The sequence below is a fragment of the Epinephelus fuscoguttatus genome, linkage group LG12 (genome assembly GCF_011397635.1).
Source record: "Epinephelus fuscoguttatus linkage group LG12, E.fuscoguttatus.final_Chr_v1".
NCBI classification, from domain to species: domain Eukaryota; kingdom Metazoa; phylum Chordata; class Actinopteri; order Perciformes; family Serranidae; genus Epinephelus; species Epinephelus fuscoguttatus.
In genome coordinates, this window is record NC_064763.1 from 26,871,581 (window position 1) to 27,145,746 (window position 274,166).

Sequence of the window (274,166 nt, forward strand, 5' to 3'; positions counted from 1 at the left end):
CAACAATGATGGAGTGCTACGTGTTTTTTTTTTTAAAGTATAATCCAGAGATACATTCTCCCTAAAAGTCACACAACTGTGTTCATCAAATTCTAGGAAGGAGTCTCGCCTTACCTCTGTAGGATCCTTTCAAGGAAGGATTGTTAACTTTGAGAAACACTAAGAGGGTGCATGGCGCCTCACTGGCACCTGTAGCATTGTTGACAGATAAACAGCAGCTGGTAAACCCTTATTTCTTTATTTATACACAGCAGCTGTGATCAACTGGTGAAATAATTGGTTTACTCCATTTTACACTGTCTGATGAAAAGAGTGTGAATATCTATCAGTGTTAACCCTCTATGGTATGATGTTGCCATTTGGTAACAAACCCATTTAATTCCTTCTACACACACACACAATACCTCCCCTTTTATGATTTAGTGCATTGAAAGAGAGGTGGGGTCCTAAGAGAACCAATAGCAGTGTTTAAATTTGTCACATCACTTTCTAGAGGGAATTTTGAAGCCCTTTTCTGCAGACCTCTTCACAGGGAGGAGCCTTTGACTCCTCAAAAATCATCTAAAAAAGTATTTTTATGACATTTTTCGACGGGGAAAAAATACATACTCAACAATAAGTGAGGTAAGTTCACTATTCTGTAGTTTATTGCACTGTACTTGATCATTTAATAAATAAAACTGTTAAAATGTGGAAGTTGCCATATGGCAACACCGTACCATTATTATTAGCTACCATTGAATTGCTAGCCTGGCATGTTGATAGCATTTTGGATTAAGTTATAGGCCTGCATTGTTCAAAAGCATATTGTACCATGTGGACTCATTTAGTTATTTTTTCAGGTCCATCAATTTGACAGATACACATTTGAATGTTAGATGTAGTAAAGTTAAAGTTATTAGCAATTACATTGGTATACACTTATCTTCTAGAGTCTACTATAATAATGCACTTTGTGAGTCCTTTCTGCATTGCATATGATTACCAGCTGCAACACTGAAGTGATGAACACATTGTTATAATAAAATGATATTTTATATATTTTTGAAATTAGCCAAATACTGCATAGTGCTTACTTTTACTCTCGGTACTGTAAGTATATATTTTGATGGTAATACTTTTGTACTTTTACTAAAGTAAACATTTGAATGCAGGACTTTTACTTGTAACAGAGTATGTCTGCACTGTAGTAACTTTTACTTAAGTAAAAGATCTCAGTACTTCTTCCACCACTGCTATAAAAGACCAGACAGTTTGACATTTGGATGGTGGGTGAAAGCATGCAGAAGTCATAGAAATTCAAAGTGGAGATGAGATGAGAGGAGAGGAGATGAGATGAGATGAGATGAGATGAGATGAGACATCTCATCACACCACAACTGGACTGGACTGTGGAATGGGCAATTTTAATTTAATTTTAATTCAATTTTTAATATCTATTTATGCACTTATCCATCTATCTATCTATCTATCTATCTATCAAGTATTGCACAAATGTCCGATGTAATTTAATTGCACAAAAGTCCTGCCCTACTGATCAGGTTTTTATTATTAGTAGTATTAGTATTATTAATAATTTATTAGACTTTGCCCTGATTTCAGCACGCGCCAGCAGGAGTCTCCCGTTCCCATAGTAACAAGTCAGAGCCGTATGTAGACGGAGTTAGCGACACAGTGCCGACCGCTTTGAGACGTCCAACATCAAGCTCTGCTGCTTTCTTTCCGCGACTGGTGGTGTTTTCTGTATTAACTAAAGGGTCACTAAGAATTCAGGCGGCTTTATATTTAAATATTAATATTAAAAGGTGAGGGGAGCAGCGTAGAGCTCGTCGTGTAGCCTAGCCAAACTCTGTCCGCCACAGACTCTGCCTGTGTTCTAGTGTCCGGAAGTTCTGAGGGGGAAACTAAGAAAGGCATGAAAAAAAGGAGCTGGAAGAAACTTCTGACCAACTTTCTCCGAGCCCATTGAAACACAGCTTTCTCTCGGAAGTCCCACCGAGGGCACGGTGAACTCGTTTTGCTTTTGATATCTAATAATTATCTGTGTGCGTTAATTTATCGATGGGTCTGCCGACGCTGGAGTTTAGTGACTCTTTCCTGGACAGTCCGGAGTTCAGAGAGCGACTGCAGTGCCATGAGATAGAGCTGGAGCGCACCAACAGGTTTATAAAAGACCTCATCAAAGATGGAAACCTGCTCGTATCTGCCCTCAGAAGTGAGTACAACATGATTAATATTTTGTTTTCGGGGTAAGAGTGCATGTTACAGTAAACAGTTGCACGGTCTGCTGCCTGATAACAAGGCAACCCCAAGGCCATCTATTCAGACAGAGCCAGTGTGGGGACTTAAGCGCACGTAAGACTTCAGTATCTTCATGCATTCAGTTATTTGGGGGTAAAATGAGCAGCACTGTTAGGTAGCTAGTTACACTGTTATGTATAGGCTACATGTTTGTAATGGTCATACTTAAATTACCATGTAAGGTTAGAAACAAACATGTCCTTGTCTGGTCATGTGTGATGGTTTGTAATTTGGAGATGCAGTTTTTAAACCTAGAGATGAGTGAAAAGAAGAATCATTGCTATTAATGATTTTGTTATTAATATTCTCAGCCACTTCATTAAATGCATGGGCGGATTATGAGACAATGGGCCCCTGGGCAAAGACATGTGAAAGGCCCCCACAACTACACATGACTGAAAACACACACACAAACTTTGCAGTGATTTTAATCGGTTGCGATCATTTGTTTCATTCTTTTTCTGTCCCTTTATAGTAGCCATTTTGCATCATTTTGTATTTGTTTCGCCTCTATTGTAGTTATTTTGTTTCTTTTCAGCTCCTTTGCATCTCTTCCTGGTCAATATGTGTTCATTTGAGTGACATTTTGCTGATGAAGGGCAGGGGTAGGCCTGTTCAGTAATCTATCCATGATTAGGCCTAGATGTAACATAAAGAAGACAAATATCACATTGGTAATGTTAACTTTTTTATCACTACTGAGATATTTCTCAATGAACAATGATGTTATTATTATAAGTCATCTTTACAGTGAGGTATCTGTGCTGTCATGTACTGGTTTTAGAGTAACACAGAGCAAAGCTGGAATACCAACAGCGCAAAGCAGACTCACTGTGTGCCATCTGTTGACTGAAAATGGACTCAAGCACAGTATTCACCAGAAAAATGCCCCTCTGATTTCTCAGGGGCCAAAGTGACGTCTTCAGATTGTTTGTTTTGTCTGAGTAATGGTACGAAATCCAGAGCTAGTCAATACAATTAGCTATACAATACAGTCAGAGGTGTCACTTCCTCACATTATGAGAGACATGACGCAGCAAATGTTTGGAATTTTTTTCTTTATAAATGATTTACATGATTAAACAATCACTAAAATAGTTAACAATTCATTTTCTTTAAATCAACTGATCCACTAATAGTCTCAGCCATTATGAGTTTGGTACCTTCTTGTGACAAAAAGATAGAATATGCACATAACAAACTAGTATTTGGCTGACAGAAAATCTGTCAAAGAATGCACAAGTGATTCATGCTTGGATGTTGTGCGTTTAACTGTTGCACAGTTTAATGGTGGTTGTCATATTCATATATCAACATCAACTAATGAAGACTTTGAAAAGCCAGGCACCTCCCATTTGTTATTAGTTTCTTTTGATCACGTCCAGTTTAAGCTCAGACACACCTACACTTTGTAGCTGCCTCTTTGGCTCACCTGCTGGCTGAGGTCATTGTTGGTGTTAACACCGCTGCAGCCTGCCATACACACACACACACACACACACACACACATACACGAGTGTGTTCGGCTGGTCTGTGAACAACTTGAATAACTACATCATTAACATGAACAGGTCAAACTGTGTACAGAACACTGGCGCCTCAATCACCAGAGTCACCACAATAGGACATTACCAAGATACAGTACTGCTGCTATTCATGATATGCTAACATTTCAAAATCAGAATGCTTTATTGATCCCCAGGGGGAAGTTGTGAGAATTGTGAAACCTTTATAGACTAAAAAGCCTTTTCAAAGTCTGGCCATGTCATCAGTGTGTTCCTCTCTTATCGGTGTTTTTAGTGCAGCAAATGAGAGTTCACTTAAACTGAACAACGCTGTCATAAAAGTAAGTGAAACACATTAAAGTTTTGTAGGCAACCGACCACAAATTATTTGCATTTAAACAGTCTGACATCACTTAATGGAAACATACAGCATGCAGTAGGTAGACTGCAGTACGTAAGATATTTTGAACACATTTCAGATACTGAGAATTCAGGGCCTGATTATTTTTCTTGACCATATAAATGACAGATGTATTATGTGTTATCACATTTTGTAAAATTTAATTAACACTAGAAAACATCATAATAGTTTTGTCCACATCTTTTAAATAACAATATGGAAACAACTTTGTTTTTGTTTCCTGCAGGATAAAACTGTTGACACTGCTTTTGTCTTTCATGCATTGAACTTGACCACCGTTGTTTGTCCTGATGTCCAGGCAGTAATCTGCTAAGAACCTCTACTAAAGGATAGTCTTATGTTTTTATAATCGCTGTATATAAAGCAGTGGTGTGATTGAAATAGTGCCTTCAGCAGCTGGCATGCAGACCAGTGTTACGGGTGTGTAAATGAGAGAACGCAGCCTCGTGGTGCCAAGTGTTGTTGCACCTCAGAGAATAAGAGGTGGTATTAAACACTATTGGAGTGTTGTTTGGACACGTAAACACAGTTATCTGAGACTAAAGGCTGTCAAGTGGAGTTTGTTGCGGGGTGTGGCCGTTTGTTTATATCAGACTTTGACACCTCATGTCTTGGCAGTGGATGATGTGCAAGTGGCTTGTAGGAAAATACATTAATAGTTTATTACAGGAGGGAATAAATGATGCTGTTTTTAGCCTGCAGGGGAATGGGAGTAAAACTGGCAGAATGCAAACTCATGCCAGTTGAGCATTCTTGTTCATAAATTGGAAATAGTGAAACTATGTTCGGTATAAATAAGTGATGGCAAAAATAAAATTGTGAGACTAGCTTTAAGTAACTGAATGAACTGCTTTTTGTTTTTCTCAGGTCTTTCTCTCGCTGTTCAGCGGTTCTCTCAGTCTCTACAGGATTTCCAGTTTGAATGTATTGGAGATGCTGAGACTGATGATGAGATCAGTATTGGTAAGATGAAAGTGTCCCCAGTGATCTACAAAACAAGATGTTCAGACTACAAAATATATCGAATATGATCCACGTTTGAGGTGTGAAATTTCTTTTACAGCTCACTCCTTGAAGGAGTTCTCGCAGCTCTTGAGCACCATGGAAGAGGAGAGAAAACGGCTGGTAAGGAAACACATGTGTGAGAAAGAAAATTAAAATGCAGGTTTATGCTGTCCATTTTTGAAAAATAACATACGGAAAGTTTCAAAATGGAGGACATTTTGAGAGGCCGTTTTAATCTCAGATTAGGGCCTAGTGGTGTACAGTAAATAGGTCAACTAACACAATGTAAAGCGTTGTTCTTATTTGTTCATATTAATGAGATGTAGCAGGGTCAACCTTTTCTGTAGAGATATATATGTCAGTTTAAAAAACAATCCAACAACAACTTTGAATGGATATTAACAAAAAAGCTGTTATTTTTTGACATTTTCTGGCTTTTCTTTGTTCTGTACACCATCATCCACGACATAATTGACATCAATTAAATGATCATGAGTAATATATCTTTGTTTTATAGAATAGAATAGAGTCCACTTCTTAACAGAGAAATGATACAGAGAAAGAATTCTGCTTGTTGCTCCGACTGCCAGTACTGAACTGAATACACCATTAGACTAATTGCCCTTTCTAAACCAAGTTGTGAACACCAAAGTCAGATCCAATAGCTTCCAGGATTTCAGTTTTAAACTTTAAGTCTGTGTCAGGCACCGTGATGCAACGCGCTGACTTCCTCAAGCCTCTTGTCTTAATCTGGTTTTCCCACAAGTCTGATTGACACATTTGTTGTGAACTCTGTGCCAGCGGCGGTGAGTGCTCCATGGCGATTTGGAAAAAACGTCTTTGACTCACAGACCCTCCATCAACCAGAGGGCTTTGTGTGGGAGTGATTGGAGTTTGGCACAGTCTGTGCGCAGACAAACCTCTGCACATGCGCAATGTATGTGCAGAGTACGCTACCTTATGCATAGTCCTCTGTGTGTGTGTGTGTGTGTGTGTGTGTGTGTGTGTGTGTGTGTGTGTGTGCTTGTGGCTGTGTACATGGTCTGGTTACAGAGGAACCATGTGGAACCTATTCTGCCAATTCCCCTGTGAGACTGTGAGCTGAGGCCTGACTGCCTGGGAAAGTCCATAAAAGGGTCCTATGTGTGTGTGTGTGTGTGTGTGTGTGTGTGTTTGTCTGCTCTTTTTCTCTTTCTTTCTGTGTGTGTGTGTGTGTGTGTGTGTTTTAATTGTATGCTTTTCCACTGCATCATTGCAGATAGGTCTCAACCTCCACTAATACCGTCATTATTGAGGTAAAGGGTAATTCCAGTAAAATGGATTCCTCTGAAATACCTACCTGTTGAACCTGAAAGCACTATTATTGCAGTTTAACAATGCCCCTCAGTCTCTTAGTGTTCCGTTTCACCCTGCATATTGTGATGTGGTGAAAAAAGAGCACTTACAAAGAAAGCAGACCTTTCACTGGGTTCCGGCGTGGCACTAAACTGAAGTGAAGTGAAAGTAAAGTCATGGTGTAGGACTGAGAAGCTATTTAAAGTCTAATGCTTGAATCAACCAGACAGATCAAAGCAAGACGTGACAGATCTGTGCATTATTTTGGCTCATGACTAAAGAGGGCAGAGACTTTGTGTAAACACTAGAGCACTGATAACTGCTCTGTCGCTGTCGTTAGTGCTCGGCTCATGTCTAAACATCAGCTTTCTCATACATACTATACAGTCAGCTGCAGAAATATTACCAGAACAGTATCATGATTACTTTAGCTGTGATTGGTGAAATTTTGCATGTGTGTGATCAGATGAAATTTTAGACATGTATTCAGCTTGCCCAGAGGATTTGTTGGAATAGCTTTGGTGATCCTGTGACCTTTCATCTAGCACCATCACCAGATCAAAATTTTTATTTGTCTTCCATATCAGCCTCAGCTGTAGCTTGTGATTAATGCTGATTAACAAATGCTAGCATGCTAACATGTTCAACTAAGATGATGGACATGATACCTGCTTTGCATCTGCATGTCAGTATTGTCATTGTGAGCATGCTAATGTTAGCATTTAGCTCAGAGCACCACGCTTTATGCAGCCTGACTGAGCTGTAAGCATGGCTGTAATCTCTTGTGTGTCTGTGGAAAACAACCATGAGCAAAGTCCATAACATGCTCCATTATCACAGTCATAAACTGACTATAAACTGGGGTGTGTGCAGTGTGTCCCTATGATATTATTTGAAGGTAAACAGGAAGTAAATAAGCCAGTTTCAATCGATCAATTTAGAGATATTTAAAATTATTTTTGAAATCCCCTGAATGCAGCAGAGAGAGATTCTAATTCGGATCAAATTGGACCATTTCCTCAGGGTTTAATTTCAACATCTACTTCTAAATGAAGCAGAAATGTGTCACAAAACGTCACAAAAATAAAAGACAAGCATCTGCTTAACAATTAGATTTGACAAGACCTATTTTTAACACTGAAGTCACCACTGCAGCCCTCGTGGAACAGTGACTGAGTCGCTGCTGGTCTTACTGTTGACACACTGAGCTGACTGTTGTTATTTTTTCCTCTCAGATCCAGAACGCTGATGATGTGTTGATCTCACCGCTCGAGAGGTTTCGTAAGGAGCAGATTGGAGCTGTCAAGGTACAGCTGCAGGTGTTAAATTAATTGAAGGATAACTTGAAAGCTGAGTGGATTATTAACACAAAGTAACTGAACTGGTTAACTTTTCCTCTGACTCACAGGTGACATTTAAACTTTACACAGTCTCTGAGGTTTTAAAAGGCCAATACATGACATTCAGCTCATTAAGCATGCTGCATGCATTAGTTATCTACCACTGTGGGTGGTGATCAGACAGATCATCCTGCTCTGGTCTGGTCCCTGTATGTCTCTCAGTCAGTGGTCAGAGAATCTAATTTGTTCAGATAAACGATGGATCACAGTCCAGTGTCAGTAACAAGGTCATGGGAACGGACGCTGGGAGGGAAGACAGGGAGCGCGTCACAGACAGAGAGAAAGTTGAACTCAGTGAGGCAGCGTAAACACAAAGCCAGTCTGGTGTCTGGTTTCAGCAGCTGTCTCAAGGCTTATAATTCAATTTATCAAAAAAAAAATTCTCTTCATTCTCTCTCAGACAGAAATAAAGGCGGAGTTAGCAGTGGCATACTGTTTACAGGGTCTCAAACAATGGTCAGAGCAATGACCAACTCTGAAAGTGAAATCACAGCTCATTTCTGGGTGTTGATGGCAGCGTCTCCTTGGCCTGTAGAATGTAGCAGGAGTGTGTGAGCGGCACATCCTCACACTGAAGCAAGACAGAGTGGTTGGATATGTGGAGCTTAGAGCTGCAGCTGGTTTGGAAAATAGCTGTTGTCCTAAATATGTTGGCAGTGTCTCTTCATTTAGATTATTAATGCTCCCTCTGCAGCTCATGATAGCTGTGTGGCTTCTCAAAGCTCATTAGTTCATCCCAAAAATCATCTGAACTTGTCACTTGTAAAGATCAGAGGAGTTGTGCAGGTATTTGCACAGCTGTAGCAACCTCACTGCGTCAACTAATTTAATAGTTGACAGCTAATTGATTAATTAATTATTTATTGCAGCTCTAATAGAGCAGGCTTAATTAAGATGGTGAGCACGGCAAACAATATACATGCTTGATAACAGCATGTCAGCATTGTCTTTAGCTCAAAGCACCAATGTGCCTAAGTACACAGTTGCAGACTAGTTAGTCTTGTTGCTTTTATTTATTTACTTATCAAGATGTTGGACTGGTTTAACTGTCAAGAACTGAAAACTAGCATGTCTCATGACCTCACCTATTTTTTTGTTAGTTATTTACTGATCAAAATAATGAGTGTGCCAGTTTTACACTATTTTATTGAATTATTAAGTTCTTGAATGGCTTATGTTCCCATTACATTAAATATTAATGCATTTGAGAAGTTTTATGAACAATAAAAAAGGTTTTTGTAGAAAAACATGTTTATGTTCCTCAAAGTTAAGTATCATAAAATGTCATATCGACAGTGGTATCTTAACTGAGGTATCGCATTTGAACTCGTATTGACAAATTTCAGCCTCAGTGGATGAGACTTAAAGGACTGGGGGAGACATATATTCCAGTGTGACATTCTTTATGTGTCATGTAAAAAAAAAAGTGAATTTAAAGACCTTTATTGACAGATATAGAGATTGATATGGTTGCTTTTACTTATTGCTAACATCCTCTCTATGTCCCTGTCATCCTCAAGGAGGGAAAGAAGCAGTTTGACAAGGAGACAGAAAGATATTACTCTGTTTTGGAGAAACACCTGAGCCTGTCCTCTAAAAAGAAGGAATCACAGCTACACGAGGTAAACCATTCGATTTCTAAAAATGTGCACCGACTTCCTCCCACATGTGTTAGGTAACGAAAAGTATTGCATGGGTGTTGTTTCTGTTTCTGTTGCAGGCTGATTCACAGATGAGCAAGGACAGGCAAGTTTTTTATGATGCTTCGCTGCAGTACGTCTTCAAGATCCAAGAAGTGCAGGAGAGAAAAAAGTTTGAATTTGTGGAGCCGGTGAGTTCACAGACAAACATTATGATCATGTTTAGCACAGTTTTAACTGAGCAGCTGGGCCGTCATAGATCTGGGCAGCAGAGGGGAGGCACAGTAACCAACACACAATGTTTCATCACAGGAAAATGTGACTGATGAGTCTATTTTTTGCAGTGATGTAAACATTAAGTCATAATTGCAGCCAAGCCAGTAATGATTGTGTGTACACACACAGATGTGATCAAGGAAAGACAGCAAAGTCAGATTCTGAAAAACACACATTACACACTCTGTTTGGCCGGTGATAAAAATGTTTTAATGATACATATCGGCAAAGCCCACTTCCTGTTGCTGTAGAAGCACTTCCTGCATGGAGATCTCTTCCGTCGGACAGAGAGGGAAACTCTTTGTTGTAGAGTAAACAAGGGCAGCAAAGCAAACAACAGACAGAGTTTCAGGGGGTTTTCTCCCATTTTGATTGATTGAGCAGATGACAGACAATCAGTCTTTTGTAATCCTCTCATTATGCTCTACACTCCCAAGCCCCCAGCTAACATTTTTCCTGTGGATTTCTCCCTCTGATCTTCAGTTATTAGCCTTCCTGCAGGGTTTGTTTACGTTCTACCATGAGGGCTACGAGCTGGCCAGTGAGTTTGAACCCTACAAGCAGCAGCTTCAGTTCAACCTGCAGAATGTAAGTTTGTATGTTTGTTGCAAACCTCGGGACCAAATGTGGACCTGATATCACTTCTTTTATCTGGTCAAACTCTTAAGCCATTTAGAGAATGTGAAGTTTCAACTGCATCTGGCATTGTCGGCCCTCAAGTGGAAACCTCACACACCTGATACTCCTAGCATGTTGAAACACACAATTTGAACTACCTTCAGTCACAGTGTGAACACAGTTTGGCCTAGACTCGCAGACTCACATATTTTACTGCCTTGACAGCTACAGCTCACACTTTGTCTGAGCAAAGTCAAAGTTAAAATGATCAGAAGCTTAGTAGTACTGCTTAAAGTACTGCTCGATTAACAAAAATAATCATTACAGAATAACTACCTGTTTTAAAGGGGACCTTTTATGCTTTTCCTTATTTTCTGTCCTTGATAAACAGTGTGACAGTGATGGATGTTCATGTTACACTCGGTCAGAGTTTCAAATAATGAGGTTAACCTACAGTACAGGCCAAAAGTTTGGACACACCTTCTCATTCAATGCGTTTTCTTTATTTTCATGACTGTTTACATTGTAGATTCTCACTGAAGGCATCAAAACTATGAATGAACACATGTGGAGTTATGTACTTAACAAAAAAAGGTGAAATAACTGAAAACATGTTTTATATTCTAGTTTCTTCAAAATAGCCACCCTTTGCTCTGATTACTGCTTTGCACACTCTTGGCATTCTCTCCATGAGCTTCAAGAGGTAGTCACCTGAAATGGTTTCCACTTCACAGGTGTGCCTTATCAGGGTTAATTAGTGGAATTTCTTGCTTTATCAATGGGGTTGGGACCATCAGTTGTGTTGTGCAGAAGTCAGGTTAATACACAGCCGACAGCCCTATTGGACAACTGTTAAAATTCATATTATGGCAAGAACCAATCAGCTAACTAAAGAAAAACGAGTGGCCATCATTACTTTAAGAAATGAAGGTCAGTCAGTCCGGAACATTGCAAAAACTTTAAATGTGTCCCCAAGTGGAGTTGCAAAAACCATCGAGCGCTACAACGAAACTGGCACACATGAGGACCGACCCAGGAAAGGAAGACCAAGAGTCACCTCTGCTTCTGAGGATAAGTTCATCCGAGTCACCAGCCTCAGAAATCGCAAGTTAACAGCAGCTCAGATCAGAGACCAGATGAATGCCACACAGAGTTCTAGCAGCAGACCCATCTCTAGAACAACTGTTAAGAGGAGACTGCGCCAATCAGGCCTTCATGGTCAAATAGCTGCTAGGAAACCACTGCTAAGGAGAGGCAACAAGCAGAAGAGATTTGTTTGGGCCAAGAAACACAAGGAATGGACATTAGACCAGTGGAAATCTGTGCTTTGGTCTGATGAGTCCAAATTTGAGATCTTTGGTTCCAACCGCCGTGTCTTTGTGAGACGCAGAAAAGGTGAACGGATGGATTCCACATGCCTGGTTCCCACTGTGAAGCATGGAGGAGGAGGTGTGATGGTGTGGGGGTGTTTTGCTGGTGACACTGTTGGGGATTTATTCAAAATTGAAGGCACACTGAACCAGCATGGCTACCACAGCATCCTGCAGCGACATGCCATCCCATCCGGTTTGCGTTTAGTTGGACCATCATTTATTTTTCAACAGGACAATGACCCCAAACACACCTCCAGGCTGTGTAAGGGCTATTTGACCAAGAAGGAGAGTGATGGAGTGCTGCGGCAGATGACCTGGCCTCCACAGTCACCGGACCTGAACCCAATCGAGATTGTTTGGGGTGAGCTGGACCGCAGAGTGAAGGCAAAGGGGCCAACAAGTGCTAAACACCTCTGGGAACTCCTTCAAGACTGTTGGAAAACCATTTCAGGTGACGACCTCTTGAAGCTCATCGAGAGAATGCCAAGAGTGTGCAAAGCAGTAATCAGAGCAAAGGGTGGCTATTTTGAAGAAACTAGAATATAAAACATGTTTTCAGTTATTTCACCTTTTTTGTTAAGCACATAACTCCACATGTGTTCATTCATAGTTTTGATGCCTTCAGTGAGAATCTACAATGTAAATAGTCATGAAAATAAAGAAAACGCATTGAATGAGAAGGTGTGTCCAAACTTCTGGCCTGTACTGTATGTAAAAGTAATCCCTGTGAGCAAAACCCTCAGGCTCAACCTCAGGCTTCAGACTATTGTAAATACTTTGTTTCCAACTGCTTTTTTTTTTGTGAGACAAGCTGACATCAGCTCATGACGCATTTCTTTTGATGCTCATTTGCTTCAGGCGCCCTGCTGCAAGTGTTTACACTACATAGCACAATACATAAAACAAAGCAAACATGAAATTGCGATTGCTGAATTGTTAATTTCTCCCTGTTTTTAGATCATATTCCTGTTGGAACATGTCTGGCTGTTTTTAGAAGTTTTTATTGGTGATTTTTCAAACTAGATAGTGCTGCTATACTTCGTTACCATCAATCTTGGGCTGCAGTGGTGGTGCAGAGACCCAGAGATCACAGACAGGTAATGTCTCAAAATGCTGACCAATCAAAGCAGACTGGGCTTTTTTGCGAGGGAGGCTTAAAGAAGCAGGTGGTTAAACAGAACGTCTCAGACAGGAGGTGAATACAGGTGTTGACACAGACAGTATGAGGAAAAGAAAGTGTTATATGAATATTAACGCATGTGAACCTGTTCTAGTACAAACCCAGAATGCTGTCAGGGCCCTGTGGCACTGGAACAGTCTGCCCGAGGAAATCAGGTCGGCCGAGTCAGTGATCTCTTTCAAGTCCCTTCTTAAAACATACTTTCATCGGAGAGCCTTTCCTGATTTTACTTGTGTTTTAAGTTCATTTCGACTGTCTTTATTTCCTCGGTTTTTATATACTCAAGTGCTTTTATCAGTTCTTTTAAAAGTTGTTGTTTTCAAGTCTTGTGTGTTTTAATTATTGACAAGCACTTTGTAACTCAAGATCATTATTATTATTAATGAGCACAATAGTTTCCCTTTAAGACTTGTAGTAATTTACTTAGCTGTAATTAATAACCTTTCCCTGACTAAACTTTTCAGATTTTATATGTTTCACGCCTATAAATATGACTAATTTTAACGCAGTCTCCTTTGTATGTTGATAAGGCTCGCAATAACTTTGAAAGTACACGTGCTGAGGTTGAGAGGCTGATGAAGAGGATCCGATCTGCAGAAGAAGACTTCAAAGCCCCCAGTTGCTTCACCATGGAGGGATATCTGTATATACAGGAGAAACGTGAGCTGCACAAAAATGATCTTTTCTCTTCTCTCAGTTAAGCTGTATGGAAAAGCAAACGCCAGAATTACCTGAGCAGATTTTCTTTTGTCGAAACACAGACACTCATACACCTGCCTGAATGTATTACAGGTCCTTTGGGCAGCGTGTGGACCAGATACTACTGTACTTATGAAAAAAGCTCCAAGCTGTTCACCATGAGCAACACAGAGGCCAGACCAGCCAGCAGACAGGTGAGCTGGTAGCACAGATGAATAACCACACATGTTAAAGCCCAATTGCTAAAAGGCATTAAGCATTAAAATCTACTATGGAAATGGTAATGTAGTTTTAAGCAGGCAACACAAGGACTTGATGCACCACCAAGAAAGTGCACTATCAAGTTAAGTAACTGTTAATGCCACTTTGACAGAAAGAAGAAGAAATGCATTACTTACTTAAAGCTAGTGTCAAGTTTTTGTAAATAAATGTTTCTGATTTTTGAAGCAAATTAAAATGTGGAGAGTTGATGGGTTTAAACATGCAGACACCAAAATGGTCCTAATGAGCAATGCTGTTTTGTTGCTACGATATCAAAAGCTCAGACTTTGTGAGAATCCTTTGACAGACCTTAGTACCACATGTCGAGTGCATATTGCACACACATCTGTCTGTTTACAGAACGGCGTGGTGAATGGGACACCTGAGATGTTCAAGCTGCGCTCGTGTGTCAGAAGGAAGACGGATTCAATCGACAAACGCTTCTGCTTTGACATCGAGGTGGTGGAGAGGTGAGAGGGGAGATAACTGAGAGACTGTGTGCCCACACGCACACATGACTATCTGTGGATTAAATACATTGAGATATGGCTGCTGTTGGCTTGTGCTCTGGTAAAAATGATCTCTGTTTGTCTGCAGACATGGCGTCATCACCCTGCAAGCGCTCTCTGAGGCCAACAGGCAGCTGTGGATGGAGGCAATGGATGGAAAAGAACCAGTATGAATATGTCCACCATTAAATAAATAATAACAATGATACAGCAACATCATTTGAAATGTCTTACTTGTCTTACTAACACATAAACATTGTTTCTGTCTTTGTTCAGATTTACACTCTGCCTTCTTTGCTCAGCAAGAAAGAGGAGAGTAAGTATCCTAATTATACTGTTCTTCATTTAAATGAGAAGTTTTAATGTGTCTTGCAATTTATCAGAAGTTTTGGTCACTGTTTGTTTCACAGCATTTCTCAACGAGGCCGGCTTCAGCTTTGTCAAGAGGTGTATTGAACTGGTTGAAACAAGAGGTATTCCTCCTCCTTAAAATATTCATATGAGAAAAAGAATTCACAGTATTGTATGCATTTTTGATTTATGACCTGTTTCACAATGTGTGTGTAGGCATTACCACCCTGGGACTGTACAGGACTGGAGGAGTCAACTCCAAAGTGCAGAGGTTGATGACGAGTGTATTCTGTAAGAGACGGCCCACTTTTCTCTTTATTATGTTCCTGAGGAGAACAATGAATAGTAGGTGTACTTTAATCACTGCAGATAAATAATGTATTATCTACTCTCCTGTAGCATCCACAGCTCCCCCTGACATGCAGCTGGATGCAGACGCCTGGGACAACAAGACCATCACCAGCGGCCTCAAGAATTATTTCAGGTGACATACAGTACAAAGACAGCTTTTTGAATAACACCTCTTGTGAATTGTGAATTCATGATTTCTAATGTGCGTGCAGGTGTCTGGCAGAACCAGTTCTGACCTACAGGCTGCATAAAGAATTCATCAAAGCTGCAAGTAAGATGCCTTACTGACACTTTTAAAAGTACACACAATCTGTGTGGTTTGAATTTACTACCTCATACTTTGTACGTCATGTAAACAAAAGCACATTGTGTCACCATGTTATCATATCCCTTTCTCTGCACTCTTTCCTTGTTTGACAGAGTATGATGACCAGAAGTACAGAGTGAGAGCGATTCATGCTCTTGTACACAAGCTGCCAGAAAAAAACAGAGCAATGTTGGACATCTTAACCGACCACCTCTTCAAGTATGTACATATTATTACATACTGGGATTTTATTGGATCGAGTACATGCACTGAAACTTTACTCGACATCTTTTCTCTCATTTCTCTGTTATAAGATATTTAAAACACGTGTGTGTGTGTGTGTGTGTGTGTGTTGTGTGTGTGTTTAGGGTTTCCTCTCACAGTGACCAGAACCAGATGACTGTGTCCAACCTGGGAATGATCTTCGGCCCCACACTGATGAGGTCACAGGAAGAGACGGTGGCCGCCATGATGAACATCAAGTTTCAGAACATCGTGGTGGAGATAATCATTGAAAACCACAACAAGGTGCGCGTACAAACACACACACACACCCACACAAATACACAAACATACAGACACACATCTAACAGGCATGTTCACTGTATGTTCCAGATTTTTGGTGAGGCCCCCGACCTGTCGGTGCCTTTACCTCAGGCTCCGTCCTCTCGGTCGACTCCTCGGAGGAACAAAGCCATCTGTCTTTCGTCAGGGAAGAGGAAGGCCCGTCTTTATCCTCCGGCTCTCTGTCTGGCAGACAATGACAGTGAGTCTCTCTGCAGCTTACGCCTCCTTTATCTCATCCCTCATAAATACCTTTTCATGTCACAACATTTATTTGACATATTTGTTGTGATGGACTGACTTATATGTTGCCATTGTCATTCAGTCTCTTTATAATGTGACTCGTTTGCATTTCTCCCTCTAGGTGACACTTTCAGTAGCAGCCCCAGCACGACTCCGATGGGAAGTCAGGAGTCTCTGTCCTCACACTCCTCTGAGAAGAACGGATTGTCTCAGACTTCTCCTCCGTCATCTCCTGCTGCAGAGTCCAGCTCGCCCTCCGCAACACAGGTGTGTCCTCCAGCTGCAGCTTCTTCCTCCTCCCTGTCCGACAACGCCACAAACGTGACAGATCACAAACACCAGACAGACAGCGCCACCTCCCCTCACCTTACACCTCCCTCTTCCCGGACTTCCTCACAGATCACTCCGACCCAGCAGACTTCCTCTGTGTCCTCCTCCACGTCCTCTTTGCTCTCCACAGAGAGGAGTCTGTCCGTCAAAGGAAACTCGACTGCCTCCTTATCATCTGTAAAAGAGTCAAGATCTCCCTCCATAGCCTCCACATCCACTGCCTCCATCCAGCACCCTTCAGCAGAGCGCGCCTCCTCTCTCAGTGAGGGTCGACCTGTTCAGAGAGCGTCGTCTGTCTCCTCTCTGAAGAGCACTCATTCAGTGGATCAAAGAAATGTATCCAGTGTCTCCACCACTGTCACAGAAACTAAATTGACGGACTCCTCTCCTTCTCGTCAGCTCAGAAAAACTTACAGGACTGCCTCCTCCTCCTCTTCCTCCTCCTCTTCATTATTCCCCTACAGGCTTTCTGCATCCTCCTCTCTCACCTCCCTGCACATCTCCGAAGGTGCGTACCTTTCCACCAGATTGAGTGTGATGACAGTAAGAGAGTTTTAGATATCTGTCACCTCCCTTTTTATGTTTAGTTCTGATTTCGTGTGTTTCTATCCCAGATTACAAAAGCTGTCATGGATCGGTACAGAGTCTCATGTCGCTGGATCCACAAGAGGCAATGCTAAGACGTAAACCTGCACATGTCCGCTGTGGCTCCGATATAACCACCAGGCACTCTGCAGCCGCCACATCCAGCAACGGATACCAGAGGCCTGGATCAGTGTGAGTGTCTGTAAAGTCTATCTTATACCTCTGACGCTAATCACATAGCACTCTCTCGCCATGGATAGATTACCCTTAGAGAAAACAAGAACACATGGTCTCAGCTACCCACACATTAAGATAGTGTAATTGTTGCTACTGTATGAAAGTGAAAGCCAACTCCAGCTTTGTCTGCTTTGCGTTTTGCCTCACTTTGTTAGTGTTTTTTGGCATTGTATCCAGGTATTTTTGTAGCATCCTTATGGATGAGTGCTGCTTATGATTTGGCGCCTGGTCACCTCCTTTTTATAGTGTCCCAACTTCACTGTGCCCAGGAACATTACAAACACAGCAAAATGAGAATAAGAAAATACAGACAGGGTGGAGTCTCTGCAGATAAATACACTGCCACACACTTCTACTGGGTCATAAGTGATGGGGAGTGTAGACGGGTTACTCTTATATGAGTCTATACATTGTTTTTTTAGGAACAACATGGCCAAACGCAAGTATGACACTGAATATGTGAAACGTTTTGGACCTTGAACTAATGACTAAGGAGAAATCTGGACCCTGTGGCTTTTTAAATTAAAAAACAAAACAAAATCATTCATCCATGTTAATGGCATTGGCTTAACTTCAAATTTCAAAGGCATCTTGTTTTTCTACTATTTTTAACTGTGACTATTTTTAACTGTGACAGCCCAGACATCACTGTTCTACTTCTGGGTATGAATACTTTATTTTCTGATTGGTTCAAGATTTATCTGCTTTATTTAAGAAGAACACAGTTTAACTGTTTTGTGGGAGAGTGGGTTTTTGAAACTGACATGCTCACCTTCTTGGTAATAACTGGAAATTTCAGGGAATGCATTCAGAGCAAATGTTGTGTTTGTGTGTTACAGATTATCAGTCAGACTCCCGCAGCGCGAGAGTTCAGTATTCTCCTCAGCATTAGACATATGCTCAGGAAGGTATGTTGATTTTGAGCTTGTATTTGTATACATTTCAGTCAAACAAATTGAAACTTACCGATGAAAGAAATGCTCCTTAGCTCATTTTCTAAATCTCTTTTATTTACTGATTACTTTTATTCTCCCAGGGAGGCAAAAGCTCTTTACTCCTGTGAGGCAGAACACAGCCATGAGCTGAGTTTTCCACAGGGGGCGCTGTTCTCAAATGGTAAGTGAACTTCTCACAGGTTTCTTTGAAGAGGGGTCTCTGCATTTAAACCAGGTATTTAAATGTAATACATTTAAATACTAAACATTTATAAAAGTACATGTCACATTTATAAAAGATTGTGTCAAATTCCTAAAGGGAAGTTCACCCCAAATCAAAATGCATATTTTCCCTCTTACCTGTTGTGCTATTTATCAGTCTAGATTGTTTTGTTGTGAGTGGGTGAGTGTTTGTGAGAAAGCAGACATCTCTACGGGCAACACTCGGCAACTCACACCAAAACAATCTAGACTGATTAATAGCACTACAGGTGAGAGTAAGAGTATGCTTTCTTGATTTTGGTGTGAACTCTCCCGTTCAGTTATTTCAAAGTTAGGTAGAAGATTATGACCCACTTCATAATAATGTAACACAAATGTTAATCATCTTGCTCCAAGGACTTACATCACAAAATGAATACAAAATGGGGTTTTTTGTATCTTTTTCTGGCTTTATTTTAACACATTTCCTGTAATTTACTGTGTGACGGCCTCTGACCCCTCACTGAGATCAGGCTATGACAATTGCAGAATCATTGTTATGTTTGGAAACTTCATGATCTGGACTAAAGGTCTGTTGGTCTGAATAGTGCTCATTCAACATGTCTCTATATTAATGATCCAGCAGTGGGACAGATGCAGTTTACTGTTAACATGGGTTGTGCATGTAGGGAGTGTGTGGCGTGTCATTATAGAAGATGAAAATTGGCCGTTTCATATATAAAGGTCCTTGTCTTGACATGCAGACTTGTCTGTGTCTGCAGTGTACCCGTCTGTGGAACCTGGTTGGCTTCAGGCGACATACAACGGCAGAACAGGCCTCATACCTGAAAACTACATCACATACATGTGACAGAGCTGATGATGTCATTGCCAAAATAACACAAAGATCTAACTTAGACTTTAGAGATCTACAGTGCAAACAGTAATCCTCTGTGCTGCTGATCGAAGATATAATATATTCATCATGTAAACTGTGACTGCTATCACTGAACTACTGGGGCTAAGTATGAACGATGCATGTACTGTATGTATATCTGACTACTATATGTGAACCACGTTAAATGTTATTAACCATTTTATAGCACAGTAGATGTTAAAAGCTGACTTCTTGTCTGACTTTTCCTCCATTCATACGTGACAGTGTCACTTAACGTCATCAGCTCCTCTTTTATGTTTGTGTTCAATGCCGTACATACATGAAATGTGCCTGTAAGGTACATGAAAACAGTATTTTTTTTAATTAATCCTGGTAATTTATGATTAAAGTGTCATATTAATGTTATAGTTGTGTGTCACACCTCTGTGCCTGAAACAGTATGAACTGATGGTCTAAGACTGAATCCTGCCGTAACATCTTCCTTCTACTGTCTGTCAATTTTCATGCTGTCTAAATAAAAGACAAATACTTTGACCAGTTTGTATTTGTAGTTTTCGTTTACACTCAACAGCCACTTTATTAGGTACACCTGCTCAACTGCTCCTTAATGCAAAAAGCTAATCAGCCAATCACATGGCAGCAACTCAGTGCATTTAGGCATGTAGACGTACGTGGTCAAGATGGCCTGCTGAAGTTCAAACTGAGCATCAGAATGGAGAAGAAAGGTGATTTAAGTGACTTTGAATGTGACATAGATGTTGGTGCCAGACAGGCTGATCTGAAACTGCTGATCTACTGGGATTTTTCACACACAACCATCTCCAGGCTTTACAGAGGATGGTACGAAAAAGAGACAACAGCAGGAAGCAGCAAACCATTGCTTTGTCTGATGAGTCTAGTTTTCAGCTGCGACATTCAGCAGAATCCAGATCTCAATCCAATAGAGCACCTTTGGGATGTGTAAACGGGAGATTCACATCATGAATGTGCAGCCGACAAATCTGCAGCAACTGTGTGATGCTATCATGTCAATATGGACCAAAATCTCTGAGGAATGTTTCCAGCACCTTGTTGAATCTATGCCACCAAGAATTAAAGCAGTTCTGAAGGCAAAAGGGGGTCCAACCTGATACTAGGAAGGTGTACCTAATAAAGTGACCTGTTAGTGTATGTTTATTATTTTGCACATTTATCATTCTTTCAATCATTCTTTATGTTCCAGATATGAACGCAAGCACAGTATGCTTGATTTGGCAAGGTGCAGGCATTTTTGTACTGAAATAAATATGCAAATAATTTGTATGTATATCACAAATGTTTTAAAATGTGTAAATATTCTTACAAAGTCTCATGATGGACTATTATTTTTCAGGACAGTAAAATGGCTCCGCAATCCTCTCTTTAAAAGATGTGCTCCCGACAAGTTTACTTTGTGTGCATTATAAACAGATAAATCACACATACTCATGCCATCTGCAAGCTACATTTTAATTTCAAATTCACATTCTTATTTTATATCAATATTTTGTGTATCTACATGTAATGATTGAGAGCAGGCACTTAAAACTCTTTGAGCTTTTGTTTTTTTATGTACAAGTCGGGGTGATTGGCAGCACTGCTATGAAGGTGTGCCGATCTCTCCCAGCCTCCTCAGCAGTCCGTCCAGTGTCTCCATGTTCTGTGATTTCTCCTCGAGCAGCTCGTATCGCAGACTGGAGATGTCCTGCTTGATCTCTTTCAGCTCACCTGATGGAAAAAAAAAAACATACAATAAGTTTCATTTCAAAATGGAAAATTAACAATTCAGTGGAAAAAAATACTATAGATGTGACAAAAGTGGCTTTATTTCCAAAATGGGCATAGAAATTGAAACAAGCTCAGTTCAGTTTTAATATCATTGTGTTGATTTTACCTTCAGTGATCTCGTCACTCTCCTTGTCTGCTTGGGCTTTGATGATGTAACGCTTTATCAGTCGTTTCATGATTTTCTGCAACCAGAGATGGGAAGTTGCTCTTTGAACAGGTACAATACAAAGCGTAATAAAATGGGAAAAAATAATGTTTCAAATAGTCCCACATTCAAATTTTTATTTGGACAGAAAGATCCACAAGTACTAACTCTTCAGAAAATTATTTTATTGCTGAATTAACATTAGAAGTACTTAAATTTATAAATGTAACAGTGTAGTGTACTGTTGGGTAGTTGTAGTGAAGGAGCTTTTCATTTATTTTGTATATAAAATCTAATTCTGCAGGCAGAGTAACTAGAGCTGACAGCTGACACATAAAAATTTAGTTTTTATCTGACATGATGTGAAACACGCAGAAGTAAATACCTGATATCTGGATGACCTTGTAGAAGCACCATATCCTGAATCTTTGCCTGCTCCGAGCTAGAAGATTAAACTGAAATTAACTTAAATGAACACAAGTGTGACATTTCACAGGTTAAACTTCAGGTCTGAGGTGGAGCCTGTGGTGCAGCAGTGAATCCACTGGGAGGTGCTCAGGCTCTGCCTTTTAAAGCTCCACTCAATGTCATGGTCAAGGCGGAAACATGGTACCTGGTTGAGCTGTGTCTCCGTTTTCTTCTCACTGTGTCCTGCCACGTACTGCAGGAGCAGGGACTTGATGGCCGTCGCAAGTCCCAGCATAGATTTTGGACTGGGGACCAGGTTAAAGGGTACAGGGAGCGTCCTTCCCTCCTCAAAGTAAGAGAACCAGAGTTTGGCCCGAGCAAACTTCCACTCAACATCAGCATCATCCTAAACACAAGAGGGAAACAGAAGGAAGAAAATATATTCTAATTTACTACCCACATGGGCCCCATACTCACAATCCAATGATGTACTGAAAAGTAATTTTGGGAAATACACTCATTTGCTTTCATGCCGGGAGTTAAATGAGCAGAACAACACTGCTGTCTGTGAGTTTGTACGGTAAATAATAAGCTACAGCCACCCAAACAACATTTATATGTGGGGCCCATGTGGGCAGTAAATTGGCTGGAAAAATGGGTCCTATATCGGACTGTACACGTTCCATATTGGCCCCATGCCAATTGCCTAGATGGGTGGGTTGGCCCCACATGGGTCACGCTGGGGCTACACGGGTTCAAAGTGAGTATGGGTCCAAAATGGGCATCTTATCTGGGGCCCAAGTGGATAAGTCCCATGGACATGGATACCGTGGACAGTCTGATATAAGGCCCATTTTTCAGCCCATTTACTACCCACATGGGCCCCACACACAGCAGCATGTTAGCTTACTTTAACAAAAACATCTGGGAAACAGCAGCAACTGTGAAGCTCAGTAATAGGTAACTATCTTGTTGTTTAAAAAAAAAAGCCAATGTATAAAAGAGTTAAGTTATGGTTTTACACGGGGTTATGCTCCTGACTAGGAATGCTGAGTCTCTGCTCCTGTGCAGGCGAGACTTAAGGAAGTCACTGTTTCAAGCTACAGAGCCAGGCTAGCTGTTTCCACCTGTTTCCAGGCTTTGTGCTAAGCTAAGCTAATCAGCTGTTGGCTGGAGCTTCATATTAATGGGAGTGGTATCAATCTTCTTAACTAGCTCTTGGCTAGAAAATGAAAAAGGCTATTTCCCAAAATGTTAAACTATTTCTTCAGCAGAGACTTTAAACATAATATTCGTGCATCAAAATCGTGCAAATGAAGTTAATACAAATTTATGTGTAAAGATTTTTTAATAGATATAAAAAATTCCAGTAGAGTTTATACATAAAATAGGAACGTGTTTTGTTTTTGTTTGTTTGTTTGTTTGTTTGTTTTTTACATGTGATTGATACTTATAGTGCAAATCTAAATCGTAACTCATACATCTTAATGTTGAACAACAGCGACAAACAGTGACCTAGCACATTCTGTGCCCTAGGCAAAATTTTTGGCGCTCCTACTCTGTGTAGCGCCCTAGGCGGCTGCTTATGTTGCGTGAAAGAAGATCTGCCACTGGTGACAAGTAAACTAGAGCAGGGGTGTCAAACTCATTTTAGTTCATGGGCCACATACAGCCCAATTTGATCTCAGATGGGCTGGACCAATAAAACCATTGCACAATAACCTATAAGTACCATCAGCTACAATATTTTCCCTTTTTTTGTGTAAAGAATTGCAAGTACATTGTGTAGACGTTCATCTTTTTTACAAAACAGACAAACTGCCTGAGATATCTTAAGAAAAATAAGTGCAATTTCAACAGTATGTCTCAGTTTTTCCACATTCAGTCAGTCTACTTCTCACTGTCATTACATGTGCATTTATCCACACATTTCCTGATAAAGATTCTTTGGAACTAAAGCTGCTGGTTGACAATATTTGGCACAATGTTCAATATCTGTAAACATGATCACAGTAAGTATGCATTGTTATATCACAACACATTGTTTCACCTGCTCCTGAAACCTGGCACCTCTTAGTCTAGTCATCTAGTGGGCCAGATTGGACCCTGTGGCGGGCTGGTTCTGGCCCACTTGCCATATGTTTGACACCCCTGAGCTAGAGTATTGTGTTTTACCTGAATTTTTACTCCTGGTCTAAACTACATATTACATAGAAAGTATTTTGACCACATAAGAACATGTGCGACATGTGAAGGCAGGAAATGCTGTGCAAATCTGTGAGCTTGTATCTGAAGCACATCATGATTCAGTATTCGGATGACAAACCTCAATCTCCTGGAAGGAGCTGTTAATCATGGCAATGAGCATGTTGAGCAGCACTATCACCATGGTAACATTGTAGACCCCATACAGCACGTAGCCAATGTTCTCAATGAATTTGTGCCCGTTATTGATCACGACGGACCTGACCTCGGAAAGTCCAAATATGGCCCAGAACAGCGTCTTGAAGCTCTCCTCCAGGCTGGACGGGTGCACAGAGAAGGAAATGGAGGGAGATGAGAGGAAAGTTATTTTTGGATTCAAACAAGCTGTTAATCATCAGAGCGACGATGTAATAAAGATGCTCTGTGGGAAAAGCAACGGAAGAATAAAAGGTCTTAAGGTCATTTTGAACTATGTGTACAACTTGCAGAGAACAAAAGCTTGTTTAAGATGGATGACGCCTTCTCAAGGAGAACAAATTGGTTCCCAACAAGGGTCGGGACTCCGCAGTGGGTCCCAAGATAAAGCAAAAGGGTAACAATCTGATAAACGAGACAAGAAAGATCGAAATCTTACAGACAATTTCTATTTTATTTGATTTATTTCTGACTTTTCTGTAATTTTGTTTTTATTTTGATATATTTCTATCTCTTCCCTAAGAAGGATAAAGGACTTTTTGGTAGCACCTCTGAGCTGGTGTCCACACCAAGGCCATAACCTGTAATTTGGAGTCCTTATAAAGAGTGAGGTATTTTTGTCAGTGTATTTAATTGAAGATGCTATACTATCCATGATTTTAATACCTAAGAGCAGCTTTTCAATGTAAGTGATTACTAGAATGTGAATTATGCTTTTATAACATCCATCTTTCTGAAAACCAACCAAAATGTTTAAAGAAACTGATCATACAACTGACTATACAAACTGATTTTCCTAGCTGAAATAACAAATGCTAAATACACAGCTGCTGGAGGGTAGAAAACTCGTGCAAACAAATGCAGGTGTCTCTCACGTGGTGAAGGCGTCATTCTGCTTGGCCCCCAGGTAATAAGAGTACAGGTTGAACATGCCGATCATGAACGCCAGAAAGACCAGGATGAAGATGACCATGAACTTGAAGATGTCCTTGACAGTCCTCCCCAGAGAGATCTGCAGTGGGCCGAAGCTCTCATTGGCTGGGAGGATGTAAGCTATCCGAGAGAAACTCAGCACCACTGCCACAGCGTACAGGCCCTCCGATACCAACTGGGGATCGGACGGCAACCAGTAGATGCGTGCTGCAAAAGAGACGGTGAATGGGTCAGTAAACTTTAGTAATGCTATTCATACTACTTTTTGAAGGCAAGTGAAGGCAGCTATGCTTTTAAGGTAGGGCATTTTAATAAATTATTAAATTAGGTCACAGCATTCATCATTTCACAGAGTATTTATGTAACAGAGTCACTGGGCCTGAACTTATTATGATTATAGGGATAGAAAAAAACATTTTTTGGGTCTCTAACCTTTGTTTTTCAAATACAGATAGACAGAGACACCATTTAAGGTTTTTCATCAGCCATCATAGATTACAGCCCCTCCGCAACAAGGGCAGTGCTGAAGAACACTGTTAACGTGAAACTGCATTATTCAGTGTTTTTGCCAGTTTTAATCCCCGGGTCTGTTTGTTTGGCAGAGGACGAAACCTCTGCAGACGATTCAGCTCTTGGTAAAAACCTCCTGAATGTCTAGAGCTTAAGTTATCAGAGAAAAGAGATGAGCACACATTAGCAGGTGCTGGGTTAGCAGCCCATCTCTGACATGCCAAACAGCATGAGAAGCACTTAATTGTAACACAAAACTGCTTATTCAGTGTATTTACCAGTTGAAATCACCTATTCTGTTTGTTTTTTGGACATGAAGAGACCTCTGCAGATAATTCAGCCCCTGGTAAAAACCTCCTGAAGGTCTGGATCAGAAATAGGGTGAGCACACATACCAGGCGCTGGGTGAGCGGCCTGTCTGCAATAACAAACAGTGTAGGAGAAACACTGATTTGTAACGTGAGACTGCTTTATTCAGTGTTCTTACCTATTTTAATCACCAGGTCTGTTTGTTTTGGACAGTAAAAGACCTCTGTAAATAATTCGGCTCCTGATGAAAATCTCCTGAACGGAGGAATTTTACCGGGATCAGTTTTACCTGGTTGCAATTGTCAGCCCTCATCACTAGATGCCACTAAATTCCCCTAAATCTTACACACTGGCCCATTAAGAAGTCACAAGCCAAAAATCTTTGGAACCACTCACTGAAATAAGCCACTGCCAAATTTGTCTTCAAGCTTCTTTTGAGAATTTGATTAGACTACTGTTTTATCCTGTTCCCAATAAAAACAGGCAGACTGCTGGTGTTCACAGTCAACAGACGTCATCTCTGTAGTGGAATGCATGCTCGTATATGTACCGCCTCATGCTAACTACTGTTTATATATTAAGTAAATTATGTTATTTAAAGCGTGGCGGTCTGTTAATCTGTGCAGTTGTGTGAGCATGCTCACCCAGTGTGAAGTAGTGTATCTCTGGGGGCAGTGTGACATTAATCAGTGTTGTGTAGTGTGTGTGTACATAGGTCTGGGCTAAGTCAGCGTGTCTCAGGGTGGAGAAGCGGCAGCTGAAGGAGGCGAGGAAGATTGCCAGCATCCCAAAGTCCAGGAAGTTCCACGGTTCGACCAGGTACTCCCCCGGCCCTTGACTCCAGATCTCCTTCACCTCAGCCCAGATCATACCTGCAGCAGCACAGCGACACATGATGTGACACACAGAAGGACATGACTTTCCTCCATCATGATGGTCTAATGCTCACCCATGACCCATGCAATGATGAGGGTCTCCATCCATGTGAAGGGTGTCGTGGTCATGCGGTAGAGCAGCAGCGGGTCAGAGCTGAATCCTTGGAGATGATGGTGGGTCATGTTTGGCAGCAGGGTGGCGCCTGCGAAGCGGTCAGCAGCATTCAGGATCAGTAGACCCAGAAAAATTGTGAAGGATGAAGCGTGGGCCACAAACTTCATGAAGGGGCTTCGCATCACTTTCCCAACCTGAGCGAGAAACATGAAGCAGTAGGAGGTTGAGAGAACCTGCGGGAAATTGAATGTGCAGTTCATGCATGTGGGATGTTGTGTGAGTGACATTTATGTGCATACATGTTACATACTCTGCTGCACGGAGCAATCCAGTAAGCCACAGCCAGTCCTGGCAAGCTTATAGCTACTGCCAGCACCACCAGCATTTTGATAGCAGTGGTTTGTTGTCTCAGGCCGGGCAGATTCTCATACCAGATACTCAGCAGCTGCTGCTGGCAGTTAGGATGAGCCACAAACTAATGACATTACAGAGTAGGACACAGGGAAATTTAGAGGTGGTGAGAGGATAAGAGAACAAGGATGAATACTTGATACACTACCCCAAACCCAACGATTAAAGGTATTTCATTCAAGCTTGTCACTACAGTCACTTTTACTTGTTCATTTATTTGTTGGTATTTTGAAAAACTCTGTAACCATCATGTAGTGATAGAGCTGAGAGCTGAAACCCTTTCCTGTAGGACCAAAAACAGGCCTGTGTGTGAGCATACTAACCTTCTTGAGTTCATATTTGATGGCTAATTTGAGTCGTGTGAGGGAAGGGCGACCTGGTAGATCGTAGCTGTCTTCAGAGTTTGTTTCTCCATTCAGTATGGCCTCCACCTCCTCTGTGCTGCGACACAGATCCAGAAGGCCCACCACATAGTCTTTACACTGGCTCGACAGACAGCAGTAGTCGTTCTACAAACACAATGTTCTTAAGTTAGTAAAACATTTGAGATCTATTGCAGGAGATATGGTTTGATGTTGGGTTTACTGGTGTAGTCCACCCATCTGGCAGCATCCTACCAGTAAAAATCAATTTAAAAATCAGGATTCTACAGAAAATGTGGTCTAGATTTTTAGGAAATACAGTCAGTCAAATCCTTGGCCCTTTGCATAGGCGGGGCGAGAGAGGTGTCACAAAGCTTCCACTATGTATACATGTATTATTTTGCGAACACCAAACCTTTCATCCCAGGCTTTGGAGGAGACCTCCTCCAACTTGGGCTCTAGATATTCCCACTTTCCCCCCATTATGACACCCCTGAGCATACAGGCCTACTGTGTGACCAGTAACAATTATAGTTGTTATATGTGTGTCAGACCAACAGTCTCAACAGGGAGTACAAGATGTAGACCCCTGTCTGTTTCTGCCTTCTCTCTTAAGGCTCATAAAATGTTCTTGTGTTTACTGGCAGCTTTTCCTGGCAGCTGGTTGGAGGCAACATGGCAAATATAGTTTTTGTGTACTTGATGATGAGGCTGGTTTTAAGGGCACTAACAGGATGTGCACAGCCATGACAGAAATTATTCTGGTGGTGATTCTGAGGGATCTTTAATAACATTTGTACCTTAAATTCTTTCTCAATGTTAGCCAGCATGGCCAGCTCATTGCTGAGCTCCAGGGCTGCCAGCACCGGGTCTTCGTTGGACAGGGAGAGGTAAGCAGGACTGGCGAGTCCTCTGTAGGCATTGATCCGTGATCGGGAGTGGCTGAAGGAGTCAAACTGCTGCTGGTAGTTACAGGAGTCGCAGCCACAGAAGTAATCGTGAGGGGGATCGATGCGAGCGCCTTTACTGAGCAGGGTGTGAACGATCTCGTATTCCTGGCAGTGCGCTGCAAGGATCACTGGAGTAACGTCGTGAGAGAACCTGTGGGAATGCACACACACACACACACACACACACACACACACACACACACACACACACACACACAAGGCCATTTACATAGTGCCAAAATTCATTAAGTTAGCATTTTGCCACTCCTGGTTCCCTCATCTCAAAGTCAGTGGTGTTTTGATGAGATGCCTGAAATAAGGTCTGTGGTTGGCACAAGTTTAAGAGACTTTCACGACATGAAATACATCAGTAAATACCCCACTTGAGAATTTTATGTGTCTTTAAAAAGGCGGTTTGTTTGCCACAGAGCTTATTTTCTGCAATAATCCAGAATCCAACAGAAAAATCCCATCTAGGCTTCTCGACGAGGGAACCAAGGCAACATAAACTTCTGCATCTGCCTTCAGAAAGATGTCATCCCTATAAGCTAAATTGCTCTCTTAACGAAAGACTGATAACATAAATATGAAGCTATCACCAGCAGTTGCTAACATAGCCTAGCACCAAGACTGGAAACAGGAGGAAACTGCTAGCCTGGCTCTGTCCAAAGGGAAGAGTATCTATCTAACAGCACCTCTAAAGCTCACTAATGAGCATGTTAAATCTCATTAATTCAATTTATTTCCTCTCCAGGGCCTGTTGCCAGGCAACTAGCAAAGACATCAGGAAGTTAGTGAACATATTAGTCTGACTCTGTTACATGCAGCATGCACAAAACACACTTTAAACAGTGTCATGTGTTTAAACATGTCAGGAAATTTAGGTATTTATTGCCGCAGTGGTAAACTGCTGTCAGAAGCCACGACATTTTTTAATGATGCTTTAACTACCTTACCTCGTCCCGTCCTCATCATAAGCATAGAAGTCGTCCAACATGTCTGCTTGAGCAGGGCTTGCTGTCAGACGATTGGCATCTCTGAACGCTGGGTGACACAACAGGGCCTCTGTGATGCGAACATAACCTTTACCTACAAGACACACACACACACACACACACACACACACAAAGCAAAGCTGTTAGTGTGGTTTGGTATGTGGCTCCTTTGACCTCAGTGCTGTTGCTAATTTTGTGGAGCATGAATCTCCTGTAAAAATGTAACAATGGTCTTTTTGTTAAGATATTTATTTATAATCTTTTTGTTGTCATGACTGTATATCAGTGCAAGTACCCTATGCATGTATTTTTGGCCCTCTACACACACATCCACCGATTCACACATCTTACTGATGGCTAACAGGAGGGCATCACCCACTCTGGACAAATCCGGCCTCCCCAGCAGTAGCTCTGTCACCTCCAGATGTTCATTGGCTACAGCCAGCTGCAGTGCATTCTGGCCCATGTAGTCCACAGCGTTGACGTTCAAGTTGGGCACTTGGAGCAGCATGCGCCGCACCTCTGGTATGTTGCCGTATTCAGCCGCCTCCAGAAAACGCTGCTCGACGTCTGACAGGCTGACTGAGGGAGCAGAGAACATGTAGGCTGGACCACGCAGGGCCTGGCGACGTTTCACAGCACTGAGAGGAGCCATGAGCTGTCTCTCAGAGCTGCTGTGGCTGCCAAGAGAGTCGGGAGACATAAACACAGTATTTAATGTCCACATCGTAACTTATATGCAAGCACATAAAGCTTTTTGGAAACCACACTTCACTTCCCAGTTTCATCCCACATGTTCTAGGACTAAAGTGTTTGACAGGCTCAAGATGCAGTTAACAGGATTTAATCATTAATTCTCCATATGTGGTGGTAATACCAGAACAAATCCAGCTTCACTTGTCTTAAAAACACACCGAGTGATCTGGTGCAAGCTTTTATTTTACAGTTTGGGAGATTTAAAGGTCCACTGTGTAGGATTTAGGCGGATATATATGGGGTGCCGTTTGTAAAGTGTCTCACGCTGAAAATAACATCAACATTTTGCCACATTTAGCTTCAAACAATATTTAAAAAAGTATTGTTATTTTTTTAGCGTCACCTTTTCCAACATTTACAGCAATATTTGTTAACTTAGAAATATATTAAATAGTTAAATCTAAATATTAAATGTGGCACCTAAATGTTAAATGTTAAATCTAAATATTAAATCTAAATCTAAATGCTAAATCTAAATCTAAATCTAAATATTAAATCTAAATCTAAATGCTAAATCTAAATCTAAATCTAAATATTAAATCTAAATCTAAATGCTAAATCTAAATCTAAATCTAAATGTTAAATCTAAATGCTAAATATAAATATAAATATAAATGTTAAATCTAAATATTAAATCTAAATCTAAATGTTTTGGGTGAAACTAAATATTTAGCTAATATGCAATCTACACTGCTGGTCACCGGAAGTACCAAAATAAAAGCTCGAGATGGTCAGACTGTTTATAGAATCAAATAACGAATTAAAACCAACTTATCGGGGGAAATGGACACTTGAACATACATTAGCGTGATAATAACTACCTAAAATAACAAGAAACGTGTTTGGAGAAATTTTATTTGATGTGTACTTTGAGCTGTTAGTGTCCCTTCTGAGGGAATCACCTTGTTGTTTACAAATACTTCCGGGTAGAAAACCAGCGGAGTTTAGCTACATATATATATGCACATCTCACGTTTTTCACGTCACTGTATCACCGCTTTAGACTAATCTGGTGTTTGTAAAGCCTATAAACACTATGACTGAACAAACATTACTATCACGGTCTGAAATTAATAACATGGTTATCGAGATTAGCGGGCTAACTGTTAGCTGTTAGCCCCGTTAGCGGTGTCTGTAATGACTCACTAACTCTAAACGGTCCGTTAAGAAAATATTTTTTACAGCGGATGTCTTAGTTAGAAAATGATTGAGCTAACATGAGTAGTGTAATGTCGTCGTTTCCGACAAGGGGAGACATTTCAACAGATGACGCCCTGACAGCTTTGCTGCTGCTGCGCCGCTGGTGCTTTCTAGACATCGTGATTTCCCAAAACTGAATAAATACCACATCGCAACACAAAACTGCTTTGCTAGCTCAATCATGTTGTAACTAAGACATCCGCTGGAAAAAATATTTTTTTCACGGACCGTTTAAGAGTTAATGAGTCATTACAGACACTGCTAACGGGCTAAGAACTGACGGTTGTTAGCTTAGCTTAGGTTGTTAATCCTCCGAGGGACACTAACAACTCAAAGTACACGTCTAATAAAATTTCTCCAAACACGTTTCTTGTTATTTTAGGTAGTTATTATCACGCTAATGTATGTTCAAGTGTCCATTTCCCCCGATAAGTTGGTTTTAATTCGTTATTTGATTCTATAAACAGTCTGACCATCTCGAGCTTTTATTTTGGTACTTCCGGTGACCGGCAGTGTGAATTTGCATATTAGCTAAATATTTAGTTTCACCCAAAACATTTAGATTTAACATTTAGATTTAGATTTAGATTTAACATTTAGATTTAGATTTAGATTTAATATTTAGATTTAACATTTAGATTTAGATTTAGATTTAATATTTAGATTTAACATTTATATTTTATATTTAGCATTTAGATTTAACATTTAGATTTAGATTTAGATTTAACATTTATATTTATATTTAGCATTTAGATTTAACATTTAGATTTAGATTTAGATTTAATATTTAGATTTAGATTTAGCATTTAGATTTAGATTTAATATTTAGATTTAACATTTAGATTTAGATTTAGCATTTAGATTTAGATTTAATATTTAGATTTAACATTTAACATTTAGGTGCCACATTTAATATTTAGATTTATCTATTTAATATATTTCTAAGTTAACAAATATTGCTGTAAATGTGGTAAAAGGTGACGTTAAAAAAATCACAATACTTTTTTAAACATTGTTTGAAGCTAAATGTGGCAAAATGTTGATGTTATTTTCAGCGTGAGACACTTTACAAACGGCACCCCATACATATATGGGCATAAAGGGAATATAATGTAATAAGTGTGTTTTATAATCACCTGAAAACAAGAATCGTCACATTTTTGTGACCTTAGAATGAGCTGTTTATATCTACACAGAGAGCAAGTCCTTGTCCACGGATTCCACCATGTTGCACTGCCATGTTTCTACAGTAGCCCAGAACAGACAAACCAAACACTGGGTCTAGATAGGGCAATTTTTTTGCATTTTTTTTCTGTTTGCAGTTTGCAAGTTTGCAATTTCTGCTTGTTACATGCATTGTATCTTTTCAAAATATACTTTCGTTTCCACAGGAAATGTACAGTTTTTGCTGGTTACACACACAGTTTTCAGCAGCAAAAGCACTTGGTTAGTTTTAGGCAGCAAAAGCACGTGGTTAGGGCTCCCAGGTGGAACTCTGGAGTTTGTTTGACCCATGCACCTCCCCTCCCACCTCCATTACATATAGTCTTTGACGCCTGTTATATTACAGGATTTGCTTGCAGCATTACAAACTGCCGTCTATCAAGGTGCATCATATCATCGCAATGTCTCTCTGCAACTGTGCCTGACGCCAAAGTCCACTGACAAAAGAATTTGATGACTTCAGTTGTTCCGAGCTGCCTCTAAAAACGTGTAACGTGAAACTGCTTCATCCAGTGTTTTTATCGGTTCATCAACACCCTTGTCCATTTGTTTTGGAGAGGAACAGACCTCTGCGGATCATTCGGCTCTCAATAAAAACCTCTATAACAATGAACACTGAAGGAGAAGTTTCAGCCGGCTGCAATCTGCAATCCACTCCACTAGATGCCACTAGATCCCTCTAAATCACACGACTCCTTTGATACCCAACAAGAAAACCCTCAATGACAAAAAATAAAATAAAGGTCAAATGTTGAATGATCTGATTTCTGACAGAAATATATCACAAACTTAAACAAGGACTTTTTATATTTGTAGTCTCAGTATTAGATGCTAATATACCAGTTTAGATTTTAAACATTACCCTATAGAAACTTCCCTGTAATGAAACATGTTTGGATAAAAATCTAAAAATAAATACCAAAAGACATAAAGTGTACACGCCAAAGTTTGGAAATGTCATACTTTCAATCCTCAGTTACACAAGTGTCTTACGATTGAACAGATAGATAGCCAAAAGATCCATATATCTCTAAGTTACCAAAGGTTATCCATAATTCTACTGTTATTCTAACAAAACCTGTGGCTGAAGAAGAACACACAAACATACCTGCCCACTACATGCACATTTGGCTGATAAGGCGCTGTAAATGAAAGACTCACGTGAGCCATCGACCGGAGCAACAGTTTTCCTCTCCAAAGTCATCGTACATCAGCAGGTTGTCTCGACTCCGAGCCCTGGGGCTGTCGGTGTAACCCGCAGGTCGGCTGTGGTTCATCCCCGGAGGTGATCAACAAAAGAGGGTCCTGGTTCATATGAAGGGGTAATCAAGTGTCTGTGGCATGACTCTCCCTCCTTCTCTCGGTCTCCCTCCCCCTCTGTGTCTCTGTGTCCTTGAGAAAGAATGCATCCTTCTGGGTCCCACTATACTTTTATTTACACGACTCACTGAACTATACAGATGTGGAGGGCAGCTCAGTGTTATGACTGAACACACTGAGGGTCAGTGGTGATACATGGCTATATTTGTCTTAATTGCATAAGCTGAATTTCTGGAAAGTACTCCCTGCTTTCATTTTGAGAATACAGGCTAATTTGCAATGATTAAGAACATAAATCAAAACAGATTATTCTCAAAATATTGTGCTTCCCCAACAGTTTTAAAGCTCAGGCTGTTAAATTCTATTTTAAACCACAGTGTTTAGAGTACATGTGGAGTTTTATCAGTGTGTGTGTGTGTGTGTGTGTGTGTGTGTGTGTGTGTGCAGGAGAAACTGATGGCTGATGAACAGCAGATGAGATTCCTCAGGGTTTAAATTCCCAGTAGACTTTACTTCCTCTGTGCTCCCACTCTCCACTGATCTCAGTCCAGTGTGGGAAAACAACTTCCCACCGTGCACATACACACACACACACATGCACACACACACACACACACACACACACACACACACTTGTATACATACATATGAGTGTGTTTGTGTTTATGCATTTCTGTGGTCTGAAGCGACAGCAGGTCGAGGGTGAGTCACAGCACCCAGTGTTTTCATTACACACACATGTACACACTTGAATGCATTATATCTAATGCGTCCTTTTTCATTGTCCTTGCTAGCTTTGTCACTGATGTTATTACTTCTCCCTCTCTGTTTTCAAGCTGAATTTCACATGACATCACGCCGACACATCAACATTCAAAGATCTGATAAAGCAGAGTCTTTGATGTACCATTGTAGCAGTGAAAATTGCCTTTTAAGGCCCTGATTGCTGAAGATTAGTCACTTTGGACTTTTCATGACGTAAGAGCGTCACATTTCGCAGGGAGGATGGCAGTGTGAAAGGGGGTAAATGCTGGGAGGTAAACACTGTCAGCTCAAACATACACAGTACTTATTGGGGGGCACTTAGTGGGCAAGCACCTGACCTGGATAGTCATTTTTTTCTGTGTGTGTGTGTTTTAGTGCCACTGATTCTGGTGATAACACTCTGGGATCCTTGGCTCTTTGTGTGGTCTGGTATTTGTATATTGTCTGGGTTAATGTATGCTTACACACACACACACACACACACATACACACACACACAAATAGAGTTATCTGTGTGTGCTACTGTGTAGAAATAAGACGATAGCAGATTGGAGGGGAACGTTTCGGTGCTACAAATGAGTGTCCTGGTCTCTAGAGGGAAATGTGGTGGTCATGGGACACTCTTCATATCAGCCACACAATGGTGGGATGTTTTCCATTTTTTTGTTTGTTTGTTTGTTTGTTTGTTTTCTGACAGCCAACACATTCTCACTCCAACCTCGTCACATATTGATGTGCTCCGTCGTGGACTTTCCACATCCACATACGACACGAAAGGTACCCTGGGTGCGTTAGTTGTTGACGTTCTGGGACACCGTGTCAAGTTCTGTTCTTTCAAGATACTTGTGTTTTTCACAGGAAATTAAAACTTACATACAGTCTCATGCACTACACAAGTACAACACCGCAAATTGATTCTTTCTTCCAACAACAAATACACATGATTGGGTTTAGGCAATAAAAGCACATGGTTAGGTTGGGGGAAAAAAGAACAATGTTTGGCTTTAGAATCTTACGTGACGCAAACACCACTCTCTCAGATTAAAGTCTGTGTTTGTTGCATCGTTAAACTAAAAGGGCAACCGGTCAGCTGTAAACACAAGTGTGAACTGCAACAGCAACCAGCTGTGTATCATGCCAGTGTTAAAGAACGCCTTTTTTTGTTGGTTCTGACACCGCAAGTCACTGTCCAAGCGCTGGACTTTGACGAGTGAGACCGGGCTGTAATTTTCATACTAAACATACGACGCTTTTAAAAACAGATGCACTGTGCAGAGAAAAAAACATCTCCCCCTTATCAAGTCCACCAGACCCAAGGTGGTGAGAGTGGGCAGACACACCTCTTCCACCCTCATCCTTAGCATCGGAGCACCCCAGGGCTTTGTTTTGAGGCCCCCTTCTTTACTCCCTGAACACACTACAACTGTGTACACATCCTCTCACTGTCATTTTTTGTTTTCCTGTATACTTCTATTTTTACTTTCGTACTGATGCATTGTTTTTTTTATCACATCTAAAAAGGATGAGAAGAAGGAGGAGAAGAAAAATAAACAGTGTCCTCTCTGGATGTGGATGTTTTGTTGCAGTCTGTGCAGCAGTTGCCTTGACAACCTGACAACCTGACCTACACTTCACTTCACCTTTTATTAAATAAGCATAATAATAATTCTACTTGAAGTAGACATACCTCTTCTTTGTTGTGTTTCTGATTCAATGTTATATTCTATCTGCCATATGAATTCCTAAATACTGATGTATAACTGGTTTGTTGGACACCCACATGAAAATAGTGAACTGAAACATGTGTTTCTCTGTTACTGAGGAAAACAATCATCCGTCTGAAGTCCTGGCGGCATGCTGTGGAGGCTGCTGTGTTCATTACAGCCACCAATCCTCAGCTAGAGAGGCAGTATAGGTGATGCTTGATGATTGAGGTTTGTGATGGCTGGAGAAAGTAATTAAGTAAAATGTATTTATATAGACGTAGGTCACAAAGTGCTTCACAGGGGTGATATACAACAAGAAATAATACACAGAGCATATGTGAGCCATGCAGTGAAAAGTGCATAGCCAGCAGAACTATTTGCACGTCAGGGAGCAGGGAGAGCTTTCCAAAATGTTGGTTGCTACGGCCACAAAAGCTCGATCACCACGTGTTTTGAGGTGAGCGCGAGGGACAGACAACAATTGTAGCATATTTGATCAAAGCGAGAGCGCTGAAGAATACAGGTGAAGCTACCTAAGAGGGAGCCTGATCGTGTAATGCTCTGTCAGTAAGAATGAGAATTGATCTGGATCCTAAACTCAACAGGGAGCCAATGAGGGGATTTTAGTATAGGGGTAATGTGAGAGCGTCTATTAGGTCTAGTTAGTAGTTTGGCAGCAGCAGACTAATGGAGTAAAACTTGGACGGACATGAAACTCTTGTCGAATGGTTGAATCAACAGGACAAAGGATAAACAACTGGGCTAGAAAACATCTGGTTCTCTCTGCAAACATTGAAACCCAATCCAACCTGTGGACGTAAAACTGAGGTGATTCCCAACATGCATTTCAAGAAAAGTCCAGTCACAAAGCTTCAAATTCTGTGTGTGCTGTGCTGATGGTGAGATGATGCTGAAGATTGTACTTTGATATAAACATTCATAAATTTAAATTATTACACTCTCAGATTATTGGTCAGATTTGGAACAGGAAAAACACTGAATCCAGCAGCTGTTTCCCATGGGACCTGAACAAAACAGCACCCTCCTCTATCCTAACAGATAGGAGTGCATGTATACACAACAGAAGGTATATAAATCAAAATGAAAACTAAAGTAAATAACCAAATTTAAATGAATCACTATTGTGGGCTGAAATAAACATCAGATATCACCTCTGATATTTTTAGATTTGTCCATAGGGTCTATTGTAAAATTGCAAATGTTACAAATACCTGCAGGGAGCTCAAGTACAGTGTAGGTCTCAACTAACACACTATGTTGTAAGAGATTCACAGCACCGTCTACTGGAATGTGTTGGTAGTTCATTCGACCAGGAGCGTCAGTTTCACCTGCTGCTGCCAGTCACATTGTAACTAAGACTCAGTGCAGATGTACTCAGCTTGAGATGCATTCAGGGTCGCTGCCTTTCATACTAACCCTCTATGATTTGTATGACAGGAACATGGGGAGTGCTTACAGTTGAGTTTGTTCATCTGTATGTTGTTAACTGTAATATAATTTCAGATATATTTGCATTCCAGAGTCAAAGCAAAGTCACACTAAAGAAATATTTCTGTGAAAATGAGATGAAAATGAAAATGAGACGTCCTTCCATCCTTCCTTCCTGTTTTATTCAAACATCAGGCTGTACAAAGATGCAGTGCAACTTATACAATATGTGCTTTCTCCCTCTGTTTCTCCTCCTCCTCCTCTCTGTCAGTTATTGGTTGCAATCCTCCTGATCTTCATCGTGACAGACTTGATGGTGTGAGGGACCCCGTTCTGTCTCCAGGTGTCCCACAGGATGTGTGTCCTCTGCCCCCTGTTGTGCTCTGCATCTTCAGGAGAGCCGTTGAGGTTTGCCAGGCCGCACTGGTTGAACCACCATCCTGTGTGATTGTACTGAGCGCTGCAGCTCTCCACCGTGCGGTTGTTGATGGAGCAGGAAGGATTACAGCCGTCGTTGTCCACGTCTGAGGCGCTGAATGGAGCCGTGTCCTGGTTCTGATCCTGGTCGTAGCCACGGAATGCATCACCTGTACAAAGACACACACAGAGAGGCACACAGGCATGCAAATGTGCACATGTGAAAATATTCATAAAGCAAATCATTTGTCACTGAGGGTGAATTTTTTCTAAGTCTTGATTTATTAAGTGTTACCTGCGCTGCCTGCATATCTGCCCAGGTGTATCCCGAAGAACATGGTTTCAGTGTCCAGCTGGAAATCATCATATGATGCATAAGAGGTGATGTCATCATGGGACACCAGAGCAATGTGGAGCTGGAACCGAGTATCTTTCTGGTTTACTATATGGTACACCTTTTTCAGACCCAACCAGTGTTCTCCTACACACACTCACACACACACACACACACACAAACAGAGATTGTGCTGTTAGGATTAACATTGGCGAGAGCAAAATTAATCCACAGCATTTGATATTTGTAGGGCTCGTTCAAAGTGAGACAACTGTAAATCTTACAATGCTCACTTATAGATAAAATAAATCTTCTAAAACCAAAAATATAGTGTATATATAGCACTAAAGAAACATTTAACATCATATGGGTTTAATATGCAGCAAGTTCATGAGAGTAAGACCATTTACACAAAATATATAGCAATAGCATTCAAAGCACCCTCCTACTGTAAACCTTAAAGGGGACCTATTATGCTCAGTTTCAGGTTCATGCTTGTATTTTGAGTTTCTACTTGAACGTGTTTACATGCTATAATGTTCGAAACACACATTTCGCTGCCTGTTAATATACCTGTATTAACCTACTGTCCAAGATGCACCATTTTTACATTTGTCTCTTTAAAGCCCCCTCCTTGAAAAAGCCCAGTCTGCTCTAATTTGTTAGTGTTTTTGGATGTTAAGGCCAATTCACGGTTTCCATGTCCACGAGGGTCTGCTTTGGTCCGTGTGACGTAAATCTTGTCATCCACCCATGTCCGTGAGCAGTCATGCAGACTCCCATGTGGACATCTGCGTGCAGTTCATTTCTTGTGACTGCACCGACTGTAGGCATAGCAAGTGCGCTGACTGCACATGCTCCAATCTGCAGTTTAGTCCAAAACACTGCTTTCAAGCCAGCCACCTCACCATGGTGAAGGTAGTTTTAAGTTGGATGTTTGACAGACATTCACTCCAGACCCAGCAGCATCGTTTAGTGTCACTTTCACCCGATGTCGGCAGCAGGAGGACCTCCCAGCCCTCCTGCTTACTGACAGGGGCTGAAGCAGACAGTTGCACTATGAATAGAACCGCGTGCGCATCCGTTTGACAGCAGCTCTCCATGGACGTTCATTACAGTACTCGGGGAATGACTGTAATGAAATAGAGTCGCATTTCCTTCCATTAAAAATGAACAATGAAAGCTTCTAAACTAAATCTTTATAACTGAATATGCTCCAGCAGGAATGTGGTTCAAAAATTTGGGAGAAATTAACAAAATCACCAACCAAGATTACATGTTTTCCTGATGTTAGCATGTAGCTACATGTAGCAGTGTTGGCTACGTAATGTAAACACGCAGTAACACGCCTGGAGAAGATGACCATATGAAATCTGTCACAACCTGATGTCAGCGTATTGTGAAAGTAGACAAAACCTCTGGAAACAGAGTATTCAGAACGGTCTGAAGCCTGAGGTTTTTGCTCACAGGGGTTTACTTTTACATGTGTTTACCTCATTATTAAAACTTGGGCTACATTTAATATGAACATTCGACATAGTAAAACTGTATATGTGACAGAAGGTAAGGAAAAGCAAACTAGGTCCCCTTTTATGTAACAGCAGACAATGGTATTTTAGATGAGAGTGTGCTTCCAACTTTGTGTGTATACTTTGGTGCGCTTGTTTGATGTTTTTGGCCATGTAGTGTTTATCTTAATGTCTGTCTTAAAAACAGTTAGTGTCTAGGTCTGTACTGTTAACTGATGTTCAGCAGCAGTCAGCTGGCACATCTGGTATACAACAGCTGTTGTTCCTCACACCTCAACCTCCTCCTCATGTTGTTTTTTAAGCTTAAAACAGGAAACACGCGTCTGTTAATGTCTATAGTAACTTCATACAACCTGCAAGGTTTCCAAAGCCATCAACATAATCAGCCCAGGATCGTTTGAAGTCAGTTAATCCGTCAGTCCGCCGCTGCATCACCGTCCATCCACCTCCCATATAGTCCATCTCACAAAAAACCTGCAGCACATATATGATGAGTAATGACTGAGTGAGAGACTGTGAATGGCTGAAATTATCAGTGTATATCTACCTCAAATGAAGTGTCTGTGTTCTCTGGGTGGACGATGTAAATGCCACTGGGGATCTTGGGGACGACTGACAGAAGATTGTCCTTGATGTCGCTGCAGTCTCGTCCTAATCAAAGCAAACACTCTTTAGTCATCAGGATGAAAATTAACATCCACTAAAAGATGAAGAGAAGAGATTTTTTTCACCAATTTCACCATATATTACTGTACAATATTAAAGTGGTTTCCAGCTGGTCTAGAGTTCTCCTTAGTCATTAGTTTGAGGTCCACACAGTTTAATATGCATGGGTTTGGCCGTGTCTCAAGTTAGTTTGCTGTCTCTGTCAAATACCTGTCCATTAGTCACTCACTCTACAGTAGGAAATGGCACTTCAAAATAAAAGTGCTGTGCCGAAAATTCACTGTTCTTAGAAATAAAGAGTGTTTTTTTTGTTTGTTTGTTTTTTTCAAATTTGACACGTTTGCAAGTCACTTGTGGCCCATTCAGAATAGACCAGCAACCCACCAGTTGGGAACCACTGTATTATTATTGTTACAGCTGTGTCCCTTTTCCCCTCCATTGTAGATCTGCCCAGGTGTGCTGCATTACTTAACAAGATGCATTGCACCTGGCATGGAGGAGGCGGTTAAGAGCTCCTGTGCCAGCAGCAAAGGAGAGAGGCCTCTGGTGTAGAGACTGCTGGTCCTGCTGCTTCTCAGCATGGGACTTTTGTTGTCTTGTTTGCTTGTTTTATTTAATAAATCTCACTTACACTATGCTACACTGCCTCTACAACCTCCAGTGGTACTGCTCCGTTTCATCCTTATCAATAAGCTTTCCCAAGACATACACAAATACAGACAAAATGAATGCAGAGTACAGACAAAAGGATCTGTTCATCTCTGTCTCCACATCTATTATTGAGCATAAATGAGCCTTAAGAAAGAAGATTTGTATTTTTGATTTTGGGAGCAAATTGTCCCTTTAAAGGCATAATTTTACACATCAAGATCAGTGCACTCATCATGAGGATGTTACAAAACTGGACATTTGGAATTTGGAAGACCTGGCTATTTGCTGGACAGGAAGGGTCTAACAGAGCAAAGCTATTAAGTTGCATTATGGGACTTGTAGGATCCAGTGCTTTTGGATACACTAGAGGCGAAAAGTCAGGATATTTTCGCCTCAAATGTTTGTCAGACAACCCGGTCTCACTCTGAAATCGTTGACCTGGTGCTTGCTTGGGCAATGACTTGTGCCATCAGACACTGACAAAAAGCTGTCCTTTAACGTCAGCATGATACGCAGCCGGTCGCCATTTAAAATCCTTAGTATGAGTGAAACCCCAAAAACACTAGATCCTACACTTGGTGTCCTTTGCTAGACTCTTTCTGCCTGGTTAACATCCTTGTTTTTCAACTCCACAGCTCACAGTTGCTAATGCAGGCTTTTTGTTGTAAATTTAAAGACTGAAGACCAGAGATAACCCCAATGACATCATCAGGGTTTCTTTGTCAGCAATTAGAAAGCTCTGTCAGAGACATCCCTCATAGTAAACTACTGTTCATGTGTAAAACTGATGGTATTGGTATGTACAAATGTCGGGTCACTGCATGTGTTTGTTGTGTGAGTTACCGTGGGATTGCACAGGTTTGATGGAGTACATCTCAGCGTTGCTTCTCTGAACCTCGGAGCTGAGCGTCTGCACTTTGGTCATCAGCTCTGTGACCTGGAAATGTGACACGAGAGTGTTCATGCAGCTAGCCAATCAGAAACCTAGAAACTCTGTTACTGAGAGAGAAGACAGAACATGTTACCTGACTGCTGAGGATGTCCAGGGCTCTCTGTTGCTCCTCCATCACATCCCTGATCAGCTTGCGGGTGCTGCGTCCAAATCCCAACAGAGACTGCTGTAACTGGCCTGCGCACGCGCGCACACACACACACACACACACACACACACACACACACACGTTCTGAACAGCAGATGAGGATGATAGATGTAACAATACCACCAGGAAAGAGGAAGACATTTTACCACAAATTGAATGTTTCTCATCTCGCAGCAGCTTGACAGTGATGTCACACGGGATGGAGCATGCGTCCCGACCTTTGACCCCTCTGGGAAGTTTCTCGCCTTTGTCAGGAGTGTCGGAGAAGTCCTCATTGATTATTTCTGACTCATTAAAATTAGCACTGTTTCCTGTGTCCTGGTGATAAATAGAGAACTGTGGTCAGCGTTTAAATCACATGTGTAACTCTGCAGTTATACAATGTGTTATGTGTAACAGCCTCCATGTCGGACTTCACAGAGCAAAACAAAGTCCTGACCAGCGTCTGTATCTGATTCTGCCTCTGCCAAAGATGCGTGTATGAAAATATTTAATATTTTCTGGAGATCAACAAAGTTTTAAGGTCAGACGCCCTGGTTGGCTACAAACACACACAGTGTAAACTGCAATATCCTGTCTTTAAATCCTGTAAGAAAACACTTGTACCAAGAAGTAGAGAGTAAAAATGTGCATTTACTCAAGTACAGTACTGAAGTGCAATGTTGAGGCACTTTACTTGAGTATTTACATTTGATGCTACTTTATACTTCTACTCCACTACATTTCAGAGAGAAAAATACTTTTTACACAACTACATTTATCTGACATCTGTAATTATTATTTTATATATTTTGCACTTTATCTCAACCATCACATATGATAAAAAAACACGTGACTTACCAACTAATTTTAGAATTAAATCCTTACATTTTTATATTCTTGTAAGAAGTACAAAAAGAAAAAATAGAAAAACAACCTCTAGTCTAACAACTCAAAAGAACTTGTTTCTCACACCCATCTACATGTGTTGGTGTGTGCATGTGTATATTTATGGCACCCGTCCTCATGCCACCCTGAAAATGCATCCTCTGACTTACCAACAACTTATTATACTATGAAGCGATATTAATGTAACCAGTTAAGTTGTCTCCTGTTAACTCATATCTATGTCATTTTTTTTAACAGTTTTGACTTCTTTTTTTTTTTTAAATATATCAACAGTTCTTCATTATAACATATTTTTATTTATATTTTTAATTTTCATATTCTTTCTCCCCCCTTTGTTTAAAATAGTTTGTCACTTCGATATTACTTGGTCATATAATTTTGTAAAGTACAAATTTAAAAAATTGTTTCAAGAATTTTCTGAAATCAACTTTTTTTATAATTCTAGTGCAGCAACTTTTCATTTTTGTTGTTAAACGTTTTATAGTCTATGGTTGAACTTTTATTGTACTGCAGAACAAAGTTTTAGGACTCAGCAATCAACAGAAAAAAAATCCAATCAGCTCCACATCAACCATCCACAACAAAGATGCTGTTCACACCGTATCAGTGATAATAATCTTAAATAACACCATAAAAGGGGCTATTTGATATAGCACATACTCCTCTTTGTATATTTTCCTGTTAGTAATGTATTACTTTTACCTGTAATTGAGTAATTTTACTTACTACTTTACTGAAGTAAAGGATATGAATACTTCTGTGTTTAACACACACTCAAAATGACTATTGTAATGTTCTAATTAATAAAAGAAAAGAAAAATATAATCCCTGATCTACCCACAATGCCTGATTCATAGTTCTTAGATCTCTTTGATTGCATCAGCATTTCTTGAAGTAATTTAAAGTCATCTGCAAAAATAAACAGTACAATGATAGAAATGGGAGTGACAAAACAGATGACTGACTAAAGTTAAAATCATTTACCACATGCATATCATACATACTGTGGAGGAGAGCAGATGAGGCACAAGCAGCAAGAGGACAGTTGTTGTCCACGTCATGTCAGTGTCGTCTGACTATGATTATTCCCTGAAATCTATCTGTTCCGTCACCAGCAGCCACTCCTTCATTTATGCTTTATTTTTCCACAGACTCTGCGCTTTTCCATCCCTCCACAAAGTCTTGCCTGCATCTGCTCCTTCCTCTCAGTTGTCAAACTTCACTCTCTCCCCACCAGCTGCCTCCCTCTCTCCACCTCTGTCAGTCACTCCCACTTTTTCCTTGTTAACTCCCATGACAACGTCACTAAATTTGTATATGGGTTGAAGACAAAAGCCTGGATGTGTTTCTGATAAGTGGCTGAAAATGCTGATTCCAGAGTTGTGGTAAAGAGCGATAACCTCCCCCCTCAGTTACCTCTATTACCAGGCGTTGTTATATATCCTGCCACCAGCATGAGAAACAGATGTGGGGAGAAGGGAAATGAGCAGCTTGTTTTAATATAGGAACACTGTCTCTCTGCTTGTGTCTTTGCGTGGGAGCTGGAGATAGGGTGCAGTGTAGGCAGGGTGCCTCCTGTGCTCAGATTTCCCCCTCTCTTCTCTCTCAGACCACTGACTCATACATCTGAAAGCAGCCTCCCAGGGGGTCAGACCAATTACTTCTGTTAACTGGGCAGTTAAGCAAGTGAGGAAAAGTGAAAAGAGCAACAGCACATTCCAGTCGGGGTCCAGCTGGAGCCGGTCAGCCTGTCGCTTCCCTTGGAAAACTTTGCATTGAGAGCCAAAGAAAAGCTTCGCTGTGGTTCTGAACCTGCGTGAGTTTACAGCCGTGGTCAGTGAGTGGAATGTGAAAAGCCTGGTGCCGCAGCCTCGGGGGCCCCACATCTGTCCTATGTTATATGCTCTTGTAAAGCGGTCTATGCATGTGAGTGACACATTATATCTGCCAGGCCAGCTAATGAGAACATTCAGACAGCGGTGTCTCTTTATATAGGCTTCTCCTCGTGTTCTTGTAAAGATATGACACGTTAAAAACTGTTTGATCGGAAAAATAAATAGTTCTTCAGAAATACACTTGTTCACTTTCTTCTGAGAGGATTGACACCACTTTCATGTCTGTATCCTAAACACTTGTAAGGGCTAGAGCAGGGAAACAATTAGCTTAGCATAAAGGCTAGAAGCAGCTAGCTTGGCTCTGTCCACAGGTCAAAAGATCCACCTGCTAGCACCTTGAAAACTCACTAATCAACACATTACATCTGCTTTGTTCTGTGCACTCCCTATAAAACCACAAATTATCGTTTTTACATTTTGGTCTTTCTAAGTGTCAGCAAACGTATAGTAAATTCAAAATACAGTATACTGACCTACAACAGAACCAAGTGAGTTAAAGGTCCAGTGTGTAGGATTCAGGTGGATCTATTAGCACTCGCTAATTCCTACTATCAGCTGTTTCCTGTTTGTCCACCGCCAGTGGCTCGCATTGTGGCGTCATCAACAGCTCCTCCCACAAGTCTTCAACAGCCCCTCCCGTTGCGTAAGGCTACTTCGGTCTGTTTAAACTAAAAGGATTCCACCGATATGACTACCCTACAAGGCGGAAAATTGGGCACCTCGGATCAAATCGCCAATCTGGCTCTGTGTGTCTAAACGCTTGCAGCTTGCCGGCAAAATGGCCCAACAATTGCGGAAAATCTGGCGGTGTAAAAGGGGCTTATGTTACCTGAAGGCCATCAAAAATTCTCCTACACGCTTGGAAAGGAAGGGCTGAGGGAAGGGTTATTCAGTTGGTCTCAATATGAAACTTCACCATTAGAGGACACTAAATCCTACACACAGGTCCTTTAACTGACCCTCAACAAAAGCCCCTTTTACACTGCCTCTTCAAGGGGGGGAATTTAACACCCTTATGCTGCCTTGCTGTGCTGTGTAAAAGGTGCAATTGCAGAATGGGGGAACAGAGCTGTCTCACCTTTAAGTGGGCAGGCAGTAACAACGCCGAAACGATGTCTGTATGAATGGAACAGCTCGCAGGAAGGGATTATAGGGAGCGCAGGTGTGATGTTTTGACGTGTTAGACCCTGATCACACAGAAAGCGTTTTAGCAGCTGGAGGCGGCTTTTGTATATGTTTATTAATGAGAATTAACGTTTTTGCTCATAGTTTTTGTGTTGCGATGTGCTTTGCATTTTTGCACTCTAGGCGCCTGCCGTTTTTGCTGTAGTCTGAAGTCCTTGAGGTGAAAAATGCCCAGCATCGTCTTCTTTTTACAGTAAACAGTTGAGGAGAAACTGGTGGTAGCAGCTGGTAGCGTTTGCTGGATTCCCAGAGCTATGTGGCACAACAATAGACAGCAGGATGCAAACTGCCCCCAGCAGCCATCATCGAGGAGAAGCTCATGGACCATCTGGTGGTACTCCCCGTGATCTACCCTCTTTTTTAGGGTCTCATGTACCCACACAGATCTCTGTTTCCCTGTGACCAACAAACTATTTCCTGATAGCCTTTCACCCTCAACCAGAGCTACAGCAAGCACCCTCTGCCTCAACATTTTAGGAACTAGATACTAATAACTGTGAAAAAAATAAATAAATAAAGGGTACATTGATCACATAGGAAGGATAGTGTAAGGACATGATGAGGTGGTTGCCTATTAAAAGGTGCAACAAGCGTTTTTTACTGGTGGCATGCAAATGTTTTTTTAAAAAGGCAATGTGGTGCGCTTCATGTTTTGCAAGCTGCAAAACACTTTCTGTGGTTTAGGGCCTTGTGCATGCGGGAGATATAAAAAGCAGCTAGAAGCAGTTAGCGGCTAACTCAAAGAAGAAGAACAGAGGCCAAACATGTCTGTCAAGTTGGAACAAAATGGGGTCAGAGAGTTCATTACCCTCCAAGCAAAGGACGAGATCAGCCGCCATTTAATAGGGACAGTAAATGATTGTATTGTCATGTTATGCCGTGGTTATTGATTATAAAGCACTGCTGACCTATATGTTATGTGTCACATAGTGAGACAAATGATGTTTTGTAATACGTCATGCTGCTTTTGCTTCCACTATGGTGACATGCTGTCTAAAACATCAGCATGATGCTGCTCCAGTGTGATGTTATTTCTGTGTAAAAATGCAAATGCAGCACTTAGAAGTGACATCATAGCGGCCCAATCGTGTGATCTCTGTGTAAAAGGACCAAAGGCAACCTGACTTAACTAACAACACATGAGGGGAACATATGTGCTGGCTGACCAAACCAGCAGAAAGAAAATGATATTAATGCAACTTAAAATTCTCAAGTGTTGCATTGGAAAACTGAATAAATATGTATAGTTTCTATAAAAGTTGTGCATCTAAGAGAAATATTATGAACCTAAATGTAAAATCAAACTGTGTTGGTTGTTTAACAAAAGTTGCCTGTAACTGCAAGGTCAAATTAAGGTGAAAGTGGGGGTTTAAATGACATCACCAAGTGTTTTTGTCTGCTGGAGTGGTTATTAAAGTTATTTTGGTTCCTTAATGTTCGCTTCATCACTCTGTTTTTGCTTTAATTTTGACATTACCCTCTTCAATGCTCTCCAGGGTTCAGTCCCGAGCTCCTAAATTAATACTTGAGAATAAACTGACTTGCCTGGATAAATTAGACCAATTAACCACTCTGGCTGCTTTATATGTGCTGTGTTGTGAGGCACCTGGTAAGTCGCATGTGGCAGTGTAAGAGCACTGATGAAAAAGCACACAGTGTAGGGATGATTACGTTCTTAAGAAATCCTGCGGAGGTAATAATCACAAGACCAGAGAAACAGTTACATAACCGACATCTGTTCCTCCTCCACTGCAACAACAGCTGCACTGTGTTTGTGGATCATTATGAAAGTAATGAAAAACAAAATATATTACAGGTGTTGAGGTGTAGCAGTGCCATCTGCTGCGCTGTGGTTTGTATTACATCACAGTTATTCTTGTGCTGACCTTTTGCTCGTTGCCAGGGTGCAGCTCAACACAGACACAACTGACAATTTACAAACCGTACATACTGTCACATGGCTGATGACTGGACCTTGCATATAAAAAACATTTCATACAGAGTACGATGCTTAATGAGACAGTCTTTATACTTTTATTTAGCTATAATATATTGGTGTATTGATGAAGAAGAAGAAGCTGATGAGCTGACTGGTGGATTCACACAGGTTTAACACATCTGAGACTGATGGTTTCAGAGTGGGCAGGGATGCTGAAATTATCTGCAGTCCTTTTCTCTCCGCTCCCAATTTATGCAGCTTCTTCATGGATACAGACAGGAAGTATTCCCAGAACTATGTCAGTCGCACTTTGGTAAATGTATGCGCTGAAAACATCAGAGGCATATGCACACGCACACACAACTGCGCTGAATCTGATTGCCATTGATCATCACACAGTTTCAGAAATGAGTCTTTTGCTGAATTAACACAATGTAGGATTTCCTCTTTCATTATTCAGATAAAGCTCATAAAACATTTTGCCACCTAAAGATACCAGATTAGAATGACAAAACATGAAAATATTTTTATTGTAATTGGTTAATTTAACACAGAATAAACATCAAATCAGCACTTGAAAATGTGTGAAATTTTATGGATGCCCAACTAGTACAACTAAGATTAGCAAAATGTGAGCACAAGACTCCAGAGAGGCATGTAAATCATGACAGCTAGCAAATTAAAAAATACACTTGGAACCAACCGCTAAAATCTAAATATAAATCCTAAGAATAATACTTATTAAATATCAAGTTTCCTCCTGATGTTTTCCCTTGAGCAAATGAACATTTTGTGTAAATTAGGGGTGGAGGGGAAATCGTTACAGTCTTGTATTGCAATATATTTGCATGGCAAGTATTGATTTTTTTAAATTACATAAATCATTAATATTACAAAATACATATTAAACGCTTGGTGGCTTACCAGAATAATAAAATCAATTACTTTCATAGCCCACTAGATAGAGTTTGCCACACTGAAAATAGTTGAAGTGAGCTAGACAGACTGAAAACTTCATAGTAAAACAGACGTTACTGTTTTCCTTTTGGGGTGTCATTTGAAGCTGAAATGGCAGTAAATTGCAAGATATGTTCTATATATCAATTGAAGCCTCATGATGTTTACACTCAGTGAAATATTTAAAAACAAGACTGCATGTTTTGACAGTGGCAACAGTCACTGAAATAGCAATACTCTTTTTTATTTTATACATATCCTTTTCCTTAAATTGAACCCGACATACTCTTCACTAGATGCTGAAATAAAGTTCTGTGGGTTTGAACAATGTTTGGCTGCACAGCATGAGTTCAAAATCATGAACAATAGCAGTCAGTTGCTTTTTAAGGGGTGCATTTGTGTAGTTACATTTATTTATCAATTTTGTTATTCCCTTTAGAAATGAAAAACTCCACCATTGAAATACAGAGGACCATCTCTTTGGAACAGTCTTCTCCCATCTCTGCATTCATCCTCTACATTATCGTTATTCAAAACTCATCTGACAAGGACTCTTATTTGCAAAAACTCTCAACACTTCATTGATTTATTTGTAATACGTTTGTGGGTTTTTTGTGAATTGTACATCTTTACTCATTTTTAAATACTTCTTAGTCTGGAACTCTTATTCAATTATGCAATTTCTGTCTTTATCCATTTCTTTTTATGTATGATTGTTGTTATTTAATAGGAGAGGTATCTTCATGAACCATTTTTGGCTTCTTATCTCTCCTACACAATGTTTTAACTTTTAATTTCTTATCCTTGTATGTGCAAATGAACTAAACTAAATTATGTGCATGGTATTTTGAACAATTATCCTCCTGATACCCTACGTCCTCATATGAGGTCGTCACATTTTTGGTTTATTTGACCTTATACCTCATTCTACTTAGCTCAGACCTGTTGTCCTTGTTCGTGGACACTTTTAGTGCCATCTAGTGGCAGTAAGACCACAATACACTAATCCATGTAAAAACAAGATGGCGGACATCTGCAGCCGATCCCGACACAGAAGTGGACAAGCTACAAAACCTGATCACATTTTATGGTTGAAACGTGTTTATTTATGATTAATAATGTTTATAGTTTGATATGGCAACAAATTTGACCAATTTTAGCAACAGTAACAAGCTGTTAATTAGGAAGTACTCATCTGAGGACGTTGGGACTTTAGTATCATTTCCTTTGAAGACGTTGGGACTTGATTATTGTCTCGTTTGAGGACACTGGGACTTGATTATCTTGATTATAAAGTCCCAATCTCCTCAAGCAAGACGACAATCGCCTCGCTTGAAGGCGTTGGGACTTGATTATCGTTGACAATGTAAATGTGTTATACTTATCAGGTCCTATTGATCCCAAATAGCTAGGAGAAATTTAAAAAGCATACCAAGCAGAAGTTCAGGTCTCAGTAAGTTATACATTCAAGAGGTGTATAGTTGAATAATGTCCACTGTGACTCCATAACTGATTATGTTATTGGATGCACAGTGCAGAGGATAGTAACACCAGTCCAGGCAGACATTTTTTCATGAATCCAATCTGTTGGCCAGCTGAGCTCCGGCTCACTGTGCGCATGTTTTCCACTAGAGGGCAGGACACTGTGGCTGCGGCTGCATGGACAAACAGGCTCCGGCTGGGTTGGCCTCATCAGGGGCGGATGTTTTCTCAGTGCAACTTCCCAAACTCCCCTCCCCAACCCCAACCCCTTAAAAACCAGAGTAGACCCAGGCACGAAAAATGACTTCCAGGCTGATGTCTCCCTCTCTTGTATATCATCTTAAGCTGTCTCCTGTCACCTCTGCCTACACTTGGCCCTCTGCCTCTTTCCTTCAGCAGGAGAAAACCGCACTAACTGGAAACTGCACAGAGGAGAATTAAAGCACGGCCAGAGGATATTAGGTGACTCTAATAGTACTGATTTCTGCTCATTTTAAAGGCTGAAAGTGGCTCTTTTGATGCATTTGGAGCTTTGAACACAACAGCAATAAATAGCCTAACTGAGAGTTACTCTTGTGTTGATGGTTTATGCCTGTACTCAGACTCAAATATTTCCCCCTGTAACTGCGGCAGCTTTAAACCCTGCAACCCCGCCCCTCAGCAGCACTATCACATGAATCTGGACTCCACAGTGGATGTGAAAAAAGTTTGGAGGTCTCGCTGAAATCATTTTCTCCAACTTCTCTTATGTTTTTTTTTTTTTTAACTTGAGGAGGCTTTTAGGTGGAGGTTTGCATCGGAAATCAGAGTCCGTCTGAGTGATTTCCCGGCTGTGATTTCTCCAATTTATTTTTTTTTCCCTGCAGGAATACGCAGAGACAGAGAGAGAGAGGGGGGAAACGGTCTGGCTGCTTGAAGGTATGTGGGAGGCATGTAACGTGTTGTACGCTGCTCAGATTGACTTAAGTCAACGATCGCTGCTTTATATTGCGCTCAATCGACTTATATACCCGATGATTGAGTTTATTTTCACGGCTGAGTGACTTCCGAGATGTTACAGCTTGAAACAGACAGACAAGGACACAAAAAGTTCAAATGGGGTGGGGGTGGGGGTGGGGGGGGGTTAAAAGTGTAAACAAATCCGATCATAACTCTCAGCACTGCAAGCGCATCTGGTATTAACGGGCCTGACGTTTATTCTCTCTGTTTGTTTGTGCGATTGAACTTTTGTTGACAGATTTGTTTCGACACCAAACTTTGGGCGACATGGACGCGCACCGCGGCGCGCCTCCGGCCGGGCAGCAGATCGTGCACGTCCGCGGGGACTCGCAGACGGAGCTGGAGGCCCTCTTCAGCGCCGTGATGAACCCCAGCAAGTCGGCCAGACAGCCGTCCTCTCTGCCCATGAGGATGAGGAAGCTGCCGGACTCCTTCTTCAGGCAGCCGGACTCACGGGGCCACTCCAGACAAGTAACTGCTGCGCACTGCACCATGCTGGTTTACACAGCAAACACTCGTGTATCCACACATCCACCTCCAACTACATCACCCACACTGAACAGTAGCCTACACTGTACACTGGAGCAGGGGCGTTTCTAGGGGCTGCCAGTTCTTTGTTTGGGGGTCCACCCCTTGATGTTTTTTTAATGAACTCTGGCCTCTTATTTACAGGGGGTGTACATCACCAGTTTCATCACAATATGATGTCATACTGGTTCTTTCAACAACGATGCAATGTTTGCCGGTATTACAATGTCTGCCACGATACAATTTACAGTTCGATGTGATTTAAGGGCCTGCAATTAATATGAAACAATATTATCTCCCCATTTAACAAAGTCAGTTACAGAAGCTGTCACCCCTTTCTTTTTTGCTTTTGGCCCTAAAACAGCATTGGTTTTTTTTTTTAAAGATTTCTTTTTGGGCATTTTTTGCCTTTAATGGACAGGACAGTTAAGTGTGAAAGGGGGAGAGAGAGAGGGGATGACATACAGCAAAGGGCCACAGGCTGGACTCGAACCCGGGCTGCTGTGGCAACAGCCTTGCCCTTGTACATGGGGTGCCTGCTCTACCACTAAGACACCGACGCCCCAAACAGCATTGTTTACACACATTATATGCTTGGTCTGTTGACCTGTAAAAATGAAATTGAAAAATATTTCAACACTGCTGATTTATTCCCGAGTTAATAACGTTATCCTCTTCGTTCTTCTCTTGGCTGCTTGTCGTCTGCTTGCCGCTGTTTTACTTTTTCAAGATAAAAGCCTATCCTGAAGATGACGATATGGATCAGTGTTTCACTTTGCATTGATGATACTGGATCGTTGATCATTTAATCTCTATATTGATCCAGATTGGTGGATTGTTACACTCCTATTATTAACCCTTAAAAACGTTATTTTCCCCTACATCAGGGGTAGGCAACCTGTGACCCTGGAGCCACATGTGGCTCTTTGGCTCCTCTCCAGTGGCCTCCTGTAGCTTTGACAAAGAGTTGTATAGAAATTAATAATGGTTACTTCAATATTTTCATTTTCATTTCATCATTGCTGGCCTAAAGTGACTTTCACACTCTTCATTTATAAAAATGTGTAGCCTATGGACTGAATAGAAAATAATTTAACTAGGGCTGCCTTTGACCAAGAATTTTCCAGTCAACCAACAGTCATCATGTGGGGCCATTAGCCTGCATGTTTACGATAATGTAATTATTAAGTTATATATTTTGGGCGGGGCAACACAATGGTTGAAGTTCAAGGTGTGAGAAAGAATAGTATCAGTAACATTGTTAACACTGTGCTACATTACAGAAAAATACAAAACCATACTAATGAACCTTCATTAATATAGGCCTATATTTTATCTACAAGTGCACGTCACACACTGAGCGAGCCGCCTGTTAATGACGCTGTCAGTTACTTTATACTTGTACTCCTCTATTGTTAACTCCACTACATTTATTCGTGTGCTTTAGTTACTTTGAAAACTCAGATTAATGATACAAAATATAATCAATTTATAAATGCTAAGGTATTATTGTAGATTTAACTACCCATTAATATATAAAGCCTTCAGCATTAAAGTGATTAATGCTGCACTCCCTCCCTTGCATGCGATCACAGAAGATGCCAATTTAAATGACACAAAATTTTTGTTTGTGATCAGCTTTAATACGGAATGACAGATTATTAATTAGGGGGCTTTTTGTTTTGATTATTAGACCTTTACTTATTTTTGAAATATACATATAGCCAATATATTTAGACCCGAGGCTGAGGTAAGGTAATCACCATGGGTCCCAGTGCACACTATTGTGACACTAGTTACTAGTTATAAAGCTTGCACACACACACACACACACACACACACACACACACACACACACACACACAACTGGCAACTGTTTATAAAAAAGCCAAAGTAATCCAATTTAGGGAGCTTTGCTACTTTTTCCTCCTGTTCATTTCTCTCTTGTCCATTCTTACTGCCACTTTTATGCTTAAAAGGCATGACTGCTTCTTGAACTTGCACCTAAACTAGCTACTGTATCGTAACGCCTTTTCACATGATCAAATAGAGACTTGACATTAGGCAACATCAACATACATGTTACCCAACATGCATCATTGCACCTGTGTATGACAAAAATATCAAAGAAAATAAGAAATTACTCATTTAATTGAATAGTTTTTAAATATATAGTTTATTCATGGTTTTTGTAGTTTATATAGAATAAGCATATAATTTGATATAGATCACTACTTAGTATTTTACAAAAAGAAAACCACCCACCCCACGGGCTCAAGTGCAACCACACTGCCTGCGCTGTCTATATTTATGCACATGGACACGGACACCCAGGCCTATCAACACTACTGGACTATATTACAGGGCTACTGTACTCAATACAGTAGCCCTGTAATATAAAGTGACTGACCAGAATAAAAGAAATGTGCTGTAATAAAATCTCATACCTGCTGTATTTCAGTAGTTAGTAGGTGTTCTCGTATGGAAATATATGGAATGATGTTTCATTAATATTTTGTCTATCTCCCTTCTCATGGCCTACCTTAGAGAAGCAAAATACCAGGGTTACTCAATCCAATGAAGTCCTGAAATTGATCAATTAGATAATTAAGTTAAGTCACAATAAATGTTTAGACTCACTATAATTTCCATTATTAAGTCTGAAGATTATTTTTGTATTATTTGTTTGCTTGGTTAATGAAATAGTGGAAAAAATAATCACAATTTCCCACAGCCCACACGGTGCCTTTAAACGTCTTGTTTTTTAATTCAGCATAAAGTCCAAAATCCAAGTGCCATCTAGTTCCATTATATTGGAGAGAAGGCAGACATCTCTACAGCTGATATCTCTAGGCAACTTATGCAAAAATAGCCTAGATTGATAAATAGCACTACAGGTAAGAAGGAAAATATGTATTTTTGATTTTGGGGTAAACCATCTCTTAAAGGTGTTTGTGATGAAGAGTTTACCCCAAGGAACCCATCTTCCTAGATGCAGTTAAGGTATATATCTGATGTTGATGCCACAGTGAGAGTTAATTCTCCTATTTTTCATGGTTATGTCCAGGTCACATTTTTGGCTGATCCCCCTCAGACTAGAAAGCAGTCACAGAGTTTCACCAGTACTTCCACAGGCTTTGCAAATTAGCTTATGCTAAATGCTGTGGTGTGTGGGGCTTTTTTTATGCTACATACGTGTCCCTATACAAACAAACACTAAAATCCCAACTGGCTGATACAAACAATGCTGCCTCTCCAAATTTTACGTTATTTGTTTCATGACCTGCAAACACACACGGACTTTATCTCTTAGATTTGCAGATGTGGCTCAAACATTATAATTCCTGAAATTTGTGAAACTCCATCAGCACTACAAATCAAATGAGCTAGTAAATGATCTGTTCACGAGATTTCACAGAGAACTATGTGATAAGCTTGTCAAAGATTTTGGACTAACAACCGTAAACGTCTTGGTAGAAATAATAAAACTGTATTTGTTATAGCACCATGGCTCTCTCTGCTTACTATCCAAGCTTTTTCTTCCTGTTGGTTTATGTTTCTGGTTGCTGTTAGTGATTCGTTGTGGGAGTTGTTAACCCTGCTTGTTTCCCGTCAGGCCAGTTCGGATGGAGGCGTGTGCGGCTCCCTCACTCCTCATCACGTCCGCGCCCATTCCTCCCCTGCCTCCCTCCCAGTCAACTCCCTCTCCACTCAAGCAGCAGATGTAGCGGCGGCACCGATCATACCTGACGACGTGCCACTCCCCCACGGTTGGGAAATGGCCAAAACACCTACTGGCCAACGTTACTTCCTCAAGTAAGGTCTAACTTCTGTTTATCAATGTGTTTGATCTGTCGCACTGCAGGATACTTGAAGGGTTTCTCTCTAGAAAGACCCAAAGAGTCTAACATTCTCATCTTTAAATCATTAAATAGTGAAAAATACCCCTCACAAGTTCCCAAAGCTCAAGGCAGTGTCTTCAAACAGCTTGCTGATTGTCCACACATCAAAGAGGTTCAACAAATAATGAAATAAAATCGAGAAATGCTGCACATTTGAGAGGCTGAGCAGCAAATTTTAAAGCATTTTTGCTTGATGCCTGTTTAAAGATGATTCAAATATCAAAATTTTATCGACATGATTAAATTAAATAAAAAAAATTCCTGCACTAATCCCATTTTAAATGCACCAGGAGGAGTTTCTCTAAATGTTTATTGGAGTCTTATGCTGTTACCTCTTTAAGATTTCGTCACAGAGGGACTACAGTTACAAGTACAGGGAAACAGAAGTGCAGCAGTGCACATATAACCAGGACCCAGACTAATCAGTTCCATGCAAACAAAACATTCCAACTAGTTTTGCAACCCGTGTGGTTTCAGCCAGTTTCATTCATGAGAGCACATGGCCTGACAGCTCACACTCCTGTCAAAGGCTACTGGTAGTACAGGTAAAGCAGGTCCGGGGTTAATACGTGCCTCGTGCTTCTTATCCATCAGTTGCAGTGGTTTTTGACAGATGCAGATACGTTTAGACTTGTTGTGTGTTCGCAGTCACCTGGAAAAGACAACCACTTGGCACGACCCTCGACTTGCGCAGCTTCAGTCGGCTGCATCTCAGCATCCCATCCCTGGCCCTCCGGTCCACGCCCACTCTCTCAGCAACCCAGCACCCACTACACAACCACAAAACATCAATCCAGAGACAGGTATCACTCTGCTCCCCCCGCCCTTCTTACTATCCAGTTTCTTTTAAAAGGCATAGACCTGCTTTTCACAGTTCAACTCCGTCAACAGTGGGCCAGGTCTTTGCTGCTGGTTGTGATTTCTTTGGGATTTCCTTTTTGGTCTCTACATCCATGGCTCTGGTGACTTTGATGGGAACTGTAACATTCATACTGTAGATTACAGCCTGATGGAAACCGCTACAGAAGAGAGCTTTCAGAGAACATCCCCCTAAAATGAGGGAGCTTGTTGGACTGTTGCTGTCTTTGAGATAATTGCACGCATGTCAAAATTTTAAAGGGTCAGTTCAACCAAATTACAAAAAAAAATCATGATAGTTTTTTGCTTTAACAAAAAATAAACAATAAAGAGCTGAAATGAAAAGTAAAAAGAGACAGAGACAAGGGTGTCATGAAACGAAAGTCATTTCTTTAAACAATAGTCAGGTGCCCGTTAGGATATGAAAACAACTGTTTCGGCATGGTGATACAGTGGTTTACATTGTCGCTTCCCAGCAATAGTTTCTGGTTCAAACCCTGGGATGGGGAGACCCCTCTGTGCAGAGTTTGCATGTTCTCGCCGTGTCAGCATGGGTTTTCTCCAGGTACTCCAGCTTCCTCCCACAGTCCAAAGACATGCAGGTTAATTGGTGACTCTAAATTGTCCAGTTGTCTCTATGTATCAGCCCAGTGATAGTCTGGTGACCTGTCCACGGTGTACCCCGCCTCTCGCCCAGTGTCAGCTGGGATAGGCTCCAGCCCCCGCGACTCCTTACAGGATAAGCGGTTACAGGAAATGAATGAATGAATGTAATAATTGCTCCTGTTCATACTGGGTTACTTGTAGATTCATCCATGGATGTGCATTGGATTTTAGTGGATTTTGTCTCCCATAACTTACAGTGGAGGTGTGTCAGAAAGGGATCATATTGTATCCATTATGAACAGGAGGAATAATTACAGCAAGCAAAACCTGTTACCTTGTGCACATGGGCGCCTGATTATTGTTTAATTACTGATGTAACATTACAACATTATACTTATTTATCTTGTAATAATGTGAAACATTTTACATAATCGACTCCAGACTGTACAGAATTCAGCTGCCAGAATTTTAACCAGAACCAAGAGCCATGATCACATCACTCCAGTTTCAGCCTCTTTACACGGGCTCCCAGTATGTTTTAGAATAGATTTTAAAATTTTACTGATTTTATTGTTTCTCTCCCAGCTATATTTCCAACCTCTTAGTACTTTGAGGTCCTCGGACATGTCTTTTCTGACATGTAAAGCTCTTTGTATCTCTGTTTTAAAAAGCGCTTTATAGATAAAAAGAATTATTATTATAATAACATTACCACGTATCATGTAACAACAATAAAATACCTTCTAAAAATATCTTGTTATAAAAAGAAGCTTTTCATGTGATTACCTGATACTGATCTGTTTTTTTCTGGCATGGCAGTTCCACGCTTCGGCACAATCCTAGTGTGAGTCAAAATAATTTGCGGCACCTGTTGCACTGAAATGTAAAAACAATTAAACACCATTAAAGCAGCTTTAATCTTTTTGTTTATGTTGACAATGTATTGCATGACTATCTGTATGTCAAAGAGGTCACTGGAAGTGGTGAACCCACCGAAAGTGACCACCCAACTCCGCAGTTCCCCTCAGCTCTACAGACCAATGTAGCACCCTTCAGCTCTTTGTTTTCAAGCCGCAAACTTAACTGTTTTAGTTCACTCTCACTGCTCTCATCAACAACTGTTCAATATTAAAATGTCAGTGAATGCAGGTTTGATTTTTTTTTAATTTTTTTTAAGTGTTTTTCCAGAAACAATGTCATGGCCACTGTGGATAATCCTCGCTGTGAACAGTTTTAATTGGAACTACTTTCTACTGAACAAATAGTCCCAATGCAAATGCTCCAGAATGTATATCATCAAAAATCAATAGGAATAATCTGGATTATATAGAATAATGGGGACAATGGTTCTGTCAGGAGCTGTCGCTATTGAATTTTAATTTTGTAACTTGGCTGAGCTGACCCTTTAAGAGTATCCATTTTTTCCCACAAAGAGCAGTGTTGCATACTTTATGGCATTCAGGTGCACATAGGCCAGTACATTTTTACTCTACAGAACTATACTGTCGCTCTTTACCCACTAACCTTCCCCTCTGTATATTAAACCTCTACAACCTACAAGTTTCACAGACATTAAAAGACGTGGGGCAGATTTTTACTTCTCTCCTCTCAACGCTCCATGCACTCCATCCACCATTTGCCTTCTCACTGTGTACTTTCACTGCTGTTCAGGTCCACTGCCTGAAGGCTGGGAGAAGGCTGTGACTGCTGATGGAGAGGTGTACTACATCGATCACATAAATAAGACCACCTCATGGGTCGACCCGCGTCTAGGTAGCACACTATCAAATTTGTGTCTCCTGAATTGACAATTCTTGTTTGTCAATAAGAAGCTTTTTTTTTTGTTCCAATGTCCACCATCAAAAGTTGCTGTTTGGCAACGAAACATAAGAAAGATCGCAAAGTTTTCAGTACTTTTCTTCATATATGTCATTGCTGAAATGTTGAAACTCGTAGAAATGTTAACTTAATTGTCAAAATTGTTGTTTTCCTATGAATTTTATGTTCCAGCCCAGAAGATGAACCCCGGCATCCTCGGCTTGGCACTGCAGCAAAGGCAGGAAAAGGAAAGGCTTAGATGCAAACAAGGCCTCCCTCCGCAAATCTCACAGGTCAGAGATCAAATAAAACTTGACTTGGATGTGCCGCCCAAAACTCAAGGGTTTCATTTTTGTATCACGCAACACAAGCCGTCTTACATTTAAGTTATGTCTTGAATTATCTGGTTGTAGGCTGTTTATTCAGTTCAGATTTCACAGTAATTGAGTTACTGTTTCATGCAAGCACAGTTTGAGTTTAACATGACATTATGCAAACCTTTGTTTATTATAGGAGGCAGGAGGAAGGAACCAGATGCCCGGTGGGATGGACCATGACAGGAACGCACAGACACTTGTCCCGTCTCTGGATGTCAGAATCAGAGGCTCAAACCATGAACCCACACTAAATGGGTGCGTTCATGTTTAAGATTATTGTCATGCACTGTAGATTTATTTTTATTGTCAAATAGCTGTCACGTCATTGAAGAGATAGTTTCGATTTTTTGAAGTTTGGTTGTATGAGGTACTTATCCACAGTTAGTGTATTATATACAGTAGATGTGAGTCAGTATGCCCCCACTTTGGAGAGGCAAGCAGGAGTACCGCCATAGGGGCTTAGCAATCTACTGCCGTCAATAGGTCAGCAACAAAACCTATTTTAGCTACCTAAAAAATTGCCACCTCAGTATGTGTTAAAGTGTACGACCTTGCCATCAGACAGCAATTTCTGAAGGGCAATAGAAGGTGTTACATCGCTCTTTTCAAAGCCAGACTCCACTGAGAAAAACAGTAATTTAACATCACTGGACACAGGAGCAACTGGTCTACCACTGCCTCAGTCCGTTGTTGTTTGTATTATTGCATGACTCAATCATTTTAAACGGTTACTGCCATTCCAGGCAGCGGCAGACCAGTAACTCCTTTGTTCAGTGAGCCAAAATTACTGTTTTTGTCAATGGAGTCTGGTGACTTTGAAGAGAGCATAGATGGGGAACTCAAGCTGTTAACAGCTTAACCGTCAGAACTGGCTGTCTGACGGAAAGGTTAGGTGGTAAAAATATCCTCATTATGGCCTCAATATGTGGAGTTTTTTTGGTGGGACTTTTTAAGGTGGCTAAAATACATTTTGCTGTTGTCCCTGTTCCCAGCAGTAAATTGCTTAGCTTCTGTGTCAGTACTCCTGCCACTTCTCCAAACTGGGGCATATCGAAGGACATCTACTGTCGGTAATACACTGATTATGGATAAGTTCACCATACAACCTCACTAAAAAAAATCTGAACTACCCTTTTAAGGGACAAAAGTGGAAAAATAGTAATCTAAACAATGTTAAAATGTCAAAACAGCGATCTATTACAGAGTAGTGTCAGTGAAAACTAAGAATTATTGTATATGTAATTCCCATAAAGTGTAGTGTCAGTTCAATGCAGAGTTTCTTCTGGTCATTCTAGTTTTCAACAGATGACGATCAGATTTAAAGGAATGTTTACATGTCTGTGTTCTTGTGCAGCGCTCACTCCCGTAATGAGAGCACTGATAGCGGTCTGAGCGTCAGCAGCTTACCCCGCACGTCGGACCACATGTTGAGCTCTGTGGATCACATGGACACTGGTAATACACACACAAACATGCACACACTAAATTCAGAAAGATGGTAGCGGGGCAAAGTGGAAAGTCATCACTACAAACAACATTTATGAATGTGTATTCTGAACATGGTGTCCAGATGTGACATGAGTTTAAATAATTGTACAGTACACCCAATGAGAAGCAGTTTATTTGGGGATTTTAAGAGTAAATGTGTCACAAATTTAGCCAGCTATAATGCCATAATGTTGACTTCAATTGTAGTACTATGGCATGCTTTAGGAACTGGTTGTAAAATCTGACTTTTTCACTGGCCTTCCAGTAGCTTCTTCTCCAGTAGCTTTTTTGTCAAAAACAAAAGTACACAAATCAGCTTCACTAAAATAAGTTCACAGACAAAGCACTTGTCTTTTTCTAGACACATTTTCCCCACATACAGCATACTAATGTTTTTAACACAAGCCTATGGCATTTTACTTTACAGCCTAGTGGCTAGCAAAAGTTTCCTCTACTCGTATGAAGCCAGGGACAACAGCAACATTTAATAAAGATAACGTTACAAAATTTGTTTCCATTACAACTCACAAGATCCACCAACAAAACAACTGTCTTAATTTAAACATGTTTTCCAAACAAATACAACAAGCTAACGTTATTAGCACAAAGCTATGGCATTTTACATTGTAGAGATTAGCCTAGTGACTAGCAGACATTTCCTCTACACATATGAAGCCAGGATAAATCACACACAAGACTTAAAACACTGTTTTGTGGAGGCTTTATTGTCTTCACAATTTATTGTTTCTGATCTGTTAAATAAAGTAAATAAAAGCTTTGTTTCCACTGAGGGAAATGGTTTTCATCTTACTAATATAGACAGGAGGTCTGCATCCCTGCGACCTGTAGTTACATTTCTGGGGAGGTGCAGGTCAGGCTGCGGCGTACATTACAGCATGGCTCTACGTCGATGCAGAACACAGAAGTATAAATCCAGTTGTTTTATTTTATTTTTTTTAATCCACAAAAACAGCATACCCAAACGGGTCAGTAATAATACAAAGAAAGAGTTAGAACATTTAATATGCCATTTACATGTACAAAAAATACATTTAATGGCATAAGAAACACAGAGAAGATACAGCCTGGCAGCTTCTGTGGTTTGCAGTGCATTGCAGGCTTTGTGCTCTTCCTCAAGTAGCATTCAAATAGTGCCACGATGATTCCTATTTATATGTGTCCTATTTATTTATCTATATTTGTGCATATATTTAGCTCCTCCAAGTTCACCGTCGATATTTAAATCCTCACCACAGTCATGTTTTGTCTAGGCGACTCCAGCGAGGCCTCCTCGATGACCTTACAGGAGTCGATGCCTGTGCTCCCAATGTCTGAGGGCGAGGAGCTAATGCCTTGCATCCCAGAGGGTCTCAGTTCAGACCTCCTGATGGACATGGAGACTGTTCTCTCTGGGTCGCACATGGACAGAGACAGCCTGCTCACCTGGCTATAGACACACCCAGCTGCCGCCCCGTCACATCAAACCACATCAAATCTTCATAACATGACTGAGAATTCTGGAGAATCTTTGGTACAGAGCGACGTTACTGAGAGATTATGCTACTGTTGTGTGATGGATTCCTAACACTACTCGCACCCTGAGGAATGAAAAAACCCTGACTCGCGCAGAAGGTGGTAAGCTGCTGGTGTTCACTCCTTTTTTTGGGCCTGGTTTTACATAGATGCATGACAGAGCATCCATTCTGACAACACTCCTTTCTCCTTAGTCATCGACCTCAGATCGTCTCTGGTGAAGCGCGTCACAGTTAATTTTAGACTACAGATTTCTTTTATTATTCCCACTTGGGTAATAGTGTTTGCTGCAAGCTTTTAAACAGTGTCAAGCCAATGAACTCTGCATGTAGCAGTTACAAGAATGCACAAAAAGACATGTTAAAACAGCATAAAGGTTGATCAAACGATAATTAACAGAAACAACAGATATTAGGAATGGGAATTGACAAGATTTCCTTGAAACCAATGCCATTATCCTGATACCTGATTGATTTCTCTGTGAAAAAGGTCGGCCCACACAAGTTTTCAGCATCAGCACCTCTGTTTTATTAACATATCTGTCTAAGCACAGTCTAGAAACAGAGTAGAAAAAAAGCATTATCATTTTGAACACATTACAAGCAACACTGTTGTCATCTTTGTGAAATGAAGCCACCCTTTCCTCCCCTCCGCCATGACTCTGTTTTGCAAGTTTTCAGCTGTTAAAATGCACAAGTTTGACGTCATTGTTTTGCAACAGCATCCCTCAGAAAAACATGTCGACATCGATAAAAAATACTGATAAGCTCCAAGGCATATGACTCCCAAAGATCACACAATTTGGAGCCAGCTCTCAATCCCATCCTTAAAAGAGATACCCACATTCCCCTTGATTACTTCATATAGTTTGTGGGATAAAGAGAAAAGAACATCTCGTGTTGCTGTGTCTAAGCAGCCTGTAATTTGGGATTTTAATGCTCATAGTTGTCTGAAACATGTTCCTAAAATGCATGAGGATTGAGAGCGAGGGATGAATCAAATAATTTAACACTACACTGGTTCCATAAACCAAAACAAGTCCCTCACATTACCAGGTTACACAGAAACACCAAGGAAGGGAGGGGAGGACGCACCCTTGTGGTGAGCTAATGAAAGGTAAAGAACACTAACAGGAGCACAGTTTGCTCTCAAACTTTAAATTAAAAATTCACACAAGCCAAAAAACAGTATTAACAGCCTTGTCAGAGTCACTTATAAGCCTGCATGGAATATCTACAACTACAAAAAAAGTGTGATTTTAGGATGTCTGTTTACAGAAAGGAGCGCTGGAACATAAAGTGGATCCACAGTAAACAAGCACATGTTCAGTATAATGCAATCCAACACAACTGAGGGTTTCCCCCACAATAATCCTGAAGCATCTGGTCGTCTGATCAATTTAGTTAATGAATGACAGCCTAACTATAGTCACATAAGATATATATATATATATATATAGCCTTTCCTGTGTTAAGTAGTTTTATTTTATGAAAGTGTGTTACGAACACTGCAGACAAACCCGCAGCAGTCTCACTATAAAACACATTTTTTTTAAAGTTGCTAATATTCAGGTTTTGTTAATACTGTTTTTATTGTTGTGCTGGATTGCATTTTATTGCAGTGTTCCAGTCATTTTTTCCCACTCCAGCATTGAATATAAGCTTCACAAAGGTAGTATTTATTGGAGATTTGTGTTACTGGATTGCATCATATTGTACAGTTGTAATTTTATTCTGTCCACCCCTTGTTTTAGAAAGGATGCCACATAGTTGCCATCAGGGCCTGGACAGTTTCTCTCCTTAGTGTGCAGCAGATTTTAGCTCTCATAAAACATAAATTAAAAAAAAATTCAATTAATCCCTTTTCTTACTTTTCCCATTATTGGCTTGATACATTCCTAATAATTTCTCCTTTTCAAATCTTAAGCATCTGTTCATTCACTGGCATCATAGGTTTGGTTTCCTCCACAGAAAGACACACAAACAGCAACCGTCTCAGTCACATTTGTAAAGTTTTAGCTCCTTAACTACAAATGTCCATGCATCTCCAAAATCAATAAGCAGACTCTTGAAACTTGTTTGTTGTGAAATTTCTCAGTCTGGTTTTGTACACATGGCATAGTGGATCACAGTATCATCATCCTTTTCTTTAAATAATACACCTTATATAAAGAAAACTCACAACAAAAATATAAATGACCAAAAATAAAGGCCAAAATTACAGTCATCTTTACAGCAGTGGTTCCCAACTGGTCCAACCCTAGGGTCGGGATTTCTCCTTGGTTATTAGGTCTACACAATTTAATATAATCAGAGTCATACTTGAGTTTGGCCATGTGGTCAAGCTAGTTTGCTGTCTCTGTCAAGTAGCTGTCCATTATAGCAGGAAACAGCACTTCAAAATAAAATCTCTGTGCTGTCAAATTCACTTTTTTCACTGTAATAAAGTGCATTTTTTTATTACTAACTTGACACATCTGCGAGTCACTTGCGGTCCATTCAGAATGGACCCACGACCCACTTGTAGACCATGACCCACCAGCAGGGAACCAAAGCTTTACAGAGTAGTCTCCAGCAAATACAGTCTTCCATTTTAAGCCATTAATAATGTGTAAAAGGGCTTAATATTAAGGGTTCCCACACATTTTCATTTACAAAATTTTCAAGGACCCATATTAAAGATTTTTTTTTATGTCTTGCCCCACTTGCCTGGCATTTTTAAATGTATCAGATTGGAACTCTATTCAAACATAATTTCAGCTAGCTGGCATATCTGACGGGAGAGACGAAATGTATGTGATGATAAATGAAAATTAATGATTTTACTGTTATCTTACATTACATTGAAGGTTATTCACGGAAGATTACTCTAACAGTGTCATTATACAAAACAAAATTCTTTAACTTCCATGACTTTTCCAGGCCTGGAAAGTGTGGTTGTGAAAATTATGTGAACTTCACCCTGGGGGACAGGGGGAGAAACCGTCTGAAGAAATGACAGGTACTTTACAAAAAGCAATGTAGGGAGAGACAAGCCACCTGCTTTTGAAACTAGATTGTTGTATCATAAAAGGTCAGTAAAATCCACGCAGCACTGTGAGCTGACACATCTTTAGTAGTTAAGGGGGAGTGGTATAGATTTCCAGGCCTGGAAAGTGTGGTTGTGAAATTCCATGACTTCTCCAGGTTTTTCATGACTGGGAACTCTGAGTAACAGTGTTAACTCCCTTCCATGTTAGAATATTTATAAAACACTATTTTAAAAGTCAGTCTTTGGTAATTAATTGCACAACAGAAGCAAGTTTCAAGATCATGCTAACATATTTTCATACTGTATGGATTAGATGCCTGAAACAGGAAAACTTGTTCATGTTTCTGAAGTTGCTTAATACTCAGCAGTGACGTAAACTGTGTGTTGTAAATACACTAAAAGATGCTGGTAGAATCCTTTAAAAATAATCCTGGTCAGTGCCCTTGAGATATTAGTTTGCTACCGCTCTACTGAGTTATGATTTCCTCTGTCTGCAGCTCAGTTTTCCACTCTGAACAAGCTGTATTGTGAGTGGGAACCATTAAAATATCATGCTTTAAAAATGGATTTCAGTCAAAGGGTCATAGCATAAGTCAAGTATTCTGTTCTGCCTCCTCAGAAAAAGCAACATACTAATTGCGGATGCTGTGTTCTTGGTGTATTTTGTTCTAACTGTCTAAGTGCTATCTGGTGCTGTAATACAGAAGGCAATCGTCAGTAAGGGGAGCTCTTTAACTCTCCTCTTTTAGTTAAACTATATAATAAGTATATAATCTGTTTTTGTTTTGTTTTTGTTTTTATCCGCTGGGTTGTTTCTGCAGTGTGTTTTTATTTTATCTGAATTTGAAGCTGTTAATTATTGGTGAGAGCATTTCTTGTAACCAGCTTCCTGTTTATATATATATATACAGTATTTAGCGGTCATTCACAATATCCCCAAATAAAGAGCCAAGTCACCCTTATCTTCTCTAAGTTAAAGTACCACGGGCCTGGAGCAACTTACTGTCCACACACACGATGCAACACACTACCTAGCCTTTTATTTATCTTAGCATGCATGACACCTGCTATGTATGTTCCATATAATGATGTTTTATTATCCCATTTACAGAGAGTTTGGAGGCAGTCAGATTTGTTTTGTACCTTTTTATGCATGTGCTTTATATAAATATATTTCGTCTTACTCTCACTGTAATCATTTTAAAGGAGTTTCTGTTTAATAAACTTTTAAATACACACGGCAAGTGGTTGTTTCTACTTTGTAGTGATGTGTCTAGTGTGGCTTGTGGCCTGGTTGTTTTTATTGGATGATTGGCTTCTATTGTGTTTGTGTTTCTATGTACATACTATGTTAATTTCATTGACGTCATTTAGGTATGGCAGGAATTGACACCCAGCCAGTGGAGATTTGTGTTGTACTTCTTAAAGCTTGCCACAGTATGCAACCATTCATACTCATACTGTAAATTTATGGAATTTAAACATCCTGCAGCCGAGCATCATGTCTTGAAACTTTTGTCTTCAAAAACACTAATATGGAAACAGTTCTTTGAATATGCAGATACTTTTTTAAAGATATTTATAGGGGCTTTTTGCCTGTATTTGATAGGACAGTTATGGTGTGAAGGGGAGAGAGAGGGGGAATGACATGCAGCGGAGGGGCTGGGGGTTGAAACTGAGTAGGCAGCCACCTGCTCTACCAGGTGAGCCAGGTGGTGTCCCATCAGTAAGTTACTTTATCATAAATCACAAATACTTTATTGATCACTGGAGGGAATTGTGATATGTTAAAATCACTCTGATGTATAGCATAGGGAATTGTAAGAAAGTAAAATTAACAAGAATGTAAAAATATAAAAAATATGTGTATTATGCTGCATTATGTTTAACACTAGTATGTAAAATATTTAACAATATAAAAATATGTGTATTATACTAATAAAGTTTTAGAAATATAAAAATGAATGTAATATGCTACAATTTACAACCAGATAGATAAGATAGATAGGATATTTGACATTTATTTCAAACATGTAAAAAAAGACATGAACATACAAACAAGCAGACAGACAGAAAGAATTGTATTTACAAATATTTAAAAGCATAATAAAAAGCAATTGTCAGTGTATAGTTAGTTTGATTTACTCATTCATAAAGGAGTGGGAGGAGGTGTAAACTTATTAAATCCCAACTCTTCTCCATCAGTCATCGAGTGAAATGAAACAGACACCTTCCTTATGTAGAGAAACCTATAACCAAGACTTTTCTAAATATACGATTGTTGTTACCTTTTAACTTTGTCACACAAAAATAACCCATGTATGTGTATATAATAATTACCAAAAATCTATCTTATAAAAACCCATCTTAGCATATGATGTAAATGATGAATTATCCATCAATATTACATATATATCTTCAGCAACTTGTCGTGCTATCTTTTTATATTTAAATAAGTGAACATGAATTATTCAAAGTATGAATATATGTAATTCTACCAGTATATACATGTGTGTACACCCACATACCCATAAAAAATAAATACTTATATTAATACATTCTTAATTACAGATATATATATATATATATATATATATATATATATATATAAAGTAGAGAAAGTAAAGTAGATAGATAGATAGATAGATAGATAGATAGATTATTCACTCAGTGTCAGTTGCTTTCCAAAGAGCCTTGGATTTTATACATATATTGAACTCAACATAATCACACAATCAAGTCTCCACACGTAGGATGCATATTTTGTTACACATTTGTAGATCGTTTCCCGCTCTTGAAGGCTGCAGGGATTTAGGGATTTCCTGGAATGGGGCTCTCTGTAATTATATTTTTTTTTCATATCTGACTAACTCAGTCCTAAATGCTGAGTTTTTAAGCACTCAGTGATGGAAAGTTATGTGAACTTCACCCTGGGGGACAGGGGGAGAACCTTCTGAAGAAATGACGGTACTTTACAAAAAGCAATGTAGGGAGAGACATGGCACCTGCTTTTGAAAGTAGATTGTTGTATCATAAAAGGTCAGTAAAATCCACGCAGCACTGTGAGCTGACACATCTTTAGTAGTTAAGGGGGAGTGGTTATAGAGAAGGAAGTTAGGGGAAGTACCACATGTGAGGCATTTTTTGAATGACTTCTGAAGTGTATGAGTCGTCTTCTTTTTCAGCAAGGACTCGACCTCTGTAAGTATCTTTTCTTATGAGAACATTCCTTGTACCATTAATTAACTTAAATTTAAAACCTTAGTGACAAGTTTTTAACCAAGTACCTTAACTGAAGAACTGTACTTATGTATATTTTGAGGTACTTTACCTTACTTTAGTAGTTCAGTTTAATACTACTTTATAGTTCTACTCTACATGTCAGGGGTGAATAATGTACTTTTTGTTCCAATATATTTATCTGAAAGCTGGAGTTACTTTAGATTAAATCATCCAACAGTATGTAAAGTGGTTAAAATATGCTTCACTTCCACCAGCTGTAACATTTAAATGCTGCTTATGTGTTAAACTATCTGTTATTATATTTAAATAATATGTCATATATAATAATATAACACTCAGAAAGGAATCATTTGGCCCAACCAGTACTTTTACTTTAATCCTTTAAGTACATTTTGCTGTTTCAAACATTTATTTAAGTGAAATATTGGATTTAAGACAGCCACAGAGCGTTATTGCTACTTTCGTTAAAGTAAAATATGCAAATTATGTTCTTCCAAAGCTGCATATTTAGGAATGTTATATAACATTTGTACATTTGTATTACACAATTTGTACACAAATGGCTGTTTTACAGAAGTCTGCAGGTTGCTGGGGTTGTTTAATGTGATTTTACTTAGCAAACTGAGGTTTTCATTTATTTTTTTTATCAATTTAAAATATAGTTAACAAGTAAATAAGATTGTTAGATGATTAGATGATTACACATTCATCTTTACAAAGTATATGGCTGGACAGGTCAGTGCAGTTGAGACAAAATTAATAGTCACAGCGTTGGTCTTCATTTTCTATACAAAATTTGGAAAATTACAGTGTGTTTGCTATGATCAAATGTCCCAGTTTCCCAGTAGATGATGCAACAACAAAGGCATTCCTGGCAACCGTCATGCTTTATTGATATGTGAGTGTACTGGTATTTTATGTGGGCCTAATTAATCAGTCAGAACAGGGGGTTTACCCCACAAGAAGCTACCCAAACCAGCTGTGAGACAGCTGACATTACCTGAGGGACTTACCTGAGAGAGTCCTAACCCATTTACACATCTGCTCTGTTCCATTTTCATTTCACTTATAACCGGAAGCAGACAGAGCTGTGACGAGAACCTCCGCCGTCACACTGGGACTTTCCGTACCCACTGACTTGCGAAACGGTGAGTATGGTCCACAATCGGAAAGGACTTGTTAGTCAGCTGTCTTATCTGTTGTCTCAAGTGTTTGTGCCACTCAGGCCGGACATTTTCGTTTTCCTTTCTCCGTGCTTGCTGCACAGATTCATACGCAGGGCGTCGGAGTAAAGTTTAACAGCTGTTAGCATTAGCAGCTAGCTTTAGCAAGCTAACGCCCGTTGATCTTGTCAAACTGGTTTCTGTGGTGCGTTGAATGTCACGTCATTCGGCTAGTGCTAGCTAAGTGTTTGTTTTAGTTTATATTTGACTGCCCAACCCAATTTTAGATCCGTCTAATGCCTTCCCTAAATATTAAAAGACGTTGCTAACGTTAGCTAAAACAGAATTGAACCACAATAATACCAAAGCTAAAACCGGAAGTGCCTGGTGGTGGCGGCGGCAGCTGATCATGTAACCCGATCAGTAAGCTACTGACATGTTGAGGAAAGTACCTAGCATACCCTGCTGGAAAAACAAACCAGTCATATAAATATTGATTGTTTTTTCCCTTAAGTCTTTAGTTTATGGTGTCATATTCACCAGTAGACCCTAGCTTTACTGTCTTCACTTCCTGGTGATTTATCAGATAAATTAAGGAAGTTAATTGTCAGCTTTGTTAAAGGGGCCCTCCACAGATTTTCCACATACAATGTCAGTTTACTCGTCATGAGGAGTACCACACAGCCTGGGAAAATAGTTGTATAATGTCGTCTGTGGCTCCGGAAAAGCTTAATTAAGTCAGGGAAGATAACCCTGATGATGTCATCAGGGTTATCTCAACTTGGGCTTGGAGACTAAACATTTTTAAAGGTTTTACTTTACTCCTTCTAATCTCCACAGGGTGGCTCTGCAGACTAATGATTCCTGTTTGAATTGTCAGACAGAAGCAGGAACATTTCTGCATTGAAATCTGGGAATGTAAACTGGTCAACCCATTTTGGAAAAAGTTGTGGATCACATAGGGAAGTGGTTGGGTATGACAGTATCTAAATCACCAAGGTCATACCTTATAGGGGACTGAACAGAATTTCCTGTTGTGTCAAAATATGCCCTTGTGTTAAATGTGGAGGTTGCCACAGCTGCTCAAATCATTCTGAGGCTCTGGAAAAATGCATCCTCTTCAGATTTTGAAAAATGAAGGAAATCTATGTTTGACATTGTGTCATAGGAACACATGTTAGCTAGTGGGAACGATGAAGTTGAAAGCTTTCAGAGCTGATTGGCAGGCATTTTTGTTTGTGTATGCCTGCTGCACTGTAGTGATTGGTGTTTACCTGTACTGCTGTGGTTGCTAAATTACTGTTTTGGGTTTAAGAAGGTGCAGCTACCAGGGGCCTGTGGATGTGTGAGTTCCATTAACAGTACTGTCTGTTCGTTTAAATTTGACTGAATAGATAAAGAAAAAATTTATTTAAAAAATTGCATTAGAAACGGGGGGAATGAATACTGAAAGGCATATATCACATATAAGGAGTCAATACAATGATGTTATCAGTGGCATTATGACCACAGACAGCAAAAATAATGGACTTAGCGACTGTGACATCATCCTTTGGTTTGTGGACTCCCATTTCAAGCCTCGAGTTCAACATTACAGAAGTGAGAGAAGTGTCAGAAGTGACTTTAACTCAAAGTGGCCCACCCTTAATTATGCCTAACTTAAAGCCTCAGTAAGATGTAAATGGGTGAGTTATATAAAATGCACCCCCTGTACAGTTGTCGTGAAGGGAAAAATTAGCTATAGAGACCAAAACCGTCAATTCTGCTGTAAAATTGAGCATTTTAACATAGGGGTCAGTGGAAACCAATTTGCTTTTGGTTATTTGCCTGGCTTCATTTTTCAGCCCTGCAGGTTGTGGCTCAATTGTAACATATATAGGATCCAGTGATCAGGATGTCTTGGTCTCTGTTGCTTTGGTTTTGACCAATCTTATTAAAATCTGTCCCCTGTGACTTTTTCATCTTTGTGGAAATGCAGTACTATGTCACATGATTACCCCTGTAATGAATAATTAACGGAAGGTTTAATCATTAAAGTTATTTGTAAAGCAAAATTCCCAAACAGTCTTTGTTTCTAGCCTCTTATATGCAAGAAGTTGCTGCTTTTTTCTGATTAATATAATTATAACTTGAGTATCTTAAGTTTTTGGACTCTTGGTCAGACAGAACAAGTAATCATGTCACATTGTTCTCTGGAAAATTGTTTGTTGAAGTCACATGTACTTTGTTATTATTCAACAGTGAATGATGACACAAAATCTTTACTTGTGCATCCTCTTTGCTAATATTTGTTTTCTCTTTCATTTTTACATATTAGAATTATACTATATAACAGCTTAAAAATATAATACTCCTAATTCGTGAAATACTCAAATCCTATAATCTCTACCATTATATTAAAGTGGTCAGTTAGGATCTGTGTATGTATTTTTTATCCTTCCATGAAGAATTTCTATATGAACACAATAATTAACATTTTTCTTTGTTTTTTCTTTATTTCTACAGATACTGCTATAATTAAACCAAAGTGGAGCATCCATTATCCTTACCAGAGGAGGATTAAATTTTTCTTATTGGGTTATTAGTATTCAATTATGGCAGCCTAGACACCTTCAAAAGGGATGTCCAAGATGGGGGGAGGGGTTTGAGAGTATATATCCCTTGGTCTGTGTGTGTGTGTGTGTGTGTGTGTGTGTGTGTGTGTTTGGGCTTGAGATATTTATTTAATTTCTAATGTTAGTACACATAATCACTTACCACATGTTTAAGTTTAAATGGCTAGTTGATTTATTAGACATGTCTTTGCTAAATATACAAGGTAATAAAGTGTGTACTGATCCTGGGTGATGTGACCACAGGGTAATATTCTGATTATTGATTTAAGGATGCATTTTAATAAAATTTTAATAGAATAGTCCATCCTTTTTTCTGCACAGGATGTGTTTTGTTGGCCGTACATCCACTGGGACTCTTACTGAAAGGTTCAGAGGTAGCACTCACTGCTAGGTACAGGTAAAATCCACCCAGGTGTTAAGTCTGGGCTACATGTAGGAAACAGGTTGTTGGAAGAAAAGAAATGACGTATCCTCAAGCACGTCATGCAGTTTGTATCCAGTACAGTGGAATGATAGTGGTTACTGGACTGGTAATTAAGTTTCACACTTAGCCAAGCTTCACTTTCTTTTTTCGGTCTCTTTACTGTTTCTGTTTTTTGATTTGAGTTGATTATCTGTTGCAGTGTGAGTGAGTGTGTTGGTGTGAGAAAGCAAGACCTTGGGTTTTCTCAAACCCCTCTCCCTTTGACGGACATCTCTTTTGCCTTATATTTCTAAACTTAAATCCAAAAATGGAAACACTTGTTCAACTCAAAAATAACCCGTTCTTAATGGGGCTGTGTCGCAATGGGCCCCCACCTGACCTGCAATACGATAACTCCTCAGGTATCAGTCTCTTTCATTTTTTTTCTTCATCAGAAATACATTAAGATCATTTTTGTATCCAACCATCTGATATGTTCTCAAGGAAATGTGTTGCTATGATGTTGTTTTCATCCGCAGAGCTCTTCCGCATCTCTACCTTCGCCCGATTCCCAGCTTCAGGAGTCACGGAGCGAAGTCTGGCGAGAGCAGGCTGGTTCTACACCGGCGTGGGCGACCGGGTGCAGTGTTTCAGGTGTAACGTGACAGCAGAGGGCTGGCAGGCCGGAGACTGTCCAACAGAGAAACACAGGCAGCTTTCTCCTTCCTGCTCCTTCATCCAGAGCCTTCCGTCTACAGCCAACTTGCTCTCCTCCTCTCACTCCGCCTTCTCCCCACTACGCATTGCTCCAGCCATATCAGTAAGATCAACAGAAGTTTAAAGAATTGAAATAATATCAGAGAGTAACGTTTATACTCTTAAACTACTGTAGTCGCCTTTCCTAATCGTATAAGCTATCTGAGAAAATTCTTAAATTTTGCATCATTTTCTTCCAGCTTTCTGGTCCAGGCCCAGCCGCTCCTAACCCGACAGTAAGTCAAGGTGATGAGCCAGTCTACCTAAATATGGGCTTTTCCGCTCCACCGCCCTCCAGCCCACTCAGCTCTCGTGGCGTAGAGGACATGTCCCACCAGAGACCAACATGCCACAACCCTAGCATGCGCAGAGAGCAGGACCGCCTGGACTCCTTCCACCCCTGGACACTCTCCATTATAACTCCCGCTGAGCTCGCCAAGGCGGGCTTCTACTACCTGGGCCAGGGTGACAGAGTGGCCTGCTTCAGTTGCGGAGGACAGGTGCGGATTACAGGGACACAAACCCAGCTGCTGCATGGAAGAGTGTTTGACATTTATAAGTACACAGAGTGCAGTGTAATGCAGGCTATAGTACATCCACCTTTATTTCTTGATCAGTAGATACGACTGAAGTTTCTGTTTGTGTTTACAGTTGAGTAACTGGGAGCCAGGTGACAGAGCCGTATCCGAGCACCAGAGGCATTATCCAAACTGTCGTTTTGTGCGGGGGGACAGAGCAGACAACGTGTCGCTGGCTGGAGCTGCGTCCGGAGGAGTTACTTCCCAGCTGTCTTCTGGAGCCCCAGCTCTCAGTAATGTGTCCAACCCTGCCATGCAGCAGAGCGAAGAGAGGCTGCTCACTTTTGTCAACTGGCCATCTCGTATCCCTGTTCGGCCCGACCAGTTGGCTAAAGCTGGCTTCTACTATGTCGGTATGCACAATATCAGAGTGGCACAGTTACTACATCACTGTGACCTGATAAGAAGAAGCATTTAACAGCGAGAGGGAGGGTGAATACTGAACTTACATTTAACAGGTGGTCAAAAACAGACCTCCACAAGTCCAAAAGTCCCTCAGAGAATTTACGTATGTGCAGATGAAAGGTTGGAATTAGGTAATTTATTTCCCCTTTCCTGAAATAGTTTTAATACCAGTAAGAGTTTTCCCCTGTTGGCGGGTAGCTACTGCAGACAGATATTTGTCAGTATCAGTATTTGTCCAGTTTTTTATTGGTGCTGGAAAGTCCTGACAGAAATCTTTCTCGGGACTTCTCGTGATAATACTAAATCTGGCATCCAGATGTCATCAGATTAATAGTAATGGTTTTGAAAAAAAAGAGAAACTGAAAGATGAGAAACAAACGTGTATTCAAATTGGTTTCAAACAGTCATCTTTATCAGAATCCATAGAAATCCCCCAAAACTACTCGTCACACTGACAGCTCTTTGTTTATCCTCAAGGTCGTAACGATGATGTCAAGTGTTTCTGCTGCGATGGCGGCCTGCGATGCTGGGAGTCCGGAGATGACCCTTGGGTGGAACATGCAAAATGGTTCCCTCGGTAAATGCTACGGTTTAAAATTATGCTTTATTATTTATCATTCAGTTTGGTGTTAAAATATGTTTTCCAGAGCACTTACTAAATGTATCAACGTTTGTATTCTTGCTCTGGGTTGATTTCAGGTGTGAATATTTGCTCCAGGAGAAGGGACAAGAGTTTGTTCACCAGATTCAGGCTCGCTTCCCGCGGCTGTTTGAACAGGTCAGTACAGAGCTACATAAAGATCTGATATTATTTCAAACGTTTGCATTCGAAAAGTTATTTTAAAAAAATGCTTATTTTTCTGTTTTCTCCCCCAAAGCTCTTAACAAATGGAGACAGCAGCTCCAGAGAGTTTGTGGATCCACCTGGTTAGTTTGACATGATTTATTATGTCCAAGTCTGAATGGAGCTTATTGATGTGGAATTATGTAAAGGGTTTAAAGACAGACGTATCATCCAGCCTGACATTTGTACCCCCTCTTTCCCCTCAGTTGTTCACCTCGGTCCAGGAGAGGAGCGGTCTGAGGATGCTGTCATGATGAACACCCCGGTGATCAAGTCTGCTTTAGAGATGGGCTTTGAGCGTAGTCTAGTCAAGCAAACAGTACAGAGCAAGATCCTCACCAGTGGAGAGAACTACAGAACAGTCCAGGAGCTGGTTTCAGACCTGCTGAGTGCCGAGGACCAGAAGAGGGAGGAGGAGCGAGAGATGCTGGCGGAGGCGATGGCATCAGGTACAGCTGACAGTGAAAATATGATCTCTGCAATGTATTGTCCTTAAAATAAAACCACCACTATTAATTGCATTATCAGCTGCTCTCAGGCCAGTTAACATGTGAAGACCATGAACAATAAATTAATTTTATCTTCATTTGTTTCAGATGGTTTCACTTTTGTGAAGAGACACCAGGCAGCGCTGATTCAGCGACTGAAGAGTGTGGAGCCAGTGCTGGACCATTTAAGAGAACAAAATGTCATATGTAAGTTCCTCTGATTTGTTTTTGGTTTTTTTTTTTATCCTAAGATCAGCAGATTTTATTTCATTTTGTTCAAAATGCTCACTGTTGTTCAGTGGTTAATAATAATCACGTAATATAGATGCTCATCAAAATTAATAATCATAACTAACTTCCCTGTTAACCTGCAGCTACAGAGGACTATAGTGGTCTCAAGGCTCAGACGTCGGCTCAGCAGCAAACCGCCAGGCTGATAGAGCTCGTCCTCACCAAGGGAAATGCAGCAGCCGAGGTCTTCCGCAACTGGATCCAGAAAAATGACGTGCACCTGCTCAGAGATCTCATGGGTAAGACTTTCCCACCATGTCACAGAAAGAACACACAGTATGAGCTCAAGCTTGACAAAAGGCCTTTGATGATAAATATTTGGCGACTAAGGATTCAGTGTGTATGTGGATCAACTCAGGAAACACAAACCATCAACCTGGACAAAACAAAGTTGAAACCACTAATACAGTGTTCAAACTGTGGCTTAATGGTTTTACTTCAGTCCAGACCGCATCCACAGCACAAAGCATGACGCTGTTCTGTCCATAAAAACAATAGAGCATTAAGATAGCCCTTAAGAGTGCATATTATATATTTAGAGCATGTTTGTTTGCAATGAACAAGGCCTGAGCTAACTACATGTTGTCTTTCACATTTTCAGCCCAATCAAATGAAGCTGCATCACCGAGTCAAGACCTATCAGGTATTAAGACACGCCCAGTTTTATGTTTGGTGCTTAATTGTTTAATTCTGAAGCTCTCTGTAACTTCTGTTTTAATTGTTAAACTTTATTTAATATTATGATGCGAAATTCCTGAATGTAACATGAAACAATATACATGTTTTTGTCAAATGTGTAATACAGTATTTTCTGCGTGAACTGGAGGTACAGCCATCAGTACTGTGTGGCGCATTTTAATATAGAGATGAACCTGTGATGTAACCTGTTTTTAAAACTGTGGGTCGTCTAAAGAATGACTGTAAATAAGACGAGCAGGAATGTAAACCAGCACGTTGGATTTTAAAATAAGAAAACATCTATTTCTTTGCAGACCTGCCCATGGAGGAGCAGCTGCGGCGCCTGCAGGAGGAGCGAACCTGCAAAGTGTGTATGGACAAAGAGGTCAACATCGTCTTCATCCCATGTGGACACCTGGTAGTGTGCAAAGAGTGTGCGCCATCGCTGCGAAAGTGCCCAATCTGCAGAGGCCTGGTTAAAGGCACGGTCCGAACCTTCCTCTCATAACCAGCAGTCTCATGTGTCACAGCGATGTGATTAAATGAATGTAAGCAATACCATATAAACTTATATTTATTGATTAAAGCAGGAAGGTGGTTCATCTTTTCTTTTGTGCCTCTGTGATATATCTTACCATGTTAATCCTTTTTCTACATTTATCTTAATAATTACATATCACTGAACAATGGAACTTTATCTGACAGATGTAAGAATACACTAAGTAATACTCTTAATATTAATCAAGGCTATTAATGGGTATATTTCCACACTATTGCTTAATACCACAACATAGGAAAATGTTTGAAAAATATAATCTGATCAGTGCATTGACCTGTGTTCTGTTATTACAATAAACTTAACATATGTAAAACTGAACTTCAGTAAATTGTTCTGATAAACATGATTGTACTATGCTAACACAAGTAGTAACAGCAGCCCTGCAGTAAATGTCAGTTTGATAAAGGTCTAAATGTCTCCAGACTCAAGTGTGTTGAGCAATGGCAACAGCTACTGTACCTCATGATTACTGGAGCAGCTACATAAGCTGCTGTGGTCTGATGGTGACCCCAAGGTACTGATGCATGTTTTGTAATACTGTTGTCATCACTATGGTGAGGGAAAAGTTCAAATGAAGCAAGTGTACTTAACAGCGGTCACGAGTACACCCAGTGCTGACTCCCCACCCCCAAAATAGCCAAGTTACATCAACATCTGTGTGAACAACTGTCTTGATAATTTACTGTAAAAAAAAAAAAATCTAATCACCCTGTAACCACTTCACCAAGGAACAATAGATAATGTAAGGCATATTCTCATGATCTGTATGAAAAACAGTAATGATACTACCCAAATATGAAAGTGAACTGACATTTATTACTGTGTATCCTACATCTCCAGTTTAACTGCAGCTATTGTATTTTAGATTTTTAACCTAACATGGATATAATTCTGTTGTAAACACGATACTAACCCAGCATTTTCCTCAAGCTTTCACACCAGTGACAACTGTCAGTTAAGTGGTCTGCACTTGCTGTGATTTATTCAATGAATGTAGAAACAGCATTAATAAACTTGGAAGTTGACACCAACATGTGCTCCAAATCTGCCCCTCAAAGCATGTGTTTTCACTAAGTGTAATGTACCAGTTACATATTACAGGGTTCCCGTGGTCATGGAAAACCTGGAAAAGTCTTCCCAGTCACATTTCCAGGCCTGGAGAAGTCAAGGAATTAGTAAAAATCACTGAAAGCTTTGGAAAAGTCATGAAGTTTGTTTTATCAATTAGATTGTTTCAGTTTTTATCCATGATAACATTTCACAATGTCACCAGTGAAGATTAGTATAAGTTTGATGGCATGCTGAACTTCCTACTTTCTCTCTGTAGGTCACCAGACCATCAAAATGTGATGGTCAGTACAAAAGATAGTCACTTGTGACCAACACTCATGACAGAAAAATATGCTTCCATTTGTCAATAACACATTCAGAAGCCAAACTGACCAAATCCATGCTTAAAGTATTTAAATCCCCTGCCCTCTACAAACAAGACTTAAATGCTGGATACTGTTTGATGTAACAATCCAACAGGGAGGCAGTTAAAAAGCTTTATGAAGATGGTTTCTAAAAAATACCCCTCAGTTTTGTAACACTCCAATACACTGACTGATCAAGACAAGTTAAGTGTCTGAATTAGTCCTGATGTCTGGCAAAAAAAAACAGCACAAGGTGGCACTGTTTGGAGCAATCAATGCTTTCAGACACTGCTGACAAACACTCCTCTTAATTAACATTACATTAATAATCAAAGGGTTCTTGAAGAAAGTTGCACACATTAACTGCAAGATGTAACTAACAAGCTCCCTGCTCTATTTAGTAATAAAGCTAGCTAAAAGCTAGCTATGAATTCAACACAGCCTCACAGTCTCTCACGTTTATTCTAATTAACTCAGGCAGTGGTGTTAAGTGTAAAACCTCATTTGCTGTATGTACTTGTGTGTGAAGACAACTCACAAACACACCGACACGTAATCAGTTGTAGTTTATACAAATATTTATTCTTCCACAAGTCTCTTCAGCCACAGTTTAGATGATGCCAATCTGTAGAGAAGAAAAGGACATGATTTAAACTATGTTCACTGACAGAGTGAATACATCTGTATCTGCACTATCTGGCATCAGTGGTTCCTTTGAATGCATCACAAACATTCAGACTTGTAAAAGTTTACATCACTTGCACAGGATTGACAACTTCAGAAAGCAAATACACCAATCATGCTGAAGTGAACTTGCTTTTGAGACCCATTATTCCCCTTTACCCTGCTGAATGATCAAAGACTCACCTTGTTTGCAACATCCAACGCATCATAATCTGGTGCAAGACGAACGTACGCCTTCTTCTCACCATCAGGCCTGTACACGGGTTAGAACAGAACAGGCATGTGAGATGAAGCAATGAATGATGGTGATAAAACTATGATATCACATTTATATTTACAATGGAAGACAAGATGATCGGGGACCTATGTTGACCAGACTTTGAACCAATATTCTAATCTCAAATGTTGGTTCAAATTAATGCCTCAAATTCTACAATCACCCACTGAGACTGTTCATTCCTGAGCCCAACAAACTCCAAACACATGTGATTACAGTGAGCTGATATACCATTGGCCACAGTTCTGCCTTGAATTATGAATGGTCTACTTTAAAGGATTGCACCCTAGTGTCATCAGTCCAGTAGTCAAGTTTCCAACAAGATAACATGAAGGTGGCATTCAGCTCAGCCTGGATTAAGATCTCTACCTGATAAGTGTGTTGACTTTGGCGACGTCAATGTCATACAACTTCTTGACAGCGTGTTTAATCTGGTGTTTGTTTGCCTTGACGTCCACGATGAACACAAGTGTGTTGTTGTCCTCAATCTTCTTCATGGCGGACTCTGTTGTCAAGGGGAACTTGATGATGGCATAGTGATCCAACCTACAGGAAAAAAAATATGTATTAGGCCAAAAAAACAAAAGCCATCACATTTTTCTGGTCCACAGTCCATGAAACAGGCCTGTTAATATTTACACGAACACAACATAGCATACACACGCCTTGGCTTGTTCTCATGTAATGACTTGTTTTACTTTGGTGCATCAGTAATTTATAAAGCTGGAATCATGCTTTTTCATACTTTGATCGCTTAAACCATCATGTGCACCAGGTTTCATCTCTGTATTTTTCAGCAGCATGCACTCATTGACTGTCACTCACTTGTTCCTGCGAGGAGCACTCTTGCGAGGATACTTGGGCTGTCTGCGGAGACGGAGGGTTTTAGGGCGACGGAAGGTGGGAGAAGTCCTCATCTTCTTCTTCCTCTGGCTGTGTACGCCCTTGAGCACAGCCTTCTTGGCCTTGAGAGCCTTTGACTTGGCCTCAGTCTTGGCAGGGACAGCTTAAACAGAGAAAAAACACCAGTTAAATTTATTCACAAACAAACAAACAAAAAAAAAGAGTTAAAAAACACAAGTACAATTCATGAGACTAAATGAAGATGTGCAGTGGGACACCCCAATATGTTATTTAAAGCTTAAGAATAGGGGCCCAGACATAAAAGCAAATGTTATTTAAAATATGACTACTAACACAATGTCTAGATTTATGAAGAAAAAGGTGCATGTATTATGCCGGTACATTTGCAACCTACAAACCTAAAACGATCCAAGAACCTAGAAACCAAATAACCCTAATGCCAACTACAAAACGACTGCAGGTCAGCTTGTTCATGCTCCTCCAATTTGTAATTTGGTAATGAGCTACAAGACATTTTGATAAATGCTGAAAACAGTACCATCATGCCATGTTGTTATAATTAACTCCACTAAAATGAGTCCTTAGATGAGGTTTATAGCTGACCCGAGTTTGCTACTCCCTTTACCAAGTGTCATCAGAAGAGCTTTATTTGCACTGACACGCTGATACAGTACAATATTCACATCTGTATATCAGATCAAGCAGACCTCTGTCTAAATCACAATAAATAAATTGTGTGAACATATCACTAAAGCACATTTTCCAGAATTAGGTGTTTTAAAGTTAAATAGCGACAAATGTATACACATCAGTTTCCACATAATTGGTGATAGTTTCAACTCACTATTTTACATATTATAACCACTGATATGTTCAACTAACTCACCCAAATAGCCAAAGTTTTACACACTGCATGTAGCTTTCTTCCAAGAAACAGTAACTTAAACTATCACGTGTAACTAGCGTACTGAAACATTTCAAACACCGCCAAGGTGCCGCATGTGCTAACATCATATCAACAGCTAATCCACGAACCTGTTACACAATAACGTTTGACGTTAACTAGCCAAGACATATCTATAATACTGTATGAAGATATTAGGGCAGAATAACATCGTTAGATTATAAATAGACAGCGTTCAGTGAGCAGCGCCAACGCTAAAATGCTAAGTTTAGCTTAGCATCACGCTCTGAGATACATGCCGGAGAGACAGGCTGCGTTATCTGCATATACAGGTAGTTGCCACCAATATGGTGAGGATATTTAAACCACTGACAATATACTTCTATAAAAGACTGTATGATGGAATCAGTACACAACACTAACATTAGCTGATAAATACACAACGTCCAATATGCAGCGTCAACGCTAACATGCTAATATTAGCCTAGCATCATGCTCCGGGATACATGCCGGAGAGACGGGCTGCGTTAACTACATATTTAGGTAGTTGACAGCGATATAGTGAGGAAATTTAAACCACTGTCGGTTTATCCACACATTTAAGGCGCGTCTAATGAGCCTTAGATGCTATACTGGTGTAATTATTAAGAATTATTCACTTAAAATCATAAGGTTGACAAACCTTCCTTCTTCACCTTCGGTGCCATGTTGAGAAAGGAAGGCTGTACGGGGTTTCCTGCAGTATAATGCATGGGCGAGATCTCGCTGCATATGTATCGCGATAGCTAAGGAAATGGAACTGAATCCAGACGATCAGTGATTTTTACCATGTGTATTGTAAAAATGATAATAATAATAATAATTATAAACATCATAATCATAAGTTAATTTTACATTAATGCCATAAAAGTAAAAAGATTTCCCCTTTCGTGTCAACTTTTACATCTTTTAAAGCTCAGCAACAGTCAGAGCCTATAACTCCCAATGCGCACAAACTCACCAAACAGATAATTCTTAACCGAAATAAGTGTCTTTCATCTTACCCCAGAAGATTATAGATTAACATATAAACTATTTGTTAACCCCACTGTTAATCAGTCAACGTTGGAGTGATAATCTTTTGTCTTCCCAAAAGCTATTTGAATATTACTCATCACTCACTCACTCACTCACTCACTCAGGTCACTTTACCTTTCTTTAAACTAAACAGTTTGCACCTCTGTACGTTTATTTATAGTCTTGCTAAGCATATACATTTTACCACAGCACATTCCTGTTATATTCTACGTAGGCCTACTCATGCTGATTTATTTCACCTACATCATGTTTTATTATATTTTACCTTTTATTATAACTTACAATATCCTTATATTCATGCATCTTTTTCTTCTACTTGTGTGATTTTACCTTTTTTTAACATACATACTTAAATTGCATTGTTGGAGGGAGCCTGTGACTCTAGTATTTCAATGGCAACGTCTGCTCTCGTAATTGTTCATTTGACAATGAAGAACCTTGAACCTTGAATATAGCACCATATTTGGTTATGTTAAAACAAGAAGGCTGTGAAAGCGTATGATTGTTTTATTTGTTGAATATGGCACTGTATATTCCCACAATGTGTTGCTTTGTTTTTATTTGCTTGTTTCATTAAAAATTGCCGCTCTGAAGCAACTCTTGCAGATTGGCACTTTTTATTGCTAATATAATTTATTTTTGAAGGTATTTTCTTAATTATACTGTAGGTATAAAAAGTATCGCTAAGATGCAAAATCATCCAATTTTCTTTCCATTAAGCCATCACATGAAGTACAATTTATCTGTTCAATAGTCTGAATATTTTTCTGATCAGGTCCAGTGAGCTGTGTCAAGGGTAAAATTCTGATGTCAAGTAATGAATGTATATTATATTGTTTTCACATCTCTCTCACAATTGCCTTTAATTGCAGTTTCATTTATGTTACAAATAGTTTAAAACTTTCAGAATGTTAAATATTAAATCAATGTCAGAAGTTACAAGTGAGCAATTGTAACTGATTAAGAAACACAATAACACAAAAATGTGTAAACCTGTTTATTTTATACTCCGATATTACAAAGCACAAATGTGAAAATTGGCAGTAGATCAGTCAAATAAAATACAAAAAAAAAAAAATCCACATCCATCTCCGAATCAGTCTGCTTGTTCCACTCATCTTTGTTTGTCTTGTGGCTTATTTTTCTTCCCCTTTTTTCTGGTGGACAAAGTTAACGAACAAAGAAAAGAGCATTTTGTCATGTCATATTTCTGAAGCACACGATCAGATTAAATGTCAGTTATGGCATTAAACAGATCGTTAGACAATGATGTATATTAGCAATAATACTAATAATACTTACTTTTTTAATTTGGCTCCAGAAGAATCTGACCCCATCTTCTGAGATGTCTTCTTGTGCTTTTCTCCTCCCCCTTCTGTCTGTTTTTTATTTTTGTTCTTCAGCCCCTGTCCTTTGGGCTTCTTTTCCTTTTTATGCTGCTGCACTGCTGTTTGAGTTCCACCTTCTCCTTTCTGCTTCTTTTCTTTCTGTCCTTTATTTGGTGCGTTGCCTTTCTTCTTCATTAAGAAGCGAGGAGTCGTGCAAATGGTACTTCTCTTGGGAGGTTTCTTCTCAAGTCTCCGCTTCACTTTGCTACAAACAGACAAATACAGATGAACTCTTACTGTCATATTACAAAAATGAGACTGATCAGTTAAAGCAAGAAATAAAAGCAAAAATGTGTTTTAATATATTCATTATTGTGGAATCTATCTCCTTTACCTGTGTATCTTCTTGAAGCCAATCATGTAGTCGGGTACAGGGCAGCCAGCTTGTTTTATGACATTGGCGATGCTGTTGGAAACAGATGCAGAGAGAAAGAGATTCAGAGAAATATGTAGATTGTAGAAAATTTTGGAAGCTTGCAATACTAAGTGTTCTGCCTCCATTCGTGTTCTTTGCTTTCAGCTACTTGGCCGACACCGTGAGGGAGGTAACACTACCTACCGTTAGTTTATAAGCCCCTGAAAGCTTATGGTCATAGACATTTACCTCATAGCAGTGACGTCATGTTTGGCCTCGTGCTAGTTACCATCAAACATAACATCTGATGACCTGTCTGCCTCACCTGAAATTTGCTGTGTTATCAAACTTTGATTTAAACTAATTTTCCAGAGTCAAACACAAAAACAAGCTGTACATGTTTCACAGCAAAGGACGTCAGTTTGCACTTTTTGCATCCATGTACCTGCGCAGCAGGGGCTTATCATTTTCTGTGAAGAAGGTGATGGCCTTCCCCTGATGTCCAGCTCTACCTGTCCGACCTGAGGAGCAGCAAAAAGAATGATATATGAGGAAACCAATGAGCAGACAGGAAGAGATAGGGGAGAAATACATCAATCGATACATATAATTGACATTTTTGTTGTTATGAAAGATATAACTATGCAGGATTTTCCTAAAAAAACATGTATAGACTTGTACAGAGCTAATCCTTCTCAATCATCACTTATGACCCACTAGAGGTGTGTGGTGATGTATTTTCCAGCAGAGACTCTGTCCTCTGCCTGTATTTATTCATGTATTTTCTGTGCTCAGGATGTTTATGAGTGTGTACCATCATAGCACTCAGTGCCAGACAGTAAGCAGCAGACATCCAAGAGACCCAGCGAAGAAAAAAACGCAAATATAGCGAGGCGAAATGCCAAATGAGAGTGAATCTAGGGTTGCCTGCTGAGCATGTTTACAAACAGTAACTGACAATCCTCCATAGTGTACCTTAAATCGATTAATCATCCCTGATACAGGATGATCTTATCGTGAAACGACTGATTATAAATACAAACTAACCAATCCGGTGGATGTACTCCACAGCGCTGGTGGGGAAGTCGTAGTTCAGCACGAGGTTGACTCCTTTGAAGTCGATTCCTCTGGCGAGCAGAGCCGTGCAGATCAACACCCAAATCTTACCGGAGCGAAAACTGTTCACCACGTTGTCCCTCTGAAACAGAGAAGCCACGGAGCATGAGTACAAGTTTGCACTTCAGTGACAAATACAGGACTTTTGATACAGTGCATTAAGTGTCTGAACGTACCTGCTGCTGTGTGCGGTCGGCATGGATCACATCCACATTGATGCCTTCATATACCAACTCATGGAAAAGCTCCCGTGCTCGGTCTATAGACTGCACAAACACCAGCATGGGAGGAAGGAAACCCTGAAAATAGCAAAGAGGAAATCCTCTCATTTAATCATCTTAGGTGGTAAAGAACAAGTTTGTATTAATTAATTCATGAAACATGAATTCATCACAAGCTTAAACAGTCACCTTTCTGGAGTGTCCTTACTTTTTTGATGATGTCCCTCATGGCCACCAGTTTGCCGTTCTCCGTCCCAACAAACAGCAGCTCCTGTTCCACCGTCTCAACTGCCGTGTTTCTGAGATGATAAATTCATTTTTCTAAAGTGAGAATCAGATTTTACAACTCAATCAAAGTAAGGAGTTCTACATGTAGATCATTACCTGTGTCCAATGTTGACAGACACCAGGTTATCGAGGTTCAGACGGCACCACTGCTCTACATCTGGCGTGCAGGTGGCGCTGAAGAAAGCCCTGCGCACTTTTGAACCGGAGCAGGCCAGAAAAATTGTGGCGAGCTGCTCCCTGAAGCCCGTCTTGCCGGCCTCGAACAGCTTATCGGACTCGTCAACAACCAGCCACTCCACGCTGAACACCAACAAAACACAACAATCAATCTCCCATTTTATTCAAGATTTTTTTTTTGACAGTTGACAGTGGAGACAGAGACAGGAAATGAGACGGGAGTGACGGGTAAGACACACAACAAAAGGTCCCCCATTAGAATCAATGTTGTGGTTGTATGGTTAGTTAACTTTGTGGTGGTAACAGCAGCAAAAACCCCAGCTGAGACACATATTACGACTGTATGTTTGAATGTCCAAAGAGTGCTATTAAAACAAGAATAATACCAGTATTTTCCACGTCTCTAAAGGGTTTAATTTGGGACATACAAACAGAATACGCTGTTTACATGACCCAAATCAACCAAATCAAAAGTATTGTCATATTCGGAATAACAGTGGAATATTAGTGTGCATGTAAACATAGTGTATACATAACTTTTGCTAGTTTGCAATAAACCTTCATGGGGCACCTTTAAGAAAAATTTCAGAGAGCAACAAATTCAGAGTTACCTGCTGAGGTCGAGACCTGGAGGATCCTGCTTGAGAAGGAAGATGAGTCTGTTTGGAGTACTGACGAGTATATCTGTACAGGAGCGCAGCAGGTAAACAGTGAGGTGAGGTAAAGCCAGTTCATATCTCATATTTTGTCTCTTCTGTGAAAACATTTTTCTTACCATATTTTTTGTTTGACTGTGGTCCATATTTCTTGGCTGCCAGAGAGGCTTTGTCTATGATGTGAACTCTAAATCCCACTCCCTCTGACAGGCGGAGCAGCTCTCTGTAGGTCTAAACACAGAACAACAAAAGTGATACATGCAAATGTGTGTGATCATTTCACAAAACAACTTTAGCAACAGCTGAAACTCTAAATGTATTCAATAAAACCTGGACACTCATGTTTTCAGGTCACCTTCTTGTCACAATAAAAACAGCCATTGAGTGTGTTTGTGTACCTGGTTGGCCAGTTCTCTGGTCGGAGAGATGACCACAGCTCTGAAGCCCAGGTTGGCCGGTTGCTGCAGGTGGGCGAGCAGCGGAAGACAAAAAGCCAAAGTCTTTCCTGATCCCGTGGGAGCGCAGGCCAGCAGCTCCCGACTCTGAGCAAGAAACCAGACACACAGAAATCATCACATAACGTCTCTACGTTATTTACCAACCACTGAATGTGTGTGTCTGCACTCACATGCATCATGAGCGGTATCGCCTGCATCTGTATGGGTGTAGGGGAGTTCAGCCCTGCATCTTTGAGGTTCTGAAGGACACGCGGGTTTAGACGATATTCGGACTGTAGCTCTTCAAACGTGCACACAGGGTCAGGCACGTCGCAGCCGTGTACGTTTATACGGTGTTGAGAGCGAATACGATTCACCTAAAATAAAATACAGAGAAAAGGACGTTACAGAACTCAAAGTCAGATTAGTATTTGTCAGAATCATATAGAATCTTTTCATCGAGTTGTCTCTGTATGAGGACCTTTTCCTGGTGAAGATGCTTCAGCCTCTTCAGCGAGGATTTCTCCTTCCCGTCACCTGACAGGTTTTGGATCTTTCTGTCCAGCGAGGAGGTCCAGGTGATGCCATTTCCCTCCGTGTCTTTCAACGTTCCGCCATCAGCTTCAATCAGACAGAAGACAGTAAACAGCAGTGAATCTCTGACATTAAGAGCTACATCCTGTTTGTTTAAAATGGCGCCACAAACCACTGTTGTGATGTGGAATTTACATTTTAAACACATTCCAAAGAGCCATGTGGGACTGGATGAAGTGGATAATATCACAGTATATGTCACTTTGTATTAGTGTGATAATATATTTGGATCTAGTGTGTTATTTGAGAAACTGTTTATGGACAAAATAGAAAGAGAGGAACAAATCTATTATTGTTATAAAGCAGTCCTGCTCATTGATTTGCATGCACGGAGATGTCACAGCTACGTCTGTATATACAGCATGTAATGTCTCTTACAGACAAATTTATATCATTGTCATCATCGTATAACCCATATCCAGAAATACAATATCACTTTCATACAGCCAGACAAGTGACTTTTTTCCACATATAACAGATACAAATTGACTGGGGTCTTTTTTAACAATGTTCAGCAGCAAAGAGAAACTGGAGGAAACCAGGTGAGCCCTCTTTCAGGAAAGGTTCGCAGAATTGGCAAAAGTTGTATCACACAAACAAATCTCCTTCAGCTGTAAGGACAGGACTGAGAAATATGTGGCGAAATGCAGAGACTACTGAGAGTACATCGCTAATGTGGACAGATCTTTAAGTAAATCGCTCACCATGTGCGTAATACAGGCATATACACTCCTTATGTGTCTGAAAATTAATTAGCTGTTTGGAAATTAGATTATATTATGGTGCATATCAATGTAGGTATATAGATTTAATTTGTATGTGCGTGGACCTTTTATTTTAGATTAATCCATCTATTTTTTATTTTCATATTGTTTATAAGAGTCGTTTTGTTTTTTTTCTAGCTTTTGCCTTTATTTGACAGGACAGATTATTGGTGTAAAAGAGGGGAGAGAGAAAGGGGGAATGACATGCAGCAAAGGACCGTGGGTTGCAATCAAACCTGCAGCCGCTGCGGCAAGGACACTGCCTTTATACATGGGACACCGCACCCACTGAGCTGCTGGGTGTCCCGAGTTGTTTGATTTGTTGACAAACAGTGACACTGTTTACATAAGAAAACAGTTCAATACAATATTAATAACATAAAGTTGGCTGCTTAACTTTTGTTTTCATCTCTCCATCACCAAATGTTTGATTTAAAATGGCCCATCACACTAGGGCTGCAACTAATTATCATTTTTATTATTGATTGATCTATCAATTATTTTTAGATTTATCCTGAATGAGTAAGTATAAAATCTGTTTTTCTTGTAAGTAAAGAAATACCAATCAAAAGCTCTCTGAGCCTAAGGCAGTGTCTTAAATACAAGTTTAATAAATTTAAGTGTAATAAAAATATAATAATAAAACCTGACAATAATCAGATCACAATGGTGATCAGACTAAATGGTAACAATGGTAACAGACTAAATCAGCAAATGCTGATTGAGTAATGATTAATACAAACAGGTCATACATATAAAAAATATCTCTAAACTTTAGATAATCCTAACAATATCTATGGTCAGCTGCTGATCAGTTTGTAATGTCTGATGTGTTCAGCAGCACACAGCCGCATCCTTTACCTTCCACCTGGTTGCTTTTCATCTTCTTCTTTTTTCTCTTCACGTCCCTCTCTTCATCCCTCTGCTTCCTTTTGCCTCCTGCACCTGAATCTCCACTGTCACTTCCCACCTCATAATCCTCTCCTTCATCATCCTCCTCGTCCTCCTGCGAACTGCTCTGGGATCCATTATTTGCTCCTGTGCCAAAATAATCGATCGCAGAGAGAGCATCTGTGGACGCTTCCCCACCGTGAGACCTGGCAACCTGTGAAATACAACACGAGTACAGTCACTGTCAGAGAATATTACACTTGAACCTGATCACTTATCAAATTAAAAACGAAATTAAAGCATTCAATCTCACTAAAATGTCAAAACATGTCCGAAAAACAAACACTACGGCACACTTCAACTCGTTGCTAGCCAAACTATATGAAACCGGGGCTCGTGAGGTTATCAGTCTCTCTTTTAAGGCAGTGTATCACCAGCTACACCTGTTCACTTTACCTTAAACCGAGCAGCGTCTTGACCAAACCTCTTCAGGTCAAATTTAGCTCCAGCTCCGAGTTTCCGAAACAACTCGAAGGCGTCCATTCCTGCAGCAGCGTGGTCTGTCAGCACCCAGGCATCACTAATCAACCACCGGATCATCCACCGGCAGCTCCTCCCCTCCGGTCTGCACTCTGGTGCCCCCTGCTGGCTGCGTCATCATGTTGTAATATCAATCAATGACAAACATTTTTGCCAAATAAAACACTAAAGCTTGATGATTTAAGTGTGAATATAACTGAAAATATTTATTATTATTACATATTATACACTGAACAAAACATAACACTTTTGTACTGCATTTAAATTATGTTCAGTATGGATAACATCTTCCTAGCTGTTCTATGTGTCCAGTCAGCATCATTGCTGTGTTCACACAGACAATGCAGTGGACTTCACAATCTGATTTATTGCTGTGAAATAGTAGTTTTCATATATCGATAAATATCTCATTAACGCAGATGTATGTAAATTACAACACCAAGGAAAGAATAATCAAATTGATGTTCAATGCAGTCAAACATGTTCAGACAAAACTCTCTTTACATCAAAACAATTTAAAAAATTGTCCTAATTAACTTGGGCAACAAAATTTTGTTAAACAACAACAAAATATTTTCATCACTTAAATTATTTTGTTCTCAAAACATGATTACATGGCATGTCTTTGTACGTCAGATGTTAATCCATAAAAGAGTGCGAGTGCAAATAGATGAATAAAAAGGAAATAAAAGCCACTGTGACCTTCAAAATGTCTTGAAATGTACATAAGAAAAAAAAGTGGCCTTTTTTTTAAGACAGTCTTGTGGTTCCTTGTGATGTCCTACAATCACATTATGACAAAGCTGGTTACAGCTGCTTGGATATTTCTCCTCCAAGTGCCCAACCTGAGAGTGCCATCTTCTTGATCTCAGCTAGTTTTCTAACTGAAACCCAGCGCTACAGCTGGTTATGGGAGTCTTCACTGCTCCTCACAGGTCTTTAACAAATCCTCTAGGAAATAAACCACCACCTCTTTACCGCTCTCCTCCTCTCTCCATCTCTCTCCTTCAGCCTTCAACTCCTTCAGTCTGATCAGGGTCTGCTGCAGACCTCTGACTCTCTGCTGAGGGGTGAAACTGTCCCCTCCTGTCTCTTTCTCTCCCTCCGCCCCCTCTCCTCCTCCTTCCTCCGCTCTCAGATATTTGATCAAATGCTCTTTGATGCCCCCACCCTCCTCCCCGGCCAGTGATGCCCCCAAGGCAAGCATGTCCTGAGACTGGCTGACGCTGAGCAGGTGTAGGAGAGCTTGTGAGAGCGTGTGTCGCAGGCTGGCGCTGTAGCGGTACTCTAAGAAGTCATTTGTGTCTTCGCTGTTCTCGAGCGCTGCAGCCAGGGATCGCCACACACAGCTGAACCGCTCTGTGTCCCCGTAGCAGGCGCGGTTGGTAGGAACTGCCAGAGCGGCAGCAGACTTGATCCGCACCTTGAAGTTCTTGCAGGAAGTGACAACATGGCAGAGGGAGGAGAAGGCATCACAGGACCACGAGGCTGAGTCTGAGAGGAAGGAAGAGACAGAAATCATTAATACAAAAACTTAAATTCAGATCCATCACTGTTGGGTACAATTTACACCGTTTCAACAAACAAAACCATGTGAAAGATACCAAATATTGACAAAACTCTCAACCAGCTGCTTGATATAGTTCCCAAAAGATCTTCTATAAATCTCTCTATTGTAAGTATGCTCACAGAGTCTGATCTGACGACCCACATTGATCATGTCATAGTGAAGGCAAACACAGGTGAATGAATGAACACTTACCGAGCGGCAGGGCTGGATTTCTGAAAGCATTTCCCAAGGCGTAACAGGCATTCCACCTGACCTTCATAGTGGCCTCTGACTGGACGGTTTTAACCAGAGCACGTACTGCCTCTTCCAGCGGACGTTGGAACGCAGAGCGGGTCAGCTGGCTCTGACGCAGGAAATGAAGCAGATTTCCAAGTGCTCGCACCGCATTACACTTCACCTGGAGAGTTCAGAGAGGTGGGAGACAGTCAAAAAGAAAACTAGAAAATAGTGTCTTCACAGGGGCAGATACTGATGAGTAGGATATCAAAACACAGTCAGTCATACTGATGAGGTTATACCAAGCAAGCTGGCATAACTTTACATAATTACGTCTATTAACATTCTCACAGATTCAGTTGTTTCAGTTTCAGTTGCATCCATTTTTTAACAACTTACAAAGCAGAACAAAATGTGGCAAACCCTAACAAATATGAATTTTGCTCCTGTGTGTAATGCCTAGTTCACACTACATGACTACACCCAGATTATCTGTTCGTCGACAGTTTTTGAAACTCGTGGATCAAAGCCCCAGATCAGAGGCAAATTGGTGCTGGCTCAAACCTCACAAACTGGCGCTCAAGCGGTATGTGTAAACTGTTCAAAGACGCAAGCTGAGAGGTTCGCCGATGCAACATGGACACTCCCCGGTATGCTACATATCTGAACCTGTTGGGGACTTTGACAGCATGCTACAGCCAACAAGAGAGCAAGACACTTGTTGAGGACAGAGACAAGTGGTGCATGTGTGTTTGCAAGGGGTTCGCATCACATGACTGACTCATCTGGGATTCCTCCTGGTCAAAGATCTCATAGTGTGTGACCCCCTGTTGCCAGTCAGTCATGTACTACTACTTCAAGATTCCTAATTACAAGACAGCAAGTTGAGTAGTGAACAATAAAGCAATCTGAAGACTTTGAAAGTCATGTGGTGTAAACTTAATTTAAGAGTTAATGCTCTCACCCTGTCTTTGTCGGCCGATGCTCGGGTGGCTGCCTGCAACATCTTGAGCAGCAGCATGTCTGATAACTCTTCTTGGAAGTCCACACCTACACTCTCCCTGATAGAGACACAGGATAAAGAGATTACAAAAATAAAATCTCTATGAACAGACTACAATCCTTATTATCCATGTTTTCTTACATATTAACAATAAGTGTGTCTGTGAGGTTGCCCAGGGACCAGGCAGCCTTGGCACGGACATTTGGGGATCGATCTTCGAGGGCAGCAAGGATAGTGTTTGCTGTATCTGCCACAAACATAACATCCTGAACAGAGAGGAAGAGATAAAACAGATCATCATGGGTCAGAAACATGTTTCACAGTGCTCAGTATGTTCATAGTTGCTGGTCAGAGTCCCTACCTCTCTCAGACAGGGGAAAAGTATGTAGACTCCCAGAGCTCTGACGGCTGCGGTCTTCACCAGATAGTTTTCACTGTAGGTCAGCCCCAGCAGCACGGTGATGCACATCAGCTGCGTCTTATCCTTAAGAACAACATTACACACATTACACCTACAGCTGATGACTGTATAGCTCAGTGTTAGCTGTATAGAAATTATCAAAGGGAAACTCACAGGCAGCTGTGCGAAGGCCTGCGGCAGGATGGAGGAGAGCGTGTCGCATGCGCTCGTCTGCAGCGTGGGGTGTTGTTCGTTCTGCAGTGCTCCATTCAGTGGACCACTCAAGACTTCTGACCAGAAGAGCACCACCTATTTCATTGAGTGAAAACACATCAATATATCCCAGTTAACTAAACCTAAAATTCTCTTATCTCTTTGGTGCTTCTTAAAAAGTGACATTGAAACTATGTTAAACCAAGGGTACAACAGCAACAGGAAATCAGAAAAAATCTTGTAACAAATTTAAACAGGTCTACCTTGATACAGTTTAAAGACAGTTTGTACTTACTTGGTTCATGGGGACCCTGGAGCTCTCAGGTACGTTGTTTTCTGCTCTGTACTGCTGGATTATTCCTGTCCCCAGCTCCTCCAGTAACTGAATAAAAGATGAAGATGTAGACGTCAGTGCAGAGATCTTGACCCCATGAATGTTGGTTTTACAACATACATTTACACAATCTGGACTACTGAGGCTAAAAAGTGCAAGGGACACACAAACCACAACTTTTGTGGAAATCACTTAAACCTGATTTACAGTTGGGTGCTGGACACTTTCAATATGTGTCACTCGACAGAAATTATGCATTTTTGACTGAAAAAGTTACACCAGTTACCTTTCCTTTCATGCTGCACACCTGGATAATTTTGTTATGTCGCTAAAACCGTCACATTCTGTTGCACAATGTGATTAGGTTGTCATGGCAAGCCTCTCTGACACATCTGCTAGAGCAGTAAAAGCACCGTATAAGGGTGTCAAGATCATCAAAACATCAAAAAGATCAGACATCTGGAAAAACTGTAAGTATATTTGCTCATCCATATCGTGCATTTGTTGGACAGGGACATATTCACTCTGTAGCTCCCTGCCTGAACTGCCTCCATTATCAAAATGCAAAAGGATGATGAAATGTAACTAAACAAGCCGACTAAAGGTTAGCATCTGGTTACCATTATGACGACTGAAACTTTTTGAAGAAGCAAAAGAAGAAAACATTGTGTGTGTTTTGCGTGTTGTATAATTTCTGTGGGGGGACACTCCTCACAAGTGTCAAGCGCCCTACTATAAATCAGGCTTTACAGATGGAGTTGGAAACTAGGAGGTGTTACCTTTGCTCCGTGCAGTTGTATGGAGGGGTCTGTCTCCCCAAGGCAGCGAGCACTCACCTGCCCAATCTCACACAGAGATACTTGGGCTAGAGAGAAGTAGCCACGCACCAGGTGGGACATGACCTGAAGCATGGCACAGGAAAGACTTTAAAAAAAACAACATCTTCAGATTTTAGAAATATCAGTTTGGGGCTTTCTTTTGTCACTTTCTGTCTCATCCACCATCTCTCACCTGTAGAGCCTCTAGTCGGACGGGAGAGGGCTCTAAAGCAGCACCCCCTCCTGTTCCTGCTCCCTCGCTGTCTGATTGGTCCTCTCTGGGCTGAGTCACCAGCGACACACACAGCTGCAGAAGCCACGGCGGGGTGCTGTCCTCCTCCCTCGGTGTGTGAGAAACCTGGGGGGAGTGCGTGTGCAGGGAGGATTTGACTGGTGTGCGAGAGGGCGAGGACACTCCGTCTCTTTGTCTCCAGCTGAGAGCCGAGTCCTGCGGCGTGAAGGAGCCAGTGCTGCTGCCGCCGCTGCCCTCTGGCTGTCGGAGGAGGAGCTGCACCTCAGGGAGAGGCGCCTGAGTCGTCACCAGAGCCCCATAGAGTGTCAGGACTGACACACGGACATTCACATCTGTAGACAGGGAGCAGCTGTATTAACAGTGTTATGTTCCCTTTAATCAATGTGTGCAGTTATCTAAATGCACTGACGGAATACAGACCTCTGTGGCGCACATAGGGACGCATCTGCTTCCAGAGTGAGTTGAGCAAACCAGGTCTGAGACGGTGGTAGGGAGCATTCGCCACCAGGTATGCCAGACACTAACAGACCGGAAAGGTGGAGATAAGCTCATGTTTGGGTGCTAACTTTGTACAATAAAGCTTCACTCTTAACATTACGTTTGAAAACAATCTGAATCAACATAATCATTCTTGTAAAAAGGTTTTTGTTATGTTTAAGACACTGGGGAAGAGAACAAAACAGCAATAACCCGGAGGAAAAAGTTTCAGAAGGTAAAGGGGTCATCCAATTGTACCTTTATGACCTGTGTGAGCGTCTGAGGGGACGTCTCAGCCAGCAGAGCCAGACTGAGAGCGCGGTGCAGTTCTCTGACGGCAGTAGCCAGCGTGAAGGAGAAAGGAGTGTAAGACGTACGAGGAGACGCTGTATCTTCAGCCACAGCCAGGAACTGACGGGAGCCATCCAGCATGGCCGACAACACCTGAAGTGCACATGCACGCACCTGGATGGAGAGGAAGGAGAGGGATGCTACAGCCATTCAAGTTGAGAGGGTTAACATGGGTGAGATTGTCTAATACCTTTGGTGAGGGGTCCTTCAGGATAATTGTGAGGAGAGTGAGAGGCGGCGGCCCCCCAATAGGGGAGTCAGGTATGAAGGAGGACCAGTAGCCATACAGAGTCCTCTTCTCAACACCTTTTACCACCGCTAGCAGACAGTGCAGTGCTCTCTGACGCACACGACCGTGGTAAAGCCTAAAAGAAAAATTATGCAGGATGATTTCTCACCCGTTCATGAAGCATTACAAAAATAAAATAACAGAGCACTTTTTCAAGACATCTAGGCTTGCAGCAATAAAAGGCATCTTCAATTTCCAGTAAAAACTAAAACCAAATAAACCAAAAAAGAGATGGTGAGATGGATGGATATGGACAGTGTTTTTCTGTACCTTAATTTGCACTGTGCACTGCCCTCTGGGTCTGAAAACTCAGAGTCAGAGCTGGCTCTTTTCCAGGACGGGTAGAGAGATGGGCCAGAGAGTTTAGACATGAATTCTCCTTCACCTCTGCCTCCATCTCTTCCCCCTCCTTTCTGATATGCAGGCACTGCCTCTCGATCATCTTCCTCTCCATCATCCCCTCTGCTCTCCTCAGTGCTCGTCTTCTTCCCCTTTCCTCTTGATTTCCTCTTTTTATTCTAAGGAGAGATATTAAGCACTGATTTTGAAACTGTCCTTACTTAAATCTCTATCAACAAAAAAATAAGACTTGTCTTACTCCTGAGGTTTTGCCTGGCACAGCTGCGTCCTTTGCTGGTTCGGGTTTTGTTGGTTCAGCAGGTTTCGATGAAGGGAGACCCTCATATTGAGGAAGAGGTGCTGGGTAAAGCACTGCTGGCCACTCGACACTCACACCTGGAGCTCCCTGAAACATGAGCCTCTGCAGAAAACATGTACAGATCTCCAGATTATTACAACATAATATAGCTGTCATTTTGTTTGTGCTGGAAAAGAGATTTAAAAAAAGATAAAGCAACAGATGTTCTACAATTTGGTACCTTTAGTGCAGCCAGTACAGACCCAAGCTCCTCCCCTCCACCAAATTTCCACTTCCCTCCTGAGAGACAACACTGAAGTCCCTTTAGTGCTGCCTGGATCACCTGCACAGAGGACACATGGACAGGTGTGGGTCAACTATGATTAAATGCATTCTATCCCAATGAAATTTTCTTTTCAACACACCAATTATCCGTACCATGCAGTAGAAGAGCTCATCAGTGTTGGGAGGTTTGGGTGACTGCAGTGTTTTCAGGAAGACTCTGAAAGATACACTCCTGTATTGATCATCCAGCGGTGGTTGACCAGGAATCCTGGAGAGAAACAATACAACCAACCAGAAACAAGAAGTTAAACCTGCAATAACTGAACTGAAAGAACACTGATATATCGCCATCATCATTTAGGTTGGTATGGCAGACTTGAATAATTGAAATTGAAATATCTGGATATTATTTACTGTGATGCCCGAGTTATAACCCTCATTATAATCCAAAGTGAAAACAGCTGCAGCCAAGCCACAACCTTTTCAGTGCCACCTTTCAAACTCAAAGTCAAGTGTGTAAAATTTAGGGGGATTTAGTGGCATCTAGCAGTTTGGATTGCAGATCGCAACCTGCTGAAACTTCTCGCAGTTAGATTTCCTTCAGTGTTCATTGTTCAGGAGGTTTTTACCAGCTTTAGAGGAGGCAACAGCACAGGTTGCCAAATACTGCTGACGGGTATGTCCACTGACAAAGCAGCAGTATTTGACAAGTTGGAATGAGAACATGTTGTGGGGATGGGTCGCTAACGATGAATAACGCAGTTTTATATTTTTAAAAATCTGTGTCTATTCGATACTGCTCATTGCAGAGGGGCTGCTAACTACGGTGGCTTATGTGAAAACGCGAATGGCCCTGTCTAGAGCCACTGTTTGGTTTGTCTGTTCTAAACAATAGTAGAAACATGGCTATGCTCCCTATATAGATATAAATGTCTCATTCTAAGGTAACGATAACGCAACAATTCTTATTTTCTTTTTTATAAAGATATTTTTTGGGCATTTTTAGCCTTTATTTGACAGGACAGACAAGTGTGAAAGGGGGAGAAAGAGAGGGAGTGACATGCAGCAAAGGACCACAGGCTGGAGTTGAACCCAGGCCGTTGCGGCAACAGCCTTGTACATGGGGCGCCTGCTCTACCACTAAGCCACCGATGCCCCGACAATTCTTATTTTCATGTGATTATACACTCAAGAAAATATGGTTATTATATTATATCCCATCTGCCAGTATATCCCCCTAAATCCTACACACTGGACCTAAAAGAAAAACATTTCTCAAGTCAACAACTACAAAAATGATCCCTGAAAGCACAGCCAACTTTAAAACCTACTGGTGAAAATCCTTGAATTCTCTCTTGAAAGGCAACGTCAATACAATTTTACCACAGGATCTGATGGTCTTATTTCACTTCTTGTAATGTGCATCTAGATGGAAATCTAAAGAGTTATTGTTACACTAAGAAAACATTAAGGACTAAGTTTGGTTTGCTTGTTTCTCCCCTGGTTCACCCCAATGTCCAATTTCATACATTTTGGCTCCAACATTTGAAGAGGTGAACCCTACCTTAAAGTTTTAAAACATCTCTTCAAAAACAAATCAGACACACCGTGTCCATGTTTTTACATTGTCTAAAAAGCAGGCAAACAGTAGACATAACTGCACTATGTATATATAAATATATAAGCATGGTGAAGTACCTGAGACAGATGTTGGCCATACAGGTGAGAGCAACACGGCGTAGCTCCATATTTGGCTGAGATGGAGAGCTATACAGCAGGAGGACTCCATCTTCACCCAGTAAGTCACTGAGGTGCTTTGAAAGAGAAAAATCTTTGTGTAAATATTCAACAGTTATCACTACAATACACATTCACAGAGCTTGTACAAATACCTACCTGTTGGCACTGAGGTCCGTTCCCGTACACTACTGTGGAGAGTGCCAGAAGGACATCTGAGTGTGTCCATGTACTGCACATTTTCAGTGCCTTGGCGGTATAGTTCACCAACACGTCTAATGTCTGCTCGTCCATTATTACCTTAAAAAGAGGTGAGGAGAGACAGTGAGAAAAAAAGTGCAGCACATTTCAGGTGATTGCATACCTAGTCACAGTCAGTATATGAGTAGATGTGTACAGTTAGAAGTTAAAGGTCTACTGTTACTAAAGGCTGTTCGTTACCTTGAGCTGATTGAGTAGATGATGTATTAGCTGGCAGAGTTTGATGACTAGATGTTCTTGACTCAGTGGCACAAGACAGCTGACATGTTTCAGCAGAGTGCAAACATCCTGAAATGGAAAATTCAGAAGCTCAGCAAAGACTGTCTTTCACAGAACAAAGTAATTAATCCTGAACACCACACATGTTGATGCTAATGCAGAGATAAAATAGAAAAGAAAAGAAAAGGCAAAAACATTTTTAAAGAACATTTAGGCCCCAGAGCAAAACCTGCTTGCACTTTCTTTTTTGCTGGGATGTTGGAAAATTTTTGGTAGGACATTGCGGGTGCTGGATAGGTAGCTAATGAGTCAAAAGGTGGCTGCTAGTTTTACAACGTTATGGGTGGCTGTTTCTAAGTGGTTGCTAGGGTGTTCTAAGCAGTTGCTAGGGAAGTGCAATGTTTTGTTTTGGTTTTTTTCTTCATTTACAAACAACAATGCACATAATCCATAACCACAAAAAAGCACTTGTTAAGAAACAAGGTACAACAAGTAAGAAAGACTGAATTATATAAAATGATAATATAACACAGCGTGGAGAAAAAGGCAGCATGGTGTTACAGTGGTTAGCATTGTCGCCTCACAGCAAGAGAGCTCCTGGTTTGAACGCAGAGTGGGGGGCCCTTCTGTGTGGAGTTTGCATGTTCTCCAAGTGTCTGCATGGGCTTTCTCCGGGTTCTCCGGCTTCCTCCCACAGTCCAAAGACATGCAGGTTAATCGGTGACTCTAAATTGGCTGTAGGTGTGAATGTGAGCGTGAATGGCTGTGTCTCATGTGTCAGCCCTGTGGGTGATAGTCTGTACCCCACTGTCAACTGGGATAGGCTCCAGCACCCCCCGACCCCTAACAGGATAAGCGGGTATGGTTAGTGAGGAGTCCTCATATATTTTCAGTTCATCACCGTCAGAAGAAGAAGAAGAAGAAGACATACTTTATTGATCCCTCTGGGGAAATTGTTGTCTCTTGTCATATACATATAGGTCCGAAATACACACACATGCACAACAGGGCCTATACGTGCATTATATGGAGGGATGTCAGAGTGAGGGGGCTGCCCATGGAGAGGCACCCTAGCAGTTGGGGGTTCAGTGCCTTGCTCAAGGGCTTCTCAGAAGTGCCAAGGACACTGCATATTAGTTCTGGACAAGGAATTTGGAACTGGTGACCCTACAGTTCCCAACCCGAGTCCCCATGGACTGAGATTCTGTCGCCCCATAAGCTCTGAGACGAGCCTTCGCTTGTTTTTTTCTTCATTAGTCTTAAAGGACTGAGGTGATTGTCCAAAAGGTCCCTTTTCAAACAAAGAAAGGGGTTTGGATGTGTGAGTTGAAATATTTTGCCAGTATCAGGACTGTCAATATCAGGTTACTCTTACTGCCCTTTATATTAAAACCATATACAATATTTTCTCTTGTGAGAGGAGCAGATAGTTTGATTTGAGCTGACAGTCAGTGCTGTAAATCCTCCCAGAATGCAGCAGTGTATATACAATGGAAAAACACATCAACATTAAATCTTTAGGGGGTGGTAGTATGAGGGGTTGATCAGATGTTCTCTGTTGGTAGGTCGTTGGGTGTTTTGCCAGAATGCAAAATGGTTGCTGGGGTGTATGACGTGGGATGGTGATACAGGCCGGTTGCTAGGGAATACTGGATGGTTGCTAGGATGTTTTCACTCAGGACAAAAATGGCTGATGTTGCCCGAATTTTTACCACACAACCTAATTTCATTAGTTTGTGTTTTAAGCTAAAAGACGTAACGTAACAGTCGTCGCAATACGAGCAAAAAGAGAATACGTTACCTCTGGTCGGATGTTGATATTAAAGTCGAAGGTTTTGTTGTAGTTTTCGGACAGCAGCTGGTCAAACAGTAGGTTGAGCTCCTCTCTCAATTGGCCGGAGTCTGCCCGCAGGGCTCGGAGCTTCGCGGCGCAGCGGGAAAACTGTTTCTCCACGTCCGACGGTGAGCCGAGCCGCCAGCCGTCCGTCCCGAGCGGGGTGAACGGGGCGGCCTCCGCGGAAAGAGCCACCGGAGGAAAGGTAGGGACATCACTGCGGCTCACAGAAGCCGGTGCCAACCCGGTTTGAGCCGCCATCTTGTTGATCTCGGAAGTATTTCACTTGCTTGTGGGTTCACGCTCCTCGTGTCAAGTTTGACATCCAAACGTCAGGATCATTACTGCCCCCTACAGTGTAGTGAAGAAACTACCACACCTTAAATGAAGCAGTATCACTATGGAAAAACACATATTTTTTGTTTTGTTTAATAAAAGTGTAAATATTTAGATTACGTATTAAAATATCTATTAATGCGGTATTTTATTATTTTGTACAAATTGTCTTGTTGAGTTTGTGTATTTGGCTGAAGGCACACAGGGATGGCATTGTAAGCAAGCTGTGGCATTAATCCATGCTGTATGTCTATAAAGAAATAAACAAATACTGATCCATTAATGTGTGAGTAGCATTTAACGTTTTAACTGGTCATAGTTGAGCTCATTCTGATTTATTTTTATTCAGATTAGTAGTTTACATCCTTGTTTGGATGAACTTTTTGATCAGACACAAGATGTCTGACTGTGAATGTCAGGTAAATGTAGGAGTTCAGATAATATTTATTTTAAACTTAGGGGAGAATAATTATCTTGAAATCCTAAATTGATATTATAGTGTCCTCTGTTATATGTTTCCCGAGTGTTACCCCCATCACTTTCCCTGCTGTGGGTTTATGAAACAAATTTAGAAACTATACTTTGCTTCAAAAGAGTTCCACCAGATCTTAATTTTAATTTTATTTTTTAGACATGAGCAGACTTTGATACCATGTCTGCCTGCCTGCATCTAGACTGTTATTCAGGAGCAGTAAGTTATGCCCTGTGGGCTAAATATGACCCATGATGGGATGCCAAATGGCAATCCAACTATTTTCTAATTCATAATAGTTTTTGTTTTCTCATATGAGATGCTAGAGTGCATACAATAAACATAAGAAATCTTGTTGATTAAAGTGTAGTGGAAGGGGAGGTTGCCTCAGACCTTCCAACAGTGGTCCAGGTTTTGCTTCAAATGTCCTCAAATCCTTGAAACGCCCCTGCCTACATCTGGCCTGTGAGGGACTACTGCGACTGTATTTGCTTCTTGGAAAAGATAAGTGAGGACAGCCAATATCCCCTTTGTCTGGTAAATATTGTTTATTAACTGATTCCTAATCTGTCATTTTCCAAAACTTTTCCCACAGGAAAAGCAAGATGAATATCCCTGTTCTAGGGTATGTGGGAAAAAAAACACATGCTGAAGGAAATCTGACTGGTTGGTAGCCTCAACTAACAAATTGTGTCCGTCATGACTTACAGTAACAGAATGAAGACATTTGATCTTTGTACATGCAAATGCAACAAATTCAAGGCACACATCCACACAATACACATTTTGAACCAATTTACTGTGTCAAAGTTGTTTTGTGCTCAACATGTTGAAAATATCACAATACCAAACTGCACACTAAATTACATTCCAGAGATATACAGCAGTAACATTGTAAAGATTCACAACTGAAGTGGGAACAGGAATGTTCAAGCATGTACAAAACCTGAAATCTCTTGGCATGTAACTTTCTTTATTAAGTGTAAGCAACAGTCTTGGAATTTATATTCAATCTCAGTCAACACTGAAAAGTAAAGGCATTTCAACAAAAACTGTCTGTTGCTCTTTTTAATATCATGAAAAATAAGTTATTATACAACATATCGATATGAAACAATGTACAAGGCCCGTGCATCAACGCACAGCAAAAACAATACGCAGAAACTATGCATCATGGTGAGTCTGTCAGATGTGAAAATGCTGACTGAGTGCTGGAATGGAGAGTAGTTTGAAATTGGCATTTTCTACTAATGGCACATCACCAGTCCAGGCATGACTAAAGCGCCATTCAGCGATGGTTGTAGTGTTGTAGGTGGCAAACAATAACAGACTGACGCAAGCAGGAAACCAGGAGGTAGGCATGTCTGCAGAAAGGTGGTAGCCAATGTACAGCATGGCACAGAAGTATTGTGGGCTGAATTTTAAGTAGTTTTGGGAGGGCATGTTTGGATTTCAGCCCGACTTGAAGAGTAGAATGGCCACTTGGCCCAGGTAGAAGTAGATGAAATGCTTCGTCTCATGCGTCACATAGCTGCCAAAGTTCCTCCCGACTATGCAGTGCCATGTGGGGTTGTACTTCTTGTCAAACTCCTGCAGGGGAAACAGTTACAATTAGCATTATCATAGATAAGAGGCCACTCAGCAGGTTTTGATGAATTACACCAGTGGTCCCCAACTGGTGCAGCCACAGGGTCCAGATTGCTCCTTACTCATTATTCCACTTAATACATTTAGCATCATTCTTGCATTTGGCCATGTCACTAGTTTGCCGTTTCTGTTAAGTAGCTGTTCATTAATCACTCACTCAACAGCAGAAAGCACTTCAAAAATTCATTGTACTAATTAATAAAGTGTATTTTTTTGACATATAACACAAGTATGCATGTTACTTGTAGTCAATGCAAAGGGATCCACGACCTGTCAGTTGGGAACCACTGAGTTACACCTTCGTACTACCCGTCTGATATTGATAATCATGTACCTTTTTGACAAAGGCGGCGATATCCTTCTCAATGTTGTACTTATCCATAGCCTGCATGGCACAGTCCACAGCATCCTGCTGCATCTCTTCAGACATGTCTGCATTCTTTATCACTGCCTTCCTGTCAGTCATTTTGGCTTTTAGTCTGCACAAGAGAAAAAATGTTACAGGTCATTAGTGCTAGTGTTAACAGTGAGCCTTGTTGTTTCACTTCTATGACTACAATACTGCTGCAGCCATTTGTTTATGGAAAACAGTCACCAACTGCAATTATGAGTCTGCTTATTTGCAATTACAATTTATGATTTGCAACTGAGAGTTACTGTAAATCTTCAATTAATTGCCCAGGCTATTATTTGATTAAATCACTGAACTCAATGGACCTATGTCTGAGACCGGCATCTGTATCATAGAATAGGCCTTTAACTCCTTTTACATAATTCTGTTGCTCAGCAAAGCTGGGAATACAAGTTAGTTACTTACTTGAACCAGTAAGAATCTTACTTGTGTAAAAATTAAACTTCAAAACATCATATCAGTTATGAATCATTCATTTGATCTAGCTCTGCCAGGCAGTGCAGAGATAGTTATGGCACTCAGATTACAGCACCCAGCACGCAGACACAGCACGACCTCATCCTGTCAAAACAATACAATATAACTTGGATTAAGTTTTATTAAAAGCCCTTTTGATTCTTTTGATCTGGAGGACCATTATAGGTTAAAGGAATATCAATAACTTACAAGGTAATCAGGGTGGATACATAATTTAAGGTGGCCAACATCTTGGTTTTAGGCATCTGAAGAAATTCTATGAAGAAATTAACTGCTTAGCAACCAGACCAGGCCTCTATTTGAGACAGGCCTTTAAATGTTAAAACATGTGGCTACAACAGACTTGTTAAAAAGGGACTGGGCCTTACATTACAACTGGGCTTTTGGGTGAAGTTTTACAGTAAATGACAGTGACACCTATCCAATCCAATGGAAAGGAGGCCCCAGGAAGTAGGATTACCAAGTCATCTCGATAACTTCCAGGAAAAACCTCAAACCCCTGTACATGTACTCGGTCAGACATATTGAAGCAACTAAGAGATTTAAGATAAGATTTAAACTTCAAATTATTCACATCACTGGAATACTTGATTTAAAAACCATGCATCTGAATAAATTTGTGCTAAATTCAATTCTTTCACATTGTGATTTTCTATACATTTTGAACATTCACAAATTTAGATCCGAAGAATCAAGTTAATTAATTAACATACACAAGAAGTACTGTGTGTTGTGTACAATGTGAACACAATGGGTCCTGGTTCATGATGAGACATAAAGAATGTGGTTGACGCAGCTTTCATTTTTTAACAGCATTACAACTTTGACTTGGTGCTGCGTGCATCTGCCATAGACTTACCCAGACCCAATTTACACCTATAATTTAAGTCAAGTTGTCAAATGTGCAAACTCCAATGCAAAACGATAAGAAGGTTCATTCACAGATTCTCAAGACACACACACAGGGCGAGCTTAGCATGCAGGCAGCAGAGGACTCTCACCTGCCGACAGTGAGCCAATTACATGGACATTCAACACGATAATATGTAAAAATAGATATGCAGATGTCTGCAGATATCACCTACCGTCTAACGGCTCCGTTGAACAGTTTATTGTAGCACGTTACGGGCAGCTGCACAGTTTTTGGTTCATTTATGCAAAGGAAGCGTGCGTCTCAGTTCCGCCCTCCACAGCACAGCCGCCCTCTGATTGGCTGGAAGACAGCCTCCACCCCGGTGACGGCGTTTTTCACTTGCGGACAGTGCCTGCATCTTATTTCCACCCAGAATGCACCGTTTTCACCCACACACCCTCCCTCCCTCCCCTCAGAGGAAGAGATTGATCCAGGAGGTGATCGGGTTGATCGATGGTATTGATCTGCAAAACTTGGAGAGCTTGTGACGATGTATTAGATCCAAACAGGGAGGTTAGGCATGTGTGAAGAATATTGATCCTGTGCCTGACATAAAAGAGCATACCTCTACAAAATAATAACATTAAAAACAATTTGATGCAGCTCAGATTAATTGCTTAATCCCATATTACCAAAAACTGTATAATCACCATAAAAAATTAAGCATAAGGCACAATTTGACAGTCCACACATGTCCTAAATGATCTTTTATGAATATTAAAGGCATCCAAACTCAGTTTCATCTTTCTTAAATGCAAAATGATGGTTACAGTGGTTTATCAATCAAGGACTCTCTGAACACATGTAAAGAACTGGAGGGAAAACTCAGTTAACCTCTGAAAAACAAAATGAGAATTTATGCAAAATAAATTGTGCTGAGTTTGACACTAGCAGGCTGTTTTATCTGCTGAAGGGGGAAAGTTTCTTACCTTAAATCTGATATAGACTTCAAACAGGATTTTGTAACATCACAACAAGTAAGACAGTCATAGTCAAGTTTGCAACTTCCTCAAGTGTAATATGAAAACCTCTGAAATTTACTTCACGGAGAAGTAGGGGCCAACTAATGTCTAATAGGGGAAACATCTGAAATATACAATATATTTAAATACTCATGAATTCTGGAGTTTGCAGTGAGAAGATTTTTTTTTAAAGGAAACTTTAAACAACACAAAATTTTGTTTTTTATTCTTAAAATGTGTGGAGGGGATAACAAGGTACAGCACTATCTTAAATTACCTAAAAATACTAGAAGAGAATCTATGCTGCAAATGTAAAAGGCAGGAAGGCACCTTTATCTATGCAATGTGGTCCTGTCCTTAGTTCTACCTTTCAAGACTGGCTCGGGGTGTCTGTTCCTGAATTAGTTCAACTGTGCCTCTTGGGGGACACGCTATGTCTACCCAAGATCTCCAAACCAACATTTGCTCTAGCCCTGACAGGCTTTACCTCAGCTGCTAGGGTCATCCTACGCAACTCGACTAGTCAAGTTATATGATAGCTAATCTGCATAACTGTAGATTTTTTGCCTTTTATAAAAGGACTAAACATGTCATAGGAGCTAGTCACTGAACTGAAATGAAGTACAATTGTAACATACAGATTGTGGGAATGGGTTTCTTTTGACTTGTGTCATACGTGCCATTGTTTGTTTGTTTCCAGGCTTGATGTGTAGAAGAGTTCACCTGATGATATGAGGATTGGTGCTGTGCTGATGGACTTTTGAATCATTACTGTTAAGAACACTGCAGAGATGTGTTTTTGTTTAGTGTGTGCTGTTTGTGTTTATTTATTTTTTTGTGTTGATGTTCTTAAAATAGAAAAACCTCAATAAAAAAAAACTTAAATGAAAGAAATGTCTGGAGGGTATCTTTAAGGGATTACTTATGGAAAAAGGTTTACAATTAGGATTAAAGTTTACTGTCTCAGACAAATGTACTGTGTTGAATAATGTCCTAATGCAAAGACGAGCACTGGCATTAAGAGATTGTTGGGGTTTCCTTCTGCTTTAACACCTACAGGCACAACAGACAGACCTTTCTTTATTTGGGGCCAAATGAAAATTGTTATTAGCGTTTTTAATTTATCTCTGGTGACAAGAAAATAGAAACCCTGCCCCTGCAGAGGTGGGATCATCACTACTGTTGCGTACAGCCGACAGCAACTGATGACCAAAGGCAGAGAGAATGCCACAAATTCCACCTCTGCAACGAAAGACTGCTTAGGAGAAAAAAAAAACATTTAAGTGTCACATTCCTCTGTCTTCCCTCCTCCACTGTTCATGGTTGCACTATTTACCCCTCTCCTTGTGTGTGGATCCATCCTGCACTTCGCAGCCCTTCTTATGGTTTTGAGCCATCCCAAAGAACTAGAGACGACTTTGGATACAACAAGTTGCAGAAACACCAGGGATTATTGGATCTCCAAACAGAGGTGGTCTACAGTAGGCCTATATGAAAACTATACTGATACTGTCCAGACCCAACACAGCATTTAATTATGTTTAAAAAAAACTGCAACACCTGTGTGAAGAACCACTGAGCTTTAGAGCTAGACAGGAAACAAGTAACTTTGGTAACTGTAACTTAGCTTGCTTGGAAAAAGTACATGTTATAGGCCTAGAACTGGAAACTACAGGCCTGTCCACATAGTTTCTGACTGCTCACCCTTTAAAGGTGATTCTAGAAGCAGACAAGTGCTTGGGGGGGTTCAGCTCAGGAGGTTTTAAATTTTTTTTTTTACTTACATAATAAGAGGCACAATATGGAGAGGTTAAATGATAGTTACAATGTACATCGATCTGATTCATATCTAATGTCCCCACTTGAGACATTTGTCCAGTTTTTAAATGCAGAATACATTTAAGTCCCTGAGATTCCAATGATTTCTTCCATTTCTGCAGAAAAATATGACTCCTTCCATCAATATGATGTCCTATTCTTTCCAGAGTCACAACCTCAGAGGCCAAACACTTCTACAGAGAGACAGAAGTAGGAACCTAGTGCCTATGTGAGCTTTACATCTGGGACAATATGGTGAAATTCCTGCTGGTAGTTTGCCAACTATAAATATACAGTGATATATAGATATTATGTAGGATATTTTATTGTAACTTTTAATATCTGTTGCAGATTGAGTTTCTTGAAGGCAACCATAGGATCTCTAGATTATATATTGTTGAGGGACGCTCCAAGCAAGTAGATTTACCGTGAGAAAAGATCATAAGGACGCACAGAGGAACAGGAAGTTAACTCAGGGCTGGCTGACAAAGACAGGTGTGCTACAAAAAAAATGTTCAGTGTAGAGTAGAGAGTAACAAAGGAGGATCTTCACGACAATTCAGAAACAATATGGAGCTATTGTCAAGTGTGTACTAAGATTAAAAAGTTAACTAAAGCTTTATTTTATGCAGATTTCTGTTCTGATTCTTCAGATTTGACTGCTCCTCCTCCTGTTTCTTAAAATGAACCTCCTGTTGTCCTTTTTCTCTGTTCCAGTTCCTGCTGCAGTCATGTAAAACTGTGCTGTCAAATACTACTGTTCAATTTTGATGTTAATATTTATATCAGCCATGTGTTTAATTAAGAGAATTCAGGAGATACAAGGTAACTTTACACCAGTGTACTAGATGAAACATTTTCAAGACAATTAAAAAGAAAAAGTCAATCATATAGTAGTCTGTTCTTACTGGTTTGATTCAAGCAAATAGCATGTTGCTGTCAAAAATTACTTATTAAGTACATTTTTAAAAAGTTATTTATGTTAATTGGTGGGATTTAACTAACTAATCCAACACTATACCTAAATCCTATTTAGAGAAACTTTATTTTAAACTTCACCTGTAATCAGAGGCAAATATTCCACTTTTTACTCCACTGCAGTAATATGATTGCTGGAGTTAGTAAGTACTTTACATATTTAGATTCCACATATAAAAGACACAGTGATCTTATAAAACATGACCTAATGTTGTAAGAGCAATGGCAAACCACACCTGCTTAGCTACACTTCACTTTGTCCTGGTAGAAAAGTTACAAACTAGAATGACCACCATGTGGCAGTATGCCTCTGCAAACCAGTCAAGGTGCAGTTACAGTTTACATCGTCTGTCCACTCAAATGTTGCCCTGATAGTGACAGTGCTTTAAATATGTATGTTGCTGTTAAGAAGCTACAAATCCTAAAACAACGATGCTCTACAATCAGATTCAAGGAGGACATCCAAGATTAAGGTCACCAATTCAGTACCAAATATCTCCTCTTCTGTTCCTGAGTTACGACACTGAATGACGGCCAGAAGTGTTTTTGCAGAACATTATGATGTCATAGTGAAGTTGACCATTGACCTTTTAGATATACAATGTCTTTTGTCAAATTTTGTCATAATTAACGTATGAATTCTTGAGTTATGGCCAAAAATATGTTTTAAGAAGACACAGTGACGTCGACATTTGATCACAAAAATCAGATCAGCTCATCATTGAGCCCAAGTGGAGGTTTGTGCCACATTGGAAGAAACTCCCTCAAGGTGTTCTTGAGTTATCATGTTCAGGAGAATGACAGACAAGATCACAATGACCTTGGCCTTTGAATACAAAATTTTACTTAGTTCATCGTTAAGTCCAAGTGACTCTTTGTGCCAACTGTTAAGGGATTCCCTCAAGCCATTTTTGACATACTGCGTTCACGAGAATGGGATGTACAGCCTGAAAACAAAATTACTCCAGGTTCTGCTACTGTTGGCACGGTCATAAAAACAGCACACAATTTCTGGGATTTAATATTTTAAACTTTTTCGAACAATGTTTGGACAGCTGGTCACCCCATCTATGTCTTTGTGTATTTGGAGTAACTTCTCTAGATGTTAACTTAAGCAGAGCCGAAGGGGACACTATCTCTGCTTAATTCTGGCCAGAAGGATCATCCTGTGTAAATGGACGGACTCTTCTCCAACTTATGGACGTTGGATTAAGGACGTCATCTATCATTTACAACTGGAGAAAATCTGTTTTGTCAAAGAATAAACTGCATGCTTCTTCGCCACCTGGCAATCATTTTATTCATTTCTTTTTTTCTTCTTTATTGGATTTCCTTTGATTGGTCTGTTTGTTCTTGTGTTGATGGGTGAGGTTGTCTTTTTGTCCTTACTGTTTATGTGTTTGCCAATTAATACCCTGTATATCTTTATTAAATTGCCAATAAAAATACTGTTAGAAAAAATAAAACAACACACCAAACATTATCAGGCATCAAGTCCTCCAGAAACAATTGGTATTACTTACGACTACCCCAAACACAGCTGCATGTGTTGTGGATGTCTCCATGTATTTTTGTGCCCAACCCTCTGTGGTATCAGACATTCAGAGGAAGAAAAACACCGACACGTAAGTCATGTTACTGAACGTTTTATTAAAAGAGAATAAAGCTTTAGGATACTGGAGATTATACTTAAGAAAATCTGAAATCCTCTGCAGCAAAAGACTGACCTATGAAAAAGATACAAACCACATTATGTCACATTCCCTTGTCGCATCCCAGTCCTCCCTCCTCCCTCCCTCCTCCGCTGTTAATGGCCGCCCACTATTTACCACTCTCCTTAAGCGTGTGGATCCATCCTGCACCTCCCAGCCCTCCTCCTGGTTTTGAGTGGAGCTTTGCTCTTCTTTTTTTCTTTTTTTTTTTTTTACAATTTTGAAAAACAAAAACCTGAAAAATAATCGCTCGTCACAGTGTCGTCAGCGATTGTGTCTCTGAGGTTCCACGCGAAATGGAAAAAAAATTTAGATTATATGAAAGCCAATTAGGTTGGATATTTCACTATTTCCAGTTTGATGGGGTTATGTGGACAGGGCCGGGGGTCAGGATCCTCTCCCGGTAAAATGCTCCCATGCTCCTGATCCATGTATCCATCCTGAAGCCTAATCCTAATCCTGATCTCATCCTGAATCCTGATCCGGCTCCGGAATGGGGGGACAATGTGCCCAGTCCAAACCTTCAGAATACCAGCAGAACCAAAGAGAAGGAGGCAAGTTAGAAACACACCTTCAAAAAATACTAAAATAAAATGTCAACAAATGCATCTACCAGGGAGTTTACTTTGAGAAAATCAGGGAACACTCTCTACAATCAGTCCCAAAAAAACTTAAGATTTACTTTGGAGACTTAAAGACAAACAAAAGCAAAAAAAAACACGAGCTTTGGGTCTCTGAATACAAACTGGTAAACACAACTTGTAACAACTGAAAACATTCAATAACGGCACTCTACGGTCAAGTGTATGTAAAAAAAACTGAACAGCCTCATAATGCAGATTTTAAAATTGACAAGGCACAGCCATCATACCATTGGTGCCATATTTGACTCCTCCTCCTGTTTATCTTAATATGAAATGTTTCCTCTGTTCCCCATCCTATCCTGTTCCTCTGAACTCTACAGAGAGACACACAAGAAGGTCAAAGGACAGTAGTATATGCTTAAAAGAAGCAAAATCTTTCCAAAGGAAACAAAACATAAAGTGTACAACAAGGACAAGCAGAAGAAAAGTACAGAGAGGGGTGGGGGATGGTTGGCAGAAAACTGATGTTGATGAGAAGGGGAAAAGGGAAAAACAAGCAGGCCGTGTACAAAAATGAAAACTAAAAAAAAAAAGAAAAATGCAACAAAAAGTGGGGGAACAGGTAACACATAAGACAGTGTAAACAGGTAACATGAGGTGATCCGTGGTGAGTATACAGGATTTGTTGAGTGAAGTGAAGATGTCCTCTCCGGCTCTGCAGCACACCATTAGCTAAGATGGATCTAGGTGCGGGAGCGGGAGCGGGAACGGGAGCGCCGAGGAGAGTAACGTGGAGACCCTCTTCTGCGACGTGACCCACTCTTGCTTCTGCTACGGCTGCGACTTCGGCTGCGACTGCGGCTACGAGAGCGGGAACGACCATAGCTGGGGCTGCGAGGACCGTCCACCTTCACACGGATGTAGGCTGTCTCTCCCTAAACACACACACACACACACACACACACACACACACACACACACACACACACAAATACACACAATTAAGCATCCATTACCATGTTTAAGTTGCTGCATGAGACTCAGGTAGACAGAGGAAGAAAATAACTGCAGTCACAATAAATGTTAGGGGAATCATATCAGAGCTTAAAACTGCATCTGTACATTTAATATGTTTACAGATGCAGTTGCTGAAGTAGCACATGGACCTGTGCTTTGGTCCATATCCTTGGCTTGATAAGTGGCAGTGCACGCATGCAAAGATGTTCATTAGCCACATCAAATCCCAAATTGGACATCATCTTTAAAGCCCAGTTCAAAAGCCCAAGCCCAAGTTTTAAAAACTTCTATATTACACTATATGAACACTTCCCCAAAAGGCAACAGGTCACACTAGACTTTAAAACTGAAAAGTAACTCTTATGCAATGAAAGTGAAATTAAACTGCTTGAGGGCAGCAGGAATAAGGAGTTGGGCTCAACTCTCTGTGCTGCTGAAGCTGACTGGGAACCTGCAGAGAGTATTTTTTTGCCAGTGTTTAGTTTGCGCTTCTCATAGCGTGACTGACTCACACGCCTATCTGCTTGTTATACTAACTTAAGCAAATGTTGCTAACGGCATACAGATAAAGGTTTCCAGGTGGAACCGGGTGAGCTTTTGTACCACATCATGTGCAGCAATGTGCATACTGTGTATTTTGCATATGGCTTTGTGCACCGAACCGTCACCCCCATCCGTGATGATTCAGTATGAAAACACAAACTGTTACAGCTTTACTATATATGGATGTTTGTTTGGCCCAAAGTATTATGATCATTACAGCTTATTCTTAGCATGCTACCATCACTGTCAAATTCACTCCATCATGGATAACAAGTATAGCCAGAATTATGATGCAAAGCAACATCACATAAGCATTCAAACTTTACTTACTGCCTGGTCATTTTCACCTTCACTCCCTCTTTCTTCATCTGAGAAACATTTCAATTCCAAACTGTAGTCCCACAGCCATTCCTTACTAAGTTAGCCTGAAGCTGTAACCCTGTACGTACCTCATGAGAGCGAAACTTGGTGTTATTCAACTGACGGACAGCGTAGGTCATGTCTTCTTTGCGTACAAACTCCACCACTCCGGTGCCATCACGGTACACATCAGCGTAACATACATCACCTGCCTCTCGCATGTGATCCTTCAGGTCCTGCCAGCTTCCACTGGAAGGAAGACCTGACAGGAAAAGGTGGTTCAAGACTCAGAAACACATCTTAGATAAAAGAGATAAGCAAAACCTGCAGAGTGAGGAACACATCACCCACCTGACACAAGCACCCTGTATTCCGAGCGTCGGGAGGGGGGACCATGCCTTCCCCTCTGGGGGCCCATTGGTCCACCTCCACCACCACCACCTCCACGTCCACTTCTAGGAAACTCAACACGCAGGCGGTAACCATCGTAGTCGTAACCATCACGCCCACTGACAGCATCCTCAGAGTCCCTGAAATCCAACAGTTAGCAATCATCAAATTTCACATCAGCCAAATTAAAAAACACTCATACAGAGCGTTACTAGTTAACTAATCTATAATTGCAGTTCTAAATTATACCCGTCGTCCTGTGGTTTTATGAACAAACTGGTTGGCCAGGTTACAGGCAGCACAGCATGTGGTTTTTAAGAACCTGTTCTTAAAAACCACATGCTGGTTGGGTGCTACCCAACTTAAACTCACAGAATGGTTTGTAAGACACACCATAGTACCTGGATAAAACTAACTACAGTCTACAACAGCTCTGGATGAGGGCAGCCTAAATATTAGAAACACCTCTCTCAATATAATATAACACGATTCAATAGCATCACAAACTACTTCCTGAAAAATGACATGTAAATGTATCAATAGACGATAAAATAAGATACACCTTTATTGAATTATTGAAACTTGGTTGTTGCAGCAGTACAAGGACAGAAAAATAAACAGATAAAATAGGCTATAAAAAGTATATAATCAAAAACAGAATCAAAATCGAAAGCATTTGGAGACAAATGACGTGGTAAAGTGACTGTCAGTAATGGTGTGTTAAGTAAAGTGACATAAATAAACTGACATAATAGTATAATATGGTACATTATTATATAATAGAGGATCTGAGACATCGTTTCAGGTAAAGTATGGTGATACAGAATAGCAAAACATTTCAAACTCAAATGCCAAAAAAGTTGGGAAGCTGAAAAACAGAATGCAGTGATTTGCAAATCTTTTCTGACCTTCATTCATTCATTTGTGCCTTATCTAAATATACACTTATTATGAATTTGATGCCTGCCAACACCAAAAAAAGTTAGGACAGGAGCAACAAAAGACTGGGCTGGAACATCCCATGTGTAAATAGGTTAACTGGTAACAAATTATAATATCATGACTGAGTTTGAGAGAAGCATCCTGGAAAGGCTCAGTTGTTCACAAGCAAGGACGCTGACAAGGACAAAGGGCTGTGTGGGCAAAGTGTCCAGCAGTTTAAAAACAACAATTCTCAAGGCAAGGATTTTTTTTTTTTTTAAATCTCTGCACATATGGGCAAGGCCGATAATCAACATTATATGCAAAGACCTTTGACCCTTCAGGCAGCACTGCATTGAAAAAACCAACAGGACTGTATAAAGGATATTGCTACATTGGCCTGGAATTGTTTTTTGGAAATCATGGACGATGTGTCCTCTGGGACAAAAGACCATCCAGATTGTTACCAGCCCAAAGCTCAAAGCCAGCATCTGTAATGGTATGAGAGAGTACCCATGGCATCATGGGTAGCTTGCTGATCTGTGAAGGCACTATTAATGCTTAGAGGCACATATGAGTTTTGGAGCAACATATACCGCCATCCAGACGATGTCTTTTTCAGGGGCTGCACTGCTTAATTCAAATTTACAATACCAAGACACATTCTGCACGTGTTACAAGAGCATGGCTTCAACCGGTCCAGCTTCCTTATAACGTGTTGCAGGCATCAAATTCAGAATGAGTGTATATTTAGAAAACCAGTTTATCAGCTTGAACGTGAAATATCTTGCCTTTAAAGTGACTTCAGCTGCCTACAGGTCACGAAGCTTTTACAAAACACTGCATTCTGTTTATATTCACGAATTCAAGAATAGTGCAGCAACACAACATATTTTATTGTGTGTGCCTATTTATATGAGTGCATATCCATCTTCTGGAAACAGACTAGGGTGTAAGATAGCACAAGTGAACGTCAACGTTGAGACACGGCAGCTCACCTCGGGTCGTCGAACTGCACGAAGGCAAATGGTGGCCCTCCTCTTCGGTTTTTCAGATCAATATCCCGAATGGGTCCATATTTGTAAAACAGGTCTTCGACGTCCTGTGAGCGGATGTCCGGAGGGAGATTCCCCACGTAAATACGACAGTCGTTACTCCCTGCTGGTCCCCGAACTACACCGCCGCCGCCTGACATGTTAGCATAAGCAAGCTAACAATAACAGTTAGCTAAGGAAGTTAGCAAGCGGGCTAAACAGATTTCCTCCGACCGAAGAAGCGACGGAGTGACGCGTTGGTTGCTCGCGGAATATAAGATACTGTCGGGGATTTTCTCGTTAATTACTTAGCTAATTTTACAGCTGAAAACCTTCAGGTTAATATCAAAACGATCAAGAGTAAAAGTTGTAAGCGGCAGCTCCGTACAACTACCGCGTCGTATTCTTCTTCTGTGGTGCGACGGAGTGGATCACAACTTTTAAAGGTGCGCACACCGCCACCTACTGCACTGAGTGTGAATAACACCCTACAGTATATGTTAGTTGGAGCTGAAAAGTTCATTTAGTCTTGGAAACAGAAGTTTACAAAACAGTCTCACATCAAGGTCCATTCAAGAGCTGTTGTGGAGCTTTCTGTCATAACAAATGACCTGCAAACCGTACAAAAAAGTAAATTTTAGCTTCTTCATTGCAAAACAACGATGGAAATATCTGCTGAGGGACTGTTTGTTACTTATGGAGGAGAGGTGGTGGTGCAAAAAGGGGAGGCATGTCAAATCATTTTTCAGCACTGGGAAGGGACTTGTGTTTTTTATTTTGGTTGAGGCAACATGCGGGCCGGTTTGGAAGGCATGTTTTCTTTAAAAACCACGTAAATTACACCATTTATCATTAGCCTGAAACAGTAAAATCATAAATAATCATTGAACTTCCAAACATCTGATGGTCCTCGGACACATCATGTGGATGCTTATGTCATAAAAACCCCCGCAATAAATCTGATCTTAAAATAGTGATATTTCATCTAAATCAATTTATTCTACGTCTAAAATTTGGCCAAAAATAAACCATTTGCAGGAGGATTCTGTCTTCAATTTTTGAATTTCAAAAATGAAAGGGTAAGTTTTAAAAATCTAATAACTAATTTATGGTGGAGGGAGGGTCATACATTTTCTGACAGTCACTCAGGGAGGCTCACAGAAACATACTTGTAGCTTCAGGGTGGGTCAAAATGAAATAATAATAATAACAAGTCCCATCCAAGCCACCACCCTCCTCTGAAAAGTAAAGAACAGTACCCAGTGAAAACTATGTGATATGGAAGAGTAAAAAACAGAAATAAACATCAATAGTTATCATTTAATGCTGTGTCCGTCATTCTTTTTACTGATAATCAGCATGATTTACATGTGTGCTGTCATAGGTGTAGATTAGGTGGGGACACAGGGGACATGTCCATCCCAATATTTAGAACATACGTTTGTCTCCCCTAATAAAAACATAAAAGACGGAGAGGACTTTTATTATGAAAAAAAAAGACATTTACACTTTAAATTGATGCAGAAAAAGTATAGAGTGTTGCATAAAAATTCAGCAGACTACAGGAAAGCATGTGTTGATTATGAGACGGTGGGCAGCTGGGCACAGAAATGCATGAGGCCCCACTATCTCTGCAACACAGCGGCAAGTCACACAGACTTTGTAGTGGTTCTGCCTCATTTTTTGTTCTTTTGCGTCGTTTTGTAGTTGTTATGCAACTCTTTGTGGTTTTATGTCTCTTTATGGCTGTTTTTCCCATTTCTGCAGTTCCTTTGCATCTTTTTTTGTCTTCTCGAGTCTCTTCCTAGTCGGTACATAGGAATCTGATTAACATTTTGCAGATGAAGGCCAGGGAGGGCCTAACACTTTCTGCCCCTGGGTCTGTGCCCAGAATTATTTAATGGTCAAAGTTTTCTGGCGGAGGACAACCAAACTCCAAACGTCCCCCCCAGTGCTGAAATTAACGCCCTTGGTTACTGGTCAGAGCGTGGATTCTGACCTCATTTTTCAGGAGCTATTAATAGGCCCCAGTGTCAGGGACATTCTCATCACCAGTGAAAGATGTCTTTGCTGTAATAGCCAATTTCTTTTTCAGTTAAACTTGTATTATGTGCCGTTTGGGATAAGTCGGTGACCTCATGTAAGCAGTAGAGAACCTGTCCTGTAAAACTGTTTTGCTGTAAATGTAAATTATACTGACTTATTCTGAGAGAGAAACAGCTTTTTTTGTCTTCTGTACGTACAAAATTGAATTTACTGTAAATATTTTATTTGTCTTCAAACCCATCATTTGCTTCATGTTTATTTCCTTAGTGTGTGCAGGCAATGTCCTCCACATATTCAATTAAAAGCAGTTACAAAATGAGGCTTGAGGTGAGACTGTTTTGTCAACAGTCTGTATCTTTTCTTGGCCCTTTTCACATTTAAAAAAAATATATGAAAATACAAAGTGAATATATCACTGAGGATGCATTGCCGACTTGCTCATGTCACATTCAGGATCGGTCAATGACCCCTGCTGTAGTACAAACACAAATGCATTGGACTAGCAAGACAAACAATTAAAAAACCTCTGAATCACAAACTGATGAAGACAGCAAGATGCAATGCTGTGAAAAAATATATTAAGTGGACCTTATGTTAATGTTATTTAGTTAGTTTACTTCTTTCAGCCTCAACTTAGACAAAATTGGTGTAAGTTGCTTTAGGAGTGCCTGCTCAACTTTATATAAATCAGATTATTCTTATTCTCTTGCTAATTAAAGCGCAAAAACACGAGTTAAAATTTAAGTCTTTATTTGTTAATAACTTAGAATAGAAAGTGAAATTCAAATATAAAACTTGTTCACATTTACAACAATTCAAGCTTTCCAGTATACAGTGTCACACCTCCACGCTAGCCGTTCATTAAAATCTTACAATAAACACAATTCCTGGCATCAAACAATAAAAATCATACATGACTGCAATTCCACACCCCAATGCTGCCAATGAGTTTCTCTTCATGCATACCTTTGGGCCTAAATGCCAAGGCCACCAATAAAACCATTTGTTCATGTTTTTTGCTGTTGTTGTCACATCGGTGTTTCTCAGTCCTTCTTGGCTTGCTTCTCTCTGCGTCTCTGTCTGGCCTCAGACACTATTTTGAGCAGTGACAGCAGAATGGGCACACACATGGGCAGGAAGAGTGGTATGTAGATGGCAAACTTCTGGTCGTCGGGAAAGTAGAGGAGGTGGAGGAGTGAAGGGTCAAAGAACGCCCTCTCTGATGCCAAGATGGCCTCTTTACTGTACTGCAGAGCAAAGCCGAGGTTCCCCGCCTCCAGCTCGGCCACAGCCAGCTGCAGAGATGTGACGGCACTGGACACCTGAGGGGCAGCAATGACAATCGCAGGTTGGACACAACCAGTGCAATTATGGGAAAGAGAGTGGCATAATACACTTTGTTTAGAGTCTACATATCGAATTAGGTACTGTAATTCCTTCATTCATTCACTCTTTCAGCCTGACGTGTTAGTTAGTAAGTATACCTTTTATACACACTCATATCTGCTCACAAATACACACAAACCTACTGATCGATGCAGCTGCGTCTTACCTGTTCAGCAATGTTGTCGTTGATAACAATGTTTCCTATCTGGTCCAGTAGCTGTGCCAGTGAGGTGATGGTGGTGGTTGCTGTTGCGACATTTTCTACACTCCGACTCCACATGAGACGGTCCAGCTCCCAATCAGCTAGTCCTGCACTGCCACATGGTGCCACTATGAAGCCAGGGGGAGGAGTGGACGACTGCACTCCCAGCAACAGTCTGACAGGCATGGTGAAGGAGAGTTACCTTTTGTCTACAGGAAAACCAATATCCGTCATACTGTAGGCGTCCACTTACCGAAGCTGTGCGAGGAAGACTCCCATGACTTTGGCCATGTTGATGCTGATGTCAACGGGGAACACGGCCTCTTGTCCATAGAAACCATTAACATTATACACCTAAGAAGACATGGATAAGACATTAAAGACAACAAATAAGAGTGTAAAATCACTAACAATGCATAGCTAACAAAGTATTAACAGAACATATTCACTTATAATCAGTTATAACCATTCGCAGTATTTACACTACTGTCACCCAGCATTGCTCTTTATTATCTTACCATGATGCCACCCCAACGCGGGGAGTGAAACGCATTAGACGGCACTTCCTGTTTCCTGTGGTCATGAATGTAAAGGGGTGAATGGTGGGCATCTGGGACGTACAGAAGAAAATTCAACACCGGGTTGGAAGATGCAGCATTTGAGCCTAAAATTCAAATACAAAAAGATACAGATATAAACACACCGGAACAAACTCCACCACATTTCTGCTTTTGGCAACCATGATAAACCTTCAGTGTGTGTGTGTGTTGTTTTTTTTTTACCCAGTCTAGCCTCCACAGGGTTGATGACATGTGCGAGGCTGTCAGAGTTGAGTATGTAGGCGCTGCGGCTGCTGTCAAAGCGTGGGTTGACACCAAGCATGGCATAGTACAGGGTCTGTAAGGGAAATATGTTTATCAAAATATAGTAGCTGCACATCTTGTCATTGTGCACATTCACTCACTTGCACTCACTGTACCTGAGAGTCAATGCTAAAGTTGGCCACAGGGGCCAGTTTTGTAAGCAAAGGTTGGATGTAGGTCTGCACAGCTCCCTCTACGTCCCAGTATAGCCGGTGTGACTTTGGGTCTGGGTTCAGCAGACTGAATGTTATCTCATAACCTAAAGAGAAGATAAGAACAAGCAGTGTTCATATAGTTGAAGCATATATTAACTGGAACAAGTCTACTTTATGACAGTGCTGAAACAAACCTGGGCTGGATTTAAAGGCCCTCATACTGTCAGCGATGCTCTCTTTGTTGCCAGGGCTGAGACGGACCCTGTCGCTGAGGGCTGCAGTGATGTCGGTGTGGCTGAAGGACATCACCTGCAGCACCTGCTTGATCCGAGGCTCCAGGTGAGCCAGCAATTGATCTATTGTCTTGCCCACTCTCATCTGAGCACCAACACGCAGCAGGGCTGTCCGTCGCTGACCAACATACACATCCACATCCTGAGGGGAATGAAAATACAGGTCAGTATTGGGTATTGTATTATCTTCTGCTTATCCAGTACTGTGTTTAGACAGTTACTGGTTCAACTCTTAGCAGTAATGACAGTATATATTTGACTAATTATATCCTTTCAGTAGATATGCTGCTTGACTCCACAGAGATCCATGAGCTCAGAAAACCTCATTTCAACATTCACCAAAGCATTAAACTACACAGAGACTTTTAATTAGACTATCAACACATACACACATATAAAAAAACTTAAGACATAAAGAATACGAAAGGGTTAACGGTAGCCAAACAATACTCTTTAAAACTGAATCTAGACAATCAAAAAACTGAGAGTTTTAACCTCAGGCAGAAGTGAGGATGACTCTGGGATCACATACACAACCAAAGACCCACACGGACTCTCACTGAGTGTGTGCAGAGAAAGATCTGCCTCTAAAGAAGAAGAATGAGAGACAGAGAGACATTACTGCCTGTGTTCTTACACCAAGATAATAAAATACTGGGCTGAAGGCTGTATATGACAGGCAGACAACATCTCACCCGCAGCAGAGGGCTGGTTCAGAGCATCCTCCTCCATGATTGTAGCTGTGCGGTACCTTGTCTCGTACCTGTACCTCAAAGTTGTGTCCTCTGGAAACAAAAGAATTTGAGACAATAATTACCCTGCAGTCTTCATATTTTGTTACCAGCAGATCATAGACAGAGTTCATAAATAAATCACCATCTACTGCATGCTCCTCATCTTGTGTCTGTGTCAGTGGGACCTTCTTCTGCTGTTCTGGCGTCACCGTTCCACGTGCAAACACAACCTCCACATCAGCACTCAACTGAAGCTAAAAAATAAAATAGATAAAGAGAGGGACATTTTTATAAAGTTACATTTGTGTATTATACCTGGAAGATAGAATGGATGTGTAATTAATAGCAAGAAGCATGAACACACCTGCAGATCTGCCAATTCATTTATCTGACTGACAGGCAACCAGGCGCGGTATGTTTCAGTTGTTCGCCACCACAGAGGGACTCCTACGATGATGACCACCGCTGCTATGGACAGAGCAGCAAGCTGGCCACGTCTACGTTCTGAGAGACAAACAGAGACAGTGAGACAGATTAGCTTCAAGGCATAACATACACATACCGTATATATACTAGGGGTGGGGGAAAAAAATCAAAACAGCATAGTATTGCAATATTTTGAGTGGCGATATTGTCGATACATGGGTGCAAAGTATCAGTTTTTCATTATAGAAACTATTAATTCTGCAAATACAAATTAAACTTTTGGTAGCCGACTAGAATAATAAAAATCAATTGTTTTTTCAGTCCATTAGATACATGTTGCTGCAATAAAAATTAGTTAAGTGAGATGAACAGAGTGAAAACTATCTTATGAGATAAAAACAGATGTTGATAAAGTTTGCAGTTGAAAAATGTAATAATATGCAATCAGACAACTTTTACCACTGTCTCAGACCACAATTAGCTTGTTAGGGCTATGGCTTGTTCACAATCATTGTTAGGAAAGGCCAGGTGATGCAAATGGCAAAGCCTTATAAATATTCTGACTCCTGAAACCTTGTCCCGTCAATCAGCAGCCATGGGTTCCTCTGAAAAGCTGCCTAGAACTCTGAAAACTAAAATGATTGATGCCCACAAAGCAGGAGGAAGCTTTAAGGAGATAGCAAAGTGTTTTCAGGTAGTTGTTTCCTCAGTTTGTAATGTAATCGTGAAATGGCTGTTAACAGGAACTGTGGAGATCAAGTTTAAGTCCAAGAAACTCTCTGAGACAGCTGCTCATAGGATTACAAGAAAGACAAATCTGTCAGAGGTTTTGCCATGGCATCATGGCATTTACACTGTGGTTGTTGTCTCTGTATTATCTCTGGTTATGTTAGGCCATAGTGGGCAATTTTGCAGATCAATGCAGAGAACTGTTATATGGCAATAATGGATATTATATGTGTTTTACATTGTTGTGACGGATACCTTGATTTGTCACTAGATTAACCAATGACAGGAACTCCTGTCTCGTATTTTACACATTAACAGTCTGCCAACCTAGCTGACAAACTGAAGTTGAAGTTAAATAGTTCCTGTATCATGGCATACAATATATATACGTTTATTACACATTACCTGTAAGTGCACACACTATGGCAGAGGATTAATCATTGGTTAAATTATGTTTACATATATTTGTTTATTCCATAACAGGCTAAGCTAGGTGCTGTATAACCTATAACAGACCTACTCAGGACTTTGTTAAAGTATTACAATGCAAAGATGTACAGTCTGGCAGAGGCAACATCAATTGGTCAACACAGGAAATTGCAGCAAGAATCTGGTTTAGTTTTAAAGCTAGAAAAATACAATATATGGGGAAAATATGACGTTTTAGTCCGTCTGGAGGAATTAATAACTCTAATGTTTCCGCTCACTATAAAATAAAACATACATAATGAACACTAAAGACATAAGGCAGCAATAAAACAGTGAAAGCTTGTTAGAGCATCATTGCTGCAACTGCTGGTGCGGCTAGCTAGCTGTTAGCTTCAGAGGGTGTTGGGGAAACAGTCTCCTGCTCGGGTCGCTATGACTGTTGTACGCGTTAAATATGCTCTAACAAACTGCTGTAAATGTGTGTAATCTGCTGCAAACGCTGCCCGTTTCTGTAGGAGGAAAATAATTCATAAAAAATCCAGTTATGATGACTCTACTCACCCACTTCCGTGGTAGCCATTTCTGTCAATGAACTGAACGGAGTGCGTTTGTTGTTGGGACACAAGCAGTGAAAGTCACATGACCGCCATTGATCGGAAAACTGGCAGGCGATTTGCCGGTGACAAACAACAAACGCACCCCGTCCAGATATATGGCAACAATTTCATCACATTTAACTAGAGATTGTAATATACAACTTTCCGTCTCTCCTTTCTGACACAGAGAAGGCGAGAAGACAGTACGTTGGTTCGAGATCCAGTGACGGACAGTTACCGCCGGGACACGCCGTGAAAATATCAAACGGACAAACACTTTGTGAGAAGTTGGTAACCAGCGCCCCCATGTGGTGGTTTAAATGTTAGCCGACACATTTCCAAAAATGCAGAGATTAACACTGATTTTTCCTTAAATGCAGTGTGATCAGAAATGTAGAAACCGTGTGTCAACTTATTTTTTTTTTCTTATTTATTTATTTTTTTGTTAAGCGTTAACACCACATACATTTTTATTCTTTCTGATGATATTTGTCTGCACTCTTCTGTGCAGGGTTTTCATTATTTTGTCCACTTTGTGTACACACCTGAGGGAAGGAAGTTCATAAATTATTGTAAGAGATTGACAGATAAACAATTCAAAATATAGGCTAATTTCTGATCACTGTCGTTGATGCAAACAAAAGTGGATCAGATCAGTGCATCAGATAAAAATGTAATCCTTTTTTGATTTATTAACTTTAATTATCCAGAGAGATTTTATGGGGAAAAGGCTGTGATTTTCAGAGACACCCTGTGCAGCAATGATAGCAGGTTCACACAACACTGCAACAGTTGCCCAGTACAACCACAGTGTGTTCTGTTGACATTGAGCAGCTTTACTGGAGCAGTGGGGAGCTAAGGGGATTGCTCAAAGGCAACTCAGTGGTGGCATTCTTTTTTTACTTTGCCCATCCAAATTTATTAAGCTGATCTCAGGGGCCATACTGGTGACTTTCTGGTCTGACCTTCAAGCCACTAATGCAAGATTTAGCTGTCTTGTGTTACTGTTGCTGAATGTTTGTGGGTTGAAGAAATTCTCCCACTTATTAAACTAAATGAACTTTTTTTAAACTCTCTTGGATCAGCTGGAAAATGCATCAACACAAAGTTAAAAACATGGCTGATTTTCTGAGCTCATAAAAAGTTGGCTTTTTAGAGATACATGCTTCTCACAGGATGTTGTTATGACCCTATAGAATATGATGCAATATGATGCATTTCTGTTAATTAAACTACCCAATTGTATTCAAACAGTTTAAGAATAGCACAGCCTTAAACAATTACAGCAGTAAAAGGCAACTTGCACACTATTAAAACTATAATATTAATTCATTCAACATATGTCGGTGTAATAGTGAACACTGGGGGGCATTTTTCTGCAGAGTGAGTCATTTTACTTTTGATACTTTGAGTTAATTTTGCTCATAATACTTACATATTTTCACTTAAGTACCATTTTGAATGCAGGACTTTTACTTCAAGTACTTTAGCGGTGTGGTGCTGATAGTCAGGGTAACCACACCTTCTTAAACATCAAATTCAAGGACATTTCAACAACTGTTAGGGATGGATCCTGGTGCGTGTCAATTTTGAGGGCCCAGTGTGTAGGATTAAGGGCCATCTGCTGAAATAAATGGTAAATAATATTCATAACTATGTTTTCATTTATCTATGATCAGTTTAAGCTAAAAATCATTGTGTCTAAATGACCTTAGAACGAGCTGTTTTATATATACATATAGAGATGTTCTCATCTATGGCTGCATGATAACAGGTTGTCTCCTATGGTGTCTGTTATGTTGTTTCTACAGTAGCTCAGAAAGGACAAACCAAACACTGGCTCTAGATAGGAGATATTTGTGTTTCACATTGGCCACTGTAGCTCTACACATTGGACACATAGGAGAAGTTTTAGTGCTGCAACCTCACCACTAGATGCTACTAAACCCCACACACCAGACCTTTAAGGACCCAAGGGAATCGAGGATGTTTTTACTAAAGCAAAGGATCCGAATACTTCCGCCAACACTGTATTTAACTAAATGTAAATAAACTGGCTGGATGAACACAACATGGGGGGAGGATCTCGGCCTGCTAAACTAAATAATGTGATACAAGAGAACTACTGCATGACTGTTCAAGTGTCAGGAACGCAGAATAAAATAGCATCCAAAGATAAATGATAGACATATTAGGACTATTAGCAATAATGTCACACACAGAGATCTCTGCTAGGTTTTAAAGTTTTAGTTTATTTTTCTCCACTATTTGACACACCGAGTGCTTCAAGAACAATATTGACATCACAAACATCACAGTATTCCAACACAGCAGTGACTGTTTCCCCCATCGCTAACCTCACATATTGGTCCACATTATGTCAATAGAAACCATCTCCTGTTATCGTGGGGTGCGCTGGGGGAATCAGGAAAGGGGAATGACACACAAGCATCACATAATATCGACACCTTCACACAACTGAATACATTAATTACTGTATGTAATTTAAAGATAATGTTATACTGAGAATAGACACACAAGATGTTCCTCTGATTAGTGGTGATTAGAAGCTTGTGAACAGAAAGGTTAGGATGAACTGTTAGGGATGGATCCTGGTGTGTACTGGTTTCTTACAGAGTGTCTACCGACCTCTGCTGGTGCTACGGCTTTCTGAGAGTGCAACAAGCCCTCCGCACTTTTGGACAGTCGCTCAAAACATCAACTCAATCTGAAAAGTCAACACTGTGACACTGCTTGTCACGTAACGGATGTACTGATACAGCTAATAATTGGTTGGTCCCACTTGTCAGTTAGGATGTTAGTACAACGCTTTGAGGATGACACTGCGTTCTGACAGAAGCGAAACACCGACACACACACCTCCCTGCTTGGGAGTGGCTTAAGATTAATAATGTGGGGGAGACAGGAGCAGAGAATAGGCATGAATTTACTACTGACTGGTTATCTTCTGATTAAATTCTGCAGCCTCGGACTTCCTATCTCTGACACTCCACTTGAGTCACAAATTGTCTAAAAGCAGATTTGATTTGTTTGGTTAAATAGAAAAATAAAACAAGCCTGTTCACTGTAGTTTCACATTATGTTTTTAAATACATATATCTAATCATGTAATTTTAATAACTGAATAACTCTAAAGTACAGTAGACAGCGCAGGCCTGTGATTGATGGAAGAGTGAGGGGGAATAGCAGAGCAGATATAAGACTATAACTAGGCCACAGCGGAGTGTGGTACATGTTTAGTAGGCGTGGTTAGCCACATAAAGGGATTTTCCTGCAGCAGCACCACTCCCGCTGGACTCGTACTTGCCGAGGGCGGCCAGACCGTTTGCCTGAAAGAGAGACAAAAAAAATGTAACTATACTGAACGAAGGAGCTTTGTTTTATTTTACTCTTGTCTGATGTCTGTTTGCAGTTTTGTCTGACCTCAGCACGCTTGATGAACTCCTCGGTGGCGGCCTTCTCGTTGCTCAGCTCTCCTCTCCATGCGCTAAGGGCAGAGGCCTGCAGGGCGCGGCCGTAGGAGAAGGTCAGGGCCCAGGGCTTGGCGAGCGGGCAGTTGTTAATGGCGTTAAGGTTAATGCTGGCCTCTTCTTCAGACTGGCCACCTGACAAGAATGTCACTCCTGAGAAAGAATGGACACAAGCAAAGACACATATTATTCATCTGTTTAAAAATGATTTTATACAACATGTAAGCCAATGATGCTCAACTTGAGGGCCCACGGGTCAAACCTGGTGACTTTGACTTCTAATTCACAATGAAGCAAAAGTGCATAAAAAAAGAGCTTGTTTACAAAAAAAAGTGTCAGGGCAGATTTTCCCAGACCCCCTAACAGAAGTCCCAGCTAAGACCTGAATGTCATCAAATCCTACAGCCGCCCCTGCATGCCTCTCTTTCCTCTTGGCAAAGATGAGTGTGGACAGCAAACATCGAAAGGTTGAAAACAGACATTTCATTTAATGTATGTTCTGATAAATATAAAAAATGTCTGCTTATTAAGTGTCTCCTGACGTCCTGTCATTTGTCAAGTGGCCCCTGAAAATGCCAGTAGAGAATCCTCAATTTAAGCCTTGTAACTCTTTCAATAAAAGTGATCTGGCTTTCTTAATATCTGAGGATGGGAATAATTAACAATGCCTTAATGCCTTATTTTATGGGCCCTAAAATCCTTAACAATGTCCTACTAATTTATTATGTAGATTTCTAGAAAGTACTGCACTGTAATTTGGCAATAATTATATGTATAAAAAAAGAGGCAGCATTTAAATGGTACACTTTCAATCAATTAATTCCAATTAAATGCTAAGCCAACAAGGTCAGGTCGATTAAATACACAAAAATATAGATTTTTTTCTGGCAAGCAGCAATAAATGAATGACAAATAAATATTTACTTTAATTAAATGAGGCATGTGCTTCTAGGAAATTATTTTTAAAAAGAACCACTGCTTTTAAACTTGCAGCTAACTAAATATTAACCAAAATAGCACTTATGGTACTTTTAAAAGTAAAAAGTATTTACACAATATATTTAATTACATTATTAAATATATTAAATTAATTACATATTAGTGATAACAGTAGCTTTCAGGTAATATTTCAAGGTATATATTCCTTTAATAATACACAGGTATCAAATGATTCCCTGTAAATTAGCTGTAGTTTCTTAGATTGATCTGTGTCTGACCTGTGACGGCAGGAGGCACAGTGCGGCGCAGGGCAGTGACGGTAGCCATGGCGATTTCCTCGCTGCTGTACTTGTGGGGGCAGGAGTGTCCAGCTGTGACCATGTTGGGTTTCAGCAGTGTTCCCTCCAGGTACACGTGGTGGTCTGACAGAGCCTTGTACACTGCAGCTAGGACCTAACGGCACAGACAGAGACACGTGAGAGCACTGTTGCTAACATGTTGTTAAATGAAAACTTTACAGAATGTATACAGTGGTTAGTGTTGTACATAGTCATCAGGAGGTTACCTTCTCAGAGACGTACTGGCAACGCTTCAGGTCATGGTCTCCATCAGGAAGGATCTCAGGCTCCACAATAGGAACAATGCCATTCTAAGAGACATTACAAAGCATAAGTTTAAAGGCAAACTCTCATATTCTTCCCTAAATCACAAATCAATGCTGATGTTTTCAAAATCAACACTGAACTGTGATTCTTAGAGTGAGAATAACATCTTTAACCTAACTAACTAACATCCTCACACCAACCTGCTGGCAGATGCTGGCATATCGGGCCAGGACATTAGCATTCTCAAAGATGGCCAGTTCAGACGGGGTGGTGTCGCTGATCTTCAGCACGCAGCGCCACTTGGCGAAGTCTGCGCCGTCCTTCTTGTACTGTGCGCAGCGCTCAGACAGCCCATCCAAACCTACACTCCAACACATACACAGAACCATCCATTACAAACACGGGGGGGTGAGTGTAATATTTGTGATGCTTTGAGAGTGTTTATGTTCCTAATCCGTACCCTGAGTGGTGGTCTCTCCATTTGTTCCAGCGAGAGGCACAACACCTTTGTCCACCTGCAGAAAGGGAAGCAGGAAGCAGATATTCTTGGTTTTCTGTATCATGTAGCGCATTTGAAACAAAATCCTGCTGAATTTCGCTGCCTCAACTAAACACAACTTTCCTGAGCGTATGTCCTGAATGATCTTTCACCCAGTTTTTCCTCTAAACCTGATCTGCTGTTTTGGGTGGGTGTCTGTATGTGTCTAAACAAGCTGACAACCAGTCTGTGTTTCATACACAGTGTAGGAGCCTCTCTAGTTTTACCAGCCAAACAAATGATAGCTGTGCTTCTGCCTGCTGACCTGAAATACTTGGCCGTAATATAATATCAACACAGAGGCTGTGGGGACATTCGGAGGCAAAGAGCCACCAAATAAGGCAAGAGTCAGGAGACTGAGATGAAGCCCACTATTTCCAGATAAAATGACGTCTACTCAATAGGTTTAAATATCACTTAAATTGCTGACGACAACACAGAACATGGCGTACCTTGATCCCAACAACAATGCCACGGTCTTTGATGAGCTTGGCGAAGGGAGTGCCATCGTCTGTGTTCTGGTAGAGGGTTTCATGGAAGAAGATGACCCCTCCGATACAGCTGTCGATGCGCTGGTCGGCTGTGAAGAGCAGCTGGCGGTAACGACGCCTGTTCTCCTCTGTATTCTCAACCCCGATGGGGTTCAAACGTTTCGCCATACTTCCTGTAGACAACACACACAAAGGCATTCAGTCATGACTTAAGTTAAGACAGACTTGGGTCAAATCCTATCCCTTATTTTTACCCCTACCCCTTGTATTCAAGTGCCCCTTTGCCCTCTGGAAGACTGTTAAAAAGAGAAGTGGTTGAAAACTTCCCCTGTGGAATGAGACCCTGATTTACCATCAGTATAGTCATAATCATTGATGGTGTTAATGTACACAAATGCAACTATGGCAATAATGGTATTATCACAACGACATTTATCTGATGGAGACAGCAAAGCATGGACACCAGCAATTCCTTTTATAACTTTACATGTTTCATGCTATCAATCAATCAAGTTGTCAAGAAAGCAAACCAAAAAAAAATCAAACAAACAAAAACAACAACACTGTTTCACTCACAGTGCTCTGTAGGCTAATGTTAGCAACCTGTGCTCAACCTGTGTCACAACATTTCATTATAAATAAAGTGAGTTGCAGAGATGCCTCAGCCTACAAATCATATTCCAGACGTAAGGTAACATGTTTGTTTGGTACAGACTGCAGCAGAAATCACTTCGCCATCATATTTATATCTTAAGTGAAAATGAAATGCAAAATTTACCATTCCCACTAAAATACTGTCACAAATCTGTATATCTATCCATTGCATAGTGTGCAGCCCTATGCTGGACTCTAGTTAAATTTTGGGCATCATATGCCATCAAATGGGGGAATGTGACATGGAAACGTCAAAATGTGAGACTGTCATGCACAAATCAGTGCTAGCTAGTTAGCTACTGAGACATCATTACTACTACATAGATACAAGGGTTAGGATTAGGGCCAGGTAGCACTGACAGAGGGGTGTGGGCTAAGAGGCGAGAGAAAGGGGTGTATTGTGATTGAGCCTTAATAAACAGAGGAAGAAAAGTATTGGTGATTTTGTGATTTTAATATTGGTAATATTGTTTCTCTGGCATGTAGAACTTCACAGGAAAGATATGAGTGACGTTATATTTTTGCAACCACACACACAGACATGCATACCGGTGGATTCATCGGCTGCGAGGATGCCTTTTCCTGGAGCTACTATCCTTTGGGCGATCTCCTGCAGCTCCTTCTTCTGCTCAGCAGTCAGTGCGGGATACTGGTGAGTCATGGTGGCTGAAAGAGAGAGAAAGCCATTAGGAGGTCGCATTGTTTCACGGTATGTTGATTTGGTCGACTGCCCAGCACTGGCCTCTTTCATGTGCCCCTCTATTGTCTACAACATGGCTACCTCGCTGCAGCACTAAGCTCTTCTCACTGAGGGTAGGAGGATGAATCTGACAAAATTCCTACAAGATGGCACCTCAAGTCACACAATCCTTGGACCCAGCGTGTGTGTGAGATGTGATAAAACTAGTGACTATGAGCAGAAGATGTGCTTCTTGCCTCCTTAGAGAAAATAAGAGCCAGAAATAAATAGACAGGAACTGTCTGTGTTGAGAAAAAGATTATTTCTTATATGTTGCCTGGCCACATTGGTGGCAGCAGCAGCGCTGTCACGACGTGTGAACATGCACGCACACGCTTCAAACCAGATTATTATGTCCCCTATTCCCTTCATCGCTCTGCCGTAAATAAGCAGTTACATAACCCCTCCCCTCCCCACCCCACTGGTAGCACAGAAGACAGAGAGGGAGCGATTATGTAATGCAGCTCCTATATATTTTGCTGCCAGTCCCCATTATAGCCACAGGACTGGATGCAACACGGCTTGTTTCACTCTCCTCAGCAACACAGCAACAACTCAGCCTTTTCTTTGCCTTCAAACCTCCTGCTGCGATCACTGAGGCTTACTACTGGACACATACAAGATGACCACGCATGGGATTTGTAAATTCCAGTTTTCCCTCATCACTAAAACGCATCACTCCCACTAATGCAGGCTGTACTAGAGAACATGCTGTGACTTTCCTCTCTGGTCGACTGCTCCAGTTGCCAAGACACGCCCAGCAAATGGCATCACACGTTATAGCTCTGTTCAGCATCACAAGTGCACCAGTATGGGCCACGATATTGGATCAGCTATAGATTTATCTGCTTGATGGGTTGAAGCTCCTCATTTAGCGACCAATATCTGAGGATAAATAGTATTTTGTCACCACAGAGAGAGAAATCTTAGTGTGAGACACTAGATTTACAATTTAAAGCACATTAACTGGATCATGTAACACAAAAATATATAACAGGAGTGTTAGCGTAGCTCAACATAAACTGACCACTGGATTCCCAACTGAGGCTGCTTTGCTGTGGTAGGACACTAGCTGACATTCCCGGTATCCCTTGTGCTAATCCTCAGCTTAAAGCTATGAGATAACAACCTTCAGAGAGCACATACACACAGGCCTCTCAAAGAAAACAGAGTGCAGATACCACGACACAAAAGTCAAGCACGGCTGACTGCTGATAGTTAAATTCTACACGCAGGTGAAATAAAAGAGGCCAGGCCGGCAGGGAATAAGGTGTCCTCCGAGGGGAACACTTTGACCAAAAGACGTTCATGCAGATCTCTCCAGTGAATAAATGAGGTTATCCATACTTGATAAAGGCCAAGCCAAGAGCAAAAGCATGAAGTGTGGGGCTTCAGTATGTTTATATTTGCACAGCCCTGCTCCACTGTTAGCCAGACAAAACTCATGCTCAGCAAATACCTGCTATCTTTTGTGAAGCACCTGCGTGTCTCAACAATACATTTTCACTAGTGTAGTGTCTGGTTGGGTTTCTGCTGAGGAAACATTGCAGAATACTTTGAAAGGCGACATGAAATGTACATTTTGTGCAATATTCAAACACAAAGCAAAGTTACCAAATACGTGAGCTTATGAAACAACGTTCAAAGACAAAAATATTCTTTTCAATAGGAAATACGGAGCTCAGTGACACAATGACGCCTGGAAATGTTTCTGGTCACACATCTTTTATACTGGCTGAAAGCTTAAGAAGAGGACCTTGAAGGAGAATGCCCTGCTGCCAACACGTGACCTGTCTCTGATATATGATCAGCCTGGAGCAGGTTTGTTAGAAAAACACAGACGCTGTGGAAAATATATATAGTTAAGCACCTTTCTACTTCTGAACACTTTCTGTTCTGTGGGCAAATTGAGCCTATGAATAAATATCCATAAAGTGACGTTGTGGGAGCCGTTATGAACCAAAAATATTTCATTCTGTTTTTATTCTATTTAAAACATCAGCTGTGAATCTCAGGCTTTGCTGACAGTCTCACTTCTCAAGATCAGAGAACAGTTTATTTCTTGACAACACGCAGCTCCAGTGTGTCCCGCACACTCAATAATCATCACCTGCTGCAGGTGTGACAAACTAAAATAAGGGCATCTGAATTATACAAAACATTAATCAAGTTAAGAGTGAAGATTTTTATCCTTTAATGAACTGGTAATCTTTCTTGAACGACTGATTGGTTGAATTATTAAGTATCCTGCACTACACTTCATTTCCTCAAGTGGTCTATACAGAGAAGCTCCATTGCCTCATTGTAACCTTTGAAACAAACTAGTTTGAGGCATTTTAAATCCTGCATGCCCTTAAAATTTGGCTATCCTTCATCACAATTAGTCACCACAAGCTGGCGACATATTTGAAAAGCCAAGTGGGAATGTTGCACAGTGAAACTGTCTGGTCAATGCTGCTTGGTAACAAAATGGAGGAACATTAACTGTACATAAATATTGATTTAATGACAAAGTCTATCAACAGATGCACTGCTGGATGAGTGATGATGATGACTTTAGTTGTAACTCATTGGCTGTCTGTCAGTGTTTTATAGTGGAGTCATCCCACCTCCCCTGGGGTAAACAACACCTCCACTGATGTCAGAAGAGATTACATTTTAATGTAATTTTAGGCATATTAAGCTTCAGGGGAAATCAAGCAGAGGTGCTGCAGCACACAGCAAAGGCTGCACATCTGGCCTGATGAGTGAGGTGACTGTTTCAACAATAGACTGTATACATGGACAACATGTCTCCACTTCCTTCCACTGTACAAAAATGAAGCCAAAATATCCCGGATATGGCATACTGTGTTGGTGACATCATTTGGGCCAGTCTGTGCAATAGTGATTGGAGAATGGAGCTGCGGTATTGAGGTCCTGATTCAGTGACGAATCAAGGGTAGCTGTCAATCATCATCATGCCACACCCTCATTTTATAGTACAAAATTACTGATCAAAAGCAAATTTGGAAAAAATAAATACTTGAACAAGCATCAACGTGATGAGAACCAGGTAAAATGACAGAAATCATCTTTGTGAAAAATGTATTTGATGTGTACTTTGATTTGAATTTTGGCCCGTGTTGCATCCGCTAACATGGAGGGGGCGTTGATTATGACCTGTACTGCAGCCAGCCACCAGGGGCGATCGAGATGCTTTGGCTTCACCTCTGGGGAGATGTCCATCTTTCTACGGTCTATTGCTGTGTCTCAATTCGAGTACTTCCATTAGTACACTTCCATGTGGCACACTGTGTACACTATGTACTTACTTGTGTGGTATTTGAATTTTGACAGCATTTATTTGTTTTTTCTTCTTTTTAATGGCAAATTGCAACCGGACTGAGATTTAATGCCAACATTTGACTGCAACTCTGCGACTGTCGCACACCAAAATATCTGCCAACCTGTTTGCTTGTTCACCAGAGCTACAGCAGCCGCTGCAGCTTCCTCGGCCGCCATTTTCACAAGTTAGGTGGTCCCTCCCCTTCTGCTATGTAGACAAGATGGCGACCATTGAGGGTAAAAATATCCAGAGATCCACACTGAACCTTTTGAGCGTTATGCGTACATCATCCGGGTATTTATACTGCACTGCATTTTGCCATATTTGCCAGTGTGAAAGCACAGCAAGTGTAAGTACAGAAGAATATGAACTGAGACACAGCATACTGTTTAACTCTAAGATACTGCATTGATAACAACCAATCATCATCCTTTGCCAACGCATTAGGCTAATGTGATATATGATACAAGTCTCAAAACCTTTTAAACAATTTGTGCTGGCCAATTGAAATCTTAAGATAACGGAAGGAATTTCTTTTCTTTTGCTCAAGGGCACCTCAGAAGCACAAACATTGAAATGCTTGTTTTAAGAATCATCTTCCTTATCAGTAAAATTGACCCAGCTGCAAAATGTCACTCTGACATGATCTGAAGTGGTAACCCTCTGATGCCATTCATCACGCAGTATCACTGGTGACAAGGTTTATCTTCCAGACAGTGCTGTAAAGTGTGCATCATCAGTTATCTTCTGATGAAGGACATCACTGCAGATTTGACAACTATAGGCACTTCACCAGTAAAGTTTTAAAGTGGGCACAAAAACTGTACATTTTGGAATAATGTTTCATTCAAATTAGGCAGTATTAGGATGAAATTTGAAAATTGTTTAAGAGATGAGAGGGAGAGACAGCAAATCACTAAGCTCAATATTTAGTTGTCTCTCCATCGTACCCCTCTGTGATTTCCAGTCCAGCCTGTTGCTCAGTGTTCAAACTCAACACCATTTCTGCAGTGCGACATCAAGATGCAACAGCCAACTCCCTATTGTGACGTAACTTACCAACTACTCAAAGTGTGACTGCTACATGTTAAAAAACACCACAACTAACCATCGGTCAAATGCAGTGCACAGCAATCATACTGCAAACCAGACGAATCAAAGGAAAAACTGCAAATTCTCATTTGCCGTTTAATATGGTGACACAACTATTTAATTCAGGTTTAATTCAAACACATTATCCCGTCAGTCATCACATATCTGGTGCTTCCATCTACTTTAAGCTTTCACCTTGGAAAGGACAGGCTGATTAGATCATGCTACAACAGTGAGATGCTGCAGAGGCTCACTTACCATCCCATGACACAAGTAGAGACCACAAACACATTAACATCAAACTCAACCCAGAATCTACATCTATAGCAATCATGCAGCAACAGGTCTTCTTCTGAAGCGATGCTGCAAGCATAAAACTACTATATTTTTAAGCTTGCAAACTATATTGCGAAGTCAAGCTGTAGGCAGGGACTGGCACCTCTAACACTTACAGATAGTTAATATTTAATTTTAAGTGCGAGGGCAAGGAGAGGATGGAAAAGAAAATAGGATGTATTTTGTGTTGCTAGGTGTCGTTGCCTCAGCTGTATCATTATCACCATCTGGAGGTTTACCCACCTTGTTTTTTTTTTTCCTCTACATTGCAAGCTGCGTGAGCTTTAAGCAGATGAAATGGCTCCTGCAGGGAAGCACTACTCAAAAGTAAAAAGCCTGCTTGGACTGCTGTGTTTTGTTACCAGACGGGCTGCTGCTGGCCTTGGCACTGACGGATGCTCCTGTGCTCGGGCTGTTACTATCCACAGGCCTTGATCCAGCAGAGCTAGCAGGAGCACTGTTTCCCATGCAGCTCTCTGATACAACAGCCTGTGGCGGACGTCGAGGCTGCGTGCATTGCGGTTCAGAGAGAGGGTGACACTGGTGAAAATGGGCAAAGTACACAGGGTGGCATTGCCCTCTGAAACACAGGTGAACTGTTTTGTTTTTCAACCTTCATGATTTGCATGACAAGTTGGATAGGTTTTGCGTTGCTATTGCAGATGTAGTCAAAGGATTAAGGTTAAAAGAGTTATTGAGTAAAAAAAATTAAAAAAAAACGTGATTACAGACAGTACAACCTGTTGATGTAAAACTAATAAGAATTCCCATTAAATTAAATCGTAGTGTATGTTAATATGTCTCCTGTGTTCTAGTGATATGCTAATGAGATTTACATCCAGTCTGATGGTACAAATAGCCAATGAACCTTCAGGGTATTTTTGTTTTCTAGAGCTAAAACAAGTAGTTGGTTCATCAATTAGTCGACAGAATATTAATGAGCAGCATTCATTTAAGCTATTTTAAAGAAAAAAAGAGGCCAAAATTAACTGCGCACAGTAAATAATAGGGATAAAATATAAGAAAACAGTGGAATATGCCCCTCATATTATCCCAAAACCCAAATCTGCATATTTAAATTGCTTGTTTAGTCTGAGAAACAGCCCAAACCCCAAATACATTCAGTTTAAAAACAGACAAGACTAAGAAATACAGCACAGTGACGTTTGTGTTGACGTCAACTGAATGAAAATATGTGATGTTCTAGTGTTATGCTTATAAGATGAGGTCTAATTGCACTAGTGCAGTGAGATATGTCATTTTATACATTAGACATTTAGTATAGTATAGTAACGTTACACTCCTGCTCAGCGCGCCCCGCCTCCCATCACATCAGGGATGGTCTACGTGCTCAGGGACAGATACACACTCACACACAGGCAATGACACTGCTACCATAATGATTCATCACCTCCATTTACACTCATCAAACATAAAATAACAGGGTGTGTTGATGTAAACCGAGAGCAGAGGCCGCAGACTCTTCTCTGTGCACTTTCATCCTTGAAGGTCATCATTTTTGCGCACTTCCTGTTGCGTATTTCGACAGTAGGTTAAAATATGCAACTTTAAATGAATAAAATACCCCAAACTGAGGCAACTTTAATGTGTTTTTGTCGAAGGAGACGACGACAGAGGAGCAACAAGTACCAACGGTTGCTGTTAATTAACGGCAACTTAGCTAGGAGGAAACGTTAGCTTTAGGTGTAGAGCAGCATCACCTCTCTCCATCATCAATATTATCATCTTTTTATAATCAGTAACACATGAGGAGTGTATAAAGGTGTCGTATTGATAAAGTCAGAGTGAATTCTTACCTGCTGATGGGTGTCTGGGCACAGAGAGAGCAGGTGAGCAAGGTGCGGAGGATGCGGAGCGGTCTCCTGTTTCACTGCTGCAGCGCAACGTGACCCTTTACAAAACCCTCGAGCCGGGGGCGGAGCCTTCCTCCGCGCAGGCGCAGGGCAGCATCATAGCTCAGTTAGGTTGCAGCATGATTCTGCATCTTTGTAGCACGAGAACGTAGCATCGTACGTGATGGAGGACCTGTATGTGTTTTTGAGAGTGTTGCAGGGAAGTACTATGTCTAATCAACAGTCAAACATTAAGACACATGTTTGTTAAATAGCATCAACATAAAGGAAACAACTGTGATAATAATATGTATAAACATGATGCACTGCCCTGTAACTTCTAGCTGGAAATCAGTCTGGGCTTTTTACAACAAATGTTTAGGCAACAATAAAGTTAGTGAAGTGTGTTATAAAATCATAAACTAAATCTATCCAACAAATCACTTTTTAGGCAAATATAGAAGCAATCTGTCTGAATCCTGTGTACTGTGCTGGCACAGAAACAATTATACATTTATTTTATGAATGCATTTATGTAAAATTCTTCTGGACTGATGTTGAACTTTTCTTTAAGCTAAGATTAATTTACAGAGAAAAGATGTAACTTCTTATTGTGGAGAAAATGATATGGAAAGAGGCTATTTATTTTGAATTTTCTCATTTTATATGGTAAGCTTCTCATCCATAAATGCAAATTGTCTAAAAGGAAGACCAATATCAACCACTTCAAGCATGAACTAAACTGTGCTTTGAAACATTAAAAATCAGAAACTGACAAATCAGAAAGCCATCAGAACTATGGTCATTTACAAGGCCTTAATAACCTCTTTTTTTCTTTTTCTTTTTTTAATTTTCAAGTGTATATATATCCCTTTTGATCTTTGGTCTTCTAGTTATTAATTGTTTTCTTCTGTCATTCATTTAATTTGAATACAGGATGTTAAAAAAGGGGGAACAGAAAAAATACAAAAAGTTTTATGCAACTTTTAAAAATAAAAACTGCTTATTGACTATCATACAGTGCCAGGCCTCAAATGAAACAGCCTCAAAACTATGTGCAAATGATTTTTATAAGCACAAGTTTGGCTTTTTTCCCCTAAAATATGTCCAATCCAGAAAATCCATTAAAAAAAATTACCCATATATTAATAGATGCCCTGGAACAGGGTCAGATCATGAGAGTCGCCTTAAGATGGACAACACCAAGTAAAAAAATCCCAGAAGGCCAAAACCACCTGGCTCAGAACTGTGACACTGGAGTTGGAAAGATGAAACTGTCATGGAGAGACGCGCAACATGCTGCCAAGGACTGAATGCAATGGAAAGAGCTCATTGAAGCATTATCTCCCATGGGGGATGAAGAGGAATAAGTAAGTAAGTCAAGTAGTCAATAGATGCTTATAATGGTGAAAGTCATATAAGGATTATAGGATACTTGCACATGTGATTAATGAATAAAAACTTAAATTCTATCAGGCCACGTTGAGAAAAAGAGATGGAAATATTTTTATAACTTGTGAGCGGAAATCAAAATAACTAGGACTTAGCACTCTCGAGCAGCTGTGTAGTGGAAGGTATACGCAATTTACAGCTTATACCCGCTTCTTTTTCTGGCTGGAATATATAGGATAGTATACCCACTTTTTCATCTACCTCGCACACCCATCTCATTAACTATCACGATACCACTGCAGTTCAGTAGTGGACCACATATTTTGGTATATGAATGTAGAAATGTATGTATATAGAAATGTAGTTAAGTAGAAGTACACACTTAAGTAACTGTCGACTGCTGATAGTGTACAAATGTCATTCGTTAACCAAACATAAGCATGCAACGTTTCTGCAGAAACAACGTGGGGTGACTGATAGGAAAAGTGAAGCAATGTCTTTCTTTCTTTCTTTCTTTCTTTCTTTCTTTCTTTCTTTTTCTTTCTTTCAGCTATCTCACGCAGACAAAATATCCAAATCAGCAGGTGGCTGTACAGGAAGTTTAATATTCCATCTGTGCTACATGGTAATTACAAAAATACATTATAACAGAACATATAACATCAAATAGCATCCAAAATATCATATAAACTTTATAAATAGGAATTTATAAATAAGCATTTTGGTGACAAAAAAAGCAAGCTGAGGATCACATGTGTGAGGCATTCTGGGTACACATCAGGGCATATTTTACAAAATCATAATATAGTCCGATGGTCAGGTAAGTGCATGGAGGTGTGATTACTGGCTAGGGTTACGGCAGCCTTGGTCAATAGAAAAAGCCCTGTATCTATCAAAATGTTAACTGGAGGTAAACAATGCTGCTGCTGATTCAACCTTTACAGTCCGAGCTCAGATCTGCACAGCTGGGCGCCATCTTAGAGTCAAAATCAAGGCCGACCTGGGAAAACCAGCGAGTGCTCCCCTGAGTCGCAGGTTGGAAATGATTCATACTAAAGCAGACGTCGAAGGCGTATTCATCTTTGTCGGACGTTGTGATGACTTTAAGTAGTACAGGTCAGGAGGAGAGACGTTTCTGCTGCTATAGAATTTAGGCAGTAAATGTCAAGTCAGGGAAAGGTTAAACTGCAGCGTTAACAAAGGTACAGAAAATGTTTCATAGTAAATCACAGCATAGTCACTCAGAAAATGAGGCAAGAGTTTCTTTCATACACTTCTGCCAAAACTGTTTATAATCAACATGAAAATAAAGGCAGAAGTGCAGAAACACACTCATTTTGTTCAAGGGGGTTTGGATACTTTCTACATATCTACATAAAAACAAAACATGTGCATGACTTTTCCATGATGGGTGGATTTGATAGCCAAGTATTAACAGGGCAGCCATGACCAGTCACTTGTAAACTATAGATGGACAATAGTGCAATCTTTCTTGCACAAAAGTTGAGCAAATACAATAGGCTTGAAAAGGTGCTCATTGGAGAAAGGCAAACAAGTAAAAAAAAAGCAAAAAATTGTGTTCGGTACATCACAAAAACCCCAACATAAAACTCGCCAATACAAGTGGGGGGATGGTGTTCTCAAATGTGGCTTAAACAAATCATTCCTCTCTAAACTAAAGGTCAAACTTAATCATAATCAGCTACTGGCTCTACTGAATAAGACATTTTACAAGGCGCACCACACCTGTGTGTAAGGGTGAAAAAGTGTGCAGAAATACATACATTTAGGCCTTTAATTTTAGTGTGTTTGTAACCATACTGTAGACTCAAAGTCCGTCACACAAACACTTCTCTGCGTGGGCCTTTTCCCTGAGCAGGCTGCAGTGGGAGAAGCGGGCCGGGGAATGGTGCAGCTGTGTTGGTTTGTGTGCTGGCGTCCAGCTGTGTGTCCGGCGTGGCAGGAGGGCTGAGGAAGGAGTCGTAGTCGAAGCCTTTGAGAGGCTGCAGAGACAAAGTGAGGCCTCGTCGAGCTTTGGCAGCTCGGTCTGGTCGCTCTCTCAGCTCCAGAATCACCTGGGGAAGTGACGAGAAAAATAATACTGAATATTTTTCCACTAATCTGACTCATGTTTGAAACTGGCTACATCTGTATGTTCACTGGTTACCTCCACAGGCTGGCGCTGCAGCAGGGCGAGGTCAAAGGTTGTTCCCCGGAAGAAGGTCTGGCGTTTGAAACGATCAAGGGTCCTCAGGCGGCGGCAGGGAGTCTTGCACAAAAGCTGGAGAAACGTGTGAAGGTCGTGTTACTACATCAAACTAACCCAACTGGGCAACAATTCTGAGGTGTAGATTTTAATGTCTTGTAGCAATATGATTACATTTTTACCTCTGTTATTAGCAAGGCCAGTGGAGAGCTGAGGGTGAGAGGCATTTCATAGGGAAAACTCCTCACTTTCCTCAGCATGCTGCAGTGGTCTTGTTCAGGGGGCATGGGGAACTGAGGAGAGTTTGAAGTACATGAACAGAAATAAATCAGGGTGTTTGATTTAAATTTAAAAGGATAGCTTTTAGACTTTTACATGGCAAAACATAAGGCATCTTATGACTAGATTTAAGAACACTTTGAGTCCTTGACATCACTGAATGTAAAAATACCTCCTAAAGAAAGCACCACCTCCTTTTACAGCAGGTACGTCACTGAATGAATGACTGTGAGTAATATCTTCTCATCATGCAGGACACGTCAAGCCTACCGGCAACAAGCTCTCACCTTCCCAGTGACCAATGAGAAAAGCAGAATTCCCAGCGACCACCAATCAGCTGCGTGGTTGTAGGGCCCACCACTGAGCACCTCTGGGGCTGCAGAGCAGACAGAGCATGCTCAAAGCACAGGATGTACTATATGTTTGTACAGTAATATATTCACTTCGTAGAATAATAGTGCACACAGTGTGAGTATGTTATTATGCCTCAGCATCTGCAGATCACTGCTCTGTAGATAAACATATCAAAGGATGTGGTGGAATATTTCTCACCCATATACTGGATGGTTCCACAGATGGTAAAAGCCCGGCCTCCTCGCTCCAGGCGACGGGACAAACCAAAGTCAGCTAAGCGGAGGTGTCCTAGAACAGACCATTTTCTCTACATCATTATACACACATGGCATGACATTCTTCTTACCGATGCAGTTACAAATATCTAAATATTCCCATCATAATCTGATCTCATTAGTGAATGTAATTGGATGCAAAGGCTGCTCCCTCTCAGTGCTAACAGATGTTTGCATTAATGTGTACTGACTGACAGCTGTGCAGTTTCAGGATGCTCTCTGGAAGGTTCTCCTGCACACCAGAGCTATGCTGCTCTCTGCTGGCTTCTACTCACCATTGTCTGTAAGCAGGATGTTCTCCATCTACAAACAGAGCCAAAAAGACTGAATTACACACCCATCCATTTTCCCCAATGTACTAAATTTAATGTTTTGAGAAAAATAATCCTTTGTCAGTTTTTTCCTGAACCTTGGATTTCTTTTTTGTTTGTAATTAAAATGTTTTATTGCATTTTTAAATGAAAATCGTTAACAAAATAACACAACAATCCAAAACAAAAACAAACAGGCAGGAAATTGTTTTCATTAATGCAACATGTCAGTTAAAAGTGTCCTAGACCACATCATCAGCACCTTTACGTGACCAAATTCTTCCCTCCTGACATACTGTACATCTGCTGAAACTGTCCCATTGGTCATTAACCATATAATTTTTCCAGTTTAATCTTCCCAGAGTCTTTCTACATTTAGTAGTTTCCATCATTTCAACTATCCAGATATTCATTGTCAAAGTTTTAGGTTAAAAGGCCAGTTTTCAATCTTCCAAATACAAATTTATTTGAATTTGGCACTACACTTCTGTCACTAAGGAGACATAGTCTTGGCAATATACACAAATGCATCAATGGACTGACTGAACAAACTATAATTAACAATGTGTGTTGACAAATTTGGATTTTTTTTATGTTAATGAGCAGACCTACTCTGAACTGGCAGGGAAAAAACTATAAAAGAAATCCATAAAGTTTCAAGCACTCAGTGTGTAGAGTATGTATACTCAGAACTACACAATTTATTGTTTAGTAAGATAAAACCAAATATAGAGGTGTTTTTTTTTCCAGCAGTGAGGATGCACAAAGATTGCTGAGTTGGCTGTTACGAAACATGTAAGTAGGGCAGTTTCGTAGAGAAAACCTGGGAAACATGGAAAAAACCCTTTATCAGGATAAACCTCAGGCCTGTGGCATTTTTTCTGTCTCCTGCTATTTACTATAATGCACAGTAGACGTGTATACATTCTGTTTGAATTGATGTTTTGCACTTGATTTTCTATCCTTGTTACTGGACAATGTCTTGTGAGCAGTGCCTTGGAATCTCAAGTTGATGGATGTGCAAAATGTTTGGCATGACAATCAAAACTAACTTTATTACGTGTTAAGTAAAGGCTGATGTTATCTAAAGTCTCTGTTAAAAAGACTGTAGATACCATCATCACCACAAAATAAATGGCTATTTTTGTCCCTGTCTTACCTTCACATCCCTGTGGATGATCCCAAAGTCGTGCAGAAAGCCTGCAAAAACACAGTGAAAAAGAGCAAACATATAAAAATCAACCATGCTACAATGCTCAAATCCTACGAGCATATTTAAAACCCATGACACTGCTTTGCTGCTGTGGGACATCCTTTCAAAGTTCATCTCTTTTTAATGAGTCCTCTTCTTATAATTACTTCAAATTAAATACAGGTCAGAAACCTTCCTGTATTCACTTCTGATCTAATTGGGATATTCAAGTCATAAAGACAGACTTTTAATATGTAAGTACTCACCGAGTGCACATCCCAACTCTGCTGCAAACACTCTTACTGTGTCCTCTGTGAACTGACCAATCATCTGCCAGTAAGTGTACAGGTCTCCGGTGCTGCAGTAGTCACACACTGCGGGAGTAGGGACAGCATTAAAACATGCCTATGTCATGTAATGTGCGGTGTGGGGGGTAGTGAAGGTCAGCGGGATGTGGAGCACACACTGGTGAAAGATTTTAGGAGAGAGGAGGTGAGAACAGTGTAAAACAATATTCCTCTACAAACCAAAGTAGATTTACTGTTGTCAATCTGCCGAGGGCACAGCTTTAAAAGATAAAGATAAAAAAAAGTGGGTTGGCGTGCAAGAGTAAATAGGTGTGTGCCTAGAATGATGGATCATCCCTCTCTACCTAGAGATGGAGCGATCTAGCCTCAAGGATCCACCCTCTGTAATACAGGTCGATGGCTTTATATAGACTTGATTTGCTCCAAATATGCCCCATATCTACATTTATGGGTTAATGATTCAGTGATGATTCATTGTTTAAGCAAGCAGGGACGTCCTCTCTTCTGAATGTGACACGTGTTCCTGTTGAGCTGCAGCAGCGTCCAACATCTGGTCCCCGGGCTAACTTTGCTCTCCTTTCACAGGGGGTGGGGTAGCAAACAAACTGGGTCACACTTTCTGAGTCAGTGGCTGATTTGGAAAAAAGGGCAAATGCTCTGGAGGAGAGGAAAAGGGGGCAAAACAGATACAGGATGCACAGGCAGTGGTTGATTGGGGTTGTAGGGGTCTAAGTCTGTAGGCAAAACAACCAGAATAAAGAGACTTAATTGGAAATCTCGTGTTCTAGGTGTTGGGTCAGGGTTTGGATGGGACTTCCAGGGTTTAGGTGAGGAAGGTGGAGTGAGGGGTTTTTGGATAGTGGATTTGGGTTGGATTGGTCTCTGTCTGACTCACTAATGTAGAGGTGGCGCTGAGTCTGCCAGCAGTCCTCAAGGTCATGGACAAATGGGTGGCGAACCTGACGCTGCGGGCAAAGGTCCAAGATCAACCTGAAAAATCTCAATTTTGGCCACTGATCAAATAAAGATCTATACTTTTCTCTGCACTGGGTCTAACTAGTTTTCTGAGGATGACTTTACTTACAACCTCAGTCCTTGTTGGTGAAATTCAAAAACTTAAAATTAGCATGTTTGGAATTAGACTCGAAATTGTGTAAATTTAATCATCACAGATGCATTATTTTTAAGGGAAGAGCAAATAAAAATACCTAAATAGTTTATAACCTCCTCATACAAATGAGAGTGTGACCCACAACATATCAGATAAAGTGTAAATCTATTCAAGGTTCAAGTTTTACCTTAAGTTAATTTACACTGATGGAACTGAGTTTCATACAGTTAATAATGGTATTGTATAATAGCACATCATCTGCATATAGAACTTAGATACAGCTTAGATAACCTAGTATTTTGATCCTCCGTTGTTTTTCTATTAAGGATAATGCTACGTCAATAAATCCTGAAACACATATACATAGTAAGGTTTCCCTAACTATGCAAAATATTGATTATTGTATGAAAGGTGTCTCAGGTATACTGATGACTGATGAATCTGTGTGCTGTATTTGCTATTTCCAAAACCTTGTCTTTTCAGAGATATTGATGTCTAAAAACTTTCAAGGTTCATTTTTTTCTATCTACAAATTCACAATGATTTTCAGGGCCTGTTCTCAATACTCACCTGAACAATAACTTCTTCTTTTGACTGCTCCAACACCCCGAGTCTTAGGATCTCTGATTTAGGTATAACCTGTTAGACGACAAAAATACATAGATGAAAAAAGACTTCACAGAAACCCAAGGGATTTGACTTGCACATATTATATCATACAATGACATTTTATGACAACAATGTCATTGGTGTGTGGATGTTAAAAGCCTCTGACTACATTTCAAATGACAAGTCCTAGTTTGATTGCTAAAAGGAACTTTTTTAGTAAGCAGGCATGGTCTTTAAAAAGTTTTGCCTGCATATAACATTCTATATTTCGTCACTTTCAACTGTCTGACTTGCAACTTGCAGATACTTCTCTGAAATCATAAACTGGCTGTTCATTCATGGCTCAGTCTCATGGCTAGGGCTATTTCCATAACGCTGTGTCAGCCCTAGAGAAAAGTCTGGAAGCACTCATTATCATCATGGTATTGGGGAAAAACGCTGCAGGTTGTTTTTTTATCTCTAAACCAATCACAATCATCTTGATCGGCACTAAGTGCAGGATGCAGCGAACAGTGCCCTTGCAAAACAGTCGCAAGCAGATAGTGAAAGGGGAGGAGAATACTGCATGAAATAGCCGGCCAATGGCAGGTTTGTAACTGCTCTCCATCCGCTGAGTCAGACTCTTCATGGCTTGGATCAAACAAATAAACACATTTAAAATGTGAGACTGAAGCAGATGACTCACCTTGACAGCATATGTTTTCTGTTTGGTCTTGTCCTTCACTTTAAGAATGGGTCCAAATGAACCTTTGGCGATGTAACTCAACACCTGATGGAATAAAAAATATTTACGGAGACAAAGACAGAGAGCAATCGATAGAAAACACCAGACAGACGAGGTGGAGAGGTAAAAATAGTCCAAGTAATGCATTATCGAATCACATCAAGCCTCAGATGCTGTTTGTGTCTATGATGTAATTGAGGTGTACCTGAAAGTGTTCGTGTCCAGGCACAGTTCTGTGGGGGAATTCGGGCAGGAACATGGTAATGAAGGCCGGCAAGCTCCACTCTGCCCTCAGCTTTCCTGGACCAACTCCTGCCAACCTCAGGACGTGGTCTGGAATGTCGGGGGTCTTGCCTTGGAGCATTCGACGCTGGCCCAGACGCAGCGCAGGTGGGGCCAGGCGACAGAGGCCTGCTGGGATAGACAGACCCATGCTGGAGAGGAAGCCACGCCATCCAGATGAGAAGTCCTCATCCTCCTGGCCTTCAGCGGGCCTCTGTTGGGGAGACAGGGGGGAAAGGGATGCACCAAGAAGCATAATGGCGCAGGTTAGTAGATGGTGCTGCAGGTGGAACACAACTTTATGGATGTCAGTGAACATGCTGTCTGGGATGTCATTAAAAAAACACTTTCATGGGCCGTCGGTGGCTTAGTGGATAAAGCAGGCACCCCATATACAAGGCTGTTGCCGCAGCGGCCCGGGTTCAACTCCAGCCTGTGGCCCTTTGCTGCATGTCACTCCCTCTCTCTCTCCCCCTTTCACACTTAGCTGTCCTGTCAATTAAAGGCTTAAATGCCCAAAAAATATCTTCAACAAAAAAAACCCCACTTTCATATTAATCTCCTACCAAGACCTTAAAGGTACGGTAAGTAATTGATATACAAATTATCATTTTGTGTGAAGTACTCCTGTGTGAAGGTCTTGGTAGAAAATGCACACAAGTATTTCTGCATGTTTTCTAGCCAGCTCCAGGGACTGTTCATTGGACACGGTGTTGGGACTGTTTTACGCAATCAACACTTATCAAGGCAGGCGTGCACTGCTAAAAGCAACTTTCTTCTTTTACCTGACCTTTTGGGAGTTCATGGCCTAGAAACTCATGAGCCAATGGTGCTGGTATAAGATATGCAGGACAAAAGGAGGCATTTAAAAAAAAAAAAAATTTCTATATTCACTATTTAACCAGGGACAGTTGCCTAAGCATTGCTTCATGTACTGGGGAGCTGCTCAATGCAAACACATCTCCTCTGGTGCTGGATTACAGTATGTTTCCAACTCTGTAGCTCCACTTAGACACATAGGTATTTTGTATATGATATACACTCATGAATTACAAATTTTCCATCGATCTACTTCAGTCGCTGATGTCATTCATCTCTCAGAATTGCCTGTAGCTGCAAACCTAATGACAGACCTAATATAGAGGTGACTGTGAGAGGAGAAATTGCAGTCTCTTCCTCCAACAAAAGATTTCCCTGTTCCCTGTGAGAGGAGGAGGTGGCTGGGGTGTGACTTAGCTTTTTTTTAATTTTAAACATACAATACAGTTATTAAGATGAAATATTACTATTTTAAGCTCAAATTTGGTTATGTTTTTTTCAGCCCCACGTCTCTCCAAAGCCGTTGAAATCTGGTGCTTGGGCAGTGACTTATGGCGTCAGACGCTGGCAAAGAAAGGCATCCTTTAACGTTGGCACGATACACAACCAGTCGCTGTTATAGTTTAACAGTGCTTGGCGGTGTCAGGGGGAAATGTGGCGGGACAAGAATGAAAGTTAAGGTGGCGACACCCTAACCCTAACCCAACGAACACCGACTTTCACCCATGAGAGCAGTGCTCACTTCCTGGAAGATTCGAAAGCCAACAAGGGCTGTCTGAAATGTGAAAATCCAATCCTAATTTCTGTTTTTACAGTTTCTGACCATGATAATGGTGTAATTTTGGTAATTTTTAGTTTTTCTTACAAAGTATAACCATTTAAATTAGTATGCCCCTTCCCTAAGACAAAATAAAAAAAATATAACTCCCTCCCCAGTGCTTCAGAAATGATTTGACCTGCCTTCCCTTTTTTGCACCACCCTTCCCCCCTCATAAATAACGAACAGTCCCTTAACCATTCCCTCTCTCATCTCTGATCATCAAGAGAAAAAAAAATTGCATGGTCTACATCCAATCTGCAGTCACTCGGTCATACAACCCCTCTTCCCCCCTCTCTTCCCCTGGGCTGCACGACAGATCCGATGCTCTGTGGTGCAAGATGTGTGTAATCAGCCATGTAGGATGTTATTATCATCAGAGCCAAATGAGGGGCCACATCCATCAGCAGAAACAACTGCCATCAGTGCGACATCCGCCTGACAGTTGACAAGAGACTGGGCAATGTTGGGATTTAACTTGAACATTGTGTGTTTAAAGGTGCTCAATTGCCAGTAGATTTCAGATGTTAATACCGGAAGCGTAAAGATTTGGCCTTCAAAGTAAAAGCATAAAGATTACAGCACTTTTGAAGACAACAAAGATTTTAATGAATAACATAAAGTATAATATATTTATTATTTGTTATAAAACATGCAGTCTGACCACACTTTAGTTTATTATTCTGCAAAGAAAAGACATGTTAAAGCACAGTCGCTGCTGCCTGGTGATTTAGGGAACAAAATCATCGCCATGGAAACAGGGAACCCCCACTACATGCGTCACACCTTAGCAACCAGGAATTTCATTCAACTCACCTTCCTGTTTTTACTGCCGTCGGCCCCCATCAGTGTGACAGGACATCAGCACTGCAAACTCAGTGCGACGTCTGCTCCTCGTGCAGGCACCTCACATCGTCCTGCGCGCCCCCACGGTGGCCCGTCAACTCTTTTACGCACAACACTCAGACTAATTTAAGGTTTGAAAACGCTTCCTTGTACTCTGTATCAACAATCTGCAGCAGATCAGGCTATCCCGGTGCAAAATGTGATAAGATATGGCGACATAAAAACAAGTTAATCCCGAGTATGGGCAACGTCAGCGCAAATCCGCCCACATCTTGATCTCCCCCCATCCAATGAGACTGCAACCTGGTGGAGTTCAGCTCCCCCTGCTGCTCCAAGTGATCACAGCCGCAGACATCGATTCAACAAATACGTGACCATCTCTGTTATCGTTTGCATTATTTGCACAGCGCACCTCATGGCTGTTTAATTTATTTGCAGAGAGCAACAAATGCATGCATCAATAAATCTACAAATGCACTCTGCAGTGATAGATCTCCAACAGACCTCTCCATTCAATTCTTCATTTCACTTGTTCTAAAAATAAACCAGGGCATGCATAATTTCTGCTGCCTCAACATGATGTTAAGAGCAAACCCACAGAGCATCACCAAAGGTAAATTCATGCGTGATTATGGCAGCTCAGCAGGGTGCTGATTTATGAGCTCCCTGGGATGGTGCAGCTTTACAAATAAAAATGTACAGAACTGGGCGGTACAGGCACCAAGACCAACCATTTCCCCTCATTGAATGATCATAAAAATAAAATCAAGGCAAGGAAATCAATCAATCTCTTCAAGACTTGAACCAAAATTCCTAAACGGATAAATCAACGACACAAACAATGTGGCTGAGTGTCACAATCGAGTAAAAACAGACTCCAAACAAAAACATGACAGCCCAAGTGCCTTTTATTTGGGTCTAAGAACACAAAGAGCAAACAGTGCCATCCATACATTTAACTTTCACATATCTGTTAACCAATGCGTGGTCATTTCTACAAAATAAACCAAACTGTTGAGCTTTAAATAAACAAGTAGAAAAGGTTTTTTTGTCAATCCATGTGGGAGCTTTCAGGGTTAAAGGGGCATCAGCTGGAGGGCATCAGATTCAGTCATCCTCATCAAAGTCCTTCCTGCCCTGGGGAGGTTTGGGTCCCCCTGCTGGTTTGGCCATGATGATCTGAAATGACACATGACAGCAGTCGGTCAGTTGTTTTTGGATGGAAATTAAAAAAACTGAGATCCACGCAGCAGGCTCAGGCACGGAGGTTCAACTATGATACAAAGGCGTACCTGTTAAACAGTAATTACCATTAGTGAAATGTTTGTCACAGCACAAACACATAGAAATACTCAAACTGAGGCCAAAATTCTTGCTAAATCTTGTGTGCTCATGTAATGATTTTAGCCTATATATTTTAAAGTAAAAGAGGAGATTTAAATCCCTACAGATGCCAAGAGGGGCTATGAAATATTCATGAGCTCATATGGCAACATGCATGCTGTAAGAGAAACTGTGCTACAGTGGAAAAATGCAGTTAATGCCTTTAAAACTGAAGGTGGAGTAAATAATCTCAGACTCTGCTGGTAACTGAATAAAGGGCTGTGATCTAGAGGCTCCAGCTGTGTCTGGTGAAGACAAAAGGCTTCACAGTGATTGGAGGAGCCCCAGAGCCTCGCATCTCATCTTATTTACATGATCCATTTCTATTAAACTACATTACATGCAACATTTTCAAATTCTGTACTTGCCTGACAATGTCCACTGCAATGAAAAGAGTTCATGAGTGCATGCAGCATGCTTTCAAACCATACTGTATCTATTTTGTGACTCAAAGTGATTTAGTCTGCCGTCAGTGACACACTTGGTATTATCAAAAACACAAGAGAAGTGGCTGAATGCTGTGCAGCTGTACATTCTTCTGCATTGAATTCTGTATCACACCCAGTGTTAGTAGTGACAGGCAAAAAAACCACACACTTATCAAAACTTCAGTGTTCCGTGAGCGAGTGAGTACATCCGTGTGAGCCAAACACACACACATTCCAGAACCTACTGACGGAGGGGGTGTGTGTGCGCCCTCTAATGGTGAGTGTCAAACTTTTCAGGTGCTTCCTCCCAATCGTCCTTGTCCCAGTGGCCTCTCTGCTTGGGAGCTACAGGTCCCCCTGCAGCCTTAGCCATGATGATCTGCATCGCACATATATACACACACTGACATCAACTACCTGGAGACTACAACACTGACCTCTCCAAAAACACTTCACCTGCTGAATTTAAGAGCATCATGAGCTTTGTAAGCTCCTCTGGCAGGAGGCTGGGGTCCATCAGAGCCAACGCCTCATGCCACAAATACTGTTTCTTCTTGACTGCATTTAGCCTCAATAACAAGGCCTGGGACCGCAGTGACACGGGCTCTCAAACTATCTATATATGTTACATTAACACCCATCTTGGACTGTAATCTTTGCACACTGCGCACATTTGTTTGCTTAGTATTTTTGCTTAATATTTTTGCACATCCTGCACAAACTGTACAGCTTATTCTGAATCAGCTACATTGCACATATTTGTTGTGTTATATCACATTTTAAAACTATCTTTGCATTTTTTATTGCACATTTTTCCACTCAATATATAAGTCCTTAAGTGTTACAGTACTTTGCCTTAATTTTTTTCCTCTTAGTATGTTAATTCTATGTTTAATGTATGCACTAAAAACCAAAGGAAATTCCTTGTAAGTGGAAACATTGTTTGCTTTGTGTGTACATAAATCAGGTAGGGAAAATGTAAAGCTGAATCCTTTGTTAAGAAACACAAATAAATATATACGATTCTTGAATGCAAAGGCACACACCTGCTTCTGCTCAACTCCACAGATAAAGATACGGCTTTGTTTAACAATTCAAATCCTAATGGTTAAAACCTCCCAGAGTAAATCAAAATCCTTATGATATTAGATTCAGTCATTCAATATAAAAACATTTACAAATGCTCCTAACCATAATTATTGTCTGCAGTATGGTTGAAAGGATGAGGGAATATTGTATATTTTTGTTATTTTCAACGCGAGAAGACCACAAACACTTGGCGCCCTTCAAGTCGGTAGCTGCCCGCTTCACTGCTGCGAAAAGTTTAAGAGGTAAAATTATATGAGCCAGTAATAGGTTATGGTTATTTTTCCATTTCTCCGAGAGTTTTTATTCCATTTAACTCCAGAGAAAGCCTACAATGAAAAGAAATCGATTGATTTCAAGTCGGCAGCAGCACGCTGTAGTTAAAATGTAATGAGCCAGAGAGGCCAACACATATTTTTGTTTGCTTTTTTAATCTGAGAATATATATACCTAAAGCTGATTTTTGGTGTTAATGCGTTGCCCCAATTAACATATGCTTGTGTCAAAATAGCTTTATTTCTGCACTTGAGTCTATTGAGGGGACATAATTTATTTGGAATATAGTTTATAAAGCAAAAGTAGCCTACTTTTAAAATAACAAATCTATATGCTTCCATACTGTGATGACAGTTTTTAACCTCCATAAATGGATTTCTTCTATTCGTCAGGGACATTGAAAACCTCTAGGACATGTGGACCAGCAACATAAACCCTGCTGGAGTGTTGTCCAAAAACTATCAAAAACACATTAATATAGTTACACTGGGTGACATGTTTCTTGTCCATTTTCACTGTAGTTTACTTTCAATCAATCCCACATAGTCCAGCTTACTGCTGTCATACATAATAATACAAATACAGTAGATTTGTATTCATCTGTGGCTGAAAAATGATTGCTAAAAACTACAGTACCCAACTGTTTAAGACAACAGTTCTAGAAGAACATTTAGGCATTAACTGCAAGTTGCACATAAAATATTTCCTTCTTTGTGGCTGCTTTTGATCATCTGTGTGTCGTGAGTATTTGTGAGGTCTTGTACACACCTGGTCAACTCTCAGTACTGTGATGGCAGCGTTGGTAGCCAGTTTGACGCCCCAGTATTTGACCAGGTAAGGCTCCAGGATGCCGGCTTCAAGCATGTCTTTGATGGCGGGGCCCTCTCCCTAAAGACAGCATCACATCCACATCATCAGTCATCCGAAGCAAACACAGAAACATGTGGCACAACATATCCAAAAATAAATTAATTTCTGTACTTGCACACATTTTTGAAGTTAAGTAGCCACAAACAAAATGTACACACCTCGATGTCGAAGCCCATGTTTTTGTTTCCCTCGTGATGCGCAGAGTACAGTTTGGAGATGAGCTCGCTCCCCTTCACACCGGAGTTCTCAGCCAGCGCTCGTGGCAAAGCCTCGAAAGCTTCAGCGAACTTCTTGATGGCGTACTGCTCCAGTCCCGGGCAGGACTACAGAGAGGGGGAAAAAAAACACAGAGGTTATGTTTCTCCAATTTATCTGCCAATGATTCAGTAAAGACAATATGGCAAAACCAAGAGGAGAGGCATTAGTCTGAACCTGCTGCACTTCAGCGTATGCACTAAAATCCATGTACCTCTCCATATGAGGTGATCTGTCTGGCCAACTCAATCTCAGTGGCTCCTGCTCCAGGTACCAGTCGCTTGTCCTAGAGACGGTGAATGACACAGAAACTGTAACCATTGTGCAGGCCAAGCAGTAAGTAGAAAAAAGAAAGGGTTCAGCTCGTGCTGAACTTGCAAAAATCCTACAGTGGTTTACTGTGTTGACTTACCCTGACCAGAACCTTGAAGGTGTTGACTCCGTCATCTACAGCCCTCTCAATGTCATCCATCAGGTTGTCAGTGGAGCCTCTGATCACCACCGTTGAGATGGTACAGTCCTCTTTCTCTGTTTGAAACAAACAATGAGTTGAGCTTAAAACTCACATGGTGCAAAGATTCGGTTTAAAATGAAGGTGCACAAGGCTGGAGCCAAGACCGATGATTTACCGTGTTTGAAGACCACCACCTGAGTGTCCCCCACCTCTGTCAGGTACACGTTGTCGCAGTGACCCATCTCCTCTGGAGTTGGGGCCGTCTAAGAAAGCAGAAAAGCAGCATTATACATGATGTAATGGTGTGATTTATTATGCTTCATACAGCTGATCTGAACAAAACAGGAAGGCACTCACCATCCGGGGCAGCGCTACAGCTCCCACGGTCTTACATAACCTCCTGAGGTCCCACTTGGAGTTAAGCCTGGTGGGGAAAGGAGAAATATTTACGGAAAGCACACTCTGACAAAGTGTATGCTAACATAAAGACTTAGCAATACCACTACATTACAACAGACACCTCTCATCTGCCCCCATGTACTTTTTATGGAAGACATTTTCATGAAAGGAGAAAACTCTTCTGTCCTATTGGCTCTGTTCACTTGATGATCTGGATTACCAGAGGTCACCTGAGTCTTACCTGACCACCATGAGCTTGTACTTGTTGGCGTAGTGCAGCGCCATATCAGCCACTTTCCCCCCAGTCACCACCACATTGGCACCGGCCTCCTTGATGGCCTTCACCTGAGCCTCCATCATATCCTCCTCTCCTTTACTGAAGTCCATGAGTTCCTGTGCATTATTGATCAGCACTGTACCCTACGAGACGAGTAAGACCAGGGTTAGCAACAAGATCAGAACCTTCATGGGGCGATAGGGACTTTACAAACCCATGACAACAGGCCTTATTCACAGAGGACACTTTAAGGGCCCTGACACACTAAGCTGATAGTAAGCCATCAGTCAATGCTGGGCTGTAGGTGAGTGTCTGACACCTTAGTCTTTGTGGTACGCCCCACACCCTTGACACTAGACAGCAAATAAGACAGCAAATGAAATCACTTTGATTGGCAGTTCAGCTTCAGTTTTTGAATGACGATTACAGACTATCTCTGCCTGTAGGTGTGGAGTGTAATTTCTTCTCACACAGGTGCAAAACATACATGCTAGGTGGGGTTAGCTGTAGTCTTTGTGGTGCATTCAAATGCAGCTTTCTGGCCGAAACACAGGCGACAGGACGTGACGCAACAGTCTCTGTCGCCACCAGTTATTTGATGTGGTTTTGGTGTGTCTGGGCCTTACCATTGAAGAAAAAGTATTTATTAGGGCCGTAACGGTACATGTATTTGTGTTGAACCGTTCGGTACGCAACTTTCGGTTCGGCACGACCCTGTACCGAATTATTGGGCGCAGGATATTATTTTATTTTATTTTGTTTTATTTTAATTCCGTTTTTGCGAGCCGAACCATTTAAAATATCTAGTTCCCCGACGGACATAATTGAGTGACGGACCGAGTCCCGTAAATCTCCGCTTTCACTTTGTGCAGCGCATTCTCGCATTTTGACAACATGGCAAGTGAGCCTGACGAACCTGAAGACCCACCCGCAAACCTTAAGTCCTCTGTTTGGGAACACTTTGGTTTCAGGGTAAAATACGAAGATGGAAATAATCAAGTTGACAAGACAAAAGCAGTGTGCCGACACTGCAGAACAGCGGTCGGGTATGTACTTGGAAACACGTCTAACATGCTAACGCATCTAAAGCGACACCACCCCAGTTTGAACGTTAACCGGCACGACTAGAAAAAGCAATCTGGTGCAAACTACGATATCGTCGTCGTTTAAAAAGAAAGAGCGTTTCCCTGACCATCGCGCTAAAGAAATAATCAATGCCATTGGAGTTGAGTAAAACTGTTTAAGCTGCACTTTAGATATAAACATGTTTTGTTTACTGCATGTTAACAAAGTGGGAAAGCTAAGTAAGTTCCTAGTAAAACTGAATCTGAGCAGGCTTTAAAGCTGACCAGCTGCACTATACTTTTTATTTTAATTGAGTAAAACTGTTAAAGCAGAAATGTATATTTATATTTTTCATTCAAAAAATGTGTTAAAAAACGGCAGGATTTTATTTGTTTCATTCAAAAATTGTGTAAAAAGAGTTAACTGCTGTGGTGGTATGTTTTAATAAGGTTATCAAGAAGTAAAAGATATTTAATAGTTGTCTATATTTTTCATTACTGTACCGAAAAAAAAAACCAAACCGTGACTTGTGTACCGAGGTACGTACCGAACCGAGATTTTTGTGTACCGTTACACCCCGAGTATTTATGATGTATAAATGATGGTTATGTTTTTATCAAATAATAAGTCATGACAGTGGGAAAGTGAGCCAGTATGCCTGACACCGGGTCCCTGATACTGAGGCTGCTAAATGGCATTCAGCAATAATTAATTTCTTATTTTTCTATTGTGAAATTTGGCTGTCAAAATATCTTCTGGGAAAAAGGTCTGTAACATTGTGACCTGAGTTCTGTTACAACTCAAGCATGTAGATAGCAAAGAAAAACACTTGCAGACGAATGATATAAATGCAGTCTTAGTAATAAACACTCATGACCAATTACTTATTTTAGGCCAAATGTGAAATGTCACAGGTAAAGAGACAGAAGTATGTTGGAGTATAAAATTTAAGTTTAATTAATTTTAGTTCTTGCATGTCAGATTTCTCTAAAGCATCAAAGAGAGACTAAAGTATCTGTTACCTTGGTCTCTGTCACCATGCAGTCAAAGGGGCAGGAGAAGACAGCGATCTTGGCGTCTTTAACTGATGTGACGTCTCCCTCTGCTTCCTTCTTAAAAACCATGCCATGTAGCACGGAGGATGCCGTCACTCCACAGCCCTGAAAAAAAAATAAAATAAAAACCCACAACATGAACTTAGAGGCACACACACACGCGCGCAAATACACAATGCAGTCAGTGGATGATGATGCTTACCAAAATCTTGCATACTCTGACGTTGTCGACATTGAAATTGCCAGACTCTGGGAAGATGGACACTGAAGCACAAACAGCACAGAAAGCAAAGTCAGAGAAACACAAAATTTAACGCTACCATCAAGCAAATTGTTTTTGACAGCTGACCGACCGTATGTTTGGTTAGAAAGTCTGGATTGCTGACTCACCACAGGCCTGTGCAATGAGGTTGGCGAGGAAGTCTTCGTTGCCGTACTGTTTACTCATGACTGCTGTGCGAATGAGAGCTGTTGCCTCTTTGATGTCATGGAGGTTCTCGGCAGAGGAACATACGCAGTCTGACATAAGCTCCAGAGTCTTTTTACACGCTTTCTCGTAGCCTTCAATCACCTGTGGCAAAGAGGAGAGGAGACACTGAGTAAATACAGCAAACTATTTCTTTGGGGTGCAAAAATTCATGTTTTTCTTGACCGTTATGTCAATATAAGCTCTGAAAAGCATATAAAAGCATCAGCCTGATATTCATTTATTGCAAACATTTAGCTGATTTGTATTTGGACAATTGTGTATTTTTCTAGGAGTGTGACATTACTGTGTGAGACTCAAATACCAACAAGAACATAAACAGTCTTTTCTCTAATAAACAGATAAAAACGGCTTTCCTCAGAAGACAAGTAGAGGTTACAACATGGGTAAAGGAAAAGTCAATACAAGCACTACACAGCGCAACTTGCACGATGACGGTTTACCTCTGACACTGACAGGCCCATTCTGAGCAGCTCCTCCGCCAGCTCCAGCAGAGCTCCAGCAAACACCAGCACGAAGTTTGTCCCATCTCCTACCTCCTGTTCTTGCATGTGGGATGCCATCACCACCATTTTGGCTGCTGGATGCTGCACCTGTAAAACAAATGATTCACAGTTAGAGTTGAATTCCCCTCATATATAAATCATCCCTGTGTGTTGCAGGAGACTGTTAGATTTCTTCACCTGAAGCTCTCTGAGAATCGTTGCGGCGTCATTGGTGACAAACAACTTCTCCAAGTGGTTGATGACCATTTTGTTCATACCTGAAAAACAACAGTGTCATAGTTTAGCCATCGCTGATTTTGTTGTCTTGCTAATGTGAGTTTAACAAGTGAAAGCTTAGACTAAGATGTAATATAAATGTATGTTACTGAGGAGAGAACTTACCATTTGGCCCGTAGGCGGAGCGTGTGGTCTGAGAAAGTTCCTTGCATGCTCTGATGTTACGGAAGACTGCCTCTTCAAGCCCTGAATAGTGCTGCAACAGAAAACACAACAACTCAACTGCTGTGCCTTTGAGGTGCATTTAATGTCGTAAGTTCACTTATCAGACAAATGGGTATTGGCACCCTGCATGATGACTCATTAAAAACAAATAGTATCAAAACACCTTAATTAATCAATCAGTATTATCTCTGGAGTATGAGCTGGTATCAACATGAGCGGAAAATAAGCCACACCACAGATTTAAGATGAGCTAACGGGATGCATCAGCATCTCTGGCACACCCTGGGGCTGACAGTTAGCTAAAAGCTAACAAAGTGTGACTGCTGTCTGACAGTCTCTTATTATAGCAGCTATAACATTGCAGATGTATACATAACATGTTAAATTGTTTGAGAGGACAGTGAAAACACGCAGTCATGCCCATCCCATCAGCCCCGGCTGCACCGGCTCTGTCCGGCCTGGCTTCCTTCTAGAAGTCTCCCACATGACTGTGAATGAGCGTGCTAACTCAGGGGCTAACGCTAGCTAGCATGCTACTTCACAACCACACACTCAAAGCTACTAAAGTACGCCAAAATACAGATTCATCCTCACCTTGGCGCCATCTTTTAACATTTGGGCAAAGCCCGGAGCTTTGGGGACGTGGAGAGCCATTTTGGGATGTTTAGCAGCCCCGGTATCTTGGAGAAGGAAGCCGCGGCGTGGACTCAGCTCTGGGTACAAAGCCGGAGAGACAGAGGAGGAGCGATTACAGCGAGGCGTGAGGCTAAGGACGGATAACAACAAGGGACAACCTGAGCGATTCTCGTTTCGCCTGCTTTAGCCTTGACCCACCACTGGAGGAAGCTGTTGCCCGTATGGGTTACACAAGTCCTTAAAAGGTCTGAAAATGTCTGAAAGTCAGTGTTACAACAATGAGGCCTTAAAAGTCATTAAATACTCCTAAATTTGAGTTTGTGAGGTCTTAACTGCTACAAACATTTTATCTAATTTCATATATACATCTTTTAATTCATTTCTATAAAAAATAAGTGAAGCTTTTTTTATGTTAAAGTCCACATTTCTAATGTTACAAACCTTTAAAAACTACAATACTGTCATTTTACTTCATACTTGCACTTACCTGTTGGCAAGTCACTCTTAAACCATATTCCTACATAACACCTACCTCTGGACAAGACCACATAGGCTATATACTACTTACCTGCAATGCTTACATGCAATGCTTAGATAAGTAAAACATGATTTGTCCAATAATCGTTTGTAAAATTGGTTAAAAGGTGTCTTGAAAGGGTCTTTAGAACATTAAATTTAACTGTCTGATACCTGTCGACACCCTGTTAAAGGGCTATATAAAAACTAAATCTCAGAAATGTTACACTCAGGTCATTTTTATACTTATGATCATTTATTTACTTGTAAAAGAACTACAACATCCATGTAAAAATATGCTGAAATGCCCTGCACTTAACAAAAGTAAAAGTACACAAGACATTTCTTTAAGTAGTTATAAAAGTATCAAAAGTAAAACTACTAATTTTGTGAAATGGACCCAGTCTGTGTTTGATTATAAATGTAATATCACTAGATTGTTATTGAGGCATTAAAATGTAAGAGGAATTTTAATTTTGAAGTTACTTACTGTGAAGCATAGGTGTAGAAAGTGAGTGAGCCGTCTAAAATCAAGGATACAGGGGTTTAATACTGCTGTTTGTCTGTTTGTGTAGTGGTATCCACGTCTACCACTGCTGTGAAGCTATTTTCACACTTTAATCTTTAGCAGTGCATCATATTTTATAAGCTGTTCATGTACTTTTTTATATGGTATGCATAAATCTGAAATGGCACATTTTTAGTGAAGTAAAAAATCAAATGGAACAACTTGAGAAAAGCAGTAGTTCAAATTTGTCATACAGTGCCAGGGAAAATATCCCACTGCACTACTTAACAATAATCAGTATGTAGTAGTACTGTGTAAGCAATGATATTGATCTTATATCACATAAAGATAACATTTTTGAAGTTATTGGTCAGTATAAAATTATGTTTATCCAAAGTATGTGGGAAAAGTATAACAACTGCACAAACTAGGGATACAAAACAGCAAAGAGCCTTTATAATTGCATCCTGTAACATTATCTCACCCATTCCTAAATCTACATTTTACTCATATTTGTAAAATATTGCAGTGGCATAAAAAGTAGATTGTTTCTAATGTCACGCTTCAAAGTACTTCAGTTTCCGAATTCTATAAAATGTTGAAGTTCTTTTGTAAACCATGTTGAATCTTCTCAAAGTTGAATGGCTGACTTATAACTTTCACCACTGATTCAGATGTGCAGATGATCTGGTCCTAGCAGTGTAAGTAATATGAACATACATACTGAGTATCACTGACAATAAAAATGCCTTCCACATAATTTAATTTGAGACATTAAAGCAAGACCAGCATTAATATATAAATAGTAAGGTTATATTTGGGGTTACAAATAGTCCAAGTTACAATTACCACATGTTGCAATAATAATAGTAACAAAAATGATTAGGCGTTGTGGTTGTTGGAAGCTTACAGGCTTTATTGTGACACTTTCTTTCACATTTAGGCACAACAGTGGTCCTTATTTCTCACTGCTGCAGAGAAGAAGGTACCAATACACAGAGATGGCAGACAGGGGAAAAGTGTTTTGCTTCATTTGAGGTTGCTGATAACCTACTGGATATGGCTTTATAACATTATCATTGTTAACATTAGGAAATGAGTCATTACATATTCCCTCCCATCACATTATCAAAGTATTTATGTGTATAGTGTTCATACATGAATCATCCACAGGTCACTAAAAGTGCCAACCTCTACCTCAAGGACAGATATGAAAAAAAGATCCCACTTGTATACTGCTTAACTATGTATATAAAAAATTCCCCTTTCATAGAAAATACACTTAACAATTTGGCATAATCAAACAACTTTAAAAAAAAAAAGGAATAACAAATGTTAGTAACATTATTGCATACATACATATAAAGTAGAGGGAAATGCTTCTCCCCTTCGTCACTAAATTTAGTGTTAGTTCTCCCGATACAATTTTGGTCTCGTGCAATGTTTCTTTTAAAGTAAACTTCAGAAACTAGCAGAAGAGTGAGAATACAAACTACAACATTATTATCTTGACATGTAACTAAGACATTTGGTTGTAGCAGCTAGGACAGGTGCACACACCACAATACAGAAATCCCTTTGGTAGCTACAATGAGGATATCTTACCCACAACCAGCTAACCTGAGACGTGTAAACACACAAGAAGAACTTGAATGTTGCCGACTACACACAACGTAGACAAAAAAGAAGACAAGCTGCCGTATAATAATAGTCTCCCAGTATCGTCATGACAACACTACATATAAATGTAACGGTGATACCTCAATAATGATAAATGTAAAACATGTTTACAAAAAGGTCCTGCGTTTTACACACACAAACGCACACATGCATGTAGCTCAGTTGGGTTTGCGGATAGTGTTCACAGCTGTGTGGGCCCAACCTCCCACTGCGTTTGAGAGGTTTGAGGCTCGGCGTGTGAGGTTTGAGCGACTCAGTTTACCGCTGGGGTCCAACTTTCGCATCACCGCTCCTCCAGAGCGTGCCCTCGTACTGCAGAGAAGAATAAAAAAGAGTGAGTTGTGGAGTGTCGGCAGCTATTGACTCAGTTTTAAGACTTAAAATAATGTTTTTTTATATTTACTGAACGGTCACCATAACAAGTTGTACATGAGACAGATAATATGTGGGAAAAAACCAAACATGTTCCTCTGCCTTCTCATATAGTGCTTATAATGGCATCACCACTTGTGAACAAAAAAACAATCAGAGCTGAGGAGTCTCTATTGCAGCTGTCGATCATATCATTATCTGCTTGTGAACTGCAGTGAAACTGTCAAACTAGGCAGCGCGGATCAAATATGAATCAAGATTCTGTTACTTCATTGGCTATTTCTCACCTCAAATATTTTCAGAATCACATTTTAGTGCACTGCCCACCAGCCGGAGCAAACTTTTTTTTATTTTACAACTAAACATTACACTAAAGCCCTGTTTCCACCAAGCAGTTTGGTATGCTTTTTTTCCCCGTTTCCACTGTGAAAAATTGTGGATGGTAATAAACTGTTCTGGAGCTGTGAGCACTGCAGTCTGTTGGTCATTAGCAGACGGTCACTCGGCTCAGGTGGAGTTGTGGCTGGATTTGAGGCTCATGTAATCACTGTTCATACCATGGAGTTTTACATATATTAGTAAACTGTAACTATAAAATGAAAGGATGTTTTGCTGCCTCTCGCAGCAGCTGTAGTCGGAGGAAACGCTAGGGACTAGGTACCATGTCTGAAGGGTTACTTCTGGTTCCAAAGGTACCATACCAAAAGTGTTGGGTGGAAACAGGGTTTAAAATATATTTCTGCAAACATTTCAGGCAATGCAGTAACAGAACGCTAAACCATATTTGATCAATGCTGCCTGCAGTGACTGACATGACTAACAGCTGCAGTAGAGACCTCTCAGCTTTGATTGATTATTTCCCAACAGCCAAAATGCCATTAGAAGCAGCAGGACAAGAGCACATTTTTTTTCACAGATTATCTGACACGTGTAATACTGTGTGTGAGCTTTTAGTGACAATTTAAGCAAATATGACAGTTATTTTCATAAAAGTTACCAACGACATCTTTAAGAGTGCATCCAATAAGAAATAGAAAATAGGACCAAATGCATCATCAATTTACTTCTCTCCTCTTTACGAGTGCATCATTTTTTAAAATACATTCCTTTGTTTGTTACTTTTAATGTTATAAGGACTTTGAGCTGCAATTTGTGTATGAAAAGGGGCTATATTGTTATTGCTCCTAAAAATGAATGCCACTGATGACCTATCGGGAAATGTTGAGATGTTTTAGTACATCTAGAAACCGGATTTTAAGACTTTTTAAGCCATGCTTCACTAGTGTTATTCAATCATCACCTTGAATTTGGATAACATTAAGTCACATTTTTAATTGCAGGCACTGTGGTCAGTAGGAGAAAGGGTGTCAGAGCTAATAGGGTGACAGAAAATGAGTCAATGTGTAAAGGAAAGAGTAGTGAAGGAGGAAGGAAGTGTAAATCTGATAGAGAGGAAGAGCAATCTTTATTTAGACAAGGCAAGTTATTCATCAGTTATAGAAGAGCAGCTTTTCATACATGCATTGACACCAGGCCAGCCCTGCCATGAGCTTTTGTGTCACAAAATTAGGTCAGAGCACGTCTCCACAGCTAAGCTGGTTTTAGAAGCATAACTTTTTTATTTACCTTCTTCCCTACTCGGCAATTAGGGAATAGTTGAACTGCCTGCAGTCGGAGGAAAACAAACTTGTGTTTAAATTTCCATAAGAGGAGACTCTCACACAGTGAGGAGGAAAGCTGCTGTCTGTCTGCATGTACAGACACAGTCACTGTCCGTGTGTCCTTCTGTTTCTTCGCAGAGCATCTCATTATTTACGGGCCAATCCAGACCACGATTCAACATTTTGAAAGTCAACACAGGAAGTGATGTAAATATACTCCAAGGTCTCTCAAGCACATTTTTGTCATTTCATCTGGCTCCAATTCCCACACCCATACTCTCTCCCCCTGCTGACGCCCCCCTAACTCCCTCCTCATCCGAATACCAGAAGAAACACAGACCCAGTTTCAAATCTACCCGGGAAGAATGTGTGTGGGGGGAGGGGAAGGAAGTCTGGGGACCCACAAGCTGTGCAGGGATTCTTTGAGTGGGAGGGTGAATAGAATGGTCTTCTCTATGCAGGATATGTATTAATAATCCTGGACCGATAGCTTCCACTAGTACACACAACACTCTCATTCACCTACAGCACACACATGCTTTCATTCATAGAGAAATACAGTATTTTAACCACCTTCTGCTCACTATTACTCATAAAAACAGGCCAAACTTCTGACTAAAAGTTAAATGAAAGAAGATGAAGATGAGGATGCTTTACCTGTCGTCTCTGCCAATCAAGTCATCAAAGGCTCTGGACAGGTATTTGAGTTTCCTGAGCCCACTGGACACTGACTCCAAATCTTGGTCAAACTTTCTGTTACAGCAGAGAAACAAACACTCAGAGCAGAGAAAATAACAGCAACGAATATAGCAAACAAAAAACAGCAGGACCAACTAACAAAGCCACAGATACATCAGCTGTATCATGACTGCAACTGCATAGGTAGTTATGAAGCTCTGAATAACAGAAGACTCACTGCCTCTGGTTCTGCGTGTTCGGGGAGGCAAAGGGACTCCGTAATGCAGCCATGCGGACCAGCTGTCGCCTGCCTCCACCTGTTTTCACTCCTCGTACGCTGGCCTCGGGAGTCTTTCTGCCTCTGGAGCCTGGGGTACGTCCAGGTGTGGCTGTTGATCTGGGGGTGCGTCTGGGTGTTGTAGCTCGGCAAGGTGTACGTCTTGGGGTACGGGAAGTTGATACACCAGCTTCTTCCCCATCACATATCCGACCCGGGGTTCCTACCAAACACTCTTCACGTGAAAACTCTCTGTTCCTCTGCAGCCTCTGGGTAAGGGAGAAAAGGAGAGATGATAGGGAGGACACAAATTAGCACATAAGTGGCTTGATTATCATACATTTACATCCCAAACTGAATTAACAAGGGCTCTAAATGTAGGGTTTTTTGACTGACTTACATGGCATCAAAAGTAAAAAGACAGCAACTTGAGATTAAGGCCTCTTCACACACAAAGTCAGCTGGAAACCCTCACCTGATACACTTCAGTGATGGAGTTCCGAGCACTGCGTGTAAGTTTACGGACTGGGTTGGGCTTTGGCTGCTCCTTCATGGTTTCCCACGTTGGATTCTCTGGGAGAGAGTTGGTCTGGACTGCACGCAGCGGGAGCCGCTTGCGCAAAGACATGCGCAGAGAATTGAGTGAAGATGAAGAGCGAAGCTTGCGGAAACGGTCGGGGGCTTCTGGGGAGCTCTCGGCCCCGTCGGACTCATCCAGGACTGTGTGTGCCCGCCAGACTCCCACCACAGCTTTACCAACTCCATCCATCACTGAAGATGCCATGCTTACCTGCAGGAGGGGAGTGGAGGGTTAAAAGAGCAGCTGAGGCTGTATTATGATAGGATAAACATTTTTAATAGCAGATTGCAAAGCAGATGTTTCAAGTGCTTTACAATGTTACATGTTTAAAGTAAATAAATAACTCCACATCTCCTGCAAACTTTCTGGTGCAGTAGATAGGATGGCTGCAACTATTTTAATAATGTATGAAGCAAAAATGTTTCAGCTTTTCAAGTGTAAGGGTTTACAGTTTTTCTCTTTTTAACATGGTTGTAAATTGAATGAGTTTTGGACTATTGGTTGGAGCAAACAACCTATTTAAAAACATAATCTTTAGCTCTGATAAATTATGATGGAACATTTATGAATAACTAGATTAATCAAGAGAGATACCTCCAATACAGGACATAATTCAAATAAAAGAAGCTTATTAAAGGCCACTTAGAGCAACAGAAAAATGATATATTTCCAGATGTTAAGACGGAGATAATCAAGTTTAACTCTTCACAATCTTTGGGCTAATTAAAGTGTAACTGGTGCTTTGAGAAATGACTGCACAATTATGTGTTACTGACCAAAAATGTGAAAAATGTTGATGAACAAAGGAGGGTAAATGACCCGTAACAACCCGTACAACAAGGCAGCAGTTAATCGTGTTAGTGAAAGTTTGGTGGCCATTGTTTGATCAGGATTTCTAGCTTTGCACACTGACCTTAACGTTAACGTTATGGCTCCATAAAAAAACACAGAGGAGTAAATAGCAGTGATTTTGCACTTAAGCGTCAAATGGGAAGTTACAAGTTTCACACTCGCAACAATTAACCGTAGTATTAGCATCATTAGCAATAACAGGGCGGTGATTATCATTCACAGACAACAATAAGAGGGCTGTGTTCGCACCGGCTGCTTATCTGCAGAAACGTTAGCTAACTTTAATACCTCCGTTGTTACGCTAACGGTAAATAACGTCCACGTTACACACCTCACAGTAATACCAGCTGTTTATCCAGTCGCTTTCTTACCTGAAAGTTTCAGTTGTGTGTGAGTCGTCTGCTTCAGCTGCCTGCTACTGCTGTTTCTTTCTTCCACTGTTTGAATTTGGCGGTGGACCGCAGACCGCACGACACAAAAACAGTACCACGCCCTGTACGCAACGATCCCCCAAGTGACGTAATACGTTACGTCTTGACGTAAGATTAAATTGACGCATTGGAAATATTATTGAAAATAAATATTAACAGACCCTGAAAACAAAATGGCTCCTTCTCAAATGAAGACCAAATAACTGCTTTGTATTAACTATAATTTGTATTTTTATTTTATTTATTTTTTCTTTTTTTCTTTTTTCCTTTATTGTGTCTGACATCTTTTTTTATTCCTTTTTTTGTTTGTTTTTTTACACGGTTTCATGGCCATTTACTTTAATAATATGATGGACCTGCCTATTGCTGTAATTCCAAATTGTTCAATAAAGTTTACAAAAATTATTAATTTAATTTAAAAATGCAATTAAAAATTAAAAAAATGTTTTTAATTATTTTATTTTGAAGCCACTAAAATAAATCAATAATAATAGCCATGAAAGCCATGTTCAATAAAATTTATAAAAAAATATTAATTGACTTTAAAAATCAATTTTTTTTTTAAGTTTTCAATCATTTGGATCAATCCAAAAATGTAAAGGGTCACAAAGAAATGAAACCAACAATTGGTTCAAAATTGAGATGACACAATACTAGCAAAAATAAATAAATAAAATAAAATAAGATAAAATTAATAATCAGAAAGCCATGTTCAATAAAGTTTATAAAAATATTAATTAAATCTGAAAATTCAATTCAAAATTCAAAATAAAAAAAAGTTTTCAATCATTTTACTTTGAAGGCCAACAATTGGTTCAAAACAGAGATGAGACAATATTAGCAAAAAAAAAGAAAAAAAGAAATCAAATAAATAAATAAATGAATAAAATAGTAATATTCAGTCAAGTCTATTACCATCTACCATTCCTTGACCTGTTTTCAGTTTCTGTGTATCCCTGTTTCCTTTTTCTTTCTTTTTGTATAACTATTCATGAGCACTACAGGTAAAATTAATTGTAATTAATCATAAGATTGTAGTGTTAGACAAGTAAACTGATATTCATAATTGTTTGCAGATTTATTGGATACATTTCTGGAATAAAACTGAGAAAAAAAAATACCTGCAGATTATCTTCATTATGATCATCATGTCTCAACCTTTCTGAAATATCTGTCCAACATACTTTGCCTTTTTATTTTGCAGTACACTGTACTACAGTATACAAGCTAATGTGAATGTGAAGTGAAATTCATATGTTCACTGAGTAGCAGTTCTTTCAGCTACGATCAAATGCAATCCCATACAACAGTCCAGCAATAAAGCTTATCTTTGTGAGGTTTATGATGTTCAGATTTTAATGACTTGGCCTGAGATGTTGAATTGTTACCAAACTTACCAGGTGGCTGATGAAACCTGGAAGGCTTTTGCATCAGCTAGTGTTGCTGTTGTATTGCAGTACTGTTTCTAATATTTTGTCTACCCCATTTAGATACATAAGGAGGACAGAAAGTGATTAACACATCTCAATTTAACAAAGTTAAGCCTACATATCATGCAACAGATATTTATCTTATCCCATATATATGGGGGAAATGAAATATAGATAAAAAATTTCATTGGAATTACCTGGTTAAGAGTTAAATTAAATAAATACCTGATGATAAATACTCAGTTTGTTCTGCTGCATTGTGCAGCCTATTGACACAGACAGACAAGAAGAGCAGGTCACTACATTTGCTATTTGTCATGTAACATGGGGTTTTTCTCTTCCTCGTTTTAATACTTCACTCTGTGTCTTTATTTGCACATTTACACAAAGCTGTCATTATCATGGATAGGAGGTGCTTTAAAGCAAAGTGACCAGCAGATGTCACTACAGACCTGCATGTGAAACACATTCAAGCACCCAAGCTTCGAGATCTTTGTCATTATCACATATTTTGTTTTAGTCTGTTGTGATTTAATAAAGGCATTAAAAAAAGCCCAGGTCTCCACTTTTAGTCTGTTTTTTCTTTTAAAACAATTTGTGATGAAGCTGTTTGGCGAAAAGAGTTTTACACATGTCAGTTTGCAAGTTAACCAGAGCTCTGAGCAACATTCAGATTCTTATTTTGGCATGAAATGAACACGTGAGACTTCTGAGAGTTAATTAGTCCTCACATTATTAATAATTACTGACTTTTGGAGAAAATCATAGCCAACTTAAAAGCCTCACACAGGAAGGGATCAAAGTCTTGACTACAGATTCGAAGCTGTGGGCATAGCACAATAAAAGCCTCCACTCAAGCCTGTCCTCATACTGCATATTTGATAACAACTTTACTGTGCACACTTGTGCATTCTTGTCAAACGTGCTGCCATCCTTGTATGGTATTGCACTGTTTTATGTGAACCTGTTAAATGTTTCTTTATTGGTAAGAACACAAGTATCTCGACTTTGACCCTCATGACTTCATATTCCCCTTCCCTTTTTCTCATTAAGAGTAAATGTATAACATGATTTTAACAAGCCGTGATTGTATTGTTGAGTCAGGAGTTAAAGTTCAGCGCAAATCTGGAAAGAGACCAACATGTTGAGGAACATAAGCACTTTAATTGTAAGATACTGACAAGAAACAGGCAGTGCTGAGTCACTCTGTGAAACGAAACAAGTTCAAGGATGATCTTTACAGATTGTCTTGCCATAATCAACAGATTATACAGTGGATGGCATGCTACATTTCGTCAGATTTTAAAGGACATTTGGGGAAAAATGTTTCTTTGCTTTGTTGCTGAGAATTAGATGAGAAGACTCGCTAGGAACAATAGAAATAGCAACCCTAGATCAGTCAAAGGGTGAAAGAAATCCACCCATCAGCACCTCTAAAGCTCACTTTTTATTATGTTATATCTTTTTTGTTTAATCCATACAAAAATCTGCCCAGTGAGGTATTACTGTGGAATAACTTTTAGAACCCAGCTGGTGCTAGCAGTTTCCCATTGATTCCAGTATTTGTGCTAAGCTAAGCAGTCCCGCTGGTGGCTGTACTGTGGCTCCATATTTAACAGACATGTAGAGCAGTGGTATTGGTCTTCAGACTGTCAGTGTGAAAGCAAATAAGCTATTTTAGAGATCTAAACTATTTGTCAAAATGTCGACATTCTTAAAAAAACAACAGGCAAACATGATCAGATTGGTAAATGGGTAATCACGGTCTCATGCACACAAAACAGAGTCTCCAAATGTCTTCATGGCATTTGTTGAAGTAGAGAAGACCAGTTATTTTGAGCACAAGCACTGTAAAAAGAAAAACAAAGCATTAGCAGGTTCAGTTTGTAGGTCAGTCTTTGTGTTGTATGACGTGTGTTTTGTGTGTTACCTTTGTGATTTTGTTCCACCGTGAAGCTACAGCAAGAATTGCAGTAAGACCCACCACCACCAACCCTGCTATCATGGGGAACAGTGGGAACTTCACGGTCTTTGCTACAGATGAGGAAGAAGAAAATGATCATCCCACTTTTTCTATGTCTTCATCTTCATATCACTGACTCACTTGTCATCTTGAATGTGCCGATTACATAAGAGCAATACCATATTAAATAATCAACAGTGAGATGTGGCCTAAGCAGGATTGAGGTGTGAACTGACCTATCACTGTGACATGGAATAACTTGTGCCCTACATAGCCGGGAGCTTCTGCTGTGCACTTATATGCGCCTTCATGCAAGCTTCTCTCCACACTGTTGGCGGTTAGCCGGCTTGTATAGCCGTCATTGGTCAGCGAAAAGCCACCCGCAAATAGATCCACTTTGCTTCCATTTAGTGTCCAAGACACGGATGAGACAGATGGATTGGCCTTGATGTCACACTGCAGGACCATCACAGCTTCTTCTTCTACTGTAACTTCTTCTGACCCAGAGAGCTGTGGGTGATCTGAGGAGGAACGTCACAGACAAAATGTTTTAATGGCATGTTAACCTATTAGCCAGCAGTTTCAGTTATATGTCCACATGGAAGACAATGTCAGTCTTTTGGTTGGTCCACCACTTTGGTCCAGACTGAAACACCTTATAAACTATTAGATTACCAAAAAAAATCTACAGAAAGTCATGGTTTCCAGAAGATGTATTCTAATAACTTTCCCCCCCCAGTCAATCAATACCTTCATTGTCATTACACAGCTGTGCAACAAAATTAGGTGTCTCTGGTGGTACAGAAGTTTCAACACACGCATCCAAACACATGCAGCATTTTAGATAATGTAGGTATTTAGACTCTATTTTTTACTTCCTCAATTTGTTATTGTCGCTGTTGAGCCTGCAGCCACACGACAGTGGCTCTGTGATGCTGTACAAACATCAAAATACTCACAATGACAATGCTAACATAAGTGGGTAACGCACCGTACCTTTCCCACTTATGTTAGCATTGCCATCATCGTTGTTGAGCGTGTTAGCATGCACTCTAGAACAAAACACAACGTGCAGCTGATGGAAACTAGTTTTGCAGATATTTGGTCATAAACCAAAATTGGACAAATCCTGATGTGATGGTAGCACCCGAGGAAAAGTCAAAGGATCACTAATGTTAGTGTGATTCATCCTCTGAGGACTATCAATGTCTGTACAAACTTTTCAAGCCAGTCCATCCAGTAGTTGTTGAGATAAAATTATAGATATAGATAATGGTCCATCAAATCAAATCTAGTGTGTGTGCATGTGTGTGTGAGTGTCTGTGATCCCTTGTGTTGTGGATATGATCCTGCAGTGGTCAGTGATTATGTGATGGCACCATCAGTGCTCAGGTCAGAGGTTAAACTCCCAGCGGAGCAATCCATTCTAACAATAATGGAAGATTTGTGACTGATCACACACTATGATTACATGAGCTGCAGTGCTCAGACCTTATCATATCATCCTATTTATATTTTAGTGGAATGAAGAGGACTCATTGTGCTATTACTCACTCATCAAAAGTCTGTTTGTTAGTTACTTAGGTTTTTGTCCAAGATTTGGGGGGAAACATATGAAATGGGGAGTTTGTGCATCCTCTACCATTAAATAAAACATATAATTTCCTGCATTTTGGTGATTTTTTTTATGCACCATTTAGTGGAAATATATGTTCTAAATATTAACACATTTCCAACATTTATATGAAGGGACTTACACATGACATTCAGGGTAACTGAGGCCTTAGAAGAGTCTTTTTTCTTCAGGTAGCAGGTGAAAGTGGCACCATCGTCTTCAAGGACGACTGGTGTAACACACACGCTGCTACGACCCCTCTTATTTTCTTCCTGCAGAGCGACGGCAGCGCCATTCCTCAGCCACACCAACTCTTCGTCGGCTTGAGTCTCATTGTCGCCATCAGTCTGACAAACCAGAGACACAGTCATATCCAGCTCTGTCTGTACAACACCATCACTGTTGACTCCTGGGACAGACTGGATGTTGACACCTTAGGATAGGAAAGGCGGAGAAAGTTGAGTGAGGCAGTGAAAGCTTAGACTGCACAAAAGTGGCAAGAAATCTTTTAATGGAATGATTTAACTGAAGAGGAAAGTCAGTTCAATTCTTGGGGGCCAGATTTACAAACAAGACATACTTACCTAATGCCTGGGTCACACAGTACAGGAGCAAATGGAAAAGAAGGGGTCTGAACATCTTCATTTTATTCTTCTTTGGATAAACCTGAAGGGGATCATTCATACATAGTTAATTTCAAATTCCAACAGAATTTAAATTCACCAAAACTTAAGAACTTTCAAAATAATAAACAAGATAAAATTAAATAAAATTAAATTAAATTTAATTAAATTAAATTAAGTAGCTCCAGACGTGCATCAGTAACAGACTCTTGATTTGACTTTACATTGCCCTTTGTTTCCTTTCTTATTGCCTTCTGTGTTTTATGTGAAGCACTTTTAATTGCCTTGTGTTAAAGGTGCTATACAAATAAACTTGCCTCGCCTGATATTCTCAGTTGTGTTCCTCAACCATAATCATTTGTGTTTTTACCCTCAGTGTAATTTTCCATTTTCCCTCCTCTCATTCAGTCAATCAACGTATCTTTGCGAGCAACACCTTTCTCCTGTGCCCCTCTGGTAGGCCTTAAACCACTCATTTTTTGAGCAGATTTAGAGAATACTTGATCCAAAAATTCAAACTTAGCACACGTGTGATCTGTCATGAGTATGATTGATTGTTCTGAAAGAGTGCAAAGTTGCAAAAATGAGTGCAAGACAATTTTTGTAAAACATAAAAAACTCATCTTGTAGATCTTCCTCATGAGATAATTTACATGCTTTTAAATATAACACTCAGGCAATTAGGTACAGCTCTACACATTAAGCGTAAAAGTCAGATCCCAGAATATCTGTAATTTATCACGACGTAAGATCTTAATGCATTAACAAAAGTGTGACTAGAATATTGTGTCCAAGACAGGCAGCCCATGTTGTTACATTATGTTCTCTCCAGTGTTTGTTTTACTAAATTTAGACAAACCTGCCTGTTAGAGCTGATATAAAAACATCATCCCTTTGGATGAAAGCATTAAATTAATGCACTCCACTTTTCTTGAAAGGGACAGTTTGTACTTGCTGGCACTTATTACTTGATATCAAAGTCATCTGTAATTGCAGTTTGCTTAAATGACATAGAGTTACTATTTTTTCTTTGGAAGCACAGTAGCGATGCTCTCTGGGTTTATACCCACAAAATAAACTATTCTCATGGAATACACTGAGAAATGTGGATATAATCACCCACAGCATGCTTATGTACTAATACACAGAAGAGGTTCTTACCTGACCAGGATTATTTCTTCTTATTCCTTGTCTGTGCTTCTTTATGATGTTCCCTGTGTGTGAATATGAGAGATGTGGAGGACAGTTCAGTTCAGCAGCTCTTATATATGCGCCACGTGCACATGAGGACACTTTCACAACTCCCTTCACAGTTTGTTAATGACTTTCTCATCATTCCACTTTCCCGTTCCTGCCAACACCCCCCCCACCCCCCACCCCCCCGATTTTTTTCTGGTTTCTTTTTTATTGTTGTATACTTTAAATGTGCAAACACAAGGGCATTTTTATTGGCTGCAGTCATTAAGATGACACTAAAACTTCGTGGGTGTGGATATAAAGATTCAAACACACATTTTACAGGTTCTTTTCATGTTTGGTTTTTATAGTTAAATGTTCTTAAAGCCCATAACACATTAATAATGCAGTTTGCTAATTTATTTGACCTTATTTTATTGTGTTTTTGATTTCATTGTATTAAATTTACACTATTTGTATTTCCTATGTCCTGACTTGAGAAGAGTGTTAAAGCTATTGTGAGGTTCCCTAACAAAAAGCTACGACTGTGACACTTGCGTTTGTGGGGTTCTTTCCTTGTGCACTCCTCCCTTTCTTCAAGTTCATGTCAAATGATTGACAGTAAGTAGAGGCCAGTGTAATGAGTGTATCGATATAAAAATGAGTCATAAATATTTTTTTGTCATGATATCAAAGCTGCTAAATACCCAGAGTACATGTACTCTTACATTTGCACTTTAAACAGCAGCAAGCATTTCTGTCTCCTCTGACAAATTATTTGCTGCACAGAATGTGATGCATGTTATCACTGGTGGAAAGTAACTAAATACACGTACTCAAGAACAGTACTCTAAGTTCAGTTTTGAGGTACTTGCAAAATAATGTGTCGAACATCCTTTACTTGAGTAAAAGTAGAAATACATTGCGGAAAAATACTCCATTACAAGTCAAAGTCCTGAATTCATATATAATATCATATCATATATAATTATACTGTGAAAGTACTAACAACTGTGTTATATTATGGCAGAATATTATTCTGTTTTTATCAATGACATATAGATGTAAGAGCATCTTAATGTTGTACTTTGTCAGTGTAAAACAAATTTTAGACACCTTGTATGCTATTGGGTAGATGTATAAGCACATCATGTTTATATTCTTCTGTAAAAAGTAACTCGCAACTAAAAGACTCAAATAAATCTAGCGCAGTAATATTTTCCTCTGTCATGTCATGGATGTGAACATAAAGCAATTTACAATGGATATATTTAAGTAAAGTAAAAAAATGTTTTACACATTAAGTAGGTCTGATTGAAAATTAGTTGTATGCATGCTAGAGGAGAACACAATGTACAGCTGATGGAGATGTCATAAACCAACACTGGACAAATCATGACCTGGTGGTGGCACTAGAGGAGAAGTCAGGGGATCACCAAAGTCTGTGATTCATCCTTTGGGGACCATGAATATCTGAATACAATTTCACAGCAGTCCATACAATAGTTGTTGAGATATTTCAGGCTGACAAACCAGAGACAGAGCCCTTCTACTGAGCCTACTTTATGTATATAAATGACGTCAGCACCTTTCTTCATTTATTAGTTGAAACAAAGTGTGAAGTATCACACCTCACCTCATTATTTAACAAAGAAGTGTATAGATTCAAGTTCTCCCACCACTTCCCTCTGAATAAATCAATAAAAAGGCCCCTTTTACTCATATTTATTTTAATCAATGTCAAGATTATTGATTATGAAAACTATCATGGGCATATTATTATGATTTTGCCCCGCAAAGCCAGGTCAATATTATTAAATTATCACGTTATAAAAATGTATACTTTTGAGGAAATATAACTCGAAAATATAAAATATAATATTGAATTTTTTTTTTTTAACCGGTCGCTGGGGGCGGCGGAAATAAGTTGCGAGCACAAAGTTGACAGTTAATGCGCACTGACACTAACCTGCAGCCTGCACATATAGGACAGGACAAGGTTAAGTTCATACGGCGAATCTGACATTATCATTCATCTGGAGTCGTGTGTCCACCTGCTGAATGTAAGTGCAATATTCACTCTCTTTAAAACTCTGTTTGCTATGTATATAATATAATATGTCACTGGTAGATACTGGGGAAAGCCAAAATGCACAGGTCTACATTTGCATGGTCACTTTGTGAAGAACGCAAATTACATTAACAGCCTTATTCAATTACCTGTATGATCATGCTGACAAATCAGCATCGGAGCTCTTGAAATGTTTCACCACAGAAACAGCTACTGTAACACACAGTGAGATAAGTTCTGATATCTGTGGTGTTTTCAAGCCATATGGACATTTTTACTTACTTTAGCTATGTGCACCTTTACAGCAGACCTCCTTCCTCCCCCACTAGGGAGAGGCATTGACCAGCGGGACAAGGTGTGTAAGTTGGCCTGTGAAATGTAAGTCAGACCAATATTCTTTCTTTCTTTCTTTCTTTCTTTCTTTCTTTCTTTCTTTCTTTCTTTCTTTTCTCCACGCGGCGATAGTCATTATGTTTTCGAGTTGTCTGTCCGGCCCATTCTCATGGAACGCCACATCCCAGGAAAGCATGGCCTCGAGGGATTTTTTTTCAAATTTGGCATAAATGTAAAAATGATTGTGAACTGATTAGATTTTGGTGGTCAAAGGTCAAGGCCACTCCGTCCTCACAAAACAGTGATTATTTATATCCAAAAGGTCAAAGGTCAACTTCACTGTGACATCATAAGATCCTACAAAAACACTTTCCTGGCCCATAATTATGAGGGCAATCCCTTAAAACTTTGTGTTTCATCTGGATGGGTGTGGTTTTGCAGGATGCAGCAGTGCGTGCTTCAGTGAGCTGGACATTCTACTTTATATCAGTGGTTCCCAACTGGTGGGTCGGGGTTCAAAATTGGGTTGCGGGTCCACAAGTGATTCGCAAACATGTCAAGTTTGAAACACTTTATTAACTTTATTCTAAAGTACAGTGAATTTCCAACAGCTTTAATTTGAAGTTTCCTATTGAGCAATTTGAGACAGCTACTTAACAGAGACAGCAAACTAACTGGATGACATGGCCGAACGCAAGTATGACTCTGAATATATCAAACTGAGTGGGCCTTGAACTGATCCATAAGAAGAAATCTGGACCCCGTAGCTGGACTGTTGGAAACCTGCATGCACCTTTGTAGTACAAGAGCGCAGACCAAAAAACCTGAATTATTTTGGTGTGATGAAAATGAGAAGTTGGACACGAGTTGTATTTGGGGAGTTTTCCTTATCCACTGTGAGGGTCCAAGGACAGAGGGATGTCATAAGCTGTAAAGCCCTCTGAGGCAAATTGGCATTTGTGATATTGAGCTGTATACATTAAATTGATTGATTGATTTTACTTCTAAAGCTTGGAAAATTAGGCAAACCAGACTGAATAATACACACATACAGTAAGAGATTACCTTATTTGCCTGTCAAGTATTAAGGCATACAGGATACAGCCCATGTTTTCCTATAATTTGTATATTTTGTCTCATGCACATGGACACTGGTTGTCTACCTTGTAAGCTGGTTTGGACTGGGCAATGATGCAAGATGGTACACTGATACTGAAATACAGACCCCCCACATTTATTCTATTTAAATGTCAATATATTTTCACACTAGTTAGCTGTATCCGTCATAACATTAGGATGGTTGATTTGAGAATTCATGAGATCTCATCTCTCTGATTGTCATACAATCAGATAGATTGCCCCACTTTGGTCATCTATATTTGAAACTCTCTCACAGATGTATGGTCGTAATATACCACCGAACCCTGTAACCGCTGTGTTTGGAGTAGCTCCAGAAGGCTTGTCCCTATCAAGTAGCCAGTCAAACTCCATGGCTTCTGTGTCCCCTATGGCCCAGGACAGGGCTCCACCCTCACATGCCCATTGGGTCAGAGAGGTGATGGCACACCTACAGCTAGAAGAGCTGAGAATATCGCAGTCAGGGCGCTATTAAGAAATACTACAAGGTGTGGCAGCCATTCCTGGACCTGAACCTTCCATGTCCCAGGCTGACTGAGTTGCTGATACTACTTTTACATCATATCCTGATTTCCCTCTGTCCTGTCTCGACCCCCAGCAAACATTTTAAGCCTCTTAAATGGTAGGCATGTATCTGCTAACCCCCCTTTTCAGTCTGACAGCTTCTTATACATGCTCTCCAAAAAAAAAAAAAACTTATGTGATTTTGACTAAGCATAGAAAGTGCCAGTTGTATTAGTCATGCCTCCCTCAAACGTCCAACTTCTTTGCTCCTGTATTTGCATTTGATAAAGTGAATCTCAATGCATTAAAAGCTCTGGACTTTTTATAATCGGCACATGATATTCAGTTTGTGACACCTTCTTTTTTAAAGAAAACCCCATGTATATAGGGTCTGCTCAAAGGTTAGCAATATGCATAGCTGTGGAAAAAGAGTGTGCTCTTTATGTGATGTTGCGCAACTGACTCACTAGTAACCTATATACTGCATAGACACATGCAGGTATCTCTTGTTTCTCACCTTACAAACACACACTCTCACACACCTGGAACCTCTTCAATGCGTAAGCTGATAGCTGTGCTTGTGACCTCCTTTGGTCATAATGATACATATCAACTGTGAACCTCCTCAAACTGTGTCTGAGAAGCTAAAGATAAACATCTGTGACTGAACCCATACCGTTGCTCAGTCACAGTCAGTTATTAACATATCGGTTGAAGATACCTGTAGGTGCTGGTGAATGAATGTTAAAGTTACAGAGCTCCGTCAGGATGATGAACGCGGACCTGTGTGCACATGTGCCTATGTTTGTTTATGTGACAAGTAGGCCGACCCAAGGGACAAAGTCAGTGGTCAAAGTACAACCAGAGACAGATAAGATCACCGATACACACACACCACACACACACAAACATAAATAGCATGGTTGCCCCGTGAGCAATTAATTAAAGCCTGCTGAGTTTATGCCATCAGAGCTCTTTGTGTACAACGTGCAAACAGGCATTCTTCATCAGATTACTACTGAGCCCGGTAAGACCACACACACACACACACACACACACACACACACACACACACACAGACATACACACACACACATACACACACACACATACACACACACACACACACACACACACACACATTCACACCAAAACATGTTAATGAAACACTACAAATACTCAGACACACAGTATTCCCTCCCTCAACCAAGAGGCATTCATCAGCTCTGCACTGACCCTTGTATTCACAAATAAAGACTTGTTCTTTTCCACTCCCTCTGTCACTCCCCTCGTTTTCTTTTCCTTTATTCATTCTCTCATCTGCCTCCTCCTCTTAACCCATATTATTCAATCAATAACTCTGAAGAAGTGCATGGGTTGTATTTCTAAACCCTGATAGAGTGACTGCCCCTCTTACCCTTGCTCTCTCTTTCCCCACTCCCTCCCTCCCTCACTTGTCCCTTTAGCTTTTCTCCCCTCTCACTTCTTTTTCTGTGACAGAATGGAGAATATGGGTTCCCCGGGACCTGCACACCCTGTGCCGGGTGCAGGGCCTGTTGCTGGGGTTTCTGTTGCCGAGACGGCAGGGGCTGAGGGAGACGAGGTACCGGCGGCGGTGATCAACTCCAAACTGTTTCAGTGTGCGTGTGTGGGACGTTGGCTACCACTAGCCTACAGAGAAGAACTCTATCACATCTTACGGCTCACAGGCCCACTGGTGAGTAGGGGAAAGTTGAAGTGTTGGTGGGGGGGGGATTGGTATGTTATTCACAAAGTGCCATGACTGTTAAACATTCGGTTCCTGTGTGTATTAGTTGCATGGAAACGGTTTAATGTGCACTCTTACAGAGTACAATCTAAGTGCAATCAATTACAAGCTCTGAAATTTATATGCACAGTATGCAAATGAAATAAAATGGTGTCTACTGTATGTACTGTGAGCTCAGTTAACAGCAATCGTTTGCTGCACTAGTTTTACCTGATCAATGATGGGCTGTGTGGAAATGAGTCAAAGTCTTTCTGTTTGTTTCTACAGCTGCTGTCTCGGGTTCTGTATTTCTTCATGCCGTTTGTTAGCACCATATTCTGTGGTCACATTGGCAATGCAGAACTGGCTGGATACGCACTGGCCGCAGCGGTAATATTTTTACTCCTTTGCGGACTAATTGATTTCACCTGCTGCAAGCAAAGTAGTTCATCTACTACCACTACTTGTTCTACTTACTGTACAACTTCTGCTGCTCCTCCTTCTGCTGTACTACTTCTACCTTCTCCTTGGAGTATTGGAAATCTTTGTGTATGATGATTCCCATTGTACCTTTAAACACCAATCTGCTATACTCTGATATCATATTTCAAAAGGGAACAGAAAAGCAAGCAAATTTAGGTCAGCACCTGCCATGTCATATGGGGTACACACAAAGAAAACAGAGCTGAAATGGTAAAGAGCCATTGTGCAATCACCTGCACAAACAGACAGAATTTAGACACAAATCTGTGCAGACTGCCGAACACCAAAGAGACGAAAAACAATGTAAAATCAACACACATTATTTACTGAATCACGCATGCAATGCAATTAAAATATTTTTTAAAAACCTGTCAATAGACAACCAGCATAGTGGTGTAACGTTGCCTCCCCAGTTTTAAGCTACATGCAGTATATAGACTGATGGGAGGCAGAAACCTAGTTTACCCCAAGTCAACTTACAAGAAGGTGTGCAGTTGTGTTGCTCTCAGGAACGCTTGTCACCATTTTTCTGTTGCTGTGCAGGAAGATTTCACTGTCATCCTAAGCTCTGATTTATCGACTATTTGTCCAACTGACAAAAACAGTTGAATCGCTAAACAAATCTGAGGCGTGTGAGGCACTTCCGAGGGCCAGGCTGGTTTGGTCTAACACGTCATACCAAAATCTCCCACAGGTGTTCAGCTGGACTGAGGTGTGGTTATTCTAAAAGGGGACCTACTACACTTTTTCTTATCCCTGTGAGCAAAAACCTCAGGCTTCAGACCGTTCTGAATACTCTGTTTCCGATGATTTTTCTACTTAAGAGACAAGCTGACTTCAGCTTGTGATAGATTTCTTTATATGGTCATCTCCTCTAGGAAAGTGACTGCAAGTGTTTACACTAGTTGCCTACACTGCTACATGTAGCTACATGCTAACGTCAGGGAAACATGTAATCCTGGCTGCCGATTTTAATACTTCTGATCATATTCCTGCTGGTTGTAAAGGTGATTTTTCCAGGCTGTTCTCACTCCAATCTCGTTATATACTGCCGTTTTGTCAGTGATCTCACTGTCAGACACTGGGCACCATATGTGGCGGCGTCCTGGTCGGCAGCAGTATGTAATGCTACCAGCAACTACTGTAGTATAAAGAGCAAGAAAATCCATACAGGGAAAGCAGGAGGGGAGGTGGATCGGTCAAACAAACTCTGGACTTTCACCCTGTATAGAGCCAAAAGTCAATGGGGTTACTTCAGTAACATTAGCCCCTTTTCCACCAACATTTCCAGGAACTTTTATTACCAGAAATTTATTTACCTGGGTAAAAGAATTCCTGGTAATCTGTGTGGTTTGTGTTTCCACCGCACCTCAAAGTTCCGGAAAATGTATTCAGATTAGCATGATGATGTAGATGATTCGGCGTGTGCCTTATATTTAGCTTCGCCAGCTTGTTGGCTGGTAACATGGTAACATTAGTTCTGGTAGAGAGAGTTGGGGCTGTTTGTCTCAGCCAGCAGCTAGTTTTAAAAGTATTTTAATATAAGTGTCAAACTAAGTTAGTCTACATACAGACAGCTGTCATTTGAGCTTATTAGTAACAATTTGTGTGCAGTGTAAAACATAACGTTAGTGTGGATGGATGAAAGACGGTGGACGGAGCATATTGAATATCGCTGTCTACATGTTTACCTGTTCATGCTTTCTGAACACATGTATTGATAAAGTATTGACTCCTTACTGGCTAAGGTTTAATGGCACTTACAGTAACAAGTGTAGCTGCCGTCAACTCCAGTCATTTTTGAGTTATCTTCACTTCATTTCCACCGCAGCCACTCAGCTGTTCACTGGTTACCATGTTGTGTAGATGTGTGTGTGGATGTGGAGGAGTTCAGTGCTGGCACAAAAGAACCGGTACCGTTAACGCTGATCGATACTACAGTCTTTAATAATTTAGCTCCGGGGCTAATTTAGTACCCTGTTTCGGTACCCATCCTTAATCAAAACACAAACAAAGTGAAGCTTGTAGAAATGCCGGGTAAATGAGAAAAGTTTCTGTGGTGGAAAAGGGGCTAATGTAGTGTGCTATAATATATGTAGCATACTATGACACACATCACATGACGTTATATGACATTAATAACAACTGTACTTATTTCAAGCCAAACCATGATGTTTTTTCCCAAAACCTAACCACATGCTTTTGTTGCTTAAACTTAATGAAATAAACCTAAGAAATTAAATGTTTTACCAATGTTGTAAGTTTATTTTAAAAAAGACTGCATGCATATAATAAGCAAAAACTGTACATTTCCTGTGAAAACTAAAATGTATTTACAAAGGGCACAATGCATGTGAAAAGCATCAACTGACACACTGTCCCTGAACATCCAAAATTGATGCAGGAGGGTACATAGTGCATTATATTTTGACGTGTAGGTCCACTGACACAGCAGCAGCATTTAATGAGTGAGAGAATGTATGAGAATGTGTTGGATTTTTCAGGGTAGAGAGTGACACTATACTCTGTTTCAGTTATTCCCTGACTGCAATAACTGTTTTGGGAGGGGGGGCTCAAAAAGATAGGTGCTAAAATGGAGCATCTCAGACAGAGGGTGAACACAGGTGTTCAGAAGGAAAATAAAGTGTATTTGGACATTAAAGTATGTGAACAGGTTCCAGTAGAAACCCAAACTAAAAGTATGAACCTGAAAATGAGCATAGCGTCCCCTTTAAGGTAAATGAGTCACAAGATATTCTGGTAACCAATTAATTAACACCTCTTGCCTTGTGGGCTTCCACTGACACAAACTTTATTTGTTTGTATTCCTCCCAGTATCAGACCTTTACAAAGTCATGGCAGCCACCTATTGGTTTGCTTGGTGTCAACACATGACCAAATTCTTGGCTAACTTGTTTGCAAGTGTAGAGCAACAAGACTTAACTAATTTAGTCACACACGACCGATGCACGTAGACATTGGCCTCAGTTTGGTCAGCCATCTTAGTCTGCCAAAATATCTGGCTCTCTTTGGCTTGCTAAATGTCGAACTCTTTTCACCACACAGTTGTCTACTTAGGCTGTCTGCCATTTGGAAAAAGTTGTCTTGTGAGGGCATTGTTTGTTGGGAGTACCCATGGTTCATCAGAATCGTGACAACAGTTGGCACTGAACTATACAGACCTGCAAACAAAAGCTGAAATTGGCCGGGCTGGGTTGTTGATTCTCAGTGGGACTGGATGTATCAACTCTTTCATATTACAGCCGAAAATTATATTCAGTGGACAAACAGTAGGTCTTTGTGAAAAATGGCCAACTCTCTGGAGTCAGCCATGAAATCCTAAAAAGACATTTTTGTTTTTATGTAGATGGAATCTCAGGGGTGAAAGACAAAGTGCTCTGTACCTTGAGACCACACAGACAATAAACATTTTGTTCTGAGCTGAACTGTCCTGCAGGCATTGTGTGGGCAGGATCAGTCTCATAGCTCCTTTTTTCTTTGGCACAAGAGTAAAGCTCTCTATCTTGATTTTTATGTTGATTTTTGAGAGACTGCAGGAAAAGGCTTCTTCCTAAATGTCCCAGTGCAGAGTATCCATGTCCACTTGTGAGATCACACACAAAAAAATGATACTGATGTCAATAAGCCAGTTGAAAGGCTGGTTAGATTTTAGGGAAATAGCAAGACATCACAGATTACACTTAGAGTCATTCTAATAGGGTTTCACAAACCTAAAACTTCGTCCTGCTTGGATACTGTCTCTATAGACAAATTCTTCCAATACTAACCAGTTGCCAAAAGAAATGTTGGAATTATGTGTTCCTGCAAACCAAGGATACATTACATTTGCATATTATGTAGCATGTTATATCGCATATGTGTTGAAACTTTATGTTTAAATAAAGCTGTGGTTAACGTGTGGTTAGGTTTCAGCACAAAAAAACACTTGGTTATGATTACAAAAAGATCCTGTTAAAAGACCTGGTTTGGGGGGTAAAGTAAAGCAGTGATATGGCTGTATAAAACAGCTGCTCTTTGTGCAAGTTTATTTGCAGGAATTGCAGGGATGTCTTGGCAAAAAACAACCACTTTCAGTGCCTAAAAAGCAGCTGGAAAAACAGCAACAGGTCGCTGCTAATCCACCATGTTTGGTTATTAAAAAGCTGCTGGAAACACAGCAATGACTCACTAAAGAACAACTGGTTTTACCGATTGTTGATCTCGTACAGTGGTCTGCAGCTTGGCAGGCATCTTGCCATCCTCTCCATCTACAGATGATAAAGTACAGCTCATATACAACGTCACTTTAGAGAGGGGTGTTCTCAGGTGGTGGGCATGTGTACAGAACCATATATGGAGTCTGCTCAGTGCACGATCACCCTGCTGCTGATTGGATTCAGTGCAGCTGCAGCCGAGTACAATTCGACAAACGATGAAGCCATGGGCGAACCACGTTGTTTGTAACTTTTCAAATGAAGACTAAATTAAAAGGAGAAGCAATCCAGCCATCTTGTGTACTGTGTATCTGCTTAGTCACTTTAGCGATATTGATACAATATGTATGAAAAGTGCAAATGTAATGTATTTGTGGTTTGCAGATGCCCATGCTTTCTTCTGGTGAATGGGCTGTCCAATAAGCCTACTTTGCTTGACACACTGCAGGCTTTGCTGCTTTCTCCTTTGGAAGCATTTTGTCTACACACATTTTTAAATTGACTTTCTCTGCTCTATAAAGACCTGTTGCTCAGTCACAGGCTTTTCCAACCTTGCTGCACCTGGCTTTTCTACCAGATAGTTTCCAGGGACTATGGAGATGACATCGATGTACATATTACTCAGAGTTATGTACATAAACAAAAAGGACAATGCATAAAAAACACTTGAACAGTAGCAAGTCTAACTTTCAGTTTTTGCTCTCTGATTTTCTTGTTTTTTATTCTCCACCTCTCAGACCATTAATGTGACAACAACATCAACAGGCCATGGCCTCTCATTGGCTTGTGACACACTCATTTCTCAGGTGAGCAATCGACATTATTATAATTCCCTTATTGTTATAGCGTTATTTCCAAAAAAGTCTAAATTTTGAGCCTATGTAATCAGATTCAGCTCTGTCTCATTTGCAGACGTTCGGCGGTAAGAACTTGAAACGAGTGGGAGTCATTCTGCAAAGGAGCATTTTGATCCTGGTGCTGGCCTGCCTGCCCTGCTGGGGCCTTCTCATCAACTCTTACAACTTGCTGCTCCTCTTGCAGCAAGACGATGAGGTGGCGAGGTAAAGTCACACTTTTATTAATACCTTATATACTGTAGTGTATGTGTCAGTGTGTGCAAAATACAGATGTAGGCACACTGTTAGTTAGGTAGTTCAAGGAAAAATACAAGAGCCATATCTTTATCTTTAGTGCCATGGTTGTTATTCTTATCAGCAGTGTGACTGACTTTATTCCACGTTAGCGTGTATGGAGGTATTTTGCATACTCATGCACTATAATCAAGTTTCATTTATCCAGTTGTGTGCTTAGTTCCTCTCACACACAAGCATTTTCACTAAGACTTTACTGTTTAAAACACTTAATTTGTGGCTGAAGTATTCCTTTAAGTTTAGCTTTGTATATATGTAGGTATTTGTATGAGCAGCTTTAGACACCTGGATATTCTCTTGCACCCATGTGTAGTATATTATAGTTAGAATCCAGATTATCAGTTAATTATGAGGAACTAAAGCAATAAAGCAGAAATCTAATGTGACATAATAGTTTTGATACTGCATTGCAAAAATAGGGACATGTCTAATTGGAAAGTCCATTACTGTCTGTGTGTGTTTGCTCCACTAATTTAATATTACTCTGTTTGCCTCTCTGTCAGAATTGCCCAGCTCTACATGATGGCATTTATACCAGCTGTCCCAGTGAGTGCACTGAACTGAAACACAGTCTGAAAAAATGTTTTACTGCCTAATTCATTACATGTTGTAACATCCTACATTGCACACTGCAGTAAGCTGAGCTACAGTATTAGCACAAAAACCAAGCAATTCAAATTAAGTTAAGGTGCAACCAGTTCCCTAAAGTAGGAAGCATATCAGAGAACAAGGCAAGGAAACAAATTTGTGGTGATGTCTTTGTCTGAGAGCCAGCTGATTGAGTCTTTTAGCTTAGGAAAAGATTACCTTTGTGTTCCAGTTTTGGTCAGGTAAATACTCAAAGATAGTAGTCTCTGGCCTCATCTCAAGCCGTGCAGTGTGTTTATTTGCACACCTTGACCTGATCAATGTGAGTAATGTGACTGAGTTTTGCTTGAATATTTACAGTGACCCAAATTCAAAGATAACCCGACTTTAAGTGCCTTTCTGATGCTGCTTGAAAGATGTGAGGTAGCCAACAGGAAATGTCATAAGAACCACAAAATAATAGCAGGAAACTTCATGATCTTCCCAATTTATAAAATAAAGTTATTAAGGAAAAACAGGATTAGTTGCATCTTTGCAGTATTGGACATAAAAACAGTAGGTGTTTCTAAACAAATGGACACATAAAAAAGACAATTCCAACATTTTCCATATTTACATTCAAACTAAAGTGTATACATGACACAGCAATTCAAAAGCAGGAAAAGCAATTAATCTCTGTTCAATTTTGTTGTGCTTTACCTCACTTACCTCCTTAATCTGACTCAGATAATCCAGTTAGAGTGTTTATGTCTGTTGAAGTAACTGGAATATTCCGCAATTTAAATGTTTTTATCCACAGCATTGGGTCAACAAATACAGTAGTGTTAACAGCTAAATTAAATAAATAAATCATTTTCTCCCCCCAGGCCATGTTCCTGCACCATCTGCAAGTTGCCTACCTACAAAACCAAGTAAGTTTTTAAGAGCATACAGGTATGCTTCTCCTGCAAAGAATTTCATTCAGTGGCCTGCCTTAAAAAAATGGACTGCAATGTGTTTGCCCCCCCAAAAAATCAAGAAAATGGTAGCACTCCAGTGGTAACGGAAGACAAAGAATCACCTCATGTCTTGATCATTTTGACAAATTGTATTTCCATCAAAGACAGTGTCATGCTGAAGAATATCAGTACATAACTGCAAATAAATGCATCAAAATGACTATTTTTAGTCATAGTCAGTTAAATGTATTGGCACAAATTTTGTACAAGCATTGTTACCAGACGTTGCACTCTAATGACTTTGATGATCATTTGACTTATCCTCTAGTGACACATTAAGGTTCACATTTGTGGTTTTGAGTGAAATGTCTCAACAACTGCTGGATGGATTGCCATGAAATTTGGTTCAGACATTCCTGCTCCCCTCAGGATGACTTGTAATAACTGTAGCATCCACTTAATTTTTCTTGTACTGCCACTATCAGGTCAAAATTTAAATTTGTCAGTACTTGTGTTTATGACCAAATACCTGCAAATTTAATGACATTCCCATCGGCCTTAGCTGTACTTTGTGCTTGGTGCTGATTAGCAAATGTTAATAGGCCAACACACTAAACTATAATAGTAAACATGGTAAACGTTATACCTGCTAAACATCAGTATGTGAACATTGACGCACCAAGCTGCCAGCATGGCTGTAACTTTCGGTCATATCGAGTTGATTTGCGTTTTTATTACCAGTTTTAATACACAAAATCATGCCAAGTCACGCCGAAAATGGACCGGCGCATGTTTGACATCAGACTGGCTTTGTCATCGTTATACACAACACAAACAAAGAAACCGTTAAGGCCCATTGTGTCAGATACCTGATCAGAAAGCAATGGACCTCAAATTCAAAAGCATTGCTGTAACATATATGTACATTAATTCAATCACTGTACATAGTAGCAATCCTTTCCCTGAACTGGAGAATCAGCATTCTTTCTTAAATACTTGACTTAAAACTTAAAATGGCAAGATAATCACTAACAAGCAGGGTGCAGGTGCTTTCTGCTGCCGTCTTGACAACACATTCTCACTCTGACCTCGTCACATATTGACGTTTGGCCATGGACCTACCACATGAAAGGTACCCTGGATGCATTGGTTGTTGACATTCTGGGATGCGGTGTCAACTTATGCCTGTTACATGCATTGTCTTCTTTCAAAATACAGTTTCGTCTTCACAGGAAATTTACCGTTTACATACAGTCTCTTTCAACACCACTCTCCGGGGTCAAAGTCTGTGTTTGTTGGACCCATCCACCACCCCTCCTGCCCACCCTATTTGGACTTTTGCCGCCGTAACATTTGTTCTTGTCCTGCCGTGCCCCCCCCCAACATTAAAGAGAGGCTTTTTTCATCAGTGTCTGATGCCGCAGGTCACTGCCCCAGCAGGCAGTAGTCTGGTTTGGTCTTGAAAAAGTGTGCGCCGCAGTTGCACTCCTATGAGAAGTAATTTTTGTTTTGTAGGTGAGGTTTTCAGCTGCAGGTCATTCTGTGGAGAAATTCATGCTTTCACTGGATGCAGCCTACTTTATCGTGACACACCAATGCACGTCTTGCAAATTGAGATATTTTCATATCGATGACGTCTATTATATCGATGAATCGCCCCACGCCTAGTGCCGACTCAAACTGAGTAAAGCCAAGCCAACAAATGTGTATGGAAAACGACTATTAGTCTTGTCACTTGAGTTGTCTTTTTCCTGAATTTGTCGTTTGTCTCAAACCTGTGTACATAATATTCATGAAGCTGATTGTGCAATGCATGTCTGTTTTTGTCTGTCAGGGGATCATTCTGCCGCAGATGTACACAGCAGCAGCAGCAAACCTTTTTAACCTGGGGGCCAACTACGTCTTAATCTTCAGCCTTGAGCTGGGAGTTGTGTAAGTGACAGACTTTGTGTTACTACATATGTTATCAGGCCTCAATTTTCATGATCAATAAAATGTAGTTAAGCCTCTGTAGCATTTAAAGCAGAGAAGCTCTTTCCTGATCACTTAACCGTTGTCCAAATAGGAGTGGGTTGGGAGCTGATGCGTAGCCAGGAGTTTGGAAAAAAGAGGACAGTAGGTCAAAGAGCTCATTATTCATTTTAATCTAAAAGGAATAATTTGTTTTTTGTTTAAACAGAGCCAGTGGTACACTGATGTTTATTATTTCCGCACTTTCTTTAGAGAGGGAGGCAGTACAGGACAAAATGAGAGCTTTGACAGGAGTTGATCCTGGTCCAGCTGGACAAACATTTGATTCAACAGGCAGTCCAGTTAACCAATCAGGTCCCTGTGGTCAGGTCAGGCCTGTCCCTCAAGGCTAACTCTCAGTGTACTGAGTGTACTGTGAATCAAGTGTATTCAGCAGATCTTTAACTGTCTTGTTGCTGACCTCCTTTGACCCCTCAGTGTGCAGTCCTTCCCCATCTTTGCCAACAGAGAGAGAGTCGGCGTTAATGTGGACCATCAGTACACTTCCCTCTGATGTAAAACAATGCTCTGTCTTGTGTTTGCAGTGGATCGGCTATTGCTAACAGCCTCTCTCATGTAACGATCTGCCTGCTGTTGTTTGGCTACATCAGATGGAAAGGGCTCCATAAGCAGACGTGGGAAGGTGAGTCACATACACAAATGTAAATATCAAATACGAAATTAAATTAAGAATCAGCATCTCTGCTACAAATGATGCATGTAAGCAGTTTTTAAACCAGTTTTCAGAAAACTGTCGTCCTCTACGGGCCACACTAAGAATAACCTGTCTGTGTGGAATTTTGTGCAGGCTGGTCCATTGACTGTCTGCAGGAGTGGGGCTCCTTTATGAAGCTGGCTGTTCCCAGTTTGTTCATGGTCTACTTTGAATGGTGGATCTGGGAGGTTGGAGGTTTCATTGCTGGTCAGTGTTGCTTCTGTTCCTAATTTCTTTAAAGATCCTCTGAAAAGGTGTAAGTGTCAAAAGATGTAGGGACAAAATTCTGTTTGTCAAATGTTTCCAGGAACAAATACTTATATACCATCAGAGCAAGACTCTCCGATAACATGAAAAAATCTTAAACGGTGACTTTAAAATTGATGTTTAAGAATATTTAGAAATGTATTTCACTGATAACTGAAATATTTAAAAAAAAAAAATCCTTTTTCCCAACAAATAAGTCTCCAATTCTGGAATAACCAAACCACCTAAAACAAGGTACACAAGGCACAAAAAGTGTTTTCTTATTAGCTCGAAGTGATAAGACTACAACACAGGGTCTCCCGTATTTGCAGTAACTGTGCCACCATATCACCTTATTTGTCCAGATAAAGGGACACTTGTCCACCAGTACTTAATAGTTAATTGAAAATGAGAATAATCTACAGTTAAAGTACCATATGTGTGCCATGTAAACAATCTGCCCTCATCACATCTTTTCCCTCATTTATTTTACCTTCGTCAGATTAATGTGTGTGCAGTTTACTAACTCTAGTTTCTTGGTGTAACTTTTTGGCATGATGGGAAAGTCTTTTCAAATGTCTAAATGTGACCTTTATCATATCAGGTGTACTTGGAGAGGTGGATCTTGCTGCCCAGCATATGTTGTTGGAAATAGGAGCCATTACATATATGGTATGCATCATCTAATGTGTTCACTGGAACATTTGTGTGCATATTATTTAACAGTAATTCAGCATTTTGGGGAATGTGCTCATTCACTTGAGAAGATTGATACCACTTTCTAAATCCAGGAGGCAATTAGCTTAGCTTAGCATTGAGGCTAAAAGCAATTGTTTCTTGGCGAACTGTGACCGGGTGCAGTTACAGACACTGCACATAAATGCTGAGCGGATAGATAAATGGTTGTTCAAGAAAAAAAATTACAGCACGCAACTCTTCTAATGTAACTGATGTGATCTGAACCCAGCAGCAGCAACGAAGACAGGCAGGGCAGTTCATAATTAACTTAAATATACTGCTTGTCAATCACAGACTAAACAGGCATGTAAACAACAGTGAAAGTCAGTTTCTTGGTTCGGGGCCCACTGGAACACAGGTTCAGTCCAATGCTTTAAGCACATCATGCCAGACCAGAGAGCTGGGGAGTTACTGGCATCCTCTGCGTGCACACAAACAGCAAACAGTTCAAAGGTGTGCAGTAGTACCACGAGGTAGCAGACAGAAGGCGACGTCAGATGAGCAGAGGGTCCGATACCAGGTGAACACACAAGGGAAGCCAATACACCTGTGAGTAGCCAGCTGTAGGTAGGTTGGAACTGGTGTGTAGTCGAGGAACCAGTGGTGACGGTGAGTAGATTCTGTGGCAGGATGTGCAGCCACAGCACAGGAAGTCACCAGCAGCAGAACAGGTAAACTCACAAGGGAGAGCTGACTGCAGTCACTCCACACAGCCACGTGAAACAAGCGAACAGAAACCAGGAACGTGGAAACAGAGCCCTTAGTTGAGGACATAAGCAGGAGAATCAGAGGCAGGCAAGGTCAGCAACAACAACAACAACAACAACAACAACAACAACAACAACAAAAAAAAAAAAAAGCAGTCCAGGAACACACGCTGGAAAGTCTTGCACAGATATGACAAAGAACAATCTGGCAACGAGAGTCTGTGATGCTTGAGTATTTATAGTGGCAGGAAGTAATGAGGCACAGGTGAACAGAGTTGGCTTGATGAGGTGGGTGTGGTGGAGTGGCAGGAGTGGGAGATGTGTGGACGGGTGATAGGCTGGCAGGTAGGTGTGGTGGAGAGGCAGGGTGAGTGGAAATTTACTGGGTTAACTGAGAGAACGGCATGTATGGGAGGTTGATAGTGCAAACTGATGTTTTTGCATTTCTGTTTGTGATTTAACAAAAAGATAATTAATTAATGAGATGCATGCTAACTGTTTCCTCCTGTTTCTAAGCTAACTGCCTCCTGGCTCTAGCGCCATATTTCACACTCAGACGTGACAGTGATATTGATCTTTTCATCTAACTTAGAAAGAAAGTGAATGAGTGTTGTTCCAGAAGCTGTGCAATTGGTGTAACTGACAGCAAAAAGTAACATGGGGTCTGTGCAGTTCCCTCTAGGTATCCATGCAGCTGCCTGTGTGCGTGTTGGGAATGCTCTGGGGGCCGGGAACACCGCCAGGGCCCTTGTCACCTGCAAAGTGGTCCTGGTTCTGTCAGGTATGAAGACACCTACACAAACATACATTATTCATATGATCTGAACAGTGCCCTCTGAGAATTCTTGATTGAGACTGGTTGGCAGGAGTATTCATTTCTAGTAAGAGAGTGTAACTGGACGCCTCTGAAGTAGGTGCAATCAGTGTATCTGTTGAGAAACAAGCAACTTTAATTTAGAATGTGTTTGATTTCACATGAATCTGGATAAATAATGCGTCACAATCGTGGAACACAACAGGTACTATACCTTATGTAATCTCTTCACTATAGGAATGCTTGCTGTGCTCCAGGGTATCATCATCGCTAGCTCTAAGTCCGTCATTGGCTACATATTTACTACTGATGAGTGAGTTTCAGACCAGCACACGTTCATTCCTGCACCGTGTAAAGGCAACTCTGTTTTTGATGACCTTCTTCTTCTACTGTCTGCAGAAACATTGTGCAGCTCACCTCAGAGAACCTCACATTGTACACATTTGTACAATTCTTTGACGCACTCCTGGTACGGTATTTATCTTGTCTTGTTTTGCATCGAGCCCTTGTATTGAAGAGTACACAGAGCGGCCTGCTTGTTTTGTTGAAACAATATTTCCTTTTCTTTCTTTGTTTCAATATGTGTGTGTTTTCAGTGTGTCTCCTCAGGGATTCTTGTGGGAAGTGGGATGCAGAAAATTGCCGCCTTGGCCAACCTGGTGTGTTACTACTTCATCGGTCTGCCAGTGGGAATAATGCTGACGTTTTTGGCCAAGCTCAGAGTATTAGGTAATGTTTTCATCCCATTCTATTTCTGTATGTTTCTGCAAACAGGCGTGAATGAAAATGAAATAAATACACTGTGCCAGTTATTCATGCAATAGAACAACCTTTTTATGACTGAGAATCCCAATTTTAGGTCTGACATTGCTCACAAACCCAAAAGTTTAAATAGAAAGGATTTTAATGAATCATTATGAAAAAAACCTTTTAGTCCACAAGTGTAGGCAGTTGCCTCAATTACCCTTATATGACATCACAGGCCAAGGCTTTGATTTGAACTGTAAATATTTCTTGTATTGTCTAAGAAGCGGCACATCTTAAAGGGATAGTTAAGATTTTTCAAAGTGTATTACCGACAGAAGATGACAGTAAGCGTGCCCCCATCAGTCAGGCTGGAGTACCGCCACGGAGGTTAAGCAATGTACCGCTGTGGACAGGGGCAGCAGCAAAATGTATTTTAGCCACCTAAAAAATCTGTATCAGTTTAAGTGTACACTAGATTTGCTGTCAAGCAGCCCTGTGTGACAGGGATCTGAACTGAAAGTGAAACTTTGCTCTCTTCAAAGCCAAACTCTTTTGACAAAAACAGTAACACCCTTTGTCTACTAAAATTAGCATGTGTATGTGGGATTTTTAAACACGGGACAACCTCCTAAAAATAGGTGATAAACTCTTTCCCATTGCCAGTAGACCAGAGCAGCGTACACGTCTCTGCAGTAGGCCAGTACGCCTTTCTGTATGTGTGTGTTTTCTTTTTTTCTGGTGTGTCACATTCTACGTCATGGATGGGCCAGAAAACAGGTTAGGTTTACAGTCTCTCTCTCAAACTCGACTAATTTGGAAGGCTGTTTGAGCGTGCCTGGGTGGAGATGGATGCTGTTTTGTTGCGGCCTGTCATTGCATCGCACTGCCAAATGGGCTAAAATAAATACATCCACCTGGGTGTGATATTTTAATCACTACTGATCGGAGGCAATCGCAGCTGGAGCTGATAAATACCCATGACTACTCTTATTTGACCCGAGAGTGACGGCGGATTGTAACCTTTCCCATTAAATACAAAGAGCCAGATGTTAGTGGGCGTTAGTTGTTGTTTTTTTTGTCCAGTGGAAAGGGGGCATAATTTTTGCTCGCTTAACTCGGGGGCTGCTGGTCTACTGCTGCCTCGATCAGTTGGTTAGTTAGAGTAATTGTGTGACTTTAGTGTTTTAGGGTGCTTTCAGACCTAGAGTTTGCTTGCTTTGGCCCAAATTAGGAACTACTTTTGTTAATAAGTTGCATAATTGCCTAGAGTTGGTTTGTGTTCTCACGGCAGCATTTACAAGCAGGCCAGATAAAATGCGTTTTGTGTTCTGTAACATGCTCATGTTTGTTTAACCCAAACAATGTGTGATGTGACTACAGTTGGTTCAGATTGAGGTGGGAACATGTCCTCACCATAAAAAAACTGCAGCAGAGTTCGTTTGCAACCAAACCGAGACCACCTCTTCAAGAAAGTCTTGTTCTGGTTGTTTTGGTGCGCACCGGAGCACGATTGCCGTGTTCACATCTGCCCAAACCAACCACATTTAGGGGGCAAATGAACCTGAGTTTGACTGAACCAAACCAAACAGGGCAGGTGTGAAAGTACCCTTAAAGGGTTAGTTCGGATTCACTAAAGTCACACAACAATTCAAACTAACTGATATTGTATGATTTTTTTTAGGTGGCTAAAATATTCATTTTGCTGCCGTCCCCTTCCACAGCAGTACATTGTTTAGCTCCTGTAGTGGTACCCTAGCCTGGCGTTGCCAGACCCAATTCACAAATCGTGAATGGGTCTGGACACAGAGTGTACATTTCCTCTATTCCTGAGGGGCAGTATTAACGGCTGTCACTCAAAGTGCCCCTTCACGCAATTGGAAAGACGGAAAAACAATCAGAGTAAACGAAAAGTGTGACGTAGGCTAGCACAACTCCACTGTAAACAGACCAGCAAGCAAGTGCAGCGGAGATGAGCTGTGATGATGTCTGGGAAAGAGTGTTGCTGGCTTTGCGGATTTCCTCCTCACCGTGGACTCCGAGTTGCATGGCTGTGATTCCCAGCTTGGTCGCCTCCCTGACCTGCTCCTCCATGAGAGCAACTAGCGGAGAAACAACAATAGCCACTGGGTTTTCACTGAGCCCCATCTTTTTCCCAATCAACTGAGCCAGTTGGTCAATTAAACTTTTACCAAACCCCGTAGGAAGGATGGGAAACACATCCTTTTTTTCAATAAAAGCTTTCAGTGCAGCCGTTTGTTCTGCTTTTAAAGAAAATGTACATCCTAGGGGTGTCGGTGGCTTAGTGGTAGAGCAGGCGCCCCATGTACAAGGCTGTCGCTGCAGCGGCCTGGGTTCCAGGTTCCAGCTTGTGGCCCTTTGCTGCATGTCACTCCCTCTCTCTCTCCCCCCTTCACGCTCACCTGTCCTATCAATTAAAGGCACAAAAATGCCCCCAAAAATATCTTAAAAAAAAGAAAAAAAGTACATTCTACATTCCAGTTCATTTACTGTACCATCGCAGTTTCAAAATCAGTAGCCATGTAGGTTGTTTACGAAATGCATTCACTCCACTCCTTGTCCCTCCTATTCTGATGACGTGCCCGCCCCAAAGTAATGAACAGTTGTGAATTCACCTTAATGATTGCATGGCCAGACTGATCTGTGGAGCGAAATCGAATATGAGCTTGCAAGATCAGGATGGTTTCCCCAGGCTAGTGGTACGCCTGCCTGCCTCTCCAAACTGGGGGCATGCTGACTGTCATCTACTGTATAGTAGGTAATACACTGACAATGGATAGGTACCTCATCATGCAACCCCACTACAGAAAAAATATACAAATTCTGATCTAAATCTGAGGTATCCCTTTAAGTATGCCAGCAGAAGATGGACTTGAAGAAGTGTGTCTATATTTAAATCCAGGTTCATTAGTTAAACCCATGAACCCACTGGGTCCTGCTGCAGCAGACATTCCTTAATTTCTCTCCCTACAGCCTGCCATTTACCCCCTGCCAGAGTGGAGCGCTTTGCTGTCCACTCAAAGTGTGCATGCAATGATAAATGAAACACACACACACACACACACACACACACACACACACACACACACACACACACACACACACACACACACAAACACACACACATTCCCCCAATGTGCATCAAAACTTGGTGTGTATCGTCTTGCTTCTATCTACCTTTATTTTGGTGACCCATGAAGAACTTGGTGACATGAAACTTGATAGTGTAACTCTTTGGAAATAAGCTTGACCTGACCCTTTTCCAGGGTGGATTTCTGAAATTCATTTTCTTCAGAGTAGCTCAGAGCGTAATAATGATATAGGGCTGCTTCTAATTTCATATGCAGATATGCAACATGCTTGGAGTTCAGTGTACCTGAGTAGATAATGCCTCTAGCAACTCTTCTGCTCTTTACCGCCATGCACGCATGTCATATCTCCAGGGATGTCACTGTTCATGCCACGAAATGTGGTACACACACTCATGTTCCCCTCAGGATGAATTATAATAACTTGATCCCATGACTTTCCATCTAGCACCATCATCAGGTCATATTTTTAACTGCCCAACAGCCTCCAGCATGGCTGTGTCTTAAATAAGTCTCTCTGTCATAAATATTAAGTATATCATTTATTTTTTCTGTTAACAAATTTTCTTATGAGTGTGTCTCAAGCGAATACATTGTAGATCCGTCTTTAATGTGTGTGTTTTTGTCTCCCTCTGGTTAGGCTTCTGGCTGGGCCTCTTTATATGTATTGTCTTGGAGACTGGTTTCTACATCTATCTAATCTTCAGACTAAACTGGAAGAAAGTCACACACAAGGTAGGATGCTCTTATCTCTCTTTAAACCATGAATGATTTTTAAACCTTTCCAAAAAGGACTGAGGGTAGGAACACAATTGGGATTATCAAATGAAACTTCATGTTAGGGAATTTTTTTTGTTGTTGTATGAATCAAGAAGCAGTCTTGTCAGAAAATGCTGGCATCCCTGCAGCGTGTCCCTCAAACCAATTTAATTTTGGCAGCATTTTAAATCTTTATTTCTCCTGTGTAGCTCTGTGTATCTCTCTAAACTCATTCACAAAAAATTAGCTATTAGAATATTGCATACACACTCTAACATGCCTCAAATTAATACATTTGATAGAATTCTTTTGCAAAGAAAAGTGGAGGTTAGGTGTATTAAATTTGCTTTTGAATTGTGGGTAAACTTGTCAGTGAAAATTCACTGTGATTTATTTTCAGGCTCAAGTGCGGGCTGGAAGAAAATTCATGTCGATACCAATGTGTCCTGCGCAGACAGAGCTGAATGAAGCAATGGTGTCTGACATCTCCGATGGCCCGAATACAGTAAGTGCATGTGTACAGTATGTCTTGTGCAGTTAAGCACATTGTTTTCATGTCTACTCAAGCTAACTCAATACTCAAGCTACTCACATGTTGATTAACAGCAGAATCTTTGCACCCTGAAGGCTCAGTTGGACAGTGAAGCAGCCCCTAACGCCGAAGGCTACAGTCCAGTCATCACCCAGGATCAGGACCTGAAAGCAGGCCTTGAGGCTGTGGCCAACAACACAAATACAGGAGGAGCTGAGGGGGATGCTGAGCAGAGCAGAAAGACATCAAACGCCAAAACTCAAGTGCCGCTTTCAGTCACTCAGCTGATCTTGCGGCGGGGACTCACCTTCATGGTTTTAGTGGTCATTTTGGCCATAGGTGTCGCTTTCCATGTTGCATATCCTGCACCTGAGCTGTCCGCCCACAGCTGGTCCAACTTTACCCTGAACTGGGCTAATGACTCCACTCCTACACCACTGGCTCCGCTGTACCTGACCCAAAATCTCTGAGCTGTCTTTGACCTCTGAATGTACGCATCTAGTGGCTGAACACAGTTCTCACAAACTGATATTTACATCTCAGAGAGAGAGAATATCAAATTCATAGTTTATTCATCGACCTGGTTTGTTATTTTGTAAAACTACAGCCTGACGTGGGCTACTAGATTTGCTTTGTGTAGAGAACAATATGTCTCAGTGCCGCACTGCTGAGCAAATCCACAGAGAGCTGGGAGCAATATCAAATGAGACTGGCAGGATGAACAAAGGTCTTGTAACAAAGATCGTGTTTTAACCTGCTCAGCCTGAGATGCTCAGCTGGGACTACAAGACACATTATAAACCCCTCACTAAGAGACCGCGTGGTTCCTCCACACATAGCTTTTGATTTTTACACTCATTCTTGTCTTGATTTACATGTACTGTGACATATATCTTCTTTTACTCACCTCAAATCATTATCTTGTTTTTAAGCTGTAAGTGTAAGATTGAGTATAGATATGTGATGTGAAATTTACATGTTTTCATGTAAATATGAGCAGGCTACACCAACACAGTCTTGAAGAAATACATGAGCACAACCTCAACAATTTCTTATGTGGTGGTGGGCACAAAATGGGTTAAAATTACGTGTTGGCAACAAGAAAACAATGACAATGCAAAGTTTATTATGAGCGGCTGCAGTTTTGTCGTGTAACAGTCGCAGTTTGGTTAGGTTTAGGGAAAGAAAAACACTTGGTTAGGTGTAGTGAACAAAAGAAAACGGTTGGTTAGGTTTAAAAAAAGATTGTGGGTTCGGTTAAAATAACTGACCTTTGGTTTCACACGGGACACAAACAGCAGTGTTGTGGTTAAAAGTCTATGTTTGTTTGACCCATCCATAAGAGTCCTGCAGGGGTCCCTTTTTGAAAACTGGCTTTCAAAAAAAAAAAAAAAAAAAATGCTGTGGCTTGATAACAGTGATTAAGATGTCAAAAAATTACACACATACTGCACAATCTTTTTCATTGGTTTGTTCTGACATGAACATAAACAGAAATAAAAAAATATATTTTTGTTCTTGTGTTGCCGGTACATAATTTTAACACATTTCATGCCCACCACCAAGTAATCCATTAAGACTTTGTGCATGAGGACTTTGTGCATGTACATCTCACCTATTTCTACGAGACTGGGCTGGCTATACATTCCTGCAATGTCTTCCTGGATCACTGTCACTCAGCCCTGGGATTCTCCAGGACAGAGGTGACTGATGAATAATAAGTTAGTTAATTTTTTACTGTAAATCTGTGGCCAATAATATAGTGTACTGCCATGTGATAGGACACTAATCAATAAAAACACTTTTTAAAATGTATAACAATGAAATTAACTACAGGGAAGCCAAAATATATAATTTCCCCATTGAATGTTTTAGAGTCTGTGATCTGAGCTGCAGAAACAGACTGAACTCTTTTTCAGGTTCTTTTAAATATGCAGTTGAAGGGATGAAATTCAAACTATGTTGCCAGGATCAGAAATTAAAGCACCAATTAATGCAGACTGTTCTCATGCACTGTTTGTATCTATACCTACGAAAAGTAATGCACCAGAATTTGTATATAAACGGCATAATCATGAGCCAATAATTCGTATTTAACACAAGCAATTGGAAAGGCTGTGACCACGTGACCAGCGCTTTGGCGGATGGAAATAAAGAACTTAGTAGTATAAAGACCAAAAGTGCGCATGACAAGGCAGGTTGGCGTGGTGAGTGGGTCAAACAAACACAGGACACTTGTGCCTGTGTCCCGTGTGACACCAAGTGAACTTTGAGTTGTTTTAAGGTACTTCGTCACCATGTTTCTTTCACTAAAGCTAACCTTCATACATTTACATTAAGTACATACTGTGAAGACGCCATTGGTGGGGTGCTAATTCTTGGATATCATACGAACCGTTGTACATGGACACGTTGATTTTTGAGGTCCTGCTATTGACATTATAGTATCCAATGTCCAGAGAATGCTACTCTTGTTCCTGCTAGCATGTAGCTGCCTCAGTAAACAACTTTCACTTGGTCTTATTGAAAAAAAATTATGCTTTTATGAGACAAACATTGTGTGAATAAAACTGCACAAACAGAAGACGTGCCAAACTTATATTTCAATTTCCTCATTCTCCTTCAAATAAACGTAACTGAGAATGACAGATATCTAAATGTAAGCGCCATTGTGCAGTCCACAGATTTCATACTACATTGCGATACAGCAATTATAATATACTTACATATACTTTGATTTTTTTAGACGTTAAAGGCGCTGTATGTAAGAATGTGGCCAAAACAGTTACTGCACTCAAATTCAAAATACTGCCGTGAGTCGTGTCCGCCCCCCCTCCCCTACAGATTCGAGGTTGCTGGACAGCGGCGCGCTGGAGACTGATTTGTTTGCCCATGGGTGGCTGCCATGGCAGGGCCGCGTCGCCGCGTCTTTGATCTTCGGTTTTCCACCGGACCGTTCGAGCAAGTCCGGCTTCTCTGCTGCTAACGCTGCTGCCGGGATACAGCGGAGGAGCCGGCTGCTAATGCTATTTACCAAGACACTGCTAATGCTGCTTGCCGTGCTGCTGTAGCTCAGTCATAACTTTAACTGATGCTGAGACACTACTGACTGCGTGACTGGTAGATGGCGGTGGGTGGCGCAACAGGCCAAAACACAAATTCAAAACATAAACATTATTTGTGGTACGTAAAAAATTTTTTAAATGCGAATATTCTGGCTGTACTGTTGTTGTCGGTGAGATCAGTATGTTATATGAACATTATTCCTTAGTCTCTCTGACATATTAGGAGGATTTTATGACTATTTGCTTTATATTTCTTACATATAGCTCCTTTAAGTGTAGGCATTTTGTGAAATGACATTCAGATATGTAAAAGAAGATGTTGTTTTATGAGCTGGGAAAGAGAGGCTGCTCATGTTAGCTATTGTCACTTTAGTTAAGGTTTAGGAACTCTAAATACTCAGGTAAGGTTTAGCCATTTATTGTGATTGTACCCAGCCTCATTTAATAACTGACTCATGATAAAACAATGACTTAGCTGCTGTTGTTTATGGAAACAGATTGCCCTTCAATATGACACTTAATGTGATCAAAGTGCTGCAGATAGATTGTTTTTTTCCTTTGGGAGAAGAGGCAATCATTGATTTCTGTCACATAACATAAACTATTTAAGTGGTCATTATGTAGTAATAGAAACTGGACACAAAGTTGCTACAAAAGGAGAAATACCTAAAAAAGGCAAATCCAGTGGCCAGTAGTTCTGGACTGTTTAACTGAAATAATAAGCAAAACAACTGCAGCCATAATTCAGCTGACTTCCAGGTACGTTATTGTGCTGCATGGTGACACAACCATGAAGTTAATATGAGATCCGTTAAACCACTGCATCACAAGTTACTGACAGCAGATCTTTACACAGTCACTTGTTAATGATGCCACAGCATGTTACTGATTGCAGTCTCTGGAGGTGAGCGGGCCAAGATTACAGGCTCTGTGAGGAGCCTGTGACAATGTCTGCACTGATGAGCAAGACTGAAGCTCAGACGACAACGTAACCATGTGTGAATCAAGCCTGATTTACATGTTGAATAACGATAAATTAATATGCACTTTTTTTTCCTTTTCTTTATGGGACTGTTGCAAACATCAGTCTGTTGCAAGCTGATGCTGATGTCAGTTTGGAGAGTGCAGATGCTTGTGGGTGTGCTGCCTTAATATAGGCCAGAGTGCAGACTTACCTGTAAGGTGAAAGCTCTTTTGAAGTTATCACCTAATATAAAGTGGTTAGCCTGGTTGTGCCTACATACTACCGAGCCCCCCCTCCTTGTAGTATTTTTGCATTACCTGACAATATTGCAACACATTCTCACTCTCAATTTGTCAAATACGGCAGCTTAGTCAGCAGTCCTGGGCTTCAAACTATGACGTTCTAGGTACCACTATAGCGTCAAATCAATGTTTCGCACAGGAAACGAACAGCAGTCTTCTGGATGAAATTCCTGTGTATGTTTGACCAATCCGATGGATAAGGCATCCCAGCCTTGTGCACTGGAATCAGGTGCTGACAGCCTCTGACCAAACTGCCATTTTTGACGCCCTGGAAATGAGAATGAGCTAAGATCCCTCGCAATGTGTTTTATGTTACCTCACAGTATTTTTGTACTCCCTTCCAATTGTTTCTCTGCAGTGGATAAAGTTAAAATGCCAGCAGTTGACCAAAGACTCTCGTTATAATATGAAATCTTTAGAAAATGATTTTATATATATAGGCCTACAGGTAGTTACAGGTAGTTTAGTTACTGATTGTCTCTCATGCCAGCAGTATCAGTTTGTGCGCTGCATATAAACTTAATTCTGTGATTTTTGTCCCCAAAGAATGCATGTTTCTGTGTTTCACAGTGTGCACCTGAGGGAGCCATCTTATTATTGCTGTATCTGTAATTTATAATAGCCCACCAAAAGCATACAATCTAAATGAATCCGTTTTGGTATTAACCACTGTTAATATGTAGTGCTGTAGTACCAGACAATGTTCCGGAAACAGCTTTGGTAATAGGCTACTACATCAGCATATGTAATGCCCAGTTCAAAGTAAAATGCAATGTGCTGATCCTAACTTGGGTGTTGCCCTGGTGAACAGCTAAGCGGAAATAAACATTTGGATAAGAAAAGTACTACAAGACACACAACACAAAATGTATTTTGAGGGGACGCAAAAAAAAAAAAATTATTGCTGTTACTTTTTTGGGACTCTGGAAAAATACAACTAAAACTGGACTAAACAATTTCAGTTGATATATACCTCTGTAAGTAAGAGTTGGAATTCAAGGAATATGTGAATTTACTTTAAGAGTATTTACCAAAAATGTATGTTTTAGGCCACAGGAAATACAGTGTGACAGAGATTAAATGTATTTTGGCCAGATTATTTTGATCCAAGTGTTACTTGCAAAAAGTTACAGAGCTGGTGCACCATGCTTACTCTAATTTGCTGCCGTCCGTCATCTGCTAACCAACGCTGACATGGTTTCATATCAAACAGCCCTAGACAGTATTGCCATTTTGGGAAATATGCGTTCTGTAGAGTTAGATGAGAAGATCAAATTCCATTCTCTAGTCAGTAAATACGAGGCTACAGTGAGCAACTGGCTGCTTTACCTGTATGGACGAATCAAATTACACATTATGATGAGCTCTTGAGGGGCTGGTCGGTGAATTTTTTTTACCTATGGACAGAGCCAGGCTGTTTCCCTGTTTCCACTCTTTGTGCTAAGCTAAGGTAACTGGCTTCAGGCTGTAGCCTTGTATTTCACAGACAGTAATATCAATCTTCTCATACAATTAGAACAAGCACATTTCACAAAATGTCTAACCATTGCTTTTGATGGGTCTGTAGAGAAACACCATGTGTACTTTATGTATTTCTGAAGATCCCACGTGGTTAGTTGTTTGCTGTTACCAGGGTGAATTCTTTATTTGTGAGCAGGCTATAACTGTGAAGCCTGAGCTAGCTAGTTATCTGCTCCTGCACAGAGTGCACAGGTGGTTGATTTGCTCAGTTTGACATGTCTTCATCCAGCCAGCACGTTGCAGTGTGAGAGTACAGACCTTTCATTATCATCAAATTTGGCAACACAGATCAAAGGAAAGAAAAATAAACCAAAGAAAAAGAGAGCAGCTTTTCTGTCTTTGATGATGAAAGCACACATCCACAGATGCGCTGTAGCCTAAATATAGCATTTAATCATGCTCTTTCTAATTGTGGCATCAATTCAGACTATATATTTCATAATGAGAACATATATTTCGTCAGTGCCTTGATTGGAGCCAATCTTACACAGCATGTTTCTATATAAAGGAGACACGTATACATTTTTTTTCTGCTCACCTCTTCATCAGATGCTTCATTTAAGTCGTGTTTCTTAGATTTTCTAAAAAATGACTGACATAAGAACTGCAAAATGGAGTAGGTTTGAACTATTAATAAGACTAGAGCAAGGAAGAGCTAAGTGACATAAACACTATTGCTGTAACTGCTCTTGGAAAATATATGAAACTATAAAGACAAACCCTTCAATATGACGTAATGAGGAAATAAACTCATAACTTTTCAAACTTTTTAAATGGAGCAATAACTTATTCAATGCAATTAAAGAACATTTTACTTGTGTAACATGTATCATTGCAATGCAGCTACAGTATTTTCACATCATTAGTGCAAAATAAATGGTCTGGAATTTTGTAAAAGTGCAAGTATGAAAAGGAAATTTATCATTACAAATTGCTTTAGATGGTGAGATGGAAGCTGCCTAGACTCTCTTATTTTCTAACTTTACTGCTTAACATGAAGATGCATCTGTACTCTCGAAGGCAGACTCACAGAGCTTTGTTTCATGCTGCACAAACAAGGTCTGATAATGGTCACTTGTCTAATTCGAGCAGTCTGATGAGCAGCTCACTGATGAAGACTCCAGCAGCGAGGATGATGAACATGAGCAGCACAGCGAGGCCACGTCGCACCACCAGCTGCCTGACTGACAGAGCCATGTCATCTGAGGTCTGCTGACCTGCACCGAGCGCCTCCAGCTTCCCCTCTGCAGGAGTGCAAGAACTGGATCGACTGGTCTTTATGGGGGCCTGTTTCTCGCCGGTGTCCAGTGCTGTGAGGGAAAGAGTTTAATAATATGGTTAGCTGTGCAACAGTTCCCAGAAAGAAGATGATAGATGATTCATAGGTAGCTGTATGTAAAATGCAGGAACAGTTTGTGGTTACCCTTGTTTTCTATCACGAAGATCTTGTTTGTCTCTGTGACGTGGACTCCAGCTCTTACCAGCGCCTACACAGAAATATTTAAAACAACAACTAAATCACATTTTTCTGTATTATGTGAAATGCATATATCCTAATCTTTACTTGTTCCTGTGGGTTACGGCAACACTAAACCCCTGAGCTTGTCTGAGAAGGACTAAATGCATAAACTCGCTATTTTTAAATATCCCATGGAGAGAGACTCTCACTGCAGCCTGTTCTATTTTGTTCTGAAAATGTCAGCATGCAGTCTCGTTCTGTGGATGATAAACAAGGCACAGACTTCCCTCTGTGTCACCGGTAATGAGGTAATACAGTGAGTGACAACAACCCCGCCCACATTTAAGAGACTTGTTTGAGGTGGAAACACTAGGGTCTAGGTACCATGTCTGAAGGGTTACTTTTGGTTCCAAAGGTACCATACTGAAAGTGTTTGGTGGAAACAGGGCTACAGTGACAACTTGCTGGGAGTGAATAGCGTAATCTTAGCGTAGTTAGTATCTTTGGGTTCGGGGGAAGGTATCAAGTATTCTCAAGTCAAAAGGCTCAAGTCCAAGCAAAGTCATGAGTCATTGGCCTTAAAGTCCAAGCTGAGTTGCAAGCCTTTTTTGATTTTGTAAAGCTGAGTCGAAAGTCATTGAATTTGTGACTTTAGTGTCACCCGAGTCTAGGTCATGTAACTTGAGTCCACACCTCTGAATATTAGCATCACATGATATGACCAGTGGAGTCACTCACCTCTTTAGTGGCTTTCCTCCAGTTTAGTTTACACAGGAAAACTAAAAAAAATATGGACAGTACCACAGCACAAATTAAAAACCCTGTCCACAGCCCTGCAAGAGAAAAAGAGGGACGGTTTATTAGTTTGAGTAGAAATATGATAAGACTCTCACTTACTGCATAAATATTTAATCCATCCTCACCTACAATGCCCATTTTGACAGGAAACATCAAAGACACTCCAATGGGGAACCCAATGAAGTAGTAACCCACCAAGTTGCACAAAGCACCAATCTTTTGCTTCCCTGCCCCCCTGACAATACCTCCAGTCACACCCTGTGGTGATAAAAAAAAGAGAAATGTTAAATCTGTGCCAGCAGAGTTTGATTTTTTTTTTGCTCAGCCAGGAGATAAAGTGATGTGTGTGATGGAGTTTCTCACCGCAAAGGCCTCTGCGACATGGATGAAACTGTACATCTTCATGACATCAGCCACCCTTTGAATAATGTCTCTAAAAGCAAAATGCACACACGGATATGAAAATGAAATTCTAACAAAGACAGGTAAGTGCAAAGGTGATTGAAATATGTTTGTTGCTTAGATTGAATAACTACAATGACCATGTCTCTGGTAGTGACAGTGCAAAAAGCCACAAGTCCAGACCTACTTTGCTGTCAAGAGTCAGTGTCCTCTTAAGTTAATACATAATGAATTTTGAATTATTTTATGAGCTCTCTGTGTGAGGGGTTGCCTGTTAGTTACTGTTTCTGTGGTGAGAAAACACAAAAGGTTTTAAAATCTGTACTTACTTCTCTGTGGTGAAAATGTAACCAACCACATCCTTAGATACACCAAGACAAGCTCCGATAAGACACGCGACAATAGCTGGAATGGGCATCAGAAAACAGCACGTTATTAGACAAGGGTGGGAAATATATAAAATATAATGTGTATTAGTATATATTTTAAATTAATGTATGACAGAGAAAACTCAACAGAAAGTTGTTTTAAATGGACAAATATGGCACACGGCCTTGAAAAATACTGCTGCTCTGCAACATAACTCCACCCTGCAGCTATTGCCTACTGTACACTGCAGTGGAGCTTTGTCAAGCTACATATTTAATTCATACATGCACAGATGAGGGAGACCTTGCTGGACATCTTTGCTTGCTCTGTGTTTCCAGCACCAAAAGCATTTCCAACGCGAACACTGGCAGCCACAGAGAAACCCATTGGAAACTGTGGTGGAGAAAAAATGGTGGGAAAATAGAAACAATCCATTCATAGCCAAATACACCAACGCATTAAGATTATTGGGTATCATCCTTTTGGTATCTGCACAAATAGTACATTAGCACAAATTCTGTTCTATTACTTAATTAATTCATACCAAATCAAAAAAAGTTATGTACAGTAAGAAAGAAATCCTAAATATAACACAAAAGCAATGTAAGGCAGTTACCATATAAGCAATAGCAGCCAGTTCATAAACTATAGACTGAGCTCCCAACTCAACCTCGCCGATGACGCCTGCCAGGAACCCTGCAATCTCATACAGCCACCACTCCAGACAATGCATCAGCATGCTGGGGATGGCCAGGTGGAGGAAAGGACCCCACTCCTGCAGGCAGTCTCCTGACCAGCCTAGGAGATAATAGGAGATATGATGGATCCGGTGAAATGTATTTAAACCCATTAACACAGCCACGTCACACTAAAGAACAATGAAGCAGCCCTATGAAAATTTGTTTATACTCAACTCATTTAAATAAAAAACACAAAGTTGAAGGACTGTTTTCTATCATGATAAAGAAGAAACACAAGTAATTAATGTACCTGGATACTAAACATATTGGCAAAATGTTCACTGACAACATATTTTCTGCCAAAATAGGCAATCTTGCAAATACGTTATCCACTCATAGTGACTACAGCATTATTTCTTTTTATTATTACTGTTCTTCCCTTGACGTAAGGAAAGTGCTTTTGCTGCCTCTTTTAGCCTCTTTGGCTTCCTGTCTATTTTAGGATTCATTTTAAACTGTTACTGTTTACTTTTAAGTCTCTTCATGTCCTGGCTCCAGGTTACATTTCAGACCTTTTAATCCCTTATGAACCTCTGCACAGTTTGATATCCTCAGACAAAGGTCTTTTGTTTGTTCCGGAGTCCAGACTTAAGATTAGAGGGGACAGAGCCATTGGAATCAGGCCCTGAGGCTCTGCAACAACCTGCCCAAGGAATATAAGGCTGCCAGAGTCACTGCCATCATTTGAGTCGCTTCTAAAAACGTGCTTCGATCGGAAAGCATATCCTGATTTTATCTGAGCTGTTTACGTTTTCTCTAAACATGACTCAGCAAGAGATTCTGTTAACGGTTTAGTACTATACAAATATAATTTTTAGGAGACAAGGTTGACCAAGGACCTTGCTGTCAGACACCTGCCATTGTCACATCGACAAAGCAAAATTGAGCAAAAACTGTCATCCATTAGTCCAAGAATGCAGAAATGCTGGCAGCTCTGCGGGGCTGCTGTGTTCACACTAGGAGCAACACAGCAACAGGCTACAGTCATTTTCAATGGAGGTCGCTGTCATGAAGCTGCAAGATATTGCCTGACAGTTGTCGCTGCTGATGGGAGTGACATGCTACAAATCAAAGCTGAGCTGGCCTCAACTTTTTTTCAGTGCTCCAATGACACGATGAAGCCTCAACCGATCACGTTTTTGTTTCTAGCTGTGGTACTGTGTTGTGCTGATGCTGTGCTCGCTTTATGTGCATTGCAGTCCTCAGACATTGATGAAATGCACAGATTTTTTTTGACCACATACATAAATTAGATGCGCTCAGTCAAGATGCTTCGTGGCAGGCACGAGTCCAGGACGATGTAAATACATTAATAAGTGCTGGAGCAACACTTCAAGAGTGACTCGGCGATAATGTAGCTCATAGTAAAGTAAATCCAGAGGACAGAAATTAGTGTTAAGTTTAAATGACGCCAGAGCTGTAATACTTTACTATTTGTACACATCCAGTTGATTAATTCCAATTAATTGTAAAGCTATAGCGTAGCCTAGAGTCTTTTTGTAACACTGAAACCACACCAAGCAGCGCCAAAGTGCGGCTCACTGCAGTATTTTAATAACGTTTTTCTGCTGCCAGGAGGTGCATTATTTCAGGTGGGAGAAAATTCTTTGTAACATGGGTCAACAAGTCACAGGAGTCACAGGATTCTGTTAACTGACTGGATGCTTGTATTCTCTGGCTGCAAGTCACCGCTTAAAGTTAAACTTCCCCTATCTTTTAGTTTGGCTGCACTTTTCCACATAATCAAATGGGTAGATGCAGCTCAGTGTGGTCACCACAGCGTTCCATTGATGTTATATTGCAGTTTGCCACAAGCTACACTCCACTGCTGCTTGGTGTGTTTTCGATGCGCACAGCAGGTGAACATCTAAAAGAGTGAAACTGATCTGCAGACAAGCAAAAAAAAATTAACAAACAAAGAGAGTAAAATTTACAATTATAAATGAATTATTAGTCTACATTTACTTTTATGGAGCATTTACATTTAAATTGAGCTGTTACTTTTTGACTAGGCTAAGTAAAATAATTCATTTTCCTGATAATTGGAAAAACGAAGTTCTTTCCAGAAGTCTTTCAAGAATTTATTGCATAAGGACATAATGGTCAAATGAAAAGTTATCCCTACAGTAGTTTAATCCACAAAATTTACCATCCCATGTAGCTTTGTGCAGTCCCCTGGAGCACATGTACACAAACAAGAAGACAGCCAAGGAGTACTGTGCGATGGCATTAGCAGCTGCAGATCCACTTTAGCGCCGTCAAGATGTTAAAACCACAAAAAAGGTAGAAAAACAAAGCATTGCCAGTCAGTCATACAAAAAAAGTCCTCTAATAAAGCCTCCACTTGACTATTAAGAACGACTATTAAGCATGCTGTCTCCTTACTATCAAAGATCATGACTCAGTTAGAGGACTGTACTCACGCAACCCCCAGATTCAGACGGTTGAGGAAGATGTAGTTGATTATCACATTTAAAATGTTCCCCATGACTCCAGATATCACCTGGGGCCACATGATGCCCTGTGAGCCAAAGCAAGCTGTTTAAAAAAGATACACGCCGTTTCAACACATCAGTGCACCTGCTGTTTGTTACTGTCTCACAGAACATGCTCCTCTCTAACACGCAATAACGGTCTCATTACCGACAAACTTTAAGTCATTATTTCGTTTCACACCAGTGGTCTTGCAGCCATTAAACGCACCTGATTCTGAAGATACCTCCCCTGCAGCTGGTACATGAAGGCGGCCTGCAGAATGGAGGCGATGAATGGGGTTAATTAGATCGATAATGCAACACAACAGCCATTCAAAACAGTGTATATGGATGGAGATACAAAGAAATGTGGAGGCTGAACTCACAGGCAGAGCCGGCATAAAGATCTTCACATACAGCTGGGCGAGTCTTTGGGAAGATGGTAAACAAGTGCAATAAATCAAAATGAATAACTCGATTCATGGGTAATAAGTATATACATAGCATCTGGAGTCAGTTTGTCTTATTGTATGGCTGTGATGCTGCTGTTGAGGTGTAGAGGGTTCACCTGGCGACCTCTGCGCTCTGCCTGACAGCCAGCAGAATGGGTTGGGTGTTAATGAGAACGGCCCAGCAGGGGAAACAGGCTAAGAGCAGAATCAGAACTCCCTTTTGGAGTATCACTCCGACACGCTTTAGGTTACCGCTCCCATAAGTCTGCAACAAAGGGGGTCAGAAAAACAAGAAAATAAAACACTACTCCTACAAGAGAAAGGGCAGGACGAACAAAGGGAAACTAATCTGAAAGAGCAAACTGTGAACACAGCGGCAATTGACCTGGTTGTGTAAATAAGATGAACTGAATACCTGAGATATGAGAGTATCACACGCTGAAGCCAAACCACAGCCAATGGAGATACCTGTGACATTTATTACCTGTATTGAAATTAGTCCAGAAAAAAAAAAGAAAACAGATTCATGCTCAGATAGGTAAATGTCTGAATAAAATAAAGCTAAAAGCAACACAAGAGAATGAGCTGCGATGCCTGAGAGCAGAATGCCAAAAACAAAACTCTCTCACCGCTAACGCAGAAGCCACCCCCCCCAGCTCTGTGTCCCCCAGGTGACCGCAGAACACCATGCTGATGAAGCCGATCATGAAGGTCATCATCTGGGAAATCAACTGAAAAACAAAATCATGCTCACTCCTTTTCATAACTATAAAAACATAAAATTAACTGCCCCTCACATGAACTCCATATGTGGCGCATACAGTAGCGAATGAAGGTATTATTCCTGGGAAAAACAAAAAAAAACAACACTTGTTTCAAAAGGGCCTTCAGGTAAGAAAAGTTCTTATTTGCTCTGGCAGCTGACATGTGTTATACTTTGGTTTTGCTGCGGCTCCTTTGTATTTCTAAACGTCTTTACTACTTCTCTTTTCTTCTTTAGAAAGTAGTTCTAGTGATTGCTGGTGTAGGTTTTTGACAGCCTTTGGCATCAAAAGGTTTGCACAAAAGGAAACTAAATGTCCTCATCTATCAAGTTCTGGCTTTGTGTGATGAATAGGAGTCAGTGAAAAGTGGATACATGTTGGGATCTGCAAATTGACGAACTATTTTTCTCCTCCCAAAGTTATAATTTTCTGCTCAGGAGACACTTGCGAATGCACCTTATTTCTATGGTATTGTTTGGAACAAAACTCTGATCTAGTCTGTCAAGCATGTATCAAGTTTATGGATTTGAGATGGTGTATAGATGGATTTAGGCAGGGCCGTTAATAACCTATTTAACACTGGGGGCTGACCATTTTCAATCTACTGCAGTACACAGTTGGGTGGGCATTTAGAGCTTATTTGTATATTATAATCACAACCTACGATTTAGGGGTGTGGCTCAGAGGTAGAGCAGATTGTCCACTAATCGGAAGATCAGCGATTCAATCCCTGGCTCCTCCAGTCTGCATGTCGAAGTATCTTTTGGCAAGACACTGAACCTCAAATTGCCCCTGATGGCTGTTCCATCAGTGTGTGAGTGCGTGTGAATGGTTACTGAGTAACAGGCGGCACCTTGTATGATAGCGTCAGCCACCAGTGTGTGAATGTGTATGCGAATGAGTGAATGTGACATGTAGTGTAAAGGCACTTTGAGTGGTCAGATACTAGAAAAGAGCTACACAAGTGCGGTCCATTTACCATTTACATTTGATTTCGATTTAATCGTATTAATTTAGATATGTCTGTAACTTCCTCTCGAACATTTGATGCTTCTATGGCGTTTATTTATTTCAGTGAGATGCTGTAATCTATTTTAGCGAAAATGCCGCCACTTTTTTAACACTAACAGGCAATTCTTTTTCCCATTAGTCCCAGTGGTTTGGAGTTATTACCCTGTTAATTACTGTTATAATAAAGCAGGTGGTAAATTGAAAAGGATTACTGGTACACCACAATCCTCACATTAACTGTAAAGCAATTTAAGCCTTTTCAAATAACCAGTAACGCAGACATTTTCACTTTTGTCATGTTAATAAGTGACGCACACTGGAAACTACTGTAAGTAAGAGCTGGTTTTAAAAATGTGCAATCCTTACAGCCTCATCAAGAGAGTTGTTCCTGTATTGAATGACTTACACTTAGTCATTCTGAATGCCGGTATCTTTAGCTCTGATAATGTTTAATCTGGCGCAGTATAATTCGACTCTTGTCCCATCTAAGCACAATCTTACCACGGGTCCCGCCAGTTTTAAAAGCTGAACTGTTTCATTCTTGTAGTCCACAGGTACCCAGAGCTTGATGCTTTTCAGGCAGGATCCGCAGCGTGAGTCAACACTGTGAGCAGCAGGAGGAGGTGATTCGTCAGTTTTCGACTGTCCATTTACTCCTCTACATGCGCTTTTTGTTGCTAAATCTTCCATACTGAAATGAGAGTTGGCAGAAAACAGAGCTCAATCCCAAACTGAATGATTGTACAGTACAATTGCCCTCAGACACAAAGAAGAAGGCTGGGGGTAATCAATAACAAATTACGAGGGTAATGATCAATAACCAAGGCAATGTCCGCCGACCTTGCTCTCTGTCTGTGAGAGTGGGCATATACAGTATGCTGGGGCATTCACATCTCTCCACCTCCAACCCACCAACATGCTGTCCACTCCCCTTAAAATGGTGCCAAAATGAAGCTGGTTGGTTTTTCTCTCAGCTGCTCTGCAGCATCACAGATCGCTTCTGTTTCACTGCACATTTCAAAGGAATTAAGTGTTCTTGGTCAAAGTATGAATACACATACCTGTAACTAAACACAGTATGAGTAACAGGGCTTTCACTCTGTTTAAACCTTTCCTTAACAGGGCATCTTACTGTAGAGAATAAGTTGGGAAAGCTTCAAGGAAAAGTGAAGGCCTTGCTCATAGTTATGTCATGAGGGGTTAAAATATAACTGGAGGTATCTGTAGTCAGGTGATGATTCTCTGTGGGTTTGTCATTATCAGTGACCCTACCTGACCCTTTGTTAAAATAAAATAATAATTAGAGCAGATTTAAAGTGACTAATAACTGATATTTTACACTAACAATGTTACTATCAGGGCGGCACGGTGGTGTGGTGGTTAGCACTCTCGCCTCACAGCAAGAGGGAGCCCTTCTGTGCGGAGTTTGCATGTTCTCCCCGTGTCAGCGTGGGTTCTCTCCGGGCACTCCGGCTTCCTCCCACAGTCCAAAGACATGCAGATTGGGGACTAGGTTAATTGATAACTCTAAATTGTCCGTAGATGTGAATGTGAGCGTGAATGGTTGTTTGTCTCTATGTGTCAGCCCTGTGATAGTCTGGCGACCTGTCCAGGGTGTACCCTGCCTCTCGCCCGATGTCAGCTGGGATAGGCTCCAGCCCCCCCGCGACCCTTGTGAGGATGAAGCGGTTAGAAGATGAATGAATGAATGAATGAATGTTACTATCATTGTAGTCATCACCTGAATCTGCATCTTCACTCAGATTTACTGAGTTTTATAGCAAGTTTCAGCACATTGTTTAGGGCCAGATGGGTCCACTAAAAATCTCAGGGTGGTACACTAAAACCAAAACCCATAACTTTATGTCAGTCAGACAACTCACGTTTAAATGTTTATTTCAACAGCAGAACATGGTTAGAGTTCAGCGTCTGAGCGGCCTCATCACTCCCCGCAGATATGTTTACATGAGATTTTGGGAAGTGATGATTAAATATTTTCCCCCCTAGCCAAAGCCTGCAGGTGTATGCTGGGGTGGAGGTGGGGTTGAAAGAGCGAGCAGCAGTTTTGATGCAGGGCAGCAGTGGCATAAACAATGCAAAGAAACAGACCGCCACAGGAGGGTGTGTTTGTAGATTACACATTGGGGGGGTGATATATGAGGTGTGTGTATGAATCAGTGCAGCTCGAGTTGACTGCCTGAACTAGCTCGCAGGCACCGCTCCAGGTTAGTCGAAGAGACTTCCTTATTTACACTTTTTATCTCTAATTATCTGTTGCACATAGACTGACACCACTACAGTTAATATTTTGAGTTTCACAACAATCCTATTCCAGTGTGTGATGTATCTGTATATACCCGTGTTCGGTGATTCATTGCTCTTCAAAAAGGCTGGTTGTCCTTTTCCTTAAAAAAACAAATACACAGCTTTAATGTGAAGGAGTACACTGATTGTAAGAAACAAAACATCTACTAGAAACAAGCTTTCTCAAGTTTAAAAACACAACACAGAGGCCTTCATCCATCTATTTTGATTATTTTCACAACAGGGTGATTTGGTCTCTGCATTTTATTCCACAATAGGCAGCTGTTTTTAGCAAGACTGCTCTAAAACGCCTCTGTACACTGTCTGCTCTGCACCAAACAACAGACAGTGAATATGATCAGAAACACCATATAAAAGGTGGCATCAGCTTTTGCAGATTTAAGTATGAAAGTAATATAAGAAGGGATTAACAACTATTGATAGCATTTCTAAGAGCGGATGACAACAAACATAAACTCCACTATACTGAGTTTCCTGATGAGCACAATACACACAGATGCCTGTCTCTAAAGAAATATGGATATGTTAGATATGTTAATGGGATGATGTGAACACTACTTTAAATGTAATAGATTTGTATTTCTTTATAATTATCTTTGATCTCATGCGTTTTTACTCAAAGTCTCATTTCTGATTTTTGTACCTTATTATCAACTGTTTTTACATTATAGACTCAACATCATAATGTGTCTGAGAGACAGCTGTTCCAGCATGTTCCTTTTTTAGATCATAAAAGCTATGTTTGAAATTCCAATCATCAGCACAAACTGCACATACTCTGCTAGAAAAAACAGACGTCTGATGAAAACCAACAAACTCTTCTGCTGTTTGCTGTCAAACTGTTTCATGACTGCAGAGACACAGAGAGAACTGACGTTGTGTCTCTGACTCAGATTTATTTTCCCCTCGCTGAGGTAAATCATCGAGTCTGTCACCGTAAAACAACACACATGCTTGTATCCTGTCACCTTCATCATGTTATATTCTTCCTCCCATAGTAACACCTCTCAGTGAGGCGTTCCTCTCTCTGGTTGTGGCTTTGTGAACCTCCCATCAGGTGGTGCTGTTTTGCTCTTGTTGAAATTTCAAACGCTGAAAAATTTCTGGCACATCAGGCTGCTTCACTGAACTTTGAATGGATTTTTAATCATTAAATCAAAAAAATATAAAAGCCTTTGTTTCTCCTTCAGCTGATTCATGTCATTCAACGCAGTCAAGCAGCCCTGCAACACACTGCCGAACATATTGTCAAACACCCAGTTAATTTTGTGAGTTTCAACCATTTTCTTTGCCTCTTGGACCAAAGGATATCAGAACAAAAAAGAGAAAGGTAAATTACTGGAGGCCAACGGGAGAAGAAGGGGGTGACACCTAGTGTAGGCTCTCATTCATTTTCCTGGTTCAGTGATGCAGCAAGGCCCACCGGGTCCACCCACCCACCAAATTGTATTCCTCCGGCTCCCCCATCCCAACCACACGCACAGAATCACACACACGTAAATATGTTCCACCAACCAGCGGGGCCGGCGTCCGCTGTGACGTCACACTGCAGTTCTTCTCGGGCTCCACTGGATGACAGTGGCAAGTCACCGCTTACACACGATGAGCCGTCATTCTTAATGGCGACCGGTCAGAGTGTGTGTACGTGAGTGCATTTGTATATGTGTTTGTGTTTGTGTGCATGTGCGTTTGGGTGGGGTTCGCGCCTGATGGGTAGCGATGGGGTATTGAGGAGGTGGAGAGGGCTTATTGGAGGGGGTAGGTGGTTTTGATGGAGGTGTAGGAGGCGGGGGTGGGCAGTAAAATCGCAAATGAGAGGAAATTGTTTTGAGTCACAGCAGATTTGGTGGAGTGAGATAAGGGCTGATGACGGTGGTGGTGGTGTGATTAGGATTAGGGTGGAGGGGGGTGGTGGTGGGGGTTTGGAGAGAGTAGAAGGTGGTGGGGGGGTGGGTGAGTGTGTGCATGGAAGAAGGTTTTGGGAGGGGTGGGACTATTTGCACGCACAGTGTCACTGTGTGTGTGTGTGTGTGTGTGTGTGTTGGGGTGTGCGTTTATCTGTGTGTGTAGGTTGTGAATTTTTTTTCTCTGAGAGAGGGGAATTGAGGGAAAGATGAGGAGATGGGTGGTTTAGATAATGGCGGCCAGAGAGAGCGGACGAGGGCAGAGCGTGTCACGCAGAAAGATAGAGTGCGATGGAATAAGAAAGAGTGCATGAGACAAAAGAAGTGAACATTTGATAGAGAGGCAAAAAAAAGGGAGACAGAGTGCAGAGGGTACATGGGGGAGGGGGTGTGGGGGGGTAGCAGGCCGCGGATGAGAGGATGGATGAGGGGAGGGACGTTGAAAGAGTGCCAGAGTGATTTTCGACGTGTTCTCTTCCCTCCTTTGTTGGTTACGTTGTGGGTAGCTTTGGCGGCGAGAGCTTTAGGGGGTTTTGGAGGGAACAATGACGCAGAGGGACCCATCGCGTCTGCTCCAGCTGATAATGATGATGCCTGAAAACGATAACAATAATAAGTAGCTTCTAGTGGAACCCTAAAACCGCTGGCACGTGACGCGTACGTCACACATTATCACACATGACACACTGCACTGGACACACAGACATGGCTATCTCACGTTGGCAGTGTGTGTGAGGGTGGTCGGAGAGAGGGAAAGAGAGGGAGCGAGACACAAAGAGACACAGAGGTGGAAATAGAGAGAAAAGGGGAGCGGGGAGGAAAACGGATTATGTTCGGAGTCTGTCACCTGTATACACTTGACATTCGCATACGGGACGAATGTTGGAGATGTGTGCTGAAAGTCAAAAACAAAATTAACGCATTTATAGCTGGCCCTATTGTATGTGGGCAGTCTTGTGTAATTTTCTTTTATCAGTACAGACAGAAAAAAAAAATCAAAGGCACCCACTCATAGAAAGCTGAACCCTACTGAGAAGCATTATTTTCAAATGTGGTAAAAACCTGAATGAGATGGTGGGAGGGGAAGGGTGGGGTGTGTGTGTGTGTGTGTGTGTGTGTGTGTGTAGTGGTAGGGAGGTTGTTTCACATACTGTTGACCACATTTTCAGTTTAAATCTACACAATGTCAAGCGCCTCATTTGAATTTCAGACTTTGTCAAAAGGAACAAATAATTGAAGCGTGGACTCATCTCACCGAAAAAATGACGGTATAGATGAGAAATAATTCAGCCATGACTAAAGCAGAAGAGAATTTGCTGTCTGCTCTTTTGATGATGTATGAGCTTTTGAATTTCTTTGGTGAGTCACATAGAAATTACTTGAAATAGTCAAAGCGATGCTGCATTCACATTGTGTACTAGGTGCTATAAATACAGCTTGATGTTTGGAGAATTTAAACTTTTCGTGAGGAGGAGACAGCAGAGGAGAGGCACTCTTCTTCAGAAACAAATTACAGTCCTAACATGTAACTGTCGAGTCTCTCAGGTAATTAGGTTAGATTATGCCTTAATGAATTCCTTGTCCGACCTGCTTAAACAGGTGTCGTGGGAACACGTTATAATCCCACTGTTGATTTAAACAGTGCCGTCCTAATGCAATGGACGAGCCTTCTCAAATGCCACCAACCCCGATTTGTCTTCCATGACTCATCCAGCCTCTAAAACAATGCGGCACCGTGCTGCTCGGCCCCTCATGACACACTGTCCTTTCCATAGCACCCTTGACGAAGCTGCGGGTTTGTCCGCAGGGGTAAACACAAACAGACAGCACCAATGGGTGTCTCAGGGACCGCTCACACGGGCAAGAGCAAAAAAAAAAACAATGCGTAAAAGATCAGACGTAAAGAGGTCTCTGAGGACATCTTGTATGACTCAGTCAAAAGCCTCCTACAGTATTAAACTCACGGGGGTTATTATCTGTGACTGTGTGTTTTTGTTTGGGGTCGGTGGGCTGTTTTATATATGACAAGCGAATGCTTGGGCATGATTCTGTGCTTTGTTGACTCATAGACTGAAGAGGCTCATTGGCTGTGGCAGCTGGTTGACCTTGGAGAGAACGCAACCTGTTTCTCTCACTTTCAGTTTCACCCCTGGGAGCTTTTTTTCCCCCCCTCTCGTCTGAGGAAGTGAAGCGGGAGATGTACGATCTGACATGGGAGTCGCAGGGATGAGAGCGGCACCTGGCCTCACCTACCTAAAACATGCCAGCAGCTTGTGATGCTTTGAAAGTCTCTAAGCTCTTTAAATCGATCCTCACACGCTTTGACTTGAAGTGGCTAAAAATAACTTTGTCGTATCTCGTTTTAGAAATAGATTGAAAACAAAGGCGTTATCTGTCTAAACGCTTAGCGCACACAGGTCCTGACTACACACTGGAGTGACCTCTGATTCAGCCTAGTGGCCGACACCGCAGCACGTGCGCTACCTTTTACTTTCTGAAATCTGATTGGAAACTTGTACACTTACAACTTACACGTGCGTCAACACCAACAAATCAGTTGGGAGGAATGTTTTGCACTTGGAATGATTCAGTAGGAAAGCAAAGCTTAATGTACAGCCAACAGTCAGAGCTCTCTCTTTATGATTCATATATCGCATCGAAGAAAGTGCATTTTGACCGTTTTAGCTGCTGTGAGTCAAACGCATCATGAATGAAAAAAGAAAACATATGAAAACTGAAAACATGACGTCAGGAAAGTGGCATTTTCATGAGAGATTAACATATTAGACAAGAAGAGGAAAACAGGCCGGAGACAAAAGAAACTGGCAGATCAACTGCGCCAAACTATTCCCTTATTAATTAGTTTTGTGTGTATGTTTTTTTCTTATATTGAACTTTAAACAGATTAATAGACTAAAATTATTTAAAAAATATACAAAAATGAACAAAAAGCATAAAAACATCAGTAAAACCTACTGTTTACAGTTCTTTCTGCTTGTAGGTTCTTAAGACACATTTAGACTCATATCTTAAAAGGATTTTAGGATCATATTAATCCTTAAAATGCTCACGGGAAACAGAATCAAGACCTCTTCTGGTGAACATACGACTACTGTGTAAAATATGCAGACATCTGCCAATTTTTAGAAAGTTACTCATATGAGAGGTGCAGATACACACACACTAAAACTGGAGATAAGGGGTGAATGCTCTGGATCACTGCTGTATGCTGTTTGGAGGTGGCTGCGGAGCAGGGTCACTGTCTGTGTTTGGGGGAAGGGGCAACCATGTGGGCATCTCATTGAGGTCAAGATAACATGATGCATGCTTCCAGTGACGTTCGGGATTGGAGCCAATTAGAGTTGACGTCACTGATGACATCAGTGAATTTACTGAGTCTGTGGTGGATTTAATCAGTGAAACGACAGAAGTAACTGTGTTCCCCCACAGTGTAAGAAGAGGCAAAAAAAGGACTAAATTGCGTTAAAGTTAAAGGAGCTGACAGGATCGCACCTTACTACAGTTTTGCAATATATGACATCATGTGACAAATCAAAGATTGATTGATTGACATACTGTGCATGATGGCTGCCTCATGTATACTGCATCTGTTTGGAGCATTAGGTGTGCACGTCCTCAAAAATTAACACTACAAGTCGCAAGAGGCAACACGCACAGGGAAAGGGCAGTGTAGGGGCAGAATGGTGATGTGACAAAGCTCAGGTGTCAGCAGCAAATCCCCAGGAACAGCACCAAGCTTTGAAGCCAAATTTACATGGTGGCCAAAAGTGGAATTACAACAGGGTCTGTCACAGGATGTGATGAGGCCCAAAAAGATTTTTTCCCATAGACTTACATATAGATAGAGATGTCTATAAATTGGTGAATACATATTTTCAAGTGCCACAAGCCCCATAAATTGACTTGTTTCACTACTGGGATCGGATCAATTCGGTCCGCTGACATTTTGAAAGTCTAGCAGAGCCACAAGATTAAGGTCTGGGTGATTTCATACCGGGCGGCACGGTGGTGTGGTGGTTAGCACTGTCGCCTCACAGCGAGAGGGTTCCCGGTTCGGTGTGGGAGCCCTTCTGTGCGGAGTTTGCATGTTCTCCCCGTGTCAGCGTGGGTTCTCTCCGGACACTCCGGCTTCCTCCCACAGTCCAAAGACATGCAGATTGGGGACTAGGTTAATTGGTGACTCTAAATTGTCCGTAGGTGTGAATGTGAGCGTGAATGGTTGTTTGTCTCTATGTGTCAGCCCTGTGATAGTCTGGCGACCTGTCCAGGGTGTACCCTGCCTCTCGCCCGATGTTAGCTGGGATAGGCTCCAGCCCCCCCGCGACCCTCATGAGGATGAAGCGGTTAGAAGATGAATGAATGAATAATTTCATACCATGGAAATACAGGGGTTTTTTTGGCTTCATGCACCACTGAGCAACTTTCTTAGGAATGAATGTGGCCTCGCCTCCAATATCCAGGTGTCTTCATGCGTTCATGGTCAGTAGGCACTACAGCACTGACAACAAAGTTTTGAAGACAAGCTGATAGGCTTAGTCCACAATGACCCACATCTGGACGATGTGCCATTGCAGCTGCACAGACACGACAGGCTGGCGACAGATCAGAACCATTTTAGAAGTCAATGTGGAAAACGCACGAAAATAAGTGGAAACAAGCCCGAGATGGTTACGTCCACAAATGTAAGTCCGGAAGTTCTGTACGGACTGAGTTTTCTGCTATGCCCTCTTGCGGAAAGTATTTGAACAATTCTATTCATGAGGCAGCCACTTGTCTACCTGAATGCCTGATTAAAAAGCAAATATATCTCCAAACCAGATGCCAAAAAAAAAACGTTCACATAGTACGTTTCTGCAAACCACGGATATTGTTATGTAGCAGACATGTTGAACTTAATGTATTAACAATGCTATGGCTAACACGTGGTTAGGTTTCGGCACAATGGCCACTTGGTTATGGTTGGGATCATGAAGATCATGTTTGGGTTTAAAAATACAGTTTGGGGCAAAATCCCTGCAGGAAGAGCAGCAATGTCTCAATAAGGAACACACCGCAACACTCTGCCCAAACACACACAACTGGAGTTTAAAAATTCAACGGAAACACAGCAATGACTCACAACTGTTGGTCTTGGACACAGGACTACAGTACTCTGCAGTTTGGCAGCTGTCTCGCCTAGGTGACCTGGTGACACACCATCCGCCATCCCCTCCACCTCCAGATAACAAAGTCAGCTCATATATTATGTCAATAGAGAAACGTTGATATGACACGTATGAAACATGCATATGTACCGTATTCGTGGTTTGCAGAAATATACATTGCGACATTTTCTTTTAGCGACTGGGCTGACATCTCAAGCCTGACATACAGTGTAAATCAGTCTAGAGGATGATTTAGTTTTCTTGCTTTCTTTGGACATCTTGATCCCTTTCTTCATTCTCCATGATCTCACACTAACAGCTGTTTCCAACATATTTTTGCAGATTAAAAGAAATTTCAAATCTCAGTGCAGTGAGCAAAGATGTAATCAGATCTATGGCAAAACAATCTGATTCTCTAACAAACCCGAGAATAATTCATACTGTTTTTGTTCCCACACAATATCTCCTTTACTCATTTGGACTAAATGCGTGAGAGAGTGATGAATCTGTTTAGCATTTACAAAATGGTGCTGGGGCCAAGGCAGGATGTTTGTGGATGTTTGTTCATGTGTTACACACTGTGTTTGAACAGAGTTTGACCAAATATGTGGTCAGACTCTACAGTTAAAGGTCGCAGCCACAGAGTATAAAAAAAGGTTGTGACCAGGTCATATGTTGATGACAAATAGACCCGGACAGAAATCATTTCCACTCATCTCTCATTGCTTTTTCAACAATGCCAAGTTTCCAACTCAATAGGTGATAGCGAAATATTAATAATCAATATGCCTCCCGTTGCCATGGCAACACCGCGAAAAAGCTAATAGCTACTGTGTGGTCTCTCACACCTGAATGTTTCTAGTCTCCTGAAAGTTGCACAAACCACTTAACCCAAAATTAAATGCTTTAAAAGATGCACGTGCCCATGAATAAAAGAGTGCACAAATGTGTGCATGGGCGCACAGCTGCATTCATACTCACACAGGAGAGACTGAAGGCATGAGAGTGAGAACACACCAATGAGGCTGCACAGTGTGAGGAGATGGCCGACGAGGAGCAGCTCCCACTCAACGCAGAGAATTTAGGGTTTTTTAGCTGTCAGGGAACCTAACGTAGCACAACCCGCTACTACTAATACAAATGGACTGAATTAATCTCATTCTTATCCAGGGACATGAAAGTGGATGGAAGAAACTGGAGAGGGGAGTGAGGTGGTGGGGCGGAGCGGTGGGGGGGAGTGCTGTGTGTTGGTGATCGGGGGTGGGGGGGTGGGGGATTGGGGGAGGACTGGAGAGTGTGAGTTAAACGCAGAGAGAATTAGAATGAATGATGACAAGATTTGCTCCTTATTTCCCATCCTTTTATCCTCAAGAAGGAAACAGAAATCTAATAATGAGACCCACACAGCCATCCAATACACTTTGCTGCAGAAATCAACAATGAGATTATTTACATTCATATAGCAACATGATGTGACCACCCAGCAACGGACTGACAATTGGGAAATTAGCTAATGTTGCTGTTGAAAGCTCACCTGATTTCCTGTCAGGCTACAGCATAAACGCTGTGTTGTTGTTTTACGGTAACCTTGCGCTCTCTGACAGCCAGTGAATAATGAGTCAGTTTAACATACAGCTTTGCTAGAGAAGTCCTTCACCACTGGAAGGCAGGAATGTCAGAAACTGAAGCAGATGTTTGTATTAAAGAAATCAACACATTCAATATCAAATTTCACGTGAAACACTAAAATAAAAATAAAAAATGAAAGGAAGGTTTGTTTTTTTCCCTTTTGATTGCTCTCATAACAAACATATTGTCTCTTATTGGCTTTACAAATCTAAATCTCGCCAAAATACAAAAACAAATATTTTGTGTTTGCAAAATTATGGAAGACAATTCTTTTTTAGCTTAATGTTGCAGTGTTGTAAGTAATAATTCCATTAGCAATTTCATACAATGTTCAATTTTCAGAAACATGAGAATTGATTTAACTTTAAAATTTAAGCTTTTGTCTTTGCAAACATCAAAAGGCTGCTTTAGTCATAGGCGTAGATTTCGGGGAGGGATGCAGGGGACACATGCCCTTCAATATTTAGAACATGTCTACCATAATTTCCGCCATAAACTGATGCAGAAAATGCAAAAATTAGTGCATAAGAATTCACCAGAAGGCCGGAAATGAAGTGTTTGATGCCTAAAATTTTCTAGGTAGGGGCCCCAAACCCTGTCTTTTATATGTGACCCCCCCAATGTTTAAACAAAAATCTACACACTTGGATTTAGAGACGCTAACGCAATTTACATTAAATACAATTTTCTTTTTCATTGTGGCCTTTTTCTGTTTTATTCTTTCCCTCTGACTTCATGCTGTCGCGATAACCTTGATACAATACCTTGAAAATATTGATATTTAATACAGTTTTTGATACCACAGGGGAAATTGCCGTTGAGGGCACAAAAACTATTAATTATATCAATCAAAAAATAAATATAACGAGGCTGTAACATGACAATGACAGCTTTTCTTTCCTTGCTTAGTAGCAGACATTTTTTCCTGCTTTTTTACCTTTGTTTTTCTGGATTGAGCCGGTGTTTGATAGCGTGAATAAATCCCTCACATGGGTTGATGTGCTTTTGTCCATAATTTTTAGAGATTGTAAGTTGTCATAATTAAGTAAAAAATTCCAAATATATGACGGTTGTAGGTTTTCTCGGTCTTACATTATAGTCCACTAAATATTTGGATGTTTTGGAATGCTGGTTGAACAAAACAAGAAATTTGATGACGTCAGATTTTTATAGGCCAAACAACTGATTGAGAAAATTATCAGCAGATTGATCGATAATGGAATTAACCATTAGTTGCAACCTTAATAGTTTCCTCCAGCATCATAACATTGAATAACTTAGTCAAACTGATCACAGCACATTTGACACAGCCTTTTCAAGCCTGACCCAACAGAGGAGGAGCACGAAGGGAACAGCAGAAGGAAATATGTACACAAGATACAGATGGCTGATTTAATCCACAGATTTTATTTCAACTAATTTCAAAAGCAGCAACATCACGCTGGCAGCAAACCATCCGAAGATTAATTTCTGTCTTTCATTAACATTTTGTTCGACAGTTTATGTTAATCATCAGGTTGATATCTCAGATTCGCAGGGAAAGCTTTGAAAGGTTGAATCATTTTGTAGTTTCCTTTTGAGCTTTAAATTCCATCACTTTTTATTTTCACTCGTGCATTCAGCAGAAGATTGTGCCTCAGATTTGACAATGCGACACATTCGGTGAATGCAGTTTGTGAGACAATATGGCATTGTAACTACACAGCTGTGGGCTGTGATTGCAAAGCCTGTCTCTTTTGAGTTGATGCGCATATGTGTGTGTGTGTGTGTGTGTGTGTGTATGTGTGTGTGTGTGTGTGTGTGTGTTGCCTACAGGTGACTCATCGCACTGCAGATGACCACAATGTTTTTTTCTGCTGCTTGAGCATCCATGGCTTTCTTTCTACCTTTCCCTCTCCTATGATTCTCATTTTCTTACTCCCTTTCTTTGCGTCTATTTTTCTCTTTACACCCTCTCGCTATCTCATCCCATCAGTGCTTTCTTTAGGCGTTACAAGCCTGTATCCCCAGATTACATAATGCCCTGCCTCGTACGATTCTGTCTGGACGCCATGGAAATGACACGCAGCAAATAAAGAGACAAAGACACTGAACATTTACATTTTGAGGCACATTTCACACACGTCTTTTTGTTTCGTGCACTGCATTGTACCTGAGCAGGATGGCCACCAGCAGCAGAACGCTCATCCAGCCCAGGTATAATGAGCCATAATGTCATGTTACGATCTGATTGGCATGGCGAGCATCACAGAGAGGGGCGGGAAAAGGGGCTGGTGAAAGAGAGAGGAGGAAGGGGGGGGGGGAATAATGATGATGATGATGATGATGATGAGGGGCCATGAGCCGAAACAAAGGCAGAATGACAAAAAAAAAAGAGGTGAGGATCAATTTGTGCCTGCCACCTCGTTTTCTGCTCCCCCTCTCCCCCTTCCCTCTCTGTCTCTCTCCCAGCGTCCAACTCGCATCAATCATACATCCATTTACCCCATCCCTCTCTCCCTCTCAATTAGTCTCTCCTCCATTTCTTGTCCTCTGCTTTCCCGTCATCTGCATCCAGTGATTTTGAATGTTTAAATATAATTTCACATGTGAGTAGGAGCTGTTAAAATGTCCTGTTACCTTGATGACAAATGTTTACTGAGCAGAGGGTTTGCTTCTATGGTAAAATAAAGCCTTTAAAAGGTGACAGAAGGTAACCACATGCACACGCTGACATGTGGGCAAAGTAACATGTAAGCGAGCTTTGCTAAATTTTATTTGTCAGTGTTTCTAAGTGTCAGCTTAAAAAGACAAAAAGTTTTTGAATTTTAAGTATTTTGTTTTTAATGTGCTGATTATTTCATTCAAGACTGTTACAACATGGAAATTTTGAAGAAAATCAAGTTCTTTGTTGTATTTCATGTCTGTTTTCTAAGTTATTGCTTTGATTTTGTTGTGTTTTGTTCACCAGATCATTCAAAATGAGCTAAAATACAATATATTGCATCATAATTCACATTTAGTTATTCATTCCTGTATTTTTATATACGTTTCAGGGAGTTTTCTGCCAGAAAAAAAAGGAATAAAAGTGTCTAAACTTGCACATATAACGGGGTTACATCTGTCAACATGCATCTGATTATTCATGTGTTTTTGTATAAACTGCTAATAATTAGATGTTCAGTGATTTTTACATCTGTCATAATCAAAACATGCTTGATTGCAGATTGTAGATTGACCTAATCTTAGACATGCACATGCAGGCAGACACACACACACACACACACACACACACACACAAACACAGAATTTACATTGTAATTACCCCTGAGCCCCTCTCCAGGTCCCTGTGGGGCCTCAAGCTGAAGATGGTCTCAGAAGAGTCCCAGTTGTCCCATTGAGGAGATCATTAGCCTGGTTAGAGTAATCCACAACAATCCGCGTGTGTTTGTGCGCGCGTGTTCGTGTGTGTGTGGGTGTGTGTGTCACTTGTGTGCTCATGCGTTAAGCAGCTGTTAAATGGACTCCACGGCCTTTAGTGTCTGTGGACATTAGCTTTATTGGTGTGATCTGAAAAGTTATTTAGTGACAGCTGGGATTTCCCTCCCCAGGGACGGAGCCACTGACGACTCATGATAGCAGGCATGAATGAAAGGGGAAATAGGCGTTAAATTGAAAGACCTGGAAAACTGCCGGAAAAATACACAGCTGAATTTATTAAAAAACATCAGAAAAAAATACAGAGATACAGAATTTCCTAAAATGACTTCTTTATTATAGAAAACTACAAAATTATGAATGAAGTCTTGTTGTATTAACTTTTAATCAGAAATAAGATTATTTTATTTTGAAGGTTAATGAAATTACACTATGATAAACAAACAATTTGAACATCTTATTTGAGGAACAATAAAAAGAGCCAAATTGAAGCATTTATGAACAAGTCAAACCACATTAGCTCAGACATGGAGACATTTCTGACATCAAAAATGGATTCAATTTAGCTTCAGTGTTTGTCTGAGAAATACGCCAGCATGTTTTAGTTTTTAATTGCACAAAAAATGCAAAAGCTGTGCTCTCTGTCAGCATGGCTCTGTTTTTGTGTATTCTAGGCTTTAGAGGATCTGCATCAAGGGTTGTGGAGCAGCTGTTTATTTGCCTGTCTTGGCTTAAGACAGCAAACATCTGCATGCAGTGTTGTATTGTCAGATGTGCCTGTCGCCTCTTTGAACCGACGTGACCCCGACCAATCAGCAGTCCCTCTATCTTCCTTTATCTCTTTCTGATTCTCCTGTCTCCTCCCTCTGTCATTTTCCTCCCAACACTGTTGTTTGGAAAAATTATCCTCCCTTTGCACTCTCGGCTGGAAAAGGGAGCAGAGTAAGGGGGCACACGGAGGGGAGAGAGGGCAACTGATTGCTCCTATTGTTTAAGAGTGAGGCTTGCAGCCTCTTAGGGGGATAATTGGCACACAAGGAGGGTAATGTGTTTGGACGGGAAAGGGAAGTCAAAGAAAGAGAAATTAAAATAAGGTGGTGAAAGGGCTTGTGGAGAGGACGCTGTGGATCACTTAAAGCTAAACATCTTAAATTAAACGTGAAGAGTAAAAACCGACATGTTGTGAAATCACGCTTGTGTATACATTCACATTATTTCATTTATTTGATATACACACTATGTTCTTGTGTGTCTTGTACTTTGCTTTTTTATTTTTTGTCATTGTTTTATGTCAGTTTAAAGGCAATATAGAGGACTGTAGCTAATTCTTTAAAACCAATTAATTTATGACAATTATTTTGCAAATAAAAACCTGAAATTAGCTTATAGGTCATTGCTGAGGTGATATTATGGAGTATATTGAAACAAAAAAAGAAAAACAAAAAATGTTTGTATTCATGCGTAGAGGGATATTTGTTACCAAATTAGATAGAAAAAAAAGGCCAAAAAATAATTACTTGCCGACTAAACCGTAGTTATCAGCAGAAATCTGATAACTGCATGTCAGAAAAAAAATCTTTATTAGCCATCTACAATGTTTTGGGATAGTATCAATCATGCAGGAGTCGTTACCAATTGAATATTAACTGTATATAAATGATATTTTACTGCACTTCCTTATTTTATATTACTGTCAAAAACAAACACCATAAATACATATTGCATTTGGAACTTTTGCTTTGGGATTATAGCCCATGTTTTTATACATTTGACTCTTGGTTGTGAGGTAAATAAACATCTATACATTTTGCGCACAGGAAATGTACATCGCCAAAATTACACGCATGCCAACACCTTTTAATACAGCCGTCGCACTTTCTTTTGTGTCTGTTTTCAAAAGCGGGGCTCTGCCACCATTTCCTGCTATTCATGATGTTCTTATTCTATTTCTTACTCTCATTTCTATCTGCATGTGTCCTTTGTTTCTCGTCGAGCACTCGGGGAAAGTGCAGGTGTTAAAAGTGCTTTTTAAAAAAAAAGAAACCTGACTTGACTGAAGGAGAAGTAATTTCTAAAGTAGCGGAGAAAGAGCAAGTTGAATGTAAAGGATATGATACCATGAGGGTAATTTCAGAACAACTTCCACAGTCTAATCACCCAGGCGTGGTATTTTAAAATCACAAGCCTTGCATGTCTTCTTCAGAACCATACAACCATGAGTAATCAGCAAAATACAAGGCAGGTGATGCAGAAATCCTGCTCGTACAAGGATGACCTTTAACCAGCAGGATGACTCGAACATCACCGAGTGCATATTGTGAAAACCATCAAGCATGCAGTACTATCTGAGAGAAGAGTTTGCTTTACTGCGTCATCAAAGCGAGTCCTGCACGTCCCTCTGTATGTCTGTGTCTCTATTTCATATTCCAGTCACAAGCCATGTGGTGCAACTGCTCAAAGGGTACGATTTGGTATTTTGGAATTTTTTTTGGGGGCTTGATAAGTTTCGTGCCTCGAGGTCTGTCTGGGATGGGATGGCTGCACGCAGAGAACGTGCATGCTCAACGCGCTCGTGACCGCAATCGCTTTAGCTCGATACCCGAGATGGGAAAAAAAAGGAATGTAGAAAAAAGAATCATTTACATTCAGTTTGCAAGTGTGCTGAAGACGCTGCGAACATCTTTGAGTGCTCGCAGCGTGCGCCTACGTCCATGCTTGTCGACATACTTGTGTGCATGTGTGTTACAAATTAGTGTACTTGTAAGACTATTATTTGTGATATTATTTTGTGCGAGTGTGTGTGTGTAGGTGCGTGTGTGTACAGTGTGTCTAAATTGGAAGGCTGTAATTAAATGCGTAGACCTCTCCACTATCTCCTCCTCCAGCCAGCGCCAGTGACGCACAAACCGCAGCACAGCCATGAGTCATCAGGCCCCCAGGATCACCACCCCTCCTTCTATCTCTCTATCCCTGCCTCCATCCACCTCTACACAGCTCTCTATAACCCTCTCTGCCTCTCACTACACATTCCTATGTCCCACTCTTTCTAAATTACCCGGCATCACGCGCACGACGCGAGCTGCCGCCTTTTTTCCCTATACACTCCTTGAGATTCGTGCTCAATTTCCACCTCAATCCGACATGCTCCCGTTTATCTCTCCACATCTGGCCATCGCTCCCTCTACTACGCCCCCGCCACCTTCCCTCTTCACTCGATCTGTCTTTACCCTCTTTATCTCCCCTGTTAACCTCTCCACGCCCACCCGTGAACCGGTGGGTTATTAAGTTTGCCACAGTTGCAGGAAGACGAAGGGGGGACATCATGAGGAGAGAGAGAACGAGGGAGTTATGGGGAGACATAAGAGACAGGGCTCAAATTGTGAGTGGGAACGGTGGGAGACGACGGCAAGCGAGAGAGCAGCAGTGACAGCGCGTGCAGTGCGAGGAGTAGGAAAGGCTGCGAACAAGTGAGGGGAAACAAGAGAGGGAAAGAGAGAGAGCGTGATTTGAGGCATTTGCCACCTGGCGTCCTGAATCATTATCTGACTCATGCTAATCTCCTATCTTCTCAGCCAAACACACAAACACACACACTGCACACACACACACACACACACACACACACAACTTGCCTTTTTTTTTTTAAAGCTAGCACAAGGGGAGTCAAAGCAACATTTCTGAGTGTCAGAGCAGGTAAGAGACGAGGAGTCAGGGGGGCACCGGAGAGTAAGGATGAGAAACACTCAAAGGACGCAGAGGAGAGAATCTCTCTCGACTCTCTGACGAAGTCTCCGATGTGGTTTAAAGAGGGGAAAAAAGGGGGATGTTGCATTTCCATCTCTCAGAGTCTTTATGATATGAGTAGGAAGGGAGAGCATATTAAATGTATGACTCATAAATGTGTGCGCCTCTGTGCCCCACCAACGCCCTGCAGAGAGGGTTGCATCCACTGCTGCAGGAGGGATAAAAAAAAAGAAAAAAAAAGAGGCAATTTCGTGCTTTACTTGGTGTGGTTATCCAATTAGTTACACAAAACATGTGGCTAAGCGGATGTATGCCAATATGCTTCTGTTCCTGATAGATGTTTTATCCCCGGGAGAGCCTTCACGAATATGTAGCAAAGCTGTCTGATGAAATATTACATTTTGAGTGCAATAGTTTTTGTATTTGGCATTAGTTGTTTCAGTCTGACGGGGGGGATGGTGGGGGGTGGGGGGATCATGCACTATTATCCTCTGAGCTGACAGTGATAATTCAAGGTATTCTGCTCACAGATGCCGTAAGCTGTGTGTTCGTTTACAAAGCTACGCGGCTCGATTGTGCGAGGGTTTCCCAAAAGTGCACGTATTATTTATTATCTTGTTCCAACATGTGCACATTCATCGCATGTACATCCTGGACGTTCCTGATAAAGCCGCCGTCTTTTTCAACATGTGAATGAACCCAGAAATTATGTGTGTAAATCTTTATTTTGCATAGGCACTGTCTGTAAAAAAAATAACACAAACACCCCTTAGCTCTGACACGAATAATGTATAAATGTGAATCTGGAGCAGCTTCCTTCAAAAGAAGGTACAAAAGAAGTTGTGTGCCACCTTTTCACTATGCATACTTTTCCATGTTGATTTCGAAGTTTGTGATTAATAAGAGGGACACCAGTTGCATACATATGCAGGGAACACACAACACAATCCTCACTTGAGCACTGATAACTCAAAATCCGAGCCTTGCAGTGGGCGAGTGACTCAATGTTATGGCACTAGATGCTACTCCACTGGAGTACCCCACATTTATTTCAAACATTTATGGCTCGATTTTTGGACGTTGCCTAAAGCAGACTTTGAAGAATACAGACTTTTAATAGCCCACGAGTCGAGCTTTCAAAAAAAACCAAAAAAAAAAACACATTATGCCGAGCAAACACTGTCGCTTGGTGATAATATCAGTGTGTGTGGGATTTAAATGATTGCCTCTAGCCTACATAGCCTAATTTCTGAATATGTCTCTCTGCCTAAGCCTGCCAGAGTAGCTACACAAACAAAGTGATATACTTTGAGTATGAGTGCAAAAGAGAAAAAAAAGTACTTAATATCCACAGATATGAAATGTCTCATGAGCAGATCTGAACTCCATAATAATAAGATTATCTGAAAAATTTAGCCTTTCATTCCTTTGGTTGAGGATTCTGCTTGTTCTGTGGCTTTGTTCAGGATCCTGGTGGATCTGAGTCATTTCAACTTTAATCTCTCCCTCTCCTTCATAGTATAAAAGTATGTCTATATTTGAAATGTGCTCTGTCTCCTGCTGTGAATCTAAAGAAAGAGCTCAACTTTCAACTCCTAAATACAGCCACACACCACTTTGCTGTATGTTATTGGATTACAACTTGGACACATGTTTTGTCTGGCAGCCTGTAATTGATGCCTTTGTGCCATGATTAAGTGGAACTCGGGGATGTTAAGACATATATGAAAAACAGCAGTATCTCCAGTTTGGTTCCAGCTGGAGAACTGAAAATTTGCATAAAAAAATCATCAACATCTTGCCGGATTCATTCCTACGCCCTTGTGTTATATGCACATCAAAGAAGAGGTACTGAAACTGCAATTTCACATCCATAATATTACTAAAATCCAACCTATATTTACAAAGTGCATGCACATAGAGCGGTTTTTATGATCTCTAACAAATCAGCACCACAGGAATTATGCTATGTAATTGAATAACGTTACATGGGTAAGGTTTAGGCAAGTTAAGTTAAGGAAAGTTGAGGAAACTGATTAAAAGTTCACTTATTTCTACATGGTTTTGAACACTGGTCTCCTGAGGAAAGTCCTGGGGGAAAGTCCTATGTTTTTTGACACCTCCACCACCCCAACCTGCCTACTAATGTGACCGTTTTCTTCTTTACTAACATCAGTGCATTCGTCATGTGATTACAGCCTTCCTGATTACGAATTAGGCCAACTAGATCATGATTATGTGGGATATATATGAATTTTGGTGCGGGACTTTTCTAGGCTTCCGGCAGCCTCAGGCAAGTTAGATTCAAGACTTTTAATGTCATGAAATAAAATTTAAGACCAATTTTACAATAGCAAAAATTGAATTACGAAAAACAAATAAAAACAAAAAACAAGACCCCACATCAAAAACGTAGGGTTTGGAACAATTCTGCCCAAATGTTCATGGCAGCATAATTTACTCTGGTAGAAAGTTGGACAATCTACTTTAAATGTTGAAGAAAATGTAACACTTTCTTGGTGTGATGGACACAAGGGTAGAACAGAACTGAGAAATACCTGATGTTTGTTTGCAGGCATTCTTGGCGATTTTGTGCTTCTCTCTGCATACAGGCCTGCCTCAATTCCCATTGTACCGAGTTTGAAAACTCTTTCCATAAAATATATCCATATGCGTCGTCTTGTATGAATAGTTCATGAGAACAGCCTGATTTACAAAACAAGATGTGGAAACCAAGACAACTTACGGTTGCTGCAACAACCCTTACACTCTTATAAAATCTCTTCCCAATTGCTTAATCAATGCAATAAAACAGGGCCACATAAGGCCATTTTGTCCATACTCTCCTCCCACTGGCTCCCAATTCATGCCAGATGTGACAGTGCATTACATAGGATTGCACCATGCTGTTTAGCAGATCTCACAGCACTCCACATATTGCAAGCTTCCTTGGATCTCATGATGACGGCTACTTATCTACCTGCAGTCAAAATGCAAAAACACCAGCTGCACAGCCAGTTCTTTTTGTCTTTGTGTTCTCCATGTTGGGATTAATGAGGCTAATTCTCCAAATGTTTTGAAATTCAGGCTTAAAATCTGATTAGCTCAGATTCCTGCTGATGGAAATTTAGCCTGTTTAACCCATCGGAGTGCACCTGTGTGTCCGCTGCAATAATGCTTTTCCTACCTCTTTTCATTTCAGATCCTGGCTGGGCAGTGATCTGTGCCCTTTGTGGTCCTTGACTCTTCCTGCCTTCCTCGCCTCTGGTGGTAGCTGCTGTTCATGGTGACTGCTGATGTTCCTGCAGGCTTTACAATCCTTTGTTGACCTTCATGACAACAAATGACAATGTGAAGTACGCCACTATTGTTTGCTGGTACCTGATCCATATGTTAATCAAATTAACCATCTAATTGTTTATATTCTATACACATTGTTGTACTATATGCTACCTGTATTTATAATTTGTTTGCTAGTCTGTAGCCAGGTTTCCATTCAAATGTAACGCATGCTCAATTAAAATTTACAGGAAGTTGGCAGAAAGAAATTCAGGCTCCATTCACCACAGTAATTTGAACATTAGAAGTTGACCGCCTTGAGATAAACAATTGACCCTTTGCTGAGTCCCACCCCTTATCTACTGATAGCATAGCATCAGCTAGCTCCAACAAGGGTCCGAAAACAACACGACTGTGCCCAATAGACTCTCATGCAGTCAGGTCATGGCACACGACGAATAATGTTATGTACGTACCGTAAAGTTACATAGGTTAGGTTTAGGAGAAGAATCGTGGTAAAGACTTACCTTAAAATGACTCAAAGCTCACTTGGCTTCTCACAGTTCCGAAATATATCCCCCTTGACTCCCATCTGCGCGTGATTGCAGCCTTACACGAATTACTGGCTCATGATTATGTGCCATGTATACAAATTGTGGTGCATTTTTTCCTGTACGTATACATATGACAACAGCCAGCTGTCTACGCTCACAGAAAGGTTTTCTGAGGTTCTTGCTTAGTGATATATTTATGGTTGGATTTTTTTTTCATTTCGTGTTAGATATTGTGTGCACTCTGAAGCCTTTTCAAACTGTAACCTGTAAGTAAAGTAAACACTAATGAATACGTTAGTCTTGTTGCTTGCTGCTGTTTCTACAACAAACGACTAAATTGCTGCTACTTCTTCTGTGTCGTTTGATTGTGGCCCCTTCTAGCCTCTTCAACGGTGTAATTATTTGCCTGTGAAAACATATGAGGTTTTAAAGGATTCTGCCCTGAAGATCTGCTGTGTGCAGGAGGCTAACTGTTTCTATCTACATGTTATTAATCAATAAATCGGTGTGTGTTATCAACAATTGTTAAAAGACAAAAAAGAAATGAAAACTATTACTGAATCCAAACTCTTTGCAAACCCTGCAGGCAGAGTTTCCCAAGATAAGAAATGGGCCTCATTCATGTACAGATTCTGTTTTAATCTCTTCTTTCATTCATAAAAACTGATGAAGAAAGTACCCAACATCAGATTCAGAAAATGTGCCCAGATCACAGATGGGCCTTTTCCATGTTATGTCACAACAGGAGAAGCACAGGTGTAAATAATCAAATTAATGATGGCTGGATTCCACTTAGCTTTTGTGCATGCTGGCTCACTGTCACGGCTTACTGGGGCACTTAAAAACAACAAAGCCATTGTTAATGTTATTAGTAACACCTGTGCTTTTCTTGCTATGACGTCAAAACGTCTACTGTGCAGAAGGCCTATCGATTTTTTTTTTTTTTCCACGTGAAGATCTTGGTGAGTCAGGATGGTTCTGAAATTCTACTTAATGCAACCTGTAATTGTAAAAATAAACATCCAAGTTTGCTGGGAAACTATTTATGTGCATTATTTGCAATATCTCCAACAAAATGTGTTTGCATGCACGAAGAAGATTGACTTCCATGACATGAAGCTCCTGGAGGGCCCCATGTCTTGTGATCAAAGATGCGAAACAAACATAAGCACTTAACTAATATAATAACTGCACTTACCGTGATGACAAGCGTCGACAACTTCATGACAATTTTTCCACGTTTAGTCAATCTACATCAGAGAGTAATCAGCCAACCAGTGCTAATTAAAGAAACCCACAAACACACAAAATGAAAAAAAAATCACACTTAATGAGGCTGTAAAACAGCACAGAAGCATATTCTTTAAAGAAGGCTTACCATTGTTGACATAAGTGGTGTTTGATGTCTCAAAAAAATCCCCAAAGAGCTCCTTTGGCATGCCAGTTTTCATTCACAAAACAAGCACAAACAGAAACTTACTCCCTGCTGTTTCCTCCATTTAACAGAAAAAGACACCCCTACTACCTCTGATTGGCATCTGCACGTCACAGGCCACAGATTCAATTTATTTTTAGTAATTCTGGGTTTGACGTCAGCATGCAGCCTGATCTGAGATCAATGTGATTCATCATTACGATGTCTCTGAATAGCTCATCTTTGACATGTATAGCAGCGGACAATAAAGCTAATAGAGAGTTTCAGGCACTTGTGCCATTTGTTTTGGGAGATGTCATCAGAAAGTTACCACTCCTGGCACTTATTGCAATGACTAAAGCACTGATTCAATATTTCGTGATTGCTGAACTCCATCCAGCCTGAAAATCCATCCCATGAATGCTTTGCAAGATTTTCGGTCACGCAATCCAGCAATGCACATGGGTGCACAAGCTAACGTTACTATATCCGCACTTCTTCACAGGTAACGTACAGTAAAACTTCTGCTAACCAAAAAAAACAAGATAGAAAATAAGGTAAAAAATAAACAAGTCAACATAAGCAGCTGCTTTTGATATCCAGAGTCCTTCTTTATGCAAACATCCTCATTATTTAAAAAAGTCTTACGGTCCAAAATAGCCTCTGTTGAGAAATTGATTACAGCAGCTACAAAGCAGCATCTTGCATTTCAATATTTCACCGTTAGCTACCATATTCGAAATGGGGTCATCCCTACCCAGGAAACCTAGAAACATAGAAGTAAGATTAGATACTAGATATCAATATCAAGGGCTGTGGATGTTGATGTAATAGTAACACTTTATTTTGGCTTTTTAATTCACTTTTATTCTTTTGTATTTAGTTTATATGCTACAAGAATGAGTGCAGTATTAATGTAAGATGTAACAGCAATTTTCTAAGCCTGTTTTTAATCTGCTTGTCTAAAGCTAAACCCACATAATGTAAACTGCTTTTAAACACTTTTTAAAGGTGCTACATAAATAAAGGTTATTATTATTATCATTATCATTATTGTTACTGCTATTGTTTTTGTTTCAGTTAACAAGTGTACTGCTTCTAATGGTCACCATTGTCATGATCACTCCTGTCCCTATTTAGCACCCTTAATAATCCTCGATATAAAGGCAATGAACAGCCTTCTCTTTCTTCCTTTTGTTCATTTTGTTTTTCTTTTTGTGTTAAGCTAAACCCCCACAGTGAACAGTATTTCTGGAGTGTGTGTGTGTGTGTGTGTGTTTTTTTTTTTTGATTGAGACTCATGAATGATCACACTGCTGTGTACTTCAATTGTGAGCACAAACACGCACAATGGTGACTAACGATAGTGACTAACTATGCTGATAATACAGCCTCGTCATATTCTGCACTTGGTTGGTGCAAGTCTTAGACTGTTCTCTTGTATTGGTATGGGGTGCTTAACTACATGAAGTAATGGACAGTGGATACTGGACTGACAGTTGTGGTTATGGTTTGAGATGTGCCTGGGTCAAGACTTTGAATCCGCCCACTCCACTGACTTTTCTGATTCGTCTGGCATCGTGACCTTAAACAGCGGTTCCTTGGCTGACAATCCATCAATCCCTTGAGCACTGTTGGGGGACTAACGATTAACAACAAGCTGTGCATTGGAACGGATGAGAACAACAATGGCGACTGCTACAAACAAGTGGACACTGCTGTTGAGGCTGTTTTAAATCAAAATGTCTTCTTTATATCACCTAAATTGTAGTTTGTTTTAACCTAGCTTTGCTCCACTCTTAGAACTCTTAGAAATATCAAACTGAAGAGGCATCCATTCATCCATCCACTTTCATCCGCTTATCCGGGGTCATGTTGCGGGGGCAGCAGGCCAAGCAAAGCACCTCAGACGTCCCTCTCCCCAGCAACGCTTTCCAGCTCCTCCTGGAGGACCCCAAGGCGTTCCCAGGCCAGATGAGATATGTAATCACTCCAACATATCCTTCCCCGGGGCCTCCTAACGGCCCGGAAAACCTCTAATGGGAGGTGCCCAGGAGGCATCCTGATCAGATGCCCGAACCACCTCAACTGACCCCTTTCGATGCGAAGGAGCAGCGGCTCTACTCCGGATGTCCTAGCTCCTTACCCTATCTCTAAGGCTGATCCCAGCCACCCCATGGAGGAAACTCTTGGCCGCTTTTATCCGCAATCTCATTCAGCTCCCTCCTCACCGCAATGGTCCGACACAGCACCTGCATTACTGAAGATACAAATTGCTGAATTGAGTTGACATTTCTGTCTGATATCAGGCAAATCTGAGAGTGTAAGCAGACAATAAATGCCTCTGAATCAATGGTAGCACTTGATTTTGCGGGCTCGTAAATTTCCAATAATTTACAAGTAATTTCTAAAGAAAGTTTTTTGGAAATTTGTTATGAATCACTGACAAACAGAGGAGGTAGTACTCTTAATTAATTCTTTTTAATTAAGTATTATTAATTCTAAATGCCACCCAAACATAACCTTGAAACACCTGAGTAAATGTGTGCTTGTGCACCATAACACAAATATAAATACTTTTGCTAATTTACACCACGGTTTGTACAGAATAACACAGTACAGACATTCTGTCTCAACTCACCTGGATTTTACATCAAACACCATCATGAGGTCAAAATTGTAATTGTAAATGTAACTGTTTGGTTTTCTTTATATCGGGTATTACAGCCTCAGGGAGCTACCGACGAGGCTGTCGGCTCTTTACAAGTGCATAATGATTCAATGGTTCTGTCCATCAGGGTCAATAAGAAAATCTAAGGTCTACTGGTCTTTCAGCAAGACATCTGTCTCGGTCTGGACAGGCACAAGATAAAAAGTTTCAATTACACTATCCGATTCCCTCTCTTTACGAACAGAACACTACATACATCACTGAGGCGCTTGAACTCGAGTCTGTGTCTAAGGTAGCTGACCAAAGGCCTTTTCACGCCAAGTCCCAAACAAATTTACAGTCCATAACACCCATCAACCTTCCACACCAGCATGTTTTTTGTCTTTTATGAAAGGATACGTAGCAGAAAAAGTTAAACTTCTGACTCATAATACTATATCCTTCATCTTTATCACGTTGTGGCCAGGAATTCCACACTCGTCATTTCTTTTTTTTTTCTTTCCCGTCTGCCTTATTTTGTGTATTATGTAACTCTATTTCTCCACAGTCTATTAAAAAAACAAAGGCTGGGAAATATGTGTGCACACAATGAATTTTGGAACAATGGTTTTGTGCCTGATTACAACAACGGAGTCTTCCCATTATGCTGGGCTTTGGCCGGTGGCCCTTTCCATAGTAACAAGTGATGAGGCTCTTTGGTTTATTTATAACTGATGGAGATTCCCAAGGTTTTTTTTGTGTGTTGACTAACACACTGAGGCTACAATGAAAAGTAAACTGTCAAATGTGAATTAACAGTGTGAGGAAATACTGCTGGAAACAGCGGCTAAAAAAAATGTTATAAATTATATAAATATAGCCTCCCATACATTAGTGCTTATGCTGTCCTCCTTTTCTTGTTTGCTTTGTCTTCTGTCAATGTAGTCTCTTGTTCTTTCTCCGGCAGACACACAGAGATAAGCATGCTCATGCCTGGAAATAGAACATATAGAGGAGAGATAGAGAAAAGAGGGGAAACTTATAAAGAATGCATGCAGCCATAATAGAGGAGGTGATGAGTTGAAATGATAGAGGACACAAGAGAAGTGTTTATGACATTCAGTTACATATAGAAACACAGCTTTGTTTCAGGCAGATCAGTGTCTGGATTAGTAGAAGTGACAGATAAAGAAATGGGAAATTTCATTGTACGCTGCTATCTGGGAAATGGATTTCGTGAATACTGAGCTGGCTGGATATAAGCTGTTATTCAGTCTTTTACTGCCTGAGTCCTTTTACATTTACAGGCTCAGGCTGTACCCACTGGCTACACTGAGGACTTTTTCTCTGGTGCCACAGAAAAATATATTACAGGCTCCACAGGTTATGTAGAATAGGACACATTCACAAACTTCTTGTGCACTCCTTCACCTCAATGGGCCTCATGCGTGAACATTTTCATATCTTCTAATCTGAAATGTCTCTTATTTTCTCTCTGTGAGGCTTGCTCGTATGAGTGCTCCAAGTTGAACTGAATGTCGCCCGTTCATCAGAAAGTGTGGGTTTGTAAGATCGTCATTAGCATTATAATTTCAGGTCAAAGTACTGTGTTTTTTTTTTCTTCTTTGGAAAGAGAGAGACTGTATGTGACTCATACCACAGGCATGAATCGCTTGTGAATTTAGTTTGTGCCTTGGAGAAAATTTAAAGTATGACAAAATTGCTAAATGCCACAAATTCTTCCAAAACTCTCCTCTGAGATACTTAAAGGAACAAAATTTTAATTTGTTTATCAGTTACTTACACTGTGTTACGCTGAGTTTGGGAAGAAAAATTTATTTTTCTCTCATGCCTCTGGTGAATGAAGAATCCAGAAACGGAGAAAATTCTTGATGAATTGGATCCCATGCATTTTTACTAAACCCTTATGATTTATAACACTTTGTACAGACAGTCTCAGTGACAGGCGGGTAGCAAGTGCATTCCAAAATGCAAAAATACAAGTGTTTGGGAAGTACCGAGGATGTGACTGGGTAAATGAGAGATGTACACTGCATGAGATGTGTGGGAGTTTGTAAATACGTATTTTGATATAGTTTCGCTATTGGTAAATGCTGTTTCTTTTTCATAACAAAGGTTAAATAATTGATATACAAATTATACGGGGAGGTAAAATATTCCTTTAAGAACTAAACCATTTGTATCAAAACTTCATGCAGTAGGCCCATAGTCTGTGTGAGTTAATCTTTTAAGCACTTGACATTTTTGGAAATCCACTCATTTGCTTTTCTGTCAAGAGTAATCCCCAACTTCCACATAGTCCGTCAGTGGTGCGCAGCTCAGCGACGTGGATCTGGAGCAACCGACGACATGTACCCTCGCCTCCAGAATCACGTCTCTGCGCGCCACTGACGGAGTATGTGGAAATTGGGGGTAAGATGAGAAGGTCAAAACACATTGGCCTTCATATATGAAACAAACGTATGACAGAAAACTGGGCGTACGGTCATTTCCACGCAAAGCTCGTCATTTATCAATGTAGATGTGAGTGTAGGTTACGAAATGATGATGACGAAATCTCACATCAGGTCTCACATACGCAAGTCTGAGTCAGCGTGGATTTGCTGTACAGCGTACATATAAATGATGATTGTTTTCACCCACCACATTTATTAACACCCAGTCATTCCTACGCTGTGATTGGTGAGATAAGAACATTTAATGAATTACACAAGAACCTTATCGTAAGATGAATTCTATGCTCGGATCTGTTCATTATCATCATGTTTGGTAAGATAGATTAATAAATGAGGGCTATAGATAGGCTATGAAGTTACTACCAGCAGCCAGTTAGGTTAGCTTCCCACAAAGACTGGGAACATGGGGAAACACTAACCTGGCTTTGTCCAACTGTAACAAAATCCTCTAAACACTATATTAACACTTCTTATCAGCCTTGTTTAATCCAAATAAAAACTCTAGAGAAAACCACATGCTGTGATTATGTGCCGAGCTATTCTCATGGCCAGCAGCCATGTCTTTACGCAGAGCTAAGCTAACGTTTTCCTGGCCCCAGCTTCATATTTAATAGACACATGACTCTAAGCAGGGATTAAAACCGAAAACAACCAGGTGTTACAAGGGATAAAAATCACGTTCCTGGCATGTTGCTCTGTAAAACCTTGTAAAAGCTTTTGAAGGTGTCCAACTCTTTGGGATTCATAATATCACTGCTTAAATCTGTGATTTAACAACAAACTAAAGTGTGGGATGTGAGAATTAGGCTACACACTTCAATGTGATTAACAGTATCAAGGAAGACATGAAATGAAAAAAAGTATATATACGTAAACACAAACAATTTACACTCACTCATTTTTGACTTTTCATGCCAAAACTGGGATTTCATGAGCTTGCAATGTGATTTCTTTTTTCAAACCCGACTCCCATATTCATGAACTGTAAATATATGCACATTTTAAGAGCCTTGTTAGACAAATTTTGTTTTGCAGACACTTAATCAAATTCTATTTTAAAGCATTTTATGCAACACATACCTTTTGAAAATAGCTTGAGTTTCCTTTCAGTCACTGAGTGCATTGCTCACCACATTTAGGGAAAACTCTTATGTCAAACTCTAATCAGCACACAGGTGATAATGAATATGAAGATTCCCTAAGTGGCAGCTTCATGTTGTATCTTAACTTGTGTTGTCACTAAAATTTGATATAATTCATCTTTATTCTCAAGGAAAAGCAGAGACAGTCAAATCAAAGTCATGAAGACCATAATGCCTATTATGCCATTAAGACACTTAAATAGTCGTCTGTACAGGACACATTTCTTGTGTCTCTGAAGCCAAAGTCCGCAAAATATGGTAGCACACAGATCCTGTTGAGGCCATGCAGGGACTGACAAAAGTCATAGGTTCACCTGTGACTCTCAGACACAATAAGACTAAGTGTGTTTGACAATCCTTACTTAAAATAATAATGGAGGGCTGTCAAAAATCAAAACAACTTTGCTCCTGCAGAAATCTTCATGTAAGTAGCGTAAGTAATTATAATTTAAGATTCAGTTTTAACATTATGTCAACAATAATTCCAGTAACCATCAAGAACTTCAACATTTCGTGGGTTTAGCTTGCATGCTGTCTCACCCTCACATTCGTTCAGTTGAAGCTGGTGCTTAAAATGTTGGCGCAGGAGCTAATGCAGGGGGAATATGTCTTACAACAAAGCCAAACTTTCTTATTTACATTGTCTGGTGGCCAACTAGCCACTGGTCAGCCTACATCAAGGTTTTGTTCAGAGTTTGAGGTTGTGTGAACCCACACAGTGGCGCCAGTGTTTCGGATTTACTTGCGACCATGTTAACTGGTGACTTTAAGCCAAATGTGTCTGTGGTTGTCGTAGTGACAACAGCGGTTTTTAACCAGGAGGAGAATACATAGCTGTCCTCTTTGTTCAGTTTGTTATTCAAATTTTCATTACACTGTCAAACATAGCCAACCAGATTCGTCTTTGGACTCTTGTTTGAGGAATCCAGTCACGCACTAACACTCATCTTCTATCACACAGGAAGAAAGCAAACTGCTTCTCCTGTAAATTTAACTCTTTTCTTTAATACATTTTCTAAATAGGCCTACACAGTTTCATCTGTGGTGCCTGTTTACATAAACACGTGCCATGCTAAAGAATTATTAAGCCCTTTTAAACGTAAAAAACATCTTCACGGGATTAAAACTCACTCCATTATGGGAAAATAAATAATTATCTGGGTGCACCACTATCTGAACAAGTCAAGGAGGTCATATACCCTCAAAAATATTATATATAATTATAATGTATAATTATAATATAACAATATAATGCATCAGTATCAGCGCCTCTCTGTACTCACTGAATCCGTTAAAAATGTACTTCTGAAACATCATGTTAAATTAACCACTGTACCAATCAGCTGTGTGCTCATGTAAAAAAAAAACACGAAGGATGTCAGCTCTACGCTGGAGATCATACATAAGACGTAAGATGGGTGAGTACTTGCTTTCTTTCTACGTTTGCACTTTTTAAACTTTTTATGTTGTGATATTTACTGAGAATGACACAAAATAGCCAACAGCAAGTTGTTTGCTAGTGATGGTCATTACTAGAAATTTTCAGCTCCGGTTTGTGGGTTTGTGGGCTGGGCTTGGGTCACTGATTAATGCACATGTCAGGCAGGGCGGATTGGGTCTCATAAGGGGTCAGGTTAGTGTGGGCTTGAAGAAACTCTGATCTATGCATCGCTAGTCCTAGGTTTCTCAGTCAGATCCACCAGATCCTCAACAGTTCAAGCCTCTCAACCAAATATGGTCACGTCTAGCTTTAAAAAGCCAAGATGGCAACATCTGTAATGTCGAATTTAAGGTTTCAGAATGGGAGTCCATCATGGTGGCTTCATCCATTATTTTTACAGTCTATGGTAGTGACTGACTGATTGACCTGTGCAGTATGAACATAAAAGTTTTGGCAGGCTGAGCATATTGTGAGTTAACGTACAACAGCAATATGAATGTACAGTGTTTTATTATTAATGTACAATTTAGAGTGAGTTGCTAACTCCAGTGCTTCATATCTCTGCCTTGCAGAATCACAGCTTATCATATGATGGATTGGTTTTGTACATGATGGAAAGTCTTGTTTAAGGTCTTTGCACAACACAATGAAGCTTGATATCTTATATCTATATATCTTATATCTTGAGCCAAAATTAATCAGGGAGAGATAATGATTAACAAGTGAGAGACTGATTACGTTCCTGCCTAATCGTAACCCTGCATTAATCATGATAATTTCCCTCACCCTGACACCTCAAGTGAGCGTGCCCTATTTTGCTGCGATACCATCAGGTTGTCATCAGAATGGCATTAACTGGACCCCGGCTTCCTGTCTGATATCAAAATGAAGGCAGTTTGTTTTGTATTCAGGCCTTCTGACATCCTTTTAAACCCACAGCAAACCTGTTTGTCCCATTTTATGGAATGTCAAGACATCTGCACGGGACATCTATCAATAGAAACATCTGCTAACTGGCTAAACAATAAAAGAGGATGTGTTCAGACACTGCAGCTCACGTGGATGTAATCACTTCAAAATGTTTTAATTATACTAATTAACGTTAAGTAAATGAAACTTGGAGCAGGATATGGATTTTTTTTTTCCAGTGAAGCAGGAAATATTTAAATGTATGATCCGTAATTATATGATTGAAGCTACATACCCTCCTATAGCTTTCTATCTATAAACCTCAAAGCCAGCTTGTTGGTCTGTTACACACACACATACACACACGCTGAGTTGTGCTACTCTATTCTTCCTTTAGAGGATCAGAGGTTTTGTCGCTGTAGGTGTCGGCGATGAGTCACACCGGCAAATTACCGTGTTTCAAACGGCTTTCAAATTACTTCCCTTCCAGTCGGGTGGTGCGCTGATAACCGATAACAGTTTTCATTTCAACAAGGAGTTTTGGAGGACTCATCTTTCCTTCTGTTTGTCTGCCTCAGGGTGAAGCCTATATGTGTGTGGCCTGTGCCTGTTTACATTAGGCCTACAGTGCAGCACATGCAGCAAGGAGGCCTCCGACACACACAGGCAATCTTAGAGCTGATAGAAAGATCGACAGAAGCCAGAAATTCATGACCAACACAAGTGTTTTCTGTATTTTACTTTCTCTCCATCTCAAACTTGTTGACCCTGGGGCTGATGTAAAAAAGCTATCCATGATCCCTGTATACTAAAGAGACAAGTGGGAAAACATTTTAGGAGAAGCCTATTAAATCTTTGCTCATAAAAAGGCTCATTTAAGCTGACAAATGATTATTGAAGACATACAGGGCATCCCAGTCACCTACCTATTTTCATTACAGTAACATCACAGGAGCCTGGTGTAGCGATGCTCAACGCACTGTGCCTTAAGAAAACGCACACAAGCAAAAGAAGAAGACATCTTCACCTATCTGACAACATTCACGTTGCTTTAGCAAAAGGCAGGATTAGTAGATGACGAGCGTATTGAGAAACACATGCACCACTTTCACAACTCAAAGAAATGTGCTGTATAAATCACAAAACACATGCACAGGAACGCTTCATACAGAGAATAGAGACACACCAAAAACTAATAAATACACCAACCCCTCGTCAATGATGTTAAAAAAACAAACTAACAATGTTTATGTTAGTTTTAACATTCTGTCTGAGTGACTGTGATATTACTGAGGACTTCAGTTATACTGTAGGGGAGACTGGGTATGGTTGTACCCAGAGGTGGGGCCAACTCATTGTTTTGCAAGTCACAAGTAAGTCTCAAGTCTCTGCACTCAAGTCCAAAGTCAAGCCCCAAGTGTTAAACTTTAAGGTTAGAGTCCTAAACAGTGTTGGGCTCATAAAATTTAAAGTGTAATATATTACTCATTACTCTTTTCAAAAGTATCCCTTTACTTATTACTCTTATTAGTCAGATGTGTGCCTCTGTGTAAATGTCGGGGTAATCACTGTTAAGGCTAGATAGCTTGTAAATTATTATTATTATTTTTAAATGGGGTTTCCAGTTGCTTGTGACTGGTATTTTTTCCGAGGCTCTGCCTGAGTCACTCATGGAGCAACATTACATCCACCTCATATCCAACCACAAGCTTCATTACTTCTTTGTAGCTGCAGCTGTCCACGAGTAAACTCCAGTTTTGTTTGTTTAAGCAGTGTAGCACTACAGCCAAACTCTGCGGCCGAGAAGGGCTCACCTTTGGTGGAGTGTATTTCCTCGAGCTCCACGTTGATGTGCTGTCGGCCATAGTTAGTGTTTCAGTCCAGAGGTTTGAGGATGTGTTTTTGCAGATGGAAGGAGTTTTAGCACCACTAACTGCAGCCATGATGTCCTTGTCATATTTTCTCCAGAAAATCAAAGTAATGGGAATATTTCCAGCTGCTAAGGTAAGTGTTTCCTTCTTAAAAACTAGTTTGCTGCGTTGTGATGTGCCTGTGAAGTGCAATGATTAAAAAAATGAGTCAGCCACTGTGACTGTTGTATTTCAAGTCAGTAGTGATGCATTCTCGGAACCCTAGCACCGGAAACCAGGGCTCTTCCGCTCTTCTTCTGGAGGCAAGATCTCCGGGGTTTGCCTACAGACTCTACATTCACTGAATGTAGAATCTGTATAGAGACTAGTAGTGATGTAATAACCAAAAGTAATGTAACAAATTGTTTGGTTTTGGGGTAACGGTTATAATATTACTGACATTTTAATAGTAATTATTTACAGGACGTAATATTATTACTGGTCTTAAACAAATCATAATTCACTCTTCACGAAATGTAATGCCATTTTAACACCAGATTAATAATATACTATATTTTCAAAATTCTTGAATACTTCTGTAAGTTTTTATTTACTTGTTAAAATAAGTTTGTTGAAAGTTGTTTCATCTTGGTACATTCTGACCTGCGTGTTTTGTATACTGCCATATGTTTTTTGTTGATTATTTTTTCCAACTTGCACCCAGTAATGTAGTGTTATTTCTTCATGGCTCTCCTCTGCTAATTCACTGGACACTGTCAACTAGACACTTTTTACTCTTTAGGTATCAAATATTTTCAAAGGCTCAAGTCCAAGTGAAGTGACAAACCACTGCTGTTAAAGTCCAAGTTGAATTGCAAGTCTTTTTTGATTTTGTCAAGTTGAGTCTTAAGTCATCAGATATGTGACTTGAGTCCATGCCTCTGGTTTTAACAAAAGGATGGTTGCAATGGGATGACCTGTGATGACCTACCTGATGTCGTGTGACCACTTTCTTCCTGACTTTGCATATTTCATAGCTGGACCAAGTTTATATTTTGATTTGTACTGATGCTGTTGAAATTAGAATTATGTAACTTGTATCAGATTAGAGAGTAGGCTCTTGGGTAAATTGTGAGGCATGTCATCTTAGCTCACGTCAAACAACCATGCTGCTACAGCTGGCTAAACAACGGCTGACGGGTGTGAATGGTAGTAACACCTTTTAAAGAAGTGTTAAAACTAACTCCATTGACAACTCAACACATTTTATCTATCTTATTCTTTTTTTTAGCATGCAAGGAGAGATGGTGAAAAAAACTGATCTGGCTGTGCTTGTACACGTTCTAAAGTAAAATCAGATGAGGTGAGGCGGAGAAAGACTGTAAGTTCTATCCCCAAATAATACTGTACCTGCCATGTGACACTAAATGAAATGAAATAACAGGTTTAACACAGCTGAAAACATTTGGAAATAAAGCGAGAGCTAAGAAAATTAAAAATAATTTGTTAATATTGTATCTACCCAGTAATAAAAGCAAAAAACCAAATCAGCAGTTATTATGTCTACAGTCCACAGGGTGTCAAAATAAAAGCATCAACTCTGAAAATGGATTGTGGAATTCATACATTAAATACAAAACTGCATATTTGCTTTACAGTCCAAAATAAAAAAAAAAGCTGCTGTTACAACAGTATTATGGTAGTACAATTAAATGCTGTGTAATGGTGTGGTGCACATCGCATCAATGCAGGGGGATGCATGGGTTTATAAATTTGGCTCATGTTACAGTGAAGGTCTGCAAAAGCGTAGTTTCCCTGCCATTACATCTTTAGTCTGTAGCTTTGCCATCTGTGCTCTCTGGTGCAGTGATTGCAAATGATGTGGATGCAAGCTATTATTCTAATGAAGTCTAGGTTCTACTGTAGTACATTAAAGTCAGTTGGCTGCAGGCCGAGCGTCTTGTCCCGAGGCCTCCAGTGTGCAGCATCGCCTCTGAAACTGTGTGTATGTGTGTGTTTTTGTCAGGGTTGGGTTCAATTCACTTTCAACAGTGTGTTTGCTGATGCATGTGCCAGATGTCTACAGGGGAGAGGGGAAGAGATTGATGGTGAGCGCTGATGTCGCACGCTCTGATATGAGTCGCCTCATCAACCTCAAATTCATTGGCTGCTTCTGGCCTCCAACACCATCCGTCACTGACGCCACCAGTTTCTCAAAGGTTGCAATGCGCATTTTTACAGCTAATATTCAGGGGGGTAAATAATTTCTGAGCAGCAGACAATGAGAGAGTATAGGACAACAATCACCACAGTTCGCACAAATTATTCACACAGAATCCACTTTTCCCGAGGGTTCCATTGACTCCCACCATAACTCTTCCCACAGGCCTAATTTACGCGATAGACGTTTGGCATCTAGCAGCTTTTCCGAGCTGATTCTCTCACATCATCTATATTGGCTCATAGATTCAAATATTACACCATATTCATCAGGGTGGAGGGGTTAACCCATTACTTATGGAGGGATGGTGTTCATTCACAGTGCTGTACGGTGTGAACAGAAAGATTTTTTGCAGCACTGTAAAGGATTTAGGGGATCTGAAAGGATGAAGGCAGCATGAAAAATCGGGAACATTTCAGTCTGTATCACTTTAGAGACTTTTTCTTTTCCTGAAAGCCACAAACATATTTGAATTTTATTGATTCATTCAGTTTTCTGTTTGGTATCTGTTCTATTTTTATATCACAAGATAGAGTTTACATGCAACTGCCTACAATGTAGTTGGCTTTCTGTTTACAAATGGTCTCAGACTATATCTTCCCAGTATACATCAGCACACATTAATCCTGCATTGAACAAAGAGACCAAACATGTTTCATAATGGCTGATGTGTCCTCCCTGGAAACAAGTAATACTGCATAGTCAAAACATACATAATCAAGACTTTGAAATGTTGTTGCTGTCACAGCTCCTGGTAGTTATTACAGCCCACATCACACACTCTGTTTTCCCACTTTAATATTCAGGTGTATTTGTAATGCCACCTTGATTCATTATCATATTAAAGACAAGCATTTTCATATCAGTGTGAATGGAAAAACATCTGCAGTGTGTGTATGGCTGTAGATTAGATGTGAAGTCAACTACATATTACATACTGTGTATAACATCATGTATATATTAAGTATAATGTTAATACTATTAAAACATAATATGTATGCTTTTGTGGTCTACTAATAAGATCATAATTTTTTTTAAAAATATCACTGCTGTCACCTTGCTGTACTACATCACTCTCCAGATGTAAACACAGCTGCTTAACGACAAAAACCTACAGTAACAGTGCAGCGAAAAGTCTCAGTCGAGCAGATGTTGTCGTGCAACAACGTGTTGCACCTTCTGACACGAACAAACAGAGAGCAACCTGAGACAGAGAGAGAGAGACAGAGAGAGAGGGTGATTCAGCTCTTGTGGTGAAAATGGCTTTTTCCACAAACCTGAGCCAAAAACTTTCACTTCCTGCATCTGTACCAAAACACTGACAAACATCAGTAATGGATAAAGGATTTTCCTTATTGTATAATCGTGAACAGATTAGGTTGTAAATCAGGCTTAATTTTTTTCCACCTTAAAACAAATTTTGACCAGGGCTGAGTATTGTTTAAAAAATACAGATACCAGCATCAGTACCCTTAAAGTAATACCAATACCAGCGTGTAGTACAGCAACACATTCTCACTTCAACCTCATCACATATCGACATTTGGTCCAGGACTTTCCACATCCAGATATGATGTGCAAGGTGCCACGGGTACGTTGGTCGTTGACGTTCAGGGACACTGTGTCAAGTTCTGCCTGTTACATGCATTGTCTTCTTTCAAAATACACTTCCGTTTACACAGGAAACTCACGATTTACATACAGTCTCTTTCAAAATAAAAGCACTACCTCAGTACAACACTGTGAATCTTACAGGACAGGAACGCTGCTCTCCCAGGTAAAGGTTGGTGTTTGTTGGACCCATCCACCACTCCTCCCACCTGCCTGCCCCACTGGAACCTTTGCCACCTTAAATTTTGTTCTTGTCCTGCAGCAGTTAAACTATAACCACGACTGGCTGTGTATCTTGGCAACATTAAAAGATGGCTTTTTTCATTGGTGTCTGATGCCACAAGTCACTGCCTATGCACCAAATTTCAATGACTTTCAACGGAGTGAGACAGGGGTTGAGTACAGCCATATTTTCAAACATTTTGGTGGCATCTCTGCACGCTGAGCTACTAACCCCTTGAAATGCAACACATTTGACATCAGCACACCACAGACTGCATGAGTTGTAGCAGCGGAGGTAGTGAGCCAATCACACATCGCATTAAATCGCAGAATGCTAATGGTGCCGTGCGTTGAACGGCAAACCCATACAAATTGTGTTTTTTCTAGATCTGGGTACAAAAAGGATCAAATGCAAGTATTGTTTGACTGGAGAAGAATCAGTATTCAAGCTGTTGTCATGCACTGTTGGTATGCAAACCTACGAAAAGTAAAGCACCAGAATTCGTGTGTAACCCACATAATCAAGAAGGCTGCTATCTCAACACCAACGCACTGACAGGAATAAACAAGGAAGTAGTTTGCATAAGGAGGCAGGTGTCTTGTGTTTTTATGTTCTTTGGTGGAATGAGTGTCACAACTCATTTTGTTGTATTCCTATGCAATGACAATAAAGGCTTTCTAGTTCTAGTTGGGGTGGTTGATGGATCACAAAACACAGGACTTTCCTTCAGGAGACCGGCGTTTGGAAACGTGTGAAACCAAGTGAGCCTCAAGTGACCTTCTATAAAAAAAAAAAATTAAAAAAAAATGAACTGCTTGGCAGACCAGGTATCTGATTGAGACAGGCATTGGATTGTCAAAATGTGTAGTAAAAGGGACTGGGTGTTTAATTGGGATTAGGCTTTTAATTTAAGTTTTACAGTACGTAACTGTATTTGCCTAAACCTAAAGATGCCAAACCATGTTTTTTTTCCTAAAGCTAACTTGCGTAACTTTGCATTAAGTCCATCCATACATCCATCTTCTAACTGCTTCATCCTCTTTAGGGTCGCGGGGGGGCTGGAGCCTACCCCAGCTGACATTGGGCGAGAGGCGGGGTACACCCTGGACAGGCTATTGCAGGGCTGACACATAGAGACAGACAACCATTCACGCTCACATTCACACCTACGGACAATTTAGAGTCACCAATTAACCTGCACGTCTTTAGACTGTGGGAGGAAGCCGGAGTGCCCGGAGAGAACCCACGCTGACACGGGGAGAACATGCAAACTCTGCACAGAAGGGCTCCCACACCTAGAATCGAACCAGGAACCCTCTTGCTGTGAGGCGACAGTGCTAACCACCACACCACCGTGCCACCCCACTTTGTATTAAGGACATAATGTAATTTGTGGGGCGCTCATTCATTAGATATACTATAAACAATTGTATGTGCATTTTCGTAAGATATAATACAAACTGTTCTATGAGGATATGTTGCAATTCTACAATTCTAACAGAGTTATTTCAGTCCACACCTTAAGGATATCAAGTACTGTTACCCAACCCTACCTCTTACACAAACACACAACATGCATATTATGAATGTGTATAACAAACATTGCTTGCATGGAATTCTAACTTTTGAAAAGCACGTATGAAAAAAAAAAACCCTAGCTGAAACTGTAGATTATAGTGTGGGCGCCAGGGTCCTGCACACATCATCAAGTCCCAGCTATGCATTGTGTTGTAGGAACCTTATGGTGCAATTACTTGTCCTTCCCTCCCCTGACAAAGTGGCGTGGGCGGAAAAGCTTCTGTTAATCATGAGCTCTATTTTATCACTTCCAGGTAGGGTCCCTTTGCTGTGCGAGGGAGCTGCATTAGCACACTCGCCGAGAGATCCCCAGCCTGCATTACCATAATAGTGGCCAAAATGTCAGTAAAAAAAAATCAGGGAATTCATCATCCCCTATCTCCCCTTCTTTTAAACATGTCGATTTTTCTGCTCTGCCAGATGACCCAGCAGCCCTCCTCAGTCCAATACCGACAAAGGGAGAGTTAATTTAATGGAGCAAAAATCGTCCACATGTAGTCATCGCCTCTTGTCTTGGCAGTTTGTACGGGAAACCATCAGTGACAGCCCGCCCCAGCCTCCTCCAAAGGTTCATTTGTCTGTAATGTACATTACAGTAAGAGTTTGTCTCTGTGTATGTGTGTGTGTGAGAGAGACAGAGCGCATAACGGAGGGAGAAATGGAACTATTACTGCAAGGTGTGTGTGTGTGTGTTCTCCAGTGTGTGTATTCCATTAAATGCAAGCACGGTGTACCAGTGTTAATCTATGTGAGTGGCCAAGCAGGCGGCAGAGTGTGAGTCAGTGCGGGGGTGCGGACATGGAGTGAGGGTAAGGGGCCAACTAATGCTGAGTGGCAGTTGATAATGCCAGACCGTTATATCAGCATCTGCCCTCCGGCTCCATGCTTACCTCTCCAAGCCTGCTGCTGCCATCAAGCATTTCAACAAAGACACACACACACACACAATGACACAACTGCCTTGCAAACACTCCGCATTCTGCAGCAAACAGTCCCTTGCACAAAATCTAATCAAACAGAGGTTATGTGGCGCCTCAAGCCATCGTAACAAATTACAACTTCATTTGATGTGTGCATATCTCGCCTGCTAACACAAAACAAATATTTGCACACACAGACGGAGTTGAAACCCACCTCAAAACAGAAACAAAGCGCCATTTTAGTTCCCACGTAGAGAGCAAGCACGTTTCTTCCCCCTCCACTTCTCTGGAGTGTATAATTGCTGCGGCGTCACTGAGAGCTTTTGTATGTTTATTTTTGAGGAGCTTAAAACCCTTTAAAATAAGACATCAAAGGGGATATTTCTGCTCATGCACACATATTCCTCTGATCAGATAAGAAGTATCAAAAGTCTAACATTCACATCAGTGGAGCGTGACATTTGGAATCAGGCCACACAATAATGGCTTAATAAAGTTGGCCCTCGTGCGACTCTGACGTCTGCAGCTAATATCCAATTAACCTTAGAACATCGCTGATAATATAGAATCCCTGTCTGCGGCTAACTGCAGGTACAGTGCAAGTATTAACACAGCACACACAGACAAAGAAAACCATAGACACACACACGCACCTGGAAATAAAAGCCTTGGTGCAGTGGGGGAAAGGAAGCCGTATGAGGACTGACAGCTGAATTTAGTGGCACACAAGGCCAGAGCGGAGGCTTGGCACTGACAAATGAAGAGTATGGAAATGAGGTTGGCTTTAACATTGTGAATCAACTTGTTTCTGCATTATCCAGCACATGAATGTCTGTAATGTCTTCCTTTAACTTCAGCACGACAAGAATATAAGACATGGCTGTGTACATATTTGCCCTTGAACCATAATGTACAAAATGCTCCATTACAGCAGACCTTGGGAATGACTGGTTGACAGTGGAAGTGGTTTTTATTTTACAATAAATAGAGCAGAGGGAAAAGTCAAAAAGAAGAAGAAGAACAGAGGTGAATTCACATGAGTGGGTCATGTAATCAAAGCATCCCTCTACAACACAGAGTTGTTTACTTCAGTGAGCCTTTGATTCTTATCCTGTTGCAGGCAGGACTAGTGAGGTAAAGCCTTAAGGCAGACTCATGTCAATTCCACATTGCTGCTTTTTGGCAAAGCAGCTGAATTTTCCGTCTTGCCTTGGTATCGATAATGATCAGGATAAGAGTCAGAGAGCATAGAAGTAATCATTAAGAGAAGCTTCTTTGCTGTAGCAGTAGTTCATGCATTGATTTGTGGGTAACACTTTCTGATAAGGGTACAAATCAGGTGCTTAAGTAACTGATGCATGAGTCATGACGAATTAATGAATCATAAATGAATGCAGGGTGCATCGCAAATTCCTGTTGGTAACTTTTAGGAATCATTGAGTCACAGCCCAGCCCCCAGAAGAAAATGTTCGCACCATGAATGCATTACATTTGCATGTCTCAAATGTATCATATCAACATTTCTAAAGTGACGTAATATCTCAGCTGTCTTTAGTCATCGGGGGGTGGAGGGAATGGTAAATGGCATATCACCAAGGCGCCTGCCAAGCTGCAGACCACTACCGACAACTGTTCGAAACCATCAACACCAGCTGTGTTTTGGCAACCCATTGTGGCGTTTCTACCCATGTTTGAGGCACTGAACCTGAGTGTTTTTAGCAGCACAGTGCAGTGTTTCCCAGCAGCGTCTATGGTGTTTTTCAATGACACACTGCTGCATTTTGCGATTTTCCTGCCAAGCTTCAGTCCACTGTTCAAAACCAACAACGCCAGTTGACTTTTGGTGACCCTGTGTGGCATTTCCACCCATGTTTGTGGCACTGAACCTTCGTATTTTTGGCAGCACGCTGCAGCGTTTCCAGCGACATTTGTGGCAACAAAACCGGGTATTTTTCACAGCTAGTTGCTGCGTTTATCAATTTTCCTGCCAAGCTGCAGACCACTGTTCAAAACCAGCATCACTGGATGTTTTTGGCAATCCGTCACTGCATTTCCACCAGTGTTTGTGGCACCAATCCCAGGTGTTTTTCACTGACACGTGACATTTTACAGCAGTGTTTGAGACACTGAACATGGGTGTTTTTCCATGATACATGATGGCATTTCCCAGCAGCAATTGAGTTACCGAAACTGGGTGTTTAACCAACACATAACAGCGTTTCCAAGCAGCTTTTGTGCTCCCAAATGTGGGTGCTTTAAGCCAAAACAGTATCTTTTTCCAACCATAACCAAGTGAATTTTGGGCCTAAACCTAACCACACCTTCACTGCAGCATTGTTGAGAACATATCCGTGGTTTGCATTTTATATATGCCACTAGATTAGCTGGTTAAGTGATACAGAAAATAGAATTTCAGACCCATTTGATCATGCCAGTGCCAATTCTCATCAAAATATGACGCTGTTTAATCAAAGTGCTAATCACATGTAAACTTCTACATGTTTCTACAATGTAAACTGTTGCTGTATATGCTCAAACATCCATTTTCTCTTGGTTTATAAACTGGCGTTGTTAGATTTACTTGATTTTAGTGCACCCCTACTGTGCCACACTCCACTACAACAAACAAAAAACATAATTAAAAAGAAAAAACATGCCACCCCCTACTGTGATATAGATGTTTGCATCTGACTACCATAAAACAGCATCATATTTTTAAGAGAATATAGTGTTCTGCTTTTTGAGACGCCGATCCCATGCATGGGTCTGAATAACCCTCCTCTAACTGGATTCTGGCTAATCTGGGGGCATATCAATGTATGTAGCTAATCATATAACTCACTGGGACTTCATGTCTGAATGGTGAGCAACAAGAATTCATGCTACATCCTGCTTTCATTCTTGCATTAAATCATTGTGCATCACTTGAGCATGCAGCGTTTATTGTAAAGTGTTACTGATTTGGACACAAATGGTTACTCACTTGTGTCTCTGTGGTGTGAAACAGAACGGTGATATGTTAAGAGCGCAATGTGCTGCTGACAGATGGAGAGCAGCCAGAAATGATGTGAGACAGCGGGTGGAAAATTGTGCAATCCCTGGAAATTGAGCAGAAATTGAGCAGCGAAGCACGGCTGCTCCCGTGACCCGTGAGCCATGTAGCCACAGAGGATCAGGGCCACCTCAGACAAAAGCCTAACAACCAGGCAGCAGGAGAAATCAGCCCTTGGAGTGCACACCACTTCTCTGTCTGAAGCTGCAGATGCAAGTCAATGATTCTTTGGAGCATGTCACCAAATGACCCTAATTGATAGCCTGTGAACGAGGTCACTCTATTTTTTTTTTTTTTTGTCTCTCCCCCCAAGCTCCTGAATCTGAAGCAGAGGAAGGAAGGAACAAGGGAGGAAGAAGCAACACACTAACCTTTAATATGTGAGAAGCAAAATGGCTGCGTACCAGCTCTATCTCTACAATTTTCTCTTTTCATTGAGGAAAAGTACTATTTCATTCATGCCATTTCCGTTCATTCATCAGCTGGGGCCAGCCTAGACTCACAGTGCCATCTCCACACCAACATTCTTATCAATGGAAGTGACGTCAGCACTGCCTGCAGCTGGGGGGTGGTGGTGGGGGTGGTCACGTGGTTCAGTCAGGGGTATATACAATAAAGTTGCGCTGACAGTGGAGCTGAAAACATTCACTCAATTGTACATTAGCGCCAGGGCTGCTGCCATACAAACACACCACACCACTAAATAAAGATCCGACAGTCTGATTTTTTTTCTGTCTTGATGTTGGTCACAGGCTGAAGAGAGAGGGGGGAAAAACAGAAATTCTCTCAGGTGATCCACCATTCATGAAATAATCTTGGCTTTACCCGCGCTGTGAGTTTCACCACTTCCCCACCCCCCAGTGGGACTCCAGGTAAGTGGAACGAAATCTCATTTTGGATCATTCACAAGCCATAATCAGATAGGTCAGGCCATTTATTACTGCTATTTGTTTAATCATTTTTAAATTCTGATTTTTATCTGTAAAAAAATGAAGAGAGGCTTGTTTTAGGCTTGAGTGTGGAAGAATTTTGTCACAACGTCAACTTTATCACTAGGATTTATCTGTTTGCTGCAACATGGGCGATTGGTGTTTGTCTAATTTTAAAGTAGAAGTGCACTGCGTCTGTTTCTGTGATTTATTTTTAAGTAAAACATTTTTTTAATTTAAGCTATTTTAGAAATATTAAGTTATTTTCCAGATTTTTTTTTTTTGCTTTTTACTAAATTAAAATATGAACACATGTTCTACAAAAAATACGTTTTTTATGAATGTATTGATGTGTAAAATGATTAATAATTGTAACAGCATAAAACAATACAATGTTATTTTGTATTTATTTGGGAGGGATAATGTGAGAATCAAGGCTCTATAATTATAGATAATTATCTCTAAAAAATATTTCTATGTGCAGCTGCTGCTCAAGAGCCCCTTTAAAAATTCGGTCGATATTATTCAAACGTGAATGTACCAAATATCGTGCCATTTTGGGAGATTTAAAAATCCACAGTCAATTACTTGTTATCAAGTTATAATTAAATTAGAGTCTAAATCACGTCTTCTGCAGGCCAGTTTCATTATAATGTGGATTTGTTTCGTTTTCCAACTTACTGATCCAGTTTATAAAAATTGAAATAGTTAAAAATTTGGGCTGCACGCTGTGCTGTGCTGCCCAAATTTCTGCTTGTCTGCATTCCACCACTGCCACTGAGGGGAAACATGCCCACACCACACAAGGACAAAGCCGTGTTACTTACTGACTGCTCACCCTCTCGTTCCTTGTGCGCCCCAAAACGGCTTTATGCGCTAAAATCTTAACATTGGGCTCATTTACAATTTCGATGGACCACTCAGGGACCGTAGGGTTAAATAACTCAACCGTAGCCACCAGCTTTACGCATGACTTCCCCGTGCGTGCCGTCTTTATACCGGTGTCCTGCTCATGATCGCTTTGACGCATGGAATACCAAAATCACAGCTAATACAGAGGCAGAGCTCGGATCAATTTGTGCTTTCTGTATTTTTCTCATCAAATAGGCATTTTGCGCTTAAAATGGCAAGCGCGTGCGCTCCGGTTGGGTTGGCTTGGAGACAGAGGTGAGACATTATTTTTTTTTAAATGCCAGAAATTCAAACTGAAAATTCAATACGTGCAGATTTCTTTACTGTTTTAACAGTTTATTCGGTTCAATCTCACCAGGAGACGAAAAATGTAAGAGCATGCATCAATTCGTCCGCGCGGTGGAGAGATAATGACTGGGTTAACGCACGACCACAGACAAAAAATGGCTCACGTGTAGGTTGGAGGCGCAATTTATGTATGCAAATTATTGCCTTCCTCTTAACAGACATGGGCAATTAAATATCGAGAGAATCACGACTGGCTTGTGCGGTCAGATCAGACCTTCATCTCTGTGTTTCTAGACACATAAATGGCAAAAAATGACATAAGAAATATTTTAAACCAGAATTTGAATTTGCTTTAAAAAAATATCCATAGTTAAATTTGAAACAGATATGAGAAGGGGAAGCGTGCAACTTTCTTTGTTGGATCTGGCATGCCTCATCAGACTGCGTTTGGCTGCGTGCTTTGTTCTCAAACGTTTGTCACAGTGTTAACTGCTTTTGTATGGTGGCTTCATGGTGGAAAAAATGATTTGTCTGTAAATTAGGGACAGGTAATCTCTCTAGTATTTTACATTTCTGGCAGTCTGTGTGCCTTAATCGTAAGTCTGAAGGGAAGTGTTCTTTTTTTTTTTTCAAGACTGGCCTTTTTACAACGCAGCTGTATATTATTAAATGATCCAGATGTGCTCACACTGCCATTGAAATTCAACATAATACTGATTCCAGTGGGAAAAAAACAGATGATATGTGAAACATTTCTCATGCGTCTTTTGTCCTTCTCCCTCTTCCGTCTTCCTTTCTTCTTCAGGTGCTTAACCTCCCTCCTGCCAGTTCTGCATGGTCATGACCTGTCATCACGCCCCTTCCACAGCCCACCTCATCCTATTGGTCCTGCTCATTGTCACTCCACAGCTGGCTGGCACCGCCCCTGCGTGGGGTGAGGGAAGGGAGGGAGGGGTGGAGGGGCACACCCGGACAGACCTTAAAGAGGACAACCTCGCCCCCTTTCTCTCGCCCCCACCCCAGAGTCTCTCCAGCCCTGACAACTCGTCGTTAGACCGGGGCCGGGGCCCGGGTCAAGATAACCAGTCAGATAAAGTGACGGACCCTGCGCAGGTGCTCGCTGTTCTTTTAGAGGCCCTGGACCACCCGGGGGAGAGTGAAATCCAGGCAAGCAGGGACAGAGACTTGGAAGAGGATCAGAGTCACGAGCTGCCCTCCATTGAAGGCTTGGAGGGTGGTGAGATAAGGAGAACGGGGGAGACAGAGGGAGAGAGGGGGGTGGAGGAGGAGAGGGAGGGGCCAGGGGCTGATAAGGCTATTGAACAGCTAATTGTAGGCCATTTGACAGCTGCTCAGGGTGATGACTTAAAGGAAAGGGATGAGGAGGATAAAAACACAAGGTCAGAGGAGGATCAAGGGTGGTCCGTGGAGGATGTGGGCACTGATAGTGTAAATGAGGAGGAAGGGACAGAAGAAGATGAGAGGCAGGAGGAGGGGAATGATTTAGAAAGTTTCTTATACAAGGCGAGAGCAGGTTCCACCTCACAGGGAGATGATCCCTCTCTACAGCGCAAAATAAGAGGCTACTTCCAAAACATTGACTTGGGTCTCCAAGATAATGAGATCCTGCCTCCTCTGAAGGGCTACAAGGCATACAACACTCAGCTGGCACGAGCCGGGAAGAAGCTGCACTGGGAGGAGAACCAGTCCCGCAACCGACCCGTCAAGGGGGGCAACTTCATGGATGACTTTGAGGATGAAGGAGAGGAGCTGGAGGAGGAGGTGGAAGAAGAAGAGGAGAGCCTCTCCCACATGGAAGAGGAGGCAAGAGCGCGCGCAGAAAAACAGGAGGTGCTCCGGCAGCAGGAGGAGGCGGAGCGAGCCAGGGAGGAGGAGCAGAGGCTGGCAGACATCGCCTCTGACATGCTGCTGCAGTATATGGGGAGGAAGCAGCAGTCCTACATGAAGCCCCGGCAGAAAAGCAGCATGGGGGCCGCCAGCAACACGGCTGAGGACAAGCGCTCAGAGGAGGTCATCCCTGATGAAGATGACCTGGACCAGCAAATGATCGACAGGCTGATTGAGATCAGCAGCAAGCTGCACCTGCCTGCTGACGATGTGATTGAGATTATTAGTGACGTGGAGGAGAAGAAGAAAAAAAGGAAAGAGCTGCAACAGCTGCCGACCAACAGCAACCCTGTCGCCCCGCGCTTCAGGCCTCTGGTACCTCCGCCTCTGGCTGCTCCACCTATCTACCACTACACAGCCTCAAAAAACCCCAAGAAAGCCCCTTATAGGTACAACAAGTCCAACAAAAAGTGGCACAAGGACAAAGTCAAGTCATACAAGCAGGACTATTGGTATAAGCCTCAGAAGCAGCTTGACTACTGGTACAAACCCCAGAAACAGTTTTTAGCTTTCCCCTCCTATCCATACTACCAGAAGCCATATCGGGCATACTACCCTGTTTATTTCCCGTATCCTAAACCACAATATTATGGCAAGCCCTCCCCCTCCAGAGACCAGCCATTCGGCCCCCAGGAACTTGACCTCCAGGCCCCAAGGCGCAGGCACAGGGCTGGGGGTAAGAATCGTGGACAGGGCTGGAGGCAGCAGCCAGTGCCGCGCCTGCCTCTCACCCCTTATATCTCTAACTATATCCTCCCTCACCCACGGACCTACCAACCCCTACCTCCGCCCAAACCAATAACCACGCCCAGGAGAGGCAGGCGACCCCCGTACTACTATCAACAAGTCACACCAGGAGATGACTATGAGGAAGATGGGCTGGTGCCTCAGCTGGACAGTGAGGAGGAGCTGGAAAACTTTATTGAGAGGATCTACATGAAACGCAGAATGTATTGAGACACTTTTTGGACATTTTGTCAGATCAGAGGGACTGACAGAGGTGGGATAGAATTTACAGTAGCTGGAGAAAAGAGAGGTGAAAAAAAAGACTCGGAGGAGATATGTGATTTGAGCCTGATGGGAAATTTAAGGGTCAAGAAGTAAAAAGTTAGATTTACGTTGTTTTAATCACCGTATCTTTTGTTGATTTTTCTCTGTCAGGGAGAGGATGAAGGGGTCCCAGTTTAAGCTCCCTGTAACCATGTTCAGCCTCTTGCTCAGTTTACATTTTGAAACAGAACATACCATGGTGTATGTTTGCCTCCATTCAGGTCAATCTCTGATGCTCTTGCATTTTCAGAGTTTTCTAGAGGGCACACACACACAGAGACACACACACACACACACACACACACACACACACACACACACCTACACTTAATCACATATTTTGACACATTCACAAGCAGATGTGCCCATTGTAAGAGAACCATGTTTACAACATCACTTTGTATCTTTTGTTTTATATTCTGTATGTCATATTACAAAAACTAAAGTAGTTCAATGACTTCTTAGCTACACGAATTTAAAAAAAACTGAACACTGCTAATGTCGAATATTCAATGACAGTATATTTTTGTTGTATTTGATGTGTGTACTTGCCTTTCTTATTCCCGATTGGATTGACTTTAAACAGCTGCAATTTGCAAAGGTGCCAAATACACACATTTCAGTTTTTCTTTTCAAACTCAAGATTCAGATTTTTGCCTTACAAGCAGCATGGTTCTATAAGGGAAATATCATAATGCATAATATTATCATCGCAACCGATCCCAGTGTAGAAACCCTGTGGACTCCAAAAGCACAAACTTAAACACTAAACACTTCCAACCTGGTGGACGAAGGGTTTTCAATCATTTTGGGATCTAGAGGTTATTGTGTCTACATATTTATGGCCACCATAACACCATCACTGCCGCCATACAGCACTCCTCGACCTTGTAGGAGTCCTTCATGATTTCTCTCATTGTTCGCCTCAAATTCACATCTTCACCCACCTATTTCTTTTTTCACACGATGTTCTTTTGCCATTTTTCCGGGATCATCAATTATCTCTATTTTCCTTTCTTTCCAAAAAAAAAAATACTTGAAATCACACTTATCTGTTCTGCAGCCTTTTTAAACAGATTTCCACCAAGAGGCTACAAACATTTTGTTCATTTTCAGAAGAAATTCATTGAAAAGTTTCAGGCCGGGGAGTCAGGGATTGTGCTTAAACCGTTAAATGCACGTCTTTCTACTTGCATCTTAAAAACTGAACAAAAAAAAAGAACAAAAAAAAAGATAAAAAATAAAACAGTATAGGGAATTCAAGATGGTTGTTTTCTCTGAATAAACTGTGAACATAAAAAAAAAGAAATCTCAAAGGAGGAGGGCCACTGTGTCCACAGTGAAGCCATCTGTCTTGTAAAAGGAGAGTGTTGTTGTTGATGTCACCTTTAGCATTGTAAGATGTACAGTGTGAAATAAATATGCCCGTGCAATGTGTAAATAACAGCATGATGATTACTAGTTTTGCTATATGATAAAAAATAAAAGCAATTATTTTATTAAAGTTCAGTTTTTTAATGGCTTTTTGGCGAGTGCTATGTTGTACTTATACAGCAGCAACTATAGCAAGAACACTTGATTCATGAGTAACGAACCCAAACACACAAAACAGGAAGACAATCAGTTGGAGATCAGCGACAGCACGACTCATACATAACACAGTTGCATCAGTGTGGAGGCAAATAAAGAAAAACATATGGAAGGGGTTTAGTGTGTTTCCAGACAATCACAATGAACATGAGAAAAAAAGAGCAAAAATGTAAATGAAAAAAGGGGAGGAATAACTGAAGAACGGAAAAATTCAGAAGGAGGGAGGGAAATGGTAACTGCAGTGATTGATGAGTCACATGATTGGTGGATGAGTCATCCATCTGTACACTTACTGCGCAGGACCACACACTCACACACACACACACACACACACACACACTCACACACACACACACACACACACACACACACGCACACACTCACATGCACATTCTCTTTGAGCTGTATAGTAATTTAGCTGCTGGCATTCAAGATAAAGATTGAGTCATGTTCGCTCCTGCCTCGAGCCAGCCAATCGGCCACTGGAAAGGTGTTTGGTAGATAGGTTTTTTGCCATATCTTGTTTCCACACCTCCTCCTCACTCTAAATTCACACAGGCAATATGCCCTTCTGCTATAATTCCTTGAAGTGCTTCTGGCTGCCACTTGTTTGGCATCAAAACAAACCTGATGTATGCTGCCAGTGGTACAAACACTGACAGTGATTAGCAGGCTGTCAATATGGTCTAATCGCATGTTATCTCGCCAGCTTGCTCACCAGTTGATTAAAATGCTACCTTTCATGGTTTTATCTTGGCTTGTTGAGTGATTCTTGGACAGCATGTTATGAATGCAGATTTTTGATTACTGCTTGTACCTTCTGTGGGACAAAGAAGGAGATACAAGCAGACAGCCGCTGACAAGAAAGTAAGTGACGCTGTCTGTAACATTTATCTGTCCAGCAGTGTAATAATATAACATGCTGTGGTTGCAGTTTTGTGAAGCAGGCATATTCAAAGTCTGGCCCGTGGACTAATCGTGGCCTGTGGATCACTTTCAGGTGGCTTGGAGCTTCTCTCTCAATAGGGCCCACCACAGAAGATTGGTTAATTGAGCATCATTCACCTGATGATGGCAGGATTATCATACAGCTTGTCGACATGCCCCAAGCAGGAACTACGCTGGCAGAACTAATGTGTTTTCATAAACAGATGGTAAACAAGCAAACGAAAGGTTACAAAGCAGCAGACATTTTCTGGTTGGTAGCAGACATGGTCACAGCAAAGAAGCATGAATTCAGCAGCGAGGGCCTCCACTTTAGGGAGTGATGGAAAGTTGAATACATTTTCACTGAAAGATGAAACAGGTGCACTTTTCTTATCTGTAGTGATTCTTATTTAAAGTGTGGTATAAGGCATATAAGGTAATATGTTTATCACATTATTTAATCTGTTGGACACCCCTGTTATTAAGAAAAGGCAAAGGATTTGTTTGACAACGCGTGTTGTTTAAACAACAAGACTACTTGGTTAGGTTTAGGAAAAGATCCTTGCTTGGGTTAAAATAAGTATGTTTGTTACATAACTTCATGGTACATAGCCAATGGGACATGAGCTAGTTATGTTACGTAAGTTATAAGAGCTAAATGTTGACTTTTCGCTTCACAAGAGACATGAACAGCGGGCTCTAGGGTCAAAGTCCTGTGTTAGTTTGACCCAATCACCACCCCATACCCACACTTTGTGGGTCTTTATTGGATGTCACCTGACTTCCTCCTTTGCTATGATCATAATTACTACAGCCACTAGAGGTAAATATGGGTTGTAATAATTGTTACAATTGTGTCAGGCCCCAAGAAAATGCACCGGGCTTTGAGGGCATTTTTGGGCAGTGACCAAACCGTTGAGTTACAACCTATGGGTCTGTTACGTCAGATGCTATTTGGTTTTGAGTGTCACAACCCCCACAAAATGACTAATTTCACTATGGGAATTTAATCCATTTGGTCTGATAACATTTTGATAAGAGTCGCATTATTAAATCTTTTTATCCCCATTCAAGTTAATGGAGAGCTAAACTAGCTGCTCGGCTTGCAAGTCGGTAGTGCGCTTGTTCTGCGAGCACAACAATGCGCAAAATCTATTAAATTTTATACCCATAAAGTCGAACTTTTTGGGCTTCAACCACCTCCAACCTTGTACCCAGCTCTCATGGCTTGTACAAACAGCCTATGTGGTCATATATTGAGAGAAAACAGTCTTGATGATCAATACCCCCCTCATGTCTGTCAGCAGGCAAGCTTAGCAAAATCACAGAATGATGAATAATAATAAATTCCTCAGCATCTAATTTCCCCTCATTTATTTCTCTTTAAGGATCGCCACACATTTTACATCACAGTCTGTTTGCAGGTGTTGGGGAGTACATCTGCATTTGTGAAAAGTTATATAAAGCCTTTTGTGGCTCCAGAGGGAGCTGTGCAGAGTCTGGTAAATTGCCTCATGCAGCTTGAGTCAGTGTTGATTGGGGCCAAGGACTAAATATCTAAAAGGTGGATATGTATCTGGCTGTTTAGCTGCTAAATGCCCACCAGCTAGCTGCTAACTTTGTCTGTCTGCCGTCAGTTGCTGAACAGGTAGTGTGCAGTGGGTTGAAAACAGCAAAATCCTAACCAAAATCATCTATCTTAATTGAATTCAATTAAAAAGAGCATATATATGAAGAGACTTTCTGTGCTGTAAGGCAAGTCATCAGACATTTCAATAAAGTTTTCTCAGTAATCGTTCTATATGTTACACGAATGTCTCAAAAGTGATGGGTTAATGGTAATGTGGGACGTTTAATGACAGGTACAGCCCTTAGCCTGCATTACAGTAATGACTCATACATGACACAGACACACCTGCATAAAATCTGTGTGATATAACACATAATGTAACAGTTATTTCTGTTGTTCTCCCTCGCACAGTCTCCTTGAGGATGTGGCTGAGCAGGTCTGCTGTGATAATGCACAAAGTCCACGCAGAGGATGCTCACACACTGTTGCTCATGAAAAGGAGCCTTTCATAAAGTCCTCCGTCACACCTTGTTGCCAAGCCGTGGACAAAAAAGAGCATTGTTGAGAAGCTGCTGTTTACATTCCCACATTCATAATCTTGCGACATACTACACAATCGAGATTTTAAAATTTCCCAGTGGGACACAATGGGATAATTGTGTGTCAAGCTTTAGATCACATTACGTCCTCATAGTAATCATTTATATTTTGCCTGGTGGATGCGCTATAATTAAAATGCAATTTGAATTTTTCAAAAGGCTCCAACTCTCACAGGCACAAGATTTGGTATACATCCAGCTCCTGGCACAAAAGAGTCTGACAGCAAAGCAATTCATCAGTAATGGCCCCAAGAAGCCCGTGCATTTACAGAAGCAGAAACACCAGGAAAAATGTCAGCCATTAGTAGTGTGAATATTGAATTAATACAGCTATAAGACCTTCAAAATCTGATTAAATAATGATCATCAATGTCTATAGCAGTGGGACTGTGGCTCAACCTTTAACTTTAAATGTCAGTGTGGTATTATCTAAACACAATTTACGATGCATATCTATGCATACAAAGTATAGAGTTACACTACGTCTACTGCACACTAGAAGTGCAGCTCTGGTTCTGTAAGAGTTGGTGCAATAGGGTGGTGCAGGGATGGTGATTTTTTTTTTGTGCGGGCCAATGCAAAAGTTAACACAGCCAAAAAACAGAAGGAATTTTCCATTAGATTTTGGATTATTGCAGAAAATAAGCTCCGTGATAAACAAGTGTTTATGATACTTTCACGTTCTGTTCAGCAAGATTATCTTCACAAATTAACACAATTTTATGATTTTGGAAGCACAAATACAATCATCAGAAGTAACAAGCAAATGTAAGGCTGTAAAAGAACTACACCGCAGTTGCATGACTTAATGTCTCCACCACAACAAGACAACCTCAGATCTTATTTCGGGCATCTAACCAAGAACTCATTCAAAAGCCATAAACTGTATACAAAGATGGACTCGATCGTCTCCAGGTGACTGCAGTACAGGTCATATAAACCCCGCCCCCTCCATGTTAGCAGATGAGACATGAGACAAATTAAAAACTCAAAGTACCAAATAGATTTTTCCCAAAGATGGTTTCTGTCATTTTAGGCTGTTTTTGTAACACTGCTGTACGCTCAAGTGTTCATTATTCTGATAGGTTTGGTTTTATTAGTTATTTGATACTATAAAAAGGGGCTTTGACATCATGATTGACAGGTATGTGTGCCAATCTGTGTGCTCGAGATGAGTGTTTGGGTGGGAGCTCAACAACATGGACTTGCTACTGTGCAGACTCTGGCTCAAAATGACGTCATCAGCAAAAGATTGCAGTGGCTGTATCTGGGATATTTCTGCTTCATTTTTGTACATTAAGTACAGATGTGTCATCCATCTTCTTTATATATAGCCTATGTCAAAAACCCATGGAGTGTAAGACCAGGGAAGCAGGGATGCTTTTATTGTGTTTTTATGTTCAGTAAATGGTGTATTTCTATGCCGTTTTGATGCTGTCTTTTCTTTGCTGATTGTGTCTGTGCGTGTCGGCTCTGTGTTGGGTTGTGTAGCATAATTATGCTGTTATTTTGGGCAGGACTTTTTTTAAAAGAAAGTGATTTTGAGATTACTCGGGTTAGACTAAGATTAAAGTTTGAAAAAACAGACAGTTGACAGTGTATATGCTGTGTATGGCCATCACACTTTTCTTGGTTAGTTTTAACATCATGGTTCTTCTTTTTTGTTTTAATCCATTTCTGCTGATTGTGATATGACTTTGGAGTTAAAGACCACCAAGGCATGCCAGAATGCCTTTTCTGACGCAGTGAACTCTAGTACTATATATTTGACAAATCATTACTCAGCAATGTTGTCGCTATTGGCGATGAACTTTAAAAGAATATTTCACCTGCAAAATTACCATTTGAATATTAGTGACTCACCGCATGTTACCTTGAATTTGAGAAGAAACCTTTGTTTTTTTCCACATGCGTTCACAGTGAATAGTGAACGGTCAATATTTTTCATGAATTTAAGTCATTGGGAACCACGGTTTGCAACAACAAAACTATCAAAACATCCGTTGACAAACTGTCATACAACTCATGCAGCATAATCCCAGTCTAACTGCCGTGCTCTATCAGTTTTCACACTGAAAAAAAGTTGTGGTTTTTTTCTATCTTCACCTGAATATTTTCTTGAAAAACGATGCTGCAGATGACTAGAACTGGGAGGTATTAGCAGAAAATCACAGCAGACAGAAATTTCTCTAGCTTACTGTAAATAAAAATGCTTCCAGATATTGATGAGAGATGTTTCCCCCCTTAAGACAACAGAGGAGCCATTTGTTAACAGTTATGTATATTTATAACAGTCTATGGTGCCTGTAAGCAGTTCAAAAGTGTCAGAGACTACAAGACCCATAAGGCTTTGAGCCAAGTGTTGGCTCTTTGATTGGCTAGAGCCCCTGAAATGTGAGTGATGCACATCCCTTCAACACAGGCCCTCACTGGCTATCAAGGCCATAGCAACAGCATTGGAAGCTCCTATTGGCTCAAGTGAGGTGTCAATAAAAAGTTCAGGAGTTTGCCCACATTTCCATGTGATCAGTTTGTTTACATGCAGAATGGTAGAAATTATGGATAACATGTGGAGAAATATGATCATAGGCAGTGTTTGAGAATTGTAGGAGGATGGGTTCTTTCAGGATAATATTGAATTGTTGATTAAAATGTGCTCGACAGTTTGTTTTTTGTCTGACAGAGGCATTTTTTTAACCTGCTGTGATGGTTGTATCTTGAAATCGTTAATCAATTCAACCAGTAAATTGAGCTGCATAGCTTTTGAACGATAGGTCGCATTTGTAAACCAATAAAACAACAGCAAATACAGCAGTTGTTTACATATCATAATCATCAAATAAAACCTTACGAGAGATTTCTTGATCATTTAAACAACATGGTTAATTCATTTGATTGATTTATTTATACGTGAAATGTAAAGTGGCATTGTCTCTGGTACAGTAAGGTATTTATTTTAATAATTTTTATACATACTGTACTTGTTTTTTTACACAGCTCTATGTAGTTTTTACCTGTTGTAGGGCTGCGGAGCCGTGCCCAAAGAAATACAAATAGACCAGCCACATGAAGTTAGCTTTGAGCAGGGTGGCACAGGAGCTCAGCAGCGAGCATGCAGGCCGGGAGTGGAACTGTCGATTTGGTCCATGTGAACGATGAATCACTCGCAAGTTGCAAGGCAGCCAGGGCGCAGGGAGGGACTGCCTACCGCTTGACGAATCACTCGGCGAACGAATCACTTGGTAAACCACGTAACCCCGATCCCTGAGTGATTCAAATCATTTCCTGTCAGTGATACACTTTCATAGGGACCGTTTTCTCCAAGCTAATGGCTGATGTAGCCAGGAGTCAAACCACATGAACACAATCACACACCTTCCCACTGTTATAACAGACTTAGTTTCCAGACAAACAAACTTAAAACATTAGGCTGGCCAGTAATGAGACTCACCAGTGTGTGTCTCACCAGACGCAGCAGCAGCTCAGCCGTTTATCAGTTCAGTGAGTCGTGCTATGCAGTACACAGTCAGGGCTCCTCCCGCCAAACACTGAACGATTCGGTGAACGAATCTTTTGAACAAATCTTTCTATTGAACTGATTCTAGTGATTCAGTAACATCTAAAGAACTGCTTTGCCCATCACTAGAAGAGATCTAACATTTTAGTGCCAGTATCACAAAATTACTCAAAATGCTATCTAACCTAGAAATACAGAGGACCACACTTTAAAGCACATGCAGCAGATTTTATGCCATGCATCTGTACTGTGATTTTAGGTTGTTCAGCAAAAAGTTAATGGCGCATAAATAACTATACGTGATTTCATGAAAGGCGCTCCAACAGTCGAGATGCTTTAACTTACCCATATAATGCGGCTCCTGACCTCAAACTGCTTTTCAGATCAAATATGAACCACATCACTGTGGCTCTCTCCCCGTTATGTTTGTTAAATTTGTTGTCTGTTAAACACCATTGTTGAGCATGATCTTTGCCACATAATATGCCTCATCAACCATGCTTTCACCAGCCATTAGGACAACAGAGGCAGAGCAGCGAAGGCCTCTCCCTTGAAAATGCATCCTTTGTTTATGATCTCTGCAACCCTTGTCTTTTTGCTCCCTCCTTTCATCTCTTCCTCCCCATCCTTTATCCCGCTCCCTACACTCATTCCCATCTTCTAGCTTTTTTCCTTCAATTATCCATGTCCCCTGCCCCCCCCCCCCCACACACACACACACACACACACCCCGCCACCCCCAGTCCTCCTTAATGCTCCCTAACACCCAATCTTCCTCTCCTTTTCTTCTTTACCCTCTCTCCATTTCTTGTTTTGTATGCAAGCCCCAAGGGAGAGAAATGAATGAAAAGCACTCTCTCTGCACCACTGTCACAAAAGACTGGTGAGTCATCGCCACTTATGTTCCTGTCTCCCTCCTCCCACAAAAAAACACACATATACAGGAAAAACACTCAAATTACTCCTTACCTGCCATGCACTTACAGGAAGACACATACAGATTGCACTCGCACACCAACACACACACACACACACACACACACACACACACATACACACACACGATTATTTCACAACTCTTCAACACGACCCTGAAATTACAGCCAAGGTCACAAAATTTAGTTGACAATTGTGGCTGAAAATGGCAGTCAATCATGTGTGCTGCCTATCATGTCTTGCATGTGGAGTTTGTATGGTGGAAACTCATGTCAGTGAAAAAGTTAACATGTGCGAATGGAGACCTGAATAGAGAGCCCCTCATGCAGGAGACACTCCTGGACTGTAGGAGACAAAATGAAATAGCCAGTAGACAAAATGGACAGAAGAGAAAAAAGACAGAAATTCCCTGTGGCAGTGATGTGGCTTTGGTCTTGTTTGTCCACTGACAGTTTATGAGCCACAAAGCAAATGCTCTGCCTCCATCTGCTGGAGGAATGAGTCACTTACAATGCTGTCATGTTGCTGTCGATAGCACAAGATGGCAGTCGTGGAAGAACACAATGGGCCTCATCGCATACTCAGAAAGGTTTGGTGCATTTGGAGTTGACCTCTCTTATTTTTTTTCTCTTAACAGAAAATTGAGAAAAAAAAAATATAAGAAAAAATTCAAAAGAAAAATTCAAATCTGCTCTTACCCAGCTGTATTGAATGGTGAAACATGCAAAGACTCTGGCACATGCACAAGAATTGGAGAGGTGCCACGACAAAAGGCTGTAAGATTAAGAAACAGTGCAATGTGAAATGGACACACTGTTAGATAAACTTAAACAAAGTGAACATGATTTTAACATGAGTGTCAGCACTGGTGTTACAGGAAAATCAAACCCAGCGATGACAAAACATTTGTGATGGTGTAAATGCCGTGTCAGCAGCAGCGATGGAGAAAGTATTCAGACCCTTTACTTAAGTTAAATTACTAATACCACACTGTAGAAATACTCTGTTACAGTAAAATTCCTGCATTGAAAATGTTACTAAAGTAAAAGTAAGTACAATAAGGGAGTATTTAAGTATTACAAGCAAAAGTAGTACCCGTACAGAAAATTCAAATAAATTTCCATCCATCCATTTTCATCCACTTATCTGGGGACGGGTCACTGGGGCAGCAGGCTGAGAAAAGTACTCCAGACGTCCCTCTCCCAGCAACGCTTTCCAGCTCTTCCTTGGGATCGTGAGGTATTCCCAGGCCAGATGAGATATACAATCCCTCCAGCGTGTTCTGGGTCATATCACTTAGATGTGCCTGGAACACCTCTAACGGGAGGCACCAAGGAGGCATCCTGATCAGATGCCTGAACCACCTCAACTGACCCCTTTCGACAAGAAGGAGCAGCTTCCTCTAGATGACTGAGCTCCTCACCCTGTCTCTAAGGGTGAGCCCAGCAACCCTCCAAAGAAAATTCATTTTGGCCACTTGTATACATGATCTCATTCTTTCAGTCACAACCCAAAGCTCATGACTATAGGTGAGGGTTGGGACAGAGATGAGATGGTAAATTGAAAGCTTTGCCTTCTGGCTCAGCTCCCTTTTCAACACAACAGTGTGGCGCTACACCCACATCACAGTTGATGCTGCGCCACACCGCCCAGCCATCTCATGCTCTGTTATACCCTCATTCGTAAAGACCCCGAGATACCTCAACTCCTTTACTTGGGGTAGTCGCTGTCTCCCAACCAGGAGAGGGCAATCCCGCTGTTTTCCGGCAGAGAATCATGGCCTCAGACTTGGAGGTGCTGACTCTCATCTGAGCTGCTTCACACTCGGCTGCAAACCGTGTATGCTAGAGGTGATGGAGCCAATAGAACCACATCATCTGCAAAATGCAGAGATACAATTCCGAGGTCCCCAAACTGGATCCCTTCCTCCCCCGGCTGCGCATTGAGATCCTGTCCATGAGTATCGCAAACAGGCTCAGTGACAAGGGACAACCATGGCAGAGTCCAACACCCACTGTAAACATGTTTTAAATAAATTTTAAAAATCAAAATGATTAAACTAATTATAAGGAAAAGCAGCAAATCCTCATATTTGAGAAACTGAAACTATTAAATGTATTTTCATGAAAAAATAGTTGCCAATTAATTTTCTAATCAATCGACATCGCTGCATTTGGATATTTTTTTGTCATGTTTTTGTTTTTTTTTAAACCAGTCTGCAACAACTAGGCTGCAACTATCATCTTTGTTAAAAATTCATGAAATGTCCATCACATTATATTAAGGATATACTACCCAGGATTTTCCTAAAAAAAACAACTTATACTGAGGTAATCCTTCTCAATTATCACCTATGACCCAATAGAATAGCAACCAGGTGCTGGACCATATGCAGCAGGCATCCAAAAGACACAGGACTGGGAAAAAACCAAGAAGAAGCAAATATATCGAAGCGAATCTCCAAACGAGAACGAATCTGGGATTGACATTTTGCTTAGAAAATGAAAAAAACAAATAATCAATTATCAGTTCTTTAGCTCTAAACTAGCCAACAATGAGAAAACATACAATGCACATAACACAGGAAACAGAAAAGGTATAGAGAGACAGAGATCAGATGGTCATTTATTGACTTGTTCTGAATTTCAAGTAACATTTTGAGTGACAAAATAAATATATTTGTATTAGGGGTGCTTGTTGTTGTAAGACACTTACTGGGTTTTGAATTCGCAGAATTTGTATTCAGTGTTATTCTTAGCAGCCTTGCTTATGTCAAAACAGAGTCCACCGCAGAGACATTAGAGCCCTCACCTGATTACTCTTTACAGAAACCTTCTTGTGAGCCATTCAGACACATCAAATATTGAAAGCCTGGAGTTTCCGTTTCACACACCGAGAGGGAGGGGAGATGGCAGAGAGGCAGACAGAGGGTAGGACACACAGGGGCAGAGGAAGAAAGGGAAAAGTCAAAGAACGGTGGGATTAAGAGGAAATAAAACATCAGGCACCCTGGGAGGGAGACACATGAGCAGGGATGGAGGAAGAGAAGGAGGAACAGGGAGAGAGCACCCAGAGGTAAGGCAAGGAGAGTGTGAATGTTTATGCCTAATCAGGTGCTCGCCTTGAGTGTAACAGTAGAGGCTGCGCGGGTGTAATCAGCTGAAGATTGATGGACTGATAACCTTCTTGTGAGGTGGTTAGGAGGGCATGTTTTCTTATTCTGCTCCTTCTCTCTTAAACTTCAGTGGGACGACGTCTACCCAGGCTGACACAGTGACTCAGAGCTGCAGTGAGGAGCGCGGCGAGGCCCAAAACCTCCAGCAGCCAGAGGAGGACGATGACCAGGCTGACAGTGGAGCCTGTGATGGAGAGGTAGTGCCCAGTCAGGTCAGATGTGACAGGAAAAATAAAACTATTACTATTCATAATATGTACTGTAAAAGCTCATCCAGCATAGTTAACTCAACAAATAGAAAACTGTGATGTAAAACTTTTGCACAACATTTTGGTGTGTCCCTTGGTTGGTGTGACTGGGGAAGGTCGGGGAGGATCCATGTATCAGTGACACAGAGACATTACCACAGGAGTCTCTGACAACCACAAACACACAGGACGATGCCGACTGCCTCCCATTGTCCCCCCTGCCAACAGAGGAAGAGAGTCATCAAGTGTCATCTCATCCCTCCAACACACAGAGTAAGTCACACACACATACATGATGGATATATGGGACCTTAAGTTGTGTCTGTAAACAGCACATGCTCAGGTGAGGCCATTCACTAAAAAGCTGTGTCACCATTTATGTTTGTGTCCTCACAGATCGGCCGTCTGAACCCTGCTGGTATTGCCTGAGGTCTCTTGACTCGGAGTATCGTCCTGAAACTCCTCAACAGGTTCAAACATTTTCTGACTACTACTACTACGACTACTAATATGCAATAAATTAAAGCAACAACTGTCTACAATTACACATGCAGCACAACATAAATTAGCGACACATTAATCTAACTTCTGATGGGCGATCTGACAAATATAATAAGACATTAAAAATAGTTAAACACTTCTGTGAGCACCATATTTGGTCACTGGCTGAATCTGTGGCTATTTAACTGCAGATAACTTAACTATAGCAGTTAACATTAATGATGGTTGATTGGCACTTGTATATCAGCCTGATTTCTCGAAAAACCGTTTGTTTCCACTCCATGCTACAGACACTTTTTAACAAAATATTATTATCACTATTACTTTTTTGACAAATAACATACACAACATACAGCAACACACAGCACGTTACACATACATATCTGGGGGTCACATAGTCATGGCTAAGCCTCCCACCAATTTAGACTTGTTGGCATGTTAACTGATTCCTCCAAAACAAGGACCATAACATACACAAACCCACAAACATCTCTACAAATGTAATACATGACAAGCATACACATACACACAAATGTGCATTAAAAAGGAGTTCATACAGAAATGGGCGAACAGGCAAACGCAAATAACAGAGTAATGTTTAGGAAAACAAAATTATAATATGAATAGTTAATAGTTATAATGATTGCAATTGTAATAAAAGGAAATATTCATATAAACATAATACATAATTCTTCATCAGCATATTAATGTGGTCCCAAATAGGCCAAA

The 274,166-nt window shown here is 40.8% G+C and overlaps 19 protein-coding genes and 1 non-coding gene across 35 annotated transcripts; 5 read left to right on the forward strand and 15 right to left on the reverse strand.

The window, feature by feature from the left end:
- Window positions 1-1,648: 1,648 nt before the first annotated feature.
- On the forward strand, window positions 1,649-20,059 carry arhgap42a (Rho GTPase activating protein 42a). Its single transcript, XM_049591755.1, has 24 exons — window positions 1,649-2,215; window positions 5,095-5,190; window positions 5,291-5,352; window positions 7,803-7,874; window positions 9,488-9,589; window positions 9,688-9,798; window positions 10,367-10,471; window positions 13,585-13,714; window positions 13,847-13,947; window positions 14,375-14,484; window positions 14,612-14,690; window positions 14,800-14,839; window positions 14,934-14,996; window positions 15,091-15,165; window positions 15,274-15,358; window positions 15,438-15,496; window positions 15,646-15,751; window positions 15,901-16,060; window positions 16,148-16,298; window positions 16,461-17,177; window positions 17,284-17,446; window positions 18,331-18,399; window positions 18,528-18,607; window positions 19,410-20,059. The coding sequence occupies exons 1-24, from the start codon at window positions 2,062-2,064 to the stop codon at window positions 19,496-19,498; spliced, it is 2,979 nt and encodes a 992-aa protein (XP_049447712.1). The 5' UTR covers window positions 1,649-2,061; the 3' UTR covers window positions 19,499-20,059.
- A 931-nt stretch (window positions 20,060-20,990) lies between these two features.
- Window positions 20,991-34,333, reverse strand: trpc6a (transient receptor potential cation channel, subfamily C, member 6a). Of its 2 annotated transcripts, none has more exons than XM_049591756.1 (14): window positions 34,086-34,331; window positions 30,096-30,424; window positions 29,706-29,838; window positions 28,600-28,900; window positions 27,761-27,946; window positions 27,337-27,501; window positions 26,986-27,220; window positions 26,681-26,908; window positions 25,160-25,424; window positions 24,211-24,406; window positions 22,090-22,290; window positions 21,862-21,918; window positions 21,438-21,513; window positions 20,991-21,271 (listed from the first exon to the last, which is right to left on the reverse strand). In XM_049591756.1, the coding sequence occupies exons 1-14, from the start codon at window positions 34,199-34,201 to the stop codon at window positions 21,144-21,146; spliced, it is 2,616 nt and encodes an 871-aa protein (XP_049447713.1). In that variant the 5' UTR covers window positions 34,202-34,331; the 3' UTR covers window positions 20,991-21,143. The 2 variants fall into 2 exon arrangements, with proteins under 2 accessions (XP_049447713.1, XP_049447714.1); XM_049591757.1 differs by having other exon boundaries at window positions 21,134-21,271; window positions 21,862-21,931; window positions 34,086-34,333.
- Window positions 34,334-38,334: 4,001 nt separating this feature from the next.
- Window positions 38,335-44,984, reverse strand: angptl5 (angiopoietin-like 5). Its single transcript, XM_049591775.1, has 8 exons — window positions 44,754-44,984; window positions 43,008-43,179; window positions 42,787-42,890; window positions 42,605-42,698; window positions 40,992-41,095; window positions 40,798-40,918; window positions 38,877-39,062; window positions 38,335-38,751 (listed from the first exon to the last, which is right to left on the reverse strand). Exons 1-8 carry the CDS (start codon window positions 44,808-44,810, stop codon window positions 38,432-38,434), a joined length of 1,158 nt encoding a protein of 385 aa, XP_049447732.1. The 5' UTR covers window positions 44,811-44,984; the 3' UTR covers window positions 38,335-38,431.
- A 6,504-nt stretch (window positions 44,985-51,488) lies between these two features.
- Window positions 51,489-67,582, forward strand: LOC125898107 (transcriptional coactivator YAP1-like). 4 transcript variants are annotated; one of them, XM_049591772.1, is made up of 10 exons: window positions 51,489-51,669; window positions 52,074-52,125; window positions 52,445-52,677; window positions 56,351-56,550; window positions 57,285-57,439; window positions 59,772-59,873; window positions 60,111-60,211; window positions 60,432-60,550; window positions 61,650-61,750; window positions 63,055-67,582. In XM_049591772.1, exons 3-10 carry the CDS (start codon window positions 52,474-52,476, stop codon window positions 63,234-63,236), a joined length of 1,164 nt encoding a protein of 387 aa, XP_049447729.1. In that variant the 5' UTR covers window positions 51,489-51,669; window positions 52,074-52,125; window positions 52,445-52,473; the 3' UTR covers window positions 63,237-67,582. The 4 variants fall into 4 exon arrangements, with proteins under 4 accessions (XP_049447729.1, XP_049447730.1, XP_049447727.1 ...); XM_049591773.1 differs by lacking the exon at window positions 51,489-51,669 and adding an exon at window positions 51,831-51,921; XM_049591770.1 differs by lacking the exon at window positions 51,489-51,669 and having other exon boundaries at window positions 51,869-52,125.
- A 1,736-nt stretch (window positions 67,583-69,318) lies between these two features.
- Window positions 69,319-79,400, forward strand: birc2 (baculoviral IAP repeat containing 2). Of its 3 annotated transcripts, none has more exons than XM_049591761.1 (14): window positions 69,483-69,547; window positions 70,669-70,737; window positions 73,258-74,192; window positions 74,310-74,590; window positions 74,727-75,026; window positions 75,178-75,457; window positions 75,987-76,086; window positions 76,209-76,287; window positions 76,388-76,436; window positions 76,560-76,802; window positions 76,950-77,048; window positions 77,216-77,371; window positions 77,734-77,775; window positions 78,125-79,400. In XM_049591761.1, the coding sequence occupies exons 3-14, from the start codon at window positions 74,099-74,101 to the stop codon at window positions 78,316-78,318; spliced, it is 1,917 nt and encodes a 638-aa protein (XP_049447718.1). In that variant the 5' UTR covers window positions 69,483-69,547; window positions 70,669-70,737; window positions 73,258-74,098; the 3' UTR covers window positions 78,319-79,400. The 3 variants fall into 3 exon arrangements, with proteins under 3 accessions (XP_049447721.1, XP_049447718.1, XP_049447720.1); XM_049591763.1 differs by having other exon boundaries at window positions 69,499-69,547; window positions 70,672-70,737; XM_049591764.1 differs by lacking the exon at window positions 70,669-70,737 and having other exon boundaries at window positions 69,319-69,547.
- Window positions 79,401-80,344: 944 nt separating this feature from the next.
- On the reverse strand, window positions 80,345-83,291 carry rpl23a (ribosomal protein L23a). Its single transcript, XM_049591783.1, has 5 exons — window positions 83,196-83,291; window positions 81,571-81,751; window positions 81,115-81,291; window positions 80,652-80,721; window positions 80,345-80,409 (listed from the first exon to the last, which is right to left on the reverse strand). The coding sequence occupies exons 1-5, from the start codon at window positions 83,263-83,265 to the stop codon at window positions 80,395-80,397; spliced, it is 513 nt and encodes a 170-aa protein (XP_049447740.1). The 5' UTR covers window positions 83,266-83,291; the 3' UTR covers window positions 80,345-80,394.
- LOC125899055 (small nucleolar RNA Z17) lies at window positions 81,447-81,518 on the reverse strand. The gene has a single exon (XR_007450703.1). It is a non-coding gene; the product is annotated as a small nucleolar RNA Z17 (small nucleolar RNA).
- Window positions 83,292-84,574: 1,283 nt separating the features above from the next.
- Window positions 84,575-91,077, reverse strand: ddx52 (DEAD (Asp-Glu-Ala-Asp) box polypeptide 52). The gene is made up of 15 exons (XM_049591758.1): window positions 90,934-91,077; window positions 90,448-90,691; window positions 88,710-88,849; window positions 88,420-88,605; window positions 88,190-88,333; window positions 87,911-88,022; window positions 87,747-87,819; window positions 87,055-87,258; window positions 86,879-86,969; window positions 86,626-86,748; window positions 86,381-86,531; window positions 85,779-85,854; window positions 85,313-85,384; window positions 84,893-85,183; window positions 84,575-84,747 (listed from the first exon to the last, which is right to left on the reverse strand). Exons 1-15 carry the CDS (start codon window positions 91,075-91,077, stop codon window positions 84,705-84,707), a joined length of 2,094 nt encoding a protein of 697 aa, XP_049447715.1. The 3' UTR covers window positions 84,575-84,704.
- Window positions 91,078-91,209: 132 nt separating this feature from the next.
- Window positions 91,210-102,176, reverse strand: heatr6 (HEAT repeat containing 6). Its single transcript, XM_049591753.1, has 20 exons — window positions 101,882-102,176; window positions 100,042-100,149; window positions 99,760-99,900; window positions 99,562-99,677; window positions 98,017-98,131; window positions 97,820-97,921; window positions 97,540-97,701; window positions 97,212-97,459; window positions 96,843-97,017; window positions 96,560-96,766; window positions 96,245-96,344; window positions 95,765-96,156; window positions 95,533-95,655; window positions 94,715-94,801; window positions 94,381-94,515; window positions 94,168-94,290; window positions 93,948-94,072; window positions 93,768-93,864; window positions 92,780-92,984; window positions 91,210-92,511 (listed from the first exon to the last, which is right to left on the reverse strand). Exons 1-20 carry the CDS (start codon window positions 102,173-102,175, stop codon window positions 91,937-91,939), a joined length of 3,630 nt encoding a protein of 1,209 aa, XP_049447710.1. The 5' UTR covers window position 102,176; the 3' UTR covers window positions 91,210-91,936.
- Window positions 102,177-103,502: 1,326 nt separating this feature from the next.
- On the reverse strand, window positions 103,503-106,472 carry dynll2b (dynein, light chain, LC8-type 2b). The gene is made up of 3 exons (XM_049591784.1): window positions 106,344-106,472; window positions 104,704-104,848; window positions 103,503-104,312 (listed from the first exon to the last, which is right to left on the reverse strand). Exons 2-3 carry the CDS (start codon window positions 104,833-104,835, stop codon window positions 104,175-104,177), a joined length of 270 nt encoding a protein of 89 aa, XP_049447741.1. The 5' UTR covers window positions 104,836-104,848; window positions 106,344-106,472; the 3' UTR covers window positions 103,503-104,174.
- Window positions 106,473-111,559: 5,087 nt separating this feature from the next.
- On the reverse strand, window positions 111,560-116,902 carry LOC125898112 (serine/arginine-rich splicing factor 1B-like). Of its 4 annotated transcripts, XR_007450586.1 has the most exons (6): window positions 116,455-116,902; window positions 114,497-114,675; window positions 114,235-114,407; window positions 112,903-113,160; window positions 112,513-112,599; window positions 111,560-112,162 (listed from the first exon to the last, which is right to left on the reverse strand). XR_007450586.1 is itself a non-coding variant. In XM_049591782.1 (4 exons), the coding sequence occupies exons 1-4, from the start codon at window positions 116,649-116,651 to the stop codon at window positions 112,969-112,971; spliced, it is 741 nt and encodes a 246-aa protein (XP_049447739.1). In that variant the 5' UTR covers window positions 116,652-116,902; the 3' UTR covers window positions 111,560-112,968. The 4 variants fall into 4 exon arrangements, 1 of the variants encoding a protein (XP_049447739.1); XR_007450585.1 differs by having other exon boundaries at window positions 111,560-112,599; XR_007450584.1 differs by having other exon boundaries at window positions 112,513-113,160.
- A 2,367-nt stretch (window positions 116,903-119,269) lies between these two features.
- On the reverse strand, window positions 119,270-124,403 carry pigs (phosphatidylinositol glycan anchor biosynthesis, class S). Its single transcript, XM_049591766.1, has 12 exons — window positions 124,315-124,403; window positions 122,534-122,673; window positions 122,312-122,423; window positions 122,131-122,220; window positions 121,931-122,022; window positions 121,337-121,577; window positions 121,104-121,246; window positions 120,907-121,021; window positions 120,643-120,788; window positions 120,378-120,478; window positions 120,089-120,299; window positions 119,270-119,858 (listed from the first exon to the last, which is right to left on the reverse strand). Exons 1-12 carry the CDS (start codon window positions 124,331-124,333, stop codon window positions 119,580-119,582), a joined length of 1,689 nt encoding a protein of 562 aa, XP_049447723.1. The 5' UTR covers window positions 124,334-124,403; the 3' UTR covers window positions 119,270-119,579.
- Window positions 124,404-126,581: 2,178 nt separating this feature from the next.
- On the reverse strand, window positions 126,582-138,510 carry aldocb (aldolase C, fructose-bisphosphate, b). The gene is made up of 9 exons (XM_049591776.1): window positions 138,380-138,510; window positions 131,617-131,733; window positions 130,375-130,586; window positions 129,845-129,899; window positions 129,585-129,745; window positions 129,345-129,428; window positions 129,058-129,232; window positions 127,794-127,993; window positions 126,582-127,699 (listed from the first exon to the last, which is right to left on the reverse strand). The coding sequence occupies exons 2-9, from the start codon at window positions 131,726-131,728 to the stop codon at window positions 127,607-127,609; spliced, it is 1,092 nt and encodes a 363-aa protein (XP_049447733.1). The 5' UTR covers window positions 131,729-131,733; window positions 138,380-138,510; the 3' UTR covers window positions 126,582-127,606.
- Window positions 138,511-140,399: 1,889 nt separating this feature from the next.
- On the reverse strand, window positions 140,400-150,231 carry rskrb (ribosomal protein S6 kinase related b). Its single transcript, XM_049591785.1, has 13 exons — window positions 149,911-150,231; window positions 147,382-147,672; window positions 147,138-147,221; window positions 146,414-146,482; window positions 145,628-145,697; window positions 144,691-144,798; window positions 144,392-144,432; window positions 143,197-143,224; window positions 142,845-142,934; window positions 142,580-142,668; window positions 142,196-142,306; window positions 141,975-142,088; window positions 140,400-141,882 (listed from the first exon to the last, which is right to left on the reverse strand). Exons 1-13 carry the CDS (start codon window positions 149,938-149,940, stop codon window positions 141,646-141,648), a joined length of 1,362 nt encoding a protein of 453 aa, XP_049447742.1. The 5' UTR covers window positions 149,941-150,231; the 3' UTR covers window positions 140,400-141,645.
- A 599-nt stretch (window positions 150,232-150,830) lies between these two features.
- cct8 (chaperonin containing TCP1, subunit 8 (theta)) lies at window positions 150,831-159,676 on the reverse strand. Of its 3 annotated transcripts, none has more exons than XM_049591768.1 (16): window positions 159,517-159,676; window positions 158,863-158,953; window positions 158,659-158,738; window positions 158,419-158,568; window positions 157,879-158,059; window positions 157,691-157,752; window positions 157,456-157,593; window positions 155,333-155,511; window positions 155,050-155,116; window positions 154,868-154,955; window positions 154,651-154,766; window positions 154,453-154,524; window positions 154,142-154,306; window positions 153,882-154,001; window positions 152,001-152,130; window positions 150,831-151,119 (listed from the first exon to the last, which is right to left on the reverse strand). In XM_049591768.1, exons 1-15 carry the CDS (start codon window positions 159,574-159,576, stop codon window positions 152,023-152,025), a joined length of 1,677 nt encoding a protein of 558 aa, XP_049447725.1. In that variant the 5' UTR covers window positions 159,577-159,676; the 3' UTR covers window positions 150,831-151,119; window positions 152,001-152,022. The 3 variants fall into 3 exon arrangements, with proteins under 3 accessions (XP_049447725.1, XP_049447724.1, XP_049447726.1); XM_049591767.1 differs by having other exon boundaries at window positions 151,997-152,130; XM_049591769.1 differs by lacking the exon at window positions 152,001-152,130.
- A 1,801-nt stretch (window positions 159,677-161,477) lies between these two features.
- LOC125898111 (uncharacterized) lies at window positions 161,478-167,186 on the reverse strand. 2 transcript variants are annotated; one of them, XM_049591781.1, is made up of 6 exons: window positions 167,054-167,186; window positions 165,726-166,040; window positions 165,212-165,519; window positions 164,953-165,048; window positions 164,261-164,299; window positions 162,455-162,574 (listed from the first exon to the last, which is right to left on the reverse strand). In XM_049591781.1, the coding sequence occupies exons 2-5, from the start codon at window positions 166,032-166,034 to the stop codon at window positions 164,269-164,271; spliced, it is 744 nt and encodes a 247-aa protein (XP_049447738.1). In that variant the 5' UTR covers window positions 166,035-166,040; window positions 167,054-167,186; the 3' UTR covers window positions 162,455-162,574; window positions 164,261-164,268. The 2 variants fall into 2 exon arrangements, with proteins under 2 accessions (XP_049447736.1, XP_049447738.1); XM_049591779.1 differs by lacking the exon at window positions 164,261-164,299 and having other exon boundaries at window positions 161,478-162,574.
- Window positions 167,187-169,687: 2,501 nt separating this feature from the next.
- tmigd1 (transmembrane and immunoglobulin domain containing 1) lies at window positions 169,688-180,816 on the reverse strand. Of its 2 annotated transcripts, none has more exons than XM_049591778.1 (7): window positions 180,676-180,816; window positions 173,906-173,958; window positions 172,706-172,787; window positions 172,264-172,554; window positions 170,743-171,027; window positions 170,474-170,577; window positions 169,688-170,391 (listed from the first exon to the last, which is right to left on the reverse strand). In XM_049591778.1, the coding sequence occupies exons 3-7, from the start codon at window positions 172,764-172,766 to the stop codon at window positions 170,374-170,376; spliced, it is 759 nt and encodes a 252-aa protein (XP_049447735.1). In that variant the 5' UTR covers window positions 172,767-172,787; window positions 173,906-173,958; window positions 180,676-180,816; the 3' UTR covers window positions 169,688-170,373. The 2 variants fall into 2 exon arrangements, with proteins under 2 accessions (XP_049447735.1, XP_049447734.1); XM_049591777.1 differs by lacking the exon at window positions 180,676-180,816 and adding an exon at window positions 180,190-180,292.
- Window positions 179,352-198,901, forward strand: slc47a1 (solute carrier family 47 member 1). Of its 2 annotated transcripts, none has more exons than XM_049591759.1 (17): window positions 179,352-179,682; window positions 180,001-180,102; window positions 185,147-185,215; window positions 185,322-185,470; window positions 186,064-186,106; window positions 187,015-187,059; window positions 188,921-189,018; window positions 189,642-189,739; window positions 189,905-190,018; window positions 190,662-190,729; window positions 192,175-192,283; window positions 192,554-192,629; window positions 192,716-192,785; window positions 192,913-193,045; window positions 196,811-196,905; window positions 197,330-197,434; window positions 197,536-198,901. In XM_049591759.1, the coding sequence occupies exons 1-17, from the start codon at window positions 179,467-179,469 to the stop codon at window positions 197,929-197,931; spliced, it is 1,986 nt and encodes a 661-aa protein (XP_049447716.1). In that variant the 5' UTR covers window positions 179,352-179,466; the 3' UTR covers window positions 197,932-198,901. The 2 variants fall into 2 exon arrangements, with proteins under 2 accessions (XP_049447716.1, XP_049447717.1); XM_049591760.1 differs by having other exon boundaries at window positions 179,359-179,682; window positions 197,557-198,901.
- Window positions 198,902-199,470: 569 nt separating this feature from the next.
- Window positions 199,471-212,742, reverse strand: LOC125898104 (multidrug and toxin extrusion protein 1-like). The gene is made up of 17 exons (XM_049591765.1): window positions 212,623-212,742; window positions 212,284-212,473; window positions 210,637-210,738; window positions 210,423-210,491; window positions 210,124-210,272; window positions 209,942-209,984; window positions 209,785-209,829; window positions 209,505-209,602; window positions 209,231-209,328; window positions 206,958-207,139; window positions 206,626-206,734; window positions 206,302-206,377; window positions 205,934-206,003; window positions 205,696-205,828; window positions 205,511-205,605; window positions 204,737-204,800; window positions 199,471-204,623 (listed from the first exon to the last, which is right to left on the reverse strand). The coding sequence occupies exons 1-17, from the start codon at window positions 212,667-212,669 to the stop codon at window positions 204,385-204,387; spliced, it is 1,809 nt and encodes a 602-aa protein (XP_049447722.1). The 5' UTR covers window positions 212,670-212,742; the 3' UTR covers window positions 199,471-204,384.
- Window positions 212,743-255,935: 43,193 nt separating this feature from the next.
- Window positions 255,936-261,817, forward strand: si:dkey-175g6.2 (uncharacterized). 2 transcript variants are annotated; one of them, XM_049592970.1, is made up of 2 exons: window positions 255,936-256,159; window positions 258,222-261,817. In XM_049592970.1, exon 2 carries the CDS (start codon window positions 258,251-258,253, stop codon window positions 260,279-260,281), a length of 2,031 nt encoding a protein of 676 aa, XP_049448927.1. In that variant the 5' UTR covers window positions 255,936-256,159; window positions 258,222-258,250; the 3' UTR covers window positions 260,282-261,817. The 2 variants fall into 2 exon arrangements, with proteins under 2 accessions (XP_049448927.1, XP_049448928.1); XM_049592971.1 differs by lacking the exon at window positions 255,936-256,159 and adding an exon at window positions 256,993-257,383.
- Window positions 261,818-274,166: the final 12,349 nt, after the last annotated feature.

Bases quoted from the DNA above. Each gene is read 5' to 3' on its own strand.
- LOC125898107 (XM_049591772.1), top strand. From the start codon at position 52,474: ATGGACGCGCACCGCGGCGCGCCTCCGGCCGGGCAGCAGATCGTGCAC. The intron at 56,551-57,284 runs GTAAGGTCTAAC...GTGTGTTCGCAG, and splicing joins GGCCAACGTTACTTCCTCAA to TCACCTGGAAAAGACAACCA. The intron at 61,751-63,054 runs GTAATACACACA...TGTTTTGTCTAG, and splicing joins TGTGGATCACATGGACACTG to GCGACTCCAGCGAGGCCTCC.
- tmigd1 (XM_049591777.1), bottom strand. From the start codon at position 180,277: ATGGGAATCATCATACACAAAGATTTCCAATACTCCAAGGAGAAGGTA. The intron at 173,959-180,189 runs GTAAGTAGAACA...ATTCACACACAG, and splicing joins GGAGCAGCAGAAGTTGTACA to GGAACATCATAAAGAAGCAC. The intron at 170,578-170,742 runs GTCAGTTCACAC...CCTCATCTGTAG, and splicing joins ATTCCATGTCACAGTGATAG to CAAAGACCGTGAAGTTCCCA.
- pigs (XM_049591766.1), bottom strand. The intron at 120,789-120,906 runs GTAAAAAAAAAA...TTTGAATTTTAG, and splicing joins CCCTGTGGAGGCTAGACTGG to GCTCAAATGCTGCATCTTCC. The intron at 120,300-120,377 runs GTAAGTGGACGC...CATGCCTGTCAG, and splicing joins GTCTTCCTCGCACAGCTTCG to ACTGTTGCTGGGAGTGCAGT.
- rskrb (XM_049591785.1), bottom strand. From the start codon at position 149,940: ATGGGGGCCGACGGCAGTAAAAACAGGAAG. The intron at 144,799-145,627 runs GTGAGTCAGACA...CTACTCCCGCAG, and splicing joins TCAGCGCCACCTCTACATTA to TGTGTGACTACTGCAGCACC. The intron at 141,883-141,974 runs GTAACCAGTGAA...TCACTTCCCCAG, and splicing joins TGCAGCGCCAGCCTGTGGAG to GTGATTCTGGAGCTGAGAGA.
- arhgap42a (XM_049591755.1), top strand. From the start codon at position 2,062: ATGGGTCTGCCGACGCTGGAGTTTAGTGACTCTTTCCTGGACAGTCCG. The intron at 14,485-14,611 runs GTGAGAGGGGAG...GTTTGTCTGCAG, and splicing joins GACATCGAGGTGGTGGAGAG to ACATGGCGTCATCACCCTGC. The intron at 14,691-14,799 runs GTATGAATATGT...GTCTTTGTTCAG, and splicing joins CAATGGATGGAAAAGAACCA to ATTTACACTCTGCCTTCTTT.
- trpc6a (XM_049591756.1), bottom strand. From the start codon at position 34,201: ATGAACCACAGCCGACCTGCGGGTTACACCGACAGCCCCAGGGCTCGG. The intron at 24,407-25,159 runs GTGAGAGACACC...GCACCCGTCCAG, and splicing joins CAGAATGACGCCTTCACCAC to CCTGGAGGAGAGCTTCAAGA. The intron at 21,514-21,861 runs GTATTTACTTCT...CTCTGGTTGCAG, and splicing joins CAAGGTCATCCAGATATCAG to AAAATCATGAAACGACTGAT.
- angptl5 (XM_049591775.1), bottom strand. From the start codon at position 44,810: ATGACGTGGACAACAACTGTCCTCTTGCTGCTTGTGCCTCATCTGCTC. The intron at 42,891-43,007 runs GTAAAATGTCTT...GCGCGTGCGCAG, and splicing joins TGAGAAACATTCAATTTGTG to GCCAGTTACAGCAGTCTCTG. The intron at 38,752-38,876 runs GTAACACTTAAT...GTCTTTGTACAG, and splicing joins CAGATATGCAGGCAGCGCAG to GTGATGCATTCCGTGGCTAC.
- aldocb (XM_049591776.1), bottom strand. From the start codon at position 131,728: ATGACTCACCAGTATCCCGCACTGACTGCTGAGCAGAAGAAGGAGCTG. The intron at 130,587-131,616 runs GTATGCATGTCT...TGTTGTCTACAG, and splicing joins CGCAGCCGATGAATCCACCG to GAAGTATGGCGAAACGTTTG. The intron at 129,900-130,374 runs GTACGCCATGTT...CCCTTTCTGCAG, and splicing joins GCATTGTTGTTGGGATCAAG to GTGGACAAAGGTGTTGTGCC.
- LOC125898112 (XM_049591782.1), bottom strand. From the start codon at position 116,651: ATGTCAGGCGGCGGCGGTGTAGTTCGGGGACCAGCAGGGAGTAACGAC. The intron at 114,676-116,454 runs GTGAGCTGCCGT...GTTGGATTTCAG, and splicing joins GTGCAGTTCGACGACCCGAG to GGACTCTGAGGATGCTGTCA. The intron at 114,408-114,496 runs GTGGGTGATGTG...TTTTCCTGTCAG, and splicing joins ATACAGGGTGCTTGTGTCAG to GTCTTCCTTCCAGTGGAAGC.
- ddx52 (XM_049591758.1), bottom strand. From the start codon at position 91,077: ATGATCCGGTGGTTGATTAGTGATGCCTGGGTGCTGACAGACCACGCT. The intron at 87,820-87,910 runs GTAAGAAAAATG...GCTCCTGTACAG, and splicing joins ACAGTCAAACAAAAAATATG to ATATACTCGTCAGTACTCCA. The intron at 87,259-87,746 runs GTAACTCTGAAT...GTTGGTGTTCAG, and splicing joins CCAGGTCTCGACCTCAGCAG to CGTGGAGTGGCTGGTTGTTG.
- LOC125898104 (XM_049591765.1), bottom strand. From the start codon at position 212,669: ATGCCCCAGCATACTGTATATGCCCACTCTCACAGACAGAGAGCAAG. The intron at 206,735-206,957 runs GTAACTGCCTTA...TCTCCACCACAG, and splicing joins TGGCTGCTATTGCTTATATG to TTTCCAATGGGTTTCTCTGT. The intron at 206,004-206,301 runs GTAAGTACAGAT...TTTTGCTTTTAG, and splicing joins TACATTTTCACCACAGAGAA to AGACATTATTCAAAGGGTGG.
- heatr6 (XM_049591753.1), bottom strand. From the start codon at position 102,175: ATGGCGGCTCAAACCGGGTTGGCACCGGCTTCTGTGAGCCGCAGTGAT. The intron at 99,901-100,041 runs GTAACGAACAGC...CCTCTTTTTAAG, and splicing joins ATCTACTCAATCAGCTCAAG to GTAATAATGGACGAGCAGAC. The intron at 94,802-95,532 runs GTAACACCTCCT...TCTTTTATTCAG, and splicing joins TACAACTGCACGGAGCAAAG to TTACTGGAGGAGCTGGGGAC.
- birc2 (XM_049591764.1), top strand. From the start codon at position 74,099: ATGGAAACACTTGTTCAACTCAAAAATAACCCGTTCTTAATGGGGCTG. The intron at 74,193-74,309 runs GTATCAGTCTCT...TTTCATCCGCAG, and splicing joins GCAATACGATAACTCCTCAG to AGCTCTTCCGCATCTCTACC. The intron at 76,803-76,949 runs GTACAGCTGACA...CATTTGTTTCAG, and splicing joins GGCGGAGGCGATGGCATCAG to ATGGTTTCACTTTTGTGAAG.
- rpl23a (XM_049591783.1), bottom strand. From the start codon at position 83,265: ATGCATTATACTGCAGGAAACCCCGTACAGCCTTCCTTTCTCAACATG. The intron at 81,752-83,195 runs GTTTGTCAACCT...TCTCTGTTTAAG, and splicing joins ACCGAAGGTGAAGAAGGAAG to CTGTCCCTGCCAAGACTGAG. The intron at 80,722-81,114 runs GTAGAGATCTTA...ACCCGTGTACAG, and splicing joins AAAGTCAACACACTTATCAG to GCCTGATGGTGAGAAGAAGG.
- slc47a1 (XM_049591759.1), top strand. From the start codon at position 179,467: ATGGAGAATATGGGTTCCCCGGGACCTGCACACCCTGTGCCGGGTGCA. The intron at 190,730-192,174 runs GTATGCATCATC...GGGTCTGTGCAG, and splicing joins TAGGAGCCATTACATATATG to TTCCCTCTAGGTATCCATGC. The intron at 192,786-192,912 runs GTACGGTATTTA...GTGTGTTTTCAG, and splicing joins AATTCTTTGACGCACTCCTG to TGTGTCTCCTCAGGGATTCT.
- si:dkey-175g6.2 (XM_049592970.1), top strand. From the start codon at position 258,251: ATGGTCATGACCTGTCATCACGCCCCTTCCACAGCCCACCTCATCCTA.
- cct8 (XM_049591768.1), bottom strand. From the start codon at position 159,576: ATGGCTCTCCACGTCCCCAAAGCTCCGGGCTTTGCCCAAATGTTAAAA. The intron at 157,753-157,878 runs GTGAGTCAGCAA...TTTGTGCTTCAG, and splicing joins CCTCATTGCACAGGCCTGTG to TGTCCATCTTCCCAGAGTCT. The intron at 152,131-153,881 runs GTGTGTACAAGA...TGTGCGATGCAG, and splicing joins CAGTACTGAGAGTTGACCAG to ATCATCATGGCTAAGGCTGC.
- dynll2b (XM_049591784.1), bottom strand. From the start codon at position 104,835: ATGACTGACAGGAAGGCAGTGATAAAGAATGCAGACATGTCTGAAGAG. The intron at 104,313-104,703 runs GTACATGATTAT...TTTCCCCTGCAG, and splicing joins TCGCCGCCTTTGTCAAAAAG to GAGTTTGACAAGAAGTACAA.
- LOC125898111 (XM_049591779.1), bottom strand. From the start codon at position 166,034: ATGGCATCTTCAGTGATGGATGGAGTTGGTAAAGCTGTGGTGGGAGTC. The intron at 165,049-165,211 runs GTGAGTCTTCTG...CTGCTGTAACAG, and splicing joins AACACGCAGAACCAGAGGCA to AAAGTTTGACCAAGATTTGG. The intron at 162,575-164,952 runs GTAAAGCATCCT...TCTTCTCTGCAG, and splicing joins TTGATTGGCAGAGACGACAG to TACGAGGGCACGCTCTGGAG.